Here is a 236,438-nt window from a genome sequence, read left to right on the forward strand (position 1 = left end):
CTGCCTTATTTATACCCGAAAGCACTCAGCTTTGTTCGATTCTAAAATGTGGAACAAAAACTGTTTTATGGCCTAAAACTTCAAGGCTATGATCTTTAATACCTCCCTCTGTGATATCTGGTGTTAGTGATCACACATGAATTCAGAGATCTAAAGACTGTTTTGAGCCAATTACCGAATATTCCAATGTATTTAAACTACTATAATTTCACTTAGTGCTGTAATAAAACCACAAATGGGGTTACAGTATGGTGTTTTACTGAACCACTGAGCCAAAATGGTGTTCCCTAAAAGTGAGACGGGTGGAAGATCATCATTCTTGCTCTTACTGAGAAAATTCTACAATGAAGACTGTGTAAGATCTATAGACTCCTTTAAATGGAGATGAAGTTCCTACTTGGCTAGGTATGTTCCCCCCTTCACTCGTAAAAAGTCAAAATCTGATTTGAATTCTGAAGCAGAAAGAAGGAAAAATAAAACAGTAGGTCTAGACCCAACTAATCTAGGACTTTTTTTTCTACAACGCCCTCCCCCGCCACCTGTGGGGGAATACGTTCCAAGACCCCCAGTGGATGCCTAACCATGCGGACAGTACCCAACCCTCTATAATTGTTTTCTCCTACACATACATACCTATAATGAAGTTTCGTTTATAAATTAGGCACAGCAATTATCAACAAAATTATAAATTACGTAATAAAAATTTATGTGAATGTGGTCTCTCTCTCTCTCTCTCTCTCCCCCTCTCCAAACATCTTATTGTACCGTACTCACCCTTCTTGTGCTGATGTGAGAGAATAAAATACCTACGTGAGATGAAGTGAGGTGAATGACGCAGGTATTGTGAGGCATGTTAGGCTACTAGTGACCTTCTGAAGACGCATCATAAGGAGGATCATCTGCTTCTGGATCACAGTTGGCCTCGGGCAACAAACTGAGGAAAGCAAAACCACAAACAAGGAGGGAGGACTACTGTACGCATATTCTCTGAAACCTTTGTAAAAGTGAACAAGGAAGGAATTACACGTTCGGTACTCTGTAACTCCTTTCAAAAAGAAAATTTTTGTAAAAGACAACACTTAACACAAAATTTGAATTAACTTTATTTCCCCTACAGTCAACAACTTCTCTGCATTGAATTTTAAAGCAACAAAGTAAAATAAAATCCCCCAAATGACAAGGTATCAGAAATCCAGATTTAGTTACACTTTGTGAAAATGTTCAGCCATTTTATTGGTCTGTAAAAGAACCATCATCTGGGTCAAAAATGAATTCTATAAATCAAAGTATATTCTACACTTTGGAAAAGGAAATCAGCAGTAACATTCTCACTGAATATTGTAAATTACACTTTTCCTCATAAAAGGTACATACTATTCTGCACTTTTCCACCAAAAGCAGTGGTAAGTTATGCTTGTTTATATAAAAAAAAGTTATATCCTGTGGCAGGAAAAACCCTTTCTCTTTCACTTTTACTAAACAACTGGAGAAAATTTTCAAGTCTATATAAAGTTGCCTATAAGCTGGAAAATGAACATGTTCAATCTCCATTTATACTTTAGTGCATTTTTTGACAATTGTCACATTTTTAATAAAAGTAAGAAAATGCATATAGCATTAAAGAGTGTTTCATCAAATGCTTCAGGAATTAAAAAAAAAAAAACATGGAGCAGAAGATAAAATCATTGTGAAAGGTGAAACTATCAGAAAATAAGACAAATCCAGGCAAAGTTTACAAATCCTTTGTCATTTTGAAGAGTCACAGAAAAGGAACTCTGGATACCTGTCCACTTTAAGGGTTTTTTCCCCCTTAATCTTTTGCATGTAAACATAGTGCTCATCTCAGTGATACCAAACCCGATCCTGGAAGGAAACCTCCTGTGCGGTTGCCATGCTTTCTGAAGGATATAAATCTAGCCCTTGAATGAACAATGCATGAGATCTGCTCTGTAAGTACCTGGTGAAAACAACTGCCAACAGCAGCAATAATGTGTCAACATAAAAAACTATTTGCATCAATTAGTTACTCAGAGGTCCACCTTTGAAACAGCAGCTTCTTAGAGCAAATAGTAAGCAACAGAAAATGTACATTTGATGAAACATTCTTTGCACTGGAGAAACATGAAAATAAATATAGTTCAAGGAAGTATAATTACTTTTCTAATACCTCTTTCTCAGACCTGTACTAGTTTACTGGTTCAAGAGAATCACATCACATTTTGTCATTTGTATTTTACATATTGCTATTTGGGTAATTCAGAGAAAATGTAGGTCTCGTAAAAAATAAAAACATTGACAAGTATGCATGTGCCAGGGACCAAATTAGAGGGTTCTTTGGTGCAATTAGTCCAAATTCTCAGATTTGAAGGATAATATGTACCAATAAAAAAAACCTGCTGTTAGACATTTACAGCAGTGCTCTGTCTTGCTTCACATTACAAATAGAAAATAGCTGTTCTCAATAAGCCAATTTTAGTTTTTAAATCAGGCATTGCCAGAAAATTTTGTACATTAATCTGGACCAGTGATGGTTCTGTACCCTCTGTTGTGAAACATGACATGAGCTAAAGGCAAAGACCGGTTCTCACAAGGACAACTGCTTCAAGTTAGGAACCCGAACAGTGCATTTAAACAGTCTTCTTAGATAGTTTCTTGCCTTTCTTAAAAACTAGTTTATTTTTAATGTAGCCACGCTTCCTTTTCGTAGTCTAAAAAAGAAAACAGAACATGTGGTATTAGTGCAGGTTTCTCCCAGAATAATATATACACACATGGTTGACAGCGCTGTGACAAAGACTGTCTTAATAAGCCCTTAAGAGTTCTTCTCTTGGCTGCCTCCTTGAACAATCGATGAACACTAATAACAGTTCTATGCTGAGGATGCAGAGAGATCCAAGATAGGTTGGACTAGGTTCCTAGCTTTCAGATGAAAGCACTACCCAGAGCATTCCTCAAATGCACAGCATACATTCCTCACCTCCAGGTAAATGAGCCCCTCCCTCCCCTCTCAACACACTAAATGCCTAGCTGTAAGAATTACTCACACTTCCAGGCATGACAGAATAGAACACTAGACTAAGGAATCAGGAAATGTTAATGCTACTCCTGGTGTAGCCTCCAAGAATTAGCTGTGTGTCAGAAACCAAATTAACTTAGTTTTGGTATGTGTAAAATGAGAGCGATTGTACCTATCTACAAAGATGAAAGAGAAATAGAGTTACTTGGCACATCCTCCCAATTCAGGCAGAAAAATAATTTAAAAAGTGAAAACCAAACACCAAGGGGAAAAAAAGCTGTAACATTCCTTGAGTTTCACAGATCTTTAAAAAATAACATTTTTCTAAACACCTCAGGATCCCACTAAAATACTTTCAACAGATGTTTTCTGGTGTAAGAAACAAATCGCTACACAAATGTGGTGGTAGAACTTATTGCAAAAAATTTAGAAGATAAATCATAAAGACACATGGGTCTCCACTCTGACATATCTCCACTGATACTGAAAAAAAGTGCTAATTTTTTCAAACAGGTGATTTAAAGCACTGGGTTAGAAGAGGCTGGAGACTTAAGAGAGGAAAGCAAATATTCCTCTAGTGCAGTATAAAACAGAACATAAAGCCATGGCAACCCAAACTTCAAAATCCATGTTGCTGGCTACTAGAATATATGTTTTGGGCACACAAGGCAGACAATTTTTACTGATCCATTCACTTGCTGATTTGGGGGAAATGACGGGAAGAGAAGGAAGGTCAGATTCAGAAAACCCACTGTCATCAGCTAGACAGCAATTTCAGTGGCCTTGTTTCTCAGAAAGGGTGGGCCTTAACTGGGCTTAGAGGTCTCGGGAGTAACTGCCTTGAGACTAGCACCATTTGCTTTGACTTCTGCACTGATGTGACTCACCAGTTTCTCCTGCCACATGACTATAAAAAACCAGATCATGTGTCATGTGATGTACAAAAAGACTGTTAAGTGAATGTGATATGACTAACACATTGCATGTCAGCTCCACATTTAAATATATCAGTCTAGATATAGTGATCTATATCTGACAGAAAGTACTAATTTAAAAAGCTCTTATTTATATATCATACAGCTAATATTCAGCACTTTCATAGCACACACTGAAATAATCGACTTTGAATACATTTTAAGTAATGCAAAGGGAAAGACAATTGTTTTAATGATTTAAAAAAAAATTCTGAACAATGTAAACTGAACCTAAGCATCTTTCAAGACTTACGACTGAAATGGGTCCAATAATTACTATTATAAGCGTAGTCCCGTAAAATGCAACCTTAATATTTTACTTGACCGGCTCATTATTTCCCATCTCCCATAGAGAGCAACCTATGTAAATAGTCATTTTTAGTGCCTTTTAGAGCTAAGATTAGATCTATTTGGCTTAAGTGAGCAATAATGACCTTCAATAAAATACTTCATATCTTACTAAATATTGCTTACAAAGGGACTATAATAGTCTCATCATCATAATTCCTGTCTACAATTTTGTCATGATCATTACATTTAAAAATAATTATCTTAAGAGAAATGATTTTTTCAAAAATTCAGCACTTGACCAATTCAAACTTAGTTTTTAGTCAATGAACAACAACATATTAAGAATGGAACATGAAAATGCAATATAAATTAGCTTTGACCAAAAGATAAACCAATTGCAACTGTACTTGGGTATTTGGCATTTTTACTTTCATAAAAGCTTAGAAAGTGATGGCCACAGACCTATCTTACTTTCAAAGAAGTCTTACTAATTGGAATCACCCAAACTAAAAGCCAGAATGCCTCTGGAAAACCTCACCTCAGTTTACTAATAACCACTATGCTATCCAAAAAAGGCTGCTGCTTGAGATATCTCAAGTGCTCAGTTTGAAAGGAATGGCCTTAGGAGGCTAGCTTGATACTTACTTTGTAGATAAGCCATAGTCTACAGAGATCTAGCAAATTAAAATTTACCAGGAATTTTTAGTAATTGTTTTTCAGTAATGACTTCCCTTGGCACCCACCTTCTTTGACAAATACTTCTGTTTTGGGAAAATGTTGGTGACTCGAGGTTTGTGGTCTAGTGTCTCCCTGTTATCAGGTGCTTTCACTTTATATATCCTCACAAGCCAGTGTTCTGATGTAAAGGCTTCCTCCAAATGTTTGAATTTAATGTCCTTGTTTCCAATCTCAGCATTACGTGTTCGATCAAAACCTGGGGGTGTACGAAAATCCAGCTGCAAAAGTGACATTAGTATGGGATGTTAACCATATTAGAAAACATTCAGATGTAAATGTTCTAATGAGTGAAACTCTCTCCCTTTAAACTAGGAAAACAGAATCAGAGTAGTATCTTGTAACATTTCTCATATGTTGCTAACTAGATAGGAAGAACTCAGGAAGAGAGAAATTAAATACAGCAGAATTAGAATTGCACTGCACCCTTAGAGTAGATGAGCAGCCTGCGGGCATTAAAAAACCCAAAACAGCCAAATGAGATCCATCAAAGCCCTTTTTATAGGTTTACAGAGAAACGCACAGAAGGGACTTCTTTTGTTTCAGGGCCTTGCACGAGTCGATTCTCTCAGCCTGAAAGTTCTTCATTCAGCTCTTCCACTAGGCTGATTCCTTTCTATCATTTGGTCTCAGCCCAACACCATCTATTCAGGGAAATATTTTCTTGAAATTGGTGGTTGAGAAGTCTCCTCCATTATTTCCTTATCTTTTACTCTACTAGCATTCACTGCTAAAATGTTTTATTTATTTTTAAAGTTACCTGTATCCTCCACCAGGATGTAAGCTGCATGATGACTTTATCTTATTCAGAGGGTGGCTTTATCTCCCCAGTGTTATTTGTTAAATAAATGCACAAGCAGCGATACTACATCCAGAAAGTGGGAACTATAAAGGAAGTTAGAAAAGCCAAACCACGGGAGGATTTATGAGGAATGAAAAGAGGAAAAAATGGGGGGAGGGGAGATTTTAAGAGATTCTCAGACTAAGTTTATGTTCACACAGAGCATGAGCAAATTCAACTTTAAAACAAAACAAACTCTAATAAGGGAATAAACTGTTCTTGCAGATCTACACAATAGAAAAGTTATCCTCCTATCTTAAGCACTTACTATTCTTGACTATGGAACGCATCAGAATGAGCACATGGTAGAAACATGGCTTAAAACTGTTAATAATTTAAAGGATAGCCCCCCAAAAACGAAAGAAAAGTCCTTTAATGCTATCATTAATGACCAGAGAAACTAATCTTTGACCCATTTTCTAAAGTAGCCAGTTATCATGACTTAAGTGGTTCGTTCTTATGTGAGTGTAGAGACCAAGCAGTTGCCTTCAAAAAAAAAAAAAAAAAAAAAAAATCAAAACATAAACAAAGCCCTAAATCCAGGAGTAAAATTGTCTATTTTCTCAGAGCCACCTACAGAATATAGAGAATATCATCACTGGTACTGTGTAATAGCCCTGTATGCAGATGGCAGCTACATTGGTGAGTGTAACAACTAAACTTGTGGAATCACTATGTTGTACCCCTGAAACGAATGTAACACTGTGTTGCCAACTGTACTTCAAAAAACAAAAAAACAACCAGGAGAATGGAAAAACAAAAGCCACCTATAGAATAATTCTAATAATTATCTTGACTCCTGGTATTTGTATAAAGTTCGACAAGCAATTTTTCCTCTGCCTTCTAGCATCAGCTTATCAGAAAGCAATATGAAATTGGGCAGTATTCACTGAAATCTCAGTATGAAGATGTAACTTGGCATTGCAGTCATGCAATCTAAGAGCTATAAAAGACCTCACAAATCAAGTCATCAGTCCAACTCCCATTATACGGACGAGGAAAAAAAATGAGTCCAGGGAATGTGACTTGTCCAGCCAGAGCGGAATCTGAAACTGAGGTACTATGGCAGGAGGTCCAGTGTTTTCTTTTTGCCACCATGTTTCTTTGCACATTCACTCATTTTATGGACCCTTAAGCTTTTGTACCCACATCATTCTAATATCCTAGGAAACTCTCACCCAGATAGTCCTAACTAGTTATGATAACAGAACAGGGATAGAACTAGTATCTGAAATGACTATGTAACTAAACTCTTTAATTTCAGGCTATTCCCCACCCAGCAGCAAAGTAACCTACTCAAGATCACACGGTTTCCTACCTAGAAGACTTCTCTGTAGAACAATGTCTTCCAAAGGCACGAGGTCAAAAGGTGAGATGGCAAGCAAAGGTGGGATCTGAGCCTAGTGTTAATATGTTGGAAAGAAATCTTTGTTCTAAAAAATTCTCTCCCTAACTTTTCATAGTTTCAGAAATCTAAATTTAAGGGGTGGGGAGACGGAATCTATAGATAAGCACATTTTTCTTCACAGCACAATTGTAACATTCATTATCCTGTTTTCTAGAGACAAACAAGACTACTTTAAAACTATTCCTTTGAAGAAGATTATGTAAGAACTGATATAACCAACCTGCATTTCTCCAAATCTGTAGTACGACATTTTATACATAAGACAATTCAACAACGTGGGGGATCCTGCTTTGTCTACACGGAATTCTCCTTGTGGGGTAAAATAGTCACTTTCCTATAAGAAAGAAATTAAATTTCTGTCAGTTCAGTATAACAGATTCAAAGCTACCAGTTTCCCCCTTTATTTCCCCTTATAGAGGCAGCTTTTGAAATCTTCGAAAAGCTGTATTTAGTTACATCTGAAAAAAACATGGTATTAGAAGATTAATTTATAAATTTAACATAACCTGGAAATAACCTAAATGTCCACCAGTAGGGAAAGGTTAAAGGAATCATGGTGCGCACACACAACAAAGCACACTGTGCAAATATGCAATAAAGGAATGGAGAATGCTCTCCATGTTCTAATACGGGAAGATCTCCAAGATCTGCGAAGTGAAAAAAGCAAAAACAAGATATGTATTTTGGTACTGCTTACCTGCTTGAATAAGAATCACAAGAAAATAATAAGTGATTACCATGGACTTTTGCTTTTCTTGGAGGAGGGGTTAGGTTATTATTGTGTATCTCTTTATATTTTATTTTTTGAACAATGTGAATGTATTAACTATTCTCAAATTTCAAAAACACTAAATTTAAAAAGCATGGAAACTGGAGCTATCATATGTCACAATTTTAACACTGTTAAAAAGCAAATCCACATATGAAATCATGTACCGGGAAAATTAAGATTAATACAATGAAGTAATGTTTTAAAATCATATTGAAGGGAAAACATCAGAGCATTTACATTTGAACAGAAAATCGAGCGCTTTACTCTGTCCCTGTCATTTGACACACATACACACTTTCCCGAAAGGTTCTTTTATTCTGGGTCACTGGTGAATCTTACTCTCATCTTTTGTCCCTTCATCATGTAAACCACAATGATGGGTGCCAATCCTCTATGAGCTCACAACTGAGAGGGAGATATAGCTTAAATCTACTAAAAGAACAGGCTGCATGTGATTTGATGATGAATAAACACCCAGATGCACCAGAGAAGGGCTTCTGGAAAGTGGACACAAATGTGGTGGGGAAAGTATTCAAGAAAGAGAAGAGTATGTAAGTACAGGTAGAAGTCAAAGAAAGAAACCACAAGGCAAATTTCATGGGCTAGAGTAGATTGAGATGGAAAAAAGTCGGCAGAGGGATAAGAGGCCAGCACAGGAAACTGAAGCATTAAGGGGTTTACATTCCCAGCTAAGGAGTTTGGATCTTATACCACTGCTTCATTACAGAGATTATTTCATACCAACCACTAGGCTGAGCTTCATCCACGTTACCACAAAATTTTCATAAGGGCACCACAAATTAACTATTCCCGGTCTCCCCATCAGTGATAATCTTAGGCTACCTTAATCAGCATTATAACACCAGAACCAAGAATGAGACCTAGCGCTTCAAGCATGTAATGCTGACTGGCCAAAAATAAGCGGTCCATAGCACCAAGCTGACAGTGCAGGGTTTTCGTTGCAACTCATGTCTCTCTGATTTCAAGGCCCTTAATCTACTGAAGGCTTTTAAGCTGGAAAGTGACATGATCAATGTCATGTTAGATAGGGAGAGGAAGCAAGATTAAGGCAAAGACAGCAATTTCAAGGTTACCATCCTATTTCGGGTTTACAATCATAAGGGTTAGTATCAGAGTGGAAGCAATGGAAGTGGAAAAAAGGGGCAGAAGTGAGAGGCTGTGACAGAGTAAAAAGCAAGAGTCTTAAGAAAGGACTGTTTTGTAGGGGAGAATAGAAGTACCAGGGGTGAATTTCAAAAGTTTTAAACCTGGAAAAATGCTCATAGTACATTTTTAATAAATAGTAAAGTAAGAGTGAGGGACAAATTTGGGGCATAAGATGACAAAAACAAATATTATACAATTAGCATAAGAAAATTACTTGAGACACTGGAAGCTGTCTTTCACACATATGCAATGATCTAGTTTCTTACCCGAATGTCTTTTGGATGTTCCCCTTCAGCTATCCTAACCATCCAGAGAAACTTGTTGATGTCATCACCAGAATAGCCAATAACTCCTCCAAAAATAACCAAAACATAATCTACATCCAGACTCCTCATGATTTTGTAGGCTGCTGTTTCGTTTGAAGACATAGCTTTTCCTACCTATAGAATAAAAAATGAGAAGGTATATATTTAGTCCCACAATACACTTAAAAATAAAAATGTACATTGAATGGAATGTACATTGATTTACATGGAATTCTTTTTAAAGAAATGATCTGCTATGAATTCAACAAATTTACCAAGATTTATAAGCACCTCACTTAACAGAGCCAATTACAGCAGGAATGTCAAAATCTGAATACATGTTCTAATAGTTAAGTTTCATGAAATTAATATTTTAATATAAAAGCAGGCGAGCTTAATAGAAATACAGTTTCTCAGAAGTGCGAGGCCAGGGATGACCAGCGATCTAGCTGGTACAAATATATTCTTCTCAGTCTACCGGATGTCCAATGATTAGCTACAATGCTAATACAAATAGAACTCATTTGGTTAACATCCATTATCTATTTAAAATCTTTAGAGAACCAGAGAGGGGATTACCTTAATTTATGCAAATTACTTATTTGAATGGACATAATTTACATGCCCATACAATGCAGTACCTTTGGCTTTACATCCTTGCAAATAATTCAGTCTACAATTCTGAATGAAACTTAGATAAATACCATTTCGTTTTCATGTTTTAAAAAATTTTTAAGTAGGCTCCATGCCCAATGTGGGGCTTGACTTCATGACCCTGAGATCAAGAGTCGCTTGCTCTATAGATTGAGGCAGCCAGGCACCCCAAGTAAATACCATTCTTAAAAACAAAATATAGGGGCGCCTGGGTGGCGCAGTCGGTTAAGCGTCCGACTTCAGCCAGGTCATGATCTCACGGTCCGTGAGTTCGAGCCCCGTGTCAGGCTCTGGGCTGATGGCTCGGAGCCTGGAGCCTGTTTCCGATTCTGTGTCTCCCTCTCTCTCTGCCCCTCCCCCGTTCATGCTCTGTCTCTGTCTGTCCCATAAATAAATAAAAACGTTGAAAAAAAAAAATTAAAAAAAAAAAAAAAAAACAAAATATATAAGCATACCTGGAATTCGCTTTGTTCAATAAATGTGTGAAGAGTTATTTTGAGAATTCAGGAAAGAATACTTTTACCCACATTCTCTACTTAATCACTAGTGAAGCCTGACTGCTAAGGATTTGGAATTTTTGATCTTTTATCAAATTCTTACCAGTGCTATGTGGCTGTTATTCCAGGTGTTGTTATCCACCAAAGTAGTTCTATTAGCCATTCCAGCTATCTGATAGCCATAATCCCACCAAGACATCACTCGGGCATGTTCATCTGTATTTTGCCTTAGCCAAAAATAAGCTTCTCTAAAATCATCTAAGATATTCCTCGTGCTGAAAAGAATCACAATATTCTTGTAAATAAGATCTTAAATGTGAAGAGGGTAATCTAAAATCTTGAGGCGCTGAACCATTAAACAATCTCATATTTTAAAAGCCTCAACAAGAGGACGGGAAATGTCCATGAAGAGCTAGATATGCACACAAATCACCTGGCTATCTTAAAAAAAAAGAGCAGATTCTGGTTTAGTAGGGGCCTGATACTCTGTAAGTCTAAGTACCCAAGTGAAGCAGAAGCTGGGGTGGAAGGATGTACGGGGTTGCAGGGGGGGGCGGGGGTGGGGTTTGAAAGAAAAACGTGGTAGGTTCAAATGCAGAGCCTCACAAACATCATTCTATCTTTTGAGACAGAAAAAAAAAAAAAAAGAGTAGGTATAAAATCCTTTTGTAGCCAAGTTACTTTCTTACCCATCATGATTATAAGAGGCAAGGACCACACTGGGACTGGAGTAGGCATTGCTTGTGACCCAAGTACAGTGGACTGCAAACATCATCAATAGCATCAGCATCAACATGGTGACAATGCTTTTTATATTAGGACCTAATCCCTCTTCAGTTTTTTCTTGTTCAGTTACATGTTTCCTCACTTTACCTGCCTGAAGATAGAAAATACTGGTTAGACTAGTTCATCATTTGCCTTGCTTCATTAAAACACTCAGGGAAAATGTTGGGAGAATGTTAAACCAATTTAATTCTTTGAGAATGAAAATGTACAATCCTCAGGTATTCTTGTGTGGGTGATGCAAGGTTTTCTAAAAATTATCAAGGTAAATTCTAAAGTTAAATGTGAATGAGAAGGCTACCCATTCCAGGAGCTGATTACAGGGCAAAATATCTCCAGTAAGAAGCTTTCAAATCCAGGTGCCCTTCTGTTTTACTTAAATACAAATGAAACAAAACAAAACAAAACAAAACAAAACAAAGGAGATAACCAAAAGGCCTCATTCTGGCAACCTTTTCTTAGAAAATGTGAATTTCTTGTCCTGAAAATGACAATGTCCACTTAAAATTCAGATCTACAGGACTTCAGTATAAGACAAGCCTGCATTATCAAAATCCATCTTCTAATTACCAAAACCCCAAAATAACAGACTTGTGAAGATTACATTTTTGAAAACAACCAAAAAATCCCACCCAAAACTGAAAGAACAGACTCATACGTTCTCAACTGCAAGGCTAGTTAACAAAACACAAAACCACCACCACAAAAGAATGTGCTTTATTAATACAAATCTGTATGAGTTATAATTGGACTTATAATAATGAAAAGAAGACTTTTAAAGTTAATATTTACATGAGGAAGTTTCACTGGTTATTGGTATTTAAAAACCTAGTTAATATTCAAACAGTAAAGTTTAATATGTCATCCAAGTGCTTGCTTCGGCAGCACATGTACTAAAACTGGAACAACATGGAGAAGATTAGTATAACTCCTGTGCGAATGACATGCATATTCCTGAAGCATTCCGTATTTTTTCATGAAAGGTTCTTTCCCCCGACCCTCGTGAAAATAAGTAACAACTTGGGATAAAAAACAAAAACAAAAAAAAACAAAAAAAAACCCCAAAAACAGTCATCCAAAGCAAGTGCTCTAATTCTTACAAGTCTTTTCTATTCCTGAATCAAATATACTCCTGCTGTTATGTGAGAGGTTAAAAGTGAATTACATCATATTGGCCAACCGCTTGTTGCTAACAAACTAGAGGCTTTCTTCCCTTTATTTTACTTTTCAATCAACCAAATATTTAAAAAGTTTACACTGAATAAGGATCTGAAGGAGAAGCACTGGTGCACATAGTTTCAGAAATGCAAAATTTTATGTAACTAAATAGAGCACAAGGTTTTTCCTCTTAAAAGTGGAGGAGTTTTAGAGAAAACCTGACAATAAGAAATGAGAATTCCTTCTGTGATTGCATCATATATTCTTCAAGCTAAAAGACCAAACAGGATTCAAATTCTGAGGCAAACAGTCAAGACCAACTAGAAATGTCACAGGCTGTCTAAATCCTTTTTCTTAATATGTATAGTTTTTACCATGGTAGAAAACATAAAATACTTAAAAATTTTAAAGGCCTTACTTAGATTCCCACCTTATCATACAAATTTCCTGGGTTTCTTTTATCATCCTCATCACTGCTGTCTTCCACAGGTGGGTTTTCCCTTTTCATGTCATCCCCCAAATAGTGCTCAAAAACATTTGAGAAGGCAATTGCAGATAGCATACAGACGACCGGAGTCAAAGTCAACATCAGCCGCACCATCACTCCAGCAAAATAGACAGCACTGATTGCATACAGAGCAACTGCAAAGACAAGTTCTCTTATGACACTTCAGAAGATGCTCACAGGAAACTCAACTCAATATTTAATGCTACCAAAGCTAAAAATAAGCCAAAGTTAAAAAGAGACAAACATCTCATAAAAGAGCTAATTGTTTTTAAACTGATTAATACTGACTGACTGTTTCAATAGTCATATTTAGAAATTGTAAATCAAAGGGACTAAACATTACATATCAACAGTTTTAGGCAAATGTATCATGATTTAAATTTAATTATGGGAAAGAAGACAATTCATTATTCGTCGATAGCATCACATATTAGGAAATCCACAGCTGACAGATGAAAACATATTGGGTGAATTATATTATTAGGCTCAATAAGTTTACAGAAGCAAATAGTCAATGAAAAGCCAGTACAAGTATCTGGTATACAGCCTGCTTTAAAGTAAGAATAGGATGAGGGGCCTGGGTGGCTCAGTTGGTTAAGCATCTGACTTCAGCCCAAGTCATGATCCTGTTGTGATCTCAAGCCCTGCTTCAGGTGAGCTCTGCTTCTCTCTCTTTCTCTCTCTCTCTCCCCCTCATGGGATCTCTTTGCCCCTCTCAATTTTTGGCCTCTCACAAAAAAAAAAAAAAAAAAAAAAAGAATGGGATGAGAAGAATATAACTTATTAACCAAAGGAGGAACTTGTAAAGTTACTGTCAAGAGATTTAAGAACTCGTATCTCACTTTAAACTAATTTTTTCACTAAAAAATAGATTCATTACACCATATCCTTAAATGTATAGCTCAATGAATTTTTACATACCCACACATCTATGTAATTACCACCAATACCAAAATATAGGACTCCTGTATATATCTCCCTCAGAAGGAACCCTCATGCCTCTTCCCACTTCATAGCTGCTATCGCACCTCCCCCCCCACCCCAAAAAGGGTAATCACTATTTGGATTTGGACTTCTAAAACATCAATTCAGATTTTATTCTTGAACTTCTTAAAAATGAAATTATATTAAAAAAGTACTCTTCTGTATTGGTTTTCTTTATTTACCCATGCTATTCTTTTGTTTTTGTTTTGAGAGAAAGAGAGTGCACACGAAGGTGGGGGGATGGAAGGGGGGAGAGGGAGAGAAAGAGAGGGAAAGAGAGAGAGAGAATGAACTGAATGAATCTTAAGCAGACTCCACGCCCAGCGCAAAGCCCAATGGGGGACTGGATCCCATGACCTTGGGATCATGACCTGAGCCGAAATCAAGAGTTGGTTGTTCAACTGATTGAACTGCCCATCAGGTGTCTCTACCCATGCTATTCTTTGATTAATTGCGTGTTATACTACATTGTACAAACAAGTAAGAATTTATTAATCTATTCTACTGCTGATAATCTTTGGAATGTTTCTAATTAGGGGCTACTATGGATAAAGTTGCTATGTACATTCTTAAACATGTCCTTTGTTGGCCATAGCACTCACTCCTCTTGGGTATGTATATACCTGGGATTGGGATTGCTGAGTAATGAGGTGGGCAAATGTTTAAGCTAAATCCTTCTTAATGACGGGATATTAATACGGCCTTATCCAGAGTCCACTGATCTATATAAACAGGGCAAGAAGGAATACCATCCTTCGTTATATAACTTGCACAAGTGCTATTTTTCTCTCCTGACTTTACTCTGGAAGAGTAACTTGAGTGTCACTCATGGTTCATGTATCATACTTGTACAGGTTCAAGTCCTGTTACTACAAATTATTTGATTGTGTGACCCTGTGCATGTTAAAAACCTTTTTAAAGTTTCATGTTTTAACATGTGCAAAACAGCCACAATATACTTCTTGCGATGACTGAATCCTGTAAAGGTCTCTGGTATCTGCTTATTTTGCCCACTTATATTTCAAATGTCATTAAAATAGTTTGTATTACTGTCTTTAGTTGGAAATATATACAAATCTATCAGTGAAGAGGGTGTTTACTTAAAGATGAAATTTTACACCTGTTTACACTGAAATTCGGGCAATGGATGCCCCTGCGAACTTATTCCTATGTAATCAGATCTAATATAGAAAATAAAGACTATATTGTCAACAAAGTTACAATTTCCAATTCTCAGCCATGGTCTATAAATAACATTACTCTCTCAGAAAACATCATCAATTGAATGAAAAATTTATATACTAGTTCTCAATTAAAACAGTTAATGAGTATATACATAATGCAAATTCACAGAATTTTTCTTGGCTAAACACACAAAATAAGAGAAGAAATTTATCTAGAATATGCATAGCCCCAGCAAAGAGAAATAAAACTTTAAAGTGATAATCTCAATAAAGAAAATAAACAATTGTTCCAAATCAAAATATTGATTAAAAATCTCTTACCAAATACTCTTTCATCGTTGATATTTTTAATGCAGAACCATAGGCCTGCTGGGAAGGTACACACAAGAATATGTAGATCAAAGAAGAAAGACACCCAAGTCGTAGGTTGATGTTCAGACACTGATGCAATAATTGGAATGTGTATTTTTGCATACCTGGTATTTAAAAAGTTAATATTGTTTAAAATTAAAATAGGAAGGAGTTCCTTTTAGATGAAGAAATTTCCTTTGACTGTAAATATGGTTCCTATTCCCCACCCGTTCTTGCTTAAAAGTATGTTCCAATGTAACCTGCTAACTAGAAATAAATCTAGTCTACATGGGTAAAACTAAAAACCAATATGCCACCCCTAATACTGGAAGAGTTCTCCAAAACCAGTTATAAAAGTGTTGTTTCTGACTTTTAATACAAAAATCTTTGCTCAAATAGGAATTTCCTGCAGTTTTGCTTACCATCTCCTACGTTTGTACCAGCAAGTTTCATTCTTTTGGACTTATTACTAGCAGAAATACCTTATCTGTTAAGGTACCATATTGCCATAATACATTTCCTAACAAAATGATGCAAATGTAGGCGAGGGAAACGGCGAGGACAAATTACTCCTGAAATACCCTGGGATCCCAAAATAGTCAAATAAATTACTTACAAAAGTTTGACCTTGTAATTTGACCTATTCAGAGTAACTGTCTACAACCAGGGATTTCCCCCAAACTTTCTGGTGATCCACGATCTCTTGAAATATGTGTCTAAATGTCAGCTTCAGTCATTTATAAACAATTTGCTTACACTTTTAATTAGACCTGGGCATGAACCCTTTTGGTATCACATCAAAGGGCAGGCCCAGTCAATAAATTTTTTATTAATAGATTTATTAGGCCACAGAGGGAATAACAAAGAAGACAGAAAAGCGGAAAGCGGAAACAAAGATAAATTACCATCAGCAGCGTATACTCTTATCCTTAGGAAAAGATTTGAGAGACAGGTTTTATTGAACTAGATGTCTAACTTAAAACCAAAATTTTTATTAATTCATTTTATAATAGCACTCTTCAAAAATGCAAAAAGTATCCTCAAGTGTATGTGATAGATTAAAACTATCAAGGAATTTAGGATAACGTGGTATTAGGAAAAAACTTAAATTCTTCCTTCGTATCTATGGCATATGGGCTTATAACATAGCACCTTAAGAGTTAAAAATTAAATATTATTAGAAGATGGAAACAATATAATAGTTAAAAACAAAAATCAATCATTAAAAGGGCACAAATGTTACCCTAAATGTTCTGACAAACAAAACTAAAATAAGGAGTTGACTCTATAGAAAAGAAATGCATGACTTACATGTATCATACTAAAGGTGTATTCTAAACAGGAATTTTAAACAAAGATAAATTACGAGGGAGTCAACATTTACCGAACTAGTATATGCTAGGTACACTTAAGAAACGCTGCCCAAGTACTGACATGTAACAGAGGAAAAAAGGTATTTTAAAGCAGTATGAGGGCAAATAACTTATCTGCACTTACCCAGTGTCCCATAATGAGTAAAACCTGCCACTCCATGGTGCAATGTAACCTTGGAAGGAAAAAATGTAGAGGAAATCAATCTGCCTTTTTATGTTTATTGACTGCTATGGGTTAAATTAATATTAAAAGAATTTCAGTTTTCTTTTATAGGTGACAACATATTTCATACAGCTGGCAGTCAGGCAAAATAAGGTTAGTAATCATATAAAAACAAATATCCACGGCGATCACATTTCCAGAGATATACAAAAAGTCAACAGATAAAACTGTATAATGTCTTCCCATTCTCCTTTAAACTTCTAGTTGACTAGTAAATAAAGCTAAGACATTAAGATAGCATTTGATAACTTAAAAAGGGGGAAGATGTCTAAATTATTTAAGGCAGTGTGCCAAATTTAGATAAAGTTCAAAGATGATTTTAAACATTCTTGCCTTTACTCTTGTCAATTAATCCTTCTTGGTTTTGAGCTATGCCAGGAGCAGATGGAAACTGATTTGGTGGAGTGTTTAAAAGTTGGAAAGAGACAGAAAGAGTGTAATACACACAAGAAAGGGCAAGTTTGCAGTAAGTAACACTGGAAACTTTGAATTTTATACAGTTTGGGCCTGTTCATCTATCAAGAGAAGGGTGTTTGGAAGTATATTTATCAGAGCCTGAAGCACCAAAATTAGGTACAGTTAAAAAAAAAAAAAATCAAAATTTATAGTGCTATTCAGATTTTAGAACCTTTGACTATTATTTTCATATTGTTTGTAAATACAACCACAGTATTTGAACTACTAGGATAAATGAAAAGTGCACAAAATTTGTAGAAGAATTACCTTTTCGAATAATCTAGAGACAAGATTTGCAGTCTACAGGTTATGACACCTACCTGTATAAGTCAAATAGATGACACTAAGGAACACAGCACCTGCAGCTAGTGATACACCCAAAAAGAAAAGGGTCTGGAACTCTTGTTTTGTTAATCGGTCTCTCAGATACTGCAAGAAAGCATAAGCTTGCAGCAATGCAAAGACACCTGATTAAAGAAAAGGGTGATATAAATAATCAACAAAGCACTTTCCCAAAGATATTTTAAGATGTTAATTTAGATGAGCTTCTTAGAATACCCTGTACTTTACATATCAAAGACTAGTCATTTCATCTAACCAACATTTCCTTTGTCGAATGACAGTTAACCAATTAAAAAAAATTATATATATATATATATATATATATAATTTTTTTTTTTTTACATGATCAGACTCCCCATACACAGACCAGGTAAGAAAAATCTCATTTCAATAACTAGAGCCTATTTATCACATTAAACTCCTCTCTTGTCCCATATTTTAGTGACATGTTTTCTAGGGAGAAAAAAATATAGAATTGCCATTAAAAAATAGCTCTAAGATTTACTGAAGGATACAAATGACTTGGATCAGAAGAATCCTAATAGTTACTGTTTATAGCTGAGTGACAGGACGTGACCTCAATTACACACTTATGTAAGACTCTAAATTACTAAACATAAGGGTGAGTGCTAAGATAAAACTAAAGTAGGAACAGCAAAAAGTATTTAATTGTCAAAATGTACAAAACATAATACAAAAGCACTAGGTGTAAAACTAAAAGACACAAAAACTCTAAAAACCCAACGTGGCATATTGACTTTTCTTCTAAAAAATTTAGTAATGAAAGTTATTTTTCACACTTTTAACCATTTTAGAATGGTTAGGTAAGGTATAATCAAAGACTCAGATTTTAGGAAATAATAACCCAAATACATAAAAAGTGAGAGAACTGCTATAAATGATATATACTCAAAACTGGATATGCATTTCTCTATCAAACTAGTTGGTAATTTCATAATATCAAATTAGAAATGTAAGTAGGGTGCCTAGGTGGCACAGCTGGCTAATCGTCCAACTCTTGATTCTGGCTCAGGTCATGATCTCATGGTTCATAGGTTCAAGCCCAGCGACAGGCTCTGTGCTGACAGAGCGGATCCTGCTTCGGATTCTAACTCTCTGCCCCTTACCCCACTCGTTCCCTCTCAAAAATAAACAAATATATTTTAAAAATTAGAAATGTAAGTAAAAGTATTCATAAAGTGCTATGTAACAGTAAGGTGTGGGTTCTTAACCTATTTGGAGGGGATGGGTTTCAAGATTCTAACTTAGAATCTGATAAAAGCTATGGAACATCCCCTCAGAGAGTTAAACATTCTGATACTTATAAAATGTTGCAAATAAAATAACTACCCACAGACTTCCTATGGGTGTCATGGACCTTGTGTTGAGAATCTGCTGAAGTTTTATTCAAAGATCTCCCATTATCTTGTTAATTGTAACCTAGATTAATAATGGCAAAGTAGTCTTTTATATGGAGGAATATTGTATTAAAGCCATTAATTTCAGTTAGTGGATAAAATATTCTAGGGAGATGTAAGGGACATAAACATTTATACCATGTTCTTTCTAAATGTGCTAAAATGCAAATCCAGTGGTACGGTAAACTCAGTGTACAGATATGCTACTTAATACCTGTTTAAACAAAACATATGTTATTTAGTGTCTGCAAATAACATGGATTATGCAAAAAGGGATAGTCTCCCTTTTCAAAACAACAGTAGTTAGGAAAATAGGCACATTTCTGAACATAGTATCAGAAAAGTCTCAAGAACAGACATTCACATTTTATAGTGGCAATGTTTCAGAACCAGTATGATGAAAATTAAAAACAACAAACACCAAAAAAACTTCATTCCCTTGAAGACTGGTCAGTCATGCATTCATGTATTCAGAAAAGGGAAAATAAATATTTTTGCATACCAGCAGCGGCCATGTGTTCACTTGTCCTGATTGGCTGGAATCCCACAAAGGGTATCTGCATGGATAATATTAAACCCACAATGTAGAAAGTGCTATATGCTATAAAGACAAAATAGGAAATAAGGATAATTTACTACTACCATTAAGTACTTCAAACATAACTCATACATTTTTAACAAACTTTAACCTTATTTTAAGAACAGAATCTTGAAATGACTGCTCTATTCGATAGATATTTGATGGTTAATCACATAAATCATGAGAATTCTTTCTGCCAATCTTTAAAAAAATGTTAAGTACTTAATTTTGCAAAATATCATTTAGAACAGTTTAGGAGACTGGTGCTGAGTTCCTTTTCCATTTTAAAATGGAATCGAGTTTTCAATATATCATTAATAACTGACATGACCCAGAAGCTAAGTAATACATAAATAAGTAAACACTATTCCTATTGGCATTACTCTGAAGCATGACCTAAAGATAAAGAATACTTATCCTCATCATACATGAATAGCTGCTATTGTCTCAAAAGCTCTCAAGTATTCCACATCCTTTTTATAGTCTAACATTCTAACAGTACATCTAAGAAACCAAAAACAACAAAAAAGCCTGTCCACAAAGTTTTCTGTCATAAAAGAAAAGGACTAAGTATACAGAAGTTAAGCCATAAAATAGACTACTTAATGAATTTTTTAGGGTCTAATAAAGGAAAATTATTTGCTTTTGGCACTGAGTACATTATAGTATTCTTGGCTTACATATCAACATAAATGTATAGGGAAATGGGGGAGGGGTTAGAATTTGTGTAACAGACTTGTTTTGCATTTAGATGTTCACAGGTCATTATTAAATTAAGCTCATTACAGAGAAAGTTAGAATTTAGAATCACTTAATTGAAAATTATTTAGAAATGAAGATAAACCCATCTGAAATAAGTTAATATGAAAACTTCCGTTTATAAAGCTTATTCACAAAATTTTATGAAGCATAGTCAATAGTTGTTGGCAAATAAAGTATTCTATTAGGAAAAGACTGGGGTGTATTTAGGAAGGGAACTGTTAGAAGTATATATATCCATATTCTACACTGTATGTAGCAAAGCATTCAGCAGCATACATTTCTCTTCCCCCACATTTAGTTGAGTTTATTTGCTTTCAAAGGAAACCCATCCGTAGAAGGTAAATCATGGGCTAATGGTTCAAACGTTAAGTTGTCTCTCAAGCTGCATTAGAGATGACTACAGTGTTAGGAAAAGGATAAGAAGCTCAAGTAAATTTAATAGGAAGGACAAGTGTATGTGAATAAAGTTCCCAATATCCTCAAGCTAATGGAGAACTGGTTGTCTAGATGAGACTACAGAAGTAATCCACCTAATAATATACCTTCCAGACATATTAATGTTGGAATGGAATTATCCTCAGTGAGGTACTTGAACACAAATGCAATAAAAGCTAAGTAAATCAGAATTTCTATATTATGGGACTTAAACTGTGGCTCAGTTTGTTTGATGAGATTTCTAGTTATCAGTATATTTCTATCAGTCTTGTGTAGATCACCTGGCACAGAGTCATAAAGGCAGAATCAGAAAAAAAATGGGAATGAGTGATCTTGATTTTGAACTACCTAATAAAAAATTCAGTTTCCTCACTACAGAATGAGGGGTTTGGCCAAAAAGATTTGTAGATTAACCGCCCCCCCCCCAACAATAACCTAAGATTCTTTTATTAGACAGGCCTTTTATTAGGCACCTAGAGCTGCAAAATCAAACCCTAGACAGTAACTGAACAGAAAGAGGCACATCTAGAAAGGCCAGGCATGGGAAAACCTTGTATTTTAATTACAGTTAAGTCTACTTATGTCCAAACAGCACCATCACCTCTTAGGCTAGTTTTCTCTTTCTTATAAATACTAATGAACACTGAATGTTATAACACTGTCACAGAATTTGGATTAAGTATGATAAATGGCACATGCTGAACAAAAAATTAAAGCCTTTAAAAAAAAAACCTGAAGTGAAATTTATATATAATCATTTAAAAGTGAACAATTTAGAGGCATGTAGTACATTCACAATGTTAAGCAACTACCACCAACTCTACCCCAAAACAGTTTCATCACCCCAAAAGAAAACTCCATATTCAGTAAGTAGCTGCTCCCTATTCCCCCCATTCCAGAAGGTAAATACAAATCTTCATCTGTCTCTATGGATTACTAGTTTGTTCTAAATGTAAAAGTAACAACAAACAAAAAGTAAAAAGTAAAAGTCTCTAGCCCGATTTACTTCCCTAAGTCATTTAATAATTACTTTTCCAGAATTAATCACTAAAAGATATGGTGAGCACACATAAGCACATTCATATGCATATTCTCTCTCTTCAAATGGGACTATACTATGCTTGGCGATATAAAAACTTTAGCAATCACTTGCTTGGGAACTACTGAAGTTTCCTCCCAGGGATTTGCTCAAGTTCATTTCCAGACTTATTCAAAAAGAAGAATAAACCTTCTAATATTCTCAATTCAGTGTTTTTATGCAACTTCATAGAGACACTACCATTAGTAAAGAAAAAAACTCTATACAGAAGCAGATGCACTAGTAATGAGTGATGGAGAGGAATTCAAGAAAAAGAACCTCAATCTCAGATAACATAAAACACCAGGTGGGATGTTAATTTGTATTATTTTGTAAACAGAGGTTAATGTCAAATTAAACTGAATTAATAGAAATAAGTTCAACAATATTTTACCTTTGAATACTCCTATACATATTAGATTTGCACCAGTGATACAAAGCTGATAAATGTGATATACGCAATAATCCAAAGATCACCATTTTCTTTTAAGAGAACTGGATTCATGTTTCCCTATATTTCCTATTTTTTGGATCACTGATCTTGAGATGTTTACATAGGGGAACAGATGTTCCTTCTCATAGCACTTTTTACTACATAGACAGTACTTCCATTAAATTAAGTCAGGACTGCTTGCCAGGTAATATAAAATATCACAAACTCATCTTACTTAATACCGTCCTCCTCCTTGAATCCGTAAAATTAGATACACATCTCTGTACCTCAGTTTAAATCCCATTTACAAAACCCATGTTTTAAAACACAGAAAATAAGAATTAGACATACTTGAGTAGAAAGAGTGAAATAACGCTCAATTCTTAACTTCACTACAAAGTGAACTCCACGCTTTGTACAACAGCATCTAACAGTGTGTTTAAAAATTACCTAATTAATTCATTCAAATATTAACTTTATGTAATTATGGTCCAGGCATTCTAAGGATACAAAAACCCTATTAAGATCAATCCTATCCTCTAAGCGTTAGACATCTATTTGGGAAAAGCAGAGATGTACACAAATAACCATAATACAATGAAACAAATACATGTCACAAAGGTTAAAAAAACAAAACAAAACCCTAGCTCTATAAAAACTTCAAGGAGTGAGAGATGTCTTCTTGACATGAGCACTGAAGAGACAGTGGACAACATCTGTACCATTCTCTAATGTTCTAAGAAGACCTCAACAACACAAACCCATAGATAGCAACCATTCCCCACTAATTGTTCCTATGAACTCTCTAGGAAACTTGACCAAATTACTACCTACGACTATCACAACTTTCAATCCATCCATGTTAGCCTACTTTTCTTACCCTTTTAACCAGAAGAACAAAGCTTTCCATCAGAGTAATGAACTCTAAGAAAATGCACGATACCAATAGTGTTGTAAATCATTTATTACATCATGAAAATGTGACCACACTGCCATCCTGTGGAAGCACAGTTACTGGCATTCACTACTGCATATGATACTCCCAATGTGCTCAAAGAATTCCAGAAAAAATGGCCGTTCTCTATTATTGTTTATTTGCCACCAAAGAAAATCCCTTTGACTTGACTCAAATAGTAATCTTCTAAACAGAGCTTAACTATCTTTCACTGTTAAAATATTTATTTTTTTATCCAAGGGTATGGGGTAGGGCCAGATTCATACAGAAAACTACCATCCTTGACTTAACATGCACGAATAAGTTGTTATATACAATTAATTAAAAGGCACTGAAACTTCTGATTCAAGCTCCATTAAAATTGTAAGTTTTCAAGAAGTTCCTGTTGTTCCCCAACTAACCTTTAAGGACCTCCTCCCTGACAAAGCAAAGACTTAATGTTGATGGTACTCTTTACACTTATAAAATACTACTGTACTTCCTTTTATTTAAAGTTGGAAAATATTTTGTGAATATTGTATTTCCATTAACTTTGATCCACTATTAAATCACCTGAGCATTTTTTTAATGTTCATTCATCTTTAAGAGAGAGACAGACAGACAGCACCCGTGGGAGGGGGGGTGGGGGCAGAGAGAGAGAGAGAGACACAGAATCTCAAACAGGCTCCAGGCTCTGAGCTGTCAGCACAGAGCCTGACTCAGGGCCTGAACTCAGGAACCGAACCGTGAGATCATGACCTGAGCCAAAGTCGGGACGCCTAACCAACTGAGCCACCCAGGCACCCCATACCACCTTAGCATTTCTGAGCTGCTTCATCTCCTGGTTGATATTTAATGGAAAGGGCTAACAAAATATTCCTTTGCCTTCCCAATTCTCTCTAAACCAAAGCAATATTAACCAAAAGAAACACAGTGGGGAAGTATTTTATAATCCAACCAATCTTGCTTCATTATTAACAAATATGATTAAAGAACCGTAAGACTGTTGAAGCTTTTGATTTATAAAGATACTTTACTACTTGATTACTGTGAATCCTGGGTAAATAAGCAGGATGAAGAATGGTAAGAAACACAAATCAAAGCTTAAAAATGAAACGAAACATAAAAAACATTAATTCTTCTTTACCAGCAGAGAAATATAATTTTTAACAAATACAGTAAAAAAAAATAATTTTTCTTTTCCAAAAATGCTGCTCATCATTCATTTTGGAGAGAATGAATCTTTGAAACAGATGTTTTACAAGTTCGATTTGTAAAAAGCAGCAATGACTTGTTCAAAACACTTGAGAGACACTTAATCATAACTTTTAAAAACAGCATATATATTTCATACTGATACATAAGATGAAATCAAGAATACAGCAGAAAGTAAATAAACATCCGGGTTTTGGTTTTATTTGTATCATGTGAAAGAATTATGCACTTATTTTCTGGCAATGGTTGATGAGTTACAGAAATGTATTAAAATATAAACTAAGTTGTGTGTGTTTAAAGACTATATGAAGAACTCAAGAAATATGTATAATTTTTACATAACATAAAAGTATTAATGATCCTAATTAACACCTTTAGAGCTAAGTTTAGTTACTAAACTTAATATGCCAAGAAACAGTAATAGACAAATATCAGCAACCTCAATTCACTCATAAACAAAACAAAGTAAATATTCTAAACCATGCAGAATCACAAGTCATGTTATCACTAAAAACCTAAAAACACTTTTTTAAATTCTTCTTAATCTATCTTTTTCTTAATGTCAACTATTGTGGTTAAGTGGCTTCTTAATTCATTTAACTAATACCACTAAGACTCTGTTAATTTATACTACACAAAAGCAAACCTTTGGACTTCGGTATATAAAATTCTCAGTAAAACAGACCCTTAAAGGAAATCTCAGATCTGTTCTTCTAGATAAGAATACCAAATGATTTATTGCTTCTGTTTAGTTTGCAGAACATGAATATTCCTTGTTTCTATTCACTGAAAAAGTTTTTTTTGATTAAGCTAATGATTACTGCTACATCATAGGTAAGACTTGTTCTAAATATCCTGGGTCTTAAAGTAAGAAGATAGTAGAAGACTAATCCCGTGCAAACTAAATAATGAGTTATATTAACAATACTGATGGCAGCAGAAGCAACAGCATCTTCGAGTGTGCCCCTGAAGTAAATTTTCCCCTAAAGTAATCACTGAGAAAGTTTTATTATAAACCAGTTTAAAGAAAATTTCCCTATCCACTTCCTCCGATAATTAGTTTCAATTACCTATTGTAAGATAGACATCTGAAAAACTCACTTTATGGAACTAATATTGCAAATTCTAGTGAAATTTTTAATGAAAACTTGGTATAAAAATTGGGGGAGGGGCAATTATGATAGTCCCTGTTTGTCTGTCTGCTCTTGGCTCATGTTCCCTTGAAGATACAAAAAAGAAAGGCAAATCAATTAAGTCAAAATAAGATATCAGTAACAAATTGTAAACATTCTATGCAGCATGGGAAAATCATGTTTTAATGGTATATGGACATATTCAATCCTTATAAAAATCTAATACATCTATAGGCTATAAACGTAATCTTTTATTGTGGTAAGAATTTATCTGCCACAAATACAAAACTGTATAACCCTTTATTACTTTCAATGTCTGAGATCTAAACTATCAAAATGATTTTAGTTTATTTACATTCTGAAGCCCTTCTAAGAGTTACTTTATAATTTAAAAAAGTTGCTAATTAATAGGTTTTAAAGATGTTTTATTACCTATAACTATGTATTAGCAGAAATGGCAGACACCTCTTTGATATTTAGCATTTCTAGCCTGTAAAATGTTACTGGCAATTAAACAAAATACATTTCTGTAGTAAGAAACGTAATTCTTATGTTGCTTTTTGAATTCTTAGCTGACTTAGAGAAGTCATTTGAGAAAAAACTAATTCTATTCTATTTAGTTGTAATTTTTTCCTTCCTGAGTTTTTATTTATTGTAAAATGCAGCAAACCTTAATTTCTTGGGAAAACTGCCCTCTAAGGCAGTACAAGTTATGTGCAAGACCAAATATGTTACTTCTCTTCTATTCTGATTACCCCATGCCTCCACCTAGGTATATGCTATTGCCCTATAGTCTGTTATTTCACAATACTCCTAACTCTTCTTTCCAGGAGGCTTCCCAAGGCCTAAGAATGGGATATATTAATAAGGTATTTGTATAGACAGTGAGGAGTCAATGTCAAAAATATTTTATCTCTTAAACTTCATGTGAACAAATGGGAGCTGTTTCTGATCTCAAGCTCATAAAATTAAATCCCTTCATGGTGTTTTTCAAGGGACACTACCAAAACAAAGAATTCTAGATATTTCAAAAAATAAAATTGGTAGTTTTCCCTATTGAAACAGACATCAGACTTTATTTTTCAAAAGAATGCACTTAGGGGTGCTTGGATGGCTCAGTCAGTTGAGCGTCTGACTCCTGATTTTGGCTCAGGGCACAATCCCAGAGTCATGAGATTGAGCTCTATGTAGGGTTCCACACTCATGGAACCTGCTTACATGCACATGCACACACACGCGCGCACACGCACACAGAATGCACTTAGGAGCAGAGACAGAAAAGTGTATTTGTGTGTAAGTAGAAATTTGATGGATGGCAGCTAAATCTCAAAAGGGTAGAAATAATAAGATGGTTAACAGCATCTAAAGTTGGAAAACAAAAATCAAGAAATGGGAGTTTCGGGGCGCCTGGGTGACTCAGTTGGTTAAGCAACTGACTTCGGGCTCAGGTCATAAATCTCATGGTTCGTGAGTTCGAGCCTTGCATCAGGCTCTGTGCTGACAGCTCAGAGCCTGGAGGCTCTTCGGATTCTGTGTCTCCCTCTCTCTCTGACCCTCCCCTGCTCACGTTCTGTGTCTCCCTCTCTCAAAAATACACCTTCATAATTTTTTTTTTTTTTTAAGAAACAGGAATTTCATTTTGTGCTACTATGATTTATAATAAGAAACATACATTTGGTCTTCATCCACTGTTCTGGCAGAGAGCTCCCAAAACCCTTGGAACTTCCTAAGTGAGGAGAATGATTAAGGTTCTTTTATTGTATTACTGAGATGACTTCTGCATCTCACCTAAGATGAAGGCTGGTTGCCAGAGGGAACCAACCACATGATCAGAAGGCTGGAATTTCAGCCCCACCCCCCCGACCTCCAGGGATGGGAGAGGGGCTCAAGATTGAATTCAATCACCAACGGCCAATGGTTTGATCAATCATGACTATGTAATGAAGCCTCCATAAAGCCTCCAAAGGACAGGGTTCCAAGAGCTTCAGGTTGAGAAAGTGGAGATTTGAGGAAAGTGGAGTGCCTGGCAAGAGAAGGGAAGCTCAATGCTCTTTCCCCATACCTGGCCCAATACATCTCTTCCATCTGCATGTTCCTGAATTACATACACCCTTTTATAATAAACCTGTACTCTTGTACTCTAGCAAATTAATCAAACCAAGGAAGAGGTCATGGGAACCTCGGATTTACAGTCATATGGTCAGAAGTACAGGTGACAACCCGGACTTGTGACTGGCATAAAAGCAGAGGCCGGTCTTAAGGGACTGAACCCTTAACCTGTGGCATCTGATGGTACCTAAGGGTAGACGATATCACAATTGAGTTGAATGTTAGGACACTTAGCTGGTGTCAGGGAACAGTTTGGTGGTGTGGCAAACCTCCCACACATGTTGGAATTGGTGGTTTAGAAAGTACATTCGTGGTAAAAACCAAAAGAAACAACTGAAAGAACTCTAAGTAGTTGTCTCAAGATAAGAATTTAAGGACTAAGCCAATTAAGGAAAAGGTAGAGAAAAGAACTGCTGATTTTGCTTTTAAGCTTTGTAGTAATATTTGACTTTCTCAATTATATACATTATCTTAAAATTTTAAATTGAATATAAAAATAAGCACACCACTCTATTATTGTGTTTTAGCTGCTCTGTGATGCTCTATGTAACACACCAGTGTCATTTCTCTGCTATATTTTTCATAATCAAAATAGCTGTGGTGAAAGTTTATCTACATTTAAAACAAAAAACAATCTTTAGTCATCCTCAGTCTTTATAATCACCTCTTGGCCTCTGGCATTCTTTCTTCTTTTTTAAAAAATTTATTTATTTTGAGAAGAGCACAAGCAGGGGAGGGGCAGAGAAAAAGAGCGAATCCTAAGCAGGCCCCGCGATGTCAGTGCAGAGCCTGACATGGGTCTCAAGCTCACGAACTGTGAGATCACGACCTGAGCCTAAATCAAGAGTTAGACGCTTAAGTGTCTAAGCCACCCAGGCGCCCCCAGAACTTTTTCTTCTTACCTGGCTATTCCTTCATAATTTTAACATTAACAACAGAGGCCAACACTTAAATAACACTTTGTGTTAGCCCTTTTATAAGCACTTTTCATTATCCTTAAATTCTACAAGGTGGGAATTATTATTATCTCCGTTTGACTCATGAGGACATTAATTAAGGCATAAAGAAATTAAGTAATCTGCCCAAAACTGCTAGTAAGTGACTAGTGGTAAAGTGACCACTAGTAAGTGCCTAGACCAGGAAATTGAATCCTGTTAATTTGGTTCTGCAGTACATGCTCTTTTTAAAGAGTTTTTTTTCTTTTTTAAATTTATTTATTTTTAGAGAGAGGGAGAGCAAAAGTGGGGAAGGAGCAGAGAGAATCCCAAGCAGGCTCCTGTTATCAGCACAGAGCCTGATGTGGGACTCAATCCCATAAACCGAGAGATCATGACCTGAATGGAGATCAAGAGTGGGACACTCAATCAATTGAACCACCCAGGTGCCCCTGTAGTGCATACTCTTTACCCTGTTATGGCACTTCTCATTTATGGTTACATCATCACAAACCCTCTGTAAGTCTATTTCTATACTATTTTCTCCTCTCAAGATCATGATTTATCTCCAAAACTTTCAGAAGGACAGTCAGTTGGAAAGCCTAACAAGACCTTCCTGAAACTTAAAAGTCAAAACTGATCTTCACAAACTCCTTCTCATTTCCATTTTGTTCATATGCTATGATTACAATGTATTAACGGATATCAATTACATTGATGGCCCTAGAAAAGGGCCATCTTTTGATCATCTATGCATCCTAATGGCTAGCACAAAACTATTAAACATTTAATCCTCTACTGAACTGATTTGCTCCTCAAAAAAAAAAAAAAAAAAAAAAAAGGAAAGAAAGAAAAGGTAAAATTAGGCAAACTAAATTCTAGTGCTTCCAAGCTTTTTACGTGCTTGTAGAATTTTTACATGCAATTTTTACGTCTGTTGTTGTGTAGCATTAGATATGTTTTGTTTATGTATGGCAAGTATAAACATGATGCCTAAAATTTATTGGTTTTACTTAAAAAAATATTTTTTTTAAATTAAGAAAGTTTTTAAAATAAGCTCTATGCCCAATATGGGGCTTTAACTCATGACCCCAAGATCAAGAGTCACATGTTCTACGGACTGACACAGCCAGGGACCCCTCTGGTTTTCTTTATAATTCATTCAATAGCAGGATTGTCTTTTCTTCACTCACAAACTCTACAATCCTAGAACAATTTGTACAGAACTAAAGTATGTGGTATATGTCTATAATACTTTGCTCTTTACACGATGGTTCCACCAGCAAATATTACCATAAAAATGTAGTTTAGATATAATATAAAAAGTGATTCTGTTACTCTCTTCTTACTCAAATGACCTCAACGAAAGAACACACACAATAAGCAAATTCTTCAGTGACATTTAAAAATCACTTATCAATACTAGAAACTAGTTTCTTCCTGCTCTTTAAGTTATTCTAATTTAAAATTTTAATTCTAATAAACCATGAGATAAAACTCACATTTCTATAAATGAAGAAGTCTCATTTATTATGAATTTAGTACATGCTCATTGTAGAAAATTTGGAAAGCAGAGAAAAATATGAAGAAAAAGTATCACTAGTAATCCTTGCTGTCTGCTTTTTATTAACTTTTTCCTAACTCACCAAATACCAAAAAAGATTACATTTAATGATGCCATAATATTTCATGATTTAGCAACACTACAATTTAAGTGTAACTTAAAAATTAAAATTTCTCTATTGGACATTTAAACTATTTTCAATTATAAGTAACACCATAATGAACACTGCTAAACATGTCTTCATATCTTTAATAATTTCTTTACTATGTAAAGTGTGATTAAACATTTCTAAAGGTTAAATGATTTTACATCCATTAGTGTTATGCGATACCTGTAAACCACTCTCTCTGTAAATGCAAATTAAGATATGGGTGTTCTTTCTTCTTATTAAAACATCAGAATCCTATTTGTGACATAACTGTGTGTAATTCACTTCCCAATATGGTGAATACACCAAGTACAAAATATATCTTCACAAAATAATTTAACTTTCTTCCCACATAAATTTCAAGGGGCTTTTCTTTTCCCTTGCCCCTCAACCCCCCACTCCTGTGCCACACATACCCTGTACATCCACATTATCTTCCATGTGCCCCTCTTTCCACATGTGAACAAACTTTTGAGTTTTCCCTGGCTTACCAACGGATTCTAAAGACACGTGCAAAAAATCTACTCAAAGGGAAAACCATTTTTCATAATTATTTCAAATGATTCATTTTTACTTCATTTAATTTGATACTAAGAACCCAATCAAATATTTGGTTTATATGATTATGAGTTTGCTATTTATCAATCATTATTTTCTTTATCTAAATGGTTCTGCTCATGAGGAGAGAGAACTACAGACAAAGGATGTTACCTGATAAAATCAGAGGACAAACCTCTGTATGTAGCTTTATAATGCCTTCAAATATTCCAGGCCCATTAAGTTAGGTTAAATTGAACTTAAATCTTGATACATTTGGGATAAAGTAGAGAATAGCTGATTTTTCGATACCATCATTTCCCATCCATTTAAAAGTAAACTATGAAAGAGTATACAAATCACCTAAAATACCCTTAATCGTATGAATGGAATAAGCTATAAAACAAGGAAGGTGGGGGTAGAGAATCTCAACACTACAAAATTATCTGAGGTGTTTACTAATCTAACTTCACACATACATATAATATCCCTGAACTACTTTAGTTTTCTTCCCTCTGAAAAGAAGAAACATTTTCAAGAGCCAACCAAAGCAGTATTAATTGCGTACTTTTTGTAAAGTTACCACAGAAATCCTATTTGCCAAATACAAGGTCCTTCCTTAATTCTCACCCTACTAGATCTTAGTACTAACACTCAAGGGAAGTTGGACACTGTTCATGTTTTCAACTTTTATGTAGAAAATCCTTTCATTTGACTGACCTCTTTAACAATGTATGTATCTAGCTCCTTCTATTTTGGCTCTTCTTCCTCTTCCTGATTCAGGGACATTTCACAAGTCTATGCCTCAATCTGCTCCCCACTCTATTCCCCTGACCATTAAATTTTCAAGACCCAGAAGTTTTTAAATTAAACAAAATTTTAGTTCCTCCCCTATTACATTTAACTTAAAAAATTTCTCTACTTACATATCTCTAAAACTAAAAGTTGAGACTTGAAGTTTAACCTATCATTCTCCTTTCTGGATCCTAAAGACTGTTTACAGTGTTTTCAGCGTAGAGATATATCACAGGCTAATGTATTTCAACAGTAAGGTATTTATTTACATGGTAGGCATACAGTTTTAATAGAAATAGTAATTTGTAGCATCATGGGCTATGGAGCCAAAACTTCTAAGTTCAGGCCTAAATCACATGGTCTTGAGCAAATTATGTCCTTTTTTGCTTCCTCATCTGTAAAATAAGGACAGTAACAGTACCTACACTACTCTCTCACAATGTGGTTATGAAAATTAAATGAGTTAAATACATGTAAACAACTTAGTCTGTGGTATCAAATAAGCACTTGATAATATATTATTTCAGTGGTGACTTATAAAGTATGCTGAAATGACTATATATGAACTTTTTAAATTGATATGGTATACACCCTATATAATTCACCCTTTTAAATATGCCATAGAGTGCTTTTTCTTATTATAGTCATAAAGTTGTGTATTTATTACCACTATCTAATTCCAGAACACTTCCTCATCCCCAAAGAAACCTCATTCCCATTAGCAGTCACTCTTCCATTCCCCAAACCTCTGGCAACCACTAAACCTATTTACTTTCTGTCTCTAAGGATTAGTCTATTCTGAACATTTCATACAAAAAGAATCCTACAATTATACATGGGCTTAAGTGTCTGGCTTATTTTACTTAGCATAATGTTTTCAAGCTTCACAACATACCGGTACTTCATTCCTTCTTACGGCTAAATAATATTCTACTATATGAATATACACACTTTATTTATCCATCAGTTGGTGGACATTTGGGGTGTCTTCACTTTTTGGCTATTAGGGATAATAAATATTGCAACGTACATCAGTGTACATGTTTCTGTGTGAACAGTTACTGTCAATTCTCTTGGGGGTATACCTGGGAGTGGAATTACTGGGTCACAGGGCAACTCTCCGATTAAGTTTTTGAGGAATTGCCAGACTACTGGGTTTATTTTGTTGTTTTTTTAAATTTTTTTTTAAATTTTTTTAAATGTTTTTTTTAAATTTATTTTTGAGACAGAGAGAGACAGAGCATGACCAGAGGAGGGGCAGAGAGAGAGGGAGACACAGAATATGAGGCAGGCTCCAGGCTCTGAGCTGTCAGCACAGAGCCCGACGCGGGGCTCGAACTCATGGACTGTGAGATCATGACCTGAGCCGAAGTCGGACGCTTAACCGACTGAGCCACCCAGGCACCCCTCTGTTGTTTGATTTTGTTTTTTTAGGTAAGTAAAGAAGCTTTATCTTTCTGTTTCTGCTTTCCAACAACATTGTCATACTGGAATTGTATTATTTTACTAAGACATTGGGTTCAAACCACAACTTCTCTCTTACTAATTCAACCTATAAAGGTTCTGTCTCTATCATGGATAATGAGCTCTACGATTTGAGACAACATCTATCACTAAGCATCTTATTCAAAAGATATGTTTTAAAACCTAGAGAAAAAAAATAAAGATTTCATAGAAAACAGGTTCGTCTGAATGTTCACCTTCCCAAAAGTCGCAAGTTTAAAACCTAATGGCCAATGTATCAGTATTATGAGGTGGCATTTGGGAGGTAGTAAGGGAGTAAGGGCTTTGGGGATTAGTAACCTTTTAAAAGAGGTCCAGAGAACTAGTTTCTCCCTTCTACAATGTAAGGACAAAGCAAAAAGGTACCAGCTATGAACTAGGAAGGGAGCCCTTACAAAAACGTGACCATTCTGTTACCTTAATCTGGGACTTTGCAGCCTCCAGAACTGTGAGAAATTTCTGTTGTTTACATGCTATCTAGCCTGTGGTATTTTGTTTTAGCAGCCCAAATGGACGAAGGTACTCTGTCGTATATTATACAGAAAAGGTTTTCAAAAGTTTATTAAACTGTTTACTCTTACAGTGACTGTGCTGAATTTGAATAATATGCATATGTGAATGATTTTCTTTTCCTTTTTTAGTTTTTTTTTTTTTTAACGTTTATTTATTATTGAGAGACAGAGACACACAGAGCGTGAGCAGGGGAGGGGTAGAGAGAGGGGGAGACACAGAATCTGAAGTAGGCTCCAGCTCCGAGCTGTCAGCACAGAGCCTGATGTGGGGCTCGAACTCACAAACTGCGAGATCATGACTTGAGCCGAAGTCAGACGCTTAACCGACTGAGCCACCCAGGTGCCCCATATGTGAATGATTTTCAAGACAGAATACCCATTCCCCCAAGTTAAGGAAAAACTGGGCTGACAGATATTAAATCTAGTATCTGTAGACTAATTTTTACAACAGCAAAAACTCATCAAGAAGTTGGTAACAATGTATATACGTAAAAGTGCCTGACCCACCTTATTGATACAAAAAAACAAAAAAATATATATGAAATTATTTTCACCTTCTTATGAGTAATACAGCCAAACAGAAATGGCTGTTCAATGAAAATGTATGGCTGTTCAATGAAACATCTCTTAGAGGTGAGATTTCAAATGTCAAATCACTCACCTATGTAGACTCTTTTGCTGTATCTCTGCATCAGTAACAGCACAAATACATGCAGTGGAATAAGGTTGATGATAAACACATAACCACCCCAAGCAGAGACCTACGGATTAAGAAATGCAAAGTTAAATAATTTAAGATGTCTGCTTTTAAAAATAGATTCAGTTTTATTTGTCATGACAATCTAAACATATAATGAACAAATATAAACAAACACTAGGATTTTTAGCAAGTGTGACAGATGCTTAAAATTGATTTATGAAGCCTACATACAACCTATTTCTATGTATTATTAAAATAATAATCCCATAAATCCAACATGCTTTTCTATATTCACTGGAGAAATGGTCAGATTAAACTTAATAACACTGAGAACATTATAATTTTGAATTGGTAGTAAAAAGTCTGTCATAAAGGTGAGGATTCTTAAGATACAGATCATAAATTTTTAAAAGGGAAAAGAAAGGCTTTTACTTCCCTCACTTTTGATAACTACATTGCAAGAAGCTTCACTGAGAATAAGAACAATGAATGTTTAGCACCAGCCAACAACTGAACTATAAGGAACTCTCGGATAATCTAGATATGCTTCAAGATACTCAAAATAAAAGGTACTACCTTAAGTATAAATTATTTCATACTAATGGATTACAAATCAAGATTCCATTTTAATGTTTAGCATGTATCATAAAGTTAGACTGTTCTATCAGAATAACGGAGTATGTTCTGGTCTAATTTTTTTTTGTATGGTTCTTTAAATTTTTTTTTTTTTTTTTTTTTTTTAAGTAAGCTATATGCCCAATGTGGGGCTTGAACTCACAACCCTGAGATCAAGAGTTACATGCTCTACCAGCTGGCTCTGTTTCGGTAAAGATAATGTTTATTTTTGACCAACAGTATTACTTTTTTTAGTATATTCAATAGGCAATAAGCTCTTGTCAAGAACAAAGTTGTGGGTGTACATTAATAATCAAAAGCTTGAAAGAACCATTTGACCAATAGACACAGTAAGACACTAGATGTTAATATATACATTCTAACAATGCTGCCCATACCTAAAATATTTCAGAACCACTTGTAATGAACTGCCTTCGGTATACAATAAAGAACATGTTTACTGCTTCACTGACATGCTATTTTACACCAAAAACAATGTTACTCTGATTGAGCAGGGGTTCTAAGTGAAGGACTTTGAATTACCTCCAAAATTTAAATGTAAACTTCAAAGAGAATGAGTTTTCTATTACTTGGGTACAAGCGCACAGAATGTGCCTGGCCTTAACCACTTTAAAAGGGGCATGGACAATTTGGATGCACAAATTCCATGCTATGTGTTCAAAAACAAACAAACAAAACCTTACCTAAAATTATCACTAGTTTTCAGCACAAGACTACTAGATGATAGTCTGTGGTGTGGGAAAAAAGGCAGGAGAATGAAGAGGTTAATTCTGAACCCCAACCTAAGTAATCTGTTGAAAAAAGTACTTAGGTAGTTTACCTAGAGGATAGCACCATTATTTAGGTAAAGTTGTACATCTGAAAAGAAAAATTGTTTCACTTGCTGCAAATATTGTATTTGAGGGATTGGCATTTATTAGCCCTCCCCACTAAAGCAAAGTCCATACATACTCCAGAGATGGGGGTAGGGAAGAGGATAGCAGTAATGAAGGGGACTATATTAAACAAAATTAAAATCCAAAGATTTTAGGAAAAAAGGAAGTGGAGAACTAGTCTGGATGAGAAGAAAATGATGAAGACGAGGAATTGGTCTAACTGTGAAAGACTTGCCAGACCTCCTATAATTTCAATAATGAATTCTTACCATATAGAAATATGATAAGCAGCAGCACATCGTCCAAAAAACTGACCCAGTTTTTACAGATTTTACCTAAAAAACAAGCAAATGTTTATCAATGTTCCTGATGGAAAAAAAAAGTTAAATATTTAGTAAGCTTGTACTACAAAAAGCCAAAGTTATTAAAAAAGTACAGAGGTTTTATTCAGATATTCAGATCCACTTAAGATATGCATTTAGAACACCAGGCAACAGTCAGACATTTTATAAATAGCCTTGATTTTTCTGTTGTTGTTACGCAGTTTTCAGTAAAAACAATCATCTTAAAAAAAATTATATTTTCCTATTTGCTTTATTTTCTATTTTAAAATGATTAACATCAACAAATTAAATTTTAACTAAATAATTTGTTCAGCAGAACTACATTTTTACATAGTTGGTCTTCTTAATCTGTAATTTTTCATTTGAATATATACATCTTGTATAGAATTCTAATTATAAGCATCCATTTTTGAAAACCTATCATCTAGAAATTTTCAGATACCATAACCAATATCAACAATTAATAAAAATTGGGGTGTCTGGGTGGCTCAGCTGGTTAAGCATCCGACTCTTGATTTCATTTCAGGTCATGATCTCACTGTTGTGAGATCAAGCCCCATGTAGGGCTCCACCATGAATGTGGAGCCTTTTTGGATCTTCTCCCTCTCTCTGTCCTTCCCCCTCTCACATACACACTCTCTCTCAAAATAAATAAACATTAAAAAAACCCAATAATCAATAAATAATTATCTATATCTTCAAGATATTGATATTCCTAAAGAAATTTCTAGGATATGTCAGTAAAATTCTCAATCACTCTGAACCAGAAAGACAACCTGCAATCGATGAAAGTTTCAAAAAAATAACATCTCTACTGTCTAAAACAAAACAAAACAAAACAAAAACAAAGAACAACAAAAAACTAACCAAAGAAATAATTCCCAGATAAATTTGTATGTTCGTCTGAAAATAACAGTTTGGTTCAGAAAACTAAATTAAAAAAAATTTTTTTGAGTTTATTTTGAGAGAGAGAGAGAGAGCACATGCAACACATACACAAGTGGGGGTGGGACAGAAAAAAGGAAAGACAGAATCCCAAGCAGGCTCTGTGCCATCAGTGCAGAGCCCAATACATGGCTCGAACTCATGAACTGTGAGATATGACTTGAGCTGAGATCAAGAGTTGGACATTTAACTGCGCGGCCAGGTGCCCCAGAAAACTGAATTTTAAGTTTCAAAAACACAAGTTCTAAATAGTTATTTATGCCAAGGGTAAAGAGTCATCTTTAAAAAACAAATCGAATATTCTAAAGACATGATAAGCCTAAGTCCCATTACAAGCAATTCTGATTAAAAGAGTTATCTCCATGTTCTGATAGGAAGTTCAAATAGTTAATACTATATTCTACATACCTAATTTCAAGGAATTTACTTTTAAAATGAGCCTCTACTAATATATTAAAACAAACTATAGGTGACATGTAATCTTTGGGGGAATTGTAAAGCGCGCGCGCGCACACACACACACACACACAATGAAAGGAGGGAAAGAAGAAGGAAACATTCCTGGTTTACAGCACTTAAAAGATATTATCAGACTAACTTCTGTTACATAGTGAAAGACTGCTTTGAATTCAACATCATAGTGTATGTGTGTGACAAAACACCCCCCCCACCACTGCCAAAACCAGCTTGACCTATGCTAAAATGTGTATAAGGAAGGCAGCATATTAAAATTTTGACAATTTTAAAAATAAAAAAATTCCCAGGGCAGATTAGAAATGATTCCTATAATATCCGATCTCCAGAGAGATTGGAGAAGTGAGTTGGAACCAAGTGCTAATGAGAAAATCACATAGAGACCAAAAGACAAATTAGAGAGACCAAAAATGATTTTTAAAAAGGAAAGCAGCTACCAGGGAAATGGGAAAGAAAAGAATATTCAGAAAGCCTACTTCTAAGTGGGGAGACTAGAAGAAATAGTGTTGTTAGAGGATGAGATGAGCCAGAAACAAGAAGAAATCCCAAGGAATGGAGGACAGAAAACTATCGTAGGTAGATCAATAAACAAGAAAAAAAAAAAAAAAAGATTCTACATAGAGACTGAAAATTAAAAGGACAGGTCATCCAGTAAACTGGAGGTAGAGATGATGAATGTTGAGGTTAAACTTGCAAACGACCATTCAGTCTTTTACATTTGTGTGTCAGTTATCATTTTATTGTCTCTTAGCTCCAAATGCACCCTTCAATATATGTTCTAACAACAGAGTATCTTCTAACTATTTCTCCTGTAAAGTGAGTATGATGTTAAGTTTTCTCAGCAGAGGGTGCTGAGGGAACGTTGCACAAGAGGCTCTCCAATGATTTCAGGTGCAGGCTGGAGTTGGTGGGGTGGCTGTGAGAACATCTGGTGGTGCTGACCCCAGCCATGGGCCCAGAACACAGTCCTTCTGTGACTTTGCAACATTAGTCTAGAAATAACTTTTCTGCAGTCCTCTTGATATGGTAACCAAAAGCCCCATACACATTCTATCTAGAAGCTTCCTGCCACTGCACACCATACTACAAGTCACTAGCTCCCCATTCCTGAATTCCTACACTCCAGAGGGTGGTCAATTGCTTGTCAGGCAGCTCCAAGCCAGCTCTAGTTTGGCCTAACCATGAAACTTCTCTGGGGCTGGTAGGCTGAACCAGACCCTCTTCGAATGAAATCTGAATCCTTTCCAAGTTTGTCTTTCCTTGGGTACTTTCCCTCAGCCCTAGCAAATCATATACAGTTTCCTTCTATATTAGTCTTCTATAGCAGTTAATAATTCTCTATATAAAATTCCCCTTATTTAATCTACTGGGATTGATGGGGCCCAGTCCTGTATAATCTACTACCAAAAAACCAAAATATATTTACAACTACTAAATATAGTCCATACCCTGAAATTTCCTCAAACTCTAAAACCAATTGTATAGGTTGAAAGAGAATGAGAAAAGGATATATACTATGAATCAAACATATTCCACTGTATTAATAATATACAGAAAAGTCTGCTAAGCTATGTTGGACACATTGTAAAACTGTAAGTCAGTCATGCCCCAACTGGACAGGTAAGACGCAAAAGCAAGAACTACAGCCAAAGCCCAGTATGACAGAGACCATGTGATGAGTACAGACACTGAGTGGCAAAAGGTCCTTATAGATCCTGAATGTCATTGGTAACAGAAATACAAGTCAGGAGGCTAATATATGACTGAGTATTGAGATCCAAATTTACAGTGGTAGGAATGTAGACATAAAGGACAGGCTATGTTCAAGGGCCAAATCAACATTTTTGGTGAACTAGAATTAGAGTAGTGCAGAAAAAGAAGTTGAGAACTCCTAGTTTCCTACCTTGAGGTACTACCCATCAGTGAGGAGGAGGAAGGCCAACAGATGGTAGGTATGAATGGGTGGTTTTTTAAGTCAGTCTTTCACATGTTAATATTAAAACTCCTGAATTAGAATTCTTCAACAATGGAAATATAAATCAAGAGAAAAAAATGCCTGGAAAATTCCCCAATATTAGGAAATTAAACAACATGCCTCTAAAGAGTCTAAAGGTCAAAGGAGAAATTGAGAATTAGAAAAAAATTTTAACTACATGACAATAAGAACACAACATATTGAAATATACAGAGTATAGCTAAAGCAATGATTAAAGTATAATTTAAATTTCATATTAGAAAAAGAGAAATAGCTAGAATAACTTAAGCATTAACCTCAACTAGCTAGAAAGGAGCAAACCAAATACAAATAGAATAATAAAAGTCAAGAATTCAATGAAATAGAAAACAAATACAGAGAAAAATAAATGAAACCAAAAGTTGGATAAAATTTAACTAGACTGATAAGAAAAGAGAGAAGATACAAGTGACCATTACTAAGAATAAGAGAGGTAATACCACTACAGACTGTACAGAAATTCAAGAATTACAAAAGAATATGATGTAGTATTTGTGCCAGGAAATCAGATCATTTATGTGATATGAAAATTTTCAAAAAAAAAGAGATCTTTTAAAGAAACAAAATCAGAACAGAACTGTGTCAATAAAAATTGAATTAGTAATTAAACAATCTTCCCAGGTTCAGATGGCTTCACTGGTGAAAAGTATCAACAGTTAAGGAAGGTACAATACCAATCCTATAAAAATTCTTTCAGAGAATAGACAGGGAAACACTCTCCTAACTTATTTTAGAAGCTCAGAATAACCTTGATATCAAAGCTAGACAAAGATATCACACAAAAAGAAAACATATTAATATCCCTCATGGAAACAGAGAAAAAATTCTTAACAAAATAAAATCAACACAAAACCAACAATATAAAAAAAGATTATATGCCATAAACAAGTCCAATTTCTTCCATGAATTCAAAGTTGTTTTAACATTGGAAAAAAAAAAATTAATGCAGTGGTTCCCAACTGGGGAATAGGGACTGAATACTCCTGGCATCTAGCATGTAGAGGGAAGGGATGCTGCTAAACATTCTACAACACACAAGACAAGAAATAACTGCCTGGCCCCAAATGTCAATAGTGTTGAAGGAGAGAAACCCTGAATTAATGTAATTAAGGACAAGATCATACGAATCCTCAATAGACACAAAAAAGCTACTGACAAAATCTAATACCCATTTATGGTAAAAATTCTCAAACTGAAAATATATAAAAACTTCCTCAAGCTATGATCAAGGACATCTGTAAAAAACAACTAACATTATACTTAATGGTGAAAGCCTGAATGCTTTCCTCTTAAAATCAGGAAAGAAAGGATGTCAGTCTCACTGCTTCTATTGAACACGCTGCTTCTACTATACTGGTTCTAACCAGTACAATCAGGCAAGGTAAAAAAATTTAATTTATGCTCTCAGAAAGACATTGTTAAAAATATAAAAAAGACAAGCTACTGACTGAGAGCAAATGTTTGCAAAACATATATCTGATAGAGAATGTATTTCCAAAATATATAAAGAGCTCTTACAACTCAATAAGAAAACAACCCAACCAAAACATAGGCAAAAGGTTTGAAGAGACATTTCACCAAAGAAGAATCAGAATGGGAAATAAGCACATGAAAAGATGCTCAATTATTAGTCATTGGAGTAAAGCAAATTAAAACCACGAGACACCACAACATACCTACTAGAATGGCTAAAATTTAAAAATCTGAACATACCATGTGCTGGTAAAAAAGTAAAAGCAATGCCTCATATTGTGATGGAGGGAATGAAAAATAATAAAGCCACTCCGGAAAACTTTTTGGGAGCTGTTTATACAATTAAACTTGTACTTATAAACCAGCAACCCCACACCTAGGCACCTATTCAAGAGGAATACAAATATATATATGCCCATGTGCAACACTGTATGCAACTATTTATAGCCACTTTATTATCATCCAAAATTGGAAAACAAAATAAGCTACGGTACACTCATATAGTACAGCCATACATACTACTCAGCAATAAAAAACAGCAAACTACAAAATCATGCAACAATGGTGCTTATGCTAAGTGAAGCTAAGCAAGACATAAAGGGCCACCCTTTACTGTACTGTTTCTACAACACACCTTATGGAAACCAAACTCCCAAAGATATGTAGACAGAAATCAGACCTGTGGTTTCAAGGAATTTGGGTTAAGGAGAGGAATGATTACAAAGGCACAGGGGAAAAACCTTTAAAAAAAATTCTATAGGAGGCAATGATATATATGTATGCACTGTTCCTTGTACTATTTTTTTTTTTTTTTAATTTTTTTTTTTCAACGTTTATTTATTTTTGGGACAGAGACAGAGCATGAACGGGGGAGGGGCAGAGAGAGAGGGAGACACAGAATCGGAAACAGGCTCCAGGCTCTGAGCCATCAGCCCAGAGCCTGACGCGGGGCTCGAACTCACGGACCGTGAGATCGTGACCTGGCTGAAGTCGGACGCTTAACCGACTGCGCCACCCAGGCGCCCCGTGTACTATTTTATCTGTATCGGCCTTGTTGGTGAATAGTAACAACAGAAGTAAAAATAAGCATGTACTCATCAATTTCTGTGTTCCTATAATGTTCTATACATTTACATGCATTAACTTACTTAACTATATAATGTAAGAACGATTATTACTTCTATTTTATAGCTGATGTAACAGACATGCGGGTAGTTTAAACAACTTTCAATGAACATAGAAAAAGAAAAAGAAAAAAACAAACAAAAAAACCCAACTCTCAGTGACAATAGCTAATATTCAGAAAAGAAATATCCAGACCATGGTGGTTTGGCTTCAAAGACGGTATTCTTCACAACTTGATCTTGATTTAAAAAAATAAACAAACAAGGTTAAGGGTGCCTGAGGGGCTCAGTTGGTTAAGGGTCTGACTCTTGATATGGGCTAAGGTCATGATCTTACAGTTTGGTTCCTGAGTTGGAGCCCTGCATTGGCTAGGGCTTTGCGCTGACAGTGCAGAGCCTGTTTGGGATTTGCTCTCCTCTCTCTCTCTCTGCCTCTCCTCTGCTCACGTGTGTGTGTGTGTGTGTGTGTGCACACGCGCGCGCATGTGTGTGTGCTCTCTCTTTCTCAAGAGAGAGAGAAAAAAAAAGGTTAGAATCTATAGAACACGAATCTAAAAGCATATTTAAAAACTGTCTGTGGGGGTGCCTGGATGGCTCAGTCGGTTAAGTGTCAGACTTCTGCTCAGGTCATGATCTCGAGGTTTGTGAGTTTGAGCCCCACATCGGTCTCTGTGCTGACAGCTTGGAGCCTGGAGTCTGCTTCAGATTCTGTGTCTCCCTCTCTCTCTGTCCTTCCCCCACTTGCACTCATGCTCTCTCTCTCTCTCAAAAATAAACATTAAAAAAAATTGTTTTCTTAAATGTCTGTCATCGGTGCTTTGAAAACAGAGTACTTTATCTTAAAAATTTTAAAGATGTAACTTGTTCAGCAGTTGGTTTAAAAGTAAACACACCAGATGAGGAATCAGTAGACAACTTACATTTACATTTTAGCGATTACATATAAAATGTTTTTATCTTCATAATGTCATTTGGCTACAAACAACTTTTCAGAGTAGTCAGAGCTGTTAGTACTTTTATTTTCAATTGGTAATGATCAGATATTAAATAAACGTAATTATCTATTGCAACTCTGTAGCCAAAACATTTTTATTTCATTTATAAGGAAAGTGAATGAGATTAAAGTGTCAAATATCTTGCCACAAGTCAGAAAATAGCTTTCTATGCCAGAACTCCAAACCAACTCATTTCAAATACTGAAGCTGTTTCCACTTTAAACCCAATTTATTTTAAGTATGTTAGTTTAAAAAATAGAACACAAAAACTCACTACATAATCTTTTAGTCCTTAGGATGCTTTTCATCATTTTGTCACTCTATCATTCTTAAAAGCAATATGATAACTCAAAATGCTCAATATCACTCATCATCAGGGAAATACAGTTCAAAATCACAATGAGATACCACCTCACACCTGTCAGAATGGCTAACATGAACAACTCAGGCAACAACAGATGTTGGCGAGGATGCAGAGAAAGAGGATCTCTTTTGCATTGTTGGTGGGAATAAAAGCTGGTGCAGCCACTCTGGAAAACAGTATGGAGGTTCCTCAAAAAATTAAAAATAGAACTATCTTACAACCTAGCAATTGCACTACTAGGTATTTACCCAAGGAATACAGGTATGCTGTTTCAGAGGGGCACCTGCACCCTTTATAGCAGCACTATCAACAATAACCAAAGTATGGAAAGAGCCCAAATGTCCATCGATGGATGAATGCACAAAGAAGATGTGGTATATATATGCAATGGAGTATTACTCGGCAATCAAAAAGAATGAAATCTTGCCATTTGCATATATGTGGATGGAACTGGAAGGTATCATGCTAAGTGAAATTAGTCAGAGAAAGACAAAAATCATATGACTTCACTCACATGAGGACTTGAAGAGACAAAAAAGATGAACAAAAGGGAAGGGAAACAAAAATAATATAAAAACAGAGGGGGACAAAACAGAAGAGACTCATAAATGTGGAAAACAAACTGAGGGTTACTGGAGGGGTTTTGGGAGGGGGGATGGGCTAAATGGGTAAGGGGCACTAAGGAATCTACTCCTGAAATCACTGTTGCACTATATGCTAACTAATTTGGATGTAAATTTAAAAAAATAAAAAAGTAAAATTAAAAAAGAAAAAAAAGCAATATGATAACTCACAATTTCCCCTACCAGGTCACCAACTTCATTTAACTCTAAATAATCAACATATATAAAAGCACCAGTTCCACACTGTGTTCTATAAAAGCATCTGCTGAATTAATTAAAAAAAAAAATTAAGCCGCTTAAAAAAAGAATGTTGTAATGGAAACTCGGAAATAAAATTCATATGGAAATACAAAGGACCCCAAATGGCCAAACAAAAATTATTAGTGTATACAAGTATTTTTTTTTTAATGTTTATTTATTTTGAGAAAGAGCAAACAGGGAAGGGGCAGACAGAGAGGGAGAGAGAATGTCTGAAGCAGGGCTCAGAGACTGACACAGGGCTCAAACTCATGAACCATGAGATCATGACCCAAGCCAAAATCAAGAGTTGGACACTTAACTGACTGAGCCACTTAGGCACCCCAAGAGCTAGTATTATTTTAACTTTGATTTATAACTCCAAATTTAGTCTTCTACATACTTTAAGAAACTAATACAAAGAATTATTAGTTTATGTTTTTGCACACACAATGTATAAAAATCTAATTTTGTGACATTGCCAATCAAAAGGGAGTAGGAACAGAGTTGTAAGAAGATTTTTATATATTATTAAAGATGAGCTAGTATAAACTGAAATAAGAGTAGTATAGTATTAGATTGCTAAATGTAACCCACACGATAACCACAAAGAAAACAGCAAGAACATATACACAAAAGGAAATGAGAAACGCATTTAAACATTTCACTACAAAAAAACTAAAGACAAAAGACAATAATAAAGGAAATGAGAGACAGAAAAACTACGAGGCATATGAAATTAAATAGCAAAATGACAGAAATAAGGTCCTTCTTATCAATAATTATTTTAGATTAAATTACACTCTCCAATCAAGACAAAGACTGGTGGAATAGATAACAACACATGATACAACTATATTCTGCCTCCCAGACACTCACTTTAGATCTAAAGACACAAATATACTGAAACTTAAAGGATGGAAAAAGATATTCCATGCAAACAGTAATGAACTGTTACTATACAGAGAATGGGTGACTATACTAATGTCAGACACAACAAACTTTAAATCAAAAAAGGTTTCAAGACAAAAAGGACAATATATATTAACAAAACTTGCAATGCTGTAAGTATAACAATTACAACATTTAGACACTTCATGACAGACCATCAAAATATATGCAGCAAAAACTGACAGAAATTAAGTGAGAAACAGTTCTATAATAGTTAGGGATTTCAATACACCACTAGATAACTGGTAGAACCAGAAAGAAGAAACCGAGGACTTCACATAATACACCAAATAGACCCAGTAAGAAAAAGGACACACATTCCACTCAAGTACACGTGGGACATATTCTAGGATAGACCATATCTTAGGCAACAGATTAATTCTACAGAGATAGATACAACAGAATGCATATTCTCTGACCACAACTGGGTAAAATTAGAAACCAATAACAGAAGTGAAATGAGAAAATTCACAATTTTGTGGAAATTAAACAAAATGCCCTTAACAACCAATGGATGAAAGAAGAAATAACAGGGAAATTTTAAAAAACTTACAGAGGAATGAAACTGAAAACACAACACACCAAAACTCATGGGAGGTTGCAAAGTAGTGCTAAGAGAAAAAATACCTATAAACACATCATTAAAAAACAAAACAAACAAAAAAACAGATTTCAAATTAACAACCTAACTGTAAAACTTAAGGAACTAGACAAAGAACAAACTAAACCCAAAACTACTAAAGGAAAGAACATAATAAAAATTAGAAGTAAGCAAAATAAAGAATAAAAAAATAATAAAAATCAATGAAACCAAAAAGGAGTCCTTTGAAAACATCAACAGAATTGACAAATCTTTAGCTAGGTACACTAAGAAAAAAAAAAAGAAAGTCAAATCACCACATCAGAAATGAAAATGTAAACATTACTACTAATTTTGTAGAAATTAAAAGGATCATAAGAAAATGCTATGAATAACTGTACTCTAACAAACTGGATAACTGAGATGAAACAGGACAAATTCCTATACATATAAAATCTACTAATACTAAATCACATAGAAACAGAAAATCGGAATAGACTTATAACTAATAAAGAGATTGGACCAGTAATCAAAAATCTCTCAACAAAGGGGCGCTTGGGTGGCTCAGTCACTTGAGCGTCCGACTTCAGCTCAGGTCATGATCTTGCAGTCTGTGAGTTTAAGCCCCATGTCGGGCTCTGTGCTGACAGCTCAGAGCCTGGAGCCTGCTTCGGATTCTGTGTCTCCCTTTCTCTCTGCCCCTCCCCCGCTCATGCTCTGTCTCTCTCTCTCTCTCTCTCTCTCTCTCTCTCTGTCAAAAATAAACAAACATTAAAAATAAATTTTTTTTAATAAAAAAATAAAATTCTCAACAAAGAAAAGCCCAGGACCTGATGGCTTCATTGGTAAATTTTACAAAACTTTAAAAGAACTAATATTATTGATACTTCTCAAAATTTTCTAAAACACTGAAGAGGATGAAGTGTTCCCAATTCATTCCATCAAGCCAACATTATACCCTGATACCAAAGCCAGACAGAAACACTACAAGAAAACCTACTGACCAATTATCACCCATGAACACTGATGCAAAAACCCTCAACAGAATACTAAAAACCAAATTTAGCAAGTATGAATTCCCAGAGAGATTGAATACCAGCAGTATTCAGCCAAGAGAAAGAAAAAGGGTCATAAAGAAATATAGAAGACAGAAAATCCAAGAAAAACAGTGAAATAAACTGATATTTAAGATTTCAAAGACAACTTCTCAGAAATAGTTATCAATCTACATGTTGAAAGAGAGCACCATTACCAGAAAGGTCAATTCTGGGACACATTTAGAAAATTTGTTATTTTAATGATATTGAAAAAATTACTTCAGGGAAAAAAAAGACCACTTTTCTTATGAAACAATGAAATTAGGTTCTTGACAGGAGGAAGCAAAATAAAATGCAGGTGGTACGATTTTAATAAATTCAAGCAAAGAATGTATGACCTAGAATTTTATATCCAGCTCAACTCTCAAGCTATTGAAAAACAGGTTTAAACATGCAAGGACTTGAGGAATGAATACTGTTCTTATGAGACTCTCCTAAGGAGTCCTCTAGAGGAATATCTCAGTCCAACTGAGAAATATGTATAAAAAATATTTTAAAATATGAATATACAAAGTATCATGTACTAATATATAACATATATTACATATTTAATAACAGTGTATGTTAATATACCATATATAATAAAGGTCATATATGAAAAACCCACAGCAAACATACTAAATAGTGAAAGACTGAAGCTTTTCCTGTAAGATCAGGAACAAGACAAGGCCCACTTTCACAACCCCTCCCCCCACCACTTTCACAACTTCTTTGCAACATACTACAGTTGACCACTGAACAACGCAGGGATTAGGGGCACTGACACTCACACAGTCGCAAATCCACATATACCTTTTAACTTCTCCAAACTTTACTAATAGCCTACAGTTGACTGGAAGCCTTACCCCTAACATAATCAGTTAATCGACACATATTTTGTATGTTGTATGTATTTTATAATGTATTCTTACAATAAAGTAAGCAAAAGAAAATATTTTACTTTAATGTTTATTTATTTTAGGAGAGAGAGAGAGTGTAAGCAGGAATAGAGAGAGAATCCCAAGCAGGTTCCATGCTCAGAGCAGAGCCTGATGTGGGCCTTGATCCTACAACCATGAGATCATGACCTGACCCAAAATCAAGAGTCAGTCACTTAACCAATTGAGCCACCCAGGTGCCCCATGGAAAATATTTAAAAAATCATAAGAAAAGAAAAACACATTTATATACTGAACTGTATTTATCCAAAAAAACCCCATATAAGTGGATTGGTGTTGTTCAAGGGTCAATTGTACTTGAAGTTCTAACCAGAGCTATTAGGCAAGAAAAAGAAAAGGTATCCAAATTAGAAATAAGTAAAATGATTGTTTGCAAATTATATGATCTTCTATGCAGAAAATTCCAGATTACACACACACACACACACACACACACACACACTGTTAGATCTAATAAATGAATTCAGCTAAATAGTGGGATACAAAACCAATACATAAACATCAGTTGTATTTCTATATATTGACAATGAACAATCTGAAAAGGAAATTACTGAAAAAAAAATCCAATTTCAATAGTATCAAAATGAATAAAATAATACATATGAATTAACTAATGAGGTAAAAGACTTATACAACTCTAAAACATCATTATAAAAAATTAAAGGCATAAATAAATGGAAATGTACCATGCTCTTTCATGAACTGGAAGACAATAATAAGATGATAATATTCAAAGTAATCTATGAAGGTTAATGTATTCTGATTCAAAATCCCAATGATGTTTTTTTGCAAAAGTAAAAACCCCATTCTAAAATTCATATAGCATCTCAAAACAACTCTAATAACCAAAGTATCTTGAAAAAGAACAAAGCCAGACAAAATATGCTTCCTGATTTTAAAACTTACTAAAAAGCTACAGTAATCAAAATAGTCTGGTGCTGGCTTTATAAAGACCTACAGACAGACAAGCAGAGCAGAATAAAGAACCCAGAAATAAATCTCTGCATATATGGTCAAATGATACTCAACAAGAGTCCCAAGATCATTAAATGGGGGAAAGGATAATCTTCAACAAATGGTGCTGAGAAAGGTGGACATCTGCGCAAAAATAATGATGTTGAACCCTTACCTAACACCATATACAAAATTCACTCAGAGATAAATCTAAGACCAAAAACTCTTAGAAGAAAACACACGGCAAAAGCTTCATGACATTAAATTTGGCAGTCATTTCTCAGATAGGACGCCAAAGGTACAGCAACAAAAGAAAAGATAAACAAATTGAACTTCAAGGAAAATTAAAACTTGTGCACCAAAAGACAATGTCAACAGAGTAAAAAAGGCAACCCACAGAATGGGAGAAAATATTCAAAAGTCATGCATTTTAGAAAGGATTGATATCAAGAATATATAGAGAACTTCTTGGGGCGCCTGGGTGGCGCAGTCGGTTAAGCATCCGACTTCAGCCAGGTCACGATCTCGCGGTCCGTGAGTTCGAGCCCCGCGTCGGGCTCTGGGCTGATGGCTCAGAGCCTGGAGCCTGCTTCCGATTCTATGTCTCCCTCTCTCTCTGCCCCTCCCCCGTTCATGCTCTGTCTCTCTCTGTCCCAAAAATAAATAAACGTTGAAAAAAAAATTAAAAAAAAAAAAGAATATATAGAGAACTTCTAAAACTGATCAACAACAACAAAAAGCCTGATTCAAAAAACAGGCAAAGGATATGAATAAACATTTCTCCACATATACAAATGGCGCAATTTTTGAAAAACCTATGGCCTTTTTATGTAAAGTTTACTTATTATTTTGAGAGAGAGGGAGAAAGAACGAATGGGGGAGGGGCAGAGAGTGAAGAGAGAGCAAGAAACCCAAGCAGGCTCTGCATCGCCAGGACAGAGCTCAGAGCCCAATGTGGGGCTCAAACTCAGGAACCATGAGATCATGACCTGAGCTGAAGTCAGATACTTAAATGACTAAGCCACCCATGTGCTACTACCAATGGCCTTTTAACCACAAGCAAAGATGCTCAACATCATTAGATACCAGGGAAATGCAAATAAAAACTACAATGAGATACCACAGGTTTTGGCAAGGATGTGGCAAAATTGGAATCCTGTGTACTGTTGATGGGAATGTAAACTGGTACTACAGTGGCTACGGAAAACAGAATGGTTAATTCTTCAACAAACTGAAAACAGAACTGTCACATGACCTGGCAATTTCATTTCTGGGCAAATACCCCAAAGAATTGAGAGCAGGATCTCACAAATACCCATACACCTATGTTCATAGCAACATTATTCACAATAGGTAAAATACAAAAGCAACCTAAGTATCCATCAACAGATGAATGGATAAACAACATGTGGTATATAAACATAATGGAATGTTATCCAGCCTCAAAAAAGAAGGAAATTCTGTTTTGTGCTACAACATGTATGAACCTTGAGGACATTATATTATGCTAAGTGAAATAAGCCAGTGACAAAAAGACAAAATTGTATCATTCCACTTGTATGAGATACTCAGGGTAATCAAAAATCACAGAGACTGAGTAGAATGGTGGTTGTCAGGGGATGGGGGGAGCGAAGAATGGGGAATTATTGTTTAATGGATGTAGTTTCAGGTTTTGCAAGGTGAAAAGCTATGGAGATGGATAGCAGTGATGGTGAATGTATTTAACATTACTGAATTCTACACTTATAAATGGTTAAATTTTTTTCATGTTTATTTTGAGAGGGGGAGCATGAGCAGGGCAGGGGCAGAGAGAGAGGGAGAGAAAGAATCCCAAGCAGGCTCTGTGCTGTTAGTACAGAACCTGATGTGGGGCTCAATCCCACGAAGCATGAGATCATGACCTGAGCTGAAATCAAGAGTCAGACACTTAACCGACTGAGCCATCTAGGCACCTCTAAATGGTTAAATTTCATGTTATGTGTATTTTACTATAATAAAAAGAAACCATATGAGATACCACTTCATGCCAATAGGTGATATCTTAAAACACACACACACACACACACACACACACACACACACACAGAAAACATTAAGTATTGGCAAAGATTTAGAGACATTAAAACTTTCCTACATTGTTGGTAGGAATGTAAAATGGTGCAACCACTGTGGGAAACAGTCTCGAGGTTTCTCAAAAAGCTAACCAGAGTTACCATGTGAACCAACAATTTTACTCTTAGATATATACTAAAGAGAAATGAAAACATACATCCCCCAAAAAACTTGGTACACAAAAGTTAGCATTATTCATTACAATCAATATGTGAGAAAAACTCAATGTCCCATCAACTGATAATAGTTAAAAAAAAATTGCAGCATATCCATATAATGAATTATTTATCCATTAAAAGAAATGAAGTATTGATACATGTCAGTAACATGAATGATTATGCTAAGTGAATGGGAGCCAAACATAAAAGCGCATACATTTAAAAAAAATGTTTGTTTATTCACTTTGGAAGGTGGGGGCAGAAAGAGAGGGAGAAAGAATCCCAAGCAGGCTCTGTGCTATTAGTGCAGAGCCCGACACAGGGCCAGAACCCAGGAACCGCGGTATCATAACCAAGGCCTAGTTCAAGAATCCCAAGTGCAACCAACTGAGTCACCCAAGCGCTCCCACCCCATCCAGACTTGTAAATGAGAATACCTGTTTGCTTGTTGATTTTATTAACATTTTTTTACTCACATAGCAAACTCCTTCAAAGTCCTTCCTCAAAATCACCCCTACTGCATGAAGTTGGTGCATATGATGGATATATGCTATATTTTTATACTTTCATTATAAATAGGTACAAACAACATATGGTATAATTTGTACTGTTTAAAATTTAAATAAGGATATTATACTGTACATATCCTACCTCAACTTATTTTTCCACTCGGCAGTATACTGTCAAGATCTATCAACGTTCGTACATACTTTTATAATTTAAAAAATTGCATGTCATTTGGAAGGCCTTAAACAGATGTTCCAAAACATTTTTTTTCTCAGCTGCACAAAATAAACTAAAAAAGTTTGTTTTTAAACATTTTTGGGTGAATACAGCAGCATTAGCAGCATCCTACTGCTTGTCAGCATCTTCATCTTCACAGGTGTTTTCTTCTGAAACTCAGTATCAAGTAACCATCTGACTGATCTGTTCTTCTCTGGAATTCCTTGCCAAAGTGAAAATATGCAAGAGCTCAGTAATTTTAAAAGATGAAATTTATTCAAGAGAAAAATAATGCTTCCACTCACCTAGCTACCTAAAAATATACTCAACGTATAAAAAATATATTCACATGTAATAATTTTGGCAGTTTTCAACATGAAAGAGTATGAGCATAGGCTACAGGTAAATTAACAGACAAACAAACAATTAAATACATGCAAGCTTTAAGCTGAAGCCAGTACTAAGTAACATCCTTTTACATGTTAAAAAGAACATTAAGTTTATAGAACTTGGCAACATATTTCTGGTTTCTAGTTTCAGAAGTACAGAATCATTCCATTCTAACAAAAAGTAAAAAGCTGAGCAGACTAAAAAATCAAGAACTCTTGGATCTGTAAGTGAGGAAATGACAGAGGACAAACTGGAGTAGCCAACCAGCCCTATCTACTTACGGAAGGCAGGTGGGGGGCGGGGGACACTGGTAAAGTTTACAGTCCAGCTTACTAAAAGACAGCTAATCCTAAAACTACAGAATGTTTTCTCTCTCCACACACCTTACATCCACTTTACTAAAAGCTTATTTACCATAATTCCTTTTACCTAGCAGATCATGTCTGGCTATGAGAAAAATATTGCAAAGTATACCAAAAGGCAAAAAACACAAGTTGAAGAGACAGAGCAAGCATCAGAACCACATACGACAAACATATTGGAATTATGAGATCAAAAATGTAAAACAATTACATTAATTACATTAATTGATTAATACGCTAGGGGCTCAAATGCATAAAGCAGACAGCATGCAGGAATAGATGGGTGATGTAAGTAGAGAGACAAATCTTAGGGAAGAACCAAAAAGCAATGTTAGAGATAAAAAATACTGTAACAAAAATGAAGAATGCCCTTGATGGGCTTATTAATGGACTGAACATAGCTGAGGAAAGAATCTCTGAACTAGAGGGTATCAACAGCAACCTCCAAAACTGAAAAGAAAAGAGAACAAAGACTGGAACAAAACAGAACAGAAAATCCAAGGGCTGTGGAACAGCAACGAAATGTGTGATATACATGTGTGGAAATACCAGAAAAAAGAGAGAAAGGAATAAATATTTGAAACAATGACAGAAAATTTCTCCAAATCGATGTCAGACACCAAACCACAGATCAAGCACTAATGAATAAATGCCAAAAAAAATCCAACTACCCTGTACCAGGCACATCTTATCAAACTACAGAAAATTAAAAGTAAAGAAAAAATGCTGAACGAAGAAAGAGTAAAGACACCTTACCCAAAGTAGAACAAAGATAAGAATTACAGGACTTCTAGCCAGAAGAAGCCTGCTTCAGATTGTCTGTTCCCCTATCTCTCTGCCCCTGCTCCTGCCCCACTTGTGCGTGTAACGCTCTCTCTCTCAAAAAACAAATAAAACATAAAAAAACACCCCCAAAACAGTAAGTCTCTAGCCAGACTAAGAAAAAAAAAGAACACATAAACTACTACTTTTAGAAATGAATGAAGTGATGTCACTACAGTTCCCATGGGCATTTATTAAAAAAAATAATAAAGGAATACTATGAACAACCTTATGCCCACAAATTTGAGAACCTAAATTAAATGGACCAATTCCCTGAAAGACAAAAACCTGCCAAAACTCACACAAGCAGGAGACAGTCTAAAGAAATCTGTATCCTTTAAAGAAATTGAACCCATAATTAATAACCTTCTAAAACAGAAAGCAAAAGGCCAAGGTGGGTACACTGATGAATTCTACCAAACATTTAAGGAAAAAATTATACCAATTCTCTACAATCTTTCAGAAAATAGAAGTAAGGGGAATACCTCCTCATTCCATGAGACTAGTATGATCCTAATATCAAAACCAGGCAAAGACATTAAAAGAACACTACAGAGCCATATGTATTATGAACATAGATGTAAAAATCCTCAACAAAGTATTAGCAAATCAAATCCAGCGATGTACTGTAAGAATTATATACTATAATCAAGTGAGATTTATCCCTGGTATGAAAAGCTGGTTCAACATTTGAAAATTAATTAAAGGGTGCCTGGGTGGCTCAATCTTTATGTGTCTGATTTCAGCTCAGGTCATAATCTCACAGGTTCATGAGTTTAATCTTTTTTTTTTTTTTTTTTTTCAACGTTTATTTATTTTTTGGACAGAGAGAGACAGAGCATGAACGGGGGAGGGGCAGAGAGAGAGGGAGACACAGAATCAGAAACAGGCTCCAGGCTCTGAGCCATCAGCCCAGAGCCTGACGCGAGCCTGACGCGGGACTGGAACTCACGGACCGCGAGATCGTGACCTGGCTGAAGTCGGACGCTTAACCGACTGCGCCACCCAGGCGCCCCCATGAGTTTAAACCCCACATCGGGCTCTCTGCTATTAGCTCATGCTTCAGATCCTCTGTCCCCATCTCTCAGCCCCTCTCCACTCCACTCGTTCTCTCTTTTGCTCTCTTAAAATAAATGAACTTAAAAAAATTAATGTTTATCACATCAAAAAACTCAAGGAAAGAAGATCATGTAACTTTTATTGATACAGAAAAAACATTTGAAAAAATCTATCCATTCATGATAAAATCTCTCAGCAAATTAATAATAGAGTGGAACCTCCTCAATTTGATAATATCTACCAAAAATCTATAGCTAACATCACACTTAATGTTGAGAAGTTCAAAGCTTTCCCACTAAGATCAGGAAGAAGTTAACAATGTCCCCTCTCACCACTCCTTTTGAACACTGTATTGGAAATACTAGCTAATGCAATAAGACAAGAAAGGGAAATATAGGGTATATAAATTGGTAAGAAATAACTTGGTAAAAGCAAAGTAATGCTAGTTTTGCAATAGAATTCAAAATCCCAAGTCACTAAATCATATTTCAACTTATCTTAAGTATTTTTGACCCCTCTCTCCACCCAAAAAGAAACAAAATCAATAGATGCTTTCTGTTATCCTCTTTTTTGGAGCTATGACATATAAATGATATTATCATCATCTGTTAAAACAGGCATAACAAGATTCTTGTAAAAAATCTTATATGCACACAGGAGTGGGAGGGGAAGAGGAAGGGAGAATGCACGCATGAGCAGTACCTGACATTTTAAAATGTTATGGCATTATTAAGTTGATTATGAATAGAAATAGATCCCTATATGGAACTATAATTGATAAAGGACAAATGTATACAACCTACAGCATTTCCACACAGAGTTCATGAGTATTAAATGGTAGCAAAACATTAAGTGTTACTTACCCATAAGTAGTATGTGAACTGAAGTGCAAAAATAGCAATGCCTTCATTATCAAAGGAGCCAGCTACTGAGCGAGAAATGTAACCTGGCACAATAGCAATAAAACAAGCAGCTAAAAGTCCTGCTCCTTGGTTCCAAAGTTCTCTGGTAAGCAGGAAAGTAGATATAGATGTAAGGCCGCTAAAAGTCGGTGCAAGGAACACACATACGTCTCTTATATGAACTGTTATGTTCAATGTATTTAAAATCCAATGGATAAGGCCAGCTGTTATCATCAACCCTGGGTAAACCTAGGAAGACAAAAATGGAAAATTTAACTGCATATAAAATAAGGGAATTAAAAAGACTAACGTAAGTTCTTTTCTTTATTATTACATATTGTTTATAGTAAGTTTGAGAATAAGATCTCAAAACAGTTTGCCTTCTTCACTGAACTTCTACACTACAAAACTAAATGTTCTTTTGTATTGGATACAAAGGAAAAGCTTATAAATGGAGCAATACATATTTAAATAAACGATCAGATAAACTGAATGATTAAAACTGAAAATGTTTAGAAATAGAAAACTGTCGGCAACTTTCTTATAGATTCTACTATTTTTTCACTATAAAACGGTCTTCGTCTAACTTACTCTTTTTTTTTTTTTTACATTTATTTTTGAGAAACAGAATGAGACAAAGTGTGAACGGGGGAGGGGTAGAGAGAAAAGGAGACACAGAATCTGAAGCAGGCTCCAGGCTCTGAGCAAGGGGTCAGCACAGAGCCTGATGCGGGGCTCGAAGCCACAAACCGTGAGACCATGACCTGAGCCAAAGTCGGATGCTCAATTGACTGAGCCACCCAGGTGCCCCCTAACTTACTCTTAAGTTTAGGGTTTTAACAGGCTCCAACGTTGCCCACACTTTTGTGTATGTAAGGGGAGTGAGAAAAAAAGAGAAGAAAAGTTATGTGCCATATTATTTAAGTGTCTTCCTGCCTTTCAAAGCCAAGATTTGGAATGTAAACAACTCTAAATAGGGAAACAAAACAAAACAAAAAATACAACTAGTCAATTGGTGAATTCAAAGATAATTATTTTGGGATCCTGAAAGGTTGAACATTTTTACACCACTTAGTATTTAAGGCTGGAAGAGAATAACAAGAAACTACAAGAGGCCAATTGAACCTTACCCTAAAAGAGGAACATGATAACATTGAGAATTCAGAGAAAAATAAGTAGGATATTATTTTTGAGCTATTCATAGGTGATTAAATGTGTATTTACATTTCCATCCTTATCTAACACCTGAAAGATTCTTTCTTTTATCACAGAAACTACAAAAAAAAGTTACGTTTCTTTTCCTAGCTATACTGATTAAAAGTGCAAACCGTCTATGGTCTTTAACTCCTTCCCTTGCTTCTTCTTAGCACTTACCACCATTTAACATACTTTTCGTTACTTTATTTATTATCAATTAAACTCAACACCCTTAAAAGAATATAAACTCTGGAAGAGCAGGAAAAGTTTCCCCAGCACCCAGAACAACAATTAGCATAAAATAGATGCACAATACCTATTCAGTGCATGGAAGGAGAATGTGATTAAAGAAGGGGGTAAAGTGTGGCAATCAATCATCACAATTCTTAAAAACTAAAATTTTGTGCTTTTTCACATAGAATACCAGGTCCCAACGCACGATTTTGACAGCCATATTAAAAAACAAAATGAAAATGAATCTGAAAATACCTCTTAAGGTAGTCAATACATCCAAGATAATATGGCAGACTAAGTTGACACAAAAAATAGAGCCAAAATACATACAAGTATAGGAGCAAAGGACCTTAAAAACCAACCAAACAAAAACACCCACCCAACAACAACAAAAACATATTTAAGCTCACAAGAAAGGGAAGCTTCTAGATGTCAAAAACATAGAAGGAATTTAAAGTAGGTTCTGATGCCAAGGGAGCCCCAATGAGAAAAGAAAAACAATCCAGGCTGGACACACATCTTTGAGACTGGAGGCTAGCAGGGCGGCTCCAGACAGGGATCAGAGAAAATACCTAATTCCCAGCACAAACCCAGGGTCTGTTTATGGAACTAGACAAATTATACCCACCCATCAAGGGAAGCAGTAAGGAACTTTTTTGCCTTACTTCCAAAGCTTTGAATAGAAACAAAATGAGAAACTCATTCAACACATGTGTAAATGTGAGTTCCACATTTACAACAACTTCAGATGTAAGAAGCCTCAAGCTGAGAAATAACCTCTAAAAACTGTCCTAAAACCAGTAAAACCCCTATTGGCTAGGGTGAAAGCAAATGAGAAATAAGTATTACAAAAATGGTCTCAAATACCAGGACACTTGGAGAAGAAAACAAGCCCTCCAGTGACGACGAATTCAAAATAAAAAGTTATACACATGCCAGGAAACAAACTGTACTCATCAAATACTGCACTAAGGTGTATAACAGGATATATTTTCCTTATCTGCCCTGGAGACCATCATGACTCCTCTCCTTGTTTCTGTATCTCTGTTTACATCAAGGATAAGAAGATGCCCCAGATTAGAAAAACATCTCACTATCATGGAGAACGTATTCTTCTGACACAGAGGGAACATTTATAAAATGTGGCTATATGCCAGGCCACAAATCAAATCTCAAAAATTTCAAAGGACTGAAATTTCTGTTTGTTCTCTAGCCATAATAGAAGCATAAAGTAAAAAAAGATAACTAGGAAATCCTCTTATGTTTAAAACTCAAATTCTAAATAATCCGTGTACCAGGGGGAATTATAATGGAAATTAAATTTCAACGTGAATGAAAATAAAAATACTATGTATCAAACCTTATACATTATAAATGTAGCTAAAACAGTGATTATTGGGAAATTTATAGTTTTAAAATAAATACATCAGGAGTGCCTAGGTGGTCAGTTGAGCATGACTGTTGGTTTCAGCTTGGGTCATGATCCCAGAGTTGTGGGATCAAGACCTGCGTACAGCTCTGCACTCGGAGTGGAGCCTGCATAAGTTTCTTTCTCTTTCCCTCTGCACCTCTCCCCCATTTGTGTGTGCTCTCTCTCTAAAATAATAAATGAAATGAAATGAAATGAAATGAAATGAAATGAAATGAAATGAAATGAAAACAAAGAAAGGTTATTGAGTAAAGTATCAAGAAGTCAGAAAAACATCAAAATAATCTCAAGAAAATGTGGGGAAGGAAATAAACTGAAATTAACATAATAAAAGACAAATATATAATGCAGATAATCAACAACGTCAAAGTTTCTTTGGGTTAAGAAATCTAACAAAAGTGATAAACTTCTAACAAAAAATAAGGCTAAATATATGTTCCCCATAGATGTCTACCTATCATTTTCTTTTCAACATTCTTCCTACATTCCAGATCCCATACATATTTTCCCTTATGTCACATTCTGAATATAACAGCTTCCCATGAGCTATGATCAATACTCAATGACCTGAAGTAATTTAGGGCAGCTTTAGGACCTAAAAATTGAAACTATCTGATTCTTCTAAATTTCGATTTCCTTCCAAAAAATATGATTTCAACAAAGTTGTTACAGAATAAAATAAAACCGCAAATAACCTGAACTTAAGATGTACTATGACAAGAAATCTCCCCTCCCAGTCTCCCCTTGTTAGAAATAGTGGCTAGTATGAGATAACACAAACATGTACAGGGAAGGGGTGGGGAGGGAGTGTCAGGAAGAGATTTAGTAAATAAAAAAATACTGGATAATCAGCTACAGAAAACTGTATTAGTTAACTATACAAAGGTTTCAAGGATCTCCATCACCTTAGTAACTAATGATTTACTCAAACAACTGTAAAACTTTGTGATTAACATAAATAACTGCAGAGATACTTACAGTACCACCTACTATTCTTCCTAGTGGATACCATGCTCTTTCATCAAACCAGTTTAAAAATTCATAGAACCCATGAGATGCAAGATGATGTGTTGATCTATAGTTAAACCTAGAAAAAACAGGAAAAAAGGAAATGTTATAAAAGTTTGCTTACTAGAAACAAGTAGCTCTATCTTTTTAATATTATAAAAACAAATATCTTTATATTTAACTCTATAGCTACATAAATATTTCTTTCATAGAAACTGAGTAACATTATTCTTCAAGGAATAGGCTTATAATACTACCAATATAACTAAAAACAAAGGCCCATTCCCCCCCCCCCCAACCCCCAACCCATGCCTACAAAACAAGTAATGCTCAAAATAACATTTGGTCATTGCTTAGGATGCAGGCAGTACGTGGCTATGGATTTAAACAAAATAAGGTGAGGGTACATGGAATTCACCACACGGTCCAAGTCAATGACTCTCAAAAGATTAATAACTACTGACAGAAGACAGCATCAGAATAACTTGACATGATCGCCTTCAGTCCTACAACCCTAAAAATTACAGGAATAAGCAATAAATTATAATAGCACTAAAACCATAAGAAAATAAAGTGTAAGAGCACTGTAAAACAAGAATGACCTTAAGGAATGAGAAATTTAATCAATGAAAGACAAAAGATAAATGAGAAGAAATGCACTGGACCATTTTTAGACAAATTTCATCAAATACAACAATGAACACACCCAAATATCAAATATTTGAGAAAAGTAAGCAATATGAAAGCATCAAAAACAAATGGAAGAATACCATAGGAAGCAGAAATAAGACTACCTACAGAGACTACCTAAGACAGGCCTTGGCAGCCTGATAGGATATAACAATTATAAATATATACACACTCAACATCAGAGCACCTAAATACAGTAAGCAAATAGTAACAGATCCAAATGCAGAAATAGAGAACAATGCAATAATATTAGAGGACTTTCAATGCCCTACTTTCAATACTGGACAGAACATACAGAGAGAATATCAGTAAGTTGATACCGGATTTGAACTACACTTCATACCAAATGGATCTAACAGATTAATACAGAACATTCCATATAACGGTGGCAGAACACATATTATTCTCAGGCACACACAGAATATTCTCCAGGATATAAATGTTGGGTCACAAAACAAGTCTTAACAAATTTAAGAAGACTAAAACTATATTAAGTATCTTTTCCAACCACAATGGTATGACTCTAGAAATCAAGAAGAAAACTGGAAAATTCATAAACATGTGGAAGTTAAAAACAGTTGTGAAAAACCAATAGGTCAAAGGAGAAATAAAAAGGACAGTAAAAAATATCTCGAGACAAACACAAATGGAAACATAGTAAAACATACAGAATGCAGCAAAAGCAGATTTAAGAGGGAAGTTTACAGCAACAAACATCTACATTAAATAAATAAATAAAAAAAAAAAGATCTCCAACAACCTGACTTTACACCTCAAGGAACTAGAAGAAGAATAAACTGTACCCAAAGTTAGCAGAAGAAAGGAAATAACAAAGATTAGAGCAGATATCAATGAAATAGAGACTAGAAAAACAAAAGATCAACTAAACTAAGAACTGGTGTTGTTGAAAAGATAAACAAAATTGACAACCTTTTAGCTAGACTAAGAAAAGAGAGAAGACTCAGATAAATAAAATCAGAAATGAAAGGGGAAATATTATAACCTAAACCACAGAGATACAAAGGATTGTAAGAGACAACTATGAACAAACACACACCAACAAACTGGACAACCTAGAAGAAATGAACTAATAATAAAAACATATAACCTACATCAACACTGAACCAGGAAGAAATAGAAAATCAAAACAGAACAATAAGGAAATTGAATCAGTAATCAAAAACCTCCCAAGAAAGAAAAGATGGCCTCAATGGCGAATTCCTCCAAACACTTAAAGAATAATTAATGCCAATCCTTAAACTCTTCCCAAAAACTGAAGAAGTGAGAACATGTCTAAACTCAATTTATGAGACAAGACTTACCCTGATAATTGAAGCCAGATGAAGGTACTACAAGGTGAAAAACAAAAAAACAAAAAAACAAAAAAAGCTATAGGTCAACATCCCTGATGAACATATATGCAAAAATCAAGAAAATACTAGCAAACCAACAGCACATTTCTTTAACACACCATGATCATAGAGCACAACCAACAGGTTATCCCTGGAAGTCAAGGATGGTTCAACATATGGAAATCAATAAATGTGATACACCAGATTAATAAAAATGAAGAATAAAAATCATGATCATGTCAACAGATGTAGAAAAGGCATTGGACAAAATTCAACATCCTTTCATGACAAAAACTTTCAACAGATTGGGTATAGAAGGAAGGTAATCTGAACATAATAAAGGTCATATATGACAAGCCCACAGCTAACATCAAACTTGATGGTAAAAGGTTGAAAGATTTTCCTCTAAGATTAAGAACAAGACAAAGGTGCCCACTCTCACCACTTCTATTCAACACAAAACTAAAGTCCTATCCAGAGCAATTAGGCAAGAAAAAGGAAAAGGAATCCAAGTTGGGAAAGAAGTAAAATTGTTTGCAGAAGACACAATCTTATCTACAGAAAAACCTAAAGACTCCACTAAATAACTGTAGAATAAAAAGGATTCAGTAAAGGTGCAGGTTACAAAATCATCATTCAAAACTCCATTGCGTTTCTACACACTGTGAAATATCTGGAAGAGAAATTAAGAAAACAAACCCACCATTTACAATAGTGTTAAAGTCAATAAAGTACTTAGGAATACATTTAACAAAGGTGTAAGACCTGACCAGCACACTGAAAATGGTGACAATGCAAGAGGCAAGCAAATGGAAAGATATCTCATATTCTTGAATTGAACCATTAACATTAAAGTGTCCACGTTACCCAATGCATTCTACAGATTCTATGCAATCCCTATAAAAATTCAATGGCATTTTTCACAGAAAAAAAAATCTAAAAATGTGTATGGAACCACAAAAGGCTTTGAATATAGAAAGCAATCTTGACAAAGAATGTGGTATCACAAAGGTGAAGGGATCATACTTCCTGACTTCAAACTCTATTTAAAGCTATAGTATTCAAAACAGTATGGTACTGGCACAAACAAAGAAATAGACCACTGGAACAGAATACAGAGCCAAGAAATAAACCCACACTACACATAATCTTTGACAAGGGTGCCAAGAACAAACAATGGGGAAAGGATAGTCTTTTTATTTAATGGTGTTGGGAAAGGTGGATATTACATGCAAAAGCACAAAATTGGACCTTTCTCTTACACCATACACACAAATTAACCTAAAATGTATTCTAGAGCGGGGCTCCTAGGTGGCTCAATCAGTTAAGCATCCAACTTTGGCTCAGGTCATAATCTCATGGTTCATGGGTTTGAGCCCCACATCGAGTTCTGTGCTGACAGCTTGGAGCCTGGAGCCTGCTTCGGATTCTGTGTCTCCCTCTCCCTCTGCTCTCCCCTCCCCCCAGCCAGAATTCTGTCTCTCTCTCTCAAAGATAAATAAACGTTAAATGTATTTTTAATGTATTTTAATGTATTCTACAGCTCTTTTGCTCAGGCCCGTGGCACAGGCAGGATGGGCGAGTTCAAGATCTTCATACTTCCAGGATGCTCCATGGCCACTGACAAGATCAGAAGTGGCATGATAAACAGTACAAGAAAGCCCATTTAATGGTCACAGCCCTGAACGCCAACCCTTTAGGTGGTGTTTCTCATGCAAAAGGAACTGTGCTGGAAAAAGTTGGGGTTGAAGCCAAACAGCCAAATTTTCCCATCGGGAAGTGTGTCAGGGTCCAGCTGATCAAGAATGGCAAAAAATAAAAATAAAAATAAAAAAATCACAGCCTTCGTACCCAATGATGGTTGTTTGGATTTTGTTAAGGAAAATGATGAGGTTCTGACTGCTGGATTTGATCACAAAGGTCATGATGTCAGTGACATTCCTGAAATTCGCTTTAACGTTGTCAAACAGCCAATGTCTCTCTTTTGCCTTTATACCAAACCAAGAAGGAAAGCCCAAGATCATCTATTGTGATGGTGAAAACATGATAATAATAAAATAAATCAAGTATTATAGACTGAAACGTGAGACCTGAAACCACAAAATTCTAGGAAAAAAGACACAGAAAATGTTCCTTGGCATTGCCCTTGGCAATTATTATTATTATTTTTTTTTCCTGGAGGGGACACCAAAACCAAAAGCAAAAGTAAAGAGACTATATCAAACTAAAAAGTTAGAAAAGGAAACAACGATATGAAAAGGCAACCTATGGAATGAGAGAAAATATGTGCAAAACATATTGAATAAGCAGTCAGTATCTAAAATAAATAAGGAACCATAGCACTCAGTAAGAACAAAAACCTCCTCCAAACAAACAAATCCGATTTTTAAAATGTTTTAATTTTGTGAAAGAGAGAGTGTATGCGTGGGGGAAGGGCAGAGAGCGAGGGAGACAGAGGATCTGAAGCAGTCTCTGTGTTGTCAGTACAGAGCCCCAGATGGGGCTTTAACTCACGAACCTGTGAGATCATGACCTGAGTCGAAGACGCTTAACCAATCAGGCGCTGCCAAATCTGATTTTTCTTTTAATTTTTTAATATTTATTTATTTTTGAGAGACAGAGAGAGAGACAGACAGAGCATGAGTGGGGGAGGGGTGGGGACAGAGGGAGACACAGAATCCGAAGCAGGCTCCAGGCTCTGAGCTGTCAGCACAGAGCCCGATGTGGGACTCAAACCGACAAACTGTGAGATCATGACCCGTGCCGGAGTCAGATGCTTTATCGACGGAGCCACCCAGGAGCCCTGCCAAATCGGATTTTTAAATGGAGCTGAATTATCCCTAAGATAACATATGGTCAACAGATACATGAAAACATGCTCAACATCACTAGCCATCAGGGAAATGCAAATCAAAAATACAATGAGCTATACCTCACACCTATCAGGATGGCTATCTATCATCAATAAGAGGTAACAAATGTTGTCAAGGGTGTTGAAAAAAACAAAATCTCAGAGATGGTGGGAATATAAACTGTTATAGCTATTATGGAAAATGGTATGGAGGCTTTAAAATGGAACCACAATACAATCCAGCAATCCTATTTCTGGGTATATACCCTAAGGAATGAAATCAGTATCTGGAAGAGGTATCTGCACTCCCATGTTCATTGTAGCACTTTCATAACAGCAAAGATACGGAAATAACTTACGTGTCTTTCAATGGATGAATGGAAAAAGAAAACGTAAATATATATAATGGAATATTACTCAGCCACAACACAAAAGGAAATCTTTCTATTTGATTTGTAACAACATGGATGAAACTGGAGGGTATTCTGCTATGAGGAAACAAGCTACAGAAGGAAAAATACTGTGTACCACTTATAAGTGGACTCTTAAAAAAAAGTTTAACTCAGAATAGGATCGTGGTTGCCAGGGGATGTGGAAATGGGGAGAGGATGGTCAAAGGGTATAAACTGTCAGTCATAACATGAATAAATTATAAGGATTTAATGTACATCATGGTGACTATAGTTAATAATACTATATTGCATACTTGAAATTTGTTGAGTAGATTTTAAGAGCCCTCATCAAAACAAAAGTAACTACCTGAGGCAATGCATGTGTTAATTAAATTGTGTGCTAATCATTTCCCAATTTATGTCTATCAAATCATCAAGCAATATACTTTAAATATATACAACTTTGTCAATTATATGTCAATAGAACTGGAAAGAAGTATTATGAAAAAAATTAAGAAATCTAAAGATAAATCCAGAAGTTTTCATGTTTATCTTAACTGGAGGAAAAAAAAAGCCTCATACACAATCTCGATAAATTTCAAAATGTTAAGGATAACTACAAGTCTCCTAATTTTTACGTCCTATCTCTAGTCCTCTTCCTGCTTTGTGTACAGGCAGCCTTGCCTACCCCAAGATCCTCTCATTAATTCATTCTAACTCTCCCCAAAAGATGCTGGTCACAACTGGGTCTCTTCAACAAGTATTACCAGCATGCTCAACAACTTACCAATATTATCTCCCTGCCTACGTAGGTTTTTTTAAATTTGGGTTTAGTTTTACCTTGAATGTCACAAAGGCATTTCAAACTCAACATCCAATTAAACTCATGATCAGACTCTTCCTACCTACCTCCAAACGAATATATACACTATGTCTGCTTTTAGGGCGTTCTGCCATCTAAATTAAAGCCAGAAATTTAGATGTAATCATTGATGATTCCTTCTCTTTCACATCCTATACACAAATCACAATCAAGTTGTCATACTACTTCTTATTAAAGATCTCTAAAATTTGTCTACTGTAACTGATATCACAAAAACACAAAGGATCATAAAAGACTGCTATGAAGAATTATACATCAACAAATTGGACAATGTGTCTACTCTTTTCCTACTGCAGTACTAGCACTCTGATCCAAGCTATCGCCTTAGGCTATAGCAGTAGTCTCCCAATTCATCTCCCTAGATCCATTTTTGCTCATCTCCTAATTCCCCAATCTATATGTCTTAAGAACATCTTTTCAAAATGCAAATGCGATCATATTGCAAACTATTCAAAGGCTTCCTCTTCCAAAAAATTTTTAATAAATTTTAAGAAATTAAAGGGAAAGCAGCTCCACTTCTTAACCTAATCAAAGCCACACACAGTAGCCCCCCCTTATCTGTGGGGAACACGTTCTAAGACCCCCAGTGGATGTCTGAAACTGCAGACAGCAATGAACCCTAAATACATTTTTTCATATACATACCTATGATGATAATGTTTAATTTACAAATTAGGCACAGAGATTAACAATAACTAATGATAAAATAGAAGTATAATATACTGTAATAAAAGTTATGTGAACATGGTCTCTCTCTCAAAATATCTTATTGTACCATATTCATCCTCCCATGCTGATGTGAGATGATAAACTGCCTACGTGATGAGATGAAGTGAGATGAATGATGTAGGCACTGTGATGTAGTCACTGTTGACCTTCTGATGGGAGAATCGTCTGCTTCAAGACTGCAGTTGACCACAGTTAACGGAAACCACGGAAAGCGAAACCACAGATTTGGGAGGAGGGGGTTTCACTACTGAATCTATCCTTCAGTTCTCCAGACTCATTTTGCTCCTTCCCAGGATCTTCAGACTACTACCAATTCCCTTTCCTTGGATGACTAATATCTCCCCTCTCTTGGCGTAAATAACTTATCCTCAAACCTTAGCACATTTCTAGGATACTGTTCTGAAAATGTTCCATGTACTTTTCTTCCTAATACTTGCCACAGATGTAATTTCACATTAGCCCACCTGATTAATATTTACCTCACTAGATAAATACTCCCAATTAGGATGCTACTGTGTCTCCAACATCTAGAACAGCATGTAGTAGACAGCAGCCCTCATGTATTTGTTGAATGAATAACTGATTTCATAAATATGTTTTCCAGTGGGTGTGAGATCACGACAGCTTCCCAGATAGCTACCTAATGCCAATTTTAAATGGTATCCCCAAATTAAAGACCAAGACTGACTTAAATGTATTTCCTGAGATGGAAACCTGAAGGCATAATCAAAAAGTTAAACAAGAGAGCTCATTAAAATTCTACTGAAAATCTAGTCAAGGTACCTAAAAACTAAACATAAACAAAAGTAGAATGTTTAGTCCCATTTTATCCCCAGGATCAAGTTACTCCTGGTATGTAAGACTCCCAGAACTCCCTTATGGATTCTCACATCCCCATTCTCTTTGATTTTTCAGTTTACTTTCCTCCTGCCTGAATTGTCATTTATTTTTTACCCATTTTCTGGCTCAGTTTCCAACCCACCGGCATGAAGGTTCTTCTGAATGTCCTATGGCTTTCATCTCTTACCCCCTGGAAGTGAAACAACAGGACTACAAAAGGCAGTACATTTTTTTACAGTTTATTTATTTTGAGAGAGAGAGGAGAGAGAGAGAGAGCGCGCGGGCGCACACGGGAAGGGGCAGAGAGAAAAGGAGAGAGAGAGAACCCCAAGCAGGCTCCTTGCTGACGGCACGGAGTGTGATGTATGGCTGGAACTTACAAACCCTTACAAACCGTGAGATCACGACCTGAGCCGAAACCAAGAGCTGGATGCTTAACCAACTGAACCACCCAGGAGCCCCAAGGCAATACACTCTCATTTTACAGGGCACTTTCAGTGTTAGAGCAGTCACTACTTTTTTTTTTTTCAGACCCATAACACAGTACCACATTCTCACTCCTCCCCCAGATGACACAGCACTCAACTAAACAACCCTGTGTGACAGCAAAATTAACTATGACTATAGAAATAATAAGTAAATAAAAAGTGGACATTCTATCCAAGAGTTCTTGTTGCTTGGTAATATTACCGACACAGGATTATCAAACATGATTTCTGCCAACAATGATAACTATGTCTTGACATTTCCATGATGACTCCGGAGGTTGAATACTTTTCATATATTTATTAGCCATTAAAAATTTCCTCTTGGGTAAAATGTGTGTTGAAGTGCTTTAGACATTTTTTTTCTAGGTGATTTAAATAAGTTCCTTAAACTTTTTTTAATGTTTATTTTTGAGAGAGACAGAGCCTAAGCAGGGGAGGAGCAGACAGAGACAGGGAGACACAGAATCTGAAGCAGGCTCCAGGCTCTGAGCTGTCAGCACAGAGCCCAACATGGGGCTCGAACTCACGAGCCGTAAGATCATGACATGAGCCGAAGTCGGCGGCTCAACTGACTAAGCCACCCCGGTGCCCCTAAGTAAGTTCTTTATAAGCTATAAACTTCTTTTATTACGTGGCTTCTCTTTTCACTCACAATGGTATTTAAAAGAATAAAAATTCTTGACATAAACCTAATTTGCCAACCTTCTGCTACAGGGTTAGTGCTTTTCTCCTGGTTAAACAAGTCCTTCCCTACCCCAAAGTCATAAGGATATTGTTTTATTTTCTTCTTCATGACCATTTACAATTTCAACTTACTCATTTAAGTCCTTAATACACTTGGAATGGATTATTACACATGGTAAGAAACAGGGATTCAATTTTATTTTTACTTCCTCCTTACATATGATCATTCTCCCATCATTTATTAAAACAATGATCTTTTCTCCATTGTTCTACAGTTCCACTTCCATTATATTTTAAGCGTTTGTTAATGTGCAGATCTGTTTTTGGATTCTATTTTGTTCAAGTGGCTTTTATGTCTTGCATCAGTAATATGCAACCTTGGTGCGCCTGGGTGGCTCAGTCAGTTAAGCATTCATCTTTGGCTCAGGTCATGATCTCATGGTTGGTGCGTTTGAGCCCCACGTCAGGCCCTGTGCAGACAGCTCAGAGCCGAGAGCATGCCTTGGATTCTGTCTTCCTCTCTCTCTGCACCCCCCCCCTCAAAAATAAACATTAAAAACTGTTTTTAAAAAATAACATGCAACCTTTATTACTGGAGCTTCAAATTGTATCTTGGTATCTGGTACAACTTTTTTACACTGTGTTTTTTATTTTGTCCTTTTACATTTCTACATAAATTTTAAAATAAGCTTGTCAATTCCATCAAAAAAAAAAAAAAAAAAAACCCAAACAAACAAAAACACCCAAACACATGTGGCGTTTTGATTGGAAGTCCATAACTCCATATATCAATTTGGGAAGAATTAACATCTTTACAATACTGACTCATCAAATCCATAAATGTAGTTTATCTCCTTCATTTAAATCTTCTTTAATGTCTCTCCAGAAAATGTATAATTTCACCTTAGAGGTCTTGCAACATCTTTCCTTAGATTTATTCCCATCTTTAATGGTATCTTCAATTATTTTTTAAAACTTGTTTGACACTGACAGGAAATCTGATATTTTTACATCAACTTTATAACCAGAAACCTTGCAAATGCTTATTCTAAATTGACAATCTTTTCAGTCAGCAGAAAAATAGAATCATATTAATTACAAAGTAAACAAACTTAATTGAAATAGTTAAGATACACACTATGAAATTCCAAAATGGAATAATCTACTACATTTCAAACTATAAGGGCATGGAAACTTTATTCAAATTAAATCTTCATGAAAAATAAAAGACAAAAGTGTATTTTTCTTTTTTTTTTTAAATTTTTTTTTTTTTCAACGTTTATTTACTTTTTTGGGACAGAGAGAGACAGAGCATGAACGGGGGAGGGGCAGAGAGAGAGGGAGACACAGAATCGGAAACAGGCTCCAGGCTCTGAGCCATCAGCCCAGAGCCCGATGCGGGGCTCGAACTCACGGACCGCGAGATCGTGACCTGGCTGAAGTCGGACGCTTAACCGACTGCGCCACCCAGGCGCCCCCAAAAGTGTATTTTTCAATAGAAATGAAAACAAAGTTCTTGAGGCTACATATAGTTGCAGTGATGTTAACCAGTGAGGTTAACTATTTAATCTAATTTATTTCAGTATTTTGTTTTGGCTCACAAGATTGATACCTATGTATATTAGTCAAAATTTTATAAATAAGTTTTCCTTGTTGTGGGGCACCTGGGTGGCTCAGTTGGTTAAGCATGTGACTTCAGCTCAGGTCATGATCTCACAGTGCATGAGTTCGAGCCCTGCATTGGGCTCTATGCTGACAGCTCAGAGCCTGAAGCCTGCTTCGAATTCTGTGTCTCCGTCTCTCTCTGCCCCTCCCCCACTTGTGCTCTGTCTCTGTCTCTTGCAAAAATAAACAAAAATTAAAAAAAAAAAAGTTTTCCTTGTTGTTAAAAATATTGTTTAATTAAATGATGCAGAAGTTTGTTTGGAGCCTAACAGGAAATTCTGATTCAAAACTGAACAACCACATAATTGTACTCCTCACTGTGTGTGTCTGTACTTACACACATACATATAAATTATATTTATAAAAATTAAACCAGAAGCATGCAAATCTAACTTTATAAAATATCATGACCCTATGTTGCAGATTCAGTTGTTAATACAAGTATAGTCTGATTATTTTCTTTTATGTGAATTCCCAGAATCCCTCAGTTGGGAATATTAAAAACTCAATCCAAACTAAATAGACATTTTTCCAAAGACATACGAATGACAACAGGTACATGAAAAGGTGCTCATCACCGCACATCAAAACCACAATGAGATATCACCTCACCTGTTAGAATGGCTATTTTTAAAAAGACAAGAAATAAAACAAGTATTGGCGAGGATGTGGAGAAAAGGGCACCCTGGTGCACACTGTTAGTAGGAATGGTGCAGCCATTATGGAAAACCGTATGGAGGTTACTCAAAACACCAAAAGTAGAACTGCCACATAGGATCTGGCAATTCCACTTTTGGGTATTTATCTGAAGGAAACAAAATCACCATCTCAAAAAGATATCTGCACCCCCATGTTCACTGCAGCACAGCCAAGACATGGAGACAAACTAAGATTCCATCAATTAATGGATAAAGAAAATGCGGTGTGTACACACACACACAGAAATATTATTCTTCAGTCACTAAAAAGAAGGAAATGCTGCCATTTGTGACAACAAGGATAGACCCTGAGGGGATCTGCTAGGTAAAATAAGATAAAGACAAATACTGTATGATTTCACTTACGTACATAAGAAATCTAAAATAAACCCCTCATAATTGCAGAACAAACTGATGGTTGCCAGAACTGGGGGACAAGAGGTGGGTGAAATGGGTGAAGGCGGTCAAAAGGTACAAGCTTCCAGTTATATGTTAAGTCCTAGGATGTAATGCACAGCATGATAACTATAGTTAACAATACTGTACTGAGAATCTGAAAGTTGCTATTAGATCTTAAAACTCATCACAAGAAAAAAAAATCTATAGGTGTGGTGATGGATGTTAAAACTAAATTTACTGTAGTAATCATTTTGCAGTATATACATATATCAAATCATTATGTTGTGCACCTAAAACTAATCTACTGCTCTATGTTAATTAATCTCAATTTCTTACAAAAAGAACCTAGGGGGAAAAAAGTCAATAAATTAGGAGAACAAACCAACAACCCAATCCAAACAAATATAAAAAGCATCTGGACCAACAACACAACTACTCTGGATTCTATTATAGTAAATAACTGAAAAATGAATTTATCAGCTTTTATTTTCACCTTCTTGAGTAATTTTAGCATGGTCCTTCTGAGGTCTTTGTTCCATCTACATAGAAACCCACCACAAGCATACATTTTACTCTCTCTTCTTCATGCAATCCTCTCAAACCTGAAATTCACTCCTGAAGAAGCTTCTGTAATATTCTATCCTCCCTTTTCCAGTCCATTTTCACTTGTGCTTTGAAAACGTCATGTTGGAACCTCTACTCTAGTTCACCTAAGATATTTTTCCTTAGTGATTTTTGTATACTTGGAGGTATCCCAGTCCATGGCACTTCACTCACGAGACTCAACTAATGTTTTAGTTAATTCTCCTTTTTGGCACACCAGTCATTGGAACACAGACTTAAATTTTTGTCTTCTATTCCCTTCTTCATTAAACCCAAGCAACTGTGTGCACAAAAGCAGTCTTCAATCTCAGCATGTCCAATTTACATATTTAAAAAATGTTTAAGTAACTGGAGTGGGGTGATAGAGACAAAACAAGAGGACCATAAAGTGGTAACTGTTGAAGCTGGGCTATATGTACCCAAGATTCATTATAGTATTAGCTCTACCTTTTTTTTTATTAGAGACAGAGAGACGGCGGCGGGGGGGGAATTGGGGAAGGAGGGAGAATCCTAAGCAGGCTCCACACTCAGAAAGGGGCCTGAGGCAGAGCTTGATCCAAGAACCCGGGGATCAGGACCTGAGCTGAAATCAAGAGTTGAACGCTCAACTGACTAAGCCACCCAGGTTCCCCAGCTCTAACTTCTGTGTATGTTTCAAATTTCCCATGAATGTGTATGTGTATATGTATGTACGTGTATAGCTTACATATACGCTGTCTTTGAATAGCCACACAATACATATATATGTAAACTTTATTATGGAAAATATCACACACAAGCTTACTCTCATATACAAATTATAGCTTCCCCCAAGTAAAACTAGGTAAACTGACTGAGAAATGAATGTATTAAAGGTCAGGAGTCACCAAAATAAAATGGAAATAAAAGAAACACAAGTGGTAAAATAACCTCTATCTTAAAATAGTCTGAGAACACTAATCAGATTTTAAATATATCCCATCTTTTATTAATATTGTCAAACAACTTTCAGTATTTTAACTTCAATAATTTATTTTGAAACAAGTGTGACAAAAGATGGCAATTATTAAATACAGATGATAGCTACATGAAGATCATTATGGGTCTACTTTTGGTTTATGTAACATTTTCATGAAAGTTTTTTAAAAATAATGAATGCTTCCCCCAAATACTCTCAACCCAATCTCTAGAGCCACTCTGCAATTCCAGTGTGTGGAAAAATGACTTTATTAAGACAGACAAAATAATTCTCACATGGACATGTTTAATTTCTGAAAGAAGCATATCAGTAATTCCACTACTTGCCAGTAATAAGCAAACTGATAGTTTAAAAATGTGAGAAAAAAATGGGGATGAAAGAGTACATGTGATTTTTAAATTTGGTAAAGAAACAGCAATAGCCATATTACAAATTAAAAGAGGTCTTAAGAGGGGTGCCTGGGTGGCTCAGTCAGTTAAGTGTCTGACTCTCGATTCTGGTTCAGGTATTTCTCTCATAGTGAGATCAAGCCCTATGTTGGGCCCTGTCCTGACAGCATGGAGCCTACTTGAGATTCTCTCTCTGCCCCTCCCCTGCACACACACTCTTTCTCTCTCTAAATAAAAACATTAAACAACAATAACAAAAAAATAAAAGAGGGCTTACAAGACCCACCTTTACATAGAAGCTAAGATACGTTAATTTTGTTTTCTTCTGCAATGTTTATTAGGTAAGACCTAAAGTGTCTTTTGGCTTTCTAAGACACTGCATTCTATAACTGCTTTTCCCTGTATCTACAGGAAACAATGGAAAGTAAGAAAATAGGAATAAAGAACTTGATTCTGAAAGCCACACACCTGTTTTGGGTTTTTTTTTTAAATCCTTGCAAATCCTATAGTTTATTATTTCTTCATCACAACATACCTTTCAAAAATTAAGCAAAGCTTATGTCCTTGATTTAGGGAGAAGAGACTACCCCTTAAAGTAGCAGCATGAGATTAAATGATGGAATCCTATTTATGGAAAAAAGGTTCTATCTCTTGGGTTCTAGCAGAGATAGTACAATTCTGTATTCAAAACATTACAGCTTAAGTAGAAGTTTACAAGCTGGTTTAAGGCTTATCCAGCATATACGGTATTGTTTCTTTATGAAAACAAACACTAAATTCCACCCCATTTGCAAACTAGGACTACCTTTATGAACAAGGAGAAAAGGACACTAGCAGCTGCCTCTATGAATTCCTTCTATGAATTTGGTCGGAGATGTAACCACTTGTACATTTGGTTTTGGATTTACTTCATCTAATATAAAATACCTAATGTACACTCAAAACAATAACAACAACAAAATCTCGTGATTATGTGCTGAAGCAAAATATCACAATATACCCTCAATCTTAAAGGTTAAATAAAAAATTATGCCTCAGCCTTAAAATTAACCTATGGCTTTCTACCTTCAAAAAGAAACCTCTGAGGTGGGAAAGGGTTTTATATGTCTAATTAACTTTCCAGTTCTCTACAAAAATATGGCAGTGTGTCAGGTAAAAAAAAAAATTAACATAATTGGAAAATGGCTAAGAACGAATTAAGTAGAAGAATAGTATATAGTTATCCTCAATGCTATAACTAACCTAAAGGCACCTAATACTTCTGGGACTAGCTTTTGAAACATAATATATGGCCCATGTAGAATTTGAACTGGAAAAGGTAAGAAATAAAAGTTTCACTTAATTCATAGCAGGAAGTAAATGACAGACAAACTTCTCGCCCAAAGACAAGAGCTAAAGTAAAGGTGACACTGAAAGTAAAACACAAGTTTCCCAAGGGCCAGTTCTGTCATTCTTTTCCCTAAACTAGGTTACATCTCTAAAACTATTTACCAAATGCATACAAATAATTAAATCTTTCATTGAAGTTTGCTATTTGACATTTCTGAAGAAGAGAGGAAGGGAGGTGAGGGCAGGTGATGTTAATCCTTCATAACGCTGACATTAAGCTGATGGTCTCAAATAAGTGCCCGCTATATCCTTTTCTTACACAGATACAAGATTAATACAGTGTTAGATAAACACAGTAAAAATGCTAGCAATTTAGAAATCAGGATTTATAGAATAGGTTCAAACTAGAAGCAACCAGTGGTGCCTGGGTGTCTCAGTCGGCAAAGCGTCCAACTTTGACGTCATGACCTCATAGTTCGTGGGTTTGAGCCCTGCGTCGGGCTCTATGCTGACAGCTCAGGGCCTGGCGCCTGCTTCAGATTCTGTCTCCCTCTCTCTCTGCCCCTCCCCCACTCACCCTCTATCTCTCTCAAAAATAAATAAACATTAAAAAAAATTTTACAAACCAGAAGTAACCAGTATAAATACAGAGGCAAAGAGTGACAAACATGTTCTACATTCCAAAATCATTCAGTCCACAAATATAATTTTCTTAAGACAATGCAAGCCTAGTTTAGCTTAGCCTTTGCAAATAAAATCTAAGAAACAAAAGAATCAGAAACAGAAAGGAGGAAAGAAACAAAGGAGAGGCAAGCAGCTTCGATCAATGAAGGTGCTGAAGAACAAACACAAGTAGCAATGAGGGGAGGAGAGGAGGGAGGTAGAGCAAAAAGAAAGGGAAGTCGTGGAGCTCTATGCCAAGTGATCAACCACATCTCAACACAGCCCCCTTAAGACCTGAGGCACCCTAGTGTTTTAACATGCCTTGAGATGAGAAACCAGATTCAACTTACGTTTCTATCAAAAATAAGGATACATGGACTCTAAGTGAGCGCTCAGAGTTGTCCTCTATGGACAGACAGCATGTCTTTCAAAAAACTTCCCCCAAACTCTCGCTTGTCAAAATATTAGAATAGTATGCGCCTCTAAGGGTGACTAGTACGGTTTTCATTTTTGAAAGATACAAATCTTATTATTATTATTTTTTTAATTCTTGAGCAACAAATATGCACCAGGTTTCTGTCAGGCGCTAGGAACAGAGCACTGAAAAGGACAGGCAAAGTCACTGCTCTCCTGAAGTTTAAGTGCAATAAACACAAACCAAGTAATTATAGACTGAAACAAGAGCTTTGGAAGAAATTAAAGGAATGAAATAAAAGAGTGAAATGGGAAGAAGGGAAGGAGGGGGGAAGGGGAAAGACTGCTTTAAGAAAGGTGTGAATGGAGTCTTATAATATTTCTGAGACCTTTAAAAATGGGAGCAACCAATCATTCTAAAAGGGGAAAGAGCTGTCCCTACATAGAGAAAGTAGCAAGGGCAAAGACCTCAAGGTGGTAGCCTTTAGCATGTTTAAAAAGAAACAGAAAGGTGTTCAAGAAGGGGAGTGGCCCTATTTATCTATCATTATTTTTAAAAACTGTTAACAACTGCTAGGTACTATATAAGAATCGCTTTCATTTAATCCCCACACACAAAAATAAAATCTCTGAGGTAGAATACAATACTATGTCCAATTTAAAGATGATGAGAGACTAAGGCACAAAGATGTCAAATAACTTATCCAAAGTCATACAGCCATTAGTGGTCAAACTGGGATTTGAACTAGGCAGCTTTGACTCTGGTGGGCATCGTGAATCTTATTAAGCGAATTTCAAACAGTTCCCTGTGCTTCAGGGATTCCAAAGAGCCCCCTCTGGAACTACATTTCTGATATGAGTCAGGTATAAACGTTGAAGGGAGTAGGACACACGCTTATGAAGAGAAAAGATCACTATCCTATTTAATATACATTTACCTGTTTATATATTAGATTCTTGTGTAAACCTGCATTTGAAGAAAGGGTTCAAAAGCTAACACACGTGTTTGAAAACCACTGGTGTATGTTTAAAATTATTGAAGCAAAAAAACCCATCAGCACAGTTCTCTTTTTTTCTTTTAAAGAAAAAAATTTTTTAACATTTATTCATTTTTGAGAGACAGAGCACAAGCAGGGGAGGGGGAGAGGGAGACAGAATTTGAAGCAGGCTCCAGGCTCTAAGCTGTCAGCACAGAGCGTGACGTGGGGCTCAAACTCATGAGCTACGAGATCATGACCTGGGCTGAAGTCAGACACTTAACAGACTAAGCCACCCAGGTGCTCCAGCACAGTTCTCTTAAGATGTGTTAAGATGTAACTTTGAACCCTGAAGTTTATGGCCTTTCCTGAGTTACTCTGGAAACAGAAGGACAGAGAAGTCCAATATTATCACAGATTGTATCATTTTAGACTAAAACTCTTTGGTACATATTACCTTTTAAACAATCACAGCCAGAATACCCACTACCTTGAATGTTACAATCATTCTGCCAGAGAGAGAACTTTGGAAGACGGAACACAAGTTCTCAGCTGGGAAGAAATACATTATCACTTACACTCTTATTTCATTGACCAGTTCTTCTCACTTACAGTTCATGGCCCCACACCTGTGCTCAGAAGAGAGGGGGAAACTGGCTATTGGTGAATTCCACTGATGACTATCATATATGTTGCGCTGTTTTGTAAATGAAGCAAAATTAATTACTGACGTATGATAGATATGATCTTCTTTATGCCACACATAACTTAAAGGTTATGTGTGCACGTATATGTACGCAAACATTTCAAAGACTGTATATGCTTCAAAGAAATCCTAGGAGACTACATAACAAGTTGTCAATAGATTGTGCCTCATTCTTTGACTATTTTTTTTTAGTGTTTACTTTTGAAAGAGAGGACGTGTACAAGCAGGGAAGGGACAGAGGGAGACAGAGAATCTAATGCAGGCTCCATGCTGTCAGTGCAAAGCCCGACGTGGGGCTTGAACCCACAAACCATGACATCGTGACCTGAGCTGAAGTCAGATGCTCAACCAACTAAGCCACCCAGCAGCCACCCCCCACACTTTGACTTTTTTTTTAAACAATGAGCAATTATTAAAAAAGGAAAAAAAGGGGCGCCTGGGTGGCGCAGTCGGTTAAGCGTCCAACTTCAGCCAGGTCACGATTTCGCGGTCCGTGAGTTCGAGCCCCGCGTCGGGCTCTGGGCTGATGGCTCAGAGCCTGGAGCCTGCTTCCTATTCTGTGTCTCCCTCTCTCTCTGCCCCTCCCCCGTTCATGCTCTGTCTCTCTCTGTCCCAAAAATAAATAAATGTTGAAAAAAAAAATTAAAAAAAAAAAAAAAGGAAAAAAAAAAAAGCCTAGACCAAAAAAAAAAAAAAAAATCGTAGCCAGGAAACTTTATTAAGTACTGCTTGACCAATAAATAACCATCACCACCACCTTATTAGCATCACACACAATGCTTTTACCAAGGCTTTCAACAAATATTACTTTCACAAAGGAGATACAATGCAAGAGGTCCCCATCTTTGCCTCAAGGTTCTCCCCTTCTTGGCACCTTTCTTATGCTTCATATATTAAACCAGTTCAACCACTGTGTGTCTCCAGATAACCACACTCTTCTCAGTAAATTATAATTTCTAATCTTTACTCCCTCAAGGTTTATTTCCCATCTTATAAAGGCGTATGTAAGCATGGGTAACACATAATTTTCCAAAAGACTTGCAATCCCTCCTTCCTCTTCCTTCCACTATCAACACAGGCTTTATTTTCCCCAATCTTTCCTCCCTTACACACCAGCTTGCCACACAAATGTTAAACAACTACTCTGAGACAATATCTAATGATAACATGAAAATAATGTCTGCTAAAATCTGCATATTCAATGCATCAAAAAAAAAAGTGAGAAAAGATGGGAAAATATTTCTTCTCACAGCTTTTTCCTTCATGGTTTTTAAAAAAAAAATTTTTTTTAACGTTTATTCATTTTCAAGAGACAGAGAGAGAGCATGAGCGGGGAAAGGGCAGAGGGAGGGAGACACAGAATCTGAAGCAGGCTCCAGGCTCTGAGCTGTCAGCACAGAGCCCGACATGGGGCTTGAACTCACCAACTGCGAGATCATGACCTGAGCCGAAGTCGGACGCTCAACCGACAGAGCCACCCAGGCACCCCTCCCTTCATGGTTTTTAAAATGTTTACAAGGTATAAAACAGAAACTTTGGAATTTCTATTTGATCTAAAACAGCTACTTTACTTTTAGAATATACACACTGTATAATAAATTAAAAACTTATAAGATACCTCATAAGCTCTCATTAGAAAGAAAGAATGCAAGACAGAGACAAACATGCTAATAAGTTAATTCTATTGTTTCTATTGCCCATTACTGCAACATCTCTCATGACATATACAACTTCATTATAACCATAATCATCTATCAGTATTTTGACTTGAACTACTAATGAGATTTAAAGTTTAACAATTTGTTTGAATTTCTTCCTCTTTGCCCTGTTATCAAGTATTTTCTAATTTCACAGGAATTTCAAGTACAGTTGTTTCTCATCCTTTATTGAATTAAAAAAAAATCACACTTTACTCTTGTTACTAACAAGTGAGAAAATTATTCATTTACTCATTTCAGAAATGAAGTCTATATAAGACTTATTTTGGCCATCTTAAGAAGCCATTCTCCCTCTTTCTGAAGGAAAAAAAAGTGCCAAAAATCTGTAAAAGTGGCTAATTTGTAGCTCCTTTTGGCTTTCACTCTTAGTGTAATACAGTATTTGAATAATTTTCTACCCTAAGTGAAGCAATGGAAACTCACCTTCTCCATTATATATTTTTAAGACTTAACTATTTCAATGTGTCTCTTTTCTTCCTAGCATTAGCCTAGGTCTTCCATAAGAGAAACACTTTTCCTATTTCTTCAACCACTATAGCAAAAACTGCAATATGAAAACAAGAAGAAAAAGCACTCTTTTAGAGAAGGTTACCGTTTTTATGGAAAAGACCAATTTTTCTAACTTTAGAATGCTACACTGCTTCCTAAAGAATGCTGTTTAACCACTATCAGCTCTATTAAAATAATAAAATCTGTGCTAACTATGTAAAGGGTTGGCTCTGTCCTAAGGGTGACCATCTGAATACGAAAATTCCAAATGAGACATAATTCACCAAAGCATCACAAGGTTTTTATTGTAATTTCTATCCCTGAAACTGACCTCTGTTCATTTTTCTCTGATTTAATAGTAACTTTTCTACACTATGTCACGCTTTAGAATTAGTAAGATAGTCTTTATAATTTTTTCAACTTGCCCTCACAAATAACTCAGGATATATATTAGTCATTAAAGATAAATTAGCTATGTTTGATTTCTATAGATTATGATCCAGCCAATAAACTTCTAAGAACTAAAACTGTCAGAAAGAATCATGGAGTTGTCTCAGTAACATGTATCTTACTTGTTCTCTTAGAGAAAGCACAGTATTCCCACACCAACATTGTGAACTGTACCTTCATTTTGGAACCCTAGATTTTCACACCTCAGGGCAACATACAGGACAAGTGAGTGATATATCTTTCTTTTGTAAATGGGAAATGGATGACTGTGCAATAAGATATGGGGGTGGGGAAATCAATGTGATGCTTAAACCTCAGTTTTAAGTAAAGAAGCTGAGAATCTGAAAATTCTCTTGCAAGTATCACATGCCTCTAAATCCCTTGGATGAAAAAAAATCAAGTACCATACAAAGACATTTTCTTAGTTACAACGCTCCAAATATTGATGTCAAAGCTTGGTCTACACTGTTCTCTTTTCAATATTACCTCTTCTCTTTTTCTTATCTATTTCCTGAACTTTGACTATGATGTAGGATTCCCAAGTACACAATTCCTTTTGCTAAATTCTAAATCCATACATTGAACAGCCTACTTGAGTATCTACTTAGAAATCTGTCTCCACAGATATGATACTCAACATACCTACAACTGAACTCATTATTTACTCTACCCTCTACTCTTAAAGTAGCTCTCTATCTTAGCTAAAATGTTACCATTATCACTGGTATCTGGGAATCATAAAATCCTCATTCCCTATCCTTAGCTCTTAAATTCCCCTAATTAAAGCCCTCTTCATATTTTATCTGGATCATTTCACCTGCCTCCTGACTTCCTAGCTTCCTCTATTTCCTTCCGATGGGAAATCCATTCTCCACACAACAGAAAAGTTTCTCTCTAAAATGATTATACCAATCCTTCAACTGTTTCCCCAAGTCTACAGGATGAAGTCCTAATGTTTTTAAGACTCCCTTCCCTATCCTTACCCTGAAATGGCTCTTCCTACTTCTTTCTCACCTTACATACCTCAACTTCTGGTTCTATGCTAAACCATACTGTTTGTGATTTTTCATACTTCCATACCTTTGCACAAGACGTTCTTGTCACCTGAAGAGCAAATCCTCCTTTAGTATCCTCCCACACCTATCTTTCAAGACCTAACTCAAAAGACATCTCCTCCTAAGCCTTAACTATCCTTTTCAGATAAGGGTTGGCACTTCCTCCCTTTATACGTTTATATTGCACTTTTTATTTTATCTTTTTCAACGTTTTTTTTTTTTTTTATTTTTGGGACAGAGAGAGACAGAGCATGAACGGGGGAGGGGCAGAGAGAGAGGGAGACACAGAATCGGAAACAGGCTCCAGGCTCCGAGCCATCAGCCCAGAGCCTGACGCGGGGCTCGAACTCACGGACCGCGAGATCGTGACCTGGCTGAAGTCGGACGCTTAACCGACTGCGCCACCCAGGCGCCCCTATTTTATCTTTTTCAACACAACATACTAAACAGCATTAATTTACTTAGTAGGTTCCATCGTAAATAATAATATCAAAACACAAACAGCGAACATTTTAATGAGTGATTATGAATTATATACTGTCCTATATACCTTTATGTGTATTAGTTTATTTAACCTTCATGACAACTTATTGATATGGGTATTATTGTCATACCTGATTCACAGATGAGAAGACAAATGCAGAGGTTAATTTGTTCAAGGTCACTCAACTAATAAATAGCAAAGTCCACAGTCTTTCTCACTTGATTTGGTGTCTAGCCAAAGATAAATGAATTGATCTTCCTACCTCAGCACCAAGCACAGTGCCTGGCATATAGTAAGTTCAATAAATGTTTGTTAAAGTGTCTGAGCATTTTATATATGATCCAATTTAAAAAATTTTTCCATAAATGTCCCAAGTAAAGTGATTTAGTGCCAGTATGAGGCTGAGCTGTATAAAATGTTTTAACTCTCACTCTAAGGTAAACTATTCTTTCCATAAAAATACACTATTCAGGTAGAAGGTAATAAAAATGGTGTGACTGACTTAATTAAATTTTCATGTGTTAACAGTTCCGTATAGCTCAGTCAATGCATTTGGGTCCGTTTTTCTGTTCTGGTCTCTGTATCAATCCTCTAGATCACTCACAAAACTATCCAGTACTGTATACAGAAATGAAAAACATCTGCTGCAGCCAGCCAAAAGAATTTGTTCCACTTACTCTTTTTTAACTTCCATAATTACCAATCTCAGTCCTATTCTAACAACTCTCCGCATCATGTTTTTCATTATATCCTAGCCATGGGGGCCTTATTTTTGCCCCTTCCACATGCCAAATTGTTCCTGCTTGGAGGAATGCTCTTAATTTAGATCTTCACAGAGCTACGTAACTCCTCGTCATTTTGATCTTAGCATAAATATCACCTCATAAAGGCCTCTTCACTTCCAGATGTATAGTGGTAGATCTATAGATACATCCCAGAACTAGCTACCATATTATTTTTTTCATAGCCTTTATCACAACTGAAATTATCTAGATCTTTGTTTGTACATTCACCTGCCAGAAAATAGGTTCCATTACAACAGAGACCCCTGTATACATTCCTAACCCTTGACACTTTGACCGGCACAGTTCTCACACAATAAATATTTGTTAAAATGACTTGAATACTGAATATACCATTAGTACTAAAAGCCTATGCAATCAAAGCCTATTAAAAAACTTAGTTTTAAAATCCTATGATCTGTAAGATGCCTTAATTTAACTTCTTATTCCACAAAAACAATAAAGATAATATAGAATGATAAAGGACAAAAGAAGTATAGACATAAAAATTCAAGAGTAGATAAAAACACACCAAAATGTACATCATAAGGGCCTATACATTTAAAAACTAAATCTAACTTCATTTCCCAACAATGAAAGCCAAACAGAAGCACCTGGCTGGCTCGGTTGGTGGCACACACAACTCTTGATCTTGGGGTTATAAATTTGAGCCCCCTGCTGGGTGTAGAAATTACTTAAAAATAAAATCTTAAAAAAAAAAAAGCCAAATCAGAGAGATATGAGTGACATAGGTCTCAACAGAAAGGATAAAAATGTCATTTCCTCAATCAGATTATATTTTGACTGAAAGTATAATAATATGACAGTATTTTTAAACTAAAATAAGGGTGGCTGGCTGGCTTGTATGGTTGGTAGAGCACACAGTTCTTGATCTCATAGTTGTGAGTTCAACTCACATTGAACACAGAGCAGAGCTTATTTAAAAAAAAAAAAAACCCATGGTCTTTAGCTATGATACTAAATTCTATTTGTTAAAAACTAAAATAGAATACAGATATCAAAACACAGTGACTCTAACGTGAAGTTTAATTAAAAAAAAATTTTTTTTAACATTTATTTATTTTTGAGAGAAAGAGAGCACGAGGGGGATAAGGACAGAGAGAGAGAGGGAGACACAGAATCCGAAGCAGGCTCCAGGCTCTGAGCTGTCAGCACAGAGCCCAACGCAGGGCTCAAACTCACAAACCGTGAGATCATGACCTGAGCAAAGTCAGACGCTCAACCAGCTGAGCCACCCAGGTGCCCCTAAAGTTTAATTTTGCAATCAAGCTATTTTTAACTCTTTACAGGGTTTTAAGGCTAGGTACCACCTCAAGAATAAGAGCAACAAGATTAGAAATAGGAGAGGCAGGACACAGTAAGTTAACAGGTGACAAATAAAGAGATATTTGCAGCCACAGAGTTTCAGATTTTGACATTCCTAAACATCTTGCCAAGTTTACATTTCCCCAACAAAACTGGTATTATAAGTGAGAACAAGCATTTCTGATGCTTGTTCCACTAAAACAAAACAAAACAAAACAAATCAGATTTACTGAAGCAAGTATTTCTTCTTCATCATTCTTACAACCACTTCTGGGATGGTTTGGAACACAGAAGCAAAGAGGGCAGTTATTATGATTTAGTTCTGCAACCAAAAATGTCAAAAACAGCAATGAAGAAATGAAGAGAACCAACAGACATATCAAACAGTTTCGGAGTGTTCATTACAGGTAAGCACTCAATATGAAGTAATTAGCTGCTGACTTTACAGTTAGTCATTTCTGAAAAGCTAGCAAAACCACAGACTGGCCTTGAAAAAAAACCTCATAGAAAACAGAGGGGAGGCAGGTATTTAAATCTTTCTGGGTGCGGGACTCTGAGAATCTGATGAAAATATGGAATCTCTCACCAGAAGAACGTGCATAAAAATTTTGCAGAATTTTTAATTTATTTTTAGAGGACCCCCAACATATAAGTCTTGTAGAAAGGCATTTCTTTCCAGCACTGAAAAATCTGCTGAGTTACCTTCTTCAATAGTTCAGAAAAAAACTACACCTGTGATCTACCAAGGCAGTTGTGGGAAATCAAGACCATACTTATTTTTTAGCCATTAAATCATTTAAAATTTAATATTTCATCAGGAAAAAAAAAATCACCATAAGGCACAGCACTAGTTAGACAAAGTGTGATCTAACCACGCAGTTCTCTTTCAAATTACTGTGGTGCTTAAGGGCTTTTTGTATCAAAAATGTAAAATAATAGGTTATCCTTTTTTTGTCCAATCTCAAAAAATTAAAAGGAAAGATGACAAAAAGATTCAGGAGAAAATAGGCATATTTAATTTTCATTTGTTTTAGAGCAATAAAATAAACTTCACATTTATAAAAAAGATTAGATTTTTTAAATTTTGGTATATAAATATAGCACTGAGCTATCTCAAACTGTGGTTGGCAAAGCCATAATTGGAGCAAGATTACTCTACCAACACTTAAACAGATGTCTTTTGTGCATCCTACAGCAGAAAAAGCTAGAAGCTACATAAAGAAAAACACTGAATATAAGATTCTGTAATAATGCAAATATTTTTCCTGAAATGCAACCATAATGTATAGATACAAATTATGAAGAAATTCTAGTTCACAAATAACTTTTCCCTAAGAGCCAGTAAGCCTGGGCATTATGCACACAAGTTCACAATTCTAAGAACCAAAGGCAAACTTGGTCTGTGACCTCATAAAGCTGACAATCTTTGCCAATCTTGCAGAAGGGACAGGCAAGGACCAAGTATAATCAAGCAGTCAAGCAGAGAAGGGAACATATGGGCTACTAAAGGACACCTAACATTTCTCTGAAGAATAATTTATATTAACCATTAAAATATACCGATCTTACACGTTTGATTCAATGACTTTTGACAATTTTATACATACCATCAACAATAACTATCACCTGAAACCATCACCCACAAAGTTCCCACGTGCACTTTTCCAGTCTCTTCCCTCTCCTCAAAAGTTTGAATTCTTTCACCAGAGATTCATTTTGTTCTTGGATTTCACATTAAGAGATCATAAATTCCACTTTCTGTAAGTGTCTGGTTTTTTTCATTCAGCATGTTTTTGAGATTTATTCATGTGGCAGCAGTTTGTTTCCTTTTTATTGCAGAGCAGTATTCCACTTTGTGAATACAATTAATTCCCTCTCTCTCTTTTTTTTTTTTTTTTGAGTGCGTACAAGCGGAGGAGAGGGGTGCAGGGACTCCCAAGTAGAGTCCATGCTGAGAGTGTAGCCCAATGTAGGGCTTGATTCCATGACCCTGGGATCATGACCTGACCCAAAACCAAGAGCTGGATACTCAACCAACTGAGCCACCCAGGCGCCCCTCCTCTGTCTTTTTTTAAGGACGTGTGTTTTAATTTCTTTGGATAAATATTTAGCAATTCCACTCCTAGGTTACAGAGTATTCATATATTTAAAAATACTAAACAGTTCTCCAAAGTAGTTGTACCATAATACTCCACCCATAATGCATACTCCATATTAAGCTCATTTTTCTTTTTTTAAATGGGCTCACCTGCACTGTGCTAGATACTGGAGAAACAGAATAGACCTGTTCTTACAAAGCTCTCTCGTGGAAGGCTTCTACAAGTGACATCTAATTTAAACCTGGGTGGATTATTGAGCAAAAAAGGGAGGAAAGAATAGAAGCATTCTAGAAAGAAGAAAGAGCATATAAGCAAGGGCTAAAAACAAAACAAAAAAAGCACGGAAGTTATTTTCATAATACTAATAGGAAATAAAGCTAGATCAAGTTTTATGATGTGAAGATTATGCTAAAAAATGAGAAAACAACCTAGGATGAGTAAGTTTTAAAAAGATCAATTAAGTCTTAAACAGATATTTGTATTTATTAGATGCACTCATGGCATCATGTACCTTCACAGTATTTGTCATTCTTAATTGTTTCCAGTCTCTCTCTCCCCCAGACTAGATTCATGTCTTTTTGGACTCACAACCATTGTATCCACAGCACCTGGCAAATAGGCAATATTCAGAGATGTGAAAGGTTTATCAAGGATATTTGATTTTTCTTTTTTTAAATTTTCTATTGCTGCATAACAAATTACAACAAAATCACTGGCTTAGAACAACACACATGATCTCATGGTTTCATAGTCAGGGGTCCAAGCTTAACCAGATCCCCTGCTTAGGGTCTCAAGGTGAAATCAAGGCATTAAAAGGGTTGCGTTTTCATCTGGAGACTCATTTAGGGAAAGAATGAACTTCCAAGCTCACTTAGGTTGCTGGCAGAATGCATTTCCTTGAGGCTGTAGGACTGAGGGCCTTGGTTTCTTGCTGGCTGTTGGGTAGAGTCTCTTAAGATGCTACCCGCAGTTCCTTGTGCATGGACTTCTCCAACAAGGCTGCTGACTTCATAAACCAGCAAGAAGTCTGAGGTTCAAGTCCACTAGTAATACAGTCTTACACAACGTAACATAATCATGAAGCTGCATTCCCACCACCCTATACTCTGTCCACTCTTCAAACGCTATCAACAGACTGTGTTGAAATAATACATTCTGTGAAAAGATTTATATAAAGTCAATTATAGCTCTGAGTTTGTTTGCAAAGTGTAGCATAAGATTTTACAAAATAGTTAACACGTATTTACCTAGTAAATGAGAAAACACCCAGTTCTACCAACAGAAATGACCAATCATGGATGCCAATAGAAGTGTAAGAGAATCAAGAAATAAAGGAAAGGAATAGACCTCCACAAAGAAAAAATAAAAACAAGTGAAAAGCAAAGTATTAGAACACCAATGATTATATCCAGGATTAAAGGTTTTCTGTTCCTTCTCCTTTATCCTGTCACTAGGCACTCTCAGGCTACAAAGTACCAGATCCACCTAAATCCCACTAGTTGAGAGACTTCATATATACTCCAAATTTAGCACTAATGGGAATAGAGAACTAAGATAAGTACAAAGCAGCTGAGGCCACCAGCTAAAGCTGACATTTCAACCTACCATTTATTATTCCTGCCATCTAGTGGTAGGATCAAAAACGAAAACAAAAACATGCCAGGCAGACATGTTAAAAAGGTACACATGGGAGAAAAAAACACCAGTTTGTAAGGACTACTAAGTAACCAACAGTCTAGGGGCACTCGGGTGGCTCAGTCACTTAAGCGTCTGACTCTGACTCAGGTCGTGATCTCATGGCTCATGAGCTCGAGCCCCGCATCAGGCTCTGTGCTGACAGCTCAGGGCCTGGAGCCTCCTTCAGATTCTCTGTCTCCCTCTTTCTCTGCCCCTCCCCCACTCACACTCTGTCGCTCTCTCTAAAAAATAAAAAAAAATATTTTTTAAACAGTCTAAACCCAATCCTACCACATCTACACATAAGCACCATCCAGAGAATGTACTAAACATATAGCCAATTTTATGAATTAACCTACGGAAATTTATATGTGAGGATATATTCAAGCCTAGTAGGAGAACAGATTCATCAGTGTTTAACAGCAAAAAATGAAAATTTCAAAGAATTACCAATGATACAAAATAGTCTTTTTTTTTTTTTTTTTTTTACTCTTTTACTTTTGGTAGGTCAATTCTGAAGTTTGTAAGGACCCATAAACACACAGACTGACCACTATCCCAGCACCAATCACCACCACTCATATAAAAGCAGTTGCAACTGGGTCTTAAGACTACTCTCAGTAACCTCTGTGCTCTTAAAACTGACAAATGGGTCATAATGATTCAAAATTTTCCCTAAGCAGAGATCATGCTGTATCTATAGAGCTGCATTACAAATCAAAAAGGTATCAGAACTCATAAGAATAGAGCAAAACTTCTTCCAAATACATTAACTGAAAGCAAGATCCATGTTACAATCCTATCTTTTAAGTTATCTCTTAACTTCTGCCTTTACTGACAGCTATCAATCGTCCTAAGTACTCATTTGAAAAAGGAGACTGTTCTGCTTTATAAAGGGCACTTAATAAACTAATTGGAAAAAGGAAAGGACAACGAAAAGCTGGGACTAAAAACTTACATCAACATAACAGGCTGGTGGGGGTAGGGGGAGGCTAGGTGGCTCAGTCAGTTAGATCCTGATTTCGGCTCAAGTCATGATCTCAGCGTTCCTAAATTCAAGCCCTGCATTGGGCCCTGAGCTGACAATGCAGAGCCTGCTTGGGATTCTCTCTCTCCCCCTCAAAAAAAAAAAAAAAAAAAGTCTGAAAAACATATTTTAATGTCATTCAAAAAAAAAAATCTGAAATAATTCTAGGATCACATATAAAACTGTGTATTTGATAAATTAAAACTAACCAATGATATTTTTTTTGCTCAGTTATTAAATCCAATATAGACTGAAATCTAAAAATCCTGGGCTAGGGGCGCCTGGGTGGCTCAAGTCGGTTAAGTGTCTGATTGGCTCAGGTCATGATCTCACAGCTCATGAGTTCAAGCCCCACATTGGGCTCTGTGCTGACAGCTCAGAGACTGGAGCCTGTTTCAGATTCGTCTCCTCTCTCTCTGCCCCTCCCCTGTTCACACTCTGCTTCTCTCTGAAAAATAAAATTAAAAAAATTAAAAATATAATAATAAGATAAAAATAAAAATAAAAACCCTGGGCAAAACCCAAAGAGATGCACACACCTGTATGTATTCTCTTCCTCTCCACACAGCACGCATACATATGTGTAATATATATTTGTCAGACATACATTCATATATTATAGAAAAAAGATCATATATAATATAAACGTATCATATTCACATTTACTTATTAGATACCTGACTTATTGATATTCTAGAATTATTATATATCATACTATATAAACAAGATTTCCAAATAAACAATAATTCTATAAATATCTATTATATCACATATATTTAAGTCAGAATATATATTCACAGTCTGTGGAAATAGGATTTTGAACTAACAAGCATTAAGTATGCATTGCATGGACCATTTTTTTAAAAAAAATCCTACAGTAATTCCTAAATTAAATGTGGTAAACACTAGGTTAAATTAAACTAATAATGTATTCAAGAACATCTCAGTCTTTAACATGCTAATGTGTATTATAAATAAGTGGATGGGATATGCAGTTTTTCCAAATTTAAGTTATCAGAGGTTATTTTGTTTTGAACTACAATTCTTGGGATATGTATTCTGCAGAACACGTTTTGGCAAACACACTAACAATTTCTGTTCTCTTCTAGGTATGAAGTTCATTCCATATCACAGAGAAACCAAAAGTGATTTACCCCCTTTCAATCAGAAACTTTTCAAACAGACAGTATCAGCAAACATAACTCAAGAAGGAGCTAAGAAAGAATAAACAAAACGTGAATCAGTTCTCTCCTCCCATTTGAAAGGGGCTGAAGTAGAGAGACAGGAAATACTGAACTATATGAAAACTTTAGTATCCTTTACATATCTAAAGTAATTTTAGCAATTTCTATGAAATAACAACATGTATTAAATCCTCAGAGACCAACATGTTTGGGGTATACTCTATTTAAAAATGTGTTTATTCTGAGAATTACAAATGTTGCAAATGCATTTACTGAATTTTAAACAGACTTAAACACACCTTCCCCCCCCGCCCCCCGTTTTTTTGTTTTGTTTTGTTTCTACAAATAGTGTTTACACTATGGTCAACCTGGTGAAATCTGGATTGCACTTTTTGCCAAATTACTGCACTTGACACCTTTACTTCACATGGTAACATTAGATCAATATTACGGTAAATATATTATACTTTACTTCTTGAGGAAGGTAACTAATTCTTCTAATGCATGACAAAGTGACAGAATCTGGGGCAGGAAAGAACAAAAATGACTAAGAGCTTTGGTCATACAACAGCTGGTATCGCTGATGGAAAATGTTCCTGAGTCAAAGTCTAGAGATGCTCTGTATTCCACTACATGTCAAAGAATCCCTCCAATAAGCAGAAGTATTATTATGACTTTCATTTCTGCCATTGAATCTTAGATCCAAGAAATATGAAGGAACATGAAAATAAGTCATGCTCCCTGAAGCATTGCTTTTATACTGGAGAGCTATACTGAAGCGTCTGTATGCAACATACAGAATTGTAATGATGGGAAACTATACTTTTACACAGAACATTCTTCCTAATCTGAGAGCTGGGAAGTGCCTACAAGTTTATTTCTGTGTATTTTATATTTGTTCAGACATGACAGAAAGTTGTCTCATTTTATTTAAAGTCTTGTGTTGTGAAATTCAGAATTGCTCTGTAGTATTTTCAGTTTTAAAGCAATCCAGCTGCATTCAATGCCTAAAATGTGCTTTTTAAAGTACAGAAGGCAAATATTTGAATATTGGTTGTGAATCTCTGAGTTCCATTATTTTGAAAAAAGTATTTTCACCATAACACTTAAGAAACTTAATTTCCATGATAAAGTTTGGAGGTGAGATCAGTCAAGAAAATCTCAAACATATGCCAATTCCTTACCACTGTCTTCTGAGAACTCCAGCATATGCTCAAAGTGGGAGAACTAATAGCGGAACTAGTCTGGCTTTCAAAAACAAGTTTTGAAATGTGTTGGCAGATAGTGATCGACTGATCCAACTGAATAATTTAGAGGGGGAAAAAACTGAAGTATGGGTATGGGCAAGGCAGGTAAGACTAGAAAGAACTTGTCGATGAATGGCCAGGTCACGTAGCACTTTACGTGGAATATTATAATAGACCATAAGTGAATAAAAAATGCTTGTAGATTTTTCCAAGCCTCAGTCTTTTGGAAGGGGAGGAGTATAATAAGTAGACTGATGCAAGCATCATGTTCCCATACATGAAATGTGTACAATTATGAAAGAGAATACAATTGTACGCATTTGCACATGCTGTTTTTATACCAAAATATCACCTGAGGCTTCTGACTTCACTGGTATTCTCTTAACATGCTAAGCAGTACTTCCTTTTCTCCATGAAATGGGGGTAATATCTATCTTATAGGATTTAAGGAGTAATAAGCCACAAAATGCATTAAAATTTGCAACAAATTTACCAGACTTAGAATCCCTCCCCTCACCAATACAAAATTAAAAAAAAAAAAAGTTTTAAAAAAAGTTTAAAAACTTTAAGTTTAAAAAAGTTTAAAAAAAAAAATACACTGACCAAAGACACAAACAGGTAATTTACAGAATAAGAAACAAAAATAATACACTGTGATAACAAGTCTCCAAAGATGGAACTAAATCATTCTGTCCCTACCAGTATGACTCACTAATAGGCCTGTGTCTATTCTCAACAATAAAATATAGTGGAAGTGACAATGATCAGTAGATGTCTAACCCTTAATTGGACAAGCAGCTTTCTCATTCTTGAAATGCTCTTAGAATCCAGCTGCCATGCTGTGAGGCAGCCTAAGCAGCCACACGAAGAAGCTAAAAGCCACAGCTGAGCTCCCAATCAAGACTCCAGATGCTTCTAAGCTATACAGCATCCCAGTCCTTCTAGCCCCAGCTGACCGCAGCCTGTTGAGCCTCCAGATGACTGTAATCATCCAAGAACCACAGTTGACATCACAAAGCAGAAAGCTCCCATTCCACTCACAGAATTGTGAAATAATGAAATGCTTTTTTGTCACCAAGTTTTGGAGTGGTGTATTATATTTTTATGTATAACTGAAATAAAAATTACCACAGAATACTCAGGTATATACCCTAGCAACCATCCACACATATAAACCAGAAAGTATAGTTTTTACTGTTCATAGTAGCATTATTCATAAAAGCAAAAAGTTGTAAACCCAAATATTCATCAACTAGCAAATGTATAAATACAAGTCAAAGATCATATAAACAATAATACCATTTTTAAAGCTTCAAACAAAGCAAAACTTAGCAATATATTATCTAGAGATGCAAACATATATATATATATATATTTTTTTTTTAATATGGCAAAGGAAATGTTAAAACTGAGATAATGGCTTCTAATTGCTAAAAGGAAAACCAGGAGGACAGCTTAGAGAAGAAATATGGATAGATGTGAAATTGGTGATGTTCTAGTTCTCTAGTTGGGTAGGGGTTTCACACAGGTACTTATCATTTTGTTCATAATTACATACATGGTATATACATTATATATTATTTGCATTTTAAATATAGTTTGACTTATAAAAATGTTACTTTTTATAATAACTTATAAGTTATAATAAGTTATATAGTTTATAATAAGTTATAAAGTTATAATAACTTTATATTATGCTGCAATTCATATCCAACAATTGTAACAAGTACTAATGACAAACTTTTCAAAGTCTAGAAATATTTTTACTTCAAAAGGAAAACATTTTGCTTTAACTGCTGTTTATATTACTATAAGCCCGGTAAATTATTTTAACAACAAAAATAAAGTATGCTAAAAAAAAAAAAAAAAGATCTCCCTTCTAATGAAGTGACTGACTCATTTTAACAACCATCAAAAAATTATTTTAAAGTATTTTAGTTGTTTCTCAAGCTCATTTTTCTTTAGTGTATTTATTTTGAGAGAGAGAGAGAGAGAGAGAGGTGGGGGGAGAGAAAGAACCCAAAGCAGGCTCTGTGCTGTGAGCTGGGCCCGGGACGGGTTTCAATCCCATGAACCATGAGACCATGACCTAGGTGCCAGAGGCTCAACTGACGGAGCCACCCAGGCTCCCCCTTTACGGTTTTTAGATTTATTTCACCTACCACATGTATCTTCATTATCCTGTTCCTTCTAATGCCAGAAAGCTTGGCCTATTAAAGTTTTCTTTAGATATGGCATACAGTAAAAATGATTTTAGGATTAAAATTAAAATTCTATGAAGTTTATTAAATTTTAAAAAATTAAGAACATATGCAATGTTTTAATTGTCAATATAACAGATTAAAGGCACACTGATGGATAAAGGTGTAAAAAAAAAAGTACACAAAAACACTGGTAAGATCATCACAACATCAGTTTAAGGACTCACAGGAATGTTGCTATTATATAGTATAGTTATATAGTATTATATAGTATAGTATATACTATACTATATACTATATAGTATATACAGGAATATATATACAGGAATAGTATATACTATACTATATACTATATAGTGTATACAGGAATGTTGCTATTATATAGTATAAAGTATAGTTATATAGTATTATAGAGTATAGTATAGTATTTTGTTAGTTCAATCCAGAGTTAAAAAAAAAAAAAGTAAAGACTTTATATTTTGGCCTCTCAAGATCTACAATATTCAATGATCCTCCTAGTAATTAGATGCAGACAAAGCTATTTCTATTATTGCAGAGACACTTTAATGGAGACAAGCAATTTATTCCATCCCTAATGAGTAATTTTATTTAGTATCCTTTAACCACTTGTGGCAAAGTTCACATGCAATCAGTGGGAGCTGTGATGGCTCTTAAAGTGTCGTGGAATTTCCATATTAATTGCCAAACAGGTATCCCCTGCTTTTCGAAAAGCTCACCCTAGGCCACTCTGCCACCTTCTTTAAGACAGGTCTACGTTAATACAACCAAAAGAATAAAAGAGAAAGGGAAAAGGGAAAACAGCGTTCAGTGTTTGTTTTGCAGCACGCCACTATGGAGGCAGCATGAACCTGAGCAGCGGAAGTGACACCATCAAGCTCCGTCCCCAAGGTACAACACTCATCATCAAGCCACCATGGCTTAGAACTGCATCTTGTGAGCATCTGTTCCTTATCTCTATTTATTTTGTGCGCCCCTTTAGCTTAAGCCTCTTGCGCATCAGAAAAGCATAGGGTTATTTTTTGGATCTGGGAACACTAAAAAAAATTCCATATAAATTAATGGTTCTTTGCTGTATGCATTTTCGACTTACACAAGTTTTCATAGGAATGCTCTACTTTTGGATGGGGAGATGCTGTAACCACAAAGTTAAGTCAAGAGCCGAGAAACAAAATGGATCATTAATCCAACGTTTATTTATTTTTTGGGACAGAGAGAGACAGAGCATGAACGGGGGAGGGGCAGAGAGAGAGGGAGACACAGAATCGGAAACAGGCTCCAGGCTCTGAGCCATCAGCCCAGAGCCTGACGCGGGGCTCGAACTCACGGACCGCGAGATTGTGACCTGGCTGAAGTCGGACGCTTAACCGACTGCGCCACCCAGGTGCCCCCCATTAATCCAAACCCACCAAACTCATCATTTGCCTGAATTCAAGGCATATATACCCAATGATCATTTCTATTCTTACTATTCCTCCACATCAAGATACACTTCTCAAATTCACATAAAACGCCACCGTGTGAACTTTACTTCTTATTGCTGCCATGTCTTTTTTCATGTATCATCTCAAATGTTAACAGCATTAGCTGGTCTGTCTTTTCTTATTCAATATTCCTTAACTAGTGAGTTAAAACTCAAGATAGAACTAAGAGTTACCTGTACTTGGAAGAAATACTCACATTAAAATTTCCTTCCCTTAAAGTTCTTCCTAAGGTATCCAGCCAAGTCAGTCATTTCCCAATTGCTGATGGCAATCACTGATGCTCACATACTTTTTCGATAAGGATTATCAACCTTTTTTCTTTTCTTTTTTATCACCAGGAAAGAGTTTTCCTTCTTCTATAACATTAAAATGACACCTTTATTAAGGGTGAGATTATGATGTTCACTACTAAGAGGTTCACTAACAAACCCAAAAGGGGGGGGGGGGGGGGGCGGGGTAGTGAATTTCCACACCAGCAAGCAATTCTACAACACCAGCTGGGTATCCTACAATCCACCTTAATTCTAACACTAAAACAGTGTCAGATCCCACAAGGGCTCAGTTCTATAAGACTGACCCCCCTGGACCCTCAATCCCCAGTTTTACACACCAATCAAAAGTCCAAGTTGTCCCCAGTGCTTCTAACCAACTGGCTACAGATCAGAAGTTCCAGTGACCCCCTCCTTAGGTTCAATTAATTTGGTAGAGTTGCTTGCAGAACTGACAAAACATTTAACTTACTAGATCACTATTTCTTATAAAGGGACAGAACTCAGGAACAACTAGAGATTCACAGGGCAAGATGTGTGGGAAGGAGTGCGGGGCTTCTATGCCCTCTCCAAGTACACCACCCTCCCCAAATCTCCACATAGTCACAAACCTGGAAACGCTCCAAACTCCGTCCTTTGGGGTTTGTATGAAGCCTCCATTTCGTGGGCATGACTGATTAAATTATTGGCAGCTGGTGATTCAACCTCCAGTCCTTCTCCTTTTCCCAGAGGTCAGGAGGTGGGACTGATAGTTCAACCCTCTAATCACAGGGCAGGTTCTAGTGGCAACCAGCCCCCATACTTAGATTACCTAAGGGCTTTCCAAAGTCACTGTATTAACGTAACAAAAGATACTTAGAAAATGACAAGGGTTTTTAGGAGCTCTGTGCCAGAAGCAAGGACGAAGACCAAATATCTCTCTTCTGAATCACAATATCACCACACATGATTCTACTGATATCACAATCAAATCCAAGGTTTATCAAGGTATTATACAAGCGACTTCCTGTACTATCACCACCAAAACATAAAATGTGGTTACCATTAAGGATAAAAGATCCATATTAATATAAACTGAACACCCACTATGTTCCTAATATAGTGTAGGATATTCTAGGATGATTGGAAATGATGTTTGTACCCTAAACAATCTTGTCTCTCTATAGGAACAGTAAGTTATTAACATTAGTCATTAAAGAGGCAAATAAGCATATCACCATAACTGTATTTTACCAATTTAGGCAAAGAACAAATAGCTTAAATCTCCTTGAGTGTTTTTACATTACAGGTGTTAAAATTTTCAAAATGGCCCTAGCCCATTTAGTTAAATGAACAGTCCTGAACAAAATTTAGCCAAAGTAAGTTTGCTCTATACTGGGATCAATAAAACCTGTACCTATACCTCTTACACAAGGCAGATAAACAATATTAGATTGTTATTTCTGAAAGAAGTATGCCTGGCATGTTTCCTAACAGTTAATACATTTCAAAAAATTAGCCCTACTTCCCTGGGGATTTCAAACAAGAGGAGTACTAGGGGTGTTAAAGAAGCTTAAATCATAAGGTTGGACCATTATCCAAATACAGCCTAATTCAAAGTCATTTGTACTTCTCTCTGGCATATATTACAAGGGATTTAAGGGAGAAGAAGTAATAAGTATGTACATACCTTCCTCATAATACTTGATTTAAATTTTAAGTTTGAATTCTGGGAGTTTCAAGAAAGGAAGTCCTAGATTTAAATTCTTCAACTAACAATGCGTTAACTATGATAACAATCCTTTATTTGTTTACAAAAGAAATCAACTATTATCCATTCAAGTAGCATGGGTTATATACGAATGGGGAGTGGAAAAATACCACTGGATTTAATCAAAATCATTCGGACCAATAAAGAGACATGCATTAGAGAGCATTCATGCTTATGGTTTCACTTAAGAACAGCTCTCTAATTAAAAGAAAAGCTTACAAGCTAGAATCCCATTTCCAATATCCTTAATCATTTACTAACACACAATGCCAAATTTCCACACCCCGGTAGATTTCAAGTTCCTACATAAAGAATCTTCCTTTATTATATTCTTTTTTTTTATTGAAGTATAATTGACACACACTGCTGTATTAGTTTCAGGTATGCAACACAGGATTGACAATTGTATACATTACTCAATGCCTGACCTTTACTTCTCTTGGAATAAAACCTTTTATCCCCTGAAGACAGTTTCTGAAAGGATCCTACTACTATGAAACCTCTCCTATTCTTCCTGAAGACCAAGGCAGCTACTAAATCAATAAAGGAAATAAAGATATGGGAAAGAAAAATAGTGGTGGCCACGGAAGACTGGAAGAATAGAGAGAAATGTAAGCTATTCAAGATCCCAGGACATTTATACAAACAAAATCACACACAATCCAGCATCAACAATCCGCTACAAAGATACCACTATATTAAATAGTCCATTCTTAGGGTTCTAAACTCCTTCGGCTCAGATCCCTTTTCAACATTCTCTTCTTTCAAGAATTAACTGCTACTCCGATCCTTACATAAATTTTAATATATATGCTTTAAAGTGAAAAATAGTTGGCAAAAGCCATAGTTTAAAAACTAGTAATTTTGCATTTATCTGATTATCATTTCTCTCTTGAAAGACAGTGATGTCTCCTCCCTCACTCTCTCTACCTTGTAGTCTCAGTGTCTGCTGAAAGATCAAATTTCTCTGGCCAGTTAGTACTTTGTGAAAAATTGTCAAGGTTATCTGGAGACAAGGTTGATTCCAGCTCAAGAGTTCCATCTTGAGATAATTTTTTATCTCAAGGGAAGAGAAGGATGCTTTCCCTTTCCTACAGGTACTTCCTGCTGCAAAAGAGGAAGAAACCTCCTCGGGTCAGTAAGAAGACTGGTTCATCAAATTGTCGCTAAACCTTATTACCACATATTCTCAACAATTCTTTGATCAATGAAGATGGATCTTAAATGCAGTGAACAAAAAAAAAAAAAAAAAAAAAATGAGACACACAGTTACAAGTGCATTTATCTCAAGTTTTAAATTAGACAAAACTAAATTATGTTATTTAGGAATGCACACAGAATTATACAACCTATGATGAAAACCATGGATGTAATTACTATACAAGTGAGGGGAAGGGGAGGCAAACACACACCAAGGCTTCTGAGGTGGTGGCACTGTTCTATTTCTTGATCTGGGTGACGATCATATGGCTGTTTACCTTACAATTAGTCATTACACTGTACATTAGGTTTATACACTTTTCAGAATGTGTTATATTTCACCATTAAAGAAAAAATTTTTAAAGACTAAAACCACTTTCTCACCAATAAAAGCCCTTGCAGAATATTTTTCTCATGCTTATGTAAACATTTAAGACATTTATTTGCAAAGAATATCTCAAAAACTTCAAGAGTGCTGCCTTCCCAGTAATTCCGTATTCCATTATTTTTCCTGTGGATGATACAAGACTGTTTAACAATGTACCTTGATAATGAAACCTACTTAGAGTTTATTCTACATTATAGGAGTTACTGGTGTTTGAAGAATAGGCTTGAACTGCGAAGAGAGTAGATCTTAAAAGTTCCTGTCACAAGAAAAAAAAATTTTTTTTTTTTAATTTTTTTTTTTTCAACGTTTATTTATTTTTGCGACAGAGAGAGACAGAGCATGAACGGGGGAGGGGCAGAGAGAGAGGGAGACACAGAATCGGAAACAGGCTCCAGGCTCTGAGCCATCAGCCCAGAGCCTGACATGGGGCTCGAACTCGCGGACGGCAAGATTGTGACCTGGCTGAAGTTGGACGCTTAACCGACTGCGCCACCCAGGCGCCCCAGAAAAAAAAATTTTTTTATAAGGTGACAAATGTTAAAATTTTATTATCATTTTGAAATGTGAACAAATATCAAATCATTATTCCGTACAGATGAAACTAACATAAACAGGCATGAAAATAAACATATTGGTTGTGAGTTTCCCAGTCATTCTTTTCACCAACTCCACCCCAACCATTTGGCCAGCAACAAACAATAATTTAAGCTGTGCAGACACTAGAACTTTATAAATTAATTATGAATTACTATATTTTAATTTTAAATTAGCACAGAAAACAGTATATGCTGGAATATTATCTATCCATCTATGTATGGAGAGAGAGAGAGAGAGAGACCCAATAATTTAAGCTTAAAAACCAAATTCATTTGGTTGGAGGTTGGAGAGACTGCTAGATATCACCAAAGAAAAGAACACTGTACTGTGAAGAAAAACCTTTACTGGAGAATAGCTGATAAACCTGTAAAGCATGAAAAAAGAAATTAAAAGAAAACCTCAAAAGAAACATTATCAATTTAGCTATCACCTCAGCATGTATACTTTACTAATAGACACATAAATTTTCTTTATGTTTTTATGAGTAGTCTTTCCCTTTATACAGGAATGAAGAAAAAAGTCAAAAAATTTTGAAACTTAAAGCATGAACACTATTAACTTATGGAAATTACAGGTAACTGAAGCACACAATTTTTCAGAATACCAAACTTCACATAAAAGCTGTTTCACAGTTGAACTTGCCAACATTTCTAATATTGTCAACTTAAAGTGAGTGGTAGGGGCGCCTGGGTAACTCAGTCAGTTTAAGCGTCAGTCTGACTCAATTTCAGCTCAGGTTCATGATCTCATGTGTGGCCCTGTGCTCACTCCCACTCCTCTGCTCTCTCTCTCTGTCCCTCTCTCCCTCTGTCTCTCCTCAGTTCCCTCTCCCTCTCAAAAAAAATAAACTTAAAAATAATAATAATTGAGGGGGCTCCTGGATGGCTTTTTCAGTTGAACGTCCAACTCTTGATTTTGGCTCAGGTCATGATCTCCTTTGTGGGTTCAAGCCCCACATCCAGCTCTGCACAGAGCCTTCTTGGGATATATTCTCTCATTCTCTCTCTCTCTCTCTCTCTCTCTCTCTCTCCCCCCCCCCGCCCCCCCCGCCTTTTCTCTCTGCCCCTCCCCCACACACACTCTTGCCCTCTCACTCTCCCTAAAAATAAACTTTAAAAAATAAATAGAGGGGCGCCTGGGTGGCGCAGTCGGTTAAGCGTCCGACTTCAGCCAGGTCACGATCTCGCGGTCCGTGAGTTCGAGCCCCGCGTCAGGCTCTGGGCTGATGGCTCAGAGCCTGGAGCCTGCTTCCGATTCTGTGTCTCCCTCTCTCTCTGCCCCTCCCCCGTTCATGCTCTGTCTCTCTCTGTCCCAAAAATAAAATAAAAATGTTGAAAAAAAAAATAAAAATAAAATAAATAGATAAGTGGTAGAAATTTACTTCCCCTCATCTTCTAAAGTAACAATTTTCAAGTAACTTCTCAAAAAATGCCCTCTACTACAAACACAGGTGCAAAGAAAACAGAAAGGAATCTAGCTAAGCTACAACTATACCACCTTCACCCTTTGGTGTTCAGCTTCTTTGCCCTGAAAACAAGCCAAGCCCACATATACTCTGGAAATCCTGTAGCTAAAGAATTCTGGGATTACTCTGATCTTCCACCCCATAGCTCCCTTAACTTGAATGGGTTAATATCTCCAATCTTACTACAATGACCTTTTTACAGACAAAATAAAACTAAATGAAAACAACATTCACTTGGATTCAATCATCTGTTCTTTTCATTTAGCTATTCCCTTAAAAGCTGCATCTCTGTAAACTCCCTAGTCATTCAGGATTAAAAACCTCAAGTCATCATCAACTCTTCTCTCTTCCCTACATCAAAACAAAGTAATTAGGGGCGCCTGGGGGGCTCAGTCAGTAAGCATTCGACTTTTTTTTTTAATTATTATTATTTTTTAACGTTTATTTACTTTTGAGACAGAGACAGCGCATGAACAGGGGAGTGGCAGAGAGAGAGGGAGACACAGAATCTGAAACAGGCTCCAGGCTCTAAGCGGTCAGCACAGAGCCTGACGCGGGGCTCGAACTCACGGACCGTGAGATCATGACCTGAGCCGAAGTCAGATGCTTAACCGACCGAGCCACCCAGGCGCCCCAAGCATTCGACTTTTGACTTCAGCTCAGGTCAGGATCTCACAGTTCATGGAGTTGAGCCCCAAGTCGGGCTCTGTGCTGACAATGCGGAGACTGCTTGGGATTCTCTCTCCCTCTCTCTCTGTCCCTCCCCTGCTTGTATGTGCACGCTCTCTTTCTCTCTCTCTCAAAATAAATTAAATAAATAAAATAAACTTAAAAACAAGTATAAAAACAAAGTAATTTGCTATCACCCAACTAGTGAGTAGTTAGCTAGCCATGGATTGTGCCCAGGAGTTTCGATAGGCCAATATGTTAAGACTTAAATCAGGGCAGCTGATTAAAAGACATAAATTAAACGGAGGACACTTTCATTTAAGACTGCCTTGAAGGCAGAGGATGCAGTAAAAAGGACATAATTTTTGGAGACAAGTAGACCTGTATTATTCAATTCTTAGGGGAATGCTGAACTGAAATATCTTTTATCTACAGAAATAAAAGCTGTTACCTTATCTCCTCAGTTCTAAGATATAAAATCAAGTTGTAAGACACTATAAAAACTAAGCACCTACCACTTAGAACATATATTAAAGTTATCCTGCAACACTAAGTTCCACCAGAAGAAAAAAAATTGGTTACAGATGATATGGTCAATTTGTTTAGTGTAGCAGTCACAATTCTTTAGAAATGCGTATTTGTGAAAGTAGCATAAACCTGACCAACATAAAGGCATTCAGCAACTTATTATGTACAGGATATATTCCAAGGTATGTTTAGATGCCTTACATTTGAAACCCTGAAGGTATTTTTACAAATATAATTCCAAGTAGTGGTTAGGTTTCCTGGCAGGTCTACAAATGCCAGTTTACCTACATTTACCTAAAATATGAGAGGCTCTGGCAGTCGCTCCTACCTCTTCCAACCCTTACCTACACCTAACACATTAAAAAAAAAAAAAAAAAAATCCTATGGTATTGACCCCTTCTATCAATTTCTAAATCCCTGGAAATTATTTGTGTCAGAAGTAGGTCAAGCAAAGAAACAGAAACCTTCCCAGAAAAGAGTGATTTAAAAACAAAAATATCCACCAGAATGAGGTAAAGCAAATAAAGGAGTGAAGACGGGGTAGGATGTTAACCATTTACATTTTTTTCCCCTTTCAACAGCATTAATTTGGCCCATACATTATACTTGTAGATCCTATGTTATTTGAAAATACGTTTCCATTTTTTCCTACTTATTGTAGGGACTGACAGAAGTCACTTTTGCAATTATACATAAATTAAGCATTATATCCAGACAAAACATGGCAAAAAAAAAAAAAAGGCATAAATAGATTCAGAGTAAGCAACAGGCTGACCAATAAGAGGCTTCTAATAACACAAAAAGAATTTAGGTGTTCTACATAAATTAAGTCTAATAAAACAAACATCAATACCCTTCTAACAACTTTAGTTTCTTCTGCGATATAAGATTTGGCAAAGTCAAATCATTTAACAGACACGCGTTGACTTACGATGTACTCTCATTAAGTTAATAACCAAACCTGAAAAGATTAAATCTGATTCTAACCTGCAGTCCAACTGAGCACAATACAGAAACAGTATTTATACTCATTATGTTCAAGTATTATAGAAAACAAATGTCCAGAAATAAGATTCTCTTCATCATGCAGATGGGGAACAAAAATAACACTCTTCATATTATAATGAAGGATGTACTATCAGCGTCTACAAGCAGGATTTAAAAGCAGCATCAGAAAAATATGTCAGCACAGCGCCTGACATGGGCTTGATCTCAGGAATTGTGAGATCATGACCTGAACTGAAATCAAGAGTCAAGATGCCTAACCATCTGAGCCACCCACGTGCCCCACCAGTGTTGTCTGGTTGAGCCGGTTGAGCATCCGAGTTAGAATCCCACATCAGGCTCACTGCTATCAGCTCAGAACCTGCTTTAGATCCTGTCCCCCTCTCTCTGCCCCTCCTCAGCTCACACGCTCTCTCTCAAAAATAAATAAACTTAAAAAAAAAAAAGATATGATAAAGCAAATAAAGTAAAACACTAACTGTAGAATCTAGGTATTGAGTATGAGTGTTCACTATAAAATTCTTTTAGCTTTTCTGTATGCTTAGAAATTTTTGTAAAGTAACAATTTAGCAATATACAAATCTGTTGAATAGTAGGATGCTTTATAATCTGGGTTAACAGCAATATTGTCTCTAACAGCATTAAGTTTTCAAAGTAAACAAGTAAAAAATATGATTCATCACTCCAGAATATTAATCATTTTTTCATTATTTCTGAGAGCATGTATGTACTGATAAATACGAACATATTACAATGAAAAGAACTTTTAACATTTTCTCATATCCCAAAATACTCATAACTTACAGGGAGCATAAAAATCAGTAGATTAAGAGCAGACTAGTAAATTTCCTCATGTTGTTAACAGCTGGGTCAGAACCTATAATTAGTTTCTAATATTTAGTCTACAACCAATGTCTTTTAAGTTTATTTATTTTGAGAGAAGAGTGTGTGTGTGCGCACATAGCATACGTGAGGGAGGGGCAGCGAGAGAGGGAGAATCCCAAGCAGGCTCCGCACTGTCAGCACAGAGCCTGACACCGGCTTGACCTCAGGAACTGTGAGATCATGACCTGAACTGAAATCAAGCGTCAAGAGGCCTAACGACCTGAGCCACCCAGGCGCCCCAACAGTGTTGCCTGTATGCAAACTACTCATGGCGGTAAGAGTGGTCTTACTCAAGTTAGCCCTCGAGATATGAAAACCCGTAACAGAAAGTTCTAAAGACTTTGCTGCCAGATCGTAACCACTTCAGGACCTATTACATGCCTCAAGAAACCCATGATTACTACTAACTGTAAGAACTACCACAATTTACCCCAAACGGGAACAGGTCCAATCCCACTCTCCCATGCAGCAGTTCATGACACTCCCTGAACTCCTCCCTCCGTGTTCCTGTAACTTAGAACGATCTTCAGCTCAAGACCAGAAAAACTGTAATGGTTTTACAATGGACTCCAGTGTCCGTCTACCTGTTCTGAAGTGCAGCTGGACTGCGGTTGCTAATGATTCCACAAAGTAACTTTTTAAGATTTGGGGATGTTTGTGTTCTAAAACTGGTTTTGTCACCCATTTTGTCTTCTTCAGAACTGAGGTCAATACCCTCTTTCTTCATCTGCAAAGTGAAGAAAAACATGGAGACCTCAAAGTATAGGAACTAGTCCCCAACTTACAAACAGCTTATGTTCTAAAGGTTTATCAATCCTTTGAAAACATGTTGGCGCTAATTAATCTACTTATACCATAGTGTCTCTGAAAAACTGAATTCCGGGTTTCAATTCTAAACTGCAGCCTTCTGCCCTGCAAGACGTCTGCCGCCCTTTTACAGCTAACTGGAGCCAAAGCTCAGAAAGGCTCAGAGAATTCTCTCTCTAGAGCTCCAAGGAGAACCTACTGCAACTTGGGCAGGCAGGGAAAAGGGCAAGTCTCCTTACACAGGGAGGTTTTACATCAACTCTGTGGGAAAAGCTACCACAATTTAACAAGATAACGGTTATGGAAAAGGTACTTGGTTAATATCACGTCAAAGTATTAGTAGCTGTCACAAAAGTAAGTAGAAACTACGTTTTGCTCCAGATAAAAAAGAAGATAAAATTAGCCGCTGTTAAACTAGTTGCTCAACCAAATGTTTGGCAAGTACAGACAACATATTCTCAAACTGCTTCCTCATGTCTGATCAACTCAACTGATAAGGGGAGGAAATTACTAAAGCGAAGTGGTGAAGAGATCGTACCAAAAATGTTGCTAAGTTCTAGAAAAGTGCAGTGTACTTTAAAATTCAGTAAATATATAATATTCAACATTATATACCACCCCTCATAACTATAAGATTTATAAAATTAACTGAGTGACAAATTTAAAAAACAAGTATAACTTTGTGACAATGAGTCACCTCTGGCAGCTAACTGGAGTCTTACGCAATTTAAGAACTACTGTAAATTAGAAATAACTCACGATCAAACAGAAAAAGTAAACTTTTCACTGAAAACACTTCAGAAATGAAGCCAGTAACAGAGACATGAAAAAAAAGGAATAGAGAAGACCAGAAAAAATTGGTTTGTTGATAGAGAACCTGAAAGAAACATTTAAATATAAAGGTTCATGTCATTGCTGTATGTTAAAATAGTAACCTGAGAGACTCCCAGGCTAGTATAACACCAGAGTGTTAGATTAAAGATCAAAGTGTTGGCACTATTAGCCGCTTCGAAGGAAAACTGCTTTAAAAATCCAATGTAATAATGACAATCTACACCCAACCCCTTTTCAAAAATTTTCAGTAAGAATGGATTATAAGAATGAAACACCTAACTACTTGAGATCTTCAAAAGAAAAGAAAAACAAAAGCAAACAAAATTTTTTTGGCCTGAAACCTAATTTTCCCATTAAGTCAACCCAAATTATACTCTGACATTAAATTTATATTGGCAAATCTCTGTTCACAAGAAGGAAGGGATAGGGGCAATTCCTTTATTGTAAAAACTGTTTACCATTAATGACAATTATCTAACATTATGAACAGAAGCATAGGAATACAATAAAATGTAAGTATTAAGACTATCAGTAAACAGAACACCTCAATTAAGTAGATCTTTAGGAATGAAGAGGTGTATATACCTTTAGTGAACATGAATTAAAGTTCAAATTTCATACATTTAGTGTTTCAGAAATGTCTCTATGCACAGAAAAATAGAAATAAAACAAATTTTCATGTGGATAAAAAAGGGTTATGTTTCCCCAAGCATATTCTTGAAACAAGAGAAAAGACCAACTTTTAATTTTTTGCCATACTTTAAAAAAAGAAAAAAAAGAGTATTATCTGTGAAGCAACCTGATATAAGACTTTTCATGATTACATACTCAATTTCAGTAGTACTCTTTGGCTGACTTGATGAAGATTTCTAATCTTCCTTCAAAATAAAGAAAAACAACAAAATCATCTCATCACTCAGTCGTGAATATTTCTGCCATCCTTAATTTCAGCCTCAAAGTTACTACTAAACAGTACTCAGCCTTTGTAAAAAGGATACTCTGTGGAAATACTATTCACAATTTCTGTTGCCCGTAATGTTTTGTCGCCATGCACTTTCTGCTGTGTAATCTAAAAAGACATAACTTTCTCTTTTCACACTGTTCAGTAAAATATTAGCAGTTTTCGCCTTCCGGTTCCAATTTCATTTTTATCTCATTTGCTTAAGTGTTTCAAAGCTAAGCCTAAGAATACTGTACCTAGTTTCTAAGGTTTCACAACATTTTCTTCTGATTTGAAATAAAAGTTATTTTTTAGAAAGTGTCAGAAAAAAATCAAAACCTCCAAAATGGGATGAAAACGTTTCACGAAGACTGTCACAGTAATTAACTGTTTACCTAAACTGAGTTCTCCATGAGGGGCTCCCGTCCTGTTCAATAGATGATGCACTACCAATTATCCTATCCACAACAGAGCTTCAATCCGGTATTTTAATATGCGGGTAATTCACTTCCCAAAATACTTATGACCCATATATTTAGCAACTCTCAACAAGATTCTCTCACTGTATTTCAAATGACAAAACAAAGATCCTAAAAGTTTAGTTAGGTCTAATTATAAAGAGGTAAGATTAACTCGAGGTTGACAAGTCGCTCAACATGTTTTAAATTAGTTTAAAAGGCATAGGCTCGGGTAAAAAAAACAAAAACAAAAACCAACTCAGGCTGGGAAAGCTGGGAAAAAAAAATTAAAGCAATCTTCCTACCTACTTAATTCACAGACAAGTGTAGTGCCTAAATTAGCTAGTGCTCTTAACAGGGTAACTTCCTAAAACATTCAGGTCAGTCCGGATACCACGGGCAACTTTTGATTGTAACCCAAGGCTCCCCATCACCGTGGGAGTCTCTGGTCTTATTCGCAAACCCTCCGGAAGGGACCAAGAAAGGAACCAATGCCATGCTTTCGGATAGCGTGCATAACATACCGGGGGTGACGATTGGGCTCGGAGAGTAATCAGGTTCTTGCAACCCAAGATAACTGTGGCACAGCCAGGTGCGGAGTGCACTCAGGGGCCCTGAAAACGGCCACTCCTAAAAATATCTAATGTTAAATAAATAAGAGTCCCTAGCTTCCAAGATCACTTTCCGGGGTATTATTTCCTTTCCTCCAACACCCCACTCACTCTCTTTTCCCCTCCTTGTAAAAGGAGAGCAAAAAGGAGGAACAGTAAAAGCGTCAAACGGCGAGGCTGAGTAGACAGGGCTCCTGCCCATCTGCACTCCCCCCCCCCCCCCCCCAACGGCAACGAGGCAACCCCGGGGCGATCCCATCCCAACTAGCAAAACCGCGCCGGCGAAAATGAGAGAAGGCGACACGCCACGGGCAGGGAGGCGGGGAGTCCGCCACGAGTCGGCCGGAGGGAGACCTGCCGGCTCGCGGCGTGGCCGCTCCGGGCTGAACACCCCGAGACGGCTGCGAGGGGGCTTCGTTCGCCCTCCCACGAGGCGTCACACTTATCCGGCCCGGGGCCAAGGTCCCACTCGGGGACCCCGACGCCCCGCCTCGGGCTGCGCGGGGGAAACTTCGCCCACGGGCAGGGGGCGCGCCCGCGGCTCCGGGACCCGCGCTCGCCTCGGCCCGGGCGCGAGCGGGGCTCGGCGGCGGCGCGGGGCCAAGTCCGGGACGAGCCGCGGCGGGCAGAGGCGCCGGTCCCGGGTCCCCGCGGGCCGCGGGCGGGGGAGGGGCGGCGGGGCACTCACCACGGGTCGAACTCGTGAATGATGCTTTCGAAGCGAATGACCGCGAAGAGGCGCGAGCTGAAGCCGGCAAGCCAGGCCAGGAAGAGGATGGTGAAGGAGAGCAGCGACTGCCAGCCGGCCGGCTGCGACAGCCCCCCGGACAGCCCCGCGGGGGCCGGCTTCGGCGGCGCCACGCCGCCCGCCGCCTTGTGCGCGCACTGGGCCCCGGGCCCGTGGTGGCCGTGCCGGCTGTTCCCCAGGGCCATGAGGCCGCTCCACGGGGACGAGTTGAGGGACGACTTGTGCTTGCTCTCCGGGGCCGAGGGCTCCGCCATGTTGTGCCCCGGCGGCGGGTCTCGCTCCTCGCCGCCGCCGCCGCCGCCTGGTGCGAGGGGTGCTGGGCGGGGACCTGGAGGAGGAGGAGGACGAGGAGGAGGAGGAGGAAGAAAAAGGAGGAGGAGGGAAGAGCGCCGCGCGCTCCCGCCCTCAGCGCCGCGAGGCCGGGGGACAGGGGGTGGAGGCGGCGGCAGGGAGTCTCCGCCTCAGCAGCGGCTGCGGCCGCCGCGCTCTCAACTCGGATGGCCCTTGCGCCCCACTAGCCATCCGTATCCCCCTTGCAGCTGCGGCAGCGGCGAAAGCCGACGGGACGAGGGCGCCAGAGAAGAAGCAGCAGACGGAGGCGGCACCACAGCTCGGAGCAGCAATGACATTCCCCCTCACACCCGCCGCCCGCCCCGCGATGAAGAGCAGGAGGAGGAGCCCCCTGGAGTCCGGGCGGAGCTCAGGCTACCTCTGACTCCGCCCCCGGCCCAACAGGAACTAGCCCTTCCACCTGTCACAATGCGACAGGTCCGTTAGGGGGTGGGCCCAGAACTGCGGTGCCCACCAATAGGAGCGCGAGCTGGGGCGGGGCTTAGCCCAACCGCTCTCCCCCACCCCCCCTCCCTCCCCCTCCCGCCTCGCGCCCGTTCGCCCGGAGCGGCCGTGCAGCAGCGCTACGGCTTCATTGTCAGTTGAAAGACGCGGTTTCGCGCGTCGGTGTTGTCGGCAAGGAAGGGTGCTAGGCGGCTCCGCTCGTTGCATGGAGCTGAGCAGGGCCAGGGGTCGGGAGGTGATCGAGAACAGCGGTGCGGCCTCCGTCAGAAGCGGCTTAAGGGAGGCGGACAGCGCCGCGCTGACCGACCGGGCACTTACGGGCTCGCGGCGGTCGTGACTTTTAACCCGCTTTGCGCCGAGCGCCCACCACGTGACGGAGCGCGCAGGCGCGTTCCACAAGTCCTGCGCGCGTGAATCTGGCTGGCGGGGCTCGGCCGCCCGGGGCGCCCCGCGCAGCTTGCGCGGCCTGTGAGCTTGGGCGGCTACGGCTGCACAGCCTCGATGCGCCCCCTCAGGCTGTGCCGGGTGTTCTGCTCCCAAGGTTGGGAGCGAGGACAACTTTGCCGGCGCTGAAAACTCTTCGGCGCCAGAAAGAGACCTAGGGGGCAGGCGAAGTGCGACTTGCTCTCGCTTCTCTCACTTGTATTTTCCTAATTGCAAAAATCGTGTTTGTTCACTGGAAATAAGAGCAAATGCAGGACTGTGTTGTTAACGGGCTGCATACGTACCACCAAACGAGTGAAACTTTTCTGTCCGCTGCTACTGAATTCTCTTTAGTAAGTAACGGACTGGAGATCCCTGTCCACGAAGTTTTGCACGTCTAGGTTGTATTTTTAGACCTTCCCCTTCTCCATGCTCCTCCCCGCCGAAAGGAAGTGCCACCAGGGAGACCTAGTTTAAGGCAAAATGCGTTTAAACATCGGTGGAGTAGTGGCGGGACTAGAATTACTCTGATACACGCCCCGTGAAGGGCATGGAGCTCTGCTTCCGTAAATACTTGATTCGCTCTTCGTGTAAATTAATTATCCATTTTATTTAGGTAAATAACGTGAACTCAAAAGCGTGTGTTCTCGTAATATCATAAAGGAACTCCATTATTAAGCCATTTAAAAGTTTAACACATTTAACAAATTTAAACATATTTAGAAATTGTGTTTAAACAGTGGATCTTTTCGAAATAGGAGACAAATGAAAGAGTGTGCTTAGTTTGAGGTTGATCTTTGCAACTAATGGATCCAGCTACTCATTTAACGTGCTGATTCGCTTTTCTCTGGTTTCCTTACAAAAATAAATAGTCTCATTAAGGAAAGGATGAAAAGGTTTCCAGAAATAGACTTTCCCACCAACAATTTAATAGCTGACAGTTATTAAACTTCTAAATTTTAATGAGAATTATGATAGAATATTAACTTAGCCCTGTTGTAGGAGAAGGGATGGCATGCTCTTTCTCAGAGCCCAAACTGTGTATGTTAAAATGCCAGCATTTTGAGTATTGGTGCCCTTTTCCAGAAACAAAGTTCAATCAGCCTGAAATAAAATTTTATTTTTTAGATAGTTCTATTTTGCTGTCTTTTGTATAAATGCTCTCTATTAAATTCTATATTGTCTTGCTTCCTTTTGGATCATTTAATTACCAAAGTCCTGGTCTGGAAAGTGACAGGACTCCGTTCTAAGTGCCACATGGTTACTTACTGGCCATGTAGCATTGGCCAAGTCACCTGCGGTGGGTTACCCCTTCTACTCATAAAGTCAATTGTTAATATCACATGAGATAGCTTATCTGAAAATACTTTGAAATACCATTAAGGATCATAAGCAAATGCAGCTTAGTGGTGAGGGTAAAAGCAATGGGGGGAAAAAAAAACCCTATCATTCTTGGTCTTTGTTCACTCAGTCACTCATGAATGCATTTAAGAATTTGTGGAGCTCCACCTTTATGCCAAGCACAATGCAGGCACTGGGATGCAGTATGGAACATGAGAAACATGGTTCCTACCCTCACAGAACTCACCCGACGACCCCAGGGAGATGGGCATTGAGTAAACCATCACATCGTTAAGTACCAAAATGCAACACAACAAACGCTATCAAAGACATATGGGGGATTCGATCGACACAAGAGGAGAATGTTACCCAGGGAAGCAGCACAAGGGATGAGGATGAATTCACCTGGGGAAGAAGATAAAGAATTATCCAGACAAAGAAGCATATGCAAAGGCCTTGCTTTGGGGCCAGGGAGACAGGTATAAGAAACCCAGAAAAGGGACAGACTTTGGCTGCAACACTGCAACCATGTGACATAGGAGTTGAATAAATAGCCAGAGAGTGTAGGTCATGTTTAGCAGTTTGGTTTTTTTTTTTTTTTACGTTTATTTATTTATTTGTTGTGAGAGAGACAGAGACCTCACGAGTTGGGGAGGGGCAGAGAAAGAGGGAGGGAGAGAATTCCAAACAGGCTCCATACAGTCAGCACAGAGCCTGACACAGGGCTCAAACTCATGAAATTGTGAGATCATGCCCTGAGCCAAAACCAAGAGTTGGACGCTTAACTGACATCCACCCAGGCACCCCAAGAAATGTTTTTGTTTTGTTTTAACCTGAGACTAATGGGAAGCCATAAAGGGTTTTAAGCAGAATTTGCTGTGTATGAAAGTGAGAGAGGTCATTAGCTGTGTGTTTTGAAAAGATACCAAGAGTGCAATGTGGAAAACACATTGCAGAGGGGCCAGTACGAGATCTCAGTCTACCTGTGCCAACATCTGACATTACAAAGGCTACTTTTGTGAGGAATGCATTACAGAGGAACCACTAAAGAATCCATAAAAATAAATTGCAACATGATGAATTCTCAATTTCCAGGCCATCAGCATAGAAAAGTGCTTTTCAGTTTGTGCATGCGACTTGAATGTATTGTTTTGCCTCTCCTAGCTTGAGCTTCTTGATCCTGCTAGGTGTTCTGGATGCTGAAACTGGGACAGTAGGGCCCAGAGAGGAAAGGGCAAATAGGGGAGGTATCAAAAGGGTGGAATCCGGAAAGGAACATAAAGTGAGGCCAGCAGTGACACAGAGTGCAGAGAAGTGATAATTCGACACCACCGAAAAGTGTGCCTTGTACTGACAAACGAGTTTGCCAGTTACTTTAGCCAGGTCAATTTTAGTGAAGTCCTACCGAGCAGAAACCAGATGGCAGCAGGTGAGGAGGGACTGGAAGCAAAGGATGTGGAGGCAGGGAGTGCGAACCACCCTTTTGAGAAGTCTGGCTTTGAAAGCACACAGAGAACCAAGTCAGACAAAGAAAACACAAAATGATCCTCAGTTCCTGGCTTTTCCCAAGATGGTCAAGAAAAGATTTCAGTGCAGATAATGTGTCTCAGGAATGGCACAGTTCTGAGAGAAGGTTCCATTCTTAGAGGAACACAAACAATATAAGACATACTCTTGCACTGGGCACTGGGCAGAGTAGGGAGATGCCAGAGTCTGGCATATAATTGGCATTCATAAATATTTGGTGATTGAAGGACTTCCCTACTGTGAAGTCCAGAGAAAGGTAGTTGCTGGTGTTGATTCCATTGCTCAAAAATCTCTTCGGGGTTTTCTGTCTTTCCACTCTGGGCTGGATTGTCAGTTGTCAACTCATCTTCACCCCCTTTTATGGTCTCCTCTGCATTGCTTAGAAGTTGGGAACTACATTTCCCAGACCCTCTTCCCTGTATGGTTCCGTGTTAGAGTTTGAGAGGAATTCAGTCAAGATTTGGAAGATAGAGAAGAAGGAAAGGTGGCTTCAGACAGAAGGAGAAGAATGAGCAAATCCAAGATTCACAACATCTTTATGGCTGCTGTGACAACCACTTATGTCATTGTCATAGACTAAAACAGTAAGATAGAGTAAGGGAGCTTTTTCTTGGAAATGATTGAGAACTAGAGACCCTGAGGTTTAGGTAGCAACTTCACTGGTCTTAGTACCTCCTGGTCTTCCAACATTCATACAAGTAATCATTCCCGTATTAAACTCTTTATTCCTGAAATACCTAGAGTAGCTCTGTTTCACCAATCGAACCTAACTGCATTCAGTTCTCTTCGTGAGTTGGTTTTCATTCTCTTGACTGTCGCTTGAAATTTTTCATTCCTTTTTACGACTTGATGATACTCCAAAGGATGGATGTACCGTACTCATTTCAATAACTGATTGGTGGATGTTTGGGCTGTTTCTAATCTTGTGCAACTACAAACATGGATACAAGGGAAAGACTTATGAAGAAGTAACTGTTCCCAAGTGTAAAGGTGTTGGTTGGAGAAATTTCTGTAAGTGAAATTTGGTGTCAGCATATCTGGAATTTCAATAAATAAATTGTCCTCCATATAGGCTTGTATCAATCGCATTCCCACAATGTATGGGAGAGGCCCATTTCCCAGAGACTCACCAGCAGAGTGTGTTAAAGAAACTGTTGGCGTTTTGCCAACAAGCAAGGCGTGAATTGTTAGTTTTAATCTGCATTTCCCTTGCAAGTAAGGCCGAGGGTAGTTGATTTTATATTTAAGGCAATCTTTTCACATCCTCAATGAGGCAGAATTGGCACCACTGATCGTATATCTTTAAGTGTAATTATTGGAGTAGTATGCTCCAAGTTATGGAAACCATTAACATGTATAGTTTTATTTGCCTGTTGCTCATAAAATGAGGTCATCTATATTGAATTCATGCAAATCTGTTCTTAAAAAAAAAAAAACAACAACCAAGATCTTCTGCTGTTTAATTTAGCATATCCCCTGGATTATCTATTCTAGATCATGCACTTCATAAACGTACTTTTGAAGTAATGAAGGGATTTTTTATGCTGTATTAAGAAATTCAGGTAGAAATTTTCTAAAGATAAAGCCACTGTTAGTAAATGCCTCCCCTGATAGAAAGGTGGTTTTTCACCTATTCCTCTACATTTGGGGATATTTTTAATGTCAATCCAAGTAGTCACAATAACCACATTATTGGGGCGCCTGGGTGGCTCAGTCGGTTGAGCGTCCGACTTCGGCTCAGGTCATGATCTCTCGGTCTGTGAGTTCGAGCCCCGCATCGGGCTCTGTGCTGACAGCTCAGAGCCTGGAGCCTGCTTCTGCTTCTGTGTCTCCCTCTCTCTCTGCCCCTAACCCACTCACTTTCTGTCTCTGTCTCTGTCAAAAATAAATAAACATTAAAAAAAATTTTTTTAAATACAAAAAAATAACCGCATTATTATTTATGAGAATTTATTAGATTACACTCTTATGAAATGAGTCATAGTAAAGTTCAAAGAAGAAGTTTATAAAATATGAAGATACTATTATTTCACCCTCCAGGTGTCAGAAAAACGGGAAACTTGAACTAGGGGCTCTCTCTTGCTTAACAAGAGAATTTAACATATAATAAGCTTCAGAATTTGTGTATACATTTTTAAAAAATCTTCTCACTTCTTTCTCTTGGGGGTTGTTGATTTCTCAAATGTTTATTTTAAACTTAGGTACAATAAATATTATGCTGAAGAAGTGTATTCCACTTAATAATTACACAAAACAAACTCATTTACGAAGGAATTAGAAGACATTTTGTCGGTTATTAAATTAGTGACACAATGGAGAATGGAGGGCGCATTAGCTAGAAGTTACAAAATTGAAAACTACATTATAATTTTGATAATAAAAACACAATTAAAAGGAGCTAAAGGGACATACTAATTAAAAATATTCTAAACATCTAAAGCGTTTATAAATGCATTTATGATTGGGATGTTAATTTTATTTCTGATAGTGTGGGTTTCTTAGGCTCTTTCATTTTTCAATGAACCGGGATATACCGGGGTTACCGGCTAATGGAATTTATCGAAAGGATGCACAGAGGAGTAAGAGACACAGGAAGATGTCTCTGCAGCTGCACAGCCAGGCCTCACAGAAAACAAGAAGTTATTTTGGGACACAGCAATTCTGGTGGCTCAACAAACTCTGCTAGGCCAAAAGGATGACCTGTCTTCTTCCTTGCACTCAGCAGCTCCCTACACCGTGCCCTGTCCTATATGCTGACTCCACTGTTCTGTGTTGGTTCCCGTTGTGACTACCTTTCTTGTCTTTGCCTCTAACTCACTCGCTATCCTTTCTTCTCAAAAAGTCTTTACTCACGCTTCCTTAGGACTCCTATAGCTTTGGGGCTTCTACTTAAAACCCTCTGTCAAACAACTCTGCTTCTCATGAAGTCTGGGTACATCTGTCTTAGATCGATTTTCCCAGAAGCAGACCCTGAGATGAAGTACTGTATACTTTATTAAGGTAGTGCCCTCAGGAGAAATTGGTAAGGGAGTGAGAAGGTCAAAGAAAGGGAAGAAACCCATTAAGGATGCAGTCTCAGCAAAGTCCAAGGAGGGTCCCCCAGCATAATCCCAGTGGGGGAGCTTGGGAATTATAAGTTATGCCTCTGACCTCAAAACAAGAGACAAAGACCTGAGGCATTGCCACTCCCACACCTGTTGGTCAATGGTCAATAAGGGCAAGGAAATGCGTGAGCTTCTAGGCACTTCTGGCTCTCCAGTTATTTGAAGGGAAAGCCTGGGGCAGAAGCACGGGCACATGTTAGGGATCTGAAGGTCCTGGGCATGGGTGGAGCACTGCTCCAGCAACCCTCTCACATTCAAATATATCTCAAATTGGAGCTCCCTGAGACAGACAATCTGCTAGGTGTAGAAATTAGCCTCCCATGCACAGGGCTCCTATTAGGTTGTTGTACTGGCTGACTCACTCCATAAGCTGTTGGAACCATCTAGACCAGTCACATTTCTCTGGGCTTGTCAGTTGCAGCCAAGTTAGTAGGGTCACACTCTACAGTGCACGGTCACCTAGGTACATGGTCATCTCCAATAGTTGGCTGTGACTCTGACAGTTATGCTGATGCTCTTAAAAGAGAGCAGAGTAACTGGCCTGCATCTTGTACCTTGCATGGTCTGTTCCAATACAGACGAGTTCATTTTGTTTTAGTTTATTTGCACCTAGATGCAGACTTGTTACTTTAATTTTTCTGTTTTGGGTTTTGTTTTGTTTTGTGTTTTGTTTTATTTTTTTTTGGATCAAGCGTATCTTGAAAATAAGCCACTATCTCTTAATTCCAGATTTGATTTTTTGGATGAGTAGGAGTTCTAAATAGTAATTACTCTTCATGTACAGAAAAGGGAACAGGTGCTTGGTAGTTTCTCATTTGTTTCTGACAATAATATTTCTCAAAACAAGACCCCACAATACATATATCAGAACCACCTGGGGTGTTTGCTATAAATACAGATTCTTGTACCCCGATACCCAGTATGCCTGGGACATGGCCTATGAGTCTGCATTTTCAATAAGCCTCCCAGGTAACTTGATTCACATTGAAGTCTGAGAACCACTGCTTTTCAGTATAGATATTATCCACATCATTTTACTTTTGAGGAAATTGAGGTTTTACAAGGCTAGGGATGCCTAGGTGGCTTAGTGATCCCAGGGTCCATGCCAAGTGGGAGGCTGCTTAAGATTCTCTGGCTCTCTCCCTCTGCTCCTCTCCCCCACTTGCTCTCCCTCTCTCTAAAACAAAACAAAAAACAAAACAAAACAAAACAAAACAGGGGTGCCTGGGTGGCTCAGTCGGTTAAGCATCCAACTTCGACTCAGGTCATTATCTCATGGTTTGTGAGTTCGAGCCCTGCATTGGGCTCTGTGCTGACAGCTCAGAGCCTGGAGCCTGTTTCGGATTCTGTGTCTCCCTCTCTCTCTGCCCCTCCCCCCACTTGTGCTCTGTCTCTCAAAAATAAATAAACGTAAAAAAAATTTTTTTAATAAAAAACAAAACACAACAAAAAGGCTAAGAAATTCACCTGAGGTTATATATAATTAACACAGAAAATGTCTCAAAAGTTCTTTTCCATAAAATGAAGTTTTCACTGATGCTGTTTTTGCAATGTGAAAGTTTACTTGTTTGTAAAATGTTTACTACTAAAGCAAATCTCAAGGAGTATGTGACCGCATAGTGTCTATGTATATCATTTCACTTAAGCTAATTGTACCTTTCGAATTGTGGTGAGTACAAAATTATAATTTGAATACTTTTATATTTCTGCCAGGAAAAACAAACAAACAAACAAACAAACACCTGAATGCAAAGGCAGTAGTCAAGCGAACCTGCACAGCAAAAGTGAAAGAGTTGATCAAAGAACATCATCAAGAGATTGAAGAAGCAGTTTAGCAATTTTATTCCAAACACAGTGACAGCGTGTGTTTGGTGAAACGCTGGGAAGATTCAGCACTTCACACCTGAGTTGTCCTTTATGTGGGATAATCTGAGCAGGTACATGGAATTTTGCAAAGTTCCTTTTGACCCAGGTAAGAATGCAGGAACTGGGCGGGGCTGAAGTTCTCTCCTATCTAAAACATAATGTAGACCTCGCAGGCTATGTACAGAAATGGCCATATTTCTTCATGAAGTGTGGTTTGAAACGTTTGTTAAGGGGTACCTGGGTGGCTCAGTCAGTTGAGCATCTGCCTTCGGCTCAGGTCGTGATGTCACGGTTTGTGAATTCAAGCGACGTAGCTGGGCTCTGTGCTGACAGCTCAGAGCCTGGAGCCTGCTTCGGATTCTGCGTGTCTCTGTCCCTCCTCTGCTCATAATCTCTGTCTCTCTCTCAAAATAAATAAATAAATATAGAAAAATAAATTTTTAAGAAACATTTGGCAAAGTGATACCAGTTTTTCACCTTCAAATCCAAAGAGTGGCTTGCATATAGAAAGATAGAGCATAGTCAGTAAAAATCTGATTTCCTTATGTTTTATTGCCTATACGACATTCTTCTAAGGAAACCAACTTGGAGATACCCTAGGGGTAGCAGGGTCTGATCCTACACTTTGAGTATTTGAAGCCAGAATCTGTGCTCTTTTTACTAAATTCTTCTTCCACTGGATGTGTTGTTATGGGCTGAAAGTGTCACCCACGCATTCACATGTTGAAGTCCTACCCCCAGTGTGACTCTATTTGGAGAGAGGGCCTTTAAGGAGGTCATTAAGATTAACTGAGGTCAAAAGGGTAGGTCTGGTGTCCTTATAACAAGAGGAGATGTTAGAGATCTCTCTCTCACGTGCAGAGCAGAGGCCATGTGAGGACATAGTGAGAAAGCAGTCTTCTGCAATCCAAGGCAAGACATCTCACCAGAAACCAAACCTCTGGCACCATGATTTTAGACCTCCAGTCTCCGGAACTGTGGTGCAAATGAACTGCTGTTGTTTTAGCAACCTAGTTTTTGGTATTCTGTTATGGTAGCCCGAGCTGACTGAGATGTATACCGAGCATGACCTAGGTGATCAATATATTTTTCTTTAGATGACTTTCTCTAGCATATTCACAAACATTCTTGAAATTATAGAATTTTAAACTTAGAAGATTCTTGCTTATAAGAAACTTACTAACTAACACACACCCAGTAGTTTCTCATTACCAGCAAGGGATACGTTCCAAGACTCCCAGTGGATGCCTAAGACGGAGGGTAGTACTGAACCCTATATATGCTCTGTGTTTTCCTCCACATAACATCCAAACCTATGATAAATTTCAATTTCTAAATCAGGCAGAGTATAATTGTTATAAAGTCGAACAATTATAAGAATATATTGTAATAAAATCTATGTGAATGTGGTCCTTTTCTCTCTGTCAAAATATCCTATTGTATGATACTCACCTTCCTTCTTAGGAGGATGATCTGAGATGACAGATGGCCTACGTGATGAGAAGAAGTGACGTGAACGATGTAGATACGCAACATAGCGCTGGGTTACTACTGACCTTCTGACCTTACATCAGAAGCAGTATCATCTGCTTTGGACCCCAGATGACTGTGAGCAACTGAAATGAACAGAACGCAAAACCACAGATAAGAGAGGACTGTTGTATGTCATTTATGTAGGCAACTCGGGAACATTAAAAATATACAGAATTCCTATGATCTGAATTCTCATTTTACGTACATTCTAAAAGCTACTAGCATATAAAATAAACATTACATATTATATATTTTATATGTTTATATGGATTATGAAATATTTTATCATATATGTATTATATATTATAGATATTTTTAGGTAAATACTTTATATGAATTTAAAAACCACAACCGTAATATTTTTGGCTATAGAGAATCTACATAATCCTCATTTTATAGATAACTGAGAGATCCAGAAAAGCTAAGTGACTCGTTAAAGACACACAACTCATGAGTGGCCAAGCCAGGATTACAAGCCAGGTGTAGTGGCTGCTAGAATATCATGAATGCCTTCCAATTCAATACAGTAAGTGCTATATTACAAAGGTAATACATTTTGATTACAATATATTTTAGGTATGTTTTAGATTTATAAAATAACACGGATGATCAGATACAGAATACTTATCACCTTAACGTTTGAAAGGGAAGTGTTATTTTGAACATTACATTTTAATAATATTTTCAGGTTGTATTAGTCTGCTAGTGATACAATAATACTGCATAACAAACAATTCCAAAATGTAGTGGCTTATGCCAAGTACTTATTTTCACTCATGGGCCTGTGATGTATCTGTGATTCTCTTGGGCTTAGCTGATGTCAGTTGAGCTTAGCATCAGGTGTGAGGAAGGAGGAGGTCTCCTCCATGTGTCTCTTCAGTTTCCTTGGACCCAGTTGCTCTTCAGATCTGTTCTCAGGGCAGATGCTGAAAGCTCAAGAACAAAGCCAAATTATGCAAACACATTGAAATCCACTGCATAACGTCTGCTGATATTTCTTTAACGAAAATAAGTCCTACAGCCAAGTCCAACATCAGCGAGGTGGGCCTGTATGTATGAACAGCTCTCCTGAGATCACTGCAAAGCCTCGATAGCAAAGAGCATGGGTGTATAATTATATTACGGGAGAAAGTTGAATTGAAAATAATAATCTCGTCTTTGAAAAATATCACTTGTGGTTTCTGGTATTAGAATATAGCCCACAAAATGTACTTTATATAATTCTATGCAGCAAATTTGTGAGCCAAAAGTGAAAATAAATCTCAATGTGCTGTACATATTCTCTTCTTTAAGATAAGGAAACATAGTATTAATTATAATTTCTATATTTCTTGAACAAAATATATGTCTCCTCCAAAGAATGTCTGCTTTACTTACATGAAAGAGTTTCTTTAAATGAGAAAAAAATAAATATATTCTGGCTGTAAACTTGTCATTTTGGAAAAATTTTAATTATATGAGTTTTAATGTTTAGGGTATGTAAACCTAAACTTTATTTACCTAATCACAGACATAACCGTTAGATAAAGAAGAGTTCTGAATCCAAGAGTATGGAATGTAGAGGCAATAAAATAAAGAGGCCAATACAGAATTCAGAAAGAATGACAGAGAAGAAACTCTGTAGAATGGGAAGGAACACCATATAAAGTCATGTTATCCAAATTTTAACCCCATTTAATCAGAATTGGGCACTTTCCATTTGGCCTACCCAAATGTCACTTCTGAAAAAAATCTATTTGTTTCTTAATTTAAAAAATATATATATATTTATTTATTTTTGGGAGAGTGCAAGCTGGGGAGGGGTGGAGAGAGGGGGACAGAGGATCTGAAGTGGGATCTGCACTGACAGGAGAGAGCCCAATGCAGAGCTTGAACTCATGAACCACGGGATCATGACCTGAGCCAAAGTTGGAAGCTCAACCAACTGAGCCACGCGGGTACTCCTGAAAAAAATCTATTTTCAAACTGGATTAAGAATAAAGATAATTTATGAACTCACTAAAGTGAAAATCCCAGAGTTTGTTTGGTTTCAGGTACAGCTTGATCAGGGACTTTGAACAGTGTCGCTAGAGCTCCATTTTTCCATCACAACCATCCACCTGCCATTCACCTTCATGTTGGTTCCATGCCCGGAAAGGCTCTTTCTTCCCTTGTAGTACAAAATAGCTGCCACCTCTCCACGTATTTCCGCATCTCACATTCAGATGAGAAAAGAATGATATAATCTTTTTTCCACCCCCCCCCCGGGCCCCGCCCAGGATTCCCAGCATTCTCATTGCATCTTAGTGCTCTGAGCAGACAGTATTCCCCTCTTTGAACCAATCATTGCGGCTAAGGAACTGTGATAATTGCCTTAGCCTCAAGTCACATGCTCCATTCTTGATTCTAGAACTTGATTCTGGAGCCCCACCTGAAGTATGTTGGTTTAAAATGGGAAGAAAAGGTTTCCCATGGGAAACTGGGTTATAGTTAATAAAAGACAGGAGTGTGGATGGTGGGTACCAAACCAAGAGGTGTTTACAAAAATGGGTGCACATTACAACCCTGTTACGTGTTGTACTGGAAATATTCTCCAGTTGTTTTATGGTTAAAAGCAATTTTTAGGAATCCAGTAATAAGCTCTGCTACGAAAATGTTCTTTATACACTATGTCACTTGAACTTTTCTGTTACTTTTATGTAGTATAATACTGACTAATGACCAGAGCAGCCATTTATTGAGCAAGTCTTACTTGCCAAGCACACCAAAAGCCCTCATTTATTCCTTATGTCAACTCTGCCCAAAAAGCTTAGTGTTTATATTTGAAAAATAAAGAAGTGAAATCAGCCAGCTTTCCTGGTAAAACTTGTAAACTGTATTAGTTAGATAATATCAGAAACAAATTAATCTGAACTCTCAGTGGCTTAATACAATAAAGGTTAACTTGTCACTCCCGACTCACATCTCAGTGGGTTTATGAGGGGCTCTGTCCCATGAGATTATTCATAGGCCCAGGCTGACTGAGGCTTTACTCTCATAGAGCTACAGCCTCTGAGCTAACTGGCTTTCTCCATGATCATGGCAGGCGAACAGAGACAGACCTGGAGAGTCCCACACTGGACGGAAGAATTAAAATTTTCAGTCTAAGAGTGGCCTGAATAACTCTCACTCACAGCCAATGGCCAGAACCAGTCACATGGCCTTAACTATTACCAGGGGCATAGAAACTGTAAGGGAGCAACATGTAGCTATTCAGTGAGCAGCAATTGCCAGTCCTACAGAGCCAATCTCAGATCTTTCTGACCATAAAATGGGCATTCTGTCACTAGACCCTGATTTCTTTTGGGTCTAGCTATAGACTTTTTGTCTAGTTACCTCGTACTTATTTCTAGTTTTAAAGTACCAATTATTAAAGGTTTTCCCCATAGAAAAGGTAGAAAACAACACAAGGGTGGCATGGGACGGTGATTAAGAGCATGGGCCTTAGAACCAGACTTCTTGAGATTGTATTCTTGCTCTCTTTCCTTGCTGTGTGACATTGGGTGACCTATTCAACCTGTCTGTGCCCCAGTTTTATCCATCTGTTAAAGGGAATAATAATGTTGTTAACAATAGGGTCTGCATAACAGGGTTATAACGATTAAATGGGTTCATTGAAATAAAGCATGAGGACAGCACTTAATACCATGAGTGCTCAATAAATTGCTATTCACTGAGAAAACTGTTTCTTAGCTGCAAGATTAAGTTAACTTCAGCCAGAAAATTTGGAAACATGGGCCCTGGGTCACAAAGGCAACCACATGAGAGGGAATAACAATGCAAACCTCAAAGCGCTATTGAAAAAACAACTCAAAGGTCAAGTTCAGTTGAAACAGGGTAAGCAGTGTGGTCTTTATTGGCAAAAGCAAGCGTGTGTGCGCATTTGTGTGCAAGGTACAAACTGTAGAGCAGCAAGTTTGACAATCCACATAAGAAATTCTATCTTGATAGTCCCTCCTCATGTATCCTGTACATAATGCAATATATTTGGACGCAATATATCTTGTACATTCATGAATCAAGAAATAAAACCAAGATTAAAGATACAGATTTTATTTAACCTACTCTCATTACACACACGCGCGCATGCGCGCAATTCATTCACTCTCTCTTTGGCTGCTGAGCCCTAAAACCAATCCAGAGAAGCCTGATACTTCCTGAACTCATTCCTTCTTTTCCAGACAATCTCTCTGGGGAATGTGATTTCTCAGTGGCTCTGCACAGGATTCATGAGCACCATTAACTCTTCACTCTTTCCCCTAAAGGTGTGGGACTGAAAACCAACTCCCAGCTGTTTGCCCAACTTGCTACAGCAGCCTTCTCCCCGCCGCCAGCCTCTACGGGACACACAGGACTTGCTTTCATTTCAACACTGAGAACACAACCAAACATTTGGGAGAATAAAATCTATTCCAGGCATGCGAACAAATCTGAGGCATTAACTTTAAATTAAATGTATTTCTGCTTGAATTCCATTTTTGTTTCTCTAAATCTAGAGAACTCAGATAAGTCCACGTGTCCCCAAGCTTACGATGTCACATAGATAAGAAAATCTTAAGACTCTGCGTGCACTTTAAGATTTACTTTAAAAAAAGTTAAGTACTTTCGAAACCAGAAATTCCAATCTCTTTCTATGTACATTATTTAACAAAATAATGAACAGTTAATAGTAACTTCTCTGAGTATAATAAGGACCTTAATTTAGTTCTCCTTTATTTTTCCCTATTCATCTTTGTGCCCTTTAAATAAAAGAGATTTATTTTATACTCTATGCATAATTATGGTTTTGTGCCTCTGCTTTAGCATAGGGGATGCCTTCTTCCATCTCTACTTCAAAAGAAGGTTCATAATTTCAGAGGAATAGTTAAGCATCTTGAAGGCAGAGCATGTAAGTACAAATTATATAGTAGACACTGACCAAATATTGTTGACATTAAGATCTATACAGAAATTCATAATGTTCAGAGTAAGTAGGAAGAAATAGCCCTGAAAACGCCCCATAAGTTTAAGAGGTTTTTAATTAACTCTACAGACCAGGATAAAAGTAAGGAATTTATTCAATTAATATTTATGCCCTTCTCAACCAGATGCAGGACATTTTCACCAAGTCAACAGCACATTTATTATTCTAGTTTTGTTTGGGATCCAGGTTGAGCTATTTATTTTCCAAACAATAGCCTGTAAAAATGAACTCGGTTTTTTAATAACTGTTTCTGGCTTCCCACATTCATTTCCTTTGCCGAGTTGTGTACCTGATCTACATTTTAAAAAGTGGTTACAAACTTCCTCTGGAGTTATAAAACCCACTTGAGGTCAAAAAGGTATAGCTCAGGTGCATTTTACCCTGGGCTGAGATGCTGTTGTAAAGATTTAAGTAAACAAAAGTGATGAATTCTATATGGAGTCTAAGCACGGTACAATTAAAACTTTGAAGGTGTGGGGCGCCTGGGTGGCGCAGTCGGTTAAGCGTCCGGCTTCAGCCAGGTCACAATCTCGCGGTCTGTGAGTTGGAGCCCCGCGTCAGGCTCTGGGCTGATGGCTCAGAGCCTGGAGCCTGTTTCCGATTCTATGTCTCCCTCTCTCTCTACCCCTCCCCCATTCATGCTCTGTCTCTCTCTGTCCCAAAAATAAAATAAAAATAAACGTTGAAAAAAAAAATTTAAAACTTTGAAGGTGTGGGAGTGGCTTCTGTGTGTTGCTGTCCTGATTATAAAAGCACAGTAATACACCAGACCCCTTTGTTTCTCTTACATGGGTGGTTCCCATTACTTTCTTTCGAAATTCCCAGCCACGTGAGGAAGAGATTGTGAAGGGAAGGAAAAGAGAAGGGAAGGGGAGGAAAGAAAGTGATATAATTATGGAAGAAGCTACTGGACAGACGGAAGAGAGAATTCTAGGGAGTAGGAAGAGTTGAGGGAAAGAGCTTTTATATAAATATTGTTTCCAAATCATCATACTAAGAATAAAACTACAACTAACTACAGCTGTGAGATATCAAATGATCAAAAAATAAGACATTTGTGGGGCGCCTGGGTGGCGCAGTCGGTTAAGCGTCCGACTTCAGCCAGGTCACGATCTCGCGGTCCGTGAGTTCGAGCCCCGCGTCGGGCTCTGGGCTGATGGCTCGGAGCCTGGAGCCTGTTTCCGATTCTGTGTCTCCCTCTCTCTCTGCCCCTCCCCCGTTCATGCTCTGTCTCTCTCTGTCCCAAAAATAAATAATAAAAACGTTGAAAAAAAAATTTAAAAAAAAAAAAAAAAAAAAATAAGACATTTGTGTGCCAAGGGAAGAAATGCTGCCCAGGTGTTGACATTAGCAGACAAGCTTGGGCAGGAGCAAAATCTGGGCATCGGAAGGTAGCCATAGGATCAAATTTATTTTTACTCTATTGCCAACCATGAGAATCCAGGCTTATATTTCACAACTTTTGTCTTTATTTTATTTTATTATTTTTAAAAATTTACATCCAAATTAGTTAGCATATAGTGCAATAATGATTTCAGGAGTAGATTCCTTAATGACCGTTACCTATTTAGCCCACCCCCCCCCCCAACAAACCCTCCAGTAACCCTCTGTTTGTTCTCCATATCGAAGAGTCTGTTATGTTTTGTGCCCCTCCCTATTGTTATATTATTTTTGCTTCCCTTTCCTTATGTTCATCTATTCTGTGTCTTAAAGTCCTCATGTGAGTGAAGTTATATGATATTTGTCTTTCTCTGACTAATTTTGCTTAGCATAATACCCCCTAGTTCCATCTACGTAGTTGCAAATGGCAAGATTTCATTCTTTTTGATTGCCGGGTAACACTCCATTGTATATATATATACCACACCTTCTTTGTCCATTCATCCATTGATGGACATTTGGGCTCTTTCCATACTTTGGCTATCGTTGATAGTGCTGCTATAAACATGGGGGTGCATGTGCCCCTTCAAAACAGCATACCTGTATCCCTTGGATAAATACCTAGTAGTGCAACTGCTGGGTTGTAGGATAGTTCTATTTTTAATTTTTTGAGGAAACTCCATACTGTTTTCCAGAGTGGCTGCACCAGTTTGCATTCCCACCAGCAAAGCAAAAGAGATCCTCTTTCTCTGCATCCTCGCCAACATCTGTTGTTGCCTGAGTTGTTAATGTTCGCCATTCTGACAGGTGGGAGGTGGTATCCCATGGTGGTTTTGATTTATATTTCCCTGATGATGAGTGATGTTGAGCATTTTGTCATGTGTCAGTTGGCCATCTGGATGTCTTCTTTGAGGAAGTGTCTATTCATGTCTTTTTCCCATTTCTTTACTGGATTATTTGTGTTTTGGGTGTTGAGTTTGATGAGTTCTTTATAGATTTTGGATACTAACCCTTTATCTGATCTGTTGTTTACAAATATCTTCTCCCATTCTGTTGGCTGTCTTTTAGTTTTGCTGATTGTTTCCTTTGCTGTGCAGACACTTTTTATTTTGATGAGGTCTCAGTAGTTCATTTTTGCTTTGGTTTCCCTTGCCTCCAGAGATGTGTTCAGTAAGAAGTTGCTGCGGCCAAGATCAAAGAGGTTTTTGCCTGCTTTCTCCTCGAGGATTTTGATGGCTTCCTGTCTTACATTGAGGTCTTTCATCCATTTTGAGTTTATTTTTGTGTATGGTGTACGAAAGTGGTCCAGGTTCATTCTTCTGCATGTCGCTGTCCAGTTTTCCCAGCACTACTTGCTGAAGAGACTGTCTTTATTCCATTGGCTATTCTTTCTTGCTTTGTCAAAGATTAGTTGGCCATATGTTTGTGGGTCCGTTTCTTGGTTCTCTATTCTGTTTCACTGATTTGAGTGTCTGTTTTTGTGCCAGTACCATACTGTCTTGCTGATGACAGCTTTGTAGTGTAGCTTGGAGTCTGGGATTGTGATGCGTCCTGCTTTGGTTTTCTTTTTCAAGATTGCTTTGGCTATTTGGGGTCTTTTCTGGTTCCATACAAATTTTAGGATTATTTGTTCTAGCTCTGTGAAGAATGCTGGTATTGTTTTGATAGGGATTGCATTGAATATGTAGAATGCTTTGGGTAGTATTGACATTTTAACAATATTTGTTCTTCCTATCCAAGAGCATGGAATCTTTTTCCATTTTTTTGTGTCTTCTTCAATTTCTTTCATAAGCTTTCGATAATTTTCAGTGTATAGATTTTCACCTCTTTGGTTAGATTTATTCCTAGGTATTTTATGGTTTTTGGTGCAATTGTAAATGGGATCGATTCCTTGATTTCTCTTTCTGTTGCTTCATTGTTGATATATAAGAATGCAACTGAGTTCTGTGCATTGATTTTATATCCTGCAATTTTGTTGAATTCATGAATCAGTTCTAGCAGTGTTTTGGTGGAATCTTTTGGGTTTTCCATATAGAGTATCATGTCATCTGCGAAGAGTGAAAGTTTGACCTCCTCCTGGCTGATTTGGATGCCTCTTATTTCTTTGTGTTGTCTGATTGCAGAGGCTAAGTCTCCCAATACTATGTTGAATAACAGTGGCAAGAGTGGACATCCCTGTATTGTTCCTGACCTTAGGGGGAAAGCTCTCAGCTTTTCCCCATTGAGGATGAGATTAGCGTTGGGTCTTTCATATATGGCTTTTATGATCTCGAGGTATGATCCTTCTATCCCTACTTTCTTGATGGTTTTTATCAAGAAAGGATGCTGTATTTTGTCAAATGCTTTCTCAGCATTTTTGAGAGGATCATATGGTTCTTGTCCTTTCTTTTATTGATGTGATGTGTCACATTGATTGTTTTGCAGATATTGAACCAGCCTTTCATCCCAGGTATAAATCCCACTTGGTTGTGGTGAATAATTTTTTTGATGTATTGTTGGAGCCGGTTGGCTAATATCTTGTTGAGGATTTTTGCATCCATGTTCAACAGGGAAATTAGTATATAATTCTTCTTTTTAGTGGGGTCTCTGGTTTTGGAAGCAAGGTAATGCTGGCTTCATAGAAAGAGTTTGGAGGTTTTTCCTCCATTTCTATTTTTTGGAACAGCTTCAAGAGAATAGGTGTTAACTCTTCCTTAAATTTTTGGTAGAATTCCCCTGGAAAGCCATCTGGACCTGGACTTTTTGGGAGATTTTTGATTACTAATTCGGTTTCTTTACTGATTATGGGTCTGTTCAAATTTTCTATTTCTTCCTGTTTCGGTTTTGGTAGTGTATATGTGTTAGGAATTTGTCCATTTCTTCCAGATTGCCCATTTTATTGGCATATAATTGCTCATAATATTGTCTTCTTATTGTTTTTGTTTCTGCTGTGTTGGTTGTGAACTCTTCTCTTTCATTCTCAATTTTATTTATTTGGGTCCTTTCCTTTTTCTTTTTGATCAAACTGGCTAGTGGTTTATCAATTTTGTTAATTCTTTCAAAGAACAAGCTTCTGGTTTCATTGATCTGTTCTGTTTTTTTTTTTTTTGTTTGTTTGTTTCAGTAGCATTAATTTCTGCTCTAATCTTTATTATTTCCTGTCTTCTGCTGGCTTCAGGTTTTATTTGCTGTTCTTTTTCCAGCTCTTTAAGGTGTAAGGTTAGGTTGTGTATCTTAGACCTTTCTTCCTTTTTTAGGAAGGCCTGTATTGCTATACACTTTCCTCTTATAACCGCCTTTCCTGCGTCCCACAGGTTTTGGGTTGTGGTGTTATCATTTTCATTGGCTTCCATGAACTTTTCAATTTCCTCTTTAACTTCTTGGTTGGCCCATTCATTCTTTAGTAGGATGGTCTTTAGTCTCCAAGTATTTGTTACCTTTCCACATTTTTTCTTGTGGTTGATTTCAAGTTTCATAGCATTGTGGTCTGAAAATATGCACGGTATGATCTCGATCTTTTTGTACTTGTTGAGGGCTGATTTGTGTGCCAGTATGTGGTCTATTCTGGAGAACGTTCCATGTGCACTGGAGAAGAATGTATATTCCACTGCTTTAGGATGAAATGTTCTGAATATATCTGTTGAGTCCATCTAGTCCAGTTTGTCATTCAAAGCCATTGTTTCCTTGTTGATTTTTTTATTAGATTATCTGTCCATTGCTGTCAGTGGGGTGCTGAAGTTCCCTACTATTATGGTATTACTATCAATGAATTTCTTTATGTTTACGATTAATTGATTTATATAATTGGGTCCTTCCACATTTGGCACATAAATGTTTGCAATTGTTAGGTCTTCTTGGTGGATAGACCCCTTGAGTATGATATAATGCCCTTTTGCATCTCTTGATACAGTCTTTATTTTACAGTCTAGATATTCTGATATAAGTATGGCTACTTGGCTTTCTTCTGTTGACCATTAGCATGATAGATGGTTCTCCATCCCCTTACTTTCAATCTGAAGTGTCTTTCGGTCTAAAGTGGGTCTCTTGTAAACATCAGATGGATGGATCTTGTTTTCTTATGCGTTCTGTTACCCTATGTCTTTTGATTGGAGCATTGAGTCCATTCACATTCAGAATGAGTACTGAAAGATATGAATTTGTTGCCATTATGTTGCTTGTAGAGTTGGAGTTTCTGGTGGTGTTCTCTGGTCCTTTCTAATCTTTGTTGCTTTTGGTATGTATGTATGTATGTATGTATGTATATATGTATGTATTTTTCATCCTTTCTCCCCTCAGAGAGTCCCCCTTAAAACTTCTTGCAGGGCTGGTTTAGTGGTCACAAATTCCTTTAATTTTTGTTTCTCTGGGAAACTTTTAATCTTTCCTTCTATTTTGAATGACAGCCTTGCTGGATAAAGAATTCTTGGTTGCATATTTTTCTGATTCAGCACACTGAATATATCCTGCCACTCCTTTCTGGCCTTCCAAGTTTCTATGGATAGTTCTGCTGCAAATGTAATGTGTCTTCCCTTGTAGGTTAGGGACTTTTTTTCCCTTGCTGCTTTCATGATTCTCTCCTTGCCTGAGTATTTTGTGAATTTGACTGTGATATGCTTTACTGATGGTCGTTTTTTTGTTGAATCTAATGGGAGTCTTCTGTGCTTCCTGGATTTTGATGTCTGTGTCTTTCCCCAGGTTAGGAAAAATTTCTGCTATGATTTGTTCACATATCCCTTCTACCCCTATTTCTCTCTCTTCCTCTTTTGGGACCCCTATGATTCTAAGGTTGTTCCTTTTTAATGAGTCACTGGTTTCTCTAATTCTTAAATCGTGCTCTTTTGCCTTAGTCTCCCTTTTTTCCCCCTGCTTCATTATTATCTATAAGTTTGTCCTCTATATCGCTGATTGTCTGTTCTGCCTCATCTATCCTTCCTGCCATGGCATCCATTCTAGATTGCAGCTCAGTTATAGCATTTATTTCATCCTGACTAGATTTTACTTCTTTTATCTCTGCAGAAAGGGATTCTAAGCTATTTTCGACTTCAGCTAGTATTCTTATTATTGTGAGTCTAAATTCTGGTTCAGACATCTTGCTTGTATCTGTGTTGGTTAAGTCCCTGGCTGTCATTTCTTCCTGCTCTTTCTTTTGGGGTGAATTCCTTCATTTTGTCATTTTTAAGGGAGAAAAGGAATTAATGATGTCAAATAATATTAAAACAAATAAATTAAAATTAAAAAATATTAAAATTAAAAAATTAAAAACAGACACACACGCAAAAGAAATTGAATAAATGATGCTAGATCCTCGGTGTGTTTTGGTCTGGGTGTTGAAAGGGGCTTGATAGATTAGAGAAAAAAGGGGAAAGGAAAAAAAAGGAAATCGTTCGAAAATTTGAAAAAATGAATACACTGAAGTAGACTAAAATGAAATGATGGAAGTAAAATAGAATTTGAAATAAGTTACACAAAAGAAAAAATATAGTAGAAAAAATTTAAAGACAAATATTTTTAATAAAAATTGAAAATAAAAATGAATTTTTTCTCTTTCTGTATTCAAGAAAAAGAAAATAAGTGAAAAAGAGGGGAAAAAAAGAAAATTGAATAGATGGACGGGTGAACAAACTGAAATACGACTGAAATTACTTCGTGTTGCCCTAGAAGTCAAAGTATGAAGCACTTTATAGTCCATAAACTAAGCTGGCGGTGAGACTTGTGTTCTTGAAGAGCGAGGTTGGCCCAGTTGGGCGGGGCTTAGTGTAACGGCTCTGTCCCCCACTAGGTGGCGCTGCTTAGCTTACCAGGGTGGATTGTTGTGGTGCTTGTAGGTGCGTATGCGCATGCGCGGGAATGGTGAAAATGGCGTCACCCAGCCACCCAGTCTCTTCTCGGGATCGGCAATCGTGCGCCTGTCCTCTGTCTTCAGCTTTCATCCACTCCCCGCTTTTACACTGTCCGTGACCAAGCCCCAGGCAGCACCTCCCTCCTGAGTTTTTTTTCTCGGATGCGGCTGTTTTTCCCGACCCCTTACTTCTGCGGGACTGTGGCTTTGACCCGTTCTGCCCTTTTGCAGGAGGGTCTCACTGAGCAACGGCCGGGTGCTGCCAGCACCCAGAAACGTTTGCAGGACCCTACTGCCTCCGCCCAGAGACTGCGGCTGGGTGCCAGCCAGCCCCAGGACAAGTTCACGAGATAGCGTAGCAGCAGCGTTTCAGGGATTATGGAAAATCACAACACACATCCAGCACCAGGCTTCATCCCCAGCGACGTTGTTCCAGCACCAGCTAATGTGGCCGTTCTCCTGGGTCCACTGGGGCCTTGCCTTTGGGGACCCACACAGCCTCCTCCTGGTGGCCTCCCAGCAGGGGAACCGTGTCTCCCTGTGTGGCCTGAAGAACCCCGGACTCCACTCTGCTCCTAGGGATTCGCCCTTCTCACCACAGCACCGCCAGGTATCGAGCTGCGGAGTTTTCGATTCTGCACTCCCCCTGTTTATAGAGTCTTAATGGAATTTAAGCCCTCTCCTTTCTCCTTTCTCCCTTTTTAGTTCAGTCCCTGCGGCTATTTCCACTTTTCCACTTTCTCTCCAGCTGCTTTTGTGGGGGGTGCTTTCCCATACCCACCCCCCGTCTCTGTCCTCTCTCCATCAGCAAAAACAGCTCCCTGCCCTCCGCGGCTTCTTTCTCCCCCAGTTCACTTCTCTGCGCCATGTACCTGCTGAGTTCTGTGGTTCAGGTTGTGCAGATTGTTGTGTTATATACCTCAGATCAGTTTTCTAGGTGTGCGGGATGGTTTAGCGTTGGTCTGGCTGGCTGTATTTCATGGACGCGAGACACACAAAAACCTTCCATGCTGTTCTGTCATCTTGGCTCCCTCTCCTATTTTTCACACGTTTTATAGCTGGTTTCTGTACTTCTACATTTATTTGTCTTATTTTTTAAGGTTCTATTTGGAGATTCTAACTGTATAGCAGAGAGTTCCCATATACTCATTACTCAGCTTCCCTTGATGATATCATCTTATATAATCATAATACAATGTGTGAAACTAAGGAATTGACGTTGGTACTTGGCTGTTAACTGAACTACAGACTTTATTTGGATTTCACTAGTTTTTCAATTAATGGTTTTGTTTTTGTTTTTTTGTTTTTTTTGGTTCCAGGATCTCACATTGCATTTAGTTGCTGTATCTGTTATTGTTATGGACTGAATGTTTGTGCCCTGCCCCTTCCCCCTCCCCCCAAATTCTTCTGCTGAAATCTAATCCCCAGTGTGATATTTGGAGGTGAGGTTTCGGGGGAAGTAATTAGATCATGAGGGTGGAACCCTCATGAATGGGATTATAAAAAGAGGCCAGAGAGCTAGCTTGCTCTTTCCCCTGTGAGGATGCAGGGAGGAGTTAGCTGTCTACAACCCACAAGAGGGCTCTCACCAGAACCTGACCGTGCTGGCCTCATGACCTGGGACTTCCAGCTCCCAAAACCATGAAAACTAAATTTCTGTGGTTGATAAGCTTCCCAGTTTATGGTACTTTGTTATAGTAGCTGGAGCTAAGACAGTTATCTATTGCTACACAACAAATTACTACAAACTTAGTGGCTTAAAACAGCATATTAATGATCTTATAGTTTCTGTAGGTTAGGAGTTTAGGCACAGCTTCATTAGATCCTCTGCTTAGGGTCTCACAAGACTGGAATTAGGTGTCAGCTGGGCTGCAGTCCCATTTGACGGCTAGACTGGGGTGAATCTGCTTTCAAGCTCGCTCAAGTGTTGGCAGAATTCATTCCCTTGAGACTATAGGACTGAAGACCTTGGCTTCTTGCTAGATGTTGGTGGATGCTGCCTTCAGCTCTTGGAGGTGGGCCTTCCAGAAGTGTCACTTACTTCTTCAAAAGCAGCTAGGAAGAGAGGTCTCTTGAGTGAGCAATATGGAGTCATAAAGTAACATAATCACAGAAAAACATCCCATCACCTTTGTCATATTCTGGTTAGAAATAAGTCAGGGGGAGGGGATTGTACAAGGGCATGACCACCAGGGGGTTGGGATCATCACTAGCCCCCATAGACTATTCCCCACAATGGTCACACCTCTTTAATCGCCTCTAGTCTGTGACAATGACTTAGTCTTTTTGTCCTTCATAACCTTGACACTTAAGAAGAATACTGACCAGTTATTTTATTAATTTTGTATACCATTGTATTTATAATAGCTATTAAAATATTTTTCTCAGTGGGGTGCCTGGCTAGCTCAGTCAGTATAGCTTGCAACTCTCGCCATCAGCATTATGAATTCAAGCCCCACACTGGGCATAGAGCTTACTAAAAAAATAGAAAAAAAAAACCCTACTTTCTCAGAAAATCATGAGTACATACTTCTCATTTACTCTTCCCCCACAATGATTACACCATCAAATAGTAATGTGTCTCTTTGTTTTTGTTTCCTGGGTGATGCTGGAGAAAAGCTTATACCAAGAATTGATGGATTATGTATAAAATGTTGTGAGACTAGAAGAATGATCATACCTTTGATAGAAATCAGAAAATTAGGGGGAAAAATATAGCTTGGGAAGCAGAGTGAACATTTGTCGTTTCTCCTCTGGGAAACCTCCCTGACTCTCCGTCTGTGCAGTTCAGATGGAGAGAACTCCACTCAGCTCCAGCAGTGGACGCCTCTGTTACACCTGTCAGAGCCCCGGGTCGCAGTGATTGGCTCAGGGATTGGCCCGTGACCCAATCAGAGCTGCAGAAATGTTCAAACGAAACTCTTTCTAGGGCTGTTGAGAAAGAGGCAGGCGTAGTATGTTATAGGGCTTCACGCCATAGGAAGCTTCTGCTTCTTTTCTTTGAAGCAGAAGATACCACACCTGGAACTGTGGTAAGCATTCTGCCTTGTGTATTAATTAATATTAGGTTTTGCTGTGAGACAGAAAACCCAAATTTAAAATAATTTAAATAAGATAGAAATGTATTTTCTCTCACATAAAATGAAGTCCAGAGGTAAGCAATTCAGGGCTATATGTGGTAGCTCCAAGGTCATCAGAGAGTTGTTTCTTTCTCTCTCGTTCTAATTCCTGATAACGTGGCTCTACCTAATGGTCCCAGATGGCTGTTTGAGCTTCCAGGCTGTGAGGAGGAGGAAAGGGTGAAGAGGGATCCTTCAAGGACACCTTCTAAAAATTGCTCATGACACTTCTACTTATATTCCATTGGCCAGAACTTAGTCACACTGCTATGTTTAACTGCAATAGAGGCACGGAAATGCCTTTATCTCAAGAGGCTGTGTGCTCTGCCACAAATAAGAGGTTTTATTACAGAAGAGTAAGGGGGAAACAGCTATGGGAGGACAGTGAGCTCTCTCTGTCCTATCTCCACAAAAGGAGAGTCTGACTGAGAATAGAGCCTGTCCTGAAGGAGCAGAGTTGAAAGAGGAGAGCAAGTCAGTGTTGCCCTAATGATATTTTTCAACCTCTGGATCAAGCTGTACCTGAAGCCAAACTACCCCTGCTACTTAAGCTCATAACTTTCCTTCCTCCCTCCCTCCCTTTCCCTTCTTTCCTTCCTTTTTGTTTTTCTTTTGAAACTGAAAACAATCTTGATTGGTACAGAAAGGAGGATTCTCCCAAAGAACTATAGGATCACCTTTATTTCTTTGTCCTCTCAGGTTCTCCATTCCCTCAAAGCTGCTCAGAATGGCAACCGAGTGTTCTCTTAGATCTCCCATGAGCCAAATTAGGCACCTCTATGCTCCGTTTCCTTTCAGGCTAAAGGAAAGAGGGGACTGCTTGTGTTTCATAGAACTTGCTTTCTTGGATTTGATTACAATTTAAAAAAAAATTTATTTATTTTGAGAGGGAGAGAGAGTGGGGGAGGGGCAGAGAGAGAGAGAGGGAGAGAGAGAATCTCAAGCAGGCTCTGTGCTGACAGCACAGTTCCTGCCATGGGGCTCGATCTCACAAACTGTGAGATCATGACCTGAGCCAAAATCAAGAGTCGAACACTTAATCGACTGAGCCTCCCAGGCACCTTGGATTTGATTACAATTTTTAAAATCTGTGAACTTATAAACCTCCACTAAGACTTATAATCTAGAATTCTCAGCCCTACCTATTCTAGCTTATTTATTTATCTTTAGCAAATGCTTCCTGGAATTCTTTTGCTATTTAGTAAAAACTCCTCTGTCAAATAGCTTGCTGCGTGTATACCCACCTCCTCCTTCTCAATTATGACTTTTATTCACATTAACAAAGCCGGTGGGAATTGGAGCTTAATGGATTTTTTCTGTTGATCTGAGAATCCTGCCATAATAGGTCACATTTTAGGGGGTTTAAATAGTTGGTCAATGATACAGCCTTTTTTTTTTTTTTTTTTAAGTGACTTTACTAATAGTACCACTTTGTCTATTCTGTTCCCTTGGCATCTTTTTTTTTTTTTTTTTTTTCTGGATCTTTTCTTTGGAGCAGAAGATACAAAACATTAGGTTTGGAGGTTTTCCTATCAGATTCTAAAAGCATGGTTTTCACTTAAATTATCATGCTTCTCTGTACCTACTTATATCAGTAAAGTGATTAGAAGTGTCTACCAACTGCAATTCGCAGGCTATGAAATTCAGCTTTTTGAATTTAAATTATATGGCAGCACCATATGGCAGAGGGGAAGGAGTGCTCAATTTCTTATCTAACAGAGAGTGCCTCTCAAGCAAGGGAAATTGCCGTCACGGTCCAAGTTTCAAAAACGGGCTCTCTGAGGCTTAGCATTACCTGCTGCCTCCCAAAGTACATACATACAGGATTTTCCCAAGCCACTGCGAGAAAAGTTGCTACAACTCAGTGGAGATGAGGAGAACCCGAGTCAGCCACTGCCCATCTTCCCACAACTGGATGCTGAGGTAGCCATGAGTACAAAGTTCTGGGAATGGGAGAATTCTGGGTGTCTTTCACCTACATGTATTTTTTTTTTTTTACATTTATATAACTTGAGGCAGAGCCATATTACAGAATATCATTCATTTCCCCCGGGGCATTATATGCGGTTGCCATCAGCCTAATGCAATTATGCTTGGGAGCACCGTGGAGGCTCCTAAAGCTTCTAAAGCACAAGGTCAAGTTCTATGAATGTCCAGGTATGCAGGGGGAGGGGAGGGGGATGCTGCTAATTTATGATTATGGGGACTCTTCTCTTTGAGCCTGTCATAAATTAATGGAACTCAGGGAGCCGCACATCCTCTTTAGGATTGTAAATGGGATCCTGACATTTTAGACTCTCTGTCATTGTAGTGACTGAGTATCCTTTCTCTCACGTGACATTAGGGGACACCTTACAGCCTGATGAAATGGTGAATTCCTACTTGCCTTCTCTTAAGTCGGTATCAGGACAATTCAGAAAGAGCAGGGATACTTAGGGGTGGTGGTCTCTCTCATCTAGCTTGCGTATGAATTAAGCAAGTTCTTCTCCTATAATGGTGGTACTGGATATTTCCCTTTGCTCTCCAGATCCACTCCCCACCATGTCCTCTGCTTCTGGTGGGTGACCTGGATGGGCGACGGCCACATGGTCCCTGGCCGCTGGCTCCCGGTTGGGGCTGTCCCATAGCTAGTACTGGCAGGCGAGGTTGGGCTATTTATCCCCTGGCTTCCTCTCTGTGGGGGCACCAGTGCTGACACACGGACACAGCTCCTGCCAGGTGGCTCACACCTCGCAGTTCTCTCGCTCTGATTTCAGACCATTTCTCTCCCCCTGCCCCTTCAGGCTCTGACCTCCTCCCTATTGCTATTAGCCCTAAATATCGCACTAGCCATTGTGGCTTCTCTGGTCTTGCCCACACTTTTGTAAATAATTCATTCTTTAAACTCTCCTCAAATTACTCCTTTTCAGTGTACCTTGTATTTCTTGTTGGAGGAACCCTAAGTGATAAAACAGCATTGTCCTGACTTGCCCATTTTTCCTTCTGTCTCTTTCACGGGACTGGACTCTAATAGTCTTCGTTTTAAGTGCTCACAAAAGGCCACCATGTTTGTTTGCTTGTATTTCCTTACGTCATACACTGTTGCCCTGCCTCGTTTCCAGAAGGGTGCGATGATGCTGTGTATTTGCTAGTTTTGCCCTAGTTTGGACTCGCCTCTGCCCATTTAAAATGTACTGTATCTTCAGGTCACCCACACAGAAAATTGGGGAAAACCTTCAAACCGGCTATTTTCTGTCATGAAGACATCTCTAAAAATAGATTTTATTGAATTTAGTCTTTTTAAATTGAATTTGACTGAACCTGTTTGGCATGGACATAACTTCAAAAATGTAATATGCATTTGCTTGATGGCACTGAAGTATCTACTGTTTTGGTTAACACATGTTAAGCTTTGATTCTTTGATTCTATAAGAGATAATTGTCTTCTTATATAATATGGATAATTTCTTTTCTTAGGTACCCGTTGCCCTATAAGAAAAAAAAAATGACAACAAGAAAAAAATACCAATGTGCCACACTTATGATAAAAAAGGATCCAGATGTGGGTGTTAATTCCTAGGTTATTCAAAATCAGGATAGGTTATTCAAGACTGAATTAGACACTAAATAATTTTTAGTACAAGTGAAGTATATGGTTCTTTAAAATAGTGGTAAAAATGTTTTGAATCCTAGGTACTCTTTTTTTGTTGTTTTGAATGTTATTGATTTATTTTGAGAGACAGTGTGTGCTCATGAGAGCAGGAGAGGGGCAGAGGGAGAGGGCTAGGGAGAATCCCAAACAGGCTCTGAGCTGTCAACGCAGAGTCTGACATGGGGCTCAATCCCACAAACCGTGAGATCATGACCTGAGCCGAAATCAAGGGTCAGACGCTTAACCAACTGAGCCACTCAGGTGCCCCTGAATCCTAGGTATTCTAATGATGGCTTTGGGCCAGGACTAACTTTTACCCAAATGGAAAAAAGAGATGTAGGAGGCTCTATCCATGCCCCACTCACCTCCCCGTGGCTGCCAGTGGAGGTCACCTGTATTTTCAGTGGACAATTCCTATACTTGCGGAACAGATTCTTCCCTTCTACGTCTCTTTGCCAATAAGATTGTGCTGGACCCATGTGTGGGGGCTGGGATTTAATGCTCCAATGACAACCCTTGCCCACGTAGGGACAAATACCCACATTTCCGTATCCCTCCGGGTGGAGGGATGACTTTAAGACGTATTCAGTGTAGATGTTTGGCGGGTCTCCGGCAGGATCGAGCCCCCGTTGCCCACAGAAGTAATTTGTTCATTACCGGCTTCCTCCCTTCCTGTCTCACTTCTACCCTCCCTGTGCTTCCTGTGATCACCTCCCAGATAAACTACTTCCACCCAAATTCCTGAGGAGCATTTGGGAGAACCATTTAGGATAGGAGGACATGGGAGAGGAGAAACACCAAGTGATAGATCATGCCATTCTAAGCGTCAAGAGAATAGGGTGTTTTATGTTCTTCGGAATCATCTCAGCCTTTAGACTGTAAACTATTGAGAACGCTGGCTGTTTCTAATCAACTCTATAAATCTCTACAGTCTGTGCATGCAATGAAGGAGGACTCGATAAATATTTGATACTAATGACAATTCTAAGATTATGCTATTTATGGTAGCCATTACCATAGTGAAGGGGTATAATTATTGCAAAACAGCGAATAAAATTCTGCCTTTTTTTTTTTTAAGGTAAGCGCCCTTTTAGTCATCTCTAAAGGCTCAAAAAGAATATAATATCTTACTTAGATGAGCACTCTTAGGGAAAGGTAAGTTTATACAATTGTGTTCAATACCAACTGAATGTCTTCTCAGGTATCTTGTCAATTTTTCACATTCCTCTACTCATGCCAAGGGTCTAAGTGAAGAAAACGCAGCACGTTTGCATGGTTCCATTAGACCACTGTTTTCGCCAAATGCACATCGGGTGTGTATATTTGCATGCACAGCTCAGCTTTCCCACTTAGAACTGACTGGGGACTTTTTATAAATCTCACTGAAAGGAGCCCAATCCAAAAATAAATGGCAGAGAATTCAGTGGAGGAAACAATAATGAAATAGAAATTATATGCATTATTTAACTCTAAGCAACTCCGCAAATGTTGGCCTTTTTTCTTTGACTTATCATCCATCCAGGATTCAGTGAGATGAATAATGTTTTCAGCACATTGTTTTAGGAAATTTTTCCCCCCAAATAACTCCCTAGCATTTATCATATAGTAGAATAGTGAAAAGCCACACCCAGGATAATACCAGACAATTTCTTCATCTAGCTAATGTTGATGAAATTGAATAGGCTTTTGCTCCAAAATTCATTGGGAGTCATTACTCACTGTCCTAGAATGCATTTAATCATATTCAGTTGTCCAAAGGTTGTATTACACATCTCTGCGAAGGGACAGTTATGGTGTAAAAAGAACCTTTGAGGCTGTACACAGTAGGACGAAGTATGTGATGATCCCTCCTGGAAACCAAAGCAAGTCAGCTTTAATTTAAAAACTTCAAGCTTCATTTAAACACATCAAGCTAAAATGTAGCATATCTTAGCAAAACAAGGTAAAGTGCTCTTTCAAATGATCACACATTTCATCCTTCAAAATGTATTCTTTATTCATTTTCGAAATCGTCATCCTCACCACATTTAGACATCACTTGCAAATAAGCTAATGGTATAGCAGCGCAAAATGCCGAGACAACTACAATTACCTCTTAATTACACACAGCAGGCCTCCGATGTGTGTCCCCCTTCTGAGGATGCTTAACAAGAAACAAAGAAAGTCAAGCAAACCAGTTAGAGATCCCACGCAGGCTTCTTGATGGCAGGTTTGCTCTGAAGCTCTGTGGAGTGAGATACCATAGCGGTGACTGTCACCAGGAAGAGCTTGCCTGGCTCAAGAAAATAATGGGACTGAATCTGATGATCCTGTCCACACTGAGGGACCTGGAGAACTAGGAATCAGAACAACGGAGATAATCGGATCTGCAAATCAATGGTTTACAAGGGGTTCTAGCCCTCTACATATGAAATAAGGAAATTTCAGGCAATTCACCCCAGGGCGGTTTTATATCTTCTTTGAGAAAGAAATCAATATCTCCTTGTTACTGTGAGATCATATATTTAGTAGGGGAAATGGTCTAAGACCAGAAATATGTCAAACAACTCCCAACAACTCATCTCCAGGGGAGATTAATGTGATTGGGAAAAGCCGATCAATTAATTAGTCAATACAAGTTTATTGCACGACTGTTGGTTGCCGGCTATGTCCACAGTGAGGTTAGTAAACACTGTGCGTGTGTTCTGTGCTTTTTCACACGTTCTGTGGGAGAGCTACTGGGAGAAGTAAGCACTCAACATATGTGGATGGTGTGAATGCAAAAATGGATCCACTGACTTAGGGTGATAATAATTATTCTGTGTGTATAAATCACTTGCCAGACGACAAAGGATGTTTGTAAGCTTTCTCTTCTTTGATTCACACCACCAATCTGTGAAACTAATAGGGAAACACATTAACCTCTTTCTACAAATGAAAAAGGCTCTTGATCAATGATCTAGAAATTTCCAAGGGCTATGAGAATTTGAGTTTATAATACACACCATTATCACACTTACCAGAGGAGGGTACCAGAATGGATATGGAGGTTTCTAGAACCCGATCTGAGGACAGCTGTCACACTCTCATATCCAGTTCCACTTGAGAAATTTCAATTAGTCCCACCTGAGGTTTCCTCTGTTTTCACAGAACATTTCCATAGCTTGAATTTGGCATGATGCATTGTTCCTCTTTCTTTGTTTTCTCTTTATTCTGCTGGACCAGTGGTCTCAAACCCGGCTTTATTATAAAGTCACCTGCTGAATTTATTATCAGTTCAGTTTTCTGGGCTCTCCCACAGACCAGCTGGATCAGAGATCCCCGATACAGTCTGATACCAGACCTGCTTTGGTTACCTGGAGCCCTGGGACAGAACTTGACCTTCTCTGGACATTTGGTTGGCCTTTTTCACTTTTATGACCCCAGTCTGATGTAGTTGAAGCAGTGTTGCAATCAATAAAAGTTAATTGGTGAGCCTAAGAGAAGGAGATATGGGTGCTCATTTTGTATTCTTGCAACCTCTCTGAGTTTGGCATTTTTCAATATAAAAAGTTGGAGAAAAAAAGATGTGATTGGTTAGATAACTATTAATAAATTTAGAGATAGTTTAAAAACCAAAGTAATTGTGCTTCAATACTAACTTAATTAAGGTTTGCTGAGTAAATGAATGAATGAATGATCTCATCTCTGGCCTTTTGTCTGGGAGAAGATATTAGAAGCTAGAATTATCAGCCTGAGTATTCAGTTAAGTCAGAGAGAGGCAAATGGTACCAGGAAGATCTTGGAAAGCGGGAGAGTTGAAGGCTAAAAATAAGTTTCCCAGTTGCATTGTTGGAACTCACATCCAGTTATTTTCCAAAAAGTTCCCCACATCATATTATCCTCTAAGTAGATACCTGTTTCTGTTTTCATTTCCGGTTAACCCTCCACTGTCTGCATAATAGACAGGGAGCAATGTGGGTCAACAAGCAGTAAGAAGACAAGTCAAGTGAGGTAATGGCTGGTTATATGATTCCTTTCTGAGAAGCCTCGTTGTGCCTGCCATGCCCACAACCCCTTTCCGCAGAGGCCTTTACATATGAGATGCCATGCCTTGTACCATGCACGCCCCCCTCCACCATCCAGATCACGCTTGACTGGAGTAGTGGTGGGGTCCAGGTTCAAAGACAGTCGAAGATCAGCAGGCTTAGAGGTACACTGGATCTATCCTGATTCATGGCTGGCTTCTCTGAGGCTGTTGGAATATGAGACATACGTAGACATACGTAGACAAGTGGTGGGCAACATGGAAACAGAGAGGTAAACAGAGAGAGGGCTCTAGGTGTGAAAGCGGTGTTGGAAAGATGAGGAGTCAGTTGACCATGGCCACAGCAGTAGAAGCAAAAGCAGGAAAATGTTTGTCGAGATTCTTGGTTTCAAGGGACAAAAACCCAACTTGAACTTGCTTAGGCACAAGGGGGAAGTTATTGGCTAATACGGCTAGGATGATTGGGTATGCAGTGAGGTAGGATGAGAAGCAAGACTGGAATCCATTCAGAAATTACTGTCTTTATGTCGTACTTTTGCTCCCCTCAGAGTGTTTGCCTCATTGTCTCATATTGTCAATTCAGAGAGAGGGGCCAAGGCCACCTGAAGCTCTGACACTAAAAATCCCTGGGGAAAGGCTCTGATTGTTCCTGCGTAGGTCACATAACCGTCACTGGACTAATCAGTGTGGCCAGGAGGTCTGGGTTCTGCGGTTGTCAGTTTCAGTAGAACTTCACAATGTACACAGAGAGAAAGAACAAACCTCCAAGAGAAAGAGGATAAATTTCCCCAAAGAAGGGGGAGAAACGCTGGGTAGAGTAAACCATTGATATTTATTCTAGATGCCATAATATCAGAATGTTAGAGATGGAATCAGTAGACACCTACTTCTGAGCACATACACACTTCAGATTTGGTTGCAACATCAGAGCAGCTGCTCATCTCCTAGGGCTACAGTTTTTCACATGTATCAGCCAGCTCTTACTATAATGAGCTGCATAACAAACAATCCAAAGATCTCAGTGGCTTACAACAACACATATTTATTTCTCATTCATGGGTCAGGAGTCAGTTGGGATACTCTTTGGGATATGAGTTGGATTCTGGTCTGCTCCGTGCATCTCCTCGTTCTGGGACAAGTGCTATCCGAGACAGGTTCTTCATGATAAAGGTCAGAAGCACAAGGATCAAGCCAAACTGTGAAAGGATATTTTGAAGTGCCTGTGCTTCTAGTTGCACCATGACTACGAACATTCCATTATTCACGTCAACCATTAATAGACCAGAGGAGTTCCGCAGAGGTGAGGAAGAGAAAGTGAATACCTGCTGGAGAATAAGAAAATCCACCACAATCCTCTATGGCAATAAAGGACCTTCTAAGAGGTCTGCTGAAATTACTTCTTGTAGTTTCTTGTTTTCCTATATATTTATTTAACGGATGTATATCTCAGTTCAGAAATCCTAGTGTGCATGACATATAACTTTATTTCCTATAATGCAACTTAGTTCTATTTTGAGCCTGCATTCAGCTGAGTGGCTGAAACTTAACCTCATTTAATTCAGAATTATCTCTCTCCAAGTTTTTCAAGACGGCATCTAAATCCTGGGGGCTTATGTATTATCAAAACACATCTGGAGAACATCTGGTCTTTGAGTCCTCTGTCTGCACAGACATCCACTGAAATGTTCATCCTTTTGTCTCAGAAGTCAGTCCGTGCAAATGACCACCGAGATGTCCCTTCTATGGCTGCTTAGTCCCTTGGCCCTATGTTTTGGAACATGAGACTCATTCATGCTTCTGTGCCATGGTGGGCTCTCCAAGGTCAGGTATGATCAAAGTGGTGCCTGCCTAGGTGCATAGAACTCCCCTGAGGTCTCTGCCTGAGGCAGGGTCACCACAGATTATTGCGTAGGCCATTCCACGTCTCCAGGTGGTTTCATTCACACGGGTGGTAGAGAGCAGGTACCCATCTCCTGGTCCTACAAACCTATCTTAGGTTTTGCTGCCTACCGGATAGAGGGTACAAGGCCACAACCCTAAGGACTTGCTGTTTTCCAAACATTTGATCGTCCCCTAGTTTTCTCCCGTTGACATCCCCAAAAGAATTTTCCATCTCTGAGGGAAACCCTAGTCTACTCAACAACCTCCCCCTGTGTCTTGCCTGTTCCCAACCGTGGCATTTTTCTGCCTAAGCTAAAGCTGGTCTCCACCTGCCCTGTCATCCTGCAAAACAAGGCCTAGGATTTTGGAAACCCAAACCGAGAAGGCTTCATCGTTTCAGTTTCCCATCAGAGCTCGTCTCTTCCTTGAGGCAGTGAGCTTAAACCGGCCTAACTGCTTGGAAAGAAAAGGACTTGGGGGGAAACATCTCAAAAATGTTAGCTTTATTACATTTACAGAGACACACTGATCATGTTGCAGTTCTTTGAAATTCGAAGGAAATAAAAACCCAAAACACACTGTCCTAAGTCATATTTGTTAGGCCTTCCATGGATTGTGAGACTCCTATTAAAATATGTTTTGTCTGGGGCGCCTGGGTGGCTCAGTCGGTTAAGCGTCCGACTTCGGCTCAGGTCATGATCTCGCGGTCTGTGGGTTCGAGCCCCACGTCGGGCTCTGTGCTGACGGCTCAGAGCCTGGAGCCTGTTTCAGATTCTGTGTCTCCCTCTCTCTGATCCTCCCCTGTTCATGCTCTCTCTCTGTCTCAAAAATAAATGTTAAAAAAATTAAAAAGAAAATGTTTTGTCTGACACTGTGGAAAATCAGACTATTTTAAACTAAACAGCAAATCCGTTTACATTATGAAAATAAGGTTCAAGAGGAACTAGAAAGCGGTCTGAAATGCCCACTATTTTCCTGTGACAAGCTGGAAAAAGTTCCTTTCAGAACGGGGTGAAACACTGGCCTAAAAGCATTCCTCAGTTTTCACTCCAGTTGCCAAACTTACCACGGCCCATCTTCTATGGGATCACAAAGTGTTGAGATAATTAGGTGTTTGTCTGTTTGTTTGTTTTAAACAAGATGATATTCTTTGCCGGACCCTTTGGAGATGTCTGATCAGCCAATGAGACTGTGACTCACGGTTTTCCCATGAATGACTCCCATGCTAAAACCTCGTCCTCCAGCCACCGCGGTTCTGTGTAAGCCCATCTCTGGCTGTGGCCAGCCAGGCCAGGCTGGATACCTGTTCCCAAGTAGCCAGTCTCCTGGGAATTTGGGATTAAGACTGAAGAGTCTGTCTCTTGGCTGAACCTGCAGTTCCTGGGACGCAGAGAAAACTCGTTTGTGGAGAGAGAATGTGGAAGACTCCCTTGCTGAATCTGTCCTCCTAGTTTTGTAATTCCCAGATTCTTCTCTCCTAAGGCCATGTGTCTTGCCACTGCGATGTCTTCCAGGATTCTGAGATGGCACAAGCTTACAATAAAGCCCCCTCCCTGGTGAGCTTGAGCTCATCTGATTGTATTTCTCTTGTTTGCAACTATAGAACTTTAGCAAACACACTTTCCCTTTTGCTGAGCTCAGTTAAACCCAAACCTTATTTATATCAACAAAGGACTTAATTAAGCTGAGTGGGTAACAAACAGAATCAAGAAGAACGTGGATAACCACGAGCAGCTGATAGTTACTTTAAAGGAAAAGGGAACATAGTGGTGGCTGCACATTGAGTCACAAAGCCCCTGTCTATAATCTGTGCACATCAAACTGCCAGTGCAAAGTGTTGGCTTTTTTATATGAGAGCAGAATTGGAAAGAGTTATGCCCTCAGCTAATGAACAGCGTGAACAAAGGAAGGGGAACGTTTACAGCCTGCGTGAAGCAGCTGAGCGTTTAGAGGTGGAAAGAATGCACAAGAGCAAAGTTTCTACTTCAAACCTAGGAGGGTTTTGTAGTGCTTATTATTTTAGGCTACCAGACTGCCTGCTTTCATGTATTGATATATTGACTCTGTAAAAAAAGAAATCATTAAAAATATAAGTTTGATCACATGTTCATAGCCATCTGCTTCTGGTGACTAAGTTGGGGGTGCAGAGCGCCAAGAAAGGATGTACCATCTTTTGTCAACCGAGGCAAAAATAAAAATCACAGATCAAAAATCGGAACTTGGGGGAAGCATCCGGATTTCTCAAATAAGTCAAAAAATATGCAAACTGCAGACCTCCTTTAAACCCTGGCATAATCCAACTTTTGGGGGGAGTTGTGTCTGCTCGGTAGATGACTTCAGATTGATGGATGAGGGTGCTATGGGAAGTGAGGTTTGAGGGCCCAGATCCAAGCTCTCGTACATCACTTGAAGAGAATTTCCCTTTCCCCTGCACTCTCTCTGCTAGGGGATAAAACATTTTTAAAAACAGTCTATTCGAGTAGCCTTGAAATTTTGCCTGATTTGATTTGTAAAGCATTTCATTTAAAGTCCCCAGTTTCCTGGTAGAAACCCCAAGAAAACACCTCCTCTAAAGATAACCTTATACCGTGATCACACTTCACATTACTGGTCAGTAAGAGTGTCTGGCAATTAGCTTTTTATAGAGTGGGGAGAGAACCTCTCTTTTGAAACATATTTCTGGTTCTTTAAATTAACAGAACTTATTTTTCTTGAGGACGTTCTTAGAATGCAGCAGTAGAGCATTTTTTCATTCTTCAGCTTCAGAAGAAGCTTATTTAATTTCTTTTTTAAAAAGTTTTTTTAACGTTTATTTATTTTTGAGAGAGAGAGACAGAGCATGAAGAGGAGAGGGAGACACAGAATCCGAAGCAGGCTCCAGGCTCCGAGCCGTCAGCACAGAGCCCGATGCGGGACTCGAACTCACAAACTGCAAGATCATGACCTGAGCCAAAGTCGGTCACTTAACCGACTGAGCCACCCAGGTGCCCCAGAATTTATCTAATTTCTAATTCAACTAAGTCTGTCCTTGGCCCTTGATCTCACTTTCAGCTGTCAAATTTAGCTCTCTGTGATTGCTGTGGACAAGATGAGCTCTAGACAAAATTGGATGAAGGTAACATTTGTCATTGGCTCTTTTTCATCTCCCCCATTGGCACAATATTCCCTTTCGTCCCCCGTTCCCGCCAAGGCACTCATGTTGCCTGGGTGATCCCGCTTCGATAGACCCAACTTTCTCTGTACTGTCCAGAAATCCCACTTCTGTACTTACCTATGAACAAAAGCATATTCATTTTTGTTAACTGAAAATATATGATTATCGAACATAAATTATGTGCTGGCCTGTGGGGAAATAGGTTCTACTTACATAAATGGGTGAGAAAAAAGCTTAGGGTGGAAAGCTGACACCACAAGGGGAAAGTGCCTGAGGTTAGCTAGTGAGATTCTGTAATGGGATCATGAGTAACTTGTTATATCACCTGCAGGATATAACTTTCCATCTGATGCCTATATACTATTGCACTTTGATCACAAATGCCACTTGCCCCCCCCCCCACCAAGACCCTTTGCTTCTTATACATATGAGTTAATGATTACTGTCTGATTGTTTTCTCCATGTTCATGTGTGTAAGATCTTGTTTTCTTCATGTTCACCATGTGGGTTATATCTTGTGAGCTCAATAAATATGGAGATGAAACCCCTGTGTGGGGGCTCTTGTCTCCTCCTGGACATTAGCCTCTCTCATATTCAATTCTGCATCTTCTCTCTTGCTGGACAAGAGAGAACTCCAGACTCAGTCTGCAAAATCAGCTATGTGTTAGACGTATGGATACAAAAGCAAATGCCATGGGCCCCTGTTTTCGAAGACTTCACAGTCTAAGCAATGCATACCAATGTACACATGGACAAAAGCAAAAGCAAGCACCTGTCATAATGCGTACATAGGTAATAGAAATGTGACATAATCGAAGTTGATTAAAGCCCTTGGGAACTAGTGAGAAAGGCAGAATTGGAAATGAGGGGGAGATTCAGGAAGGGTTCAGGTCATCTGAATCAAATCCATTCCAAAAAAAGTGTGAGACAACACATTTTCAGATTGGGGGCATCTATATTTCATTATTTTAAATGAGAAAGTAAGAATGCATTTTCAGGCACAGAGGTGAACCACAGACCAGGCCCCAAGGATGACAATTGAGAAACATTCAAAATCCGGTTGACCCTGGAAGATCTGGGCGATACGGTCATTGAATCCATATTTCTTACAAGATTAGGGGTTTGGATCACAGCCTAAAATGTAAAATGTTGATCCTTTCTTCTTATAAAAATAGCGTGCAATGAGATGGATATCTATTTTGAAGTGAGAACCGGAGAAAACTGGAAATGAGATGAACCACACTGGCATATTTATTGATCTGCTTTGGCTTAGTAGTTCATCCTTTGCAATATAGGTTTTCATAAAGAAGGATAGTAATATGATAGGTTTCTTCAAAAGTCTATTATGAAAATAGAAAACGACATTTTCTTCCTGGGAAGATTTAGCTTCCTGGGAAGATTTAGCTGCCAAATCTGTCAGGACATTGCTTTGTATACTGTACTTATTGAAGAACTTGATACATGCCATTACTGGTGTTAGCCGGTAATGCGGGAGCGAGGATGAGCTTGGAGAAGCACCAAAGGTCAAAGCAGTGAACATCCACCTTTTAAATTCACGTGCACAAAGGCCGTCAAGGAAAAACACTCAGAAAGATGACATGACATCTTCTAAATTATGGTATTTAAATGCTATATATATCCTAGTGATTTGGGGTGCAGAATCCAGTTCTATTAGTTAGTTTATACGTTTCAGCTACTGTCACAGAAAGACCCCAAGTAACAGCGGCTCAGACAAGAAAGAAGTTTCTGTGCATGCAGCACAGGGCTGATAGGGTAGCTCTCTTGGGTCAGGAATGTAAGTTCCTTTTCTTTTACATTCAAATTCTTTGAACTTCACGTCTTCATTAGTAAAATGGGAATAATGGCACTTCATCTTCCTTGTGATGGTGATAAGACGATAATGTATGTAGGATGCCTGGCACATAGTAGGATCTCACTATGCGTTCCTGACATTCACTCCCAGGCCTGCTGACTTCTGTGAATCCTGGGGGCCCCCTTTAAATAAGTGTCTCATAAAACTGCACTACTGCCACTCTCTCTTAAACTCTACAGCCTTTCCGTTCCTCTCTCTTGTGCTGGAACTATTCTGTGTTTCACTTGATGTCACCTGCCTGTTTTGATGGGGAAGTGTCACCCTGTGGGGAAAAGGGTGCCGAGAGGCAATTCTGTTGGTGAACATCAGAGAAGGAGGCCTCTGTGGGTCTTAACCTAGAGTGGTGCTTCCAAACTTTCTTCCTTGCCGTATATGCTCAAAAGATATATTTGACCTTGAAAGTCTAAGACCCTCGAAGAAGTTCCAGGCAGCAGACATCTCTGACCTTCTGGGTCAGATGAAATTGCTCATGGAAAAGGCCCCAGGGACAGGCAGAGCTGTGGCTCAATACCTGAAAGGCCCAGGCTGGAAAAGCACGGTCTTTCTATGTGGGTTGGTAATGGTGCCTTTTATTTAAGAGGCTCTCCCCGGGAGGAGATCCAAACTTTATTTCTTTCCAGTCTGCTGGGGACCCAGCAGCCATTTAATCTAGGTTAGCTGTTGGGGGTTTGGACCTATTCGGGTACATCTGATGACCTGTGGGTGCCACAGGACGGCTACTTGCATGAGGTGATTTGCCTGTAGGGACAGCGCTTCCAACCGGGAAGAGGACATTCATGTGGAGCTAGCTTCATAGTTCCATGGATTGGCTCGAGTCCCCGGGAACGTATTTCTCAATCTTCTAAGATAAGGGCTACAGCAGTGAGGTGTTTCTCCAACAATGGACTCCGATCTATCTACGGGAAGTTGTTGAAAACACAGATGCCTGGGTTCCACTTAGACCTTCTGGATCAGAATCCCTGGTGGAAGGGCGTAGGAATCTGTACCCCAGATGATTCTTACACCTACTGAAACCTTGCTGCTTAGAGTGCAGTACAGGGACATTCTCACCTGGGAGCTTGTAAGAAATGCAGCGTCTCGGGCCCCGCCCCAGATCTCCATCACAGTATGCGTTGCTAACAAGTTCTCTCAGGTGATTCTTAATGCACATCAGCTTTGAAAAGCACTGGCCTAATGGTTTGAGAAAGATTGAGCCCAAAGGATTCTTTTCCTAGCGGATTCTGTGTGATGGGAGGAGGAAGGCGAGGCACAAACAGTATTCTTTTGATGCCCAGGTGATGCAGCATGGAGCATAGAGTCTCTCTTCCAGGGAGCCCAGAATGATTCTGGTGCAGTGAGGACTCCAGGGAAGGGGGTATCAGTCTGCCATCTGCAGGGCTGGCGTCTTTGAATGCTCCCAGAGGCAGCACAGATACCCTGATAGGCACTGGCAGCACTAACACGGGGAGGTGTCCCCAAATGGCTTCCCAGGGGGCAGATGCCTGGGGCCAGGGTTGGGGGGTAGGGAGGCTGGGATAGAGGAAGAAAGAGTGGCAAGTACCTCGTGTTAATGGTAGCTGAAGGCTTCTTCAAGAATGCCTGTGGAGCACCCGCTGCTGATTCTGAGAAGGAGCAGGCTGGGACTCTGGGGCTTTGAGGAGGGCTGACTGTGTGATATCAGTGTGGGCAAAGCCTGCTGAGTACTGCGAGGCTGGTAAGGCTGAAAGAAAGATCACATTTTAGTTTGTTCCACCAAATAAATGTAATTAGAGCAAGTACCTGAGAGGTTCTCAGTCAGGGGCGATTTTTAGACTCCCAGGGGCATTTGGCGACATGTGGAGACATTGACATCTGGCAGGTAGAGGCCAGGCATACTGCTAAACGTCTATAATGCATAGGGCAGACCCTATAACAAAGGGTAATCCTGGCCAAAGTGTCAATAGTGCCCAGGTAGAGATATACCAAATTCTATTTCAAAGATAGATTTATATATACATATACATTTTTATATATACATATATATGTATACATATATACACACATATATCTACACATATATATGTGTGTGTATATATATACATATATATATATATATATATATATATATATATATATATATATATGACTATCCTCCTGGCTGGCAACTCAGTTGACTAGAGCCTCATTTGAGATGAACTGTTTTTTTCTAGTACCTTTTCAGATATTGAAGATAAACTGATCAATCTCAAAGAGCCAGGGGAGTCTTCTGGCCTCTTAAAAATAATGGACGCCGTGTTTGTCCCGTGTCCTCATCCGTCAGGTATGTCAGCACTATCAGTTCTGAAAAATAACGACGTGTGACTCCGCAGTAAGGCCACCAATTCTTGCTGAGTGAGGGCTGAGGACTACGTTATCAGAACCCGCCTCGCTGACTACTTCCACTTTATCACACACTCTGCCTCTGGCCTAAGAGGGGTGAGGAAATGATTATCCATCACTTACCCACTTGCACCCAGCACTTGATCTTGATATCTGATCAATTCTGAGCTTAAAAACAAAGGACATGTATATAAAAATTACACTTTTGGAATAACCAGTGAATAGGTTTTTATTCCTATTATCAGAAGGCTGCACTGAGAACTCATAGAATAAAGGAGAAATCTGATTCTAGGAAATCAGATGTCTGGACGGGGGAATGAAGACACTTTCTAGGGGCGGGGCTATTGATCTCAGTAAAAATCACTCAGCAGACACTGGAAAGTAAAAATCAAATTTATTTTGAATATGGAAAGAGGAATATAAAATTTAAATGAGAAGCATGCTGTAGGTAAAGGAGTGCTGGATTCTAGATAAGACAGACTTTGGTGTGAATCCTGGCTCTGTAGCATAATAGCTGTATGACTATGGGCTTGTTTCTTACTCTGTTTGGGTTAAAAAGGGATAATGCTATTTACCTTATAGAATTGTGTATTAGTTAACTATTGCTGTGTAACAAAAGCCACAAAAATCTCAGTGGCATAATACAATAAATCTTTATTAGGTCCTGCATCTGTGGAGCACTGGGGTCAGCTGGGAGTCAGCTAATCTAGGTTGGAGTTCTCTGAGAGCCTCATCCTCCTCCTGGGACCAGAGGTCTACATGAGAATATTTTTCCTTTTATTTCAAGTCTCTGCTTGTATCACAACTACTAACACCCAACTGGCCAAACCTTGTCACATGACTGAGACCTAAGCCAAGGATAGAGGAAGCATATCAGCCCAATACAAAGTTGAAGTAAGTCATATAGGCAAACCCACCATTACTGGAGCAGGAAATATATACTTCCCATGAGAGTGAGGGGAAAGGAGTGAGTATCTCTGAACAATAATCTAATCTACCTGTTAAAATGATAATGAATTTATGTCTTCAGACCACCTTGTCTAATGTCTGGCACTGAAGTATTTCATAAATGTTGGCTCATTTCTCCTCCTCCGAACTCTGATCTTACAATGAAGAATGGGGAACATAAATTTAATTTCAGAGATACAGTAACTATTTTAAAAGAAACTTGAACTCTGTAGTATGATCAGTTGTGAGAGAAGGAATAAAAGGGAAAAGTAGAGCTACTGAAGATAATAAAACAGAAAAGGAAGAAGGGGAGAAAGAAATAATTAATATCTCTTAAAATTTTGAGATGGTAAAGTAGGGGATAAAGAAGTAATACACCCATAAATTAAAAAAAATATATAAACACAAATGTAGCTACAGAACAGAGGAACAATAAAAAGGAGGAAAAAATGATGTAAGAGACTCACCATGATATGAGGGGAGCTTTTTCAAGATACGTGCACTATCGCTTTTTCCTCCCAAATTCCGAGCTACATGTTTTTCGCATGGAATGGGCTAGGAAAAGGAGAGGTGTGTTCATAGTTTTATCACCTCCTGTCAAGGTTTTATGAAAGACTAATTAGTGTTTTTTTTTTTTTTTTTTTTTAACGTTTATTTATTTTTCGGACAGAGAGAGACAGAGCATGAACGGGGGAGGGGCAGAGAGAGAGGGAGACACAGAATCGGAAACAGGCTCCAGGCTCTGAGCCATCAGCCCAGAGCCTGACGCGGGGCTCGAACTCACGGACCGCGAGATCGTGACCTGGCTGAAGTCGGACGCTTAACCGACTGCGCCACCCAGGCGCCCCAAGACTAATTAGTGTTTTAACCACTATTTACAAGGTCACTGAGTACGCTTTATCCTTGATATCTCAGAAGCTCTATTATTTCAGACTACCAAATAAGCAATCATATTCTCAGGATGTGGTGTGAGAAAGAGAGAAATGATATCATGGTGATCAAATGAAATTGACTTGGGTTTTTCCAATGTTATGGCTTGGTCCATACAAAGAAAAGAATATTCTCAGCATAACCCATCTGATGGTTAAGTGTTTTGCATCATCAGACTGCTCAGTATTTTATGGTAGAGAAAAATCGTGTAGAAATTCTTTTCTAGAGTATAATAGAGACTTCAATATAATGCTCTGCCTACCTTCTAGAATAAGAGAAGAAATGCTTTGGCCAAATTTGACTTGGTTAATAAGGAACAAAAGGAATCCCCCTGTTAAGATGAAAAGTGTTACTATTTAACCAGGCTCTCCTTGTAAAGAGCAATAGTAAATTGTCTTTTTATATTATATGCTTAGAGAAGCAATGACCTAGAAATTCATCCCTCTTTATTTTTTGTATTGAAACTTGTTCGCTTCGTGCCTGCGCCATCTTGCTTTTGGTCACACTGCCAGTAGCCAACATGCAGGAGGTGCTCAGAAATTGGGGCAAGGTCAGGAAAAGGCCATTTTGAAACGATAATTAGCAAAAATCTGATTTATCGAGGATAGGAGTGGACACATGGAGAAGCAATCCCCTCCACATGCACATTCCTTAAAAAAAAAAGTTTGTACTATTTGGAGAAATGAGAGTCTTCCTCCTTCCCCCCTTCCCTCCCTGCTTCCTTCCTTCCTTCCTTCCTTCCTTCCTTCCTTCCTTTCCTCTTAAAAAACCATCTAGGGTTTTATATAAAAAAGATAGGTTTGGGATGTAAAGATTTTTTTTTTTAAGAATCTCTTGAATAGGTTGATATAAACTGGTAGCCTGAGGCTAAGAGTGACTTTTTATTTTTATTTATTAAAAAAAGTTTTTTAACGTTTATTTACTTTTGAGAGAAAGAGACAGAGCATGAGGGGGAGAAGGACAGAGAGAGAGGGAGACACAGAATGGGAAGCAGGCTCCAGGCTCTGAGCTGTCAGCACAGAGCCCGATGTGGGGCTTGAACCCACAAACCGTGAGATCGTGACCTGAGCTGAAGTCTGACGCTCAACCGACTGTGCCACCCAGGCGCCCCTAGGAGTGACTTTTTAAAACAACAACTAATTTTTAACTGAAGGGCTTCCTGGTCTCCACGGGAATCTAGTGAGAGGAGGGCAGAATGCGAGAATTTCCTGGAATTTCTCTTCTCCCACCCTCTGCTCACTCCTGCTGACCTCTTTGCTCTTGCTCAAGCACTTGGAGCTTACTCATTCTCACGGGGAGGTCTTTCTACTTGCTCTGCCCTCAGCCTGGTAAGCATTTCTCCACCTGGACGTCTGCATGCCTTCCTTTCTCACGTGGCTTATTTAGGGATGCTTAAATATCCTCCGCCACAGAGATCTGCCCTAACCATCTTTTGTAAAATCGTTCCCAGTTCCCCCCATCCCGTAACTCGTCGTTAATTTTCTTCGTGTCAGTTCCTACTAGCTGACGTCATATAGTGCACTTATTTTGCCAATTTGTTTCTTCTTCTTCACTAGAATGTAACTCTATGAGGGCAGGGCCTCTGTTTTGCTCACTGCTGTATCCTCAGTGTCCAGGACAGTACTTGTGCACATAGTAGAAATTTTAACCAATTCTGTTAAATGAGTGAATCCCTGTAGGGAGGAAAAGACATTCTTTTTGACTCTTCACCATAGTTGTACAAATGAAAATATCCCTAACATAGAGAAGGGTATTTCTTTGACTACCACAGCTTTACGAAAAATTCATTTGGGGGGCACCTGGGTGGCTCAGCCAGTTAAGCGTCCGTTTGATTTCGTCTCAGGTCATGATCTCAACGGTTCATGAGATGGAGCCTCGCATTAGGCTCTGTGCCGACAGCGTGGAGCCTGCTCGGGATTCTCTCTCTCTGCCCCTCCTCCGTGCTCTCTCTCTCTCCTTCAAAATAAATAAATAAACATGAAAGAACTCGTTTGAATATATGCATTCCTTCTTCTAAAAGCCAGTTGAATCTACTGGACGTGGAACACTGTGCTAGGTGTTGTATGCAGAATTGAACAGGCAGGGTCTCTGCCTCGAGCAATGATAATTTAGAGGTGGAGGAGAGTCTCCCCACGTGGTTCTTAGGGGTGCCATTCACATAGACATGACATCAATCATGTCTTCCTAAAGCTTTCAAGTGCACAACCTGTCCAACTGTACATAAGAACCCTCGGAGACAGCATTTCTCTTCCTTTCAGCTAAGTGGTGCTTCCTCCACAACCCAGATGTACGGGACTTGCATTCATTCATTCATTCATTCATTCAACAAACATTCGTTGAGCATCTATAGCATATAAGAAAAGTGACAGAAGCTGGGATACCAAAGTGATCCCAACATAGTGGGGAGCTAGACAAGTAAACAGACAAATACAGCACACATAGCAAGTATACAGGTGGGCTTCCAATCCCTTCTCGGGAGACTGGAGAGATTCCTGCAAGTTTTCCTGAAGGGGATGCTCTCTAAGTAGGTTCTCTGCGGGTAGCCCGTAAACGGTTGCTACCTCTGGAATTGTAGCCGATTATATATTGGATTGATTAGCTTTGTTTCCCGATGACAATGGCGGCTTCTCCGGGGAATGGAGCACGCCTAGGAGGTTACAGTGGGTGATACGGTCACAGCACTGGGGAAGCAGCAGGCTTTGGGCTCTGTCAGGGGCAGGAGAGGGTGTGCTTGCGGAGAGCGTGCGGGGTCAGGAAAGGGCTGCCCTAGCAGGCTGGCAGGAGGAGAGTAAACCAAAGCTGTGGTTGTGAGGAAACACGTTTGGAGAGAACAGGAGAGAACCACGGGGGGGGGGGGGGGGGGGGGGGGGGGGGTAACAGGGGCGTGGAATAGGGGTGAGTATGAGGAAGCCTGTCCGATGCTTTGTGCCTTAGGGTGAAATGGGAACAAAGGGAAGTCAATACATGCTGCGCATAAATAACCCCCTCATCGCTTCTACAGTCATGCAAACGCCGTCATGGCAGCATTCATAGAATTCAAATTTCAAACACAGGAAAATAGGTCACCCGCATTTTTACCACCCCAACAAACGAGTACTTGCATTCTTGTGTCTCTCCAGGCCTGGCAGGAAAGAAAGCCTCTGGAATGTTTCTATCTCTGTAATCAGCGTGTTGGTGTGACTTTTACAGTCAGGCAATCTTGGAGTCAAGGCTTAGTTTGTCACCGCCAAGCTTGGTCGATGTTATGCGATGAACACCTGTACTGTGCCACGCCTTCAGCAAAGGCATGCTGGCTTTTACAACGGGACCCAGAGAGGCAGCGGAAGGGGAAATGTGGAAGTGAGTGTAGCCAGCTGTGTTAGAGCAGGCGGAGTTGTGTGTGAGCACCTTGTCGGCTCTAAAGCCCTGGACCACAAATACGCATGTGGCAGAAATAAAGGACAAGAACGCAGATTATATTAAAGCGGTTGCAGTCTTCCTCCTTCACAAAATAGGAAGGATTCTTGCTTATTTGGTCAGTCCGGAATCTTCCTTTCTTATGTTCTGAAATGAGGAAAATGAACAAACTACAAAAGGAAAACACAGATAACACCCCCCAATCTACATAATAAAGAAAACTACATCATAAAGCTACACAGTAAAAGAACTAAGGTGAACACAGAGCAGAGGACACCAGAAAATGGAATAGTTATGTTGCAAACCCCGTAATGACGTTAAAATGCCGTAGTGCTAGTAAATGTCTAAACAGGTTTTCTGGGAAAGAAAAAACAAAACAAAACACCATGTGCACACGCACATAGATACATAAGTTTATCGTAGATTTTATTGTGTAGCACCCAGTTTACAAATAAGACATATATACCCTTTATTATAAATTCTAGATAAACAATTGATTCTCACGGAATGCTTTTATTGATTTCTGCTGAACTCTTGCAGCCATTGCAATTGACAAATGAATATAGTTGTAACATAAATGTTGGTTAATATTTTCATTGATGTTAACAAGTTAGACATAAGAAAGTGAAACAAAAAAGAATATGTTTCCCTTTACACATTCATTAACGATGTGAGGGAGAGACTGCTGCCTCAGATAATAGTTTTTGAATACTGAAAGAATATTTTCTTAATTTGATGCGCTAGGCACAAGACACTTTAAAGTTTAATGTGTATCATTAGCATTTTTTCCATGACTTTCTGAAGTCTAGACATCCAATGAAACAAACAAACAAACAAACAAAATCAAGCCCTGATTTGCAATGCTTGCTGATTTCCATGGTGCAAACACTCCCTCCGTGGCCGATTTTCAAGCTACCAATGTGACGTTGCTGAGCACAGAATTAGGAAGAAATGCCAAGAAGCACTGTTAGATAGTATTTCCACAATCCAGATACAAATATGAAAGAAACCTCAAGAGTATAGATAGAGTAAAATGTTGTCAAATAATTAGGTGATAGATTTTTGAGTGTTTATTTCACAGCTTTGTTGAGGCGTACCTGACAATGAATTGCACATGCTTGAAGTATACAGTTCGATAGGTTTTGACACAAGTATACACCTGTGAGACCATCATCAGCATCGAGATGATGAACATGTCCATCACTCCCCCAAATTTTCTTACGCCCCTGTGCAATCTCTCTGTCTCCATGGCTTCTTACCTCCACCCTCAGACAACCACTGATCTGCATTTTATCACTACAGATTAGTTTTCGATAAAAGGAGTCACGGACTGTGTACTCTTCTTCGATCTGGCTTCAGCGTCATTATTTTGAGATTCACTCGTGTTGTTGCATGTGTATTCCCCTTTTCCTCTGAGTATTGCGTATTTGCCACCTTTGTTTATAATATATTTTGTTGTAAGTTTATATAATTTAATTTTTAATAATCGATGTGTTTAATGGCCAGCTCGCAAAATTCCTGAAAACTTAACAATTGTTTCTTTCAAGCTGGTGCAAGCTGGCTCTCACGTACTTCTAGTGGGCTGCGTGCATGTGTGCATGTCTGTGCCTGTGCGTGTGTGTGCGTGTGTGTGTGTGTGTGTGTGTGTGTGTGTGTGTGTGTATGTGTGAATGGGCCTAGTTTTAGAGAAGGCTGAGAGACTTTGGGACAGCTGCAGGGTTTGGGAATAATTGGAAATGAATGAAGGGGAAGAGAGAATATCTAACAAGTTTTTCTGTGTTCCCTCTTTGGTGTTCTTTGAGAGAAACTGCGTAAAATGCTACTTAAAAATTACTTTTCGATTGCTGGCTTGTTGTTTTAATTAATGCATGACTAGACAACGATACAGCTGGGCTTTGGGTATTTTACACAAGGGACTTTTATCACTGAGGGCTCCAAGAGAGACCTCCAAAAGCCAGAGTCCATAGGGGCACACTGGTAGTAGAAAGGGATTTGGATTAAAAAAAATTTTTTTGGGGGCGCCTGGGTGGCGCAGTCGGTTAAGCGTCCGACTTCAGCCAGGTCACGATCTCACGGTCGGTGAGTTCGAGCCCCGCATCAGGCTCTGGGCTGATGGCTCGGAGCCTGGAGCCTGTTTCCGATTCTGTGTCTCCCTCTCTCTCTGCCCCTCCCCCGTTCATGCTCTGTCTCTCTCTGTCCCAAAAATAAATAAAAAAAAAGTTGAAAAAAAAAATAAAAAAATAAAAAAATAAAAAAATAAATTTTTAATGTTTATTTTTGAGAGGGGGGGACAAGAGAGAGAGGGAGACACAATCCAAAGCAGGCTCCAGGCTCCAAGCTGTCAGCACAGAGTCTGACACGGGGCTCGGACTCATGAAGTGCAAGGTCATGACCTGAGCTGAAGTCAGACTCTTAACCAACAGAGCCATTCAGGTGCCCTGAAAGGGATTTGGCTTTGATGATTGGGCACAAGGATGCTGAGACCTGGCAGCTCATATACCAGGAAGTCTTGGGCATCTCTTAAGTTCTCCTGGAATGCGTTGGATAGACAGGCGCGAGGGAGACGGCCTGGGTTTCATTGGTGATCACTGGCAGATTGTCCTCAGGGAGATACAATGTGGGATGTAATGCTCGCTGTGCAGCGCCCCTAACATACCCTCTGGGAGAGGTTGGGGGCTGAGGTGGGGGGTGTTTCATGCTTCTTCTATACTGTAACAAACAAAAAAGCTAGTAAGGGGAGCTGCACTAATGAAAATAGCTACTTATTTGCTACATACCAGGCTCTCAGCTGAGGGCTTTAGATACTTTATCTAATTTAACATTCAGAATGACCCAGGGTGACCAATAGTGTTATACCCATTTTACAGAGAAGTTAAGTCCTTTGACAGAGGTCACATCAGGAAGTGGTAGAGATAGGATTTGAATCTAGGTCTGTCTGGTTCTTCTGGTCTTAACCCCTACAGTGTACCGCCTTCTGGTTTGCTGAGCTGTTGGGAACTCAGAGTGCAAGGCTTTAAAACAAGAATTACAGGCCTGGCTGGCATAGGGCCTTTTCGGTGGTCAGCATCCCTGGCCGCTTGGAGAGTGTGCCTGGAGATGACACTGGAGTCCAATCATCTGGGGCCTTTTGCACTTGCTTTGGAAATTTAGATCCTCTCCTAAGGGCAATGGGAGTACCATCGACAGATTTTAGTGTGCAGTAACGAGCTTAAGTATGCATTAGAGACAAATTGGTTGGAGAGTGGTTTGGCTAAAATATACGCTAAAGACACCACAAAGTGCAAGGTAGAGGTACCTGTCCTCTCTCCTTTTTACAAATCCTTCCGACTATTATTTTGCAGATCAGGTACAGAGAAGAGAGGTAACTTGCTAAGGTCACACTCTTCCCAGGAAACTGTGTCAGGATCTAAGGTTATACTTTATGCAGTGAGGGAAGGATACACTGTCCTCTCAAATCTGAGGAAGAACAAAGGATTACTGAAAATGGGAATAATGGGAGTGGATAAGGAGAGAAAGGCTGCCGTAACAATGACATATCCAACGAGAGTGGCTTAAGTAAGTAAAAGTTTATTTATCTCCCAGTAAACAGTTTAGAATGAGCTCTCTTGGGCTGGTAGGCTGGCTCTGCTATACGGGAACATTCAGGGACCGTGGTACCTTCCGTCTTATCTTCCTGAATGTCCACAGGGCTGATACTGACTCATTTCCACTTTGGGGGTCTATCCTGGGGCAAGGGGAAAAAAAGTGTCCAACTCAATCTTTTAGAAGACCCAGAAGTTGCATGCTTCATGTTTGTCACATGACTTAACTGCAAGGGAAGCTGGAGAATGCAGCTTCTTCTTGGATGGTTCTAGGCCTAGCTAAAACATAGGGATTCTACTACTAAAAGGGAAGGAAAAATTAATACTGTTTGATCTAAGTCTCTCATTACATTTGCTCCTAGGAAAGCCAAGTGGCAAAAACAACAAATTATGCCCACATAATAGACACTTACACAAAACAATTAATGAATACAATATTCTACAACAATTTTGAAAACGTATCCTGTAGCAGATATTGTTTCTGATGGACTGAGTGTATACATTTGGGGTCCTTGTATCTGTGCCAGTCCTCTGTAGCTCTCCTGGCATTTCAGCATCTTTGGAAGATGGCACAGTAGGAGTGGATGTTTCCCACAGCTGGGGCCTTTTCTAGAGTGGTCAACAATTGGTCATAATATTCTGCGTGTTCTCATGAGAGGTGGGAACCAACAGAGACTCATGCTAAAACTAAATGATTGATGCTGGCTGATGGGGCCAGCGATGGCTGGAGAGAATGGAGCATGGGCAACCACGCCTCAGCTTTAACGACTGATTACCATGGGGGGATTTTGGTGGGGTTTCCAGGAATCCGAAATTCTCAATAGAATACAGAAATGTGGGGTTTTTTGCATGCAAGCTAATTTTTAAATGTTGGCTTAAATATTTTAATCCCGCTCTGTGGGCCAAAAAGAACATTCCTGTGACCTGAGATTGGGCTGTGGTCTCTGCTTTAATCTCTCAGAATCTATTTTCTCATTTGTAAAATGAAAGTGTACCCACCTCAAAGAGTTATAGGGAGAATGGAAAGAAATAGTGTATGTCCAAGGCAGGTAATCATTATTGCATCTGATTTTTTTTTTTTTTCCATAGTGAATCCACCCTAAAATTTGGGAAATTCTCAGATCCCATCCTAGTGGATAAGAAGTTCAGGGTGGACATTCCAAGGAAGACTAAGAGGGTAGAGTCTGCAAGATTTACTACAATCGGGTGTTCTGATTCAGGTCTTCAAAGCTGTCCGAATTTACACTTCTCAACTTTTCCTTTTAGAGGTGTTGTGGTCAAGAATTTGGGTCTAGCTAATCTGAGCAACCCGTTTGGATTAGGGAGGAGAATAGTTAGATTTATCCTGTACTTATCCCTTGTTAGTTGTGTGACTTTGGCTGGGTTACTTAATATCCCTACGCCTTAGTTTTCTTATTTTCATAATGAGAATAATAATAACTTACCTCATAAAATAATTGTCAGGACTCAGATAATACGTACAAAACCATTAGTGCGTATCGCCAGACGTATAGTTAGTATTCAATAAACATTAATCATAATTAACTACTTCTTCTTATCCAAGGAGAAGAGATATAAAATAGATCTCTTACTGTTCCAACATTTGGTAAAACTTATATTTTCAGGCAAACCACCCTTCTTAGTCAACAACTGAGTTAGTTTTTTCTCTGGGAGAACTGTGATAATGTAGCAGATAAAATCTTAGGAATATTGCTTGAATTGTCCTTTGTGCAACTCCCTACAGTAAAAGGATAGAGTCAGGTGTAAAGTGTTCTAAAACAACAAAGTGACCTTTAAAGAAAAGCAATTTATTCACAAAGTAAATCACCAAAGCAAAAGGGGGAAAGGTCTTCCTGTACATTGCCAGCACAAGATCTCCGGGCTGTTGCAGTGTTTTGCATCGCTTGTGTTGGTTACACGCTATGTATGAAGACTTTCTTATTTCAGAGCCGATGGGACGGTGAAAAGGGAATATTGCAATTGACAACAGTAAATGATACATGATCTGTTCTACAGAAAGCCCCATCGGCAATAGGGTGGATGCAAAGTGCGAATGCATAGTTCCAAAAAAGTCCACTGGCAGTTAAGCTCCTTTTCAAAAATAGACAAATTCTTACAGGATTCATTAAACCTATTGATCATCCTTATCTTTATTGCTATTGGTAGTAGTAACAATAGTAGTTACTGGTGTTTATTGGACCTTTCCTACGGACCATCCATGGATAAACTGGGTAACATGCTTTATCTCACTAAATCCTCTCAACAACTCTCCGAGTTAGGGGCTATGATTATTCTCACTTTTCAGATGAGGGAATTGATGCCTAGGAATGTTAACTAAGTTGCCCTGTTGTATTAGTTTGTAAGTGACGTGACTTGGCTTTTAACCTAGCATTTCGCGGCTCCAACGTTCACGAGTCTGTGAGGGAACCAAAATTTTGATGAGTACAATGGAAAGAACAAAGGCTTATTTTTGCAGCTTTCAGTCCTTTCCCAGAGAGTTTGTCCGAACCGAGTGCCTCGTCGTGGGGCTTTCTACAGACAAAGGAATCTGGTTGCTGGGGGCTGAGGGGAGGGGAGAAGGGAAGCAAGAGGTCCCAGAAGGTAGGCTAACAAGCGGTGGGAGATTTTGAAGCCCAACTCCGAATGCTCTGCAATTTTAGCAGCAGTGTTGACATCCCAGCTCCTTCTTTGGTATCGTGACCTATTTGTTCTGACCGAGGATGGCTTTCATTGTCGATGCTGATGATCACTATTCTGGGATTCCTGGGAAGTTCCGCTTCCAAATATCCTGTTCCGTTGTTCTCATAAGCACATTCACACTTCTCAGACTAGGTTTGGGAACCGTGGTCGTGCAATTACGGGCACGGTTTTCAGAGCCCCTCAGCTCCGGTTCGTTGACTCCAGCTGGCAAGGTGGATCCTCTCGCCGAGTGCAGTCAGCCTCTTGTCAGGAGACAAGAACATCTTGGCGACAGCTCTGACAATCTCCCACTCTCCTGTGTGGAGAGGGAATGTTGTTTACGACTCTGTCTTGTTGGTTAATTTTACCTACAAAGGGATCGTACTTCGTGTTATTTAATAAGTAGTCTAAATCCCTTTCGTGATAATAATTTAACATATACCCTTCCTTGGATCACTTTTAAACACAATTGGTGGTTTGGATGAATTTATATGTGATTACAGAATGTTGTCCTCGACTATGATAAGGGGGATTTTTGACAAAGCACCTGCTTCAGTTATGAAGCTGTTGATCTTGAATTGGACGAAAACAAATGAGGTATACACTCAAAAAAATAAGAGCAGAAATACTTTTCTCTGTAATTGGCCGAGGGAAAAAAGAACCCAACAACTTTTGTAATAGTAAAGACAAAATGCTGTTTGTCTTTTTTATGTTGGGTTTGGAGCCCACCAGCCACTTCGTGTTAGGTAGTGCTATGGGAAGTGGACACTGGGACCCCTGGAATCTAGTTCTGGCTTTGTCACTGTATCATCCAGAATTCTTTGGGTTGTAAGTGGCAGAAAGGGCAACTCAAGATCACTTCAACAGAAAGGGACCTCCCTTTCTTTTGCTTATGTAACCAAGATGTTCAGGGGTAGATCCGACCTTGGGTACCTCCAAGCTATAAATTATGTCATGAAGCCTTAATTTCTTTCCATCTCCCAATTCAACTTTTTGCTCGTCTGCTTCATTCTCAGACCACAGAGGGCTCACCTCAGTTCTGTGATCTCCTCCCAGTCTGCAGATCAGAATGAAAAGGCAAGAAGGTACCATTCTTCAAATGAATCCCAAGTTTCATTCTGATTGGACAGGACTAGATCCCATGTTATTCCTAAACCAATCACTGTGGTGCTTTGATCAACCATGTCTGGATGGAGCCGCATCCAGACTCCATAAGACAGGGAAAGGTAGATGCCCAGATAAGAGTTGGGGCTGTTATCAGGAGAAGGGGGAATTTACGCTGGGGAGTGTCAGTACCACTTACCAACTGTGTGACCTTAGGAGGATAGCTAAACCTCTGTGAAAAGGAGAGTTAATAATGCCTGCTAAAAATGGATTAAAGAAAATTAAAAAAATGGATTAAAAATAATTTGTAGACTACATATACCAATTCTTGTACTTTGTAAACTATACATTATTGTGCAATTTTGTGTTATTAGTTTAAAATTTTTTTTTAATGTTTATTTATTTTTGAGAGAGACAGAGACAGAATGTGAGTGGGTTAGGGGCAGAGAGAGAGGGAGACACAGAATCCGAAGCAGGCTCCAGGCTCCAAGCTGTCAGCACAGAGCCCGATGCGGGGCTCGAACCCACAAGCTATGAGATCATGACCTGAGCCGAAGTCGGACGCTTAACTGTCTGAGCCACCCAGGTGCCCCTATGTTATTAGTTTTAGAAGTTTGTCTAGGATTTATACCTAGGAGTGAAATCGATGACTTATGCATAGACTATGCACATCTTCAACCTTACCAGGTATTACCAAGTTTCCTTCTACCATTAGCAGTGAATAAGAGTTCATGTTGTTCCACATTAAACACCCAGCAGGACATTTTTTTGGCTACTTTCCAACCCAGTAGGTATGAAGTGGTATCTCATTGTTATAACTTGCCGTTTCCTATTAACTAACAAACAACATCGTTTCTCATATTTATTAACCATGTCATATTTGTTGGCTACATTCAGAGATGTACTTGTTCGTATATTTTGCCTGTTTTAAGTACTATGCTGTTTGTTTCCTTTCTCAACCATTCATAAGGCTTCTTGTAGTTTCAGGGTACTGATACTTTGCTGGTTATCTTATTGCAGAAATTTATTCTCAGTTTGTGGCTTGCCTTTTCACTTTTTTATGGTGTCATCTGATGAACATAAACTCATAATTTTAACAGCCCAATTTACCAATCAATCTCATCCTATGAGGCTTGTAATTTTTGTGCTCTGAATAAGAAATCTTTCTGCTCCCCGCCCTTAAAGTCATAAAGATATTCTCTTCTAAAAGTTTCAGTGTTCTACCTCTTTTTTTTTAAGTTTATTTATTTATTTTGAGACAGAGAGAGCATGAGCAGGGAAGGGGCAGAGAGAAAGAGAGGAAGAGAATCCTAAGCAGCCTCCACACCACCAGCACGGAGCCTGATGTGGGGCTCTATCTCACAAACCATGAGATCATGACCTGCGCCCAGATTGAGAGTTGGATGCTTACCTGACCGAGCCACCCAGACGCCCCTCATATTTGAATTCTTAATCTATTGGGACTGTATTGTATGTTGTAAGGTAGGTATTCAGTTTCAAATTTCCCACATGGACAACTGTCCCAATACCATTTATTCAATGACCGCCTCTCCCCATGGCTGTGAAGTGTCACCTCTATGATACATCAGGTGTCCTTGTAGGTATGCATCTGTTTTAGGTTACCTGTCTAATTCCTCTGGCCTGTTTGTCCATCCCTGCATCAATAAAGGTCTTTTTTTTTTTTTTTAAACATAGGACTTTTAAAAGAAACGTCACATTACTCGTGATGGGATGTGGGTAGAGGGTGGCGTAGAGAATCGGACTTCACTGCACCCAGTCGACTCTTCCCATGCTTCACCTCCTACCTCCACAGTGCTTTGCTGGTCTGGTTTCAGGAAGTTTTATTAAGTTCTGTCTAATAGATATCATTGCTAATCCCTGTTCTTGTTCACTCGTGTGTAACGATGGCATTTTTGTGTGTGTGGTTTTAATCCCTTGTGGTATTCAAATTAAATGAAATTGAGTTCGAAAATCTGAGAGATTTGGGAGAGTTTATGTATGTTTTTTTTATCTGTAGAGAACTTGGAGAGTCTGTTGGAGAGAGGACCAACACTTTTGGCAAGAGTGAGGGTTCGGTAATCAGTAAAGCTGGGTAAGAAAGGTGCTGCTCATAAGCTGGGGTTTCATTTAAACAGACCTTCCAAAACATTCCAGAAGGAAAAGGATCCTTGTGGCTCTTTTAGCCTATTGCATACTAGTAGTACTTGATGAAATATAATGGGAATGAAATAAAGGCAGATAGCAGTCAGCCAGACTGGATGTAGATTAAAAATAATATATGTATTTGAATATGTTTTTTTGAATATAGCTTTTTAGCCTACAAATACATTTTTTTCTCTGTGAATAGGCTTAACTATCACAGGATGTACTACCTCAGTGTGATTTTATATTGACAATACAAAATAACATGATTCTTATCTTCATGCTTTAATTTTCTGGCCCTTCTCCGGTGGCTTTGACCACCTTTGTTGTTCCCCAAAGAAATTTCTTTGCCTGCAGCACTCCCAGAGAATAGGCTTGAGCAAAATTTCATGGAGAGGCAAATTCAAAAGGCTACCTGCTTGAAATGAGCTAACGCTGTTAGAAAAAATAGGGGAGTCAGATCCTAGGACTGCATGATTAAAATAGAAACTAAGCTGTTTAGCTCAGAGATCACGTCCTTTTAGGCTGTAGTATCTGGCAGACTGTGTATGTATGTGGTAGTTATTGATAATAATTAGAAGTATGAATTGAAGAATGTGTAAGAAAGCAGCTGTCCTAAGATGAACTGGGCCACAGCCCCAGTGAACAAACAGTGTCTGATTAATTAAAAACCCTCGTCCTTGTTAAAATCACCATTCTCTTCAACAGAAGCCAGCCAAGGAAATATACAGCAAGGTTAAAGCCTGCATGTGCGATTCAGATATCAGCTGTGCTCTTGGCCTTTGACTTCTGCATCTGAACACACTGACTCCCAGCCAGCTTCGATGCAGCAGTCAGTCCTCGTCCGTTTCCGCCGTCGGAATCCCCCCACCCAGGTGACTCTTGGCATCAGCAAGCAAAGAAGAGTTGGTGCAGATGTTTTGCAGAGAAGGTGGAGGATTGGCATTTACGTTGTGTATCTCACAGCAAACTAGTTTAAAAGTTTTCCTTAATATTTCTAATTTCCCCAACCTTTTGGGCCCACCCCAAGGGCAGAACTTTCTCTCTGCCTCTTCCCGGGTACCCCCAACCATGCTGGGCTCTTTTCTCTATCCCTGACTTTATTTTTCTTTCCCTCACTCTTTCGAGTATCCCAGGTTCTCATGATCTCATGCATAGCAGGTTAGTCACCATATTTCATCATTTGGTCACACACTGGAGGCTCTTCTATCTACTCTAATGGGATTACTCATGCCTTCAGCAAGTGTTTATTGTGGCTTATCTAAGATCTGGAGATAGAGTGGTGAGCAAAACAGACAAAAATTCTTACTATCAAAGAGCTTACAGTGGAAGGAGCTGGACAGAAAAAAATAAACAACAGAAATAAATAATAGTTACAAGGTATAACATGACAGAAGAATCAGAGAGAAGGTGGTTCGAGATGATGGTACAAGAAGATCCTGATCTCACCTCCTTGCATGGATACAACTCTGAAGTTCATGTGGAATAATTCCTTCTGAAAAGAACCTGAGAACTAGCAGAACACTTGCTCTATGATAAAGCATAAAAAGGACCACACCTAGATGGGTGGGCAAGACAGAGACAGGCTCTCACCAAAAAACTTACCCATGCACAGGGACCCCACAATTAGGAGGGATCTCAAAAAAATAAACAAACAAAAATATTTATAAGCAGAACTTCTCCCTAAAGGTCAAGGAGTTTGTACTTCATACCAAGTACATCAGGCCTCAGATTCTGCACCAGAAAGACAAGCTCCCAAGATGTCTAGCTTTGAAAACCAATAGGAATTACATCGGGGGGGGGGGGGGGGTGTAGAGCTATAATGAATGATGATTCTGCTCTTTCAAAACTTGTGCACACGGGCACCTGGGTGGCTCAGTTGGTTAAGCATCCGACTCTTGATTTTGGCTCAGGGGATGATATCATGGTTTGTGGGATTGAGCCCCGTGTGGGGGTCTGTGCTGACAGGGCATAACCTCTTTGGGATTCTGTCTCTCCTCTCTCTCTCTCTCTCTGTCTGCCTTCAGAGACACTCACGCAGCCCCGACAGAGCCAATGGGTGTGTGCGGCCCACATAGGGGATGCCCTTGAACACCAAGCTCAGGCGGCCGGCAAGGACAGCATTTCTGGACCCCTTGGGTTTGAGAAAATTTTGGAGAGATATCTTAAGAGACAACCAAGAACTGAGGTAAGGTTTAAGAATAAGGCTCAGGGGTGCCTGGGTGACTCAGTCATTTAAGCATCTGACTCTTGGTTTCAGCTCAGGTCATGGTCTCATGGTTTTGTATTCAGGCCCCGTGTTGGGCTCTATGTGGTCATTGTGGAGCCTGCTTGGGATTCTCTCTCTCTCTCCCTCTCTCTCTGCCCCTCCCCCACTTGTGCCGTCTCTGTCTGTCTCAAAATAAATAAACTTAAAAAAAAAATAAGCTTCCTCTACACAGAGCCACTCCTTTAAAACAGGCAGCAACAGGTATTTCACATAATATACAGACACAAAAACAGAGAGTCAAGCAAAATGAGGAAACAGAAATATGTTCCAAATGAAGGAATAAGGTAATATTTGAGGGGAAAAAAAACCCATAATGAATTGGGAATAAGTGATTTACCTGATAAGGAGTCAAACTAATCGTCATAAACATACTCACTGAACTTGGGAGAAGAGTAGATGAATACACAGAGAACCTGAACAAAGAGACAGAAAATATAAGAAAGTACCAAACAACTCAAAGAGCTTAAGAACACAATAACTGAACTGAAAAAGACACTAGAGGGAATCGACAGCATACTAGATGATATGGAAGGATGACTCAGTGACATGGAAGACAGGGTCGTGGAAATCACCCAAACAGAATAGCAAAAAGATAAAAGAATTTTAGAAATGAGGAGAGTTTAAGGGATGTGCAGGACAATTTCAAGTGTACTAAATTTGCACTATAGGGTCCCAGAAGAAGAAGATACAGAAAGGGGCAGAAAACTTGTTTGCAGAAATAATGGCTGAAAAGTTCCCTTAACCTGAGGAAGGAAACAGAAATCCAAGTCCAGGAAACAAAGAAAGTCCCGAACAAAATGAACCCAAAGTGGTCCACACCAAGACACATCAAACCAAAATGTCAAAAGTTAAAGATAAAGGGAAAATCTTCAAACAAACAAACAAACAAAACACAGCAAGAGAAAAACAACTGGTTACATACAAGGGAAGCTCCACATGACGATCAGCTGATTTTTTTCCACAGAAATTTGGCAGGCCAGAAAGGAGTCACACAATATGTTCAAAGTGCTGAAAAGAAAAAAAAGAACTTCCAACCAGGAATACTCTGTCAAGATTATCATTCAGAATAGAAGGTGAGAGAAAGAGTTTCCCAGACAAGCAAAAGCTAGCAGAGTTCATCGCCATTAAACTGGCCTCACAAAAACCATTAAAGGGAATTCTGTAGGCTAACAAAGGAAAAGTCACATTTAAATATAAGAAAATATACAAAAGAAAAAGATACCACTGGTAAAGGCAAATATACAGTGTGGAGAGTAGATCAACAATTTATAGAGGGAGGATTAAGGTTAAAGGATAAAAGTCATAAAATTGACTATAACTACAATAATCAGATAAGGGAATACAATAAGCAAAATAAAAAGATATAAAATATGATGTCAAAAACTTAAAATGTGAAGGGAGAATAAAGATGTAGTGCTTTCAGAATGTGGTCAAACTTAAGTGACTACCAACTGAAAATAGACTGCTATATGTATACATTATTGTTCATGAACCTCATGGTAACCACAAACCAAAAACCTATAATAGATACATAAAAAATAAGAAAGGAATCTAAACACAACACTAAAGAGTGTCATCAAATCACAAGGGAAGAGAGCAAGAGAAGAAAGGAGCAGAGAAGAACTACAAAAACAACCAGAAAACAACAACAAAATGGCAATGCCTATCAATATTTACTTTAAACGTAAAAGGAGTAAATTTTCTAATCAAAAGACATAGGGTGCCTGAATGGATAAAAGACAAGACCCATCCATATGTAGCCTATAAGAGACTCACTTCAGCTCTAAAGACACTACAGACTGATAGTGAAAAGATGGAAAAAAGATATTCCATGCAAATAGAAATGAAAAGAAAACTGAGGTAGCAATACTTATCTCAGACAAAATAAACTTAAAAAATTTTTTTTCTAACATTTATTCACTTTTTTGAGAGACAGAGAGAGTGTGATGGGGAAGGGGCAGAGAGAAAGTGAGGAAGACACAGAATCTGAAGCAGGCTCCAGGCTCCGAGCTGTCAGCACAGAGCCTGACATGGGACTTGAAATCACAGACTGTGAGATCATGACCTGAGCCAAAGTTGATGCTTAACCGACTGAGCCACCCAGGCACCCCTCTGACAAAATAAACTTTAAAACAAAGACACAAAGAAAGGTATTACATAATGATAGAGGGGTCAATACAACAAAAGGATGTAATATTTCTAAGTATTTATGCACTCATCTGAGGCGCTCCTAAACATATGAAACAAATGTTAACAGACATAAAGGGAGATATTGATTGTAATACAATAATAATAATAGGGACTTTAATACTCCACTTACATCAATAGATAGGCCATCCAGAAAGAACATCAATAAGGAAACATTAGCCTTAAATGACACATTAGACCAGATAGACTTAGTAAATATAAACAGAACATTCTACCAAAAGCACCAGAATAAACAATTTTTGTATGTGTACACAGAGCATTCTCTAATACAGATCACATGTTAGGCCATAAAACAAGTCTCAGTAAATTTAAGAGGATTGAAATCTTATCAAGCATCTTTTCTGAACACAATGGTATGAAACTAGAAATCAATTACAAGGTAAAAATTGAAAGAAAATGAAAACATATGGAGATTAAACAACATGCTACTAAACAACCAATGGGTCAATGAAAAAATCAAAGGGGAATTAAAAAAATACCTTCAGACAAGTGAAAGTAGAAATGACATTCCAAGATCTATGAGATGCAGTTAAGATAGTTCTACGAGGGAGGTTCATAGTGATATAGGCCTACCTCAAGAAACAAGACAAATCTCAAACAATCTCACTTTACACCTAAGGGAACTAGAAAAAGAACAAATGAAGTCCAAAGTTAGTAGAAGGAAGGAAAAGAAAGATCAGAGCAGAAAAAATTAAATAAAGACTAAAAAAAAAAAACAATAGAAAAGATCAATGAAACTGAGAGCTGATTCTTTGAAAAGATAAACAAAACTGGCAAACTTTTAGCCAGATGCATCAAAAAGAGTGGGCCAGAATAAATAAAATCAGAAATGAAAATGGAAAAGTTACAACTGAAATGGTAGAAACACATAGGATTATAAGAGATGAGCATGAACAATTATACACCAACAAATTGGACAACCTACAAAGAATGGACAAATTCCCAGAAACACACAGTCTTCCAACATGAACCATGAAGAAACAGAAAATCTGAGTGCACTGATTACTAGTAATGAGATTGAATCAGCAATTTAAAAAATTTCAAAAAAAAAAAAAAAAAAGGCCAACAAGATGGCGTCTCTGGTGAATTCTACAAAACAGTCAAATTTTAATACCTATCCTTCTCTAACCACTCCAAAAAACTGAAGAGGAAAGAGTGCTTCCAAACTATTTTACAAGGCCAGCATTACTTTGATACTAAAACCAGGTGAAGACACCACAAAACAAGAAATTATGGGCCGATAACCCTGATAAACATCAGTGTAAAAATTCCCAGTAAGATATAGCAAACAAGATTCAACAATATATTAAAAGGGCCTTACATCATGGTCAACTGGAATTTATTCCAAGGATGTAAGAATGGTTCAACATCTTGCAAATCAATCAATATGATACACCACATTAATAAAGGATTAAAATCATATGATCCTCTCAATAGATGCAGAAAAGGTATTTGACAAAATTCAACACCCATGTATGATAACAACTCTCCATACAGTACGTATAGAGGGAGTGTACCCGGACATAATAGAGACCATATGTGACCAACCCACAGCTAACATCATACTCAGTGGTGAACACTAAAAAAGCTTTTCCTCTAAGATTAAGACAAGGATGCCCAATCTTGCCACTTTTATTTGACATAGTATTGGAACTTCTAGCCATGGCAATTCGGTAAGAAAAAGAAATAAAGGGCATCCAAGTCAGGAAGGAAAAAGTAAAACTGTCACTATTTGCAGATGACATAATATTGTATATAGATAACCCTAAAGACTCCATGAAAAAACTGTTAGAACTAATAAATTAATTCAGCAAACTTACAGGATACAAAAATAGTATACAGAAGTCTCTTGCATTTCTATTCGCTAATAAGGAACTATCAGAAAAAAACAACCCCATCACAACTGCATCAGAAAGAATACTTAGAAAGAATTTTAGTTTTTATTCCACCAAGGAGGTGGAAGACCTGTACTTTCAAAAGTATAAGACGTTGCTGAAAGAAACTGAAGATGACACAAATGGAAAGCTATTTCATGCTCATGGATTGAAAAAATTAATATTGTTAACATGTCCATCTACCCAAAGCAATCTCTAGATTCACTGCAATCCCTATCAAAATACCAACGACATTTTCACAGAACTAGAACAAATAATCCTAAAATTTGTATGGAATCACAAAAGACCCTCAATAAAAGCAGTCTTGAGAAAGAAGAACAAAGCTGGAGGTATCTCACTTCCTAGTTTCAAATTACAAATTGGAAATAAACCCACACACATGTGATTAATTAATCTATGAAAAAGGAAGCGAGAATATATTATGGGGAAAGGATACTGTCTTCAAGAAATAGTGTCGGGAAAACGGGACAGCTACATGCAAAAGAATTAAACTGGACTACTTTCTTATACCACACACAAAAATAATCTCAAAATGGACTAAAGATTTTATTGTAAGATCTGAAACCATAAAACTTCTAGAAGAAAACCTAGGTGGTAAGCTCCTTGACATAAGTCTCCATGATATTTTTTGGATCTGACTCCATGGGCAAGAGCAACAGAAGCAAAAATAAATGGGACTTGGGGCGCCTGGGTGGCGCAGTCGGTTAAGCGTCCGACTTCAACCAGGTCACAATCTCGCGGTCTGTGAGTTCGAGCCCTGCTTCAGGCTCTGGGCTGATGGCTCAGAGCCTGGAGCCTGTTTCCGATTCTGTGTCTCCCTCTCTCTCTGCCCCTCCCCCGTTCATGCTCTGTCTCTCTCTGTCCCAAAAATAAATAAACGTTGAAAAAAATAAATGGGACTAAATCAAACTAAAAAGCTTTTAGACAATGAAGGAAACAATCAACAAATGAAAAGGCAGCCTACTGAATGGGAGAAAATATTTGGAAATCATATATCTGATAAGGGACTAATATCCAAACTATGTAAAGACCTCCTACAACAAACAATATGGTTACAAAATGGGCAGAAGATCTGAATAGAAAATTTTTCTATTCATCTAAAGAAGCCGTACAGATGGCCAACAGACTCATAAAAAGATGCTTAACATCTAATCGTCAGGGAAATGTAAATCAATACCAAAGAGATACCACCTCACACTTGTCAGGATGGCTATTAACAACAAAAACGTTGGTGAGGATGTGGAGAAAAGGGAGACCTTGCACACTGTTGGTGGGAATGTAAATCGGTATGGAGGGTCCTCAAAAAATTAAAAATAGAACTACCATACAATCCAGCAATTCCACTTCTGGGTATTTATCTGAAGAAAATGAAAATGCTAACTTGAAAAATTTTATGTGCTCCCATGTTCATCGCGGCATTATTGATACTAGCCAAGATATGGAAGAAAAAAATCTAAGTTCCCATCAGTAGACGAATGGATAAAAAAGATGCGGTATATATAATGAAATATTACTCAGTTGTAAGAAAGAATGAAATCTTACAATTTGTGACAACACGGATGGAACTTGAGGATGTTATGCTAAGCGAAATAAGTCAGAGAAAGACAAATACTGTATGATTTCACTCATATGTGGAATCTGGAAAACCAACCAAAACAAAACCAGACTTATGGATACAGAGAACAAATTGATGGTTGCCGGGGGTGGGCAAAATGGGTGAAGGGGATTAAGAGGTACAAACTTCTTGTAAATAAGTCATGGGAATGTAGCATACCGCACTAAGCATATAGACAATAGTATTATAATAACTTTTCATGGTGACAGATGGTAACTAGACTTATTATGACAATCATTCTGTAATATACACAAATGTTGACTCACTATGTTGTACATCTGAAACTAACATAATACTGTATGTCTATTATGCTTCAATAATAAAAAAAAAGTATAACATGTCAGGTAGTGGTAAGAGCTATGTACAAAAATAAGGCAAAGAAGAGCTAAGGGATTCTGGAGAGGCGATTACAATTTTTAGTAGGGTGGTCAGGAAAGATTTTGCTGACAAGGTAACATTTGAGCACATTTCTGAAGGAGGCAAGGGAATGAATCTTGGATGTATTTGAGGAAAGAGCATTCTAGCTAAAAGGAATAGCAAGAGCATGAGCTCTGAGGCAGAAGTGTGTCCGGTTTGTTTCTGAGACAGAGGTGTTACTGGCACCCCCCGGACCAGGTTCTCGCGTGTCAATGTCAAAGAAAGGAACGCTGAACTCTAGAGAAAGAAAGCAGGCAGAGTTTATTGGAGATAGCTTGTACACCAGGGAGCCAACCAGAAAGAGGAATGTCATTCTCTGAAGCGGTAGCATGCAAGGCTTATAAAGACACTTTTCCAAAGAGTGAGAGGCTAGGAGTGGGTAAGCATCCTTCAGAACCATGGTCATTATCTTACTTTCCCTTTTACCTTACTTTTAGTGGACACCAGACAATCACAGGATGCCTTTCTCCATGGTTGACGTTCTTTTAGGGTTCCTGGAAAATAGAAATACTTGGGAAAGCAGGCTTTAAATTGCTGCTTCTAATTTGCCCAGACAACCATTACTCCCTAATGGCTGTTATCTCTCATTTGTTCATTTTTCCAGAAGGGCTATTTGTCTCTAAGTGTATGGAAACCTTTAACCCTTGCCTCAGACCAGTGACTTTACAGGAGTTAAGTCCCTATACTGTTGCACTGGAAAACCATTGTGGCTACAGCTGGGTGAGCAAGGACAAGAGTTAATGGAGATGAGGTTGGAAAGATAATTGAGCAAGATCCTGAAAGGCCTTATCCTGTGAAGATTTTGGATTTTACATTGAGTGAGATAGGGAGGCAGCCAGGGATTCAGGGCAAAGAAATGTCATGATCTGCATTATCTCCCTATGGTTACTGAGCTGAGAACAAATTATAGAAGGTAACTGGTTAGAAGGTTTATACTGTAATGCAGACCAGAAATATTTTATTTTATTTTATTTTATTTTATTTTATTTTATTTTATTTTATTTTATTTTATTTTTTATTTTATTTTATTTTTCTTTATTTTGAGAGAGAGACAGAGAGAGAGAGAGAGAGAGAGAGCAAGCATGTGTGGGAGTAGGGGAGGGGCAGAGAACGAGGGAGAAAGAATCCCAAGCAGGCTCTGTGCTGTCAGCGCAGGGCCTGACACAGGGCTTGATCTCACAAATTGTAAGATCATGACTTGAGCCGAAATCAAGAGCCAAAGGCTCAACCAACTAAGCCACCCAGGTGCCCCTCTGGATACATTTTAAAAGGAGTGTTAATAAACTTTGTTGATAATTTGGATAGGTATATGGTGGTGGGGAGGAGGATTCTAAGGTTTTTGGCTTGAGTACCTAAAAGAATAGGTTTGTACTTTCAGAGATGGGGGAGACTCTGGGGGCGTGGTGGGGGAAACCAGGGATCTTATTTTGGACATAGTAATTTGAGATACCTATTAGAAATTCCAAAGGAGATGCTGACTAGGCCCTTGGGTATAAGATACTGAAAGGAGAAAAGGGAGAGATCAAGACTGGCAATATAAATTTGAGAATTGTAAACATGTAAATAACAGTTAAAAGTGTGAGAGTTACTGAGATCCCCAAGGTGGCTGATAGAATCTGACGGCATGAGATTGAAAACATGGCAGAACATTTCATCTAAACAAATGAGATGTTCCTCCCAAGAGGAGTCTCTCTACGTGTTATTCCGGCAAGGCTGAGGAAACGTACAACGCTGTATGATCTGACCCTAGATTGTCCCCGCTTGAACACTCCAGACATGCTGTCATTTTATGGCTTTGGCACTTGCCTCTCCATCTACCTGAAAGGCTTTGTCTTGCTTGCTTCCTTCCTTCCTTCAGAGTTCTTGATGTCACCTTATTTATTACTTATCTCTCGCTGTGTAACAAGTTACTCCAAAACTTCGTGGCTGAAAACAACAAGAAACATTTATTATCTCACCTTTTCTGGAGGCCAGAAATTGGGAACAAACTTAGCTGTGTGGTTCCGGCTAACAGTTTCACATGAGGTTGGAGTTTGGTCTTCACCTGGGATTTTGGCCATCTGCATGCCTTCCTGGGGCTGGAGGTCCGACTTCTAGGGTGGTTCATTCACATGTTGACAGATTAATCCTGTCGGTGGGCAGTCTCAGTTCCTCTCTACGTGGTCCTGTCTTAAGGCTGCTTGAATGTCATGACATGGTGGATGGCTTTGTCCCAGAGTGAGTGATCCAAAAAAGCAAAGTAGAAGCTCCCATGCCTTTTATGACCCACCTCAGAAGTCAAATACCTTAACTGCTGCTGTGCTTGACTGCACACATCCATCGACTCCCTGTGGGAGGAGACTATACAAGGGGGTGAATAGCAGGAGCTGAGGCTCGCCGAGGGCTGTCTTAAAAGCTAGCTACCACCATCTTGTCAGAGATGCCTTCACGGACTGTCCTGGATATTATGGACTGGATGTATGTGTCCTCTCCATGACCCCTCCAAATTCAATGGATCCCTTATCTCCCAGTGTGGCTGTATTTGGAGTAAGGAAGTAATTAAGTTTAAGTGGGGCCCTAATCAGGTAGCACTAGTGTCCCTATAAGAAGAGACACCAGAGAGTTCACATCAAGGAAGGTCATGTGAGGACATAGAGAGAAAGTGGCTGGATGCAGGCCAGAAAGAGAGCCCTTACCAGTAACTGAATCGGCTGGAACCTTAATCTTGGACTTTTAACCTCCATGACTGTGAGAAAATAAGTTTCTGTTGATAAAGCCACCTGGTCTGTGGTATTTTATTATGACAGCCCAAGCAGACTGATAGATATACTGTATTAAAGAGCAACTTCCTTTTTATCAGAAATCCTGATAAAATTGTGTGTGTGTGTGTGTGTGTGTGTGTGTGTGTGTGTGTATGTTCGCATGTCATAATAAAAGAGACCGGAAAGATATACAAAACACACTCCTGTGTGCTCCATTTTGTTTCCCATGCTCATGTATTTACTTCTGTAGTTAGAAATGAAAAAGTTATAAGAGATAAAATAAAACAAATAATGTTAAAGTAGGATAAACCCATTCATAACTGTTTTCTGCTTCTTAACTGTTTGGGTCGCTTATTTAATCTTCTCTGAGTCTCAGCTTCCTGCTCTGCAGGTAGGAGACAATAACGTGTAACTTCAACCTTGACTTAGGTAGAAATATGTCATAGTGTTGGTTGTGTTGGCTTATTCTTGCAGCCTGCAGTAAGGTCCTGAAAGAATGGGACAAAGTTTAGTCCAAGCTGGCTCTTATAAAAGGAACCTTGCTATGCAAAGTCCTTTCTGTTTGCAAAACTGAGGGCAGCCAGATTGACCAAGGACGTTATTTCATTGCCAAGGACGGCAGTTGCTGCCAGTCTTTTCTGTCTGGATATAGAATATGCTAAGGACTGGGTTATTCTATTTGTCTGTATCCAAAAAGGAGTCTACTGTGGCTACCTTATTTTCCTTCTATTATTGTTCTGTCGATGATGGCGTATTGAGATATTCAAACCTATCATCACTGGACTTTGAGAAGTTACACACGGACCTGATTTGGAGGAAGGCACGTTCCCCAGGGGCATGAGACTTGGAGCTGGATGTAATAATAGGGTGAGAATTCTGGTTATTTCTCTGGTAAAGCCCCTTGGCCCATAATAAATGCTGCTACCATCATCATCATTAATGTCAATGCCACTGTTTTCTCTCCCTCTGCAGTAACACAGGTATCACCATTAATTTTTTTTCCCATCTGGGCTTGCTTAACACAACACTTGTGGGCCTGAGGTTCCATAGAAGCATGGTCATATGTACAGCTGAGATTTTTTTTAAAAAGCTAGAGAGTCCGGAAATCAGCACACTTTCAGCCAACAGGGGGCCGGGAGAATCTAAATCAGTAGGGATAGATTAGTCATAATGTGGTTATTGACGGGCTTAGACAATTCTAGTCAAATTTCAGTGGGAACACAGGATTCAGAATGGCAGATCAATACACAAGAAAACACTGCAAAGAGCTACCTTATAATGATTGGACTTCCTCTCTCTGGGCCTCTTTCCCACCTTCCTCAAGTGGGGCAGTACTGTAGTTCCCTCTTGGCACTTCCCCTGCCAGCTCCCCCCTCTCTGGTGCCCAACCCCGTGTCTGTCTGGTTACCACTTTGCATCCCTTTTTCTGGCTTTCAGTTTTGGCCCACACGTTCCCATCCCCCACTCTCATATGGGCTTGATGAACTCCTCACAGCTTTTAAAATCTGTTAATCAACACATGCTGCCAAGAGAAATAGGTTGCAGGCTTAAGGGACTGCTGTGGGCTGGACATTTGTGTTTCCCTCAAATTTGTAATTTGAAATCCTAACCCCTAGAGATGGTAGCAGTAGGAGGTGGGGTCTTTGGGAGGTGGGGTCAGGTCTCAGGGGTAGAGCCCTCATGAGTGGGATTAATGCCTTTATAACAGAGGTCCCAGAGAGCTCCCTAGCCACTGTCACCATGTGAGGACACAGGGAGAAGGTGTTGCCTATGAACCAGGAAAGAGCCCTCACCAGGGAATGTGGCCGTGCTTGTGCCTTGATCTGGGAGTTGCCAGTCGCCAGAACTGTAAGAGATACATTTCTGTCATTGATAAGCTACGCAGGCTGTGGTGTTTTGTTCTAGCAGCCCTTCCGGACTAAGACACTGACTGCGTAAGTGCCATCCTTTCGTCTCATTGTCTTGGACCTGTGGTGGGGGGAGGATAGAATCCCTTTCCTTAGAAGGCCAAAACCAAGCATTTGTTACTCACTTAAACTCAGCCTAAAGTAACTTCCTCTATTTTGCTAGGTGAGACATAGCCATCCTCCTTGACTATTTAAAGTTTGAGTGGTTTTCTTGGGCCCACTTTCTGTCGTGGGAAGATTTATATTAGTTATTTAAGCTTGTGAAGACATTTCACACCCTATTTTGGATTTCTGAATTTTCTTTAAAAAAAAAAATCAAATGATCTGGGGTGCCTGGGTGGCTCAGTTGGTTGAGTGCCCAAGTCTTTTTTTATTTTTATTTTAATTTTTATATCTTATCTTATCTTATCTTATCTTATCTTATCTTATCTTATCTTAGAGAGAGAGTGCAAGCAGAGGAGGGGTAGAGGGAGAGAGGGATAGAGAGAATCCCAAGCAGGCTCCACATGGTCAGCACAGAGCCCTATGTGGGGCTGGATCCCATGAACTGGGACATCATGACATGAACCGATATCAAGAGTTGGAGGCTTAATAGACTGAGCCACCCAGGCGCCCCAAGCATCCAACTCTCGATTTCGGCTCAGGTTTTTATCTCACAGTTTGTGAGTTTGAGCTCTGAGTTGGGCTGTGTGCTGACAGTGTGGAGCATGCTTGGAATTCTCTCTCTCTCTCCCTCTCTCTCTCTCTCTCTCTCTCTGCCTCTCCCATGCTCGTGTTCACTACCCCCCCTTCAAAATAAATAAATAAACATTAAAAAAAAAATCAAAAGGTCTGGTAACACCGAACTTGCATTTCTGCAGGCCAATGGCTGCCGTGGGAGAAGTCGTGGGTTCTGTCTGTTTGTGGCAGCAGCCCTTCTGTTTAGCCTAATCCCCACCTGGACAACTTCATACATTGTGGTGTCTACCTGGCACCTAAAGGCATTTCAGTGGTTACCTCACTGTTAGAGGAAGTGCCCTGGAGAATCTCTTTGAACTCTGTCACCTTCTCACTGAAGTGGACTTTAGAACAAGGCTGGGCACAGAGATTGGTGAGAAGTGCATTAACTATGATGAAAGAGCTAAGGTCATTTTATTTAGAGGGCTTATTCGTTCATCTGTTCATTCATTCATTCTTATTGCCCTACTTTATCATTACCTATGGCTTTAATTCTTTAGATACCGTAAAAAACGCAAAGTACAAAAAAGGTAGATGTAAAAAGTACTGCCTCTTTCACTCAGATGTCCTACCAAAAGCTACCTGTTTTACTGTGTGTGTGTGTGTGTGTGTGTGTGTGTGTGTGAGATCCCTCTCAAGAAAGCCAAAGCCTATACATGTATACAGGCAATATATAATCTCCCCTTCGTGTTATACCAAAGTAGCAAACTGCAGACTATACTGTGACTTTCCTTTTTTGCTTAATGATATATCTTGCAGATTATGCCATATAAGTATAGATTTGCTTCACCATCTCTAAAGCCCACACAGCATTTCATTTTATTCGTGCGCTATGATTTGTTTAAACTTATTGGTGGGCCTGTAGCTTGTTTTTAATCTTTTATGAATACAAACAATGCTGCAATGAACATCCTTGTACATATTTGGTTAAGGAAAATGTGCCAGCATTTCTGCTGATTTTAAGATGTGGAATGGCTTGGTCAAAAGGTATAAATAAGGGGCGCCTGGGTGGCGTAGTTGGTTAAGCGTCCGACTTCAGCCAGGTCACGATCTCGCGGTCCGTGAGTTCGAGCCCCGCGTCGGGCTCTGGGCTGGTGGCTCGGAGCCTGGAGCCTGTTTCCGATTCTGTGTCTCCCTCTCTCTCTGCCCCTCCCCCGTTCATGCTCTGTCTCTCTCTGTCCCAAAAATAAATAAAAACGTTGAAAAAAAAATTAAAAAAAAAAAAAGGTATAAATAATAGTGTGCTTGAGTTGCACAGACTCAAGAGGAACAGACTGGGCACATCTCTTTCAAAAATCATGATCAAGGACAGCATGTTGGTAACTTGAAATTGGCCATAGTGAGAGCACTTATATCATGGAAATCTGCAAACACTACAAACTAGGACTTTTCCTTTCCCTTCTGGAGAGCTGGTTGTTAAACGCTGCAATACTGTATTAATTCTGACACTACCTAGAGTTAGTGCAGACTCCATTTTAAAGGGCACAGTCCCAATAAGACTGCCCTCACTTCAGATACCAGCTGTAAGTCTGGGGGTCCCCAGGCCACCCATACTTCTGAGCAACTGGCTATAAATCTGGGGGTCCCCACAACTCTCTTAGGTTTAATTATTTGCTAGAATGACTCCTAAAACTTAGGAAAGCACTTATCATTACAGTTTTATTGTGAAGGATGCAAATCAGGACCCGTCAAATAAAGAAACCTATTGACGAGTCTGGCAGGGGCTTGAATGCGGAGTTTTTGTGTCTTCTCTCTGTGGCTTCAGGACACATCACTCTTCTAGTACATTTGCGTATTCACCAGGAAGCTCATGGAGCTTCACGTGTCCAGAGTTGCCACTGGGCTTTCATTATGTAGGCACATTTGATTGAATCATTGGCCGTGTGGTTGAACTCTGTCTCCAGGCCTGTACCTTCCTTCACCAGAGGTCAGGAAGTTGGGCTGGTGTCAGGTACCCCAAAGCCCCAGAAGGGGGCTCTTCCCAGGAACCTGGGACAAAGACCATTCAAATTTGTCCAGCACTTAATAGCACATCACCGGGCATGAGCATTGAAAGTGTTGACAGAGTTTCTAAATTTTCCTCCAAAGAGATTGTACCAAATATGCAATCCCACCAGCAATGTATAAAAGTGTTTTTGGAGGGAAAGTTCTGACTGCGATTTATCATACCAGACAACTAGAGTTTGCCCATATTTCTTTGAGACTGAGCATAGGAAACTCTAGGGAAGATACATTTATATTCTTGCGGAGATCTCAAATGAAACCCAACACTTGTGAACGTTTCTTATGGTTCTATGTTCCCACTATTTAGGCAAACAGTTGTTGGTGAAATTTGCCAACTATTGATGGAAATAAAAAGACTTCAAATATCTCATCATTGGTCTTTAACTTTTCTATAATCGCTATCCTTTATCAGAAAATTTTTCTCCAAAGACTATCTTGTAAGTAGATTTCATGCATGATAAAACCTCACAAATTTGGGGGAAGGTCATTCTGAAATAGTGATTGAGTTGGAAAAGTCAATGTTTTGAAAATATTGTGCACTTTTACTGTTTTCTTACACATGACAATGCTAATTTGTTCCAAAGCATTGTCACATCCTTTTGGGTCATGCATTAGTAGAAGAGATATGATACAAAATATATTATCACTTAGTAAAGGTGACTATGAGCATTGAAGCTTGAAGAGTATGCTATTCATTTAAATTCTAAGTGACTGACACAGGTAAACTCCTTTAATCCTCTCAAAAGCTATATAAAATAAGTGGTAACACTATTTCTATTCTACCATGAGGAAACTGAGTCAGAGAAGTGACTTGGTCAAGGTCACACAGCTGGTAAGTGATGGCCTAATACTTGAGTCCAGAAAATCTGACTTCTCAAAAGTCTGATGTGCTCTCAGCGGCAACACCACACAGACTAAATTTGTATACAGAGAGAATAAAAATCACCAGTGAGGAGGAATTTTGATTTCCCAAGTAAGCACTCGAGAATTGCTATCAAAGGCTCAAGGAAGCTAAGCATGGAGGCACTGTTGTGAGAGGGTGAGAATGGGGTGGCCACGTGGAGAGGTATAGTGTTGGCCTCGTGCTTTCCAGGGCCGGGCTCTGCATAGAACTTTGTCCTTCACCTGCAGAACGTCCCCTCCATCAACTGAACACCTCATGGGGACCACACAGAGGAGCTGTGTCAACAGTTCTTTCTGGCACTGCTGGGCCTTCCACCAACAGCTGCCTGTGGATCTTCCGGCAAAAGGAGGCCTGCCTCCATTCTGGGGTTTTGTGACACTTTATTGAAACAGCTGGGCCTAATGTTTGGATGGTTTTACCATCAACTCGGTTAAGCTGGGAACTGCATTTCCCAGAATCCCCTTCCCTCTGTGGTTCTTGGTTAGTCGGCTAAAGGAGGAACTTGCATGAAATGTGGGAGGCGGGAGTGAAGCCTTGGCCATCCCTTTCTGAAGGTCTTCTCAGACTCAGATACAGTAAGAGCCCTAATCAGAGGAACTCTATCTGCACTCTGGCCAGATGCCCAGGGTCCGTTTTTACCTTTTCTCTGTACCTTCCCTTAGCTTCGGTTGATTTTTGTTTCCAAAGGCTCACACCTGCTACTCTTCTTCAGGGACCTGTTCTCAGGCTTCTAAAGCCAGTCAGAATTTCTGGGAGTTTTATGGACCCTAGGGCAGCCCTTAGAGAATGACTGATGGGTGCGCGGATCACAAAAGCTGAGGCGGAGCTTACACCCCAGAGCTCCCCTGGGGATTAGGTTTGAGTGATTGTCTGTGGCTTTACCTGTAATCTCACCTCTGCTTAGCTTCCTGCTCCATATATTAACTCTTTTAGAGGCCTCTCATAGTAGCACCCCCATCAGTCACTAATGCATCAATCCTCAGAGACTATGTCCAGAGAAACTAAGACCATGAGAATCTAAGAAAGAACACTGCTTCCAATCTGGTTTGACACGTGTTGCCAAATTCAAGCTACCTCCCTTTTCTGGGCAGGATCCTACTTTGAGTCTTTTGATCCCAATGAAATGGGGTCCATAAAGCCCAGGATACTGAAAGTAGATGAAGTCCCTCGCTCTGAAAGCAAGGGTAGATAAAGTCTCTGTCCCTTGCTAAAAAAAGTGAAAGATTCAGGCGTTATCAGTTTGTATCTAATCAGGAAAACAGAAACGACTCTAGGTTTTCGAGTAGAGAGTTGGTCGTAAAGGTGTGAATAGAACCAGAGGAGAAAAAGTGGCGAGGCAAGATTTCCCAAAGATCAGTGATTGCAAGTGGCTACCCCTCCAGACCTGGAAGAGCAAAGGCAAAAGTCCCCACTGCTTAGAGGACACGATGTGTTTGTCAGAGTTGGCAGACACCCAGGAGCTCGCACTTGCTCAAGGCTACCGCTGCCTCCTCAAAAACACAACCGGGCAAACTGGTGTAGCCGCTCTGGGAAACGGTGTCAAGGTTCCTCAAAAAAATTAAAAACAGAGCTACCCTATGACCCAGCAATAGCACTGCTAGGAATTTACCCAAGGGATACGGGAGTGCTGATGCGTAGGGGCACATGCACCCCAATGTTTATAGCAGTGCTTTTAACGATAGCCGAATTATGGGAAGAGCCCAAATGTCCATCAAGTGATGAGTGGATAAAGAAGTTGTGGTTTGTATATACAATGGACTACTACTTGGCAATGAGAAAGAATGAAATCCTGCCATTTGTAGCAACATGGATGGAACTGGAAGGTATTATGCTGAGTGACACAAGTCAGTCAGAGAAGGACAGATATCATATGTTTTCACTCATATGTGGATCTTGAGAAACTGGACAGAAGACCATGGGGGAAAAGAAGGGGAAAAACATAGATACAAACAGAGAGGGAAGAAAGCAAATCACAAGAGACTCTTAAATACAGAGAACAAAGGGTGGATGGGGGGTGGGGGAGAGGGAAAATGGGTGATGGGCATTGAGGAGGGCACCTGTCGGGGTGCCCTGGGTGTTGTGTGTAAGCCAATTTCACAGTAAATTATATTCGTAAAAAAAAAATTCACAACCAGGTCAGGACGCCTGGGGTGGCTCAGCGGGTTGAGCGTCTGACTTTGGCTCAGGTCATGATCTTGAGGTTTGTGAGTTCAAGCACCACATCGTCGGGCTCTGTGCTGACAGCTCAGAGCCTGGAGCCTCCTTCCGATTCTGTGCATGTCTCTCTGTGCCCCTTCCCTGCTCGTGCACGCGCGCGCTCTCTCTCAAGAATAAACAAACATTAAAAAAAGAAAAACATAACCAGGTCTACAGCAAAAAGGCTTTTTCCTTCCCCTCGCCTTCCAGACTCTTGCCAGTGCTTCCCATCGGTGACATTCAAGAAGGTAGAAAGCAAGTCTGGGAAGTGTAGTTTGTAGGCTTTCAGCTCTGGCAGCAGAAAAGAGGCTATGGAAGGGGAGTGTAGGGCTGAGGGACAATAGACACCATGTAGCACCTCACCGCAAAATTTTCTAGCCTCTTCCTGATGGTAAAAAGCATCTGAAAAGTCCCAAAGCTTCAGAACGGGTGTAGGATGACCTTCTTGGGATGAAGAGGTCAGGGATCAGAGAAAGGGCAAGAGAGAGAACAATGAATGGGACAGTGAGAGGCACTGCCTGCAGATGAAAAGTATCCCTTTATAAACACCTAGGAGATGTGGGGCACGTGGGTGGCTCAGTTGGTTGAGCATCCAACTTGGGCTCAGGTCATGATCTCACAGTTAGTGAATTCAAGCCCTACATCGGGCTTGCGGCTGTCAGTACAGAGCCCGCTTTGGATCTCCTGTTCCCCTCTCTCTGCCCCTGCCTGGCTGGCGCTCTCCCCCAAACAGATAAATATTTAAAGAAAAAAAAGGAACACCTGGAATATGTTTAGGCAGGAGACCATTTGGCCCCTTTCACAATCTTATGGAGGGCAGAGGTTAAGGGGCATACTTTTATCTTCTCTAGGACACTGGTGGCTAAGCTTTCCTCTAGACCCTGATAGAAACGTATGTACATCCCAGGAGCTAGCGAGCACGATTTCAAACACAAGTGAGCTTCACCGAGGGACTTGCAGACTTGGTGAGTTCTCTGGTTTGGTTGCAGAATGCAGTTCATCTCCTGGAATGGGCCCGAAGACCTTGGCATTTGCTGCTTCAGAATCAGAGTTACAGTCGGTTAATCCCAACTGCCTTTGAAAAACAGGAAAAAATCAGTGCCATGGCTCTTGGGCTCCATGCAAGGCATTCTTCCTTGGGTCTACTGTAGGTCAGAGAATTTTACGCTCAGTAGTAAGAAGGATAATTAAAACCCCCATTATATTAGTGTTCTATTGCTGCAATCACAAATTATCACAACCTTAGAGGCTTAAAACAATACAATTGTATTGTCTTACATACAGTTCTGGATGGGTGCACTGGTCTAAAATTAAGGTGTCAGCAGGCTTGAGCTCCTGCTTCTAGGGACCCCCTGTGATCCTTGACTCCAGCCCCTTTTTCCAGCTTCAAAGCCAATGGCATAGCTCTTCCCTCTTCCCGCCCCCCTAACCTCTGCTTCTATCTTCTCTCTCCCTCTCTCTGACCTTGAGCCACCTACATCCCTCTGATAATGACCCTGTGATTACATTGGACTCACCTAGATAATCCAGGCTACTCTCCCCATTTCAAGAACCGTAACTTAATCACACCTGCAAAGTTCCTTTTACCATCTAAGGTAGCATACTCACAGTTCCAGGGATTAGGCCATTATTTAGCCACCCATTTCCATTGTCTGTAACTTACAGACAAATGGAGGGGAGGTGGAGAGCAAGCACTGAGTGTTGAGCTGGGTTATGATTCCACATTTAGTGAAAAAGGCAGCTTTCGTGTGGCTGTTGAAAATAAAAACTATTTGCAAATAAGTCAACCCAACTTGCCTTAACCCTTCACTATTTCAAGTAAACCATTTTTGGCCTGAGTTCCTTTTCCTTGAAAAGCACATTCAGAGCAGTTGCTACAGATGCCCCAAGTCCTGGGACGCAAGAAGTTCATGGGCAGAACACCAGCAGATCGCGGGAAGGACAGAGCAGGTGTGAACTGAGAACCGGGCTTAAGATACACCCAGGGGTCAGTGTGAACACAGCCCGGTGACTCTGGACAGTTGGGGGCTCAGGCTCGCACAGATGCCAGGCTTAGGAAATCTCCCACCAATGTGCTGGGGTGTGTGCCGTTCCTCACCAGAGTCCTAAAACCACCAATGAGGAGTTGTTCAATGGTGGTATCCATCGGAAACACCCTAGAGCTTGCTAATCACACAGGTGTCCTCCCCGACCTGCCACCCTCCAAGTCTCCGAATCAAAGCTCTGAGATGAAACCCTGGGATTAACACGTTTAACACATGTTGAAGATTATTCTCACTAAAGTTTAAGAACGATTGCACTTCTGTCTTAGAAAACCCAAGGGCAGTTTTTGTGAAACAGAGAAGTGTGTCATACGAACCCAACCAAATGCCAACTGGGTAATTGCGATATTTATTACCATGACACTAGGCTTTTAATATAGTCTCTTTCAGGGCTCATTCTAAATGTGTTCAATATACCTGAAATCGCAATAGGTGAGAGGTGATATATCTATATCTATATCTCTATCTTTATCTAGATATCTAGATATACATATATATGTATATCGTGACCTGCAAATAGAAATCCAAGCTTTGAGTAGAGCTGCTTGCTTCTGAAAGAACCCAAAAGGGGCTACAGCAGAGAGGAAATTCAAAATTTTTCTCTTTGTTTTCACATGCTTGCGTTTAACTTGAAATCCATTCAGTTCTCTCTTTGGCTGAGCTGATGTGGATTGCCATGTTTCATCTAAACAGAGGCATTATCAGTTTTAAGGTGCACCATCATTTTATATATCACCGTAAAGGAAAAAAAAGCCAATGAAACCATGACAATGATAAGACATACCCTCATTTCACAGATGTTAAAGTTCCTGAGGGGAGGGGACTTGCCGTGTTGAAAGGCAACATTTCAAGATTGCTGCTTCCCGTGAAAGAGGAGGCTGTTATTTCTGGGATGAGATCAAGTTTCCCTCGAACTGTGTTTGCAGATTCTCTTCTCACTTGGCATCCGTGCATGCGAGAACAGAATCTAGTTCTGCGTTAGCACATATTTTGTATGACATCGATCTCTATCTGGCTAATTAAAAAACAAAATTTTATAGAATAAGAGCCAGTGATTATAGGAACCAAACTGAGAATCAGGAATAAGGGTACAGTTTAATGAGAAAATATAATAACAGAAAGAACACTGCCTCCTCTGTCCTCTGTATCATTTAAAGATGAACAGGATGAGCCAAGAAGAAAAAGGGGAAATACTGTCATATTTATTGTGGAATTAGCCAGGAAAGGTGTCTGCTCACGCTTTATGCTCTGAACCGTCCTTTTAGACTATGGACCTTTAATGGGCAGATGTCGCCCTGGAAGCTTAATAAATAGCCCTGGAAGATGTGTCTTTTCTAACTCAGGCATTGATAAAACCAAGGTTGTTTTTTGTCCCTCATGAAGAGAAAGCTAGGTACTACTGTGTCTAAAGAACACCAGAGGGATTTAGGAGTCACATTTGCTATGCTATATGCTGTAAGGTGAGGCATGACTTTTATTCGGCCAAGACATGTACAACAAGCCAGTCGACTCTGAGACTTGAAATTAGAGCAACCACACTTGGAAACTGGATTTGCAACCCGCATTACTTGGTGGCAGTGATAAGATTTTCTTTCCAAGGCAAGAAGAGGTGATTTGGTCAACGGTTCGTTTTTTTCCTCTTCATAGGACACCTTGTGGCATATAAATCCTCACTCCCCCCCCGCCCCTCCCCGCTCCCCACCCCCCGCCCCCCTCCCCCCCCCCCCCCCCCCCCCCCGGCTCCCGACACACATATTAAGCTTGAACATGCATATCTTGAACCACTTAGAACAGTGCTTCTCGACCTGGGTTGCACATTAGAATTATTGTGGGAAATTAGAAAAAAAGAAAACGTAAGAACCCAAACCCAAAATAACCATGTGTAGGTCTCATTCCAGTGCAACTAATTAAGAATCTCTGGGGTTGGTAGGACCTGATTTTTTTTTTTTTTTTTTACTCCCAAGTGTTTATAATGAGCCGCTCAAATTGCGATCCCCTGCGGTTCTGCGCATGTCAGATGGAGACTTGGGTGTGGCCTGTGCTCGCACTGACAAGCTTCTTGGGAGAAGAGACTGGAACCTTGGATTGGAATAACCTTTGTCTTAGGGTCGGGTTCCCCACAGGCAGACGGTGAGATGAGCATCTGTGTGCAAGGGTTGCAATTAGAAAGTGCCCCCAGGAGAAACCTGGAATGATCCAGAAGGGCAGGGGGGTGTGGTCGCCGGTTTCCAAGGGTGGCTGCCTTCCCATCCTTTCCTCCTTGTTTGCATGTGCCACTCCGCTCTCCAAGATGGGGTCTGTTTCTCCCCCTATCAGAGCTGGCCTCCTGACCTGCCTTGACCAACAGATGGGGGAGAAGCAGTGCTGAGCCAATTCCAGGCTTCTCTTTTAAGAGGCCCAGCAACTTCTTGTCCATAAGGGTGGCCAGCCATGTAAGAAACTTGGCCACCCTGAGGTCACTGAGCTATGAAGAAATCCAAACTAGTGACATGGAGAGATCACACGGAGGAAAACTGAAGAACCCAGCCGACAGGGACATCTGATGCCAGTCACACCATCCCAGCCAAACCCCCCATTACTTGAGCCCTCCCAGCTGATGTCCCCAAGCATCCCCACTATGCCTTGTCTGAATTCCTGACCAGGAGACGCATGAGCAAATAAAATGATCATAGTTTTGAACTTTGAGGTAGTTTATTACGCAGCAATAGACCACTGAAGTTTGGGCGTGTTTTTTACACAACAAGAGAAAACAATTTGGGGTTGTCGTGTACCACATAACAGAAGGTTAGGGGTAGTAAGCAACAGGTAATGGAAACAGGAAGAAACCCAGCCCGGGTGAAATTAAGCAAAACCCTATGGAGGTTATCTCTAGCCTGATCCCATCGGGGAAATCTGAATTGTGTCTGAGTTACCTTGACCTTAGATTTTCATGTTCCCGGTTATTAGATAAGGATCAGCTTGGGGTACAGAGATGGTGGCATAAATTCTCAAGCTCCTCTGGCTTCCGCGGAGCACGGACAGGGTCAATGACTCCTCAGAGCATACATGGCCAGTAGCAAGGCATTGCATCATCACATCAGACTATGTGGCAGTAAAGCTTGCCTGATGTTATTTATCAGTGTTTAACAGATTCCACATCCCAAGGAGAAACACTATGCAGGTATCTCCGGCATTAGGCTTAAGATAAAGCTTAAGTTGAATCGACTAAAGGGAATCGGGACTTTATGGAATAATAAAAATTATCAGAGGAATCTTTGTACATAGAGGAACAGGTAGGCGCAATTGCTTTTTTTTGCAAGATAGGAGAATAAACCCTGGAAGATAATGCAGGTGGAAGATGCTCGCGTAGCAAAGCACAGGAAAGTAGCGTTGTGACAACGCTGAACATGTCCTGCTGTTCAGAGAGGCATGAAGCAAGGAGACGCTAAATCGTGGGCAGGTGTGCTTGACAACTTCCTAATTTCTGACCCAATTGAAGACACGCCTGTGGTATTTTTGTTAGGTTAAATTAGAGCATAAATATGATCTTTTTTTAAAAAAATGGAAATTGGTTAGAATTCAATTACCGTTTTTATACAGAGAATTAATTTTCAAAAAAGTGTTTTAGGAAACCTGCTCTGGCAATTTGGGGAGGAAGATCTCATTTTCTAACAGCAAATTTTGACTACTTCTGTCCTCTCCTTTGACGTTAACGCTTGAAAGCAGAAAGAGTGTGTGTGGTGTTTTGTTTTGTTTTTTGTTTTTTTCACTCATAATATAAAGTGGTATGTCCTGTCACATTCTTTTCTAGACTCGTGTTACAAGGGAAAACAAGTCTCTACTTGGTACGTAGTTTTAACATGCGGACGTTCATCCAGAACGAATGAGCTCTGCGAGCCGCAGTTAAGAGCTGACCTCTTCAGGGGCGCCTGGGTGGCGCAGTCGGTTAAGCGTCCGACTTCAGCCAGGTCACGATCTCGCGCTCGGTGAGTTCGAGCCCCGCGTCAGGCTCTGGGCTGATGGCTCAGAGCCTGGAGCCTGTTTCCGATTCTGTCTCCCTCTCTCTCTGCCCCTCCCCCGTTCATGCTCTGTCTCTCACTGTCCCAAAAATAAATAAACGTTGAAAAAAAAAAAATTAAAAAAAAAAAAAAAAAGAGCTGACCTCTTCTGCTTGCTGGAACGCACAGTCTGGACCTCTGCTGGGCACACACAGATTTTTGCCGGGTAAGGTAGGTGGCTGCTTTTGATGGTGCCAAAAACGCTTAACTGCTTGGGTTAAACTAGAAGCTCTGGGTGCGTATCTCCTCCAAACAGCTGCCGGTACCAAAGTCAAATTAGCCAAGGAATCAATTACCCTCCAGTGGCTCCTACAGAGCTCCCATTGCTGGAGCTGCTGGGGGAAAAAAATCTCAGGTCAAGCCAGGCATCTGATGGCACGAAGGCACAGAATACGCATCTATTTCTGGGTAATTATTTCCCTTCTACAGTGTCCGGCCCAAAAGACACGGCCTCGGGTGGCCCCAGGTTAGCAGCCCTTCCAGCACCCGGACATCTTTTCCTTTATTCAGATGTCTTCTCAGAAACCGGTGAAATTTTAATGGGAGACAATGTGTCCCCAGGGATTTCCAAGTGCTAGCTCATGGAGAGAGGTCTTCCGGGGTCACACACACGATCACCGCCTCCATCAGACCTAATGGTGATTGCTCGCTGCTGGGGGTGACTGGGATTTGCAAGTTGATTAAAACTGGAGGTTTAGCGGCTGAAATAGAATTTCTCAGATAATTGCTGGAAACGGGCCAATGTCTTCGCTGGACTGAGCTCCATGTGGTGGATTATGTGTTCTTTGACAGAAAGCAGATCCACAAAAGGCAGAATCTGAGTGTCTTAATGATGAACCTTCCAAACAGGTGCTTTGTCGTTTGACGAGCCGAGCAAGAGGGGAAAGGATGGGATGTTCCTGTGTTTCCATTTCTTTGCACGAGGGTGTTCACCAAAGGGATGTCAGAGCCTATTCAGGGGTTTTATATTGGCATTGGACACCACAGTCTTGAAGTCACGAATGAATTCCTTGGGACTGGTTGCTAAGGAAAACAAAATCAAAGCAAGGATAACTCTATTTTCTTCTGGAAAAAAATTTCAAAGTAGCATCCCAATTTTTTCTTCACCTGAATCTTTTCTTTTACTATTTCATACTTCTTTTCTATGTATTTAATGATTTTTCTTGCTTAAAAACATATCTGCCTCTTGTGGCGGGCCAGGATCTGACTAAACAGTGTTCCAGAAAGGATATCAGAGCTTGTGCTCTTAAACCAAAACCTTTGGAAAAGTTGCCAATGTTTTAAAGGATAGGCCTGAAAGAATTTTTAAAAATTATGCTACTACTCTCAACAATAGCCAAATTATGGAAAGAGCCTAAATGTCCATCACCTGATGAATGGATAAAGAAATTGTGGTTTATATACACAATGGAGTACTATGTGGCAATGAGAAAGAGTGAAATATGGCCCTTTGTAGCAACGTGGACGGAACTGGAGAGTGTTATGCTAAGTGAAATAAGCCATACAGAGAAGGACAGATACCATATGTTTCCACTCTTACGTGGATCCTGAGACACTTAATAGGAACCCATGGGGGAGGGGAAGGAAAGAAAAAAAAAAGAGAGGTTAGAGTGGAAGAGAGCCAAAGCATAAGAGACTCTTAAAAAATGAGAACAAACTGAAGGCTGATGGGGGGTGGGAGGGAGGGGAGGGTGGGTGATGGGTATTGAAGAGGGCATCTTTTGGGATGAGCACTGGGTGTTGTATGGAAACCAATTTGACAATAAATTTCATATATTTAAAAAAAAAAAGAAAAGCTAAAGTATATAAAAAGTACTTGAGGCCAGTGCAAATCTACAATAAAATAAATTAGGTTAACACATAAAAAAAATTATGCTACTAAAAACTGAAGAGGAGGACTGGAAAAAGTGACCCCTATCTGCTGCAACCTCTCCTAGAGAGCAATTTGGCAATATTGATCGATGGCTTTAAAAACATACATGTCCTTTGACCTAACACTTCTTCTAGAGCAGTCTTTAAAAAATAACCAAGGATGTGAGCGAAGATTTAGCTTCTCTTACGTTTGCTGCTGCCTGTCTAGCAAAAGAGTGTCTAGCAAAATCTTGTCTAGCAAACTCTTGGCAACAGCATTCAAATTTGGAGAACTAGAAGAATGTGCATTTAGTAACAACGAAGGTGGAAATGTTTGCAGTGGTGGTCTCCACATGGTGGAATTATGTTTTTAGTTTGCTCATCTGTGTTTTCTACTTTTTCTTCAATGAATATATGTTGCTTATTTAAAAATATTTTCAAAAACCCCCTTTGAACCGTAAAAGAGTTTCAGTGTAGAAGCTTGTCTTCCGACATAAAAAAAAAAGTTCCCAAGAATAACAAATGTAAATAAGAGGGTGTTAAACTATATGTGGGACAATTCTACCTAAAAAAAAAAAAGAGAAATCAATTTGCTCCCTTTGCCTCTTTCCTCTCTCTCCCTGACAACGCAAACACATATACACTCATATAGACATCTGGAGGCACATGCACCAAAATATTACAGTGGCTTTCTGTTGGCAGAGATATATGTTAGCTTAATTCCTTCTCTTTGCTCATCTGTATAGTTTGTAATTTTTTTTCCGCGGATGTGTAGTACTCGTATAGTTGGAAAAATAGAGCTTAGTTTCATACGCGGTAGACAGGATGCCTGAAAGTGTGTATCCGGAGGGGGCGCGTGTGGTGGCTCTATTCTCTGCCCTCTATGCCCCCTTCTGCCATTTGGGGCTCAGGTAGACCTGGGATTCTCTTGGTCTCAGGAAAAATGGAGGCTCTCCCTAACTGAGAGGTGATCTGGGGCAGGAAGCCTCAGAGGGACATTAGGCAGCCACTCAAGGTCTTTGGGGGTAATATATACACCTGGTACTTAGAAGCAGGTAGACTAAGGGAAGTGATTTGTTGCCTGCCCCTCCAAAAATTGCACCCGATGCCTCCCTCTCGCAAGCCTTTCCTAGCTTGCCCTCCGCCTCACCCACCTGGGGATGGGCAGCAGGGATGTGGCTTGTACAGGCGTGCTGATCTGTGAGAACCAGAAAGCTTTCCCCGGGCTCTCATAAAACATAGTGCACTTAGAGCTGTTTCCTCCAGTCATTTCTTCCCCTAGAGAAACTTGTGTAAGAGGGGGAGATGAGAGGGGAGTCAGAGCAGTGCTTCCCCAAACTCTCGCTTGGCAGATTCGCCGTGTAGGGGTGAGACGCAGGCTCCGGGGGTGCCAGCCACCTCTGGGTGTGCAAGACTCTGTCACACGCTAGCTGTGTGACCCTGGGCAAATGTTTAAGCCCTCTGGGTCTTGGTTTCCTCATTTGTCAGGTCTGGACGATAATGTTGTGATGACGAAGTTAGGTGATGCGTATATGGCACCTTGAACAGTCTGCCACTCGGCAAGCACTCAGCAAATACGCTGCGACTTCCACAAATGTTGCCATGTTGTTCCATATGTTCCATATGTTCCATATGTCTTTTTCTATTATTTTAATTAATTTTGGGGGGGATAGATAACACACATACATGGCACAAATTCAAAATGTGGAAAACAAATACACAGCGATGTAACAGATGGAAGAAGGCACCCTCCTAAAGATGCCCGCATCCTAATATTTGGATCCCATGAATATGTTACATGGTGTAAGGGACTCTCAGATGTGATTAAGTTTATGAACTTTAAGATAAGATTTTCCTGGGCTGTCTATTTTCCTGGACTAATCAAATGAGCCCTTAAAACGCAGAGAATTTTCTCAGGCCGGATTGGAGATCTACTGCCAAAGAGGAAGGCCCAGAGATTCCAAGAGTGAGCGTGATTGGACCAGGTGTGGCAAGAGGGGACCGTCTGGAATGCAGCAGCCTGGAGGCTCCAGGACGGGCTTCTGGCTGACAGCCAGCAGGGAATCAGAGACTTCCGTCCTACAACCACCAGGACTTGAATTCAGCCAATGACCTACGTGAGCTGAAAAGCAGACTCTTCTCCACAGCTTCCAAGGGGGCAACACGTCTGGCTGACACCTTAATTTCAGCCTCATGGAACCCTGAGTAGAGATATCAGTGGATCGAAACCAGACTTCTCACTATGTATTGTTTTGAGCCATGAAGTTTGTCATAATCCATAGAGAACTAATACAAGTGAAAAGTAACTTTCACTCCTACCCTATTCTCTCTTGTCCTCCCTTTCCTGTTCCTGGAGACAACCTCCCTATGATTTGAAGGGAAAATCAAAAAAAGGGCTCTTCTCTGGGATATTTTAAACTGAGAGATCTTTGGGAAGATCAAAGGGTAGGAAGAATGATATTTCTTGTATGTTTTCTTAGGGAAATTTTTAATGCTGCATTGTGCCAAGTATAACACCATCCATGTGAAAGTGGTAAATAAAATAGCTGAAGCATTTGAGGTATTTATGAATCTTTAAAGAAGAGAAAATCACAAGTACTTAGAAAATGTGGATAATTATGAACATAATGGTGAACTAATAAATTTAAATGTGTCATAAAGGAAAACTCCCCGTGTGAAAATTTAAGAGATTGTCTTTAGAGCCATGAAAAAGCTTCTGAGTAGTTCAGTCATGTTCCTCCCAGAGCCAAAACCTCTAGAGAATGGGGAGAGAGAGAGTGGAAGAAAGGAAAGGAATGACCATTAGTCAATTTGAAGAAGAGAATTACATAAACAGCAAATACTTGTAAATATCCGCAAATGGAATCCGAGCTGGGATCATTGCAAACAGGTCTGGCGCAAGGTAGACAAAAGATGGTCCTTTAGATAGATTGGGGTCATTTTGTATGTCCCCACTTCTACCAATAATCAGTCTGCAGTTTTTCATTTCTCCCACTGACATTTGGAAAGTTGACAGTCTACCAGCTAATATTTATATTTTTAACTTGGCTTTTTGGGGATTTTTTTTTTTCTGGTGTTGGTGGGCAAGGAGAGGTCAGGAAAGGAATGTAATAGGTCATCCAATGAATTTGTAGGCATATTCTTTGGAAGAATGACTGAATCTAACACAAATCACAGAAAGCTAAAAACTGACATGTTGAAAACTCATTGTATTTTACTTGATCCCCCCGATTCATAATTGAGAAATCAATTTTAAAAATGCGTTATTAATATTTGGAGGAAATAAAGTATAATGACTCACCTGATGAATATTAGCCCTAGTAGGAACATTGTAACCATCCCTGCATCATATGGATAGTGGAAATACATAACACTCATTCAAGTCACATTACAAATAAGGCAAGGTGCAGCAGCTTCCTCAGGACAAAAATATCAGAATATACAATGGTGCTGTCAGAAGAGTTGTTTTTTTATTGTTAAACAGAACACAAAATAAAGAATCTCATTGCTTTGCTATAATTTTCTCAAGGGATTTCGCCCTAGAAGAATAAGACGTAACTCATCGACTTTTATTCCCACCCCACGAATATATCACAACATGTGAGATTACCCAGGAGTTCACTTCTATATTGTACATCCCCAAACTTGAAGTTATAGTTACATTTATTTCAAAGAAAGGCCAAAAGCAATCTCCTCTGAAGTCCTTCTGCCTGTTAACACACACCACAGAGCCCCAGGAATGATGCACCCCAAGTGGCCTCTTTCCCTAACCAAAGAATCTCTGGGAGCTGAGCGAGTGCTTTCCATAGCCAAGGCCCTCCCCCACCCCCCCAAGTCTTTCTGCTCTTGGCTGAATAAGAAAGGTGTCGCAGCTAAGGTGGTTTTAATTGATGGAATGCCTTCAAGGTCAACAAAGAGAACTTGGTTTAATTTGCTTTGGCAGAAGAATGGGGACAAGTAGCACCAGTTGTCCCACCAACACTAAGGACCATACACTTTGGGCATGGAGTTGAGGTTGCCCATGACCTTCTTTGGTTGATCTCAAGTTCTCTTTGCATGGCTAATGAGGAAGACACCACATGTCGTTCAAATAAACCCCAGAAGAAACAGGCAGCCTAATCATGAGAATTATATCTAAGAACATTTTTATCTCTTAGGACCACACGTCTTCAGAAGGCAAAATATTCATACTCATGCAGCTGTTCTACTTGTAATCATTTGGCTGAGAGTTTTCCACATCCAGCCTTGTCAGTTGGATCAAACTGCTTGCATCTGGTTGCCAGTTCACTTATTGCTGGTTAAACTAGTTTGTTGCTCATTTATGAAAACCATGGGATCAAATCTTCTCGTTCTGGCTGAAGCATGACATTTAAGAAAAGCAATGTACATTTTATCTTTATTTATTTTTAATGTTTGTTTATTTTTGAGAGGCAGAGCATGAGCGGCAGAAGGGCAGAGAGAGAGGGAGACAGAATCCGAAGCAGGCTCCAGGCTCTGAGCTGTCAGCACAGAACCTGACGCGCGGCTCGAGAGAGCCTCGAGATCATGACCTGAGCTGAAGTCAGACGCTTAACCGACTGAGCCACCCAGGCGCCCCATTTTACCTTTAAATCTAAGAGTGATATTAACTATTGGTAACACTTGGCTGTTATTTTTCTTTCTTTTTGCACCAATTTTGGAGGAAAGGTTTCAAATACCTTTGTCAAACGATTGACAAGAAGTTCCTCCTTGTTCCATTTATAAAGTGACAGTGTCCTTTCCTATCTCATCACCTTTTAAAGACTATCAAAAAGAAGGGTGCACTGTTCTTGACCGTGGGAAGGTCTAGTTACCCCGGTCTTGGAAGGAGTCTGGGACCACCTACTTATATAGAGACTCCAAAGGAGGTCTCTTCTGTGATGGTGGCAAACTAGTATCTAGCAAACAAGTAAACTTTGGGGTTTTCCATTTAAGCTTTTTTGGATTGAAAAGAGTCCTCAGCCGATTTCTCCATTTATTTGCCTCATCATCTGCCTAATGGAATCAGGTGGGTGGTTCAATGCCGAGCTTTGATGACTGTGAGGTGCCATGCCCGGTGGGGGCTTCGAGGACGGTAAGGGGGGGAGCTGACAACAGTGAGAATCTCCGTGGGGGGTGATCGGAGCTGCCATATGTTCTACTGAATATTCCACAAATTTCGGTCTCAGCTCCCAAGCCACTTCCTCAAGGAAGCCTTTTCTGACTCGCCCAAATTAAATGTCTTTCTTCTATATATATTCCAGAGACCCGTGTCCCTCTCCTTTTACTGTGCTCATCCAGTTTCCAAACATCTGTCTATCCTTCCTCAGAGACTGTGAGCTCCACGAAAGATGGGAACTGTGTCTCTAGCTCTGCTGCTTACCATTCAATCGTGTGTAGACTGTATGCCCACCTTTTTTTTTTTTTTTCTTTTGAGTGTAGCACTTCCATCTTAGAAGCTGTGACTTTCTGCACGGGACAAGGCCATCTTGACGTCATGGCTTTGAGAAAATCTTCCACATGACCCCTAGGCTTTCGTTTCAAGGTTCCTCCAGGTTTCTTTGTGAATAAGCTCGTGCTAAGGAAATTGCAAATCTCCTCACGTTTGAGGGGAGGACTTTATCTAAGACTTCATGGGAGCTTGCTCATTTGGCCGGGTTGTTTGCGTGTACATCCTCTCCGAGGTGGACAGGGGCAAGCGCTTCATTGCCTCGTAGGTTGGTGCATTCTGCATGTGAAGTCATTTTTCAGCCCAAGGATTCTTGGTAAATACTCGCTGAGTTTGGAAATCAGTGGGAGAGGAAGTGGTAATGTGGCTTAAGAAGCTTACCTTGGGGAAAGCACATTTGATCTCTCACATTCAGATCTTGACAAAAGGGTCTCAGACCCATAATAACAGTATTTCTATTTTTAATCCTGTTTTCCCATGAAGTTAACATTTAGTGGTTTGTAGTAGAATAATTTGGGGAACTTTAATTTATGTCTCTTTGGGCTGAAAGCAAACTAAGGAAAATCAACTGCAACTCAGATAGTCTGCAGGTATAGTTCATTGCTTTAAAAGACTCAGGTTTCCTTCACCTTCCTTGGCAAAGGAACCATCTTCCAGGATTCCTCACCAGTCCCTATTGGGATTAAGTGCCTTCCTGTCTGGGAACTAGAGGATTCCTTTCCCTTCTGCAAGGCGTCTATGTATTTACAGTCCTCTCGCCCTTGCCCAGAGATCTTTAGGAATCACATGGCTGCCTTCTCCCATCTGTATTTTATAAATTCTACTGGTGAATTTTTGGAAAGAAAAGGTACGAGTTAGCATGGGTGGGAAGTAATTATAGTTTTCAGTCCCCAAATCTTTATCTCCTTCTAAGGGAGTGAAGAAAGAACTAAGACCTTTCTGATGGTTAAGATTGTAAACCTGTGGGTGCTCTTGGAAGCTGTGGGAAAAGAGAGGCTATACAAATGGAAATGAATCCCCCTCCCACCCCCATCTGTAATGCCTGGAAGACAACAGAGGAGGAGGAAGACAATTTTAGGAGCTTAAAGACATTTGTTCATCATTTGCATTTCCCAGGGTTTCAGGTAAACTGACTGGATTTCATTTCAGACACTATGTAATGAAGCACAAGCTAATTTTAGGAGTTATTATTCATCAATCCATTAAGTCAGGAAGGTATTTAATACCCACCCCGCCCCCCAACAATTTTCTAGGCTTCCTGTTTTAGTCACTTCGCCATGATGAGCAAGCAGGGGAAACTTGACCTTGGAATGCAGGTTGTGATACATAGTGTGAGGATCCGGCTGCTCTGTGAGGCCAGCACGTGGCCAGGGCCGTTGCTGCGAGGAACCAGGGGACGCATCTGACCCTGGGCTGTCCATTTCTTCCCGTGCGGTATGATTTGGCTTTCTAAATTGGAAACTATCAATTTCTTGCAGATAAGTAGTACTCACTTCTGCCACAGTTCTTTCCTTCTGCTGCGTACTGGCCAGGTCACAGGTAGAGCCTGAGTCCCTGTATGAAGTTGACCTGGAGGAACACCACTGCTGACCTGGGAGAGCCGTGCAGCGTGAACAGGAAGTAAGCCTCTGAGACTTGGAGTCGTTTGTTACCACAGCACAACAGCCCATCCTGACTGATACAATAGTGAAAACATTTGAAGCCTAGTCAGGGGAAATCATTTTTGCCCCTCTCCCTCTTTGTCTGATTTCTTCTCACAGAGAGCAACCCTTATTACCCATACGTAATACGTTCGGGCACCTTACCCATACGTAAGGTCAGAGCTCAGGCTGACGTAAAAGCTATGAAGCTGCTCACTGAAAAATAGGATTTCTACATAGTAATACCCTCCAATTAATTTCTGGAAAAGAGTTGGACAGAGAGTGGTTGCTCCCTGAGGGCCAAGATCATGCTGGTCTTTGCCATGGCTATATCTCTGGTGCTTAGCAAAGTGCCTTGCCTATATAATTGGCTTTAGTAATTGGATAATGAATTCAGACTGGATAATGAATGAAATTGCACGTCTCTATTCTTTAAAAAAAATTTTTTTTAACATTTATTCATTTTTTGAGAGTCAGAGAGAGCACAAGCAGGGGAGGGGCAGAGAGAGGGGGAGACCCAGAATCCGAAGCAGCCTCCAGGCTCTGAGCTGTCAGCACAGAGCCCGACGCGGGGCTCGAACTCATGAAACGCGAGATCACGACCTGAGCCAAAGTCGGGCACTTAACCGACTGAGCCACCCAGGTGCCCTGTACATCTCTATTCTTACAGGTGACATGTAGCATTTTGGATGAAAACAAATTATGTGTAGGGTTTGAAAAGCAAGTAAAATCAAGTAAGGAACTGAGAGGCTAACATGGGTCTAAGGGAGTCTGCTAGGGTCACACCTGGTATCACAGTCCCATCTGACACTCGGGGCTATGCCAAAAGCAGTGAGTGAAGCAGGCTGGGTCACATCAGCACAAAAATAGGCTTCCTCCCCTTTTTCTCAAAACATATGGTTCTCTTAGTCTATCTTTAATTCCCCCACATTTTGAGATGGACGGATATGAGAAATATTTTTCTCTCTAACTTGACAATAGGAGAAACAAAGGCTCAGTTATGATGACAGTTCGTCACTCATGGTCAGCTTGGTTTCTAGGGGACAAAAGAAGGTAACTTGGAGAGCACATGTCCCAGCAAAAGGAGTCAAGTAGGTCTCAGCTCCCACTGAGGGCTGCCATGTTGGAACATGGGCCCGGTTTTCTCAGAGCATCTTGATTTTTAGGAGCAGCTGACAATCTGAATTTTGGTTTTGAATTTCCCAATTTTCAAATGTTGGCAAGTAAAAACTAATATTCAGTGCAGGATAATACCATGCAGGCCCAACAGCACACCTTTGCAGGGCAGACTTGACCCTAAGCCACCAATAACAACTTCTGACCTTGGTCTATTTTTATAAGCATGGCTTCTGGGATGAAAGCTTTAGAGTTTAAGATTGTATTTGCATAGGTGTGTGTGATTTTAGAAAACACCTGGAGGAAGAGCTGGTGCCAGCTTCCGTGGCCCCCGAACCACAGATTGGTGACTCATCACCCAAGCCACCACGAGGATAGCAGGAGCCTGCTATATGTCCTTTCAGAGTCTCTCCTTGATTCAGGCCAATGCCCTTTGACTTTGAATATTTCTGAGATTAAATCAGAGATTTGGGTACTGAATTATATATTTAGAGTCCCCTTGCTGAAATGAAACATTTTGTTTTTGTGCAAGGGTGTTTATTTCTTGTCTCTTTTTCTCTGATAACACTAGCAAATTTCCAGTCTCCTCCCAGGGCAGGGATGAAGGCCTGCGTGAAGGTGCAAAGTGTTAGGAGTCCCAGAACAAGGGATGTTTTAGAAAAGGAGAGAAAGATCTGTGCATGAGGAGACGTCCTTGTTGTTTTCAGCTTTTCTAAGATTAGAAAGGTGTGTACCACAGGAGTGGCTACTGTTTGAAGACCTCTATGTACCCAGTTGATGGAATTCGAAGGGAAAGATTGTCTTGTTTATATCTACCCAGTAACACTGGAACACCTTTCCTGTATTTTGGAAATTTCCTTCATTTTAAATCCTGCTCCCTGAAGGGAGAAGGCAGGTCTTGTGTCCCTGGCTCTCACCTTCCTGGTCCATCTCATATCTGGTGCCAGGGGATCTAGGCTCTGGGTGGCAGGTTTCCTCTGTCCTACTAAATCCACTCTCTACCTTTCTCTACTTGCCCTGCCACCCTTCCCCCACCCAGAATGCTGACCTGTATGGACCACATTGCCAAGGTTTCCTTGCCTCTGGCTTTTGATTGGGTTTAGCCAATGGGAGGCAATAAGAGGAGACTGAAGAGAGGAAGAAAAGAACAGTGGAACACTGATTTCCCCAGCTCCATCAATGCCAAGAAAGTGTTCTGACTCTTGCTACTGTTTCAGGAATAGAGAGTAGGAATGTCAGAGAGTTATGGACATAATTGATGACCTTGCCGATCTGGTGGGCAATACAGATAAGAAACTTCATACTGAAACCAAGTGTGTGAATATGGGGGACAGAAAGTCAATGTCTTGTGGGAAGACAACGGTGACTTTTTTGCCCCTTGTGGCTATTGTGGTCATTGCAGTCTGGCCTAGCAACTAGGGGTAATTAAAGGACCACCAGCAGTGAACCTGCCAGTGATAGAGAAAAGATTAGCACCCTTTTGGTACATGAAAGCTGCTCTCAATAAATTCCTTCAAAGCTCTGCAATGAAACAAAACAAAACAAAACAGAACAACTATTTAGTATCTTTGCTATCTCTACCGGCTGTTCTAGAAATAGCTCCTTCCCCTTGGACCTTCAGATGTAGGTGCAGTAATGGTTTCCCCCTGTGGCTAGTCCTTGGGTACATCACCATCTCTTCCCACATCAAGATAAACTGTCTTCTTGTTTTTAAAAATTTTTTGAGAAGTTTATTTATGTATTCTGAGAGAGAAAGAGTGAGCAGAGGAGGGGCAGAGAGAGAGGGAGCGAGAGAGAATACCAAGCAGGCTCTGCAACGATGCAGAGCCTGACACAGGGCTTGAAGTCATGAACTGTGAGGTCATGACCTGAGCTGAAATCAAGAGTCGGATGCTTAACTGACTGAGCCACCCAGGCGTCCTGAGACAAACTGTCTTCGTAATAAAACCTCTACAATTATCCTTTTAAATATGCCATCTCTTTCCTGCCTGGACCCCCACTGATTCACTCTCCCAATCAAACATGATTTTGCCAAACATTGCCCCAAAGCTGGTGACAGAAAAATGTTGGGATGGTGTGACTGTTAGTTTTCTATGTCAACTTGGCTGGGTCACGGTACCCAGATATTTGGTCAAACATTATTCTGTGAGGGTTTGTTTTTTTTTTTGATGAGATTAACATTTAAATTAGTGGACTTTGAATCAAGCAGATTTTCCTCTCCAGTATGAGACTCATCCAATCAGTCAAAGGCATGACTAAAATGAAAAACCGACCTCCCCCAAGCGAGAGGGAAATCTGCCAACGGATTGCCTTTGGACTTGAACTTGCGACTCTTCCTTTTCACCTTATCCCATCAGATTTGGGGCTTACCGAGACCCCACAATCACATGAACCCATTTCTTAAACCAGTAACACACACACACACATGCACACACATACATTCTGTCTCTCTGGAGAACCCTGACTAATGCACATGGTGAACTAGCTTTCTTTCTTTGGAGGTCAGACTGTGAGGTAGAATTCCTGGCATGGATGTGACAGTGGTTCAAACCGCATAATTCTTGCTGGGTGGCAACCGTGGTGGCAACAGCTTCCTCATCAGCCTAGTTCTGCAGGGTGTTGGGAACCGTTTCTAGAAGCGCATTCACGCCTGGTTGTCCAGCCCTCCAAAGGATTTTGTGACCTGCCTAACATCCAGCTTTTGTTGCTTACAAGCATCAGCCATGACAGAAGCATAGATGAAGTTGGAGAAAGGTCAGATTGTAAAAAAAGAAAAAGTTTTGTTTTTGTTTGTTGACTTAAAGAACAGTTATAAGATGTAGTTTCGTGGTATTAAAGCAATAAATTGTTCTTGCAATAAACAATAAATATACTGTCATTCAACTGTACTATTATTTCTTCCTTTAGAGTGTAATGTACTTTTCCAGACTGGCACAAATAATAAACTACGCAGGCATATTGATTGTTATTGTGCCCTCATTTAATTTCACTTCTGCGTGTCTCTGTGATCTTGATTCAGCATGAAGAAGCAAATGTGATTGTGTTTGCAAGAGGCTGCATTCCAAGATGGTGTATGCATGTTGGTCTGTGTTCCTTTTTCTCCTTCTCTATAGAAACATCAAGTTAAGCGTGCAGTTTCTGTGATATTTGTGGAAGGATTAATTTCTACAGAACAGAAGATTTAAAAATCTGCCTAAGGAATAGTCCTACTTGCTGGATAATACAGCCAGTGGTTTTTATTTCTGATGTGTTTTAACTCTTTGGCTTTCGTGGGAATGCATGAAAGAGGAAATTTGTGAGAATATGTTGGTTTTCCTCTCTTTATGTGGATTAGTAAACCAATGGCTTTATCCCTAAATGGAGCATTTTTGTGCAATGTCCTTCTCAGTGTAACAATTGGTTTTTTAAATATATAGACTTTATTTTATTTTTTTTTTTTTATTTTTTTTTTTAACGTTTATTTATTTTTTTGGGACAGAGAGAGACAGAGCATGAACGGGGGAGGCGCAGAGAGAGAGGGAGACACAGAATCGGAAACAGGCTCCAGGCTCCGAGCCATCAGCCCAGAGCCTGACGCGGGGCTCGAACTCACGGACCGCGAGATCGTGACCTGGCTGAAGTCGGCCGCTTAACCGACTGCGCCACCCAGGCGCCCCAAGACTTTATTTTTTTAAGAGCACTTAGGTTCACAGCCAAATTGAGTGGAAAGTACAGAGTGTTCCCGTATGCCCTCTGCCCCCACATAGGCACCCCGTCTTCCACTTATCAACATCCTCCACCAGAGTGGTATATTTGTACAGCTGATGAACCAACATTGACACATCATTATCAGCAAGGACTGTAGTTTATATTAGGGTTCACTCTCTCTCTTGGATGTTCTATGGGTTTTGAGAAATGTATAATGACATGTATTCACTATTATACTATCGTACAGAATCATTTCACTGTCCTAAAAATCCTGTTTTCTTCCTCATCATCCCTCCTTTTCCCCAAACTCGGTGGCAACCACTGATCTTTATACTGTCTCCATGGTTTTGTCTTTTCCCGAAGGGTATATACTTGGAATCATATAGTATCTAGCCTCTTCGTGTTGGCGTCTTTCACTTAGTAATATGCCTTCAAGTTTCCTCCATGTCTGTTCATAGTGTGAGAGCTGCTTTCTTTCTCCTGATGAATAATATGATATTGTACAGATGTAGCACAGTTTATTTATCCATTCACCTATTGAAAGACATCAGTTTAAAACAATTTTTAAAGGAGATGGCACAGGGTCCACATTTAATTTTAATAGCTGCGTATATCATGTTAAGGCTAAACAACAGTTAGGAATAGGATAAGAGTGCCAGCAAATTCATGAATTAAAACTTTTGTTTCCTTCTCTCATTTGAACTGTATGATGACATTTATGTCTTTGCTGCTCCCTGAGCCACGTATTTCTGAATATATTTTGCTTCAATTGCATTAATGAGAATTCTTTTTGCTGCCTATGCATTGCACTCCAGGGACCGCATAGGAGGGTCCTACTCCATTTATTCTTCCAGTCAATATCTAATAGGAAAACATAAACCTTTCTAGATACTCCAAACAGAGAGAGATTTAATGCAGAGAATTGGTTGTAAAAGTCTTAGAGTGGCTGGAGAAGCAACAGCAAGAAGGTGGTGTTGCTGGGGCGCCTGGATGGCTCAGTCGGTTGAGCATCTGACTTTGGCTCAGGTCATGATCTCGTGGTCTGTGGGTTCAAGCCTTGTGTCGGGCTCTGTGCTGCCTAGAGCCTGCTTCCGATTCTGTGTGTCCCTCTCTCTCTGCCCCTCCCCTGCTAGTGATCTCTCTCTGTCTCTCAAAAATGAATAAATGTTAAAAAAAAAAAAAAAAGAAGAAGAAGAAGAAGAAGAAGAAGAAGAAGAAGGTGGTATTGCTTAGGAGTCAGGAAGCTGATGCACCAAAAAAATGCAGCCTGGAAATACAGAACAAATGTCAGTGCCATATTCAGTGATATCAAAAAATCTGGAATTCTCATATCAGAAATTTAAAATAATTATAGTAGGGGCTCCTGGGTGGCTCAGTCGGTTAAACATTTGACTCTTGATTTCGGTGCAGGTCACGTTCTCACGGTTTGTGGGTTCAAGCCCTGCATATGCTGTCAGTGCAGACCCTCCTTGGGATTCTCTCTCTCCCCCTCTCTCTGCCCTTCCCCTGCTCTCTCTCTCTCTCTCTCTAAAAATAAATAAACATTTAAAATAAAATAAAATAAAATAAAATAAAATAAAATAAAATAATTATACTAAATATGCTAACAACACTAATGGAAAAAGTGGACAACACGCAAGAACAGATGGATAATGTAAGCAGAGCTATAAAAGTGCTAAGAAAGCATCAAAACAAAGTGTTAGGAAAAAAAAACAACAACCCCACGGAAACAAAGAATGCCTTTGATGGACTCCTAAGTAGACTGAATGTGGCTGAACAACAACAACAACAAGAATCAGTAAGCTTGGAGATATGTCAATATCTTTCCCAGGTGGGAAAGAAAAGAGAAAAAAGGAAGGAAAAAAAATGGAAGAGAATATGCACATACCATTGGACAATCACCAAAGGTGTAACATACACAACATGAGAATATTAAAAGGAAAAGAGGGAAAGCAATAGAAGAAATATTTGAAACAACAATGACTGAGGATTTCCCCGAATTAATGCCAGACTCCAGAAGACAGATCCAGGAAGCTTAGAGAACAACCAGGCAGAAAAACCACACCTCAGCATATCATTGTCAAACTGCAGAAGATCAAAGACGAAGAAAATCTTAAAAGAAGCCAGAGGAAGAAACCCACCTTACCAATCAAGAAACAAAGATAAGACTTCTCTTCAAAAACAATGCAAAGAAGAAGAAAATAGAGTGAAATATTTAAAGTGTTGAAAGAAAAAAGCCACCCACTTACAATTTTGTATCCAGTGAAATTTTCCTTGGAAAGGGAAGGAGAAATAAAGATGTTGAATGCAAACAAAAATTGAGGCAACTGTTGCCAGCAGATCTTCCTTGTAAGAAACGTTGAAAGTTCTTTAGAGATAAGGAAATGATATAGGTAAGAAACTCAGCTTCACATAAAGAAAGGAAGAGCATTAGAGGGGAAATTATAAAGGTAAAATAAAATTTTTATTTTTCTTATTCTTAATTGATATATCAGATAGTAGTTTTTTTCAGAGATAGTGACAATATTGGATGACTATAGTTATGGATAAATAAAATGAATGGCAGTAACGTTGCAAGGCGTGGGAGGAATTGGAAATACTCTATTATGTAGTTGCACACAGGCAAAGCAATAGAGTGTTAATTTAACATGGACTTGGATTAGTTGTAAATGTGCATTGCAATTTTTTTTTTTTTTTAACTTGAGAGAGAGAGAGAGAGTGAGAGCGAGCAAGACCAGGCAGAGAGCCAGGGGAGGGAGAGAGAGAATCTCAAGCAGGCTCCATGCTTAGCATGGAGCCTGACACAGGCTTGATCCTACCACCCTGGGATCATGACCTGAGCCCAAATCAAGAGTCCGATGCGCCAATGGACTGAGCCACCCACCTGGCCCACTTGTTGAAAAATTTTAAAATTAAAAAAAATATATATAATTGATGTTCTAAGAGAGAAGAGAAAATGGAATCATAAAATTAAAACCAGAGAAGGCCGACAAAAAGGGGAAAGACAAGATAAAAAAGGAAACAAACAACAAAGGCAATAAATTAAGTTATAATGTGTAATAAGCAACATTAAAAATATGGTATATATTAATTCAATTATATCAATAATCACTTCATTTTTTTAATCTTTATTTCTGAGACAGAGACAGAGCATAAGTGGGGGCGGGGCAGACAGAGAGGGAGACACAGAATCTGAGCTGTCAGCACAGAGCCTGATGCGGGGCTCGAACTCACGGACCGTGAGATCATGACCTGAGCCGAAGTCAGTTGCTCAACCAACTGAGCCACTCAGGCACCCCTATCAATAATCACTTTAAGGGGCACCTGGGTGGCGCAGTCGGTTAAGCGTCCGACTTCAGCCAGGTCACGGTCTTGCGGTCCGTGAGTTCGAGCCCCGCATCAGGCTCTGGGCTGATGGCTCAGAGCCTGGATCCTGTTTCCGATTCTGTGTCTCCCTCTCTCTCTGCCCCTCCCCCGTTCATGCTCTGTCTCTCTCTGTCCCAAAAATAAATAAACGTTGAAAAAATAAAATAAAATAAAATAAAATAAAATAAAAAAATAATCACTTTAAATGTGAATGGTCTAAATATACCAATTAAAAGACAGAGACTGTCAGAATGGATTAAAAAGAAAAAAAGACCCAACTCTCTGTTATCTATAGGAAATCACTTTAAATATAATGAAACAGATTAAAAACAAAGAAATAGAGAAAGCTATACCATGTTAATGCTAAAACAAAGCTGGGTAACTATATTAATTTCAGACAAAGCAGACTTCAGAGCAAGGAAAATTATTGCACACAGAACATTCACCGTGATAGACTATATCCTTGATCATAAAACAATCTTTAGTAAGTTTAAAAGAACTGAAATAATTCGAAGTATAAACTCTGACATTAATGGAATTAAACTAGAAATCAATAACAGAAGATACTTGAAACCACCCCCCCCCAATTTTAGAAATTAAATACACACTTGCCAATAATCTATGGGTCAAAGAAGAACTCTCAAGGTAAATTATTTTATTTATCTCAAGGTGAATATTCAATGAAAGTGAAAATACAATATATCAAAATTAGTGGGAGGTAGTGCAGGTAAAGCAGTATTTAGATGAAAATTTGTGACATTAAAGGCACATATTAAAAAGGATATAAATTCTCAAATATATAATCTAAGCTTCCACCTTAAGCAACCAGTAAAAGCAAAGCAAAGCAAAACAAAACAAAACAAAACAGAATTCACCAAAAATTCAAAGTGAGCTAAAGGAGGAAAATAATAATGATAAAAGCAGAAATGAATGAATTAAACGACGACAAAAAGAAAAATTAATGAAACAAAAAGATGATTATTTGAAAAGATCAGTAAAACTCATATACCTGCAGCTACAATGTGCAGGAAAAAAAGAGAAGATACAAATTACCAATATCAAGAATGAAATAGGGGATATCACTACAGTCTTTGCAGACTTTAAAAGCATAATAAGAGGGGCGCCTGGGTGGCGCAGTCGGTTAAGCGTCCGACTTCAACCAGGTCACGATCTCACGGTCCGTGAGTTCGAGCCCCGCGTCGGGCTCTGGGCTGACGGCTCAGAGCCTGGAGCCTGTTTCCGATTCTGTGTCTCCCTCTCTCTCTGCCCCTCACCCGTTCATGCTCTGTCTCTCTCTGTCCCAAAAATAAATAAACGTTGAAAAAAAAAAAAAAAATTTAAAAAAAAAAAAAAATAAAAGCATAATAAGAAAAAACTGTGATCAACTCTATGCACACAAATTCAGTAATAGACATGGACCGCAATTTACCAAAACTAACCTAGATAGTCCTGAAATAGATCACCTGAATAGTCCTGTATCTATTAAAAAAATTGAATTGGGGCGCCTGGGTGGCGCAGTCGGTTAGGCGTCCGACTTCAGCCAGGTCACGATCTCGCGGTCCGTGAGTTCGAGCCCCGCGTCGGGCTCTGGGCTGATGGCTCAGAGCCTGGAGCCTATTTCCGATTCTGTGTCTCCCTCTCTCTCTGACTCTCCCCCATTCATGCTCTGTCTCTCTCTGTCTCAAAAATAAATAAACATTAAAAAAAAAAAATTGAATTGATATTTAGAAACCTTCAAAAAAAGAGAACTCTCATTCCACACGACTCTACTGGTGAATTCTGCCAGACACTTAATGAAGAAATAACACCATTTCAGCAAAATCTCTTCCAGAAAAACAGATGGAGAGGGAATACTTACAAATTTATTTTATGAGGCCGCCATTACTTTGATTCAAAAACCAGGCCAAGAGAGTACAAGAAAAGGAAACACAGACCACTAACCTTCATGATACGGGTGCAAAAATCTTTGGCAAAATATTAACAAATTGAGTCCAGCCATACATAAGAACAGTAATACATCACAACCAGATGGGGTTTGTCCTGAGAATAGCAAGGCTGGTTTAGTATTAAAAAATCAATTTAATCCACGATATTAACAATAATAAAGAAGAAAGATCCTTTGGGTTGCCTAGGAAATTTTTCTGGGCTGGGCTGGGCTCCCTCAGGTGTATGTGATCAGTGGTGGGTTGGACAGACCCCTCTGCTGATCTGTGGTGCTTAAGGGCCAGCTGCACTGGAGGCTGTGGGATAAATTTGGCTGGGATTGCAAAAATGATTCCTTTTCTTCACACGGTCTCTCTAGTCCTCTCTCTTGTGGTGGTAGTGAGGATCCAAAAAAGAGAAGGGAATTGCGCACCTCGTGAGATCCAGACTTGGAACTGGATCGCTATCATTTTTATTGTATGTTATTGCCAAAGAGGTAACGAGGCCAACCCAGATTCAAAAGTTATGAAAATTGATAGACCTTTTCATTGGAAGACCTAAAAATCACTTTGCACAAGGTCATGGATACACGGAGAGATGGAGAATTTGGCCCATTTTTGGCAATCAAAATACACACAAAGGTACACTGAGGTATTTTCAAGAAAAGGGGGTTTGTTATAAAATGCATATTTCTAGGTTTTGTAGCCTAGAACTAGACAGAGAGACTCCATTTTTCTATGTCCTGTTAATTGGCGTGTTTTTCTTTTTCTGTCACACCTATCCAGACCTCCAGTACGAATTCCTGAGTGAGAATCTGATAGGTCAGTTCCATCATGGACCACCCACCAAACTGTAGATTGATACCCACATTCCCTCAGCACTCACCATTCCAGTAATTGCCAACATTGTGGTACTCTAAGTATCTGTAATTCTGTGCCTGAGGGCTTTCCTTTTTTTTTTTTTAATGTTTATTTATTTATTTTGAGAGAGAGAGACAGAGCTAGCACGCGTGCATGCACACAAGCTGGGGAGGGGCTTTTGAGAGAGAGAGAGGGAGAGAGAGAATCCCAAGCATGCTCTGCACTGTCAGCTTGGAGCCCTACATGGGGCTCGATCTCACGAACCGCGAGATCACAACCTGAGCCCAAATCAAGAGTTGGACACTTAACCAACTGAGCCACACGGGCGCCCCCTGAGGGCTTTCTTTTGACCCAACCTCTTAGGGCAGTCTGGCAGTTCTGAGAAATTGTCCTAAGTCAATAGCAAATGGGAACTGGTGGAAATGGTAGATCATTTGCATTGATGGTACCAACTCTTTAACCCTCTCTGAATCCATGACTTTGTAGTTTCTCTCAGTAAAGAGGGCATCTATTTCCCCATCACTTGAAACTGGGCTTCGTGTTTTGTTGATCCGTAGGATGTTAGCAGACTTGACACAGAGGCTGGAGAAAGCTTTTGGTGTATTTCTGCTTTCTTCTCTATTCCTCTGTGATTGCCATGAGATCATGGCCAGGCTAGCCTGTCAGAAGATGAGACATATGGAGCAGCCAAGGCCTTTGTAGAACAGCTGATAGTCAAATGACCCCTGGGCATGTAAGGGGAAGCCTAGCTAAGATCGGCAGAGCTAACTAGCCAATCCACAGCTGGACTGCAGACGCATGAGTGAGCTTAGCTGAGATCAGAAGAACCTGCCCAGCTGACCTGCGGATGCCTGAGCAGAATAAATGGTTGTATTTTAAGCTACTAAGTTCTCCTTGAACTACCAGCCTGGAGGGGCAGTGATTTAGGCAGGGAAGATTAAGTTCTTGACTTCTTTGGCAAGAGATAGACTCCAGCATTAGGCATTATTGAGAAGGGTGATTTTTCTAAATTCCTTTAGTTCTTTTTGTAGCATAGCAAAAGTCAGCCTTCCTAGAGTTTCTCCTATTTAGTGAAGAAAGAAATATTTATTCCTATTAAGGCTTGGTCTTGAGGCTGGAGTTGAGAAGAAGGAGAATATGACACAATAGGAAGCCTGTCCCTTCTGGGGAGGTGGTTTAAGGGCAAAGAGGAGGCAGAAAGAGAAGGAGACACTGAGGCAGAAAAGAGAGCTCGTACAACCTGTGGGTCTTGATACTCTCTCTTGTGAAGATGGCATACACCCTTAGAGGAGACTAGGACTGAGGATATCACTATGTCATTGCCATGAGGACATTTGTGTCCCCTACTCCTTAAACCCAAATGCCATTGGAAAGGAATGTTTGCAATATGTGTGTTGGGGGTGCATGCATGTAGGATTGGGGAATGCCATAAATAAGAGGACTGAACAGGATAGTGGTTACTTCTAGGGAAAGAAAAGGGATGGAGATCAGGAAAGGGTACCCCAGGGATTTCTGGGGAGTGGGGAGTGGCTGTTTTCTACTTTTCGACTGAGTGGTTCTCATAAGAGGTGCTCATGGCCGTCTTTAGCATGCTTTCACGGTTGTGTAATGGCTGCTGGACGTCACATAATATGCCTCTGCTCCACACGGGATACAGCTGAATCTTTCCAAGGACTTTTCTGGAGGTCATAGCCAGCAAATTCCATTTATATCTCATTGACCAGGACTGGAGTCACATGGCCTAGTTGCAAGGAAATATAGCGAGGTTAGTATTTTTAAGGGGACACATTGTCAACCTAAAAAGCCCCAAACCCAAAACTAGGGTTCCATTAGTCAAGAAGAAGGAGCGAACAGATTTCGGGCAGGTATATAAGTTAGGGTAATGCTAGCTGCCTTAACAAGGAGACTCCGAATTCTGACGGCTTAACGCCACGGAATTTTATTTATAGGTTACTAAAAATCCAATATGGTTGTTCCTGGTCAGTGGGAAGCTTTCCATTTTGTTGATTTGCTGTGCTCTAGGACAGTGGAATCTTGTTTATCCACTAGGGAGATGGGAAAAAGGAGAGAAAGTACACAGTATCTCAGCCACTGTGGCCTAGAAGTGCGATATATTACTTCTGCTCATTTTCTCTTGGTGAGAATAAGACACATGGGGGTATTAAACAACTTCCTGACTTAATCGATTAGTAAATAATAACTCCTAAAACTAGCTCTGCATTTCATTACGCAGTGTCTGAAATGAAATCCGGTCGGCTTACCTGAAATCCTGAGAAATGCAAATGATGAGTAAAGTCCTGTAAGCTCCTGACACCATCTTCCTCTCCCGTTGTCTTCCAGGCATTACATTTGGGGATGAAAAGGGCTCGAGCAAGTGATTCTGGGAAATGTAGTCCCTGCCAGGGCATCTGGTTCCATTAACAACATTAGACCTGGAAAAGAACACAGCACTTTTTCTCAGTTTATTCTTTTTATTTGCCCATGTTGCATAGACTGGATACTTGTGTTTTAGAAACTTTTCACTGCAGTACAGTATACAATCGGAAGAGTGTATGTATCATAAATGTACAGCCCAACACGTTTTCACAAACTTAATGGCTGGCTCCAGATCCCAAAACAGAATATAACTAGCACAGCAGAAAGAAGATGATGTTATTGGTATTGCTTATTAAGTGCCATATCCATCACCAGTGTAGTTTGGTTGCTGAGTTCTGATAATTTAAACAAACATCTCCGTATGTGACTGGCCACAGGACAAGGCACTGCTGGCTCTGGACTGGCTGAATTTCTTGTGATCTGTTGCATATTCATTAGACTGCGGGTAATGGAAACCACCTTAGCAGATGAACAATGCCGTGAATAATTTTAGCTTTGCCTAGTACATGAGAAGTTTTTTTGGTTCTAAGCAACTACTGGAGATGTAGCTTAATGAATCCTAGGAATGGAATGCCCCAAACAAAATACTTCCCCTGAAAATACAGCTGACGTTTGTACTGTAGACTATATAAACGTGAATGAGGCAGGTAGGTATACAGGAGCCAGTCAAGTGTTTCACACGCTTGTGTTCATCTGGTGGGGTGTTTGTTACAGTTTGGCTTTAAGGCATAGCTTTAACAAGATCCCCCCAGATGCAGTGCTGGGTGGGCACCAGTTTTGGCTTTTGCTGAAAGCCTTTGAGTACGTATCTGCCAGACGTCATGGCAAGTGCCGTTATAGCCGCAAGGAGGAGGCAGGTGCAGACTGGCGGTTAATGAGCATTGGCTCCGACATGGGAAAGATGTAGGTTGAATAACTGGCCTTGCCATTTTTAACCACTTTTACTTGGGCAAATCACCTGATCGCTCCTAGCTTCCTTCCCTTTCCATTCATTTCCATGTTTAGTGAAATGTTTCTGTAGCCCAGACACTGGCTGAGGTCACACTAGACGCTGTACTTTAATAGTTGGATGAAAATAGCTTAAACCCTATTTAATAGTTTGCGTAAGGTCCAGTGCCCCATCTTCTGAAACCTGGCCCTCCCATGCTGCCATCCTGCGCATGCCATCTCACACACGCCCTTCCATGCACATACTCCATGCAGGGACTCTGATGCGCTTCGCCCCAAAGCTTCTGATGCGCTTCGCCCCAGGTTTGGGAGGCAGAGACAACTTCATTCCGTTGACAGAGACAACGGAACATTGAATATTAGACATCCTTGTGCTTAGAAAAAGCTTTGCCCATTTCGATACCTTAGGTTCCAGCTGCTATCGAAATTGCTTGGCAAGGCCACCTGCTTGGTTGTGTAGTTTGTGCACTGCACAAAAGAATCTGGCCAAGGGAGGTGAGTGAGGGTAAAATCCAGCCTGTGATCTGCTTGTCAAGCTGTGAGCCCTATTGAAGGGCTGTGTTTACCCAGAGGCGGTCCTTTTGTCTAATTAATCCACCCAGATTGGACACTTATATGTAAGTCACACAAGGGCCATGTCGTTTGGTCATTTTACTCTCTTTTATCCCTTTCTTTACCCTTTCTGCTCTTTATATCCAAGGAGCAAAAACACAGATTCCTTCTGTAAACTCACATTCCTTTAGCCTAAACCCTTGGGACCACACATTTGTTTTCTGAATTCAGAAATTTCAGAATGTAGAAAGGTACACGTACCCTGTGTTATGTAACAACTCCAGCAGGGTCTGGGAAAGCACTGTGTAATTAAACACATTAATATTTTCCTGGCAAAATGCATGAATATTCACACTAAGTAGGATGAATAAAGACTATAAAGAGTCAAGTCTTGCCACCAAGTGAGTTCACGTCAGGTCAGGTTCTGCCGCCATGGAGTTTTGAAAAAAAACTTTCAGTTTTCAGAGTCTTCTGGGTTTCAGAATCAGGGGTTATGGACCCTTGTTTGCTCAAGCAGAGTCACTGGGGTCTCTCTGGTTTCTATACACCAGCTTACAGTCTCATTGGCTAGATTAGGTTTTCAGACTGGTGGATCCCAAACTTTGTCACTCCTTAGAATAATCTGAGGAGATGGGGCGCCTGGGTGGCTCAGTTGGTTGAGGTGTCTGACTCTTGATTTTCAGCTCAGGTGATGATCCCAGGGTCATGGGATTGAGAGGATTCTCTCTCTCTCTCTCTCTCTCTCCCTCCCACTCTCTCTCCCTCCCTCCCTCCCTCTGTTCCTCTCCCCAACTTGCACTTGTTCTGTCTCTAAAAAAAAAAAAAAAAAGGAATAATCTGAAGAGCTTTTAAAAACTCTGATTCCCAGGTTGTACCCCAAACCAATTAAATCAGAGGGCCTATGGGTAGGAGCTACTTTTTGAAGATCTGTAGGTGATTCCAACATAAAGTCTGGGACCCGCTGGCTTTGGTGGAAAGGGGAAATCATTTGGGAGGATTCTGGACCATGTCTCCTCTTCACAGGGAGGGCTAAGCCGAGGCTGGGACAAGGGACTCAAAACCACCTCTTGCATCTGCCCCGATGCCGGGGGGTGAGTGAGGAGTTGAGGGAGACCACCACCAGCTTACTACCCTCGGGGAGGGTGCCGTGGCCCTGTGGTGGGACAATAGGTCACACTAACGAATTTGGCTTGGGACAGTCCAAAGTGAGACTCTAATGGCCAAGCAGAAACCAGCCGGCAGAACCTGCTCAGTCTCCTTGACTCTATAGCTTCCATCCTGTTTCAGGGTCAATTCAGCTTCTGACCACTGAGTTTCATCTCTTAGTATCTTCTGTGCTGGGACCCTCCAGCCGGGAAGGTGGGGCTGGGCTTCCCCCTGTTATCTTGTAGCTTTCTATTATGAGGGCTTATACCCACTCTGGTTCCACTTTGGATTCCTTATGCTACTCACCGCACTTGATCCCATTTTGCCTTCTATGTCTCCACTCCAGCCTCATTCATTGGGCCGGCTTCCTAGAAGACCCCTTGAGAGTTAGAGAGCAGGCAGTATACGAGTGATCAAAATCACCCAGACTGCTGAAAGCCAGGCCCGCAGTTAGGGGTGAGGGGACCTCAAGACACATAGAGCAAAGAGAAGCAAGGGAAGAGACGTGTGATGTAGTTTGAACTATCATTTAGCAATTATTCACTCCTCTCTCCCTCACTTTCCCACCCTGTTAATGTCGGGCTTGGCTGCATGACTTTCTTTGTCTAGCGGAATTTTGGAGAGATGGTAAGAACAGAGACCTTACGTGTGCTTGGGTTATTGGGCACACCCTCTTATGCTCTTGTGATCCACTCTAAGGGAAGAATGCCCAAGCATCTGTTGCCTTTTCAGCCTGAGACCTAGAATGAAGAAACCCGAGCCCAACTCACAGCTTGGGGCCAAACCAGCCAACCGGAAGCAGAGTGAGCCATCCCAGAGAACTGTGCGAGAAATATGTGTCTGTTGTTGTAGCCACTGAGTTTTGGGGTACTTTGTGATGTGGCAACGTTGCGGCAATAACTGATTAATCCTAGAGAAACTGAGGGCACAAAGGTCATTCCTGCCTCAGCAAGGAAGTCTCTCTGCGTTTCAGTCTGCACTTAGGGCTAGTTCTAGAGTGTAACTAGCCTAGAGCTGGTTGGTAGGTGAAAGCAGGTGAATCATGTTGGATTGCTAATAAGGAAGTCAGTCCTAGGTGGGGGTGGGGAAAGTGGCCAGGAGGACTCATTTTGATAGTTTCACATTCAGAATTTGTTGTAAGTGGGAATGAACTTGGGTAAGCAGCTCAGCAACTCCTTTTTATTAAAAAGTTAAGTATCTTGTTCGAAACCATGGCAAGCGGACAAGCTAGACCAGAAATCAATCAAACTCAGTCACTTCTCAGGAATAATCCCCCCTTCCCCCACCCCGAGAGAACTATCCTCAATCCTTCTATTGTTGTTTTAGAGTGTCAGGGAATGACCTCTAGTGTGGTTGTGCCTTTTATGTTTGTCTGTATAGAAAGAAGTCTGACCTTAGCCTCCGGCGCAAGAATGATAAATAAAAAAAGATTTAAATCAAACAGAACCTGAGAAGCACTCCAATCCTGTTCCTTTTTTTTCCTTCTTCTCAAATGAATTTGTCTTAGGCTCGACTGTTGGAAAATAAATGCACTATTGTTTAATTCAACATTAAAATACTGAATAAGCAAATGAAATTTTTCCTAATTAAATTTTACTATATTACACAGTGTGATGAAGGATAATTTGGATTCCACAAGATGTAGGTACCGGTGCATAAAAGGATTCTTATGACCACAGAATTGGGGAAACGTTGGGTTAAACAACATTTAACACCGGCCTTTACTGCAGGATTTTTCAGAGCCTTTACTAAGCCTGTGGACACCTTGAGTCTCTAAGAGTAAAACATGTCCCAAGTTTAGTTGACAGTGAAGCACCCCTCCCCCTCATCATCTCCCGGGAATAGTGGGGAAAATGCTTTAGGAGGTGTTGTATTAGATGCATATCTGGGTTAGTAATACTCTCTTCTTTGCTTCTAGCCCTGAAGTAATGACGGGATGGGTACCCTCCTGGAATGGAGATCATGGTTAGCCTCTGCCTGGTTTCCTAAATCTGTTGGTCATCCCTTCATCAAGGGCTCTCTCTCTCTCCCTCTCTCTCTTTCTCTCTCTCTCTCTCTCTTCCCTGGGACTACTCCTTAGAATGCACCGAATGAATCTGGCAAGCTTGTTGATGTCTAGATATGTATAAATATGTAAATATTTCATCACTGCTGCCTTCCTCTCTACAATGCAATCTCCCTTGTGAAGGTATTTTTACTGACAGAGCTCAAATCTGCTGGCACTCCCACATCTGTCACTGTCTTTCTCCTGGAATTTAATTGGCACGAGTGACTCGTGGGACCTTATTCGTTAGCATTCTAGAAGGGATTTTTTCTCCAAGGGTTCCTGTTCCTAATGTCTAATTTTTCCCCATGGCTGACAAGAGGCACTTCAGCTTAGAAGGTCACACAGGACCGGTCATGTTCCCAGTATCTCACCCCACTGGTATGTTATGATTCTGGATGGTTCTAGGTCCCTCAAGCCAATGTTTCTCTTATCACTGGGACATAGGAAGGCTTGCTGAGATTAGGGCAAGGGGCATTATCGGTGGGGAAAGATAAAGAGAAAAATTGCAGGAAAAGAATTTTCTCCAACATAAATGGCATGCTTTCCAAGTTAAAAGGAGGACCACTTTTCAGGGGGTGGGTATCCACATCTTTCATACATAGTCCTGTGGAGTGAGGCTTGATAATTATAGTTACTTAGCACTTCTTAGTGCATGTTGGGACCCAGAAGCTTAGACACAAGAATTCCAAGTAGTTTTATGAGAAAATAGTGAAGAAAAAAGATCACTTGCCTAAAAAAGAGAGAGCTGAAGAGTGTGCTGATGTCAGATGCTGATCTTTGACTATAGACTAGAGCTTTCCATGATTTGGGGGCATAACATCAAGAGCAGATTTGTGTTGATGTGACTCCAACTCCCAGACCACATTTTGCATTTTATTTTCTTTGCTTTATTTATTTAAAATTTTTTTTTTTTTTTTTTTTTTTTTTTTTTTTTTTACTATTTATTTATTTAGAGAGAGACAGAGTGCCAGTGGAGAAGGGGCAGAGAGAGACAATCCCAAGCAGGCTCTGCACAATCAGTGCACTGAGGCTGACGCGGGGCTCAAACTCACGAAACTGTTAGATCATGACCTGAGCTGAAGTCAGACACTTAACCGACTGAGCCACCCGGGCGCCCCGATTTTCTTTGCTTTAAAATTGCAGATAATTGTGTGAATTTTGAGCTAATTTTGAATTAATCATTTTGAGCTTTGGTTTTTTAAGAACTCCCATTGAATCCCTGTAAGAGCGGATTATTAGAAAGGGAGTTGCCCTATGATTTGGAGACGTATGAGACTACCACACATGCCCACAAATGGCTCCACTTTGTCCGTTAGTATTCCTTGATATAAAGGGGTATCTCACAGCAGCTTTGGGTCTTTTAATCTGTGCAAGAGACCCATTTTATGCTTGTCATAATGTTTAATTGTAGCAGGTAGCTTCCCCACCACAATTCTGAATAACCATTGAACTTAACTTTGATTTGCATTGTCCTCATTTTCCCATTTATTAGCAAGCATATTGGCTCTGCCAGAGTCATGTAATTATCTTTGTGTCTGCCAGATTAGGGCATATGGTGTATTATTTTGGGAAGGCAGATAATGCTCCCATTTGGAGCAGTATCTGGGCAGTGTGAACATGCCTTAGAAAAGGTTTCTGTATAAATTAATTTCCCCTCTCAACTGTGTAACGACAGTATATTAATTTTTTGCTCTTTGAGGCATGCAGACTTAACTCGGAAAGGATTTTATAATGGTCTCCCATGATACCATTGGTTTGGTAATTTGAATATCTTAGCCTGGAGATTTTTTTTTTTTTTTTTTTTTAAAGAAAGCAAGCTGACAATCCGGTGTGCCTCTTAGAAAAAAGCCACTGAATCAACATTGTTGGGCCCAAAGAGCGAAAAGAGAATCGTAAGATGCTTTCTACCACTTTCAGAACATCGGATGCTGGGTCTGAGACTGTCCGTTGGAGGTAAAGACATCAAAGCATCCGTTCGTGGCTCTAGCTGGATTTCTCCAGAGGAGTCAAATGGCAGTCCACGGCCATAACACAGAGCTATGCCTTGAAGATACCTCAACTTGAAAAAAAAAAAAAAATGGCCAGGGACAATATTTTTAGGAAAAAATGGATTTTCTTCTTAATCCTTGCTCACTGAAGTGCTATGTTAAAGGCAGATGATGTCTTCTAGAGGTAACCAGCCTGCAGAAGTGACCTGCTTTTGTAGGTTTTCTTAAGGTCCTTTTCAGCTTAGGGGACCCTTCGTTCATTGGAGTAGGTGACCTGGGAGAATGCCTCAGCCATCACTTTCTACACTTCCCGGCTTCTACCATCACCTCTGCCAAGAGTCACGGAGCAGGACCGTGAGCAGTTGTCGAACTCTGGCTCACATCAGAATCACCCAGAGGGCTTGTTCGCAGAGACTGCTTGGCCCCAAAGCCAGAGCTTCTGAATTTGTGGGGTGGAGAATTTGCACTTCTGCCAAGTTCACAGATGATACTGACATTTCTGGTCCGGTGACCAGCTTTTCAAGACGTTCTGTTCACCGAAATACACACATAGGAGAACTGTGCCCTTAGGGTCGTGTACAGTGAGGACAGCTTGGGGACTTTAATCTCTCTGTGGTTTGGTGTCCTCACCCAAGAATGGGAATGATAATACCTACTTTGTACAGTTGTGAGGATTCAATGCGACAATACTCAAAAACTGTATGGAACGTGCCTGACATGCAGTAAATACACCATATGAGTAGCTATTATTATATTATTATTATTAGAGTAATACGCTTCGAATGATATGATTTAGACCCCGAGAGGACCTTAGAGCTAATGTGTCTAACTCTTCGCTCTGCTCTCTCTTTTTAGGAAAGAAAAGGGAGTCACAGAAGTGGAATGACCCACCTAACATTCCACCAAGAGCTGAAAGGTACAAATGGTGCCAGAATGTTCCTCTCCTAATTCTTATTTCAGCACTTTTTCTAAAACATCATGCTGATTACTCTGCCTTTGAAGACTTGTTCACAAATGGTCATTCAGTTTATATTAAGGATGTTTTGCTCTTGTTCGGCTAATTTACGATCAGAGAGACTGGGAAAGCACGGGAACAACGTCATAATAAGAACTTAATTTAGTGTCTGGCTTGAGAACAAGCTCTTTGCACTCAATCCATAGCCTCATTCCACAGGGGCCCCGGGATAAGCGTGTTTGGTAGAAAGGCTCTGTATTTCACTCTGGATGTTATCATTCCAAAAGCCGTTCCCTCAGCCTGCTTAGAAATAGTAAATTTATTTTTGTTTCACTGGTGGTTGGACTTGTGTGGGGCAAAGTCAGTAGTCACAAAAAAATAGGAAAGATAACTAACTCCCTCTCTGACACGTCTTCAGAATAGTTCCTGAGTTTGCCTTTGGGCCCTAACCTCCTCCTCCAGGTATTGGTATCTAGGAAAGCCTTGATGTGCCCACTCATTCATTTGACAAATAATTATTAAGCACCTACTATAGGCCAGGTACTGTTAGATAACAGAAAGAACTTTGAACTTTTACACGTAGGTAGTTCTGGACCTGATTTACTTCATCTTTGGTTCTGTTTGCTTTTCTTTTTTTCTGGCTGTTGAGGGGCCACCTGGCATCAGGCAGGAGGCCATGGTGACCAGGTTCATGGTAGGTTCTGGAAGAATGAACGAAAGACGGAAAGAAACTCGAAGGGAGAGCCCAAATTCCCATCCTTGGACCAGCCTAGGTCCCAACTTCCTGAGTTTGGAGCCTTCGGGAGGAATTTGACATTATTCATAATCTCCACTTCCACATCATCACCAGCACGCACATAAACACACACACCGCTTCAGTTTATTTTGAATGTTTACTCCCAAGGACTGTCCTGACCATTTAGGAGTGACTGGGTTGTTTGCAAGTGGACCTTTTCCACTTATGTTTTTTTTTTTTTTTAAATTTCTTTATTTTGAGAGAGGGAGAGAGAGAGAGAGAGAGAGAGAGAGAGAATCCCAAGCAAGCTCCACATGTCAGCCCAGAGCCCGATGCGGGGCTCGTACTCACGAACCATGAGATCATGCCTGGAGCTGAAATCAAGAGTCGGACGCTTAATCAACTGAGCCACCCAGGTGACCCTCCACGTTTGGTTTTTAACATACATTCATCCATTTTAGAGGTTGAGCAAATCGCTGGGGCCAGCCGAAAGGCTGAACTCACAAACAGCCTTCCTGAAAATGAGTCCGTGTTGGTTATTTGAACCATTAACGTAATAGCCAACAACGATGCACAGCTCTGTGCACCACAGCTTGTTGTCACATGTGTTTGGGGGGCCAGGGAGACAGCTACACGGAAACATTACCCAGCTTTGGGTCCTTGAATAGGTACTTTGGGGATAGGTAACTGTATGGATTTGTGAGCCATCATTATGTAGCTCAGAGGTTTTGGCTACAGATGACATCACCCTGGGCAGTGCATTCCTTAAAAAGAATGAAGAAGGGGCGCCTGGGTGGCGCAGTCGGTTAAGCGTCCGACTTCAGCCAGGTCACGATCTCGCGGTCCGTGAGTTCGAGCCCCGCGTCGGGCTCTGGGCTGATGGCTCAGAGCCTGGAGCCTGTTTCCGATTCTGTGTCTCCCTCTCTCTCTGCCCCTCCCCCGTTCATGCTCTGTCTCTCTCTGTCCCAAAAAAATGAATAAACGTTAAAAAAAAAATTTTAATAAAAAAAAAAGGAATGAAGAAGATCCTATTCAGATAATCTCGACTGCTTGTAGGTGGTTAGGCTAATTTATTGCATGCTTCTCTGTAGAGAGATTTCTGAAATAACTCTGGTTGTAACCTATATTTGTTTTTTATTTTTAAATTAAATGTTTTGTTTTAGAATAGTACAGATTTACAGTAAAGTTACAAAGATAACAGAGAAAGTTCCCATATACCCCACAACCAGTTTCCCCTAACGTTTGCATCTCACATCACTACGGTGCGTTTGTCACAACTAAGGAACCGACATCAGTACGTTACTGTTAGCAAACCTCTACACTTTATTCCGATCTCATTAGTTTTTTCTTCTTTTTTTTTTTAATAAAAAAATGTTTTTACATTTATTTATTTTTTGAGAGACAGACAGAGCACAAGTGGGGGAGGGGCAGAGAGGGAAGGAGACACAGAATCTGAAGCAGGCTCCAGGCTCCGAGCAAGTGTTCAGCACAGAGCCCAACACGGGTCTTGAACCCATGAACGGTGAGACCATGACCTGAGCTAAAGTCGGTCAGTTAACCGACTGAGCCACCCAGGCGCCCATCTGTTTTTTTTTTAATGTTTATTTATTTTTGAGAGAGGGAGAGAGAGTGAAAGTGGGGGAGGGGCAGAGAGAGAGGAAAGAGAGAGAGAGGGAGAGAGAGAGAATTCCAAGCAGGCTCTGTGCTGACAGCAGAGAGCCCAATGCAGGGAACCAACTCATGAACTGCAAGATCATGACCTGAGCCAAAGTCGGACGCTCAACTGACTGAGCCACTCAGGCTCCCCTCATTAGTTTTGTCCTAATGTCCTTTTTTGATCCCAGGATCCCATCTAGGACACCACAGTACGTTTAGTTGTCATGTCTCCTTAGGCTCCTCTTGGTCGTGACGGTTCTCAGACATTCACACATTCCTTGTTTTGAGGAGTACTGATCAGATAATTTGTAGGATGTTTCTCAGTTTGGGCTTGTCTGCTATTTTTCTCATGGTTAGAAAATGCTTATGTTTTGGGGGGGGGGGTAATGGTGGGGAGGAAGACCAAAGAAATACACTTGTCTTCTCATCACATGGTGTAAAGTGTACAGAGTTTCAGGATGACTTATCATTGATGATGTTAACCTTGGTCACCTGGCCAGGGCAGTGCTTTGGGAAAGAACTTTTTTCTGCCCTGTACATAGTCCACTTGTTGGCAGCAAGCCACTAAATACAGCCCACGCTCGGTGGATGGGGGCTAAGTTCTGCTTCCTTAAGGGAGAAGTATCTACACAACGCATTTGGAGTGTTTCTGTACAGGAAATTGCCTTTTCTCCCTCACTTGTTTATTCATTCAATAATTTACTTAGTATGGCCTCATGGATATTTATTTTGCCTTTTGGACTTTAATTCAATGCTGCGCTACTTTATTTTGTTTCTCAAATTGTTCCAGCTTTGGCCATTGGTAGCGCTTTCAGGTTGACTCTTACATCCCTCTGACACATCCTCATTATTATCATTTTTGAACGCTTTCTTACTCTCTGGGACTACACATTGCTCCAGGATCAGCTTGAGTATTTCCTGCCCCAGTCCTAGAATCAGCTATATCTCCAAGGAACTCTGGTTTCTTTTATTAGAAAATGGTGTTAGAAGCCAAGATCTTTGTGCTGGCTGACTTGATGGTGCTTTCATAGAAACTCAGCTAGGGAACAATGAGTTAATTATCTGTGAAATTGATTAACAGTCCTATGGGACTCTTCCACGATTTGGCAAAGTCAATAATGAGGACTTTAGAACACACAAGGAGGAACTTCCCTTTAAGAGGAAGCTTTTGGGGGCGCCTGGGTGGCTCAATAGGGTAAGCGTCCAACTTCGGCTCAGGTCATGATCTCACGGCTCATGCGTTCGAGCCCCATGTCGGGCTCTGTGCTGACAGCTCGGAGCCTGGAGCCTGCTTCCGATTCTATGTCTCCCTCTCTCTCTGCCCCTTCCCCGCTCGTTCTCTCTCTCTCTCTCTCAAAAATAAACATTAAAAATTTTTTTTAAAAAGAGTAAGCTTTTGGGTATTAGGGTGTATGGTAGCTAGCTACTTGTTCTGTGTGGCAGGAAAAATTCTTTATTAAAGCAATATTTAAAAAAAATTTTTTTAATGTTTATTTATTTTTGAGAGAGACAGAGACAGAGCTTGAGCAGGGGAAGGGCAGACAGTGATGGAGACACAGAATCGGAAACGGGTTCCAGGCTCCGAGCTGTCAGCACAGAGCCCGACGCGGGGCTCAAACCCACGAACCGTGAGACCATGACCTGAACTGAAGTCGGACGCCCAACCAACTGAGACACCCAGGCACCCCGAGCAATATTTTTAATGGAGGTATGTTATTTATTTATTTATTTTTCAGGGTTCTGGTCCTCCAAATCTTGACTGCAATTTTATGTTGGTCCATCTCATTCTTCTATCTCTTTATACCAGTACCTTCTGGGTACCTTTATCTTGAGACTCAAAGCAAATTATGGGGGGATTAGTTGGGGAGTAACTAAAGGCCTGTATGATTAAAGACTTATGTGACAACACCTTTCTCTCTACCCTACAGTTAACGACCATCGTCCAAGGTTATGGATCTCAGCTGATGGAGCCTAGGGTGAACTGGAACAACAATTTACTTTTAAACAATTTCAAGGAAACTAACGTGTCATGTAGGGCATTTCTCTACTAAGGCCAGCACAGACATGTGCAACACTTGAGTGAGTCTTAAAGATAAATATTGAGGCTTCACATTTTTAAAAAACTTGTTAATGATAGAATGGCTGTGGCTTGGGGTGCCTGGGTGGCTCAGTTGGTTAAGTGTCTGATTCTTGGTTTCGGCTCAGGTCACGATCTCGTGTTTCCTGAGTTCAAGCCAAGCCCAGCATTGGGCTCTGTGCTGGCAGTGCGGAGCCTGCTTGGTATTCTCTCTCTCCCTTTCTCTCTGCCTGGCTTGTGCTCACTTGCTCTCTCTCTAAATAAATAAACTTAAAAAAAAAGATAATAAAAAGAGGGGCTATGGCTCCATGCAATGGACAATTCAGGAGTAAAAAGAATTAAGCACTGCTGTATGCTATAGTGTTAAACCTCAAAAAGGTTGCACTTAGTGAAAAAAGCCAGATGAAAAGATCACATATTGTATGGTTCCAATTACAGGAAATATTGAATAGGCAAATCTACAGAGACAGAGGCTGATAGTGAGAAAGGGCATTAACTGTAACTAGGTAGGAGGGATCTTCCTGGGGCAATGAAAATGTTCTAAAGCTGGATCATGGTGATGGTGGTAGAACTCAGTAAATTCAGTTAACTTATTAAAAATCACTGAATTGTTGGGGCGCCTGGGTGGCTCAGTCGGTTGGGTGTCCGACTTCGGCTCAGGTCACGATCTCACGGTTCGTGGGTTCGAGCCCCGCATCGGGCTCTGTGCAGACAGCTCGGAGCCTGGAGCCTGCTTCAGATTCTGTGTCTCCCTCTCTCTCTGCCCCTTCCCTGTTCATGCTCTGTCTCTGTCTCTCAAAAATGAATAAACGTTAAAAAAAAATTAAAAAAAAATCACTGAATTGTAAATTTAACAGGTGAAACTAATAGTATGAAATTACACCTTAGTCAACTTATTTACCAAAAAAAACCCAAAAAAAACAAAAAACAGCGGGTGGGGGGCGCTCCTGGGTGACTCAGGTGGTTAAGCGACCGACTCTTGGTTTCGGCTCAGATCATGACCTCACAGTTTCTGAGACTGAGCTCTGTGTTGGGCTCTGTGCTGACACCGCAGAGCCTGCTTGGGATCTCTTTCCCTCCCCCTCTGTTTCTCTCCAACTTGTGCACGTGCTCTCTTTCTCTCTCAAAATAAATAAATAAAACTTTTAAAAAACAGGAAAAAGAAAGGTAAGGAAAAGAGACAGAAAATAGGGTATGCCACGCCCCCCCCCCCCCCCCCCCGGCCTGACCGTCTTGGGGTGTGGGCTCAGCTGTTAGGGGTGCTTGGTGGGAAGGCTTTAAAAGCACATCTGGTCCCTGCAACCTGCAAGAACCTAACTGAGCAACACATGTGTCACTTACTACAAAAAAAAACAAAAAACAAAAAACAAAAAAAAACAAACCCATACTTTATTTAAAATAATTACGCGGGGCGCCTGGGTGGCACAGTCGGTTAAGCGTCCGACTTCAGCCAGGTCACGATCTCGCGGTCCGTGAGTTCGAGCCCCGCGTCAGGCTCTGGGCTGATGGCTCGGAGCTTGGAGCCTGTTTCCGATGCTGTATCTCCCTCTCTCTCTGCCCCTCCCCCGTTCATACTCTGTTTCTCTCTGTCCCAAAAATAAAATAAAAAACGTTGAAAAAAAAATAAAAAAAAAATAATTACGAATTCTATACAACAGATTCTGATATTCCTTTCTCCCACATTCTCAAGAAGGAACTGGTGATAAATATGAATCAGATAAGACTAAGAATGACCTGCCTTCAGAAAGGGACTAGGACAGTGCTTTTTAGACGTCAGTATGTGGAGAATCACCTGGTGCTCTCATTGAAATGCAGATTTGGTTAAGTAGGTCTGGGGGTGCCACCTGAGATGCTTCATTTTAACAGGCTCCAGAGCGATACTCGATACTCAGGCTGTTGTGGGTCCCAGGAACGTTTTCTCAGTGGCAACGGACTGGAGCATAGTGGCAAAAGTTCAGGACGTCCAGAGGAGGGTGGATTCACATCTGGACTCTGCTACTCATTGTGCAAGTTGCTTGAGGTCTCAGTGGCTCCGTTTCTAGCTCGCGGAAAGTAGGACTAATAATGTATTAGCTCATAGGCTGTTGTCGGATTAAATGCATACAAAAGACTTAAGAATGGTCCTGGGCACACACAGTGCCCAAGACAGTTGTCAAATTAGTCATATGATTCCGGTGGTGATCAGAATTCTTTGTGTTTCTGTAGATATTCTGCTCACTGGAGACCCTTCGCTCTGTTTTGATTTGGTATTAGGTTATTTTCTTTCTTCTTTCTTTAGTACCAAAGCATTTATTTATTAATGTTTATAGAAAGTTGTTAGAGTTTGTTTACATGCTTTCAAAAGAGTCACTTTAAGTACCCAATCTTTGCTTAAGAGGTTTGCTTTCCTCCTCTGTTATCTGCAGAATGCCTGGCCCTAAATTATTCCTTATCCAGAAATGGCTTTTGTCTGGGTGGAGCTCAGGCTCTTCCGGCCTCTCTGTCCTGTTTGTGTTTTCTGTGCTGTGGAGGAATGAGGAAATTTTCAGCTGTTTCCATCCCCCCCACACCCCCCCCCTTTTTGGGAAGAATAATTTCCTGATCAGGGTTTGAGCTGAAAATGGAATTTTCCCTTTGTTGAGTAGAAGGTCCTGGAAGCCAAGACAATTCCTGTAAAACAACATTAAACATCTCCACCCGCCATCCCCCACCCCTCCTGTTTAATAATTTTCAATATCGCCTCACATGTGAGAGCATTTGTACAGCAAGGCCAATGCTTTTGTCTTGATTAAATTGTTCTACCAAGTGACATCTTGCATATGTCTCTAGGTCACATGGCGAGTTGATTATTAAGTAATTTTGTTTTCTGTAAGATATTTAGGTGGACTGTCTTACGCCATGTCTAAGACGGTGTGTGTATTCATGTGTTCGTGCTTTACTTAAAAGTACCCACAAGAGGCTAGATCGCCACAAGAAACAGAAGGAGGCACATGCCTCCTTCACACTGGTGGCCAGAACTGGAGTGAAACCAAACTTGGAATGCCAAAGCCTGGCCCATACTGCTGAAATCCCCGTAGTGTTATTTTAGGTTCCGGAATGATTCACTCACACTTTAGTAAAAATATTGCTAGGGGATATTTTTCAAAAATCCATTTCCTTGAGGTATCATCAATATATCATCCAATGCATGCATTCTGCGTGTACAACTCGTGAATCTTGACAAATGTGTGCACTGGTGTAATCATCACCATAGTCAAGACATAAACCATCACTGCTGGGGGATTTTTCGTGCTGATAAATTCCACTAGTAGGCAAAAGGTAAGTCCTACCCCCATGGGTAGGAATTGGGCTCCCCTAACAGTGGTGAGGGGAGTCATGGTCTGGAGGCCTGATGGATTTGGTTTCACCACCCAGAAGATGATGTGATGGTAATGCACCACAGAAGTGAGCTAGGAACAAGAGGAAGAAGGAAGTGAGCTAGGAACTAGAGTTTTCCATGACAAGGTCCCAGGTGAAGGCTTTCCTTTTTGTCCTGTATTATCCTGAGTCATATTTAGTGCTCTGTGTCAAGTGTTACCGAATCTCTTACAAAAGTACAGAATCTATGTTAGTAATATTGGCAAGTGTCAAAGGGCAGACGGTAAAGGGAAACACCGCCAGCTTTGCATTACCTGTTGGCTGAGGGCAGCACGGCAGAGGCTGTACTCTATTCGGGATGAAAAGAGCCTTGGAGGTGCTGGCGTGACCAGGCACGGAGAAACGATGGTCAAGATGGAGCTGAAAATGGTGGAGAGGGAGCATGTGATGAAAAACAGCAGCTGCAGCTGAGACTGACTCAGAGGCAGATGTGAGATGTGTTCAACCCTTAAAAATAGGTTGTCGGATTTAGCAAATAAAAACACAGGATGCCCAGTTAAGTTTGAATTTCAGATAAACAGAGGATAATTTTTAGTGTAAGTATGTCCCATGGAATATTTGGGACATACTTATCCTTAAAGAAAAAATTCTGGTGTTTATCTGAAATTCAAATTTAACGGAGCCTCCTGTATTTTATCTGACAACATACCTTTAACGAAGAAAAGAACAACTGGCTTGCAATGTTAATCATTAAAATATGTATACATACTTTTTTGGAGTAGGCTTCAGGTCCAGCGCAGAGCCCAAAACAGAGCCCAATGTGGGGCTTGAATTCACAACCCTGAGATTAAGACCTGAGCTGAGATCAAGAGTCCAACGCTTAACCAACTGAGCCCCCCCAGGCACCCCCAATGTTAATCATTTAACCAAAATTATAAAAAGTTTATATACACGCACATATGTACAAATATTCAAAGAGAACTAAAACTGGAAGACTACTATATATATTTTTTGAACTGACCATAAAGTGAACTTGATATTTTATTTGCTTGATTTGAATCTGTTTTCTGGGGGAACTAAGTATGTTTTTGATTTTCAGTTCCAAACTGGTTTAGTCTTTAAAAGTCTATTTAAGTGGAATATGGTTTCCTTAGAGACTCTCTTGAACTGCACACCATCTCAACCACAATTTTGCATCTGTGAATATTTGTCAGATAGGGAGTGGGTCATGTCAGCCTTTCTTATTCCCTCCTCACAGTTAAAAAAAAATTCTATGAAAGTTTTATATGTATATACTAAAAAACAATTCAACTAGTTCTAAAACTCTTATTACAAAAAAAGTGGCCCTCTGTTCAATACTTTTTCATTTTCTACCTTCAATCCCCAGAAATAATCACTTTCATTCTTTTTTATTTTATTTTTTTTTTATTTATTTTTTTAAATTTTTTTTTCAACGTTTTTATTTATTTTTGGGACAGAGAGAGACAGAGCATGAATGGGGGAGGGGCAGAGAGAGAGGGAGACACAGAACCGGAAACAGGCTCCAGGCTCCGAGCCATCAGCCCAGAGCCCGACGCGGGGCTCGAACTCACGGACCGCGAGATCGTGACCTGGCTGAAGTCGGACGCTTAACCGACTGCGCCACCCAGGCGCCCCTATTTTATTTTATTATTTGAAAAAATATTTATTTTGAGAGAGAGAGAGTGTGAGTAGAGAAGGGGCAGAAAGAAAGAGTGAAGGAGAGAATATTCAGCAGGCTGACATGGGCCTCGATCCCGCGACCCTAAGATAATGACCTGAGCTGAGATCAAGAGTCAGTCACTTAATGGACTGAGCCATCCAGGCATGACTCATTCCTTTTCAGAAATTATTTATGATATATGCTTCCACGTGTCAGATAATATTCTTATGTTGTTACCTCTTAATTTTATTTTTTTATTTCCTGCTAGGCAGTTGAGAATTTCACTGTCTTATACTTTTCTCCTTAGTTTTCTTTTCACTTGTCTCTGTAGTCTACCCAATCTATCACAATTCTTAGTTCGATAAAGAGTTGGAGTTTACACTGTTTCAATTCATAAATGTCATTCACTGCTGAGAAATGGAGTATATTATGGTTGCATTTTTATACAATTTTTGTTTTTCTTGGAGTTAATAGTTGCCTCCGTTGTTAATTTTTTTATTGACATATAATTTATAATTGACATATAACATTATATTAGTTACAGATATACAATATAATGATTCAATATTGGTATATTGCAAAATGATCACAATATGTTTCGCTAACATCCATCACCATATTTGGGTTGCAAATTTCTTTTTCTCATGATGAGAACTTTTAACATTTACTCTCTTACCAACTTTCAAATGCAACACAGTGTTATTAACTATAATCTCCATGTTGGAAGTTTGTACCTTTTGACTCCCTTAACCATTTTAACCACCCACACCCACACCTCTGGCAACCACAGTTGCCTCTGTTTTTACTTCAGCTTTCGATAGACTTCTATTTTTTTTTCCCCAAAATGCTCTCACTGATCTATTAAAGATAGCAACATTTTGTTTACAAATCATTAAACGCATCTGTTCCATTTTTTTTTCATTCTGGAAATCTCTCCATAGCCTTCTATCTTCCTATTCCATCTGAAATGGTTGATCTCTAGGCTTCCACACTGTTATCATCATGAGTCTTCCCTTCACCACCTGTTTGGGAATTCCCTTCACTTTCTTCTTTTGTTAAATCTTTCTGGAACTCACATCTTCCTCTTTCTATTATTGAAACATTAAGTAGCTTCTTATCAAAAGTGTGCATGGGAGGTTTGTTTATTCAAACATTTTCATGTTAGCAAATGTCTTTATTTTCTTCATGTACTTGATTGATGGTTAGACTTAGTAATAGAATTTTAGATTGCAAATAATTACCCTCAGAAATTTGGAGGCATCCAGTGTTGCCATTCTTATTTCCAATATTTGCATATGACATATTTTCTCTCTCTCTGCAAGTGTTTAGAGTCTTCATTTATCCCAGATGTTCAGATTTTTCCTGATGATATGACCTCAGTTGAGTCTCTTATTATTCACTGTATTTGTCACTTAGAGAACTGCAGACTTATGTCTTCACTTATGGATTGTCTTCTTGTACCATGACCTTGATACTCTTACCCATTTTCTGCCTCTTTTGTTTAATTCTGGAATTCATATTAATATGATAATGGGCTTCCTGGATTATTTAATTTTGTTTTATTTTTCTTCCTATTTACTATGTCTTTGGAAAATTGTTCTACATTCTGTGTAAGTCCTATTATTCTACTTGCCAGGTAAGTTCATCGAATTTATCATCTAGCTTTTCCATTAAAATTTTAATTTCATTTAAATGTTAAATGATAGGTTTTTATTGTGTGTTGACTGATACTTTTTTACTAACATCTTATTCTTGTTTCACAAATGGAAATACCTTCACCTGGCTATCTAAACATATATAGTATTGATTTTTTGAAAATTTCTGTTTCATTCACTGTTTCTGTTTCTTTTAGCTCCTCCTATTCTGTTTGTTTTCGTGTCTTTCATGCCAGAAAACTGCTGTAATAACTGGGCATCTTTGGGTTTTCCAGATATAACTGAGAGCAAGGCACTAGAAAGCAGGCTGGAAGCTATCTGTTGTGGGAGGAGGCCTTTGCACTGGTGGGCTTCACTAGAAGATGATAAGGTAATGAAGGGGCAGTTTGTTGGGGCTCCCCACATGTCTCAAAGGTCTTATATCAGTGTTGGTCAGCTTCCCTAGGGAAGAAACACCAGCTTCAGGCTGGGGTGAGATGAAGGGATGGTAGGTTGCCCGGCTCCTATTGTTTGGGGGCAGGTAGAAGAAGAAACAAGAAGTTCTCAGAGTTCTGTTTGTAGGTTTTAATTGCTCTGTTTTCAGTCCTCCCTCTAACTCCATTCCTTTGCTCTCTCCTCTTCTACTCTATTTGACATTTTGGGTTAATACAATTTTTTATTCCTTTACTGGAATTTCAGTGGGATATGGCGAGGAAAAGGAGGAAACCATGAAGGAGAATCCACCTTTACTTAGAGGTCTAAGACAACTACTTTGCACAATCTTCATTAATAAAGTCCCCTTAATTTCCATCTAAATAGGTTGTGTTGACTTTAGGAAGTGGAATGTATTCAGAACGCCTGGGTGGCTCAGTTGGTTAGGCATCCGGCTCAGGTCACTCAATGGACTGACTCTTGAGGTCATGATCTCACAGTTTGTGAGTTTGAGCCCTGCGTTGGGCTCTGTGCTGACAGCTCAGAGCCTGGAGACTGCTTCAGATTCTGTGTCTCCCTCTTTCTCTGCCCATCCCCCACTTGTATTCTCTCTCTCTCTCTCTCTCTCTCTCTCTCTCTCTCTCTCACACACACACACACACACACACACACACACACACACACAGAAGTGGAATGAATGGAATGTATTCTTCTCCTTTCCAACTAGAACCTGAGCCAAGTAGTATCCGGTTCTGTATTAGAACCCTGTGTGTACTGAGTTTGGTTTCTAAGTCCCATACTTCAAGGTCATCCTTTGCTTGTCTTTGGGCTCATTTTAATGGAAAGAAAGAAAAAGGCCAGCCTGAAAACCACTCAAAATGCTGGTGCCAGGAAATGGGATGATAAAAGACATGTGAACATGATTAGATGTTCAAAGTCCCACTGAGTGCTAAATAGAGATTCTTTGACATTGGGTGCTTTAATCAAGTTTTGAAAAGTTCTGCTGAAGTGAACCTGTACCTTCATTATTAGGAAGTAAGATAGCATTTGAAGTACAATGTGGAAGCAGTGAAATATATCCAAGAATCCATGAAGCAAGTCTATTATCACCCTTAATGAACTCAAATGTAAAGAATTTGATTGAAGTCTTTGGACAGCTGTGATTTCTAAATGTTTTTGTGATAGCTAATGACATTCCCTGGTTATTATTGAGAATATTCCTAGTCCTCCCCAGCAGGAAGAGATTCTTAAGGATGCCTTGATGTATAATTAGGTGGGAATGCAGTTGTGTTTCTCTTTGAAGGTTCTGAGGCTAATCCTCTAGCCTGCCAACTGACCTTATTATAAAGCCATTATATTTATGGAAATAGGTGGAGCTTTTATGATCTCATATGAGTATGGAGAAAGCAATAAACAGGAACATATTCCATTAGATTGGTGCAGCAATTTTGGAATGCCTGATTAGATGAAAAAAATAATACTGTTTGTTGAGTGCCTACTATATGCTGGTATTGTGTTAAAATATGAAATGCATTATCATTATTTACATCCTTGGAATAACCCCGTAAGGAAGGAACTATGATCATATACATTATATAGATGAGAACACTGAGATCACAGAGGGAGTAGGTGGTGGAGACTTATTTTGAAGGGTTAGGCTGTGTAATGGATCATGTAGGTACTCTTTCCAGTCCTGTAGGATCTGATTTTACTGTGTGTGTGTGTGTGTGTGTGTGTGTGTGTGTGTGCGCACACACACACACGCATGCTTCATGGGGCTTCTGCTTCCAATTGTTACCACCATAGCTCTTTTTCAGAGGACTCTAGATAGGACACTGGAACCCACTTTGCCTGGATTGGCCTCTGGGGATTAGACTATAGGGCTCCTAAGCCCTTCTGAAGATCCTCCCTTCCTTAGTTTTTTCATCTTTCTCTCGCTTTCCCACCTTCCCTTACCGGTTTCTTCCTGGCAAAATTCCTTAGTAAATCACTTGTAGGTGAGTCCTTGTCTCAGGGACTACTTCTAGAAAACTTGGCCTAGGACAGAATGATTCTTCTACACTAACTAGTTGTGAGAACGTACTTGCCAGCTGGGGTAGACATAGGGTTGACAACTCACGCCTGCTCTCCTCACTCTGACTTGTGACAGCCACACTATGTGTGTGTATATATATATATATATATGCAGAAATTTAAGACCCACATGATTTATTATTATTTTACTATTAAAATTTTTTTTTTTAATTTTACAGTTTACTTATTTTGAGAGAGACAGCAACAGTGCGAGTGGGGGAGGGTCAGAGAGGAGGGAGAGGGAGAATCCCAAGCAGGCTTTGTGCTGCCAGCGCAGAGCTGGATGCGAGGCTTGAGCTCACGAAACCACAAGATCATGACCTGAGCTGAAACCAAGAGACAGATGCTTAACTGACCGAGCCACCGGATGCCCCTAAGACCCACATGATTTAGATTCAACTTATGAGCGCCTGGGTGGCTCAGTCGGTTGGACGTCAGACTTAAAGCTCAGGTCATAATCTCATAGCTTGTGAGTTCCAGCCCTGCGTGGGGCTCTGTGCTGACAGCTCGGAGCCTGGAGCCCCCTTCGGATTCTGTGTCTCCCTCTCTCTCTGCCCCTCCCCGGCGCTCTCTCTCTCTCTCAACGATAAATAAACAATAAGAAAAAACTTTAGAGTCAACTTAAGGCTTCAGCTTCATCTCCTGTCACAACCGTCCCTGCTTTTCCAGGCACACGGCCTTCTTTCTGTTCCTTGAATGTGCCAAACTCGTTACGGCCCCCAGGGCTTTGTACTTATCATTCCTTTCTCATCATTTATGTCTCAGTTCAAATGACATTACCTTAGAAGAATCTTACCTGACCACTTTGCTTAAAGTAACAGACTACTCTCATATTGTTAAAAAGAAAATTACCTGATTCTGTTTTCTTTTCTTTCTAACATTCACCATCACACAGAATTGCCTCACTGATTTGTTTGTTTACTTCTTCCTGGTCTCTTCCTCTCCATGCAAACGTTACTTCCATGAGATCAGGGGCTGTGTCTGTGCTGTGCCCCAGTGTGTGTAATCCCTAGTGCCTAGGGCAGTGCCTGCCTCCTATCATGCTCAGGAAATACGTGTTGTTTGGCAAATAGGCAGCCTGCCCTGAAAGGGCAAAGTAAGATCCTGTCCTTTCTTTGCCTTTTGCACTCTTCCTCTCCAATCTGTTGTTCGTCAAGAATATCAGATGAAGAGAGGTAGAAATGGTTCAGAGCAAGTCTCAGTTGCCCTTTCTGAGGCTTGGTTCTAGAATATCTGACTCAAAACTTTTCTGCTGGTCTGGGGGCATCTTCCTCCTCTCCCTTCCCTCAATGGTATTTTTTTTATTCACTCTATCCCCACTGTAGAACAGAAAGACGAGCTCTTATTCTCATGTCCTCACTCTGGCCCCTAACTCTGTCCCAGGAGGTGCTTCACTAACATTTTCATATTGTTAAGGAAATATTTTGGTTTGAAAGTCACACACCTTCACTTGGACACTTGAACTGCCAAAATATGGACCAACTGGCTGATTTGTTTTTGTTCATATTTCATAGTTTTTGAGAGCAGTGAAACCCCAGCATCAGGAGTGCCTGTTCACATAACTATATGTGAAAGGGGACTAATACTGACCGCTAACCACCTGTTCCATTAGTGTACTTTAAAATGAGAAACAGCAAACCCATAACAGTTCTTGGCTGGACCTGCACAGCTCTTGCGTATACACGTTTCTGGCATTTTGCAGTCGTATCCGATTACTTTCTGTTCATTAATGTCACTGTTTCACTGTCAAGGCGTTTATGTCATCAGATCCTTTCTTCTGGAGAATTCGGGGAGGGCTAACACGAGACCCAGAATGTCACAGATCAAACAGAGAATGGGGCAATCTAGAGAAGGGGCCAGTTACAAGGCCTTGCCTGCAAACAGAGAGGAAAGAAAGAGGACGCCGAACAATAAACACGGATACTCCAAACCTAGTTGTCAAGCCAACGATAGGACCGCATGGAAACAGAGTTTGTTGTTAAGCTAAGCCTGGAACATAGCACGGGAGGAAGGAGAGTACCACGGTCCACATCAAGATAAGGAAAACAACAACGAGAGGGAAAATGTATTATTTGGGGCTTTGGAAAATGTATTACTTAGGGCATTATGCTTTTCATTCATTGATTTATCACGTATTTCTTGAGCACTTACCTCAAGCTTCCCCTTGATGATGACCCTTGCTTATGTGTTGAACTATTTGTGTCCGGTTCACCAGCTTCCCCAGAAGGTACTGGCAGTTGAAATATTTTGCAGTGTAAAGAGTTTCTCTGACAGACAGACTTTGTAGGCTTCTAACTTCCTTTTGTTGACTTTTGATCTCTAGATGGAGAATTGAAGTGGAAATGGTTGTGAGAGAAGAGGGGAATGAGGTGTGTGTGGCTACAGTGTACTTGGGATATGAGTGGACTGGACATCGGATAGGGTGGTAGAGACCGGGAGGCATCTATGTTGATTGATTCTGGCAAAAACTCAG

General features: G+C 39.5%; 1 protein-coding gene, 1 non-coding gene and 1 pseudogene across 2 annotated transcripts; 2 read left to right on the forward strand and 1 right to left on the reverse strand.

Moving 5' to 3' along the window:
- Positions 1-1,079: 1,079 nt before the first annotated feature.
- Positions 1,080-108,626, reverse strand: STT3B (STT3 oligosaccharyltransferase complex catalytic subunit B). Its single transcript, XM_086720576.1, has 16 exons — positions 107,879-108,626; positions 59,804-59,912; positions 55,927-56,214; positions 36,594-36,659; positions 34,775-34,874; positions 19,943-20,041; positions 18,001-18,147; positions 17,126-17,174; positions 15,599-15,753; positions 13,032-13,243; positions 11,350-11,537; positions 10,764-10,935; positions 9,471-9,644; positions 7,486-7,599; positions 5,025-5,237; positions 1,080-2,708 (listed from the first exon to the last, which is right to left on the reverse strand). Exons 1-16 carry the CDS (start codon positions 108,190-108,192, stop codon positions 2,628-2,630), a joined length of 2,481 nt encoding a protein of 826 aa, XP_086576702.1. The 5' UTR covers positions 108,193-108,626; the 3' UTR covers positions 1,080-2,627.
- Positions 12,313-12,417, forward strand: LOC112850551 (U6 spliceosomal RNA). The gene has a single exon (XR_003222673.1). It is a non-coding gene; the product is annotated as a U6 spliceosomal RNA (small nuclear RNA).
- On the forward strand, positions 60,192-63,922 carry LOC112849391 (small ribosomal subunit protein uS12 pseudogene; annotated as a pseudogene).
- Positions 108,627-236,438: the final 127,812 nt, after the last annotated feature.

This window comes from Puma concolor, chromosome C2 (genome assembly GCF_028749965.1).
Source record: "Puma concolor isolate L17-30 chromosome C2, mPumCon1.1.hap2, whole genome shotgun sequence".
NCBI lineage: Eukaryota > Metazoa > Chordata > Mammalia > Carnivora > Felidae > Puma > Puma concolor.

Excerpts from the sequence above, each read along its gene's own strand:
- STT3B (XM_086720576.1), bottom strand. The coding sequence starts at position 108,192 with ATGGCGGAGCCCTCGGCCCCGGAGAGCAAGCACAAGTCGTCCCTCAAC. Across the intron at positions 20,042-34,774 it reads CAGCAAAAGAGTCTACATAG|CATATAGCACTTTCTACATT; the intron begins GTGAGTGATTTG and ends TTGTCTTTATAG. Across the intron at positions 18,148-19,942 it reads TGAACACATGGCCGCTGCTG|GTGTCTTTGCATTGCTGCAA; the intron begins GTATGCAAAAAT and ends TTCTTTAATCAG.